The 271,017-nt window shown below is 47.2% G+C and overlaps 7 protein-coding genes, 2 non-coding genes and 2 pseudogenes across 12 annotated transcripts; 6 read left to right on the forward strand and 5 right to left on the reverse strand.

Moving 5' to 3' along the window:
- The first annotated feature begins 2,428 nt into the window (after positions 1-2,428).
- On the forward strand, positions 2,429-6,749 carry LOC133372737 (phospholipase A2 homolog otoconin-22-like). The gene is made up of 4 exons (XM_061601751.1): positions 2,429-2,468; positions 3,845-3,989; positions 4,897-5,003; positions 6,604-6,749. The coding sequence occupies exons 1-4, from the start codon at positions 2,429-2,431 to the stop codon at positions 6,747-6,749; spliced, it is 438 nt and encodes a 145-aa protein (XP_061457735.1).
- A 19,325-nt stretch (positions 6,750-26,074) lies between these two features.
- On the reverse strand, positions 26,075-169,538 carry ACAP3 (ArfGAP with coiled-coil, ankyrin repeat and PH domains 3). The gene is made up of 24 exons (XM_061600839.1): positions 169,311-169,538; positions 101,648-101,705; positions 98,087-98,206; positions 94,020-94,073; positions 80,318-80,376; positions 77,087-77,270; positions 72,826-72,870; positions 71,570-71,665; positions 69,494-69,568; positions 65,852-65,863; positions 51,393-51,505; positions 49,684-49,735; positions 47,295-47,395; positions 46,314-46,425; positions 44,046-44,254; positions 42,740-42,809; positions 41,815-41,909; positions 39,545-39,759; positions 38,524-38,628; positions 35,141-35,233; positions 33,130-33,350; positions 32,663-32,772; positions 31,486-31,596; positions 26,075-28,534 (listed from the first exon to the last, which is right to left on the reverse strand). The coding sequence occupies exons 1-24, from the start codon at positions 169,355-169,357 to the stop codon at positions 28,387-28,389; spliced, it is 2,505 nt and encodes an 834-aa protein (XP_061456823.1). The 5' UTR covers positions 169,358-169,538; the 3' UTR covers positions 26,075-28,386.
- On the forward strand, positions 32,875-32,993 carry LOC133373014 (5S ribosomal RNA; annotated as a pseudogene).
- On the reverse strand, positions 123,204-123,322 carry LOC133373006 (5S ribosomal RNA). Its single transcript, XR_009759604.1, has one exon. It is a non-coding gene; the product is annotated as a 5S ribosomal RNA (ribosomal RNA).
- LOC133372975 (5S ribosomal RNA) lies at positions 153,177-153,295 on the reverse strand. Its single transcript, XR_009759591.1, has one exon. It is a non-coding gene; the product is annotated as a 5S ribosomal RNA (ribosomal RNA).
- On the reverse strand, positions 166,762-166,880 carry LOC133372976 (5S ribosomal RNA; annotated as a pseudogene).
- A 7,070-nt stretch (positions 169,539-176,608) lies between the features above and the next one.
- Positions 176,609-219,523, forward strand: PUSL1 (pseudouridine synthase like 1). Of its 2 annotated transcripts, none has more exons than XM_061600526.1 (8): positions 176,609-177,160; positions 181,208-181,265; positions 196,389-196,576; positions 203,401-203,550; positions 204,596-204,799; positions 211,987-212,041; positions 217,459-217,621; positions 219,371-219,523. In XM_061600526.1, the coding sequence occupies exons 1-8, from the start codon at positions 177,102-177,104 to the stop codon at positions 219,412-219,414; spliced, it is 921 nt and encodes a 306-aa protein (XP_061456510.1). In that variant the 5' UTR covers positions 176,609-177,101; the 3' UTR covers positions 219,415-219,523. The 2 variants fall into 2 exon arrangements, with proteins under 2 accessions (XP_061456510.1, XP_061456511.1); XM_061600527.1 differs by having other exon boundaries at positions 176,610-177,160; positions 204,596-204,769.
- A 46-nt stretch (positions 219,524-219,569) lies between these two features.
- On the forward strand, positions 219,570-225,141 carry LOC133372231 (lysophosphatidic acid receptor 6-like). The gene is made up of 3 exons (XM_061600525.1): positions 219,570-220,778; positions 222,070-223,362; positions 224,461-225,141. The coding sequence occupies exons 2-3, from the start codon at positions 222,292-222,294 to the stop codon at positions 224,512-224,514; spliced, it is 1,125 nt and encodes a 374-aa protein (XP_061456509.1). The 5' UTR covers positions 219,570-220,778; positions 222,070-222,291; the 3' UTR covers positions 224,515-225,141.
- INTS11 (integrator complex subunit 11) lies at positions 225,033-244,608 on the reverse strand. Of its 2 annotated transcripts, none has more exons than XM_061600523.1 (18): positions 244,225-244,608; positions 243,023-243,176; positions 242,231-242,328; positions 240,438-240,511; positions 238,776-239,004; positions 237,470-237,568; positions 237,331-237,365; positions 236,555-236,693; positions 236,139-236,203; positions 235,046-235,235; positions 233,700-233,783; positions 232,846-232,935; positions 231,925-232,087; positions 230,781-230,888; positions 229,011-229,072; positions 228,308-228,453; positions 226,757-226,886; positions 225,033-225,189 (listed from the first exon to the last, which is right to left on the reverse strand). In XM_061600523.1, exons 2-18 carry the CDS (start codon positions 243,048-243,050, stop codon positions 225,124-225,126), a joined length of 1,806 nt encoding a protein of 601 aa, XP_061456507.1. In that variant the 5' UTR covers positions 243,051-243,176; positions 244,225-244,608; the 3' UTR covers positions 225,033-225,123. The 2 variants fall into 2 exon arrangements, with proteins under 2 accessions (XP_061456507.1, XP_061456508.1); XM_061600524.1 differs by having other exon boundaries at positions 228,308-228,450; positions 244,225-244,606.
- An 84-nt stretch (positions 244,609-244,692) lies between these two features.
- On the forward strand, positions 244,693-251,700 carry CPTP (ceramide-1-phosphate transfer protein). 2 transcript variants are annotated; one of them, XM_061600529.1, is made up of 3 exons: positions 244,693-244,856; positions 247,129-247,259; positions 248,675-251,700. In XM_061600529.1, the coding sequence occupies exons 2-3, from the start codon at positions 247,138-247,140 to the stop codon at positions 249,195-249,197; spliced, it is 645 nt and encodes a 214-aa protein (XP_061456513.1). In that variant the 5' UTR covers positions 244,693-244,856; positions 247,129-247,137; the 3' UTR covers positions 249,198-251,700. The 2 variants fall into 2 exon arrangements, with proteins under 2 accessions (XP_061456513.1, XP_061456512.1); XM_061600528.1 differs by lacking the exon at positions 244,693-244,856 and adding an exon at positions 244,898-244,992.
- A 1,492-nt stretch (positions 251,701-253,192) lies between these two features.
- On the forward strand, positions 253,193-262,420 carry TAS1R3 (taste 1 receptor member 3). Its single transcript, XM_061601613.1, has 6 exons — positions 253,193-253,371; positions 255,352-255,652; positions 258,115-258,897; positions 259,765-259,968; positions 260,513-260,633; positions 261,489-262,420. Exons 1-6 carry the CDS (start codon positions 253,193-253,195, stop codon positions 262,418-262,420), a joined length of 2,520 nt encoding a protein of 839 aa, XP_061457597.1.
- The last annotated feature ends 8,597 nt before the right edge of the window (positions 262,421-271,017 follow it).

Genomic DNA, 271,017 nt, shown 5'->3' on the forward strand with positions numbered 1-271,017 from the left:
GTGCAGGAATCCAGATTAAAGCATCCCCAACCGGTGGCTGTCCACCTGTCTCTTGAAGGCCTCCAGTGTTGGAGAGCCCACCACCTCCCTACGTCGTTGCTTCCATTGTCGTACCACTCTAGCAGTTGGGAAGTTTTTCCTGATGTTCAGCTGAACTCTGGCTTCCTGTCACTTGAGCCCATTATTGCGTGTTTTCAAATTGTTCTCGAATGCGATAAGAAAATTAATTAATTAATTAATTAATTCTTGCTAATATTTTGATCTATTGTTGCCAAGTCTTCCAAACAGCCCACCAACACAACAGCAGTGTGATGTCAAACTTGGGCACTTGACACAACACTGTCCTTCAGATCCTGAGCATGATGCGCAACATTGCAACATCTCCTCTGACTCTCTGTCATTTGACCTCAGCCCTCTGTGACCAGTTGCTAAAATTAGCAGAAGAATACATCAGTGGAGCAGGGCAGAGATGGAAAAACATCCCTTATTTCACAGCAGGGAAGATGATGTCAGATCAGTTTCATGTATTTCTGTCTGGTCATCAGACCATCACAAAATGAAAGTTTACATGCTAGGTACGTAACCTGAGGTTGCATCAACAGAAGGCAACCGAGAGACCTGAATAAAACCATATACAACATAAACTAACTTAAAGTGCTGAATTTCCCTGTCACATCACGTGTCACCCCCATTTTTTAAAAAGTCCCTTTTTTATAAGTATTTAAATTATGAAAAGATTAAGAAAAAATATTAAAATCTGGAAAAAAAATTATGTTCAGGCTAAATTGGGTGTGGGGAACCTTTGGCTCAGCCGGCATGACCAACAGTCAGCACTGCTGGGAGTTGTAGTTTAACCATGTTGGACTCCAGCTCTCATCAGCCCCAGCCAGCATAGCCAATAGCTAGGGGACTATGGGAGTCGTAGTCCAACAACATCTGAAAGGCCACAGGTTCCTAATCCATGTTCTAAAGCAGGAGCGGGGAACGTGTGGCCCTCCAGATGTTGCTGACGTCCCATCATCCCTTGCCATTGGCTCTGCTCTCTAGGGTTGATGGGAGTTGGAGTCTGTTAACATCTGGAGAACCAAAGGTTCTCCACACCTGACCTAAATGAATAAAAGCATAAACGATGAAATTCTGAATCGCCCTGACCAGACTTCACGTTGTCTCTTCAGAGGTTTTTCTACCACTGTGTTACGGCAGAGACAAAATGGGCAGTTTTTCATAGTTGTATCTTTCTCTTGTCCCCTCCTTCCCCAGCAGATGAATTACAGACTCAGGATCAGACCACTGTGAGAAAAGGATGTTGGTCTAGATGGGCCATTGGCCTGATCCAGCAGCCTCTTCTTGTGTTCTTAGTGTAGCGTTGCACTGATGGGATACATAGCTGATTTGTGTTTTTTTCAAGGTCTCCTCTTCTACACAATCCAAATTCCTCCCTCCTCCCCCCCCCCAAGCTAAATGCTTCCTTCCAAAACGCTCATCTTTTAAGTTATTTCTCAAGACATCCAGGTCAGACCAAGCCATGATCTCAGCTGATAAATACACAAGGGCCTGCTCATTTTCCATCAGTGTTTGTTTACCTCAGTGACCCATCAGCGGATTGAAATAGAAAAGGAGGCAACCTATCATCAGCCTTTTCCTTCCACTGTGAAGCTCATTGAGAGGAGCCTGTAATTAACCTGTGGGCCTGTTCAGTCTGCTGTCCAGGTGCTAACTGTTGATGGGCAACTCTGAGACGTCTTATGGATCTTTATCTTTAAAGTGGACTTCAGACTATGTTAAGAACGTAACATAAGAAGAGTCTTCCATCTCACAGCTGCCAACCAGATGCCCCATTGGGAAGCCTTCTAAGAGAACCTAGGTGCAAGAGCACTCTCCCAAAATGCGATTCTCAGCCGCTGGTAGTCTTCGCAGATTCCCACCTTTTGATGGACATTTCTCTAGGTTTAAAAAAACCCACAAGCGTTGCTCACTGGTAACGATCAGGCCGGTGCAGAGAAGGCTCTAGGCCAGCCTTTCCCAACCAGTGTGCCTCCAGATGTTGTTGGACCACAACTCCCATCAGCCTCAGCCAGCTTTGCCAATGGTCAGGAAGATGGGGATTGTGGTCCAACAACATCTGGAGGCACACTGGTTGGGAAAAGCTGCTTTAGGCACATCCCACTGCTGGAGCCTGCAAAAATACCCTGGCTTTGTTCATCCCACTTAGATAATTATGGTCTGCAGCTTTGTTTTGTTTTGGTCCTCAAGTATTATTATTATGAGCTGTGACTGGAGGTGGAGGTAATGGGGGTCATCATTCCACAGAAATATCTGACGTGGTTTGCTTATAAAAGCCGACACGGACCCCAGAGAGATTGTACAAAGCCATTCTTGTGACAGCTAGACGAGGCTGCCTTTAGATCTCTTTAAATCCACCGCGCCAATGAAGATCATTGTCATCTTCCTATTGATTCTGGCTTGCGGTAAGTGAGCCCTTCTGCTATAGTTCCGTCCACAGCAGAGCCGACAGTTCTTTTCGGAACTGTTTTTTTCAAAAGTGGGGGGCTCTGAAATGGGAGGGGGGTCTCCCCCATCCTCTTTGTTGCTTCCATTGTGGTCCCTGTGATGGCAACAACTGCACTCCTCATTGATGGCAAGCACCACTCCCCCCACACATGCCCTCACTCTGATTTGACTGCATGATTCCCTCAGTCTGATTAGGCTTCATGATGAAGCAACAACCTCACATGACATAGACATCAAGAAACCAGAGTGAGGGCAATACATTTTGCTCTCGCTCTGGAGCATTGGGGGAAGAAAATAAATGGCAACTGGCATTCAGCAAATTAACTGCCTCTGAACCTGGAAGTTCCTTTTGCAATCGTGGCTAATACCCAGGCCAGGAGTTTGCTTTATTCCCTCTTTTTAAGCCATCTCCTTTGGCCGCTAGCTTCCTTCTGGCCTCAAGGCAAGCATGGCAGTCCAAACACCTTGGCTGCACATGTCCAGCTCTGAAATATTCATACATGCTTGATCTGACTTCCAATACTCTACTAAACGCTTCCGGATTGGGCAACCTGAAGCCTTATGGCCGCTCATGGTCCTTAGCCTAATTTAATGCATTCCTTGGCCTATTTTGGTGTTTTGTTTTGTTTTTGTTAAACCTGATCTGCAAGTGATTGCTTCTGACCTTGAGCACGGGCTATCTGTTCCTCTCCCAGCAGGCTGCTGGGTAGGAGAGAGAGAAAAAGCGGGGGGCGGTGTCAGAAAGAGAGAGGGAGAAAGGGGGTGTTGGAGAGTGACAGAAAGGGAGTAGTAGAAAGAGAGTGAGATAGGGTGTCAGAGAAGGAGAAAGGGGCGCTAGAGGGAAAGGGGTGTCTTTTGCCCTGCCCACAGCTAGCACATGGCTACCATCAGATCAGCCCCAAGAGGACATGACCCCATAGACAGGAAAAAAAGGCTTTAGTTCCAGTCTGCGTCTGTGTTGGAATTGCTTTTTAATATGTTCTTAAACCTCCTTTTTAAAAAAATGTTTTTAATCTTAGACGATGTACTGAAAGCTTTTTTTAAGAAACATTTTTAAAGATGTTTTGTTTTCATGTGTTTTAAAGTTTGTTTTTATGATGTTTTAACGATTTTAGTGCTTTCATTTGCCGCCCTGGGCTCCTGCCGGGAGGAAGGGCGGGATATAAATCAAATAAATAATGAATAGTGATGCTGGAAGGTTTGAGACATAACCACCACCCTGTTGCCATGCTGCTCTTCCACACCAACATGCCAGCCTTCTCCCTGTCCATCGTGCCCACCCTCCTTCTGCACCCTCTTGACTCTTCCCCAAAGCAGATTGTTGGTATTTCAGGACCCACTCTTGTGACCGGCGTTGCCTCTCAATTCAATGAGATGATCCAGATGAGCACCATCACCTACAGCCTGGCCAACTTCACCAGCTACGGATGTCACTGTGGGCCAGGGACTCAAGGTTTCCCTGTGGATGCCATTGACAGGTGAGGCTCACCTGAGGTTACCAGCATTGCTCATCTCTCCGGGATCCTCCTCCTCTAAGAATCCAGGGGCACAGGGGCGGAAAAACTTTTTCAACCCCAGGGCCACATTCCTTTCTAGACAGGCTTCCATGGGCCACATGCTGGTGGTGGGCAGGGCCAGAAGCAAAAAGTGGGTGGAGCAGCACATTAATTACTTGCACACCCATTTCAAGCCTCCATCCAGGCAACCAGACGCATGAGCAGAGCTCAATGGCACATTCTAGCCAGGCAAAACCACTCAAAGAGATGGCAAGGCAGAGCTAGTGAGGGGCGTGGCCTGGGAAGAATCCTGAGGGCCAGACTGAGAGGTCTGGAGGGCCGCAACTGGTCCCTGATCCTGAAGTTCCCCACACCTGCTGAAGCGCTTGCCAACCAGGAGGCCATTTACGCAGAACTGGGCCCAGAGTAGGGATTGCTCCCCAAATATCTCCGCCAGCTTCAAGTATCCAGATTATATTTCTGATGCGGGACCAAGACATTAGGGATCTGCTTTGTTGCGTGGAAGCGATGCAGCCTTGCAAATAAGCCAGCAAAAGTTACTGGCCTGCAAAAATGTTGACAAGTCTGTTGGGGGCAGACAGAAGTCTATCCGTTCTGAAGCAGCCGGCTGCCTTGCCATGCTGGGTGCAGGAATTTCTCTGTAGGCATAGGAGCAGAATTGCACTCTGCATCTCCCCTTGTAGCTCAGTGCCCATAATGCCCCAGCACGAGAGAACTTCCAGGATATTCCATTTGGGGGGGAGACTAAGATGGTGGGCGCAGCTGCCCCCAAATGGAGGCCCTAGCATTTGCCCGAAGAGGCCAGATAATGACGCCAGGCCTGAATTGCACCCCTTCCCCTTTCTCTTCTCTTTCCTTTTACACACAGGTGTTGCCACAGTCATGACTGTTGCTACAACAAAGCCGAGATGTTTGGTTGCAACCCCAGTGCCCACAACTACAGCTTCTACGTCCAGAAGAATAAAATTAAATGTGGTACGTTGGGAGGGTGTTGAGCCAGGTGTGTGTGTGGCTTGAACCTTGAGGGGCTTATCAGGAGTAATCCCATGTGATGAAAGAGGGGTTCCATCTAGGGACTGTTCTTTGCCCCTTTCCACACAGCCAGCCCCCTTGTTTGTAAAAAAACATTGCTGAAGTGACAACCTCTCATCTAGGGGTGGGGAAGAAATTGAATTCAGTTTGCATTTCTAGAGGAAACTAATCAAATCCACACTCGCCGACACACAATGAGAACTGAACTGAAATGCTGGCTGGGGCTGATGGGAGCTGTAGTTCAAAAAAGTAACTTTTCCAAGCTCTGACTGAAACACAGGCATCCGTGCAAAGTCGCGCTTCTGATTTTGCAGTGCAGCTCTCCAACCAACCAATGTTTACGAAAAAATGGGGAAATTGTGTATAGAGATGAATACGTTCTTGAAACTAACATATATTAGGAGAAATTGCTTGCAAACATGTGTCCGCCTGGCTTCTTCATTGACATCTTGTCAGCGCCAGGTAAAGACTTACCTTTTTTCCCCAGGCATTTGAGACTGAGGCTGCATTCAGACAGCAGTTTGTTCCATTTTCCCAACATTTCCTTACCTGATCATTTCTGCATCTTATTTTATCTTTCACATGACGTAAAAGCCACTTCAAGTAGAATCTCGTGGAGGTTCACCACCGATTTCCGTGTTGATTGCTTCCAGAAAAGAAACTGTTTGCAATCCCATTAACCCAGAAAATTGTTGGATGTTTGGGGTAGTATCCCAGCAGTAGGAATAGAAAGATGTGTCAATTTCAGTTATCTCAGTGTCTTATTTTTCCAATTAAATTCATTTCTGTAGCAATTATTGCTTTTTTTAAAAAAAAAACCTCATGGAAATTCTCCAGCATTTTAGCGTGAATTTCTCTTAACCAACATATTTTTGACTGTAGTTTTGACTTATGTACACATTTTTTGCAAGCAACGACTCCTAACATAATGCATTTTTGTACGTGATTTTCACTCATATAGTTATTTTTATGCACTCCCCCCCCCATGCATTTTTGTAAACATTGGTTGGCAAACTGCGTCACAAAATTTGAATGAGTGGCTGTGTCTGGGTCCTCATATTGCTTTGGAAAGATGTTAGATTTGCTTGAAATGCGAAATGAATAGAATTTCTCGCCCATCCCTAATTTGGACAGAAGCGCTAACCTTATAATCAGTGAAACTAACGCAGTCAACCCCACGTCTGAATGCAGTCTGGGATGGTGCTGTCTGTTATTACTATGCTGCCAATGCTTCCTATGGCTGAATAGGGGTGTTGCTGTTCTAGATTTCTGTTTTTATAGTATGATATATTTATTTTTGTTCTTAAGATTGTTGGAAGTTGCTTGGAGACCTTCAGGTGACATGATGATGATGATTAAAAGTTAGTCAAAACTGCACATGTTTGTTAGGAGAAATTTTGCCTAAAGAAGAATTTTCATGTGGCTTTTAAAAACAAACCAACCTGCAAATTGCTGCAGAGCTGTGGAGAACTGAATTTAAACTGGGAAAAAATGAGAAACGGGATGGCAATTGACCAATCTTCCATCTCTCCTCGCTCTGCAGTCAAGTCACGGGACCTGTGCGAGAAGCTCGTCTGCGAGTGTGATCAAAAAGCAGCCAGCTGCTTCCGGAAGCATCTCTTCACCTATAGCCTCCACTTCAAGAACCACCCAGTAGCAAATTGCGGGGCGCAGAGGCCGTTTTGTTGAGCTGCGGGCAACAGAAGTGGGCATTATCCATCTCCATAATGTCCCCTTCAGCTGCAGGGGTGAAATTCACAGAGCGCCCCTGGACGACCTTGTAATTTTAAAGGTCGAGGCAGCCTAGCTAGCTATTATTAGTTTGGGGTTCCCAGTATGTATGGTCTTCAGTTAACAGAAAGCAACAGAAACATTTAGAAAATTTACTTCCAGTTTATGCTTTTTTTATTCCATGCAAAAGATATTAGATTGAAGCCTACTCAGAGTAGACCCATTTTAATGAATGACTGCAACTAACTTAGGCCCATTGATTTCAATTGGTTATGTCCAACGAAGCATTACTCAGAGTAGGCCCATTTAAATTAATGAATGTAAGTTTGTCAGGTCCATTAACTTCCATGGGTCTACTCTGAGTAGGACTAGCACGGGATGCAATGAGTTGGGCCTGCTCTGAGTAACACTTAGTTGGAAACAGGAGTCACATCCACACCATATATTGAAAGCACATGTAACATGGCTTCCCCCAAAGAATCCTGGGAACTGTAGTTTTGTTAAGGGCACCGGGAATTGTGGCTCCGTAAGGGGTAAACTACAGTTCCCAGTATTGTTTGGGGGAAGCCGTGTGTTTTAAATGTATGGTGTAGATGTGGCTAACCCCGTGGTTTGTCTCCAAATAAGTTATGCTCAGCGTAAACCCACTGAAAGTCATGGACATAAGTTAGTCATGGCTATCTAGGTGTACTCTGAGTCGGACCAATATTGAATACACCCATGCACACACACCATTATAGAAACTTCGCCCTAGACTCGTTCCAGGCATACATTTGACCTGTTTCTTGGCCAGGCTGCTTAATGTTGAATGATAGTCTGAGGGGTGCCATAGTTTTGGGCGCCTCATATCTCTATTGGGTGCCTTTTTCTTGAGCTACAAATCCACCCCGGTCTGCTTGCTCAAGAATTTTACCCACCAAATGGAAACGCTGACCATTTTGTTTTCTTGGACGTCGGAATCCCTTTTTAAGATCGTAATGATATGCATTAGAGTCAAATAAAATCTTATCAATATCCAGTGTTATTTATCTGTGTGGAATGTGGAACAGCATATGAGATCCCACACAGGACCACAGGGGGCACCAGAGGAGGCACCTCCAGGCAAGTAGCGTTCCCCCATCTCTAATGATGCACCCCAACAATTACTTTGAGGAAAGGTACTTTTTACACCCATATCGTCACTAAATCATATTAAAATGAGGTTGATGGCTAAGGCTGCTTTCAAGAACTTGAGCTCTGTCAAAATCACTGGACCTCAGAAAAAAATGGGTTGTCTCAAACTCAGTCCTACTCAGGTGCAGGGGTGGGGAAGGAGTTCAATTCAGTTCACATTTCAAGCTGCATCTATCAAACCCGCAGTTTCCAACGCAACATGGGAACTGAAACACAGCCATCCTTCAGAATTTGCCCTTATCCGAATTTTGCAATGCAGTTCGCCAACCAACGTTTGCAAAACCACATAGGTAAGGGGAAAGTGTGCAAAAAATGAGTATTTGAGTGACAAGCACATATAAAAAGGCATTCTGAGGTGAGAAATTGCACTTGCAACAATGTCTACATGAGACAAAACTGCCTACAAAAGTGAGTTAATCAGGAGGAATTTGCTCTAAAATGCTGGAGAATTTTCATGAGGATTTTTTAAAACAAAAAATCACGAATTATTGCAGAAATGTGGACAACTCAATTTTAAAACTGGAAAAATGAGAAACTGAGAGAACTGAAACGGAGAGATCTTTCCATCCCTTCTCAGGTGTAGACCCACTGAAATGAATGGACACAACTAACTTAGGCCCATTCATTTCGGTGGGTTTACCCTGAGTAGGACCTGGGCGGCAATCCATGTCTACTCAGAAGTAAGCTTCATTGGGTTCAATGGAACGTACTCCCAGGTAAGTGTGTATTGGGTTGCAGCCTTAGCTGGATAAAACCCACCAGTAGCGGACAGTGGGGTGGGGTGGTGGAGCTCACCTGACCTCTGGTAAGCTGCGCTGCTGCCGCTTACTGGGAGGTAGAGGGGGAGGCAGAGGCTGTGGCAAGGTCAGCATGGTGCAAACATACCAGCAGAAGCCCCAGTGTATATCTATATGCATACATACATATCCCACGACTCTAGGTCACTGTTTCTCAGGAACATCTACTACAAACTATCTGATTTGGCAGCTGGCCCTGAAGCCATAAACGTGTACCCAATAAATCTCACTTTATATCAAGCCCCATGTCATAACTTTCTCACCTGCTTTAAAGAGGCTGAGACCGGAAAAAGTGACAAGAGAAGGCATACCTAATGTTCCAGGAGAAAAATCTCACCCATCTTTATTTGTGATCTTGTAAATAAGTTTCTCCCCCCTCCCCGAGGCCTTCCCTCTCCCACCCGCCTCCCTTGCAATACACAACCCCTTCCCTCCCGCCACGTATGTTTCAGAAAGACATTTCTTTTGCCCAGAGATATATTACATTTCCAGCATATAAACACGGATTTCTATACACTCTCAACAAGAGACAGGTTTGGACGGGGCCTGTACCAGTACAGGCGCTCCAATGATTCCATTTTGTAACTAGGAAACAATTTTTGAAATTAATAATAATAATAATAATAAAAATAAGCCATGCTTTAAAAACAATAACAGGAAACTTATTTCAGGCCTTAAGCCAGGTAAGATCAGAAAAAGAGGAAGGGAAATGGCAGGTGTAATTAAATATCTTGGGGGGGGATTTGTGGTGGGTTGGTTTGACTGCCACTGGGGTGGGCTAATGGAGCCCTCTCCCCATTTTACATTTCCCACAGTGCCCCTGAGTGATGCTACGGAGTGATTTACCTATCACAGCGAGTAAAATGGATACTTTCCATCCTACCAGATGCTTGTGAAAAGCCACTCATCAAGTCGCTTGTGGCGAGTGGAAGCAATCTCCAGGGCACCCAGGGGATTGGTGGGAACATTTAGAACATGGATAAGGCACCTGTGGCTTTTCAAGCTTTGTTGGGACTCCAACTCCCATCAGCCTCAGCCAACACGGCCAATGGTCAGGAGCGATGGGAGCTGTGGTCCAACAACATCTGAAAGGCCAGAGGTTCCCCATCTATGTTCAGCCTTTCCTGACTTTTGGTTCTCAGATGTTGCTGGACTATAATGCCCATCATTCCTGACCATCGGCCAGGCTGGCTGGGGCTGATGGGAGTTGTAGTCCAGCAACATCTTGGGACCCAAAGGTCAGGAAGGGCTGAACACGGATGAGGAACCTCTGGCCTTTCAGATGTTGTTGGACTACAACTCCCATCACTCCTTACTATTGGCCACGCTGGCTGGGGCTGATGGGAGCTGGTCTAACAACATGGTTAAACTACAAGTCCTAGCATTGCTGACGGCCAGCCAGGCTGGCTGCGGCTGATGGGATTTTTATTATTTATTTATTTATTTGATTGATTGATTAATGGATTGACAAATCAATCGATATCCCATCTTTCCTCCCAGTAGGAATCCAGGGCAGCAAACGTTGGAGCCCAACAACAGCTGGAGATCCATCCCAACTTTAGGAAAAATAGGTTCTCCTTTAAAAAAAAAAAAATCCTTTCAGGTCACAAGTGATGACGCGTGGGCCAGTTGTTTGGGTGGGCATATTTGCTGGGCTGGGTGTGCATGCTATTCCAAAGTTGTGGGATTGGGGGGGGAATTTAGGGGCCAAGGGCTGACAGGTTGTGGGATTGTGGCTGTGGGGAGATGCAGCGATCAACGCCAAGTTGAGTGGAGTATCCAGAGGCATGGAATCGAATCTTCCCCATCTTGATGGACCCAATTCGGCCGCCTCAGTTCCTGTCTCATTTGCTTCGTACGTGGCACATGGTCTTGACTCTCTCTTTCTCTCTGAAGTTGGAAGGGTCCAATGCTGTCACGAGGAAAGGGCGTCCTGTCCGCGAAGGGGCCGAAGGCTATCTGCAGGAGTGACTGAAGTACAGGCTACGGCGGTTGAGTTTTTCTGGATTGTTTGATGCCATGTGAGAAAACTCACGGAAGATGTCAAGATAGGTGGCATCTCCTGTGGGAGAAAGACAGATACCGAAGCTGAACTGACTGCCCTTACTCTTAAGCAAAAAGCCGGGAAATCACCCATAACCAGGAGACTCCCATCCGCACCATACATTTAAACCAGTGTTATACCACTTTAACAGTTGTGGCTTCCCTAAAGAATCCTGGGAACTGTAGTTTGAGAAGGGTGCTGAGAGCTGTTAGGAGACCCCCTCACAGACAATAGAGACCAGTGGCTCCAATGCCATTGGGGTAGTGAATCCGCTCCGGGTTTTAGTCCAAACTTTCAAGAAGCTGTCCAAGGAGCCGAGTCTATTGTGTCAATCAGTTTCAGCACCTTGGACAGCTCTTTGAAAGTTTGGACTAAAACCCGGAGCGGATTCACTACCCCAATGGCATTGAAGCCACCGGTCTCCACTGCAGAATTACAATTCCCAGAGTGGTTGAACAATTAATCCCTCTTCCCGGGGAACTCTGGGAATTGTAGCTCTGAGAGGGGAAGAAGGGGTCTTTTAAGAACTCTCAGAGCCTTTACCAAATGACAGTTTGCAGGATGCTTTGGAGAAAGCCACGACTGCATAAAGTGGTATAAAATGTAAATGTACTGCCTTCAAGTCGATTCTGACTTATGGCGACCCCATGAATAGGGTTTTCATGGTATGGGGTATTCAGAGGGGGTTTACCATTGCCTTCCTCTGAGGCTGAGAGGCAGTGACTGGCCTGAGGTCACCCAGTGAGCTTCATGGCTTTGTGGGGATTCGAACCCTGGTCTCCCAGGTAGTAATCAACACTCTAAGCACTACGCCACACTGGCTCTCATAAAGTGGTATAAGACTGCTTTAAATATATAGTGCAGATGGGGAGGCACGAGAGCGTTCACATCCACACCATACATTTAAAGCACATGACTTCTCCCAGAGAATCCTGGGAGCTGTGGTTTTCCCTTCACAGAGATGCAGCTCCCCACACCCTTTACAAACAACAGTTCCCAGAATTCTTTGAGGGAAGCCATGTGCTTTAAATGTACAGTGTGGATGTGACCTACAAAGGCTTGTTGGCCCAACACATTTCTCAAAATTTCTTCCTCGGCACTATCATTTTAAATGAAATGGTAAACAGTTTATACGACCGGCAGCACCTGCAAGAAAAGGATGTGGCGTGGAGTGCTCCTGTTTGGGGTTCAAGCCAGCCAACTGCGCTCACTTTCAGGATATTCCATTCCACTTCTGCTTTCCCCATTGTCAGTTTCTGCTCCAACTGTCAGACACAGTGATGGGCCACTCAGCTTGCTCAGCCCTGTTTGGGGGTTTCCTCCTCCCCCTAGGGCAGGGGTAGCTAAGCAGTGGCCCTCCGGATGTTGTCAAACTACAACTCCCATCATCCTTTAGTGTTGTCCTTTTTGTCTGGGGCTGAAGGGAGTTGTAGTTTAGCAACATCCAGAGGGCCACAAGTTAGCCACTTTAAGCTTTTTTCTAAATAATAAAAAGGCTCTTCTGCCTGGAGCAGGGGTGGGGCATCCAAGACCCAAAGACCAAATGTGGCCCTCCAGGCTTCTCTATCTGGCCCTTGGGATTCTCCTCAAGCCACACCCTCTCCCCTCAGGCCACACCTCTCGCCAGCCTTGTTTCACATCCTCCTCGAGTTTGGTTGGGATGAGTCCTTGAACTCTGATCGTGTCTCTTGCCTGGCTGGAGGATAGACAGGGCTGTCTTGATTGTGTGTAGAAACTTGCCGATTGTACAGTGGTGAAATGTACATGCATTGCTCCGCCCACTTTTGCCTCTGGCCCTGCCCAACACTGGCATGCCGCCCTTGGAAGGTTGCCCAGAATGCATTGTAGCCTTGAGCTAGATGGACCCATGCTCTGGTTTGGTATAAGGTGACTTCCTACAAACTGGAAAAGCATGGACTGAAATCTTCTCTCAGTGGATGATCAGTGACTGGCCACTGTCTCTGAGCCTGTTACTTGCAGGTTTGTTGTAGTGAGCGTGAAATGGGGAAACCCACATATGTATTTTTGAAACACCAACACAGTTTGCCACTACAGCCATTTTTGGTTAATTTCTATAGCGTGGTGACGGGAATGTGCACAGATCTTAACATTCACGATCCAAACGGGAGGATGCAGTGAGGGGGTGGAAGAGGATGGCCACCATCACCCAACGGAGGAAACCCAATTGACCTACCCTGCTCTCCCTTGCCCTCCCACTCATGACTTGGACAGGGAGCACATGATGGAGATTTATACAATAACGTATGGTATAGCTCCAAAGTGAGTAGAGAGAATTTGTCTTCTTTCTCTCTCATAATAATACTAGAATCCAGGGTCAATCAATGAACCTGAATGGTGGGAAATTCAAGACAGACACAAGGATGTCCTTCTCCACATGTGGAACTCACTGCCACAATATGGGATGGCCATTAACTTAGATTGCTGCAAAAGGGGATTAGGCAAATTCATGGAGAGGTCTATTAGCAGTTATCAGCTATGAGATGGAAACTCCTGGTTCAGAGCCAGTATACCTTGGATTATCAGTTTCTGGGAGACAACAGGCCCTGCTACCTCCCTTACTTGTGAGCTTCCCAGGCATTGGGTTGCAAGCAGTACACAGGACTAAGTAAACCTTTGACCTCATCAAGCAAGTTATGTCAGAATCCTAGAGTGGATGAGGACTTCAAATGTAATCTAGGCCTATCCCCTGGCAATGCAGGAAATCCCACCCCATCCCCAACAAGCGGCCATTGGATCTCCGCTGAAAACTTCTAATAAAGTTGATCATCTTCCGAGGCAGTCTGTTCTCTTGTCAAACAGCTTCTGCCATCAGTAAAGTTCTTCCTAATATTTAACTGGAATTTCTTTTCCTGCTATTTGAACTCGCTGGCTTCCTCTGGAATAAGAGAAAGTATATTTGTTCCATCTAGGTATCAGCCCTTCAAATATTTAAAGATGGCTATCGTATCACCTCTTCATTGTCTCTTCTCCAGGCTAAGCATACCCAACTCTTTCACTCTTCCCTCATAGGAACTTGGTCTCCCCTCATCAAGTATGTCACTCTCTGCTGGGAGCATTCTAGTGTGTCAATAGCTTTCTTAAACTTCAGAGAACCAGACACCATATTGTTATCAAACAGAGTGTTATAATTACTTCTCATGATCTGGACCCTTCTTTCTGACATAGCCTAGAATTAGCACAACTGAGTGATGTTTAGCTTGTGGTCTACCAAAAGCTTAAGATCAGAGATGGGAAACCTGTGGCCTTCCACTTGTTGTTGGACTATAACTCCCATCATCCCTGCCTGCTGGCCATGATGCCTGGGGCTGATGGAAGCTGGATTCCAGCAATATCTGGAAGCTTCCCCTTCCCTGCCCTGGATCCTGTTCACATGCATTGCTACGAAGCCAGGCATCACGTGCCCTGTACTTGTACATCTGCTTCCTCCCACAAGCTAAATGCAGAACTTTACATTTATCCCTATTGAAACTTTTGTTAGTTTTGGCTCAGGGCTTCATTCTATCAAGATCATCCTTATTTTCACCCCATGGATGGTCCTAAACTAACACCAGGGGAAGGAGGATGTGAACTCAACACTATAGGGTTAATTAAAGGGGGTAATCATTACCACCATTGCCCCGCTTAAAGAGTAATGATGGTTTATGTATGAATGTGGCGCCCTAGACCAGTGGCTCCCAAACTTTGTATCCCAGAGGACCACTGGAAAATTGTTAAGGATCTTGGCAGACGACTTAGTGAGTTTTCTGCCTGCTGTACGATGCTTCATTGTATTTTATTGCTTCCTTTCTTTCTTATAAATTGCATTCTATTCATCTTACAAGTTCCAACTTCTATGTCAGAAGAAAAGAAGCCACAAAAACACAATAGAAAATCAGTACGGCTATTTAAGACGATGGATGCGCCGTCTCTCATCTCAAACCACAAATCCACAGGTTTGCCGAGAATCACCTGAATGACGCTTGTGACCATTCGTGGTCGGCGGACCACACCGTTTGGGAACCCCTGCCCTAGATTTTTGTTTTTGTCCCAAAGCTCAGAGAGTTAATATAGAAAACAGCAGGCAATGCAACACAAATAACAACAGGCAAAGGAAGAAGAGATAAAGGATTTTACTCTAGATTTTTATTAACAGTGTTTCAAGAGACAGGAGGAGACAGGGGGGAAGAGGAAGAGGCAGGAAGATACCAGAACAGCAGAATTTTCATGGGGTTTTCTGGGTGTGTGCGTGTCTGTTGATTAGCTTTTCTGTTAAAACCATACAAAGATAAATAATGTACAGAGAGTTCGGTTTCCAAAGTAGAGACTGAGCAGGTAAAAGTGGGGGTGGGGGGAAACGTGAAGAGGCAATTTTAAAACAAACAAACCAGCCAGGGTTAACAAAGCAAGTCAAAGTGACAAGAGGGATGGTTAATATGCTGGAACATATTTACAGAGAGGGTTTCATCTCCTAGATGGCTGCTTCCTCTATCCCACCACCCTACACATCATTTCCTGGGCGCCTTCTGAAATTAGAGCCTCAACTAAGCAACTTCAGGCTGTTGGGTGCACTCAGCAAAACCACATGGTAGAGCTCCTCCTGGACCACACCATTTTTCAAACTGCAGGTGGTGGTGGGGAGAACCATGTTTCGAAGACTTCCTCATATCGCCTCTCCCCTGTGCATGGAACAAATAAAGAAACTGACAGCACATCAGACTAGACGGCAACCTCTCTCCCTGGTGTGTGTGTGTGTGTGTGTGTGAGAGAGAGAGAGAGAGAGAGCGCTTTTGGATCTCCCACCTGTATTCTGAAATGGTGCACTCCACAAAGGATGCCACCATGTGATTTTGCTGATCATACGGCTCAGCTCTGGCACAGAAAAGAACAATTTTGTTCAGTGTGGTTTAAATAGGAAATGATGGGGAAAAAACCCAGATTGTGAGTCCTGTGGTGGGCAGGAAGGCATGCTCCATGGCTTGATTTTAATATGGGTACACTAATCTTATAATACAAAAGTTTTATCTGAAGGAAGAGATCTGGCATTGCACAGTACTGTACGTACAGGGCAACATTCAATTACATTTTTGTGCTTGCGCAAGGATTAGCACTAGCGCAAAGGGATTTCTCCTCTCTTCCCCCTGCATGCCCCGGGCTGTCTCCTGTGCCTACCCCCAGAACAGATATAGAGATTATGCGGGGGGGGAGGAGAAGGAGAGATAGTTCTGTTGAGCAAGGAGAGATCTCTGGGCTGATGATCTGCTCAGTGCTAAAATAGGACATGCAAGGTCAACAGATGGGTATAGCCATCCAGGCAGGTACTGCCGAAAATACTAGCTCATGGGATGAAGATGTAGGCATGAGAAATGGACCACAGACATCCTTGGTGAACATGAGCTCCCTGGAAAACAACAGGACTTAAGTGCATGCCACTCTAGTGCCAGGTGGAGGTCAACAGCTTCCCTTTAGCTGAGAGGAAGATGCTAAGGCCTGAATGAACAGAAGATCACGCGGCAGAAGTCTTAGTGCTCCCAAGTGCAGATGGGCAATTGCATGGTTGAATGCCCCCCACATCCAACTCTCCCTGCTCTCTCCCATGCCGACCCCTGGGGATGCTCCCCTTTTGAATATAAGGAGAACCCTGCTGGATCAGGATAGTGGCCCATCTAGTCAATCACCCTGTTCTCACAGTGGGTCAACCAGATGTGTGTGAGAAGCCTGCAAGCAGGACCTGAGCGCAAGAGCTCTCTCCCTCCTGCCATTTCCAGCAACTGGTTTTCGGAAGCATATTGCTTTGACTGTGAAGGCAGAGCACAGCCATTGTGGCTAATGACCACTTATAGCCTTACCCTCCATGAATCTGACTAATTCCCTTTTAAAGCCATTGAGGGCCATCACAGCCTCTTGTGGGAGCAAACTCCATAGTTTTAACTACGCACTGGGTGAAGAAGTCCTTTCTTTTGTCTGTCCTGAATCCTCCAACATTCGGCTCCATCAGACGTCTCCAAGTTATAGTGTTATGAGGAAGGGAGAAAAACGTTTATCTATCTTTCCTTTCATTTGGACTCAGGCAGCTGCTTCTCCAGCCCACTCTAGTTGGCTGCCATTTAAAATCCCCCACTATGCGACACTTCAGGGCATTCTGGGCAATTTAAAACATTAGATTGCGGCTGCCCGACAAGGGAGACTCAGGACAGGAGTTAGTGTTGGAGAATCCTAGCCGGGTGCTGGGCCCACAGCAGCTGCCCATGGATGTTGAGCACTGACGCCAGTGCGGGCCCCTGCCCTTTAAACCTCCCCAGTTAACTTATGCAAGAGTTTGTGCATCCCTCTGCCAACGCATCCCCCTCCCCTGACCGAAAGGAAATCAGAACTGGACGAAAGATGGAAAAAGGCCAAAGGACCAGAACAGAGCTTCCTTCATGGGGGATAACGCTATCGTTGGCTACTGGCCATGACGACATTCAGTATGCCTCTGAATGCCAGTTGCGGGAAATCCCAAGTGGGGAGAGTTGTTCTTGCGCTGAGGTCCTGCTTTCAGGCTTCCCATAATGGGCATCTGGTTGGCCACTGTGAGGACAGGATGCTGGACTAGATGGGCCACTGGCCTGATCCAGCAGCCAGGCTCTTCTCACGGTCTTATTCTATTTGGAATAGCGCCTGCCGGCTCATCGTGGCATCCCTGCATGCAGGTGAGCTATCAATCATGCAATGCCCGTTACTGGAAGATGGGAAATGGGACAGTCCCAAGGACAGTTTGACCATGCAACCTGCTTTGCGGCCCCAGCACTAGGTGCTGGAGAACCTGCGGCCCCTCCGGATGTTCTTAGACTGCAACTCCCACCACCCCTGACTATTAGGCATCCTGGCTGCTGGGGCTGATGCAAGTCAAAGTCCAACGATGCCTGGAATGCCGCAGTTTCCCCAGCCCTGCTCTCTTCCACGAGCGAGATGCATGTACAGCTTTGCTACTGTAAACGATTTGCCATTTGGATCATGCATATGAGTGTTTGGGGTTGTACTCTCCTTCCCAGGTGATATGATAGGATCGTTTCTCTGCACCCTGCTGAGCTTTTTGACTAACTCTTCCATAGTTCATGGCTGTCAAAGAGCACTCCCATGTGGAGAGCACACACATTTTGGGTACTGAAAATTATTCGCAGGAAAATTATTAGCTGGAACACTTCCACTGGGAGCTCCAGAGACAAAACAGTGGTGAAGTATATGCATGCATCTCTCTCTCTCTCTCTCTCTCTCTCTCTCTCTCTCTCGCTGCGTACACAGGCCTAGTGAAAAAGCATCAAGAGCCTTGTCAGTGTCTAGGCTCCCTTGCTCTAAGGGTCACTTACATCCCGCAAAGCGTTTCCTGGTTCTATGTTCATCGTTACATCAAATTCCCATGGAAACAGCACCCAGCAGTTTGCTCTCTTTTGAAATATTCGTGTTTCTTCTACCCCCATGCGCTCTACAAATCTTTTCCCCAGTTTGCATCATGCACACACAAACATACACACACATTGCACCGTACATGCTCACAAACACCCTCTGCTGCATACATGCACACTATGCCACACTAATTTGTCAGTAGTAGCCAACATGGTGTCCTCCAAATGTCACGGACTACAACTCCCATCAGCCCCACCCATCGTGGTCAATGATCAAGGACGATGGGAGTTGTAGTTTACATCATCTGAAGGGCACTACACTGGCAACCCGAGCTAAGCAATAGTTAGCCATAAATCCCAATTTGCCCTTGGATGACAGCAAAACCGCCCCATTTTTCCTCTACTCCTTGCTGTCAGGTTGGCTGTTTCTCTACTTTGATCTCAACAACTGGCCTTGTTCGCCCAATGCATCAGGGCCCCTAACAGCAAACTCAGACGGTGAGTGCCAACAGCTGGAAAGCAGCATATGAAAACTTGGAACATAATGGAACAGTAACATGGCAGACTGCAAAGAATCATGGGAGTTGTAGTTCTCGGAGGGAGGGGAGAAAGCTAGCGGTCTCTGACAGCATCCTCATAATAGCTCACTTTTAAGGATGGACAAATCTGTCTCTTTCTGTTTCTCATTTTTCCAGCTTTAAGTTCAGTTCTCCATATTTCTGTATCAAAAACCCTCCTCTCCTTCCTCGTGAAAATTAGCCAGCATTTTAGCGCAAACGGATCCTGATACACACACTTTTGTATGCTGTTTTCCCTAATATAAACATCATTTTGCAAGCAATTTCCCCATATACAATGCATTTCAGTGTGTCATTTTCATTAAATACATGCATTTTGTGTGCAGACTTTCCCCTAATATTGACATTTTCGACCACATTATTTGGTTGGAGGAGTGCATCGCAAAATTCGGGGAAAGTGCAAATTTCAAAGCATGACTGTTTTGATTGGCTTATGATTGCAGCGCATGCAAACTAGGGATTTTCAAAATAAAACGCAAATCAAAGACAACTTTTTGCCCATCCCTACTCATGCCGCAGGAGTCTTTGCAGGAAGCCAAGACCATTGAAGAGGAATAAAAACAAGGTAAGATTGTAGTGTAGATGTAACCACTGTCTCTCTGAGTTCTAACCATCCACATTTTACTCAAACCAGACCCACCGAAATTAATGAACCTAAGTTAGTCATGGCCATTAACTTCAATGGGTCTACTCTGAGTAAGAGCAGCAATAGAAACAAACTCTCTGTCTTATTCCCCACCCCTACCCTCAGGAATAATAGTCAACCGGTGAGAAAATATGGCTGTTAAGAAGACTTTGCTCTGACTTTGAAGAGGCATGATACTTCCTTCACCAAGACAAATCTGCAGCTGCAATTGATTTATTTTTAATTTGGTATGCAATTCAACTCTTTAAAAAAGGGGTGGGAGGAGACGTTACATATTTCAAATAGGATTGTAGAGAACACAGTAAAATTGTATCAATCTTGAAAAAGGGGGGCGCAACCGAACAATATGTAACGTTACACCAAGATGTTTGCTGCAAAGCATTCTGGAATTATATACAGAGTTTCTAAAGTCCCCCCTTCCAATGCTAAACACATACATCCCATCCACATTGTTCCAGAATCCCCATAAACCAACTGACGAAATCTGTCAAAGCTCAGTTTTCAACCCAACGGGGAAAAAAGAGGGTTGGATCCAGACTAAATTCTTTGGACTTGGATCCCACTGAAATCAGTGGGGCAAGTTAGTTGTGATGACTCAAGTCTCACTGCTTTTGATGGGAACTAAGTTCAACTAACTTGCAAGTGCAATCGTATATGTAAGTAGAGCCCAAGGGGTTGCATCCAGCTAATTCCTACGCAGAGTGGACCCACTGAAATGAATGACCCTATTTTCATCATGGCCATGGATTTCAATGGGTCTACTTTAAGTAGGATAAATGTTGGATACAATCCAGTATGTTAAATGGGGCTTACTCCCAGATAAGTGACACTAGAATTGTAGCCTTATAGTGCAATCCTATCAATGTTTACCCAGAAGTAATTCCCCACTGAATTAAAAGGGACTTACTCCAGGGCAAGTGAGCCTAGGATTACAACCTTAGTCTGGATTCATCCTAGATGCTTTCGTTTTAGCTGTATTAGAAAATAATTAGGCATCTGATGCCTCGTGATCTATGTGCCAAAAAAGAAAGTAAAGGAGTATGGTAGAAAGCGATTTTGGGGTGTGGAGAGGAAAATTTGCTGGATTTTCTTTAAAAATACACTCCCTAGCAACAGTACAAAAGGGGAAAAAAACAACATTAAAATACAGCTAAACTGTATTGAATGAAAAAAGGTGGTGGTGGGGAGAAATTGCACTTGCCCTGGGGGGCTTCCTCAGTAATAAATTAAACACTTAACAATGTCATCCATTTTAAAAAGACAGCACATATTCCATAACAAAAAGAACATTAAAATCATATATATAATATATTTTTAAAAAGAACCCAATACTGTTAAGTAGGAAAAGTGCACCAAGTTGATTTTTTTATATATAAATTGAATCTAAAGAAGGTACCGAAGCATCATAAATAGATAAAACATTTTGTCAGGCATGCAACTCACTTCACCGCCTCCGGCCTCAGGACTGAAACCAGGCCGCTGACTTTTGCCGGTGCCATCCCCGGACGCTTTCCACATTTTAAAAACATGCCAGTGGCCTGAGTGCCAACAAAAAACTGTGGGGGAGAGTGTCAAGAGCTGGGCTGGTGGAGAGGAGAGAGAGAAGACCCCACTGGTCTTCAACTGTTGGGTCAGGATGTGCTACTGGGTTGCGGCTGGGTCGAAGGGAGGTTGTGGTTAAGAATCAGCAAATCTGCTCATTTCAGATTCAATTTCTCATTTTCCAGCCATAAGTTCAGCACTCCACATTTCCACATCAGTTAGCAATTTTTTAAAAGATAAAGTTCTCATCAAAAATCATCAGTATTTGCATGTGAATTTCTGCACACACACACACTCCTTTGCCATTTTGTCTACTATACATTTTTGCAAAGCCAGGTTTTCCCTAAAACAATGCATTTTTTGTATGCCATTGTGACTAACATACGCTTAGCACATGCATTTCTGTACCCGCTATGTGGCTGGAGAACTGCATTGCAAAATTCAGAGAAGTGCAAATTTTGAAGGAAGGCCGTGCGTCGGTCCCTATATTGTTTCAGAAAGTGCAAATTAGGTAGGTTCCCCCTTGACATGCAAACTGGATGGAATTTCTCACCCAAACCTCGTTGCAACAACAGCACTGCTGCCAATTCTGTATATATGGGTCTCCAAATGCATGCATGGCTTAAAGTCGCGTCTAGGTCTCTAAAGGGTGAAAAATGCTGAATATACCTTTCCTGGGCAGTTCTTACAACTGTTTTGCAAAGAGTGTAGGTAACCAGCACAAAGGGATGTAGCTGGGGGCTGCTGATGAGGTTTGCCAGTCTATTGAGCATGGGGGTGACCACAGCAAGATGGGGTGTTGGTTAAGGGAATAGATTTTGTCTTTGCCCCACCTATATCAAGTTTAGAGCAGTTTAAGGGGCATGGCTTCCGCCCGCCCCTCTTCTAAAGAATCCTGGGAATTGTAGTTTGATGAGGTGTTGTTAATGAATGAAGTGCCCTTTCACAGTTCAGCGGGCGAAGAGATCTCAGTCAGAGGTAGAGGAAGGCAAGATTCACAGCAGGCGTTCAAAGGCTTGCTCTTTTGGAGACAGCCAAGATGAAAATACCCCCCCAAAAAGCAGTGTTGGATAAGGATGTGCAACATAGGCCCTTGCAGTTGTCAAGCAACAAGCAGGCGCTGGATTGACTGGGCCTGGTATAAATTAGGGCTGGGTGAAGTTGCGCCTCTCCCAATATTAATCAGACCTTTCTTCCTAACAAAGGTGGTGATGCGGGGGTAGAAATCTGGGGGCTCATGTGTGTGGTCATTTAACTTTTGGGTGGGGTTCTTTTGCACACTCACAGTCAATACTAGGTGGTCTGCAGGCTTTTAAAAAAACTTTGTTAAAGGCGAGCGCCACACCAAGCCTGGCTGCCTCAGACATATATGTCCCTGGGAATGACACTATATGAAGATGTCAAATTATCCACAGGTACATCAGTGGGACACGGGGTGGGGTGGGATGGAGAGATGACTGGGGGTTTGGTTGGCCACTGTGAGAACAGAATGCTGGACTAGATGGGCCCTTGGCCTCATCCAGTAGCCAGGCTCTTCTTATGTCCTTGTAAGTTATAGTGAGGGAGGGCATTTGCCTTCACGCCCTGCCTGTGACCCTCCTGGAGCCATCTGATTGGACATTGTGGGAAACAGGATGTAGGACTAGATAGGCCTTTGGCCTGATCTAGCAAGGCTCTACTTATGTTCTTAAGACGGCCCCATTTTCTTGATTGGGGGTGGGGATTGACCATCACAATTCTGGATTGCCACTTTGGGGAAGGGGCAACTCTTGATCTCTGCGTCTTCTGCTTAAAGGGAGCTCAGCTTGCATGGGTAAGAGATCCAAGCATCTGAAGGGAGTAGAGGAGGGAGGATGGATTTCTAGATGCCCTTCTAGAAGACATCATATGTGCCCATGGAGCAGAAGGCACTGAGCAGAGAGGTGTTGGAGCTGATGGCAACTGAGGGGAAAAGTCAAAGGTTCGTGAATAGGCTAGTCCATGAACATCAAAGTTCCCCTTGAATTATTCTAATGTTGAAAGAGTTATTTTCATTTCCAATATAATGGCTGAGGGCAACACATCCATTCAAGAAAGCAAATGAGGTGTAGTATATAAGAACGTAAGAAGAGCCTGCTAGTTCAGGCCAGTGGCCCATCTAGTTCTCACAGTAGCCAGCCATACGTCTATGGGAAGCCTGCAAGCAGGACCTGAGTGCATGCGCATTTTCCCCTCCTCCTGATCCTATAATTCTATGATTCTTCCGGTTTCCAGCAACTGGTATTCAGAAGCATACTGCCTTCAACTCTGGAGGTAGAACATAGCCATCAGGGTTAGGAGCCATTGATAGCTTCACCCTCCATGAATTTGTCTAATTCTCCTTTAAAGCCATCCAAGTCAGTGGGCATCCCCATCAGACAGCAAGATGGAAGTTTGCCCGGGATGATTTGGGGTTTGAATTTCTGCTCAGGCTGCGAAGCTTGGCTGGCTAACCTTTTATGGCCAATTGTGCACTGTCGCAGGTTAACCTACCTTGCAGGGTGGTTGTGGTAAGGCCAACCCCCAACCCTGATGTATGCTGACTTTCAAAGCAGAATTCAAAAGCAATTGGTTGATAATGCTCAGGGCATGCTGGCTTCCCATTTCTACGCAGATACCACAGAGAAGGATGAAGTTTATTTCTTAATGAGTGAGGAAAGAATGACTCATTTCTACTCTGGAAGAAAAGCCGCCATATGGGTATGAAAATGAGTAGAATAGGCTTCTTAACTTCCCTGTGCCCATTACTACAGACTTTACTCATGGGTTACTCAGAGGGTAAGCCTCTTCGTGTGTTGTGAGCACAGCGTCTGAGTCAGGAGTGCAGGGTGTGTGATTCAGCAGAAGGAGTTTGGGTGAGGAGGAGAGAGAGGATGAGATGTATTCTTCAGCACATCAACCACCCGGGGTTATGTCATGGTGGAGAGGCAGCTAAGCAGATGAATTGCATAACCCAGGCTGGCCTAGGTCCATGCAAGATGACGCAAAAGGCAGGCAAAGTCATCGCTCCGCGTGGATTAGCTAAGCAGGAATGTTGTGCAGATATCTAGGGTGTGAGGAAGAGGGTGGGGCTGTCAAGAGGGTCAGGTGGCTCACTGTCAGGTAGGGATGGAGTAATCTGTCCATTTGGGTTCTCCAAGTGTCTCATTGTTCCAATCGTAAATTTAGTTCTCCATATTTCTGCAATCTTTAAAATATTTTTTCAAAATCCTCATGAAAACTTGCCCACATTTGAGTGCAGATTTCTCCTGATAAATGCATTTTTTGCATGCAATTTTTTTACTAATATACATGTTTTGGCAAAGGCATTTCCCCTAATATATTTCATTCTTTGTTTTGCATGTTGCTTTCACTAACATACACATTCTTGTCCTCGTCCTTTGGCTGGGGAACTGCATCTGTCTGAGGTCAGGGCTCTTTTGGAGCACAGAAGAGAGGTGTTTTAACATCACCCTTGTGATTGGCAGGCAGTATAAAGGCTCTGGGCTGGGCTGGCCTTGAAGAACTACTTGGAACCTAGATTTGCCTGATGCACTTGGGCCCCGCTTGGCAGCATTCTGATAATAGGCATCTGGTTCGCCACTGTGAGAACAGGATGCTGGTTGTGATGGGCTCTTTATGGATGCTGGCCTTCCTGCTGAGTTCAACCACCCCTCGCAGTCATTCCAGCTCGGGCTCAACGCCCCATTTCCAGCAAACGAGGGCAGAAGGTTGAAAAGAATCTCAATGCAGGTCTGAATCAGTTTCCAGTTGAAATACTCCATACATACACAAGCATACACACACACACACACACACACACTCATTGTAGGCAATGAAATGGAGGAGACGTTTAGGGCGATTTTCAGGAGGACAAAACTGACCGCCCACCTTTCGGTGGCGGTGGCCACTATTTCTTTCTCTTTCCCAGAAGCCGCCGGAAGGGACACTGTGTGATTGCATAATGTGGTTCCCAGGAGACTTCTGGTAGCAACAAAAAGGGGCGACAATCACAGATGGAACTCCAGAGGCAGACAGTGAGCTTCTACACACACACCCCACTTTTAAAATTCACTAAGGGGCTTTAGCCTACGCATTCACCTCCCTCAAATCCAACCCCAACATTCTCGCATGAGAATCAACACTAGCCTGAATGCTTGCAGCCCGAGAGATAGACTTCATTGGAGATTGTTGGGAAGATGGAAGAAGATGCAAATGCATCTGGATGACCTCCTTAAGAGGGTATTTGAGAGGCTGCTGTGAAGAGGGGCATCTAGGCAGGAGATGGGAAGGGAGATCACCTGATGCACCATCAGAGAAGACCAGAAGAGAGATTACTTGATGCACCACTAGAATTTGCCTGCCCACTCTCAAGCCATCTAACCCCCGTGTCTCAAACAAGACACAGAGATGGAGTCCACTGGCCAGTGCTGGTTCAAAAGCATTCCATCAACCTAACAGGCTGGCATCGATTCGAGTTTGTTCTTTATATGTTAGCTGCTTTTACCAATCTGTTTTTTTCCCCATCTGGAAAAAAATATTGACATTAATATCAATATTATAGGAAATAGCAATATTTTGAAGGAAATATTGATATTTTAAAGGAAATATTGATATTTTAAAAGGAAATATTGATATTTTAAAAGGAAGTATTAAATTATCACTCTTACAATCAATGTTTTAGAGGTGGATTTTTTTTTTAAAAAAGTCAATTTTCACAAATAGCCGCTACATGAAAATCTGATTCTCAACTATTGAGAATAAGGGAATGAATGGGAAATTCAGTACCAAATCTGAATTGGGAGGAATTCTAGCACATCCCTAACAAGATATAATGCTGTTGAGCACATGGTAGGATTCTGTTGTTTTGGGGAGGTCAACCCCTTCCCCCCACCCACCCCAAAAAGCATTGCCTGGCTAGCTGCTGCTTCATACTTTACACATGATCATAGAGAGAAGGCAACCTACTTCTAAGTCTAATGCAAAATCCCAGTGTGTCTCCCGACAAAAGATCATAAAAACCCAAGAGTTACTCGGAGAGTAAGAACAGGTCTTGCTCCAGAAAAAAAGCATAATAAATAAATACCCCTCCCCACTCCACCCCAACCCACCCTGAACATCCCATATCCCAGAACCCAAGAAATCTGGATTTGCTGAGCCCTCTGCTGACATGCATCAGGGAGAGAACGAACCACAGTCTTTGTAAGGGTGAGCATGCAAAGAAGAAATCCCCTTTCTCCAAAAAATTGTTGAGTAGGAAATCCGTAGTGACTTAGGAATACAAACCCACCCACACACCCCTTATGTGTTCCAGTTAATTGTTGCCTCAGAAAGCTAGCTAGGAGTGACTTTACAATTCTCCCTGGGTGTGTTTGTGTGTTTTTCTTCCTTAAAAAAAAAAAAAAATCAAAAACTCATCGCCGGCGACGAGCATCTTCTTCCAAGCATCACCACTTTGGTAAGTCTAAGGGTGAAGACAGACATAATATTTGAAGGGTGAAGACAGATGTACGATTTCAAGAGAAATCACAGTGGGGATCGTTGCTGGCAGCGTGAGCCGAGCTTATTCCTGGAGTCACAATGGATGCAAGCCTTATCAAGTTGAGTGAGCTGTCTGTTTTTTCTGCACCGCACATTCTTCAGGAAGGCTGTCTACCTTGTGGGCCATTTAAAAAAACACCAGACACATGCTTGTCCATTTAATAATAAATAATAATAATAATAATAGCAACAACAATAATTTAAAAACTATTTCCCTGCACACAGAAAGCTAGCATATCAGGAAGAAAGCTAAGCTAAAAACTACCCTGACATGCCAGTTTTCCATCTGCATGACATTTGGTATGGAGGAGCGTTCCATTACATGAACCCCCATCAACCGTCAGAAGAGGTACAGCCCAGACACAAGTTGACCTCCTCAGTGAGAACTGAACCAAAGTCATTTATAGTATGGCTACCAACAGGCCAGCTTTGATTTATTCATTCATACCTCCATCCTTTACAAAGAAACATTCTTTTTTTTAAAAAAAGTTGCAAAACTGCTCTGAGGATCAGGACTGGAAGTGTCTCGTTCACAATACAGATACTAGCCAATTGGTGCCATTCACAATTGGTGTTCCCCCCCCCCCAGAAACTGGTGTTTGCTGCACAGCAACACCCCCACAGAGTTCAACGCCGAAGAAGGTATGGTTTGCACCGAAACCAAACACAGTGAGGGTGCTTCCAAACCATCCCCACTGTCTTACATATGTTACATTTGTCTTCGCCCTCCAAGGATTGCGCCCTCATCTTGGAAATGGCTGAGTTATGGCTTTGACCAGCTAAGCTTACCTCCCTGTTGATTTCCCACACACACAGGAAAACAAAGCAAAACAAAACCAGAGGAAAGCCTTTGCCGGCATTAACCTGAGAGCATGTGAGATGGGCGGCCATGCCTCTCGATCCAAAGAACTGCAGCGCATGCAAAGGACACAGCAAACAGATCCACCAGCAGGCCCGCTAAAGCCCCAACAAAGCCTGCTCTGTACAGAAGTTGTGTGTTCCACCCCAAACCCACTGGCTGCTGTGTGTGTGTGTGTGTGTGTGTGTGTGTGCACACGTGTGTTGATCAGCACAACTCATCTGGAATCCTGTCACAAGCTGATGGCCAATGCCGTTGGAAAGAGAGAGAGAGAGAGAGAGAGAGAGAAGGAATATGCCTCTTTCAAATCTGGGCTCACTTGTTATGTTTATGTACAATTTCCTCTTCTCTCTGCAAAAACCTTCTCAACTGGGGAAGCCCCCTAGCTCATCCGCCTTGCTTGCAGAAGGTCCCAGATTCAATCTCCAGCATCTCCAGGTAGTGCTGGGAATGTCCCCTGCCTGTAAACCCTGGAAAGCTGCTGCCAGTCTGTGTAAACAATACTGAGCTAGATGGACCAACAGTCTGACTCTGTTGAAGGTAGCTTCCTATGTACCTATGAATCCTGCTTTTATTCCTGGTGAAGGGGTTTAAACAAAAATAAATTAAATAACCGGCTTCTATTTAAAAAAAAAGGGGGGGGGCTTATTCTCTTAGATGGTACTTCATCCCTTGTAACTGCATGATGGAATTTGTGTTTCAGCCCTGATCCACTCTTGTGTACGCCTAAAAACCGGAACCCACCTCTGGAGCCAGAATTTTGTTCTTTACATATATTTATTTTAAGGGTTCTTGCCCATATGCTCTCTCAGTCTCTCGCTCTCTCCTTCCGTGCAGCCTTCAGGCCTGTCCACTCTTAGCTTTCCAAACGGAAACCTTCCATCAGCAAGCCCTCCCCGCCAAACCAATCCCCCCCCCGAGACACGTCTACAGTTTTTGTTTCTGTTTCTTTCTTTCCTGGATGCTCAGTCAGCATCCTTAAATTTCGACCCAAAAAAGGAGGAGGAGGAGGCATCAGGGGTTGCGGGAGTCGTCACTAACACTCATCTATGTTAAGGCTGATGAATTCCTGTATACATTTCCTGTATTGGAGCTCTGTGGGGCTGTTGCTGGGATATTGACCTGGATGACCAAAAGCGCCCTCGGCTTCTCGCATCTCTTCGTTCATTCGAGCCAGACGCAGCCTGGAGGGGGAAAAGAGGAGGAGGAGGAGGAAGAAAGGTTGGCTTCTTTATTTATTTAAACTTATATCCCACCCTTCCTCCCAGAAGGAGCCCAGGGCAGCAAACAAAAACACTAAAGGCACTTTAAAACATCTTAAAAGCAAAATGCTTTAAAACATATGAAAACAAAGCATCTTTCAAAGGCATCTTAAAAAGCAATTCCAGCACAAATGCAGACTGGGATAAGGCCTCCACTTAAGAGGCTTGTTAAAAGAGGAAGGTCTTCAGTAGGTGCCAAAAAGGTAACAGAGATGACGCCTGTCTAATATTTAAGGGGAGGGGATTCCAAAGGGTCGGTGCCACTATACTAAAGGTCCGTTTTCTATGTTGTGCGGAACGGACCTTCTGATAAGATGGTATCTGCAGAAGGCCCTCACGTGCAGACTGCAGTGATCGACTGGGGATATAAGAAGATGAGCTTTCAGGTATCCTTGTCCCAAGCTACCTAGGTCTTTCTACAACCCTGAACTTGGCCTGGAAAGAAGCCTTGGATGTCCTCTACATAATAATCTTTATCATTACGGTCAATGACCAGCATGCTCTACATAAAAGAATGTTAGAAGAGCCAGGCTGATGAATCAGGCCAAAGGCTCACCTCTACCATAGCATCCTCTTCCCACTGTAGCCAATCAGATGGCTTCATAAAGTGCACAGGCAGGGCTTGAAGGCAACAGCTCTCCCTCTATGTTACTCATAAGAACCTAAGAAGAGCCCTGCTGGATTTAGACAAAAAGTGTCCTGTTCTCACAGTGGCCAACCAGATGCCCAATGGATATACAGAGGCACATGGCCTTCGAGAGTGGTGGGGGAACGTAGCCCTCGTGAATGGTAGCAATTAACAGCCTCTGGTCAGGGACCACTCAGCCTAGAAGTGAGCATCAAGAGCTGCTCCAGCTAGATCCAGGCACCTTCTATTCTGTGGACATGGCTGCAGCTATCAGAACTTGGAGTATCTTCCTTGCAGTGACGTATCCCATGGAGGTACTTAAGACAAAGAAATGACAGAAGCAAGGAAGCCCAATCTAGGGAGCTTGTGGCATCAGCTCCCAGTCAGCCTAAGAAGAGTCTGTTGCTCTACATATTATATCATTGATTTATTTTAGCATTTTAAAATTGTAAACCACCTTGGGCACCTTGGCAGAAAGGCGGTATATAAATGCAATCCATCAATAGTAAACATTCTCAGGCTCTGAACTGAGCCTGCCCCCTGGACCTCTCTGGGCAGGAACAGCTACAAAAGGGCTTCCTTGTTTGTCCAGAACAATGTCGGAACTATTGTCCGGAACAATGATGGTCTTCCTTATTTTGGTATGATCTAGGCTGGGCCAAATTATTCAGCCCAACTTTGGGGGGAAGGGGGTTTGTGTCTAGGGACGGGCGAACCTGTCAGTTTTGCTTTCTGTCACATGCTCATTTTTCCAGTCTTAAGTTCGGTTCTCTATATTTCTACATCAGCTTGCCGTTTGTTTTTTTTTTAAAAGCCCTCATGAGAATCCATCAGCATTTTAATACAAATTTTTCCAAATAGACACATGATTGTATGCAATTTCCCCTAATAAACACACTTTTGCAAAGACATTTCCCACTTTTGGATGTTATTTTTACTAATATAGACATTTATAGGCACACTTTTTCCCCAGCAGAATGGCTTTTTATATACATGACTCGGCTGGAGAATTGCACCGCAAAATTAAGAGAAGTGCAAATTTTGAAGGACGGCTGTGTTTCGTTTCAGAAAGTGTGAATTAGGTAGGTTCTCTTCTCGGTCTTTTGGCTAAGATCAGGTGTAGAGTAGAATTAGGTAGATTCATCTTTAAATGCAAACTGAATCAAATTTCACCCCTTCCTGAGATGCATTTAACACTGAAAAAGTGGAGTTCCAAACACACAATGGGACCTCTATTCCCCCCTCCCCCGCCACACACCTTCAAAATCTGCTCCGGAAGGTCCCCTCAATGGTTGGTGAGGGAAAATAAAGATCTGGCCCCTAGGTCGGATCCTGTCCCCACCCCACCTGTCCTGGATTTATTAGGTCAGGGGGTCACAAACTGTGGTCTGCGGACCACCAGTGATCTGGAAGCTTAATCCAGATGGCCCATAATATGTTTGTGGCTGAAGACAGGAGACATCTATCCCTCACATTAAATATCACCCATCACTGTAAAGGTGCCTTCTCTGTTATCTTTTCGGCGCCTGTTGAAGACCTTAGAGACCTTATCCCAGTCTGTGTCTGTGCTGGAATTGCTTTTTTTTTTTTTTAACTATTTTAAACATGCTTTCAAGATGTTTTGTTTTAATATGTTTTAAAGTCCTTCATTTTCAAAATGTTTCAAATTGCTGTTAGTGGTTTTGTTTGCCGCTCTGGGCTCCGTCTGGGAGGAAGGGCGGGATTTAAATTCAATAAAATAAATAAATAAATATTTGTATATTTAAACATTTATATAAATAAATGAACTATAATCAGTTTTTAAATTGGGTATAACTAGTTCTGCTCTTGTTTTATTTGTAGTTGGATGTTTTGTTTTATTTCAATTTTTTTCTCTCTTTATTTTGCAAAGGCCTATGGCTTATACGAAATAAATGTTCGTTCATTCGTTCATTCATAAATATTTTGCATCTTATTGCATCGCAATTTGAATTCTATGGAACTGACATTGTAATACAGATCAAAGACAACTTATAAGAAATTAAAAGAAGTAATTAAAATGTAGTGGAAAAAATGAGGAGGCATCTAGTCCAGCACATTACAATTGCTACAACAGGCAGAAAAATCATCACACCACGACCCTCAACCATTTTAAAGTGGTCCATGGGGGGGGGGAAGGTTTGGGAACCGCTGGCTTAGGTTTCAAAGGCTTAGGTTGCAAAAAGCCTCAAGGGGGGAGGCTCTGATGTGGCAGGGGAGCACTCACAAGGTTACAATGTCCGCGTTAGCAGCCTTGACCGCGATGCTCAGAGGGTCCTGCCCGTCCTCGTCAGCCGCGTGCTGGTTGGCTCCCCTCTTTAGGAACAAGCAGACCTGGCTGGCAAGCATAATAAAAGAGAAAGAAAGTGAGTGAGAGAGACACAGAAATGTCAGGGGGAAAAAAATCATAGTTAAGCTTATGAGATTTAGGCTGCAGTCCTATTAGGGATGGGGGAATCTGTCCATTCCGGTTCCCGGCATTTTTCCACTGGTAAGGTCAGTTCTCCACATCAGTTTGCGATTCTTCTTTTTAAAAGTCCTCGTGAAAATTCGTCTGCATTTTAGCGTGAACTTCCCCTCATATATACACATCTGTATGCAGTTTTGCCTAACATGCCCACATTTTTGCAGTTTCCGCTAGTATAATTTTTGCATATTGTTTACACGAACACATCCATTTTTATACATACTTTACCCCAGTATATGCCCTTTGTACACATTACTTGCCGGCACACTGCACCGCAAAATTTGTAGAAGGGCACATTTCGAAGGATGGCTGTGTTTCAGGTTCTCAGATTGTTTTGGAAAGTGAAGATTAGATAGGCTCGCCTTTAGATGCGAACTGAATCGAAATTCTCCCTCCATCTCTAAATCCTATACCCGCTTACCTGCTGGGAGCAAGCCTCATTTAACTCAGTGGGGACTTACTTCCGAGTAGACACGTACACGATTGGACTGCAAGGCTGCAGTGCTAGACACTCTAACCATCACATGCTCCTCCACAAATTTGGGTCAACATTTCTCTGCAGTTGTCCCAAAATGGGTCTATTTATTTATTTATTGAATTTCTTAGTCGCCCATCTGGCTGGCTATCCAGCCACTCTGGGCGACGTACAAAATAAGCATACAGATACAATAAACATTAAAAATCTGGACACAAGATAATAAAATCTAGTCTAATGTGTTTGGACATCCTTGCTGCACCTCCCACCCCACCCAGCATTCACACAGCTCTATTTTGCACCAAGAGAAGATTCTGAACTGTCTTCAAAGGCACCCCCACATACAGCGCATGATAGCAGTCAAACCTGGACATAACTAGTGCACGGATAACTGTAGCCAGGCCCAGCCAATCTGGCATGTCAGCTTAAGCTTCACATCAGAATGTGGAGTGACCAACTTACCCAGTGTGACCCAAATATGTAGCGTGATGCAGAGGTGCGCGCCCTCGGGTATCTCTTTGGTTAACATCCGCTCCGTTCTGGAGCAAGAATTCGCAAGCTATCAAGGAGCCCTGTTGGAGACAGAGGAGATATTTACTACTACTACTACTGCTACTACTACTGCTGCTACTACTACTACTACTACTACTACTACTACTACTACTACTACTACTGCCTACAGTCATACAACCCTGAACATGCCCGATCTCGTCTGATCTCGGAAGCTAAGCAGGGTCAGGCCTGGTTAATACTTGGATGGGAGACCACCTAGGAATCCCGGCTGCCGTAGGCTGAGAGGAATATATCCAAAAAAGATGCATAGGGTCGCCATAAGTCGTGATCAACTTGGAGGCACAGAACAACAACCGCTACTACTATGATTACTATTATTACACCTACTGCTACTACAGCTAGACCATCTTGCCTACCCCCATCACAGCTTGGATCAACGGGGTTTTGCTCTCGTCCTCGTCGTTCACCCAGTTGACATCAGCGCTGTGCGCCAGGGCCCCTGCCATCACAGGTAAGTTCCTGGCCCGCGAAGCCTTGTACACCAGCAAGCCAGGGTGCAGCTCCCGCAAGTCCTCCAAGTCGGAGGCCTCTTGCTCGATTTCGGCTTCTCCACTGGATTCTTCCGAAACTTCGCACTCTGTGGGGGGAACCAGAAAAGAAAAGGGGGAAAAAATGGGATGAGGCAATGGGTTGTATCAAATGGAGCTCTACTCAGAACAAACCCACTAAAATTAATGAACCTATCATCATCATCATCATCATTATTATTAGATTTATATCCTGCCCTTCCTCCCTGCAGGAGCCCAGGGCGGCAAACAGAAATGCTAAAAACACTTTAAAGCATCATAAAAAAGACCTTAAAATACATTAAAAGAAAACAATGTTAAAAACATTTTTTTAAAAAACTTTAAAAACAACTTTAAAAAAAAGGGTTAAAAACATATTATTAAAGAAAACATATTAAAAGCAATTCTAACACAGACGCAGACCTAGGTTAGTTATGTCTATTAACTTCAGTGGGTCTACTCTGAGTAGAACTAGCATTGGCACGCATGACCCAAGAAGCTCGGATCTGTTCTCTGCCCCTGATGGGAACCAAGCCTTGCCCCCTCATTTACATATAGCTGCCCTCTCATTTCCATAGCCCCACCTCCTGGTCCTTTCTTTGCACTAGAGCAGGAATGGAGTACCTCAGGCTCAGGGGGCCAAATGTGGCCCCCAGGCCTGTCTATCTGGCCCTCAGAACTCTCCCCAGACCACACGCCTCACCAGCTTTGCTTCGCATACTCTGGGAATGTTTTTGCCTGGCTGAAACGTGTCCTTGACCTCCGATATTGCCTCTTGCGTGCCTGGATGGCGGGCAGAGAGGGGTCTGGGAGCGTGTGTGGAAACTCATTTACTGATACAAAGGCAACATTTTACATTCATTGCTCCGCCCACTTTTGCCTCTGGCCCTGCCCACCGCTAGCATGTGACCCCTGGAATGTTACCCAGAAGGGAGGCTCCCCACCCCTGTACTAGAGCATGATGGGAAGTGGGGAAACTGCCTTTATGTAGGTAAGATTATCATATTGGTAACGTCAAGCCAGGGCAGAAAATGGCGCTATGCCTTGGACAAACTGCAGAGAACCTTTGGCTCTCAAGTGTTGTTGGAGAGGACAGAGGACTTGGCGAGGAGCAAACCTGTTCCCTTTTCCTTGCTGCTTTCGCCACCACCACTGCAGATTTGGTGACAGTGTTCCTGACAGCCAGTGGCGAGGGTGCCATTTTCCTTTCCCAAAATCCACCTTGGGATGACACCACATGGTTTCCAAGGAGATAAATGGTGGCCAGCAACTGATAAGAAAGGGTGCTAGTCGTACTCAGGGTAAACCCCATTGAAATGAATGGACATGCCCAACTCAGGTCCAATAGGTTTCAATAGGTCCACTCTGAGTTAGGACTGAGTTGCTCTCTGCTTGCTGCTGGCAGCAAGCGCTTCCCGAACCCCATTCTTCTGCGACACATCGTGTCCTCCTCCGCCCCGTCCGTTTCTCTGCCCATGAACGGAACTGCGAAACACGCGGACCAGCCTGGGCCTGCTCACTTTCACAACCAATCAGCGTTTTTTAAAGAAAGAGTTTTAAAATGCCCCTTTTCATTAAGGAATGCTTGGAAGGCGATCCTTATTTATTTATTATTATTTATTTATTACATTTGCATCCCGCCCTTCCTCCCAGTAGGAGCCCAGGGCGGCAAAGGAAAACACTAAAAGCACTCTAAAACATCATAAAGACAGACTTTAAAATATGTTAAAACAAAACATCTTTAAAAACATGTTAAACAAAACATCTTTAAAAACATCTTTTCTTAAAAAAAAAGCTTTAAAAAAATCATAAAAGGTGCTTCTTCCGGCGTCATGCCACCCATCCTGTGTGCAGTTCCTACCTTCCTCCGTGACGCTGTCCACCACCGAGCCAAACACCAGGACGTCGGTGCTACCATCAGTACTCCCACCCAGCCCGCTGTCGCTGCTGAGACCTGCGGGACCAACAAGAGACAAACCAAGTGCATTTTAATATGCGGGGGGGGGGGGCACTGATGGTCCGGTTGGTTCCCACCTCCCCTCCTCTGCTTGTTATGTGTTTAAAGACATGCAACACCCGCTGGGAAAGCACAATGCTGTCCCCCTAACATGTGAACGCACGTGGGGTCAAACTGCTGTCCCTGATAGACTGAGCAGATTTCCCCCCAAGAGACCTTTGGGAAGAAGATTTCGAATCAATGTCACAAGGGAATCACTTGCCATTGCTGTCCCCTTGTTTCTGGTTAAAAACGTACTGCCTTCGATTCCGACTTATGGCGACCGTATGAATATGGTTTTTATGAGGCTGAGAGGCAGTGACTGGCCCAAGGGCACCCAGTGAGCTTCGTGGCTATGTGGGGATTCGAACCCTGGTCTCCTAAATCGTAGTCCAACACCTTAACCACTACGCCACACTGGCTCTCTAGTTTCTGGGTTCAGCTTCCCAAATCATTTTAAAAAGCCTGCATGAGAACCCTTTTGCAGCCCTCCAGAGGCTGCTGACCTACAGCTCCCATCAGCCCCAGCAAGCATGGCCAAAGGCAAGGGAAGATGGGAGTTGTAGTCCAGCAACATTGGGAGGGCCGAAGGTTCCCCACATGCCTACTTTGAAGCATGTGCAGGTGCGATGCTCTGCACCAAGTGAGAAAACCAGGAAGGAAAGGATTTTTCAGCTATTGCCACCTCTTCCATTGCAAAAAAAAAAAAAGAAGTTCCAGATTGCCAAATATTGCGGGGTGGGGGGCTGAACTGCAACACGGGTGACAAAAAAGGGCAAGGTGACACAGTCGGGGATGCAGAGTGGGTCAGTGACGCATTGACTTCCCACCTTGGTCCCCAAAGAACGGCAATGTGCAAACAGTGCAAGAGAAATAAATTTTCTACATTTCACAAATAAATGTATTTTCTACACTTTTCTATTGTGGTGGGGGGGGACAAGGAGCAAACTCGCTAAGATGTTTGAGAGATCCACACGAGCACCTGCATCTTTTGCCCCAGCAGGCAGACAGCAGCTCTGGGACGAGGACAAGAGCCTGAGATCTGGAAACTGGTGCAAGAGGGACGGGTAAAACGGGAGGGGGAACCCTTCTTGCGGTGCTGTCGTTGCTCAGTGGCAGAGCATCTGCCTTGCGTGCAGAAGGTCCCTGGTTCAGTCCCCAATGGCATCTCTGGGTAAGGCTGGGAGAAACTTCCTGCCTGAAACTCTGGAGAGCTGCTGCCAGCCAGTGCTGTCAGTCCTGAGTTAGATGGACCAAAGATTTGACTTAATATACAGCAGCTTCCTATGTCCCCGTGTCTGAAAGGAAGGGCCATCGTTCAGTGACAGAGTGTCTGTATTGCATGCAGAAGGGCCTAGCTGCAATCCCTCCAGTGCTGCTCCAGTGAGGTCATTCTTAGGTATCTGGAATTAGCCCCTTACCCACCCACCCCCGCGCGCACAGATGTTCAGTTGGCCAGAGATGGGAAGCCACAGCTTGCTGAACTACGACTCCCATCATCCCATGCTGGTCGGGGCTGATGGGCAGTGGAATTCCAACAGCACGTGGAGGGCCACACATTTCCCAATCCCTGTTCTAGGACTTTTCAAACCAGGCTCAAAAAGCTACTCTCAGTGTCCCCAAAGGCTTCCATCTGTGCCCAGGGATGTTTTTGACTTCCCTTTTCAACACCGCTGAACCCCTCCCTGCTTTTGTGACAACCTTCTGAAAGCCCCCGCAGAGGTTACAGCAGTTTGCCACGTGGCATGGGTGGGAAGCTAGCTCCTGTTCTAGAAATGCATACCCAAATCTCCACCCCCCTTAGATGCACAGTCTAAATCATGCGCTTCTTAGAATTCTGACCTGTTGTTGCTATTTTTTTCCTGGCAGGGTCCTAACTCCACTTACCTTGCAAGAGGCAGCGGGGCAGTTAAGGTCATCTTAAAATCTGGGCCAACTGGTCTTGGGTGCGTAATGAAGGCATGACCTTCCCTTGCTTCAAAAACGTGGGGAGCCAGCTCAGCTGCATTTGAGGGAACCCCATTGCCCATTCGACTGAGTGGGGCCCTGGCCCTCTGCTCCCAACTCCTTGCCCTGATGGCACCGTTGCAGGAGGGCAGGGCTGCGCCTCAGTGGCAGAGCATCTGATTTGCATGCAGGGGGTCTCCGGTTCAACCCCCAGAACCTTCAGCAAGGCTGGGGAAAGACTTCCACCTGAAACTCTGGAGAGGTGCTACCAGTCAGTGTAGACAATACTGGCTTGGATGGACCAACGGTCTGATCCTGCACAAGGCAGCTCCCCAGTGTCCCTGTCTGAAGGGAAGGGCCGTGGCTCAGTGGTAGAGCATGTGCAAAAGGCTCAGTCCCCAGGCAGGGCTCCTGCCCGAAACCTTGGGGAGCCGCTGCCCGTCAGTGTATGCGATACTGAGCTAGGTGAACCAATTGTTTGACTCAGTGTTGCAGTGGCTGGAAGGTATGTTGAATTTTGCTCGATCAGATCCTGCCTCCATTTCAGCCATCCTCTTTTTTTTCCGGACGGCCCTGGGGGAGCCCGTGGAGCGGGCATGGAGGGCAAAGCCCGCCCCCCCAAACTAGCATCTGGTGCCTTTGGATGTGGAAGATCCAATCAGCAAGTGTGGGCATGTAGCCACTCAGCAAGAAAATCTCACAAGGCTATGCTACTAAGCCATCCCCCTTACCTCCATCCAGGAGGAACGGTGACCCGCTCCCAGTGGGACCGTTCCCACTGTCATTCCATGGGCTGGCTGCCAGGGGGTGCGGCACAGAGATGTGGTTGCCACCTAAGAGGAAGGTGGACGGAATGTGAGGGGGGCGTTCATTGTCACAGGCACAGCTGGTGGCGTTTTTTTTACAAAAAAAAGAGGCAGCGGTCTAAAATGTATCTTGCTCCCCTTAAAGGGCAAAAAGAAGGAAGGGGGGGGCGCGGGAAAGAAAGCTGGCTAATTGTGTAAGCTTGGCGCTGTAAACCAGACAGGGTGGGGGATGAAAAAAGAAAAAAGGAAGGAAAGCCAGCCACCAAAGCAGAAAATGCCGGGGGACGGGGAGAGAATGAGAAAGGGGCAAGAAGAAAAGAAAAAAATTATAGGTTGAGGTTTCTGAAAAAATGGTTGCCTATTTCTCCCCCGCTTTCGTTGTTCAACGTTCACCCCCCGTATGCATGTGCAAGGACAGGCGGCTCTTCTCGCCGCTGTTGCAACTGGAGGCGCGTGGCAAGCAGCAAAGCCCCCCAACAGCTTAGCTGTACTTACTGCGTGGCCCGGCCCCAGCGCCTGTGTCGAAGTAGGAGAAAAGCGAGTCCAGCTCGTCGGGGCAGAAGAGGGAATCCCGTCGGAACTTCCTCTCAAGGGTGGCGGCTGCGTGGAAGGAGAGGATCGTTACATCCTATGGGTTTGTTGTTGGTTTTCTACTGCGCACATATGCACACACACACTTACGCAATATAATACAAATGTGGTATGATTACAGAATGTAGAATGAATCGCATTCCCCGTATAATAATCACTTTTATCATTAATGTTATTGTTATTGTTATTATTGATTTATACCCCGCCTTTCGGCCAAAGGCCCTCGAGGTGGCTTACAAAAAGCACGAATATAAAAATACAATATAAAAGACAACGATAAAACAATACAATTTACAATAGAATGTTCCTATGTGATTTGTTATATACCTTATTACCAAGCTAATTCTCCAGAAAGTTATTATCTCTCAAGGGCAGGGCCATTGTAGCAGGTGAGTGGGGCAGCCTGCCTGTCAATCACCTGGTCCCCACAGTGCTAAGACTGAAGAGGCTGCCTTTCAAAGAGCAGTCAGAGGCTTATCTCTGACCTTAGCGCTCTGTACCACAGCGCTAAGATCAGAGATAAGCTGTTGTACTTAGCGCTGAGATCAAGAGATTGCAGTTAGCGCTTAGATAAGAGATAACAGATTAATAAGCCTGACGTCAGATAACATCAGGCGACTGACAGGTGGGTATGGTTTGCCCAAAATGGCCTCACGGGCTGGAGGTTCCCCACCACCACCATATATTTTAGGAGGGAACAAAGATCTCCTGCTTCATCAGCATGCCTGTCCTCATGAAGGGGGCGTGAATTTCAGAGACCTATGGGAGAACGAAAGTCAGGTGGTTTGGGGGTGTGGGGTACACTATTTACACTTGCAAGGTAGCCCAAGAATTCCCCTCTTTTTCTTTTTTAAGCTACAAAACAAAAGCAAAGCCGCCATTCCAAGCCACAGGAAAGAGAGAATGGCACATGGGAGCGCCCCACCTGAAGAGTGAGCGGCCGGTGATGCATTTCCAGCCTCGTGCCGGTACTTCCTCCGTGCTGCGGGAGCTTTTGTGGAGCTGTTACGCCTCTGGCACTTTTTCACACTCCAGCGCCGGGGTTTCCGTTCATTCTCTGCCAGGGCTTCCCCGGTCGGCAGTTTTTTCAGGAACTTCTTCTCCACGTATTTCACTTTGATCCAAGCTTCTTTGTCTTGCCTGAGAGGGAATTCAGTTTTATAAAGGGCTCCTTCAAACCCCTTGCTTGTTCAGCATTCTTCCTGATTTGCTTGCACAAACATTACTTGGAGGTTAGACAATGTCCGCTCTTGTCTGAGCATTCGTTCAGATTTGTTTACAGGGCGGTTATACAGCCATGAGGGTTCGTCCTGATTTGCTTGCACAAAGGTTATGCAGAGATTAGACGATATCTGGTCTTTACTGAGCATTCGTTCTGATTTGTTTACGGGGGCTTACACAACACTCAGCATTTGTTTGTGGGGTGTTTACATGCATCCCCACTAAATATTCATTCATTCCACACTTTTCAATGCATTCTCCTGTCACTAACTGCAAAAAGTCAATTTTGTTTAAGTGAATTTGTCGCGTTAGGAAGACAGAGCACTTTAGTGGTTAAGGTGTTGGACTACAACCTGGGAGACCAGGGTTCGAATCCCCCCATAGCCATGAAGCTCACTGGGTGACCTTGGGCCAGTCACTGCCTCTCAGCCTCAGAGGGAGGCAATGGTAAACCCCCTCTGAATACCGCCTACCATGAAAACCCTATTCGTAGGGTTGCCAATAAGTCGGAATCGACTTGAAGGCAGTCCATTTCCATTTCAACATTCCAGTATGTGCTTGGATCCCTCCCACAAAATAGTGACAGTCTCTCACTCTCCAAAGAAATGGGCTGTCCCATTTTATCTTCTCCCCATAAGAACCTTGATTCCCAGTTTGGTAGATGTAAGGCAGACTGGGATTTACCAATAGATCTTGGAGTGATTTGCAATAGATTGGGGGGGGGATAACTCCCATTGGTTTAACAAAAGCATTCTCCTGCAAATTAGGCTGTTTTTGGAGGGAGGGGCTGGGCTTGAATCTTTTGTGTGGGAAAGGTCTGCGATCTGAGTTATGGGAATGAAAATAAATGCTTGGGCTCCCTGGTCTTTAATTTTAATTGTAATAATAATAATAATAATAATAAATTTAATTTCTGTGTCGCCTATCTGGCCAATGGCCACTCTAGGCGACGTACAAAATCATTAAAATACAATTAATAAAATACAGTGATACAATATAAAACAGTGTAAAATCAATAAATCTGCAACAACAGTATTAAAAGAGGGCAGGAGGCATTACAGTTATAGCAGTTAACCCTCCCCAGAAACCCCGAAGGCCTGTTGAAAGAGCCAGGTCTTTAAGGCTTTCCAAAATACATTTAGGGAAGAGGCATGCCGGAGATCTTGTGTGAGGGAGCCCCGCTCCTTTCAAGCCGCCATTTTGTATCTGGATATAAAGTCAGGGGTTGGGAACCTGGGGCTCTCCAAAAGCAGAGCTTGGAAAAGTTACTTTTTTGAGCTACAACTCCCATCAGCCGAATCCAGTGGCCATGCTGGCTGGGGCTCATGGGAGTAGGAGTTCAAAAAAAGTAACTTGTCCAAGCTCTGTCCAAAAGTCACTGGACTCCAACTCCTGAGCAGCCCAGCCAATGCTCAGGGATGATGGGACATGTAGTCCAACAAAATCTGGAGAGATATAGCTGTGAGAGAGAGGGCTATGCTCTGTCTTCATAGCTGCAGGCAGTATGCTTCTGAATCCCAGTTGCTATAAACCACAGGAAGGGAGAGTTGCTCTTGCACTCAGGTCCTGCTTGCAGGTTTCCCATTGGGGCATCTGGTTGGTCACTGTGAGAACAGGATGCTGGACTACATGGGCCATTGGCCTGATCCAACGGGCTCTTCTTATGTTCTTATGTTCAGAGGCTCCCCATTCCTGTTCTAGAGGACCTTGCCTTTCACAAACTAAGAAGAGACTGCTGGATTAGGTCAATGGTCCATCTACTCCAGCATCCTGTTCTCCCCGTGGACAACTAGATACTTGAGAGGACAGCAAATCTCCCCTCCTGTGGTTTCCAGTGACTGGTCTTCAGAAGTCTACAGCCTCCGACAGTGGAGGGAGAACATCAGGATTAGTAGCCACTGAAAGCCTTATCCTTCGTGAATCCGAGTGCCTTTCTGCCTGTTAAAGCACAGAGTAGGGAGGATGCAGCCGTACCTTGAACTGCCCGCGGTGGGTTTCTGGAGTCCCATCTCCTCACAACGCGCCTCGTAGATCTGATTCATGGTGGCGTTTCCCAGCTCACACATCAGCTTTACGAAAGGAAGCAAACACACAGTGCGTTAGGAGGCAGCTCTTTCCTCTCCTCCCACACCCTCGTTTACCCACAGTTAGAGGTGGGCGAATTGGTCAGTTTCGAATTATGCAATGCAGTCCTCTGGCCAAGCCACGTGTACAAAAAAGGCCATGGACTTGGGCTGGAGTAAGGAACCTTTGCAGCCCTCCAGACGTTGCTCAACGACAGCTCCCATCAGCCCCAGCGAGCACGGCCAGTGGCCAGGGAGGATGGGAGTTGTAAGCCAACAACGTCTGGAGGGCTGCAAAGGTTTCCGCGGTTCTGTACTAGGGTAAAAATGTGCGTCCGTGAAGATAACAGTGTCTCAGGAAAAACTACTTTGCATAAATGCGTAAAGTAGGGAAATGGTGTACACAGATGTGTATATTAGGAGATGTACACACAGAGGCTGCATCTCCATCTTACATTTAAAGCCGTATCATACCACTTCACACAACCGTGGCTTCCCCCCAAAGAATCCTGGAAACTGTTGCTTGTTAAGGGTGCTGATCAGGGGAGGTAGTCATCTGGTGTCACAGGGTGTCGTAGACCTGTCACGGCCAGGTCCCTATGTATATGCCAATCAGCACGAAAAGGGAGCATGCTAGGCACTGAGAAGGGTCCTTGTCCTTTCGTGCTGACTGGAGCCAATCAGAGGGAAAGGAAGTGAGTCAGCCACTGAAAAGACTCTTTTCAGTAGCTAACAAACAGCCTCCCCTTTTATGCTGATTGACTCTTAGGGACATCTGCGGGATGTCTGTTGTAGCAGAGTGTGCACTCTTCGGTATTTGGAGATTTGGTCTTTACCTTCAGTAACTCTGGCTCCCAGGAATCCAGCGTGAGCGACCGCACTTTGGAGCAGTGAACCCCCAAACTCCTGCGAGGAAAGGGGACACAAAGAGAGAGGAGAGTGGCTGTACAGTTCAACGGCTTGTTCCAAAAAGCCTTTTAAGTAGAGATATTTACCAGCTCTGCATCTGAACTGGGGATGTTTTTAAGATGTTTAAAGGGTTCTGATCTGCTCCTTTGGCAGGGAGGTAAAAGGTAAAGGTGTCCTCGCACCTGTAGTGCGAGTCGTTTCCGACTCTTAGGGTGATGTCTTGCAACGTTTACTAGGCAGACTGTATATATGGGGTGGGTTTGCCAGTTCCTTCCCTGGCCTTTCTTTACCCCCCAGCGTATGCCGGGTACTCATTTTACTGACCACGGATGGATGGAAGGCTGAGTGGACCTCGACCCCTTTTACCGGAGATTCGACTTCCTCCTTCCGTTGGAATCGAACTCGGGCCGTGAGCAGAGCTTCGGCTGCGTTACCGCCGCTTACCACTCTGCGCCATGGAGGGTCATATGCAGGGAGAGTGAGATATAAATTTAATCAATGATAATAATGATAATATGCGTATCATGCAGGATTTCTGCCCAGGCAGACTGTCTAGTGCAGGGGTAGGGAGCATTTTTCAGCCTGAGAGCCGCATTCTAGTAATTTGCTTATTCTCTATAATTGCGGATCAGATTTTTATGCAGCGATTTCCCACTGCTATTTTCGAAAATGGGTTTTTTTTTTTAAAAAAAGAACACCTGTTTTTGAAAATAGCAGTGGGAAATCGCTGCATAAAAATCTGATCTGCAATGATAGAGAATAAGCGAATTAAGGCATCTATATTAAGAACGATAATTTTACCGATATTTCCTTTCCAAATATGGGTATTTTCTTTAAAATTATTGATACTTCTTTTAGCAATTTTTCCTTTCAAAATATTGATATTAATATCATATTTTTGCAAATGATCAATAAAAGCAGCGACTAGCAGACAAAGAATCAATATCATCCTGATGGGTTGACGGGATGCTTGCATATGCCATCCCTAACAGTAGGCGAGTTTCTACACACACCCTCCCTTTCTGTCAAGGCAAGATCAACGTTCAAGGACATGTTGCAGCCACACAAAAACAATTGGGGTGCGAAGTGAGGGGTGTGATCTGGGGACAGGGGGGTAGTGGCCTGGGGACTACTCCAAGGGCCAAATAGAGAGGTCTGGAGGGCTGCATTTGGGCCCCAGGCCTGAGGTCCCGCATTCCTGGTCTAGTATCTGTCAAAGAATGAACAGTTTACCTGTGTATCCCTGAACATTCAATGCATAGTAAGATGCCCAAGTTGATGCTAGCCCAACGGGGATCAGCCTGCCCGCAGTCACAGCACTGGTCGTTGCCCGGGATGCTTTGTACCCTCTGCAGGATGGTCTCGCCTTTGGCACTGCGGTCCCGCAAGTCAGTAGCCGAGTCGATGCTGCTGGTGGAAGGGGAGGCCGTTCTGTCCAGTCGCTGAGAGAGGGAGGGAGAGGAATTAGGCCAACAGAAGTGACAACGCTACTTGCCAAGTGTTTCTTGCGGTAACAGGCTCTTTCCCATTTCATGCCCATCACACACCCAAACATGATACAAGACAGAGGGTTAGTCCTAACTCAGAGCAGACCCACTGAAATTAACGGGCACCACTCAGTCTATTCATTTCAATGAGTCTACTCTTGAGTAGGCCTCAGTCGGACACAACCCAAGAGCGCTGAAATCTCACACGGAAATCAATAGCTGGTCCGTTCACAGCATCTCTGTTCTTTGGAGAAAGCAATTGCCTTGTGGGGCTCTGAACCCCCCCCCCAAAACCAAAAGGGTTTGCAGCTTCTGGGGCATGCTATGAAATTCTACCGCCAAATGGTGCGACAGGGCAAGTCCTTGAACGATATCTTTGCCTTTTTGCTCAGTATCCTTCTACCCTGTTTTCTGGAAGAGTTAGCAACTCGTTTTTAAGAGGGGGCATTTTTTTTTTAATGGAGAAAGCAGTGCAGGTGACTCCCACACAAGCCAAAAGAGAGGCAAAGGGTCCCTTAACCCCTCCCGCTCCAGCTTGAGCATCAACAGGCGATTTAAGCGGAGGCATCTCCTCACGCCTGTGGAATGCTCTCCCCAATGAGATCTGCCTGCTGCCCTCACTGACATCTTTTTGGAGCCAGGTAAAGACTTACCTTTCCCCCCAGGCGTTTGATAGACTGAGCTGAGTCTGCTTTACTGTTAACGAGCCACCAAAGCTTCCTATGATGGTTATGGAGGGGTGTGTGTGTCTGTTTTATATTGCATGAAATGTTAATGTTTTCTATGAATTGTTCACCCCTTTAGACAACAAGACCTTTTCCATAACAAGCGACTAATAAATATTATTATTATTATTATTAATGTCAGCTCAGTTGCTTCCTCACATTTACCTGCATTTTGGCTTGCGCACAGGACTGAGCACACCGGGTAGAGTCAAATGCAAAATGGTGGCCTTGGCAGCACTTAAAGGCTGCATGGAAATATTTAATGTAATTATATCGTAGAGTGAAGGTGTGCACTCGTTCTGTCCGCACAAGGACTTCTGGCTGCGCAATGCAACTTCCCCTCCCTCTCCTCTCCCCACAACCCCACCTTCCTGTGCACCTCCTAAATATGTTTTGGATTTTGCCCCAACCTTCCAGAGCAGATTTGGGGAGGTCGCATGGGCACGGCACGGGTAAAACAGAAGGCAAGGAAGTCTCACTGTGCTAACAGAAATCATCCTTGCACTAATGCAATAAGTGCATTGGAACCTGCTGTGGGTCTTTAAAGCTTTACTTTGAATTTTGCCCCCAGGGGCCTTCATCATCATCAATCATCATCATTTTGATTTATCACCTGCCCTTCAGCCTAAGGTCCCAGGTTACAATACTTTAAAACATGACATTAAAAACGACAATTTCAAGCACAGAAACAGGGTGGGCCCTAAGAATAGACATCCTAAGTGTCAAAGTCTAGGGTAAAGAGGTGCGTAAAAAGAACATTCTCATCTTTCACAACTCATTCACACACGTTACTGAACTCTGTAATGGTAACTCTGGCTACCAGGTTGGGTAGATATTTCTAATGGCGTCTCTCACCCTGTCCCCTGAACTCACTTCAATGTAGGGATCAGGAAGAAATTCGGTTTAATTTGAGTGCAAAGGCAAACCTCCCTCATTTGCCCTTTCCGAAACAATATGATAACCGGAACGTGACCCTCCTTCGAAATTCGCTCTTCTACAAATTTTGCAATGCAGTTCTCCAGCCAAATAATAGGTTAAAAAATGCATATACTAGGCCTAAAAATGCCTTTGTTAGTGAAAATAATAATTTAAAATGCATTATATTGCATGGCCAAATATGTGCATATCAGGCAAAATCGCATACAAAAACGTGTATGGTGAGAGAATTTGCACTGAAATACTTAAGAATTTTCAAGAGGACTTCTTTTTTAAAAAAAACTGCAAACCCAGGTAGAAATGTGGAGCACTGAACTGGAGAGACCGAAATGGGCAGATTCGCCTATCCCTACTTCAATATAGCAGCTGTCGGGACTCTCTCGATAGGCAGAGGCTATGCTGGCTTGAACCGCCTGGATCCAGGCCTGGCGCAGTTTCTCCGAATCCGCCTGCAGCATGCAGCTCCTGCAAGGGAAGAAGGATCGAAAAGAGGCGTTGTTACACGCCATGAGGACAGCTTCGGAAAACGGCGGGATGCGCCTGACAACCGCCCTCCCCTCCAAGCCGGCTTGCTGAATGGTGTGATAAAGCCAGGTGCCCAATCGTACAAGGCGGTCGACTCGCATTCAAGGGAAGGGCAAGTGAAAGCCCTCCGGAGCCTTGGAGGCTGGTCCATTGGGGCTAAGGGGCCACCGCCCCACTGACCTTCTCAGTGGTGGCCCCCAAATTATGATGATGATGATGATGATCTCTTTGACGAGGTGCACCTGGCGCCAACACTGTTATCTTTTCGGCGCCAGGTCAAGACTTTCCTCTTCTCTCAGGCATTTTAGCATGTGTTTTAAATTGTTTTTGAATTGTGTTTTTAAATTGTTTTTTGTGTTTTAAAATTTGTATATTTGTTTTTATTGTTTTTAATTGCTGTAAACCGCCCAGAGAGCTTCGGCTATGGGGTGGTATAGAAATGCAATAAATAGATAAATAAATAAAATAAACTTCACTCTGCCCTTAGCCAGCCCCGACCTGCCTGACTTCTTACTTACCTCCCTTGTTTTAGACTGTGAGCCCCTTGGGTTGCAACCTGTCCTGTTATACTTTGGATCTCCGGATATTGCTGGACTACAGTTCCCATCACTCCTGGCCATTGGCCACGCTGGCTGGGGCTGATGGGAGTTATAGTCCAACACCATCTGGAAGCCCAAAGGTTGGGGAAGGCTGGTGTATATGATTCCTATACGAATAGAATGGTGCTGTATAAATAGTAGCAGCAGTAGTAATCATGCAATTTTTATTTATTTTTTTAAGAAAAGGAACAGCAGCCACACAGGACTTACTTGGTGGGGGAGACGACTTCAAAGCAAAACCTCCTCTCTATGTCTTCACAGGGCTTGACGGTGCAAAGCCTGAGGTCTTCTACCACCACCGTGAAGCCATCCTGGAGGGAGAAGAATGGGGTGAGTGGAGCCACTATGGCTCTTGGAGCCGTCTAAGGCTGCAAATACACAACAGTGCCACAGCCTGTTGAAACGGCGCTCATCTGTGCCGTGTGCTTTGTTCAACTGCCTCAGTTTCCTTGGGCGTGACAGTGCTTGTAGACTAGGGGCAGGAAACCTTTTTTTTCAGCCTGAGGGCCACATTCCCTTTCAAGCATCCTCCCGGGGGGAGGGGGCATGCCAGGGATGGGCAGGGCCAGAGATAAAAGCGGATGGAGCAATGAATGCAAAATTTACCTTTGTACAGTAGGCTCAAGAAGACTAAAGTAGTGACAACAGAAGATTTACGTAACTTTAAAGTTGAAAATGAGGACATTGAACTTGTCAAGGATTACCTCGGCACAGTCATTAACCAAAATGGAGACTATAGTCAAGAAATCAGAAGAAGGCTAGGACTGGGGAGGGCAGCTGTGAGAGAACTAGAAAAGGTCCTCAAATGCAAAGATGTAGCATTGAACACCAAAGTGAGGATCATTCAGACCATGGTATTCCTGATCTCTATGTATGGATGTGAAAGTTGGACAGTGAAAAAAGCGGATAAGAGAAGAATCAACTCATTTGAAATGTGGTGCTGGAGGAGAACTTTGCGCATACCATGGACTGCAAAAAAGACAAATAATTGGGTGTAGGAACAAATTAAACCAGAACTATTGCTAGAAGCTAAAATGATGAAACTGAGGTTATCATACTTTGGACACATAACAAGACATGATTCACTAGAAAAGACAATAATGCTGGGAAAAACAGAAGGGAGTAGAAAAAGAGGAAGGCCAAACAAGAGATGGACTGATTCCATAAAGGAGGCCACAGACCTGAACTTACAAGATCTGAACAGGGTGGTTCACGACAGATGCTATTGGAGGTCGCTGATTCACAGGGTCGCCATAAGTTGAAATTGACTTGAAGGCACGTAACAGCAACAACAGTAGGCTACTTTCTACACACACTCAACACACCCCTCTCTGTCCTCCATCCAGGCAACCAAGAGGTATGATCAGAGCTCAAGGACATCTTCTGGTCAGGCAAAAACACTTGGGGTGCAAAATAGGGGTGGTGAAAGCGAGTGTGGCCTGTGGAGATTTACAAGGGCCAGGCAGAGAGGCCTGGAGGGCCAGATTCAGTCTCCAGGGTCTGAGATTCCTGATCCCTGGTCTAAAGCCTTCATGACGTGCTGGTGGGAGAGGAACAAGGAGGGGAGACCGCACATCAGATGGGGAGGCCCCTAAGGTTGCTTGTAGCCCATGGGCTGGCGATTCCCACCTCTGCTTTAATGAGTATGCATGGCTGGTGGCTATTAACCACGACACACCCCAAATGTTCAGCTGGAGACCAAACAGAAATGCAGAGAAGGACTTTGCAAAGGAGACAAGCAAAGGTTGAGTTCTGCAGCTGGCTGAAAAGAAGGAGTCTTGAGGTGGGGGGGGTCCACACACATGGTGTTTGCTTTGAAGGAACTGATGCCGCTAGCATTTTTAATTGCCGGCTTGAGGCTTCTGCAAAAGGCAAGATTTACAGGGTTGTCTTCAACTGAGCCTTACTCAGAGTAGGCCCACTGAAATTAAGGGGCCTCAGTTAAGTCATGTTCATTCACTTCATAAGGTCCGCTCTGATACAACCCACATTCCCCAAAGAAATATGATTAAAAAAAATGCTGCCGTGGACTCCTTGGAGCAGCCTTTCCCAACCAGTGTGCCTCCAGATGTTGTTGGACCACAACTCCCATCAGCCTCAGCCAGCATTGCCAATGGTCAGGAAGATGGGAGTTGTGGTCCAACAACATCTGGAGGCACACTGGTTGGGAAAGGCTGCCTTGGAGGAAAGGGACAGACATAAATGTGAACTACTACAAGAAGACTCTTGTGGTAGGAGGATTTGTGGAAGAAATGTTCTCCGTTTGTTCCGGACCTCATACAGTATATGCGACATTCATAGGGTTCAAGCAGAGCCATTAGAGCCTACTCCAGAAATTTTGGAAGACACAAATAATGAATGAATTCCACACTACTCTTCTCTACCTGTGCCCGCAGTGGGTTGCGGCATCAACCAAATGGATTCCACAGCCTGCTCTGAATGAGGAAAGAGAGACCTGGTGTGGAATGTATTGCCCCATCGTCCAATCCATTTCCCCTCCTTCCACCCCCCCACAGGACAGCTCAACAGTCCCTCAAAGAGGAAGACATCAGGACAAGCCAGCTAATCCGCGAATGTCATCAGAGGCAACTTTGCTGACCTTTAGCTTCTTCTGGTACACCAGCTGGCTGTTCTGTATGGAGAACCATCGCCTGAGGAAGGAACACATTGAGAAACATGGAGAGGAATCATAAGAAGTGAAAACAGATGACATTGAAAGAGGAGAGGCAGCCATCTCTCCCCCCAAAAGAATAAACCAAGCAGTAGAAAAGATCCAGAAATGGGCGACTAAAATCATTGGATTGGGGGGGGGAGTTGCAGGAGAGCTTGGGTCCACTTGGAATACTTCTCCGAGTGCCCTCCAGGTGTTGTAGCACTACAACTCCCATCATCTCTGACCACTGGTACTGCAGGCAGGGGCTGATGTGCTCCCAAACATCTGGCGGTCGCCGCTTTGGAGATGGTGACCTTAAAGCCTCAAAATGCTCAAATAAAGCATTTCCCATCCTTATATTCAAACTGCTTTCTCAGTGGAGAACAAAAGGCTTGTTTTTAAACTGAAGTGGTTTGTTGTTGTTGTTGTTGTTGTTGTTGTTATTATTATTATTATTATTTATACCCCACCTTTCTGCCAAAGGCCCTCAAGGGGGCTTACAAAAAACGCAAATATAAAAATACAATATAAAATACATCAATAAAACAATACAATTTACAAAATACAATTTACAAAAGTTAAATAACTGCTCTTAGGCTAACAATGTAAAATGCACGACACGTGAGGAAAAAGGGACAGGGAAGAACAAGGAAGAAAGCATGCTCAGTTCTTAAATTACAGTCCTCACTCCTTAGTTTTTTCTCACTCCTTAGAAAGCAGCTTGGATTTAAAGCACTGGAGGAAGCCCTTTCGACACAAGTTGTTATCTCCAGCCCTCTTGGCTGCAGTAGAGTTGTTTAGGTTGTTCTTAACTGGTTTTAATCGTGTGTTTTAAACTTGTTGTAACCCGCCCTAGGACCTTTGGGTGAAGAGCAAGTAGTAGTAGTAGTAGTAGGGACAACAACAACAATAATAATAGAGAATGCCCAAAGATAAACTCCCTAGCACCAGATGGTTCCGGCTGATTGTCGGGGCTTCAGTGGTGCAGGGTGACCCTCCTACCCACATTTCACTTCTCCTCCCCCCATTATAGTCCCATTATGGTCTCCCCCGTTAAGGATGGGGGAGAGGGACAGGCACATGCCCCTCGCCAAGGGAGGATGCCCTACAGAGGGCAGGTGGCGTGACCCTTCCTCCCTACTTCTTCATTCTCCTCCTCCTCCTCCTCACTCACTCACCCACACTGAAGCAGCTGGAGGACAGGACTTCATTGTCTCATTTTGTTCTCATTTCCCTACACTATTTATCTATTACATTCCTATCCCACCTTTCCTTCAGGGATCTCAAGGCGGTGTCCATGGTTCTCCGCCCCCTCCCCATTTCATTGTCACAACAACCCTGTGAGGTAGGTTGACTGAGAGACAGCGACTGGCCTAAGAGCACCCAGTAAGCTTCATGGCTGTGTGGGGATTTGAACCCGGGTCTCCCAGGTCCTAATACGACGCCCTAACTGTTTTATCACCACAATGGACTCTCTTTTTAATGAATGTGTAGGGAACCTTTAGCCCTCCAGATGTTGTTGAACTACAACTCCCATCACACTCAGCAAGCATGGCCAATGGCCAGGGATGATGGGAGTCATCTGGAGGGCCAAAGGTTCCCCACATCTGCTTTAGCAGTTGCAGTCTTTCTGGGACACGCTGACCCTAACATACCGGTTCCAGGTCTTGAAGGCGTTGCTTGCTCTCTTGAAGAGGTACCCTTCCATCACCACTCCATTGGGTGCATCGACATTGAATTCCACTTTGGAGTCATCGTAGGAAAAGTCCTAGAGGGCCAAAAGCAAGCAAAAACACACTGACAATAGGGATGGGCAAATCTGTCCATTTTGGTTTCTCTCTGTTTCCCATTTTTCCACTCTGAAGTTCATTGCCAAATCAGGCTGCAGTTTTTAAAGATTTTTTTGCAAAAAGGTCCTCATGAAAATTCAGCAGCGTTTTCATGCAAATTCCTCCCCATATACACATCTTCGTTTGCAATTTTGCCTAAATTGCATACTTTTGCAAAGCCATTTCCCCGGCTATATTGTATTTTGCACACTATTTTCACAAATGTGCACACACTTGACCCTAGTATATGCATTTCTGGACACTGCTTGGCTAGAGAACTGCACAGCAACATTCAGAGAAGTGTGGATTTTGAAGGATGGCCGAGTCTCAGTTTGCGCATCATTTCGCAGAGTGCAAATTAAGTAGGTTCATGCATAAATGTAAACTGAATTGAATTTCTCCCCTATTCCAACCTGTCAAATGTCAAAACAGCTGCTGAGCGCTCGCAGTTTCTGTCCCCAGCATGTCCAGGTAGGGTTGGGAGAGACCCCTGTCTGAAACCTTGGAGAGCCACTGCCAGTGTTGACAATAGTGAGCTACATGGATCAGTGGTCTGACTAAAAAAGAAGGCAGCTTCCTAGGTTTTTCTGTCTCAAGGGAAGTCTCGTAGCTCAGTGGCAGACCATCTGCTTTGAATGCAGAAGATCCCAGGTTCAATCTCCGGCATGTGCAAGCTGGGCTAGGAATGCCGCCTGCCTGAAGCCCTGGACAGCCACTGCCAGTCAGTGTAGACGAGCATTTTGCAACTTTGGTTCCCCAGATTTTGTTGGACTACAACTTCCATCATCCACTGCTGGCATAGCCAACAGTCAGGGATGATGGGAGTTGTAGTCCACCCACATAAAGAGACCCAAAGTTGCGGAACGTTGGCATCGACAACACTGAGCTAGATTGTCTGACGTGATATAAGGAAGCTTCCTCTCAGCAGGAGAGGACAGGCAGCCCCGAGGCAATCCGTCAAACTGATGGTTTTCCGGAGACTTCTGAAAATGATCTTTTTCCGGAGAGCCTTTGGGAGGGACTGAAGGTAGAGCCTGACACTGATTTTATGCCTTCTACGTTAAATTTCACCCTTGTAGTCCACTTTAGTACCACTCCCTATATATATGTATATGTGTGTGTGTGTGTGTGTATATATATATATATATACACTCTCTGGACACATTGGCACCACATGGCCTGAACCTGGAGGACAGTACCACCACGACTTAGGTCTGCAAAGGAAGCCCCTCTGAGCATTCCATCCTCAAAGCTCTGTAACTGCCACCTTGGAAACAGCATTTGTATGTTAGCAGCTGATGAAGCCAGAAGCCGAAACGTTTTGTTAATACAATAAAAACCTCTGTTTTGTTAATCACAATCACGTTCATATATATCATACTGTATTTTATACTGTATTTTATGTGTTTAATTTATTTTAATGTTTCTGTGATTTTACTGTTTGCAATTTTATTAGGTATGTGTTTGATTTTATAAAATTGCAAACAGTAAAATCACAAAAACGTTACAATAAATTAAAATACAGTATATATATATATATATACTGTATTTTATGTGTTTTAATTTATTTTAATGTTTTTGTGATTTTACTGTTTGCATTTTTATTAGGTACGTGTTTGACTTTATTTTTGTAAGCCGCCCCGAGTGCCCTGTTACAGGGTAGAAGGGTGGGATAGAAAGATTTTAAATAAATAAATTTGAGAAACGGGGAACCAAAAACGTGTTTGGAACCCAGATCTTTATTGAGTCCTAGATGTCGTGCCACCGCAGTAGCTCTCTCCATCTCCCTTTCTGTAAAACAAACAATGCATTGCTGATGGGGGGGCGGCATAGGGGGGTCTCATAGGCTAAGCCAGCTCCTTTTTAATTGGGAGCTCTCCAGCTCTAATTGAACCCCAGGCCGTCTTTCCAAGGCAATGACTCATCCTCTTCCATCTCCTCATCTCCGGTGTGCCTTATACCCTGTATTATGACACCGTCCTGGTGAGCAGTGCTCCCCTCAACATGGAAATAACTCATCCTAATGAGAGTGAAGCATAGGTTGCCTAGCAACCAGGCTTCACTGGGGCCTATAATGTGCAGAGCAGGGGAAAAGGCACTTAAGTTAATGTTCGTCGTTGCCTCAAAATTTGTCACTGCTGTGGCGCTGGGCCCTTCAAAAAAAAAAAAAAAGCCGTGTGGCATAACATCCTCCAACGACAAACGGCGTGGAAAAGGAATAATACGTGACGCCATGAAGGCCCAGCCTCAAATGGCCAGCCTTCATTCTCGGATGCAAAGAGCGTTTTTTTGTCCTGCAATGCAAACTTAAACCGGCTGAAAAAGCGGTTCCCTCCGGAGGAGATTGGAGCGGACAGCGTTTTACAGGTGAGGACTAGAAGCTTGGAGTTGAGTGCAAAAGTAGGGCAGAGAGAGTGATGAGACAAAGAGAGAGATGGGGTTCGGGGGAGGGAACATGATCAACAGGAAAATAGTTTGAACGTGGAGATCGAAATCGAAATAAAGACGCAATGCTTCAAAGCACACACCCTGAGGTTTAAAAATAAAGCAGCCGCTGTCTGAAATGCACACTCAGAATCTCCTGCCAAATGCCTCTGACATCTATCCTTTTTGCTTTCATGTCATAAATAAACAAACAAGCAAGGAAGCAAATAAATAAATAAATGTCACAGACACACACCACTGCAGGGGATCTCAACTTCTCCCCTTCCATTTCCCTACCAATCTGAATTTCTATATCCAATAATATAAAACCTACCCAATATAAACCCCAAACCTAATATAAAACCCAACCTACCCTGTGGAATTCCCTCCCCTTAAATATTAGGCAGGCGCCATCTCTGCTATCTTTTTGGCGCCTTTTGAAGACTTTCCTCTTTCAACAAGCCTTTTAAGTAGAGACCTATCCCGGTCTGCGTCTGTGTTGGAATTGCTTTTTAATATGTTTCTGGTTTTTTAAAACAACATGTTTTTTAACCCTTTTTAAAAGATGTTCTTTAAAGCTTTTTAAAAAATGTTTTTAAAATTGTTTTGTTTTAATGTATTTTAAGGTCTGTTTTTATGATGTTTTTGTAGCGCTTTCGTTTGCTGCCCTGGGCTCCTGCTGGGAGGAAGGGCGGGATAAAAATCAAATAATAAACAAATAAAAAATAAATAAATAAGGGTTTTGCTTTTGTTTTTACATGAAGCATAAAGACAAACTGGGAAGAGGCAGTCCCTGGCCATTAGGTCTGCACCGTGCATCCAGGATCTCCCCCCCCCCCTTCTGCACAGCCATCTTATCAAACTGACAGGGTCAAACAGCAAAGCTTTTCTTCAATGGCAAACCATCAGGTTATCAAGTGGGAGATGTGAAATGTCACCAGGCACTGCCCACAGGCATTCATGGTTATCTTCACATCCATAAGGACTAGAGCCTTGAGCTTTTCCTTTCCTTTTTTTTTTTAAAAAGGAGAGGCGAAATTCTCAGGGTGCTGAATATTTAGCCCAGTGCCAAATTTTGTGCTCGGACGAAATGATCCCGAGATTGCAGAACATCATAGTCCTGCTTATAGCTCTATCCTGAGCTTGAATCCTACAAATCCTTACCCCCAAGATCCCAGATGCATGATTATGTGGGGAGTGGAGGTTGCTGTGGCTTATTTGGCCTGTTGATTTTGCCTTGGATTAAATTGTGCCTCTTGACATACATCTTCAATGGAACTCAGTAAATAAGGAAAGGCATCTCCATTGCATGAACTTTACGGCTTAATTGCCAAGTGCACGTTACATCGAGTGAGGGGAATGCCTTCGGCCTTCCAGATGTTGCTGAACAACTCCCATCAGCCCCAGCAAGCAGGGACGATGGAAGCTGTCGTTCAGCAACATCTGGAGGGTCAAAGGTTCCCTACACCTGAGTTACATTATGGTTGGCTGACCTGTGTCCTTTCAAATGTTGCTGGACTCCATCTTCCAACATGCCTGACCATTGGCCATTCTGGCCGGTCGGATGGGAGTTGGAAACCAAGAACAACCAGAGGACCACAAGGTATTCCATCCTTGGATTACATGCAACTCAGGGAAAGGCTGCTGCCGCTCAGTTGCAGAACACCTGCTTTGTATACAGAAGGCGCCAAGAATCTCCAGTTAAAAAAAGGGCAGCCTGAGAAGTGACTGCAGAGCATGTGCAGAGTGCCTCCCATTCTCACCTCTGGAGTAACCACAATCCTTTCTGGAAATCCAGTGGAGTGCCCACCTGACTGCTCTGATCTGCAGAACTGGCACTTTTGTAAATGCTACATAATGTTTGTTCTGCACTTGCAAGGAATAGTAAGCACCTAAACTTTGAACCTTCCTGCCCATTGATATTGGGGCAGGCACCTTTGCTGTACTGTTTCCAGCCCCTGCTAAAAACGTTTTTGTTTAAGCAAGCCTACGGAGACATGCAAATCTGATGTGTAGTTTAGTATGTACCTTTCTTTTATTATGCATATTTTTTAAGCTGCTGAATTTTATTTTGAAATATTTTTAGGCTAACTTGTTTTTAACATCTGATTTTATCAGTAATAGTTTGGAAAGCTGTTTGTTCCCTGTGCATTTGGATTACCTCTTAAGATATTGCAGCTAAATTTTGTGTGACGGGTCCCAGAGATCAAGGAGCAGGTTTCCATCTATCTTTGGATCCAATTGGATGCCATTTTGAATCAAGATGGTGGACCATCTTAACCAGTGATTTCAAAACTGCATTGGGTTTTTTGGTTTCTTAGAATTTCTGAGCAACACCAGGTACAAAACTGTTAGTATTTTGCATTTTATATAAACTGCTTAGAAGTTTTGATGGTCATGGGATATATAAATCCTGTTAAATTAAAAAAGGGGGGATTAGAGCTTCACCCTAAGAGTCGGAAATGACTCGCACTATAAGTGCGGGGGCACCTTTACCTTTAGAGCTTCTAGGTCAGACGGGATTCTTCCAACTCTTTTTGACGCCTTGTGCCTTTTATTCTGGAAATTAACCACTGGGCATTCACAGACTTCCTCTCTATGATCATGTGAATATATGCATGGAAAGACAACCTCATTGGCACGGCATGGTAATTTCTGCAAATGCCATCCCTCTGCCGCATGCGTACATGCGTACTTTGCCACAAGCCTTCTTGCTCAGTTGCACAGTTCAAGCAGGGATGACATCATGCATTGTCCATTTGCTTCTTTCCTTGAGTAACGATCAATCACGCACAGACAGACATCCTTCCCCAAGTGCATCCTATCCAGATGCCTTTGCTCAGCCACGTATCTGAAAATATCTCCTTTGGAAAGCACGCCTCTCCTTTCCTCATTTATACCATCTTTGCAAGAGAAAAAAGACACCCACATCAGCCAGAATGTGAGTTTGGTAACAGTTCTCTCTAGTGTCGCTTTTTTAAAATGATTGTGGGAGAAAGACATCCCACCCCAAAGATACAGTTAGAGACGTTTTGCACGAAACGCTACTCATCCAATTTTGTTTGTTTGCTTAAATCTTTCAAAAATTAACAATCCTTTTGGTCCCTGCCCACAAAGTCACCAACATGTGAAGCCGCCTTCTCCTGAATCAGATCATTGGTTCACTACCACTTAGAAACCTACACTCTACGAGGTCTTTGGCAAAGATCTTCCCCAGTCCTGAGACTTCCTTTGCCATCAATGTATTATTGCTTATCATCAGTGTGCAAGATAGTTTAGAGAACAACAATCAAAAAGATCTCCGCCTGAAAGAGCTTCCAGTCTAAAAATCTCTCGTAAGATGGGAAGGCGGATGGAAACACCACCTAAAATTAATCTCCAGGTTGGCAGATCTGCCTCGTTTCTCCTATCTCGGGTTCCCATCTGTCAAGGGACGATTGTGTGTCACCTTAGGAAGGAGACAGATGTGGAGAACAGCTGGATTTTAAGGTTTTTCAAGTATGGGGGATCCACCACTGTATGCAGGACTGGGCACAACCTGAAACCAAAGCAGCACCTAACAGATCCTTGGGGAAGGGCCGTAGTTCAGGGGTAGAGCGCCTTCTTTGCGGGCAGAAGGTCCTAGGGTCAACCCCCGGCATCTCCAGGTAGGGCTGGGAATGTCCCCTGTCTGAAACCCTGAACACCTTCTGCCAGTCAGTGCGGACAATACTGAGCTATGTGGACCAAAGATCTGACTCTGTATAAGGCAGCTTCCTTTCTCTTAAGGGAAAGGCCGTAGCTCTGTGGTAGAGCATCTGCCTTGCACGGACAGGGTCCCAATTCCCAGGGTCTCCAGATAGGGCTGGGAGAGACTCTTGTCTGAAACACTACTGAGCCACTGCCCATCAGTGTGGGCAATATTCAGCCGGCTGGACCAATGGTCTGACTCAGTATACAGAAGCATCCCTTGTTCCTATGATCCAACAATGATTCTCATTTGTTTTGTTTCATTCATTCATTCCCTTTATATCCCACCTTTTCCCTCCAAGGATCTCAAGGGTGGCATCCATGATTCTCCCCCTCTCCATTTTATCCTCACAACAACCCTGCGGGGTAGGTTAGCCTAAGAGGCAGAGGCTGGCCCAAAGTCACCCAGCAAGCTTTGTGGCTGGGTTGGGATGTGGGCCCTGTTCTCCCAGGTCCTAGACACTCTAACCACTACACCACCCTGCTGTCTCTCTCCATATTCCACCTCAAGGCTGTGACCAGAAGAGCAGCTCAGTGGCAGAGCATCTGCTTGGCAAGCAGAAGGTCCCAGGTTCAATTCCCGGCATCTCCAGGTAGGGCTGGAAGAGACCCACGTCTGAAATCCTGGAGAGACGCTGCCAGTCAGTGTAGACAATACTGAGCTAGATGGACCAACTCGGTATAAAGCAGCTTTCTGTGTTTCTGTGTCTTAAGGGAAGTGTCACGTCTCAGTTGTGGAGTGCCTACGTTGCATGCAGACGGCCCCAAGTTCAATCCCCAGCATATCCAGCTAGGGGTGGAAGAGAACCTCGCCTGACACCTGGAGGGCTGCTGCCAGTCAGTGTAGACAACACTGAGCTGGATGAACCGTTGGTCTGACTCAGAATAACAGTTTCTGATGTTCCCACGCAACCTCCCTGCCTTCACCATCAGCCTATTTTCTCCCTGCCACTATGCGCGCACACCCCTTGCTCTGTTTACAGTCTTGCCAGAAAATGAATTCTGGAGAACTCAAGAGCTTGGCTGCTCTTTTGGGACTCTTTGGTTGACCTAATGAAGGTCTTGCCCTAATACATATTAGGGGGCCAACAGGCATGTTTATGGATTTACGAGCCTAGGATCTTCCGGAGAGCAGATGGCAGCAAGGACCGAAGGCACATCCTTCCACGTTAATGGAGAGACCCTAATTCAGCAGCAGAGCACACCCTTGGCGGGCCCAGGGTCCTGGGTTCAAGGCCCGGCATCACCAGTTAAAAGGATCTTACGTCGCAGGACCTTTCTGTGCCCGAGACCCCTGAATAGCCTGCTGCCAGTCAGAGCAAGAAAACACTTGGTATGAGACGGCTTCCACATGCAGACACTGTGGGTTGTGTCCACCTACGTCCTACTCAGAGCAGACCCACTGAAACCAACGGACTGAAACCCGCCCATCTCCGTTCATTTTATCAGGTCTGCTCTGAGTAGCCTTGCCACAACCACTTCCAAAGCCCCAAAGGGATATTATAATATCAAGTTACGAATAACACACCAACTGTGCCGATTGCAGCATCACCCGGAACTGTCACTTTCAAACAATGAGAGATTAAAAGGTCGGATCCGTAACTGGGTCCGTGTCAAGAGTCGGGGCAAAGCCTCAGGCCGCAAAGACCCAACTCAGCTTTCATACGTAACTACGAGCCCAAGATGTCATCAACCCCCCCCCCCGTTTATCACAGCCTTCCAGCACCCCTAGCCTCTTGTGACAAAGGAAAGGCCCGAAGCGATGGCACTGTGCCACGCTGCTGCATCTTCGGGATCCTGGAGAGTGGGTCCCTTACCAGAAGGTACTCGAGCCTGCCGAAAATCTTCATGACACTCCTGCACGAGACGCTTTTTGGGACCTCGCTCTGGAGCGGCACTGTGGTTGCTGCGAGCTAGAAAAGGAAGGAGGTCTGTTCTGCCCCCCCCCCCCGCCAACACACACAAGCACGTGCAGCTCTCTTTTTTCTGCTTTAACTCCTCCCACCCGTTTCTGTCTGCCGGGAAGGCAGCCCTTTGGGTCCTGTCAGATCAGGGCTAGGCTGGGCTATTGAGTGAAGCATGCTTCTCTCTCTCTCTCTCTCTCTTGCCTGTAGACCACCTGCTCCGTCCCCCCGGCCCTCCATTCCTCCCCCCTGGGGCTCCTGGCTTCCCTTTCAGAGTCAATCAGCTTAGCGCAAGGGGTAATTATCATACAGCTGTCGCCTCGAGATGGAGACGGAAGAGTAAGAGAAGATGCAGTGGAGTTTGAGATTGGTGTGCGGGGAGGGGGGAGCTTTGACTCACTGCGGAGGGACTCCCCAAGCTTCTAAGGAAGACCCCTTTAATTTGGATTCCTGCATCGAGCAGGGGGTTGGACTGGATGGCCTTACAGGCCCCTTCCAACTCTATGATTCCTACTGAGATCCTTTCCACCCACCTCCGCTTCTCCCGTCCATCCACGGCAACCCATCGGTGAGACGCCACCTGCAGAGACGGGTTTCCCCCCGCCTTCCTTGGACAACCCAGAGCTCTGCCCGCCCCAGTTTGGAGGACGATTAAAGAGCCATATGGCCGGCCAGTTTACTTGTTTGTTTTTAAAGCCTCCCTCCTAAATCAACCTGACAGGCACTGCCCTGGCATGCAGATCCTCCCTCTCTGTTCCCATGCATTCCCACGCCAGGCAGATCTCCGTTAGACCTGGAAGAGGACCAGATCTCCACAGTGGAATACTCCACGAATCAAACTGCATCACTGTACAGACAAGCAATCCTTGGTTGGGGGTGTGGGGAGGCATTGACAACAAAAACCATTCCGGTAAATGCTGGCTTTTTAAAAATAAGCAAGTAAAAGGCGGCGTTCAATGCTAGTCCTACTCAGAGTAGACACACTGAAGTTAATAGACACGGTTAATGTAGGCTCATTCATTTTAATGGGTCTGCTCTGTGTACGGCTTAGTCGAATGCAACTCAGTATTGTTATCTGGTCGCATGCTATCGTAGTCTTTCACAGAGTAGACCCATTGGAATTAATTAACTTAGGTCCATTAATTTCACTGGGTCTGCTCTGAGTAGACGTTAGCTGGATTCCAGTGTCCCCTGGAAAGAGCGATTGATTGATAAACCACTCTGTGAACTGTAGTTCTCCGAGGTGAACAGGCGTCTCCTAACAACTCTCAGCACCCTTCACAAATTACCCCTCCCAGGATTCTTTGGGGGAAGCCATGACTGTTTAAAGTGGAATAATAGTGGAATAAATGTCTGGTGCGAATGTGGCCCAGTCCTTTATAAGAGCATAACAACATGTTTGTCAGATCAGACAAAATGATCATATTAGCCATGGTAGCTAAATGGGGCCTCCATGTTCAGAGGACCTCAGAACTTCTACATGCTAGAAGAATACTAGATGCCTGGAGGGTGTGGTGGGGAGGAAGACACTGTGAAAACTTCTGCAATTCCCATCGGTAGACAACCTAGGAGCAACCTCCAGATGTTGCTGGACTCCACCTCAACAGCTCCAGCAAACATGGCCAATAAGTCACACACAATGGGAGTTCTGGTTCAGCAACATGTGGAGGGTCGCAGGATCCCCATCCATACCCTGCTGTAGCAGTGGAGAACCTTTTTCAACCCAAGGGCCACATGCATTCTGGGCAACCTTCTGGGGGCCACTTGCCTCCCTATCTACCCACGCTTATAGGAACATCACAACGTAAGAACAGCCCCAGAGGCAGCCAGTGGCTCTATGTCAGTGGGGCACTGGAATCCACTCCAGGTTTTAGTTTTCAAGGAGCCACCAGCCACCACTAGAAGAGCCCTGCTGGATCAGGCCAAAGAGGACCCATCTAGTCCAGCGTCCTGCTCTCACAGTGGCCAACCAGTTGCCCCTGTGGATGCCCACACGCACGACCTGAATGCAACAGCACTCTCCCCACTTGTGATTCCCAGGGACTGGCATTCATAGGCATCCTGCCTCCGACAGAGGAGGGAGAGCACAGCCATCGTGGCTAGCAGCCATTTATTTTTCTTGAATGATCTGCTATTAACCCTGTTGCTCTTCTCCCTCCCCTCAATCTTCCCCAGCTGTCAGGAAAGTGAGCTGAAAGCTATACAATTCAAACACTTGCCTTTCACTCTCTCTCGCTCTCGCTCATGCAAGGATGTTACTTTTTTCATTTTTTTTCCACAGGGGGGAGGTTCGGGTTGGCTTCTGCTTATGCAGGGCTTGTTTTCCTATGGGGTGTAAATCAGCCAATGGAGAAATCCTCCAAGCCACCTAAAAACTATGGCAGGGCAGCGGTTAGGGGAAGAACAAAAGCATGTCGGAATGATGGGCGTCAAGGGAATATGTACAAAAGGACCCCTTTGAGAATAGGAAGCGAAGACAGGAGAAGGGAAGAGGTGCTTGCACAGCCTCATCAAAGGGAAACAACAACCCAGACTGAGGATGTTTCCAAACTATCCCTGTTTTGCAGACAGGATTCTATGGCGCACTGACAAACTCTGATTGTGCAATTAAAGGGCCTCTCCATACATCCTTTTTACGGTGCAGTCCTGTTGATTTGTGCTCATGACGGTTGTTAGGGCGGTTATACGTGATCCCGCTTTCCATGCTGTTTGTGCCTGCAAAAGTTTAGGGGTGGGAATACTAATGCCCTATTATTGCCTCAGTGACACACTGCAGAATATACCTGCAAGGGGAAAAAAATAAACACCAGTCTGGAGGTGATTCACAAACGCGGAGACGATGTGCGATCTGTGTTTGCTTTGCACTGATTCAGGGACTGGATTTGCGAGGGGAACTGGCAGGAGAGAAGGATGCTTAACCCAACCCTTGCTTCTTTATTCATCCCTGCAAGCTTTGTTCCTGCCCCCAACTATTTTTTAACGGCCCCTCCAAACCTCCTTCTTATCGTGCATTCAAGATGATCAGTGCTCATGATGGTAACGGGGCAGTTGTTACGCAATCCCATTTTCAATACCATTCATGCCTGCAAAAGTTTAGGGGTGGACACCCTGCTTGGCTTCCTATCAGTACGTCCCCCATAACTACCTGCTGAAATCCTACAACGTTTTATACCAGAAACGTTCCAGGTTTCTCCACCGCCTGATTTTGTCCCGCTCTAGTGCGGGCAATAATGTGGGTAGCTCTGGGGAAGCATCACGGAGCGGCGAATAAAGCAGAATGATGCATGGATGGCCCCGTATAAATCCACCGCCAATGCACTGTGATTGCGTCCATGAATAGACCCCGGGGAACGAAAATGAAACAACCAGTCTGGAGGTCCTCAAGCTGGATTTGGCGCTGCTCCTTACACAGCCAGAAGCCATTATCGCCAGTGGCGGCTGGTGCCCCTTGGGACTGGTGGGGCGGAAGGCAGGGAGCCCAACAGGAGGTGCAACCAGAGCCAATGAGAGGCAGAGACAACTCATTCCAGTCCCGCCCCATCCTCCTCCTCCCTGCTGAGTTCTACAAGGGGCAACACTGAGACTGAAGAGAAAGCCGACAGCAGTAAGAAAACAGACAAGTGGGCTTGGAGGAATCAAGACTGAGGTTGGTGGGGCAGTGCCCCGTTTGCCCTAATGGACCAGCCTCCACTGATTTCATCACCCCATCTATTTTGGATGTTGACTGACAGCTGGGGGGGGTAAACAAAAGCATGTAAAACCAAGGGGTGGGTTGAGGGCTTCACACTGCAACTTTTTGTTGTGGGTCTCATTTGTTTAACGTATTTCTCACAGCACCAGTGGCGCGGTGAGGCGCTGCCACTCCGTTGACCTCCTGTTGGTCGTGTTGCTGCTGCTTACCGGGCGGTAGCGGGGGCACCGGCGGGAGCACCAGATGGGCTCTGTCGATGTTGGCCATGCACCAGCGTCGCCCCTCCTGGTCGAAACATAGGAAGCTGCCTCATCCCGAGTCAGGCCATCTCGCTTAGTATTATCTACACTGAGCGGCAGCAGATTTCAGGTAAGTTTCATTTCTGGCCCTACTCGGAGATGCTGGTGGTTGAAGTTGGGACCTTCTGCATGCAAAGCAGGTGCTCTTAACCACCGAGTTATGGTCCTTCCCAAATAGGCAGCCGCAACGTAACTCACCAGAGCAGCACCCCTGCTATCTGCTACTGCACAGTACTCAGCTTGGGGCGAGATCCTCCCCAATCGATCCTCCCCATCCCTTCTACCCCCCCGATTAATTAGATTCCCCCAATATCATCTCCACCTATATCAATTCCCTGGGCACTCTTAAGAACATAGGAAGCTGCCTTATACAGAGACCATTAGTGCATCTAAACATTGTCTACAGTGACAGGCAGTGGCTATTCAAGATGTCAGACCATTAGTCTATCCCAGCCCAACCTGGAGATTGAACCAGGGACATTCTGCCTGCAAATCAGCTGCTCTAATCACTGAGCTACAGTCCTTCAGTTTGTCAGTGGGTTTAAAATTCTGTTACACTCCTAACTCTCAGAGCACATCATGTTCCCCCAGGGAAGCATTAACGTCAAACCATGAAAGCGGTGGTTTCTGGCCACCTGCCCCCTCCCGCCCTGGTCAGGAATGCCGGTTCACAGGAGTAAGTGGATGGCGGTGGATTTGTCAATGAATCTCGTGCCATCTGCGGCCGGCTTTCTCTGTCATCCGGCTTTGCGCCTAAGTGCCCTTTTTTGGCACTCGCAAACATGGCCCGGGAGACGCACGAGGACCGACAGCCACAAAGGAGCCGGGCTGGGCCAATCTGCCAACTGCAGTTTCTTTCAATTTTTCGTTAGTCTGAAGATCAGTCCTCCACGTTTCCGCATCAGGTGGTGATTTTCTTTACTTTTTTAAAACTCATGAAAAATTCATCAGCATTTTAGTGCTAATTTCTCCTAATGCATAGGCCCAGAAAAAAACTCGGGGGGGATTTTTGGGTTTGTTTTTTTTAATTTTTCCAGGTGCTTCACATCTCTGCTAATATTCTATATGCAATTTCTCCTAATACATAGATTTTTTTCAAGCAATTTTCCCAAACAGAAATGCATTTTATATGTTATTTTTCATCGATATATGCATTTTTATGCACACTCTCCCCTAGCACGCGCAAGTTTTTACACATTATTTGGTTGGACAGCTGCATCCCTAAAAAAATGCAACTCTCAAAGGATAGCTGCATTTGGGTTCATGTATTGTTTCACAAAGGCCACATCCGCATCATGCATTTAAAGTCTTCTTTATACCATTTTAACAGTCACGGCTTCCCTCCCAAAGAATCCTGGGAACTGTAGTTTGTTGAAGGTGATGAGAGTTGCGAGGGAACCCATTCCCTGGGAATAGAGACTGATTGTTAGAACCACTCTGGGAATTGTAGCTGTGTGCGGGGAATAGAGGTGTTTTAACAATTCTCAATACCCATAACAAACTACAGTTCCCAGGATTCTTTGGGGGACGACTGTTAAAATACTATTGCACTGCTTAAAATGTATGGTGCAGATGTGGCCTGGGTGTGAATGAGGCAGTGTTTGTATTAAAGTGCAAACCAAAGTCAGTTTCTCCATCTACGAAGAAGACAGTATAGTCTGAAAGTTCTGAGGTTCAAACCCAGACTTTGGAGCAGGAGTCTGGAGCCCCATCCAGCAGAAGGGGCAGGGGGGCTCCCAAATGCAGTGAGGACCCCTGACCCCATTTTGAAGTAACTGGAAAAATATACATGACCATCTATAGAGGGACCCCCCCCCCGAAAAAAACCATGAAACTCAGAATCCAGGTGCATCAAAACCATTGGGACTCATGAAAGACCATTTTGACACAGAAGCGCCGTTCCCCCTAACTGATGGCATATGGGGAATGAATGCAGCGACAAGGAACTTTTGGAAGAATGCTTTGCACATGCTCAGAGATACTCTGGTCAACCAGCCTTACTGTTTGAAGAAAAATTAACCCCTGGTTGTGAGCCACACCAGCTGGACCCCGGCCAGAGATAACAGCTGCTTGGTAGCCCTATCCACATTCACTTCACAGCCATAATCTAAGTTCCTATCAATGCTAACAGAAGAGCACAACAGACCAAAGGCCAAGGAGTAGTGATCTAGCGTTAAGTTTCATAAGCCAAGCTCTTAAGAGTACAAACAATCAGAAAACACATAAGCTGGTACTCACCTGCAAAAGAGTCTGGGAGGGCATATCGGAAAGTGGTGGAGGGGGTAAAAGAAAAGGAGAGAGAGAGAGAAAAAACAGTGTTACAAGACTTACGTTTTTTCATAAAAAACATCTAGGTTGCTAGACAGGATCTCTAGGTCCAGACATCAATGGGGCTCCAACTCATGACTGTGCTAATAAGGATAGGATTCATTGACTGGTGCCAGTTCAAATGCATTCCATCAACCAAACAAGCTGGTATCTATTCAAGTTCATTCTTTGTCTGCTGGCCACTACTTTTACCAATCCAGTTTTTTCACCTCGCAAAAAAATCTGCTATTAATATTGATGTTTTTAAAGGAAATATCAATATTTTGAATGGGAAATAGCAATAATTTGAAAGGAAATATTGATAAATGAAATTCCAATAAATTATCATTCTTAATATCAATATTTTAGATGATTTTTTTTTAAAAAACAGATTTCAAAAATAGCAATGGAAAATTACTACATAAAATTCCGATCAGCAACAATAGAGAATAAGCAAATTAATGGAAATTTCGGTACCAAATCTGAATTTGACAGAATTCTAGCACATCCCTAACTAATAATTATAATGGTAATAACACCACCACCAATGACATTCTGCACCAATCCCATCCAAATTCTGTGACATGAATACAAAATGAAGTCTCATTAAATTGCATAATTTGCAAGCTGTGTGCTGAAACCCTGGCAATTTCATTTCACAACACTTACCACTTTAGGGCTGCTTTCTAGCAAATTTTGCCCATGCACTGTCAAATATAGCTGTGTAATCATAAGGGCTAGAAACTTGCTCTTTTTTTAAAAAAAAATATCCAAAACGTGAATCAGACGCATGATTCTGCGAACAATAACAAGGATCGGCACAAGACCAGCACCCCATCACCCCCAGATTTGCAGCCCTGTTTGCATGTCACAAAAGTGGTGGTGCATCTTTGCAGGAGGTGGCCAGGGGCGGGGGCAGATGAGTATGACACTTCTTGCCATTTCTAGCAAACTGAGCCAGGAAAAAATATATCTGAGATTGTGGAGAGCTATTATCAGTCTCAACTGAATTGGCCAATGGGCTTATGAAGCATGCCTAACACATGGCCCTAGGGATTAAAACTGACCCACGGCAATTAAAATTGGCCTCCTTGATCAACTAAAGGTGCAATCCTTGAGCATAAATCCCACTGAACTTGGGAGGAACTGCTTTTCTGAGCCAAGAGGCACAGAACTAGAAAGAACACCTTTATGTGAGAAGTGATTTACGGCGGTGTTGCTCCTCTCTATCTGCACCCGAACTGGGCTCTGTTAACTTCTCAGGCCGACTGACTTTGCCCACAAGGTCCTAGATGCCAGGGGGAAAGGCATCTTCCCCAACATATGGACTATCATAGAGGGTGGTAACAGGCCCGATTAAGCATGCTTAAGGACGGTCCTTTTTAAATCTCTGTTCCTTTCGCCTCCCGGGGAAAGAGTCTGGATCGAGTTTCTCACAAATCTCAGCCAGCCCCAGAGAAGCAATGTTTCTTCTTCTCTCTGTCTCGCACATCTGTCCACCCCACCTCTCCCCGCATCCCTGCCAGATGGCCAAGGCTGTCTCCTAAATCAGCCAACAGACGGGTGAATGGTTGGAGTCATGTGGTTTCTCTCCCTCCCCTCCTCAAGACTGAGCCTGGTCGAAGCGCCACGTAACAGATCAGAACGCCCCGGCGACTCAGCTTAATGGACTGTCAGGAGGACTGAGGGGAAGAGAGAAGAGATCTAGGAAACAAATGACTCACGTCACTCATCTTTCCATTAGCTGTTGGGGTTTTTTTCTGTCCCAGACGTAGACCGCTTTAAATGTACAGTGCAGATGTGGCCCCAGACTACAGGCCTGCTAAAGTCTCAGCAGAAATGGCTTAAGTCAAGGGTGGTCAACCAGTTTGGGAAAACGGGCACATTTGTAAACTGGAGAAACCGGGTTGTATTCAGCACTACTCGTACTCAAGAGTAGAGCCACTGAAATCAATGGCCATGGCTAAATTAGGTCTATTGATTTCAGTGGGTCTACTCTGACTAAAACTTCATTGGAGACAATCCAACGTAATGGGCACCGCATATGCATACCCAGCCAGGCACACATCTTAACCACCAGATTGGATGTAAGTGAGAAGGCAGGCAGGTGGGGGCTGGCCGAGGGCAGATTGAAGTTGGTGGGGCAATGCCCTATGTGCCCTAAGGGGCTAGCCTCCAATGAGCGGTGTCCAGACAAAATTCTAAATAAAACACAGCTAAAATCCAGAATTATGAACTGTACAATGGAGCTCGAACCAGGGAAGGCCTTTGCACCCCACCAACAAGCACCCATCCAGTTGCCATTGGGACTAGACTGCTAGGCCAGATATAGGTTAGAGATATTTTTTGGATTGTAAATTGTGCTAAATAAAAATATAAGCTTATGATAGTGATGAATTGAACCTCCATGGTCAGAGGCAGTTGGCCTCAAAGGGCCAAGCCACAAGGGGAAGGAGATCACTTCCTTTATTATTATTATTGTTGTTGTTGTTATCTGATTTATATCCTGCCCTTCCTCCCAGCAGGAGCCTAGGGCGGCAAACAAAAGCACTAAAAACACTGTAAAACATCATGAAAACAGACTTTAAAATACATTAAAACAAAACAGCTTTAAAGACATGTTTTAAAAAAGCTTTGAAGACATCTTTTAAAAAAAGAGGTTAAAAACATGATTTTATGCCTTCTATTGCTCTGGATCCCTATAAGGATTCCGTTAATCACCTAAAAATATATATGAACGTAATTGTGATTAACAAAACAGAGGTTTTTATTGTATTAACAAAACGTTTCAGCTTCCGCCTTCATCAGCTGCTAACATACAAATGCTATTGCAAAGGTGGCAGTTATAGAGCTTAGAGCTTTACATATTGTATTTTATGTATTTTAATTTATTTTAATGTTTTTGTGATTTTACCGTTTACAATTTTATTATGTACATGTTTGATTTTATTTTTGTAAGCCGTCCTGGGTTCCCTGTTATAGGGTAGAAGGGCGGGATAGAAATCTTTTAAATAAATAAATAAATATTGTTTTTTTAAAAAAACATCTTAAAAAGCAATTCCAACATAGACGCAGACTGGGATAAGGTCTCGACTTAAAAGGCTTGTTGAAAGAGAAAGGTCTTCAATAGGTGCTGAAAAGATAGCAGAGATGGCGCCTGTCTAATATTCAAGGGGAGGGAGTTCCACAGGGTAGGTGCCACCACACTAAAGGTCCGTTTCCTATATTGTGCAGAACGGACCTCCTGATAAGATGGTATCTGCAGGCTGCCAGACATGGCTGCCAGAGGCTTCTGGATGGACCTCGAGCGTGATCCAGCAAGCGTTACATCCTTGTACCTTAGTGCACATGTGCTACAACAGTTCATGCATGCACACCAGCAGCAGAAAAGGCATATTGACTGGCCCTCCTAAACCAGATCCTGGGGCAGAGAATAAGGGCAGGACATCATCACCATTACCCCCTGCTTTGGGAAGTTTGCTAGAGCTGTCTAGCGGGCCACGGCTGGAAGCAGGATGCTTGGGCCTGCTCACACAGCCCCACGGGGAATCGTTCCCGGCCACTGCGACTCACCCGTTGCTGAATAAGTGCATGCTTGTGCTCCATTTCCCTCTTCTCCACAGCGGAGTCGATTACCAACTGGTCCAGCTTCATGCAAGAGGAGAGAAAAGACACAGTTAAACACTTGTGGGCTTTTTCCCCTTGGTTGATCCCTCTCTGGGCCTCTCTACATCCTGGGCTTAAAATGAAGAAAGATGGGGAACATACTAGCTCTCTTCACTCATTACTCATAAGTAAACTTGTTATACTTGCCCTCAAATACCAGGTGTGGGGAGCCTTGGGACCTTCAGATATTGCTCAGCTGCAACTCCCATTACCCCTGGCCATTGGCCATGCTGGCTGGGGCTGATGGGAGTTGTAGTTCAGCAACAACTGTAAGACCACAGGTTCCCCACACCTGTTTTTTACCTTAGAAGCATAGCAAATATACAGTAGTTATAGGTCACATCCACACCATGCATTTAAAGCACCCTTATACCGCTCCCCCAAAGAATCCTGGGAACTATAGTTTGTTAAGGGTGCTGTGAGTCATTAGGAGACCCCTGGTATCCTCACAGATGTACAATTCCCGGAGTTCTCTGGGAATAGGGATTGATTGTTAAACCACTCTGGGAATTGTAGCTCTGTGGGGGAACAGAGGTCTCCTAATAACTCTCAGTGCCCGTAACAAGCTACAGTTCCCAGGATTCTTTGGGGGAACCATGATTGTTGAAAATGGTATGACACTGCATGGGGCCTCAGTAGAAAGGATGCTTCCTCTATTCCTATGGAGGGGGACGGAGAGTAACTTGCTTCAACAGCCCTGATTTAGCCAATCAGGGAGCCAAGTGACCAAGTTGTCAATTTTGGCGCGTCCCTGGCCATTCCTGTCCTCCAAAGCCGGGCCAAAGATATCAAGACAGAGACATAAACCTTGTTGACAGCTCGCCAGCCACGTGAGGAGGCACCTTAGGGATTAGCATCCTGATGCTGTGTGACAGCTCCCAGGATTAACGACAAGGGTTTTTTTTTTATCGTAAGATGATGTCAGGAATGTGAACAACCTGGCAGGAGGTCCATAGCCAGGAAGGCCCAGGGGCAAAGGCCTCAAAGTCAGTGCTGAAAAGCTGCCTGAGACAGAGCAGCACATGGTGCCGTTTCTCCATTCAAGACGCATCTTTTTTCCCCTCTGTGTTGTGGTTTTATTGGGACTGTATTGTATGACTGTGAATGGGCTGAGTATCCAACATTCTCCTTTTGCTAGCACAAAGGCTTTTGCGTTTAGTGGAGGAGCGAGTTCCAACGCTGCGCGACAGCGGAGTCCAACGCAACCGCCACACGGGCGGCAGCTTGTTGCGCAACAGGCGGCGCAATCTGTGACCAGCAACCTGCTTGTGCATTCTCCAGTGCAACAATGTTCCACTGGCACATGAATGCCCAGAACAATGGTGCAGGGACCTCCAAGCAACGGAGGCTTTCCCTTAACGTTAGCCATGCTTGGTTCCATGGGTGGGAAACCTTGTTTTAGCCGAAGGTCTGCACTCGCTTTTGGGCAGTCTTCCGGGGTCCATATATCAGTGGCACGCAGGGGCCTGAGGCAAATATGGGCGGAGAAATCTTACCTTCTGTACAGTGTGTCTACACACATTCAGACACACACCTCCCTCTGTGCTTCATCCAGGCAAGCAAGATCAGAGTTCAAGGACTCATCCCAGCCAGGCAAAAACACTCAAGAAGGATGTGAAGCAAGGCCAGTGAGGGGTGTGGCTGCTAAGGGGGTGCGGCTGGGGAGAGTCCCAAGGGACACAAAGAGAGGCCCGGAAGGCTGCATTTGTCCCCCCGAGCCTCATATTCTGCACCCCTAAGCTACAGGGCTGCATCCAGTGCTTGTTCTACTCAGAGCAGACCCAATAAAGTGAATGGCTATTAATTTCAACCGGTCTACTTGCAGAACTTAGTTGGAGACAACCCACGGTTTCCTGTCTCATCTGCACTGGGAAACTATGGCTAAGAGGTTCAGAACAAGCCGGGATCTTTGAAGGATGAGTTTGAGGTTGGCTTAATACCCTGGCTTGATCTGAAGCTTCTTACCTTCCTATCGCCTCTTACCTCGGTAGCCAGCTTCTTCATATAGGGGTCCAGTTCGTGAAGGAGGCTGTAGCCTTGCTGGAAAAAGGTGTACTGGGCTTGCATAAAGGACAGCATCTGGGGGAGAGAAGGAGAATGTGTCTGAGTCTACCCACTGATCATAATTAAGGGTTGCATTCAATGAACGGTCAACCCATTGAAAGGAATGGACCCAAGTTAGTTATGCCCGTTAATTTCAGTGGGTCTATTCTGAGTAGGAATAATGTTAGATACAACCCAAAAACTTTTAACCCTCCAGATGCTGCTGAACTGCAACTCCAGTCATCCCTGGCCATTAGCCATGCTTGCTGGGGCTGATGGGAGCTGTAGTTCAGCAAGAGGGGACTGGAAACAAAGCCCTTTAAGGAGAGCCTGAAAGAACTGGGCATGTTTAGCCTGGAGAAGAGAAAACTGAGGGGAGATATGATAGCACTCTTTAAGCGCTTGAAAGGTTGCCACACAGAGGAGGGCCGGGATCTCTTCTCGATCGTCCCAGAGTGCAAGACACAGAATAATGGGGCTTGAAGGCATCATTAGAGTATCATGCTGGGCGACTGTGTGTATCAAAAAATGAAACAGAAGAGAATCCCTAGGCGGCAGATGGAGGAGTATGTTGCTTCCAAACAGTAAATTTGGGGTTGTTTTTTCATATCTATATGAATTTTTTGTAATTTTTGTAAACCGCCCAGAGAGCTTTGGCTATGGGGCGGTATATAATAATAATAATAATAATAATAATAATAATAATAATAATAATGGGTTCAAGTTACAAGAAGCCAGATTTCGGCTGAACATCAGGAAAAAACCTCCTAACTGTTAGAGCGGTACGACATTGGAAGCAATGACCTAGAGAGGTGGTGGGTTCTCCAACACTGGAGACATTCAAGAGGCAGCTGGACAGCCACCTGTCGGGGATGCTTTAAGGTGGATTCCTGCATTGAGTAGAGGGTTGGACTCGATGGTCTTACAGGCCCCTTCCAACTGTACTGTTCTATGGTTCCATGAACGTCTGGAGGGCCACAGGTTCCCCAGACCTTATCTAAATCATCTCCTGACCCAATCGAGACACCTAAAATAAATGGTCAGAGGGAAAAGGCTCCCGAATGGGGAGCTAAATGTTCCACCCAGCAGGTGGCCACCCCTCCTTAGCAAACTGGCATCCCTCCCACAAGGCCTGCTGGGAACTGTAGTTCACCCATCGTTCGGGGGCAGCAAAGGGACCTTAAAGTTGTTCTTACCGCATCCAGAATTTCAAATTTCTTCTTGGCTTGGAGGACATTGATCTAAAAACAGAAGAAGAAATGAAATCTGAGCAGCCAACTGAACAGGGGGGAAGAAACCAGCCTGTGCTTTTTCCAAAAACAACTTAACCTGCAGAAATAAGTAGAGGTTATCTTTTTTTTTTACTGCTTGGAAATAACCCTGTTCCTTATACCAGAAGTGGGCAACCTTTTATTTATTTATTTATTTAATTACGCTTTTAAACCGCCCTATAGCAACGAGCTCTCAGGGCGGTGTACAGCAAGATAAAATCACATTTAAAAATGAACAAGTGTGGAGTACAACATACAATATAAAACATATTTAAAAACAATATAGAATACAAATAGAATAAAAATACAATTACAGTTAAATTTAAAATAAAATTAAATTTAAGCTTAAAATGCCTGGGTGAAGAGGTGGGTTTTTACCTGGCGCCGAAAAGATAACAAAGAAGGCGCCAGGCGTATCTCATCTGGGAGGGCATTCCATAATTCGGGGGCCGCCACTGAAAAGGCCCTAGATCTAATTGTTGTTCTCCGGGCCTCCCTATGAGTTGGGACCCGGAGAAGGGCCTTAGATGTCGAGCGCAGTGAACGGGTAGGTACATAGCGAGAGAGGCGTTCCATCAGATATTGCGGTCCGATGCCGTTAAGGGCTTTATAGGTAAGAACCAACACTTTGAATCTGGCCCGGAAACATAGGTAGCCAGTGCAGTTGGGCCAGAATAGGTGTTATATGGTCGAATTTCTTCGTCCCAGTAAGAACTCTGGCCGCAGCATTCTGCACTAGCTGAAGTTTCCGAATCGTCTTCAAAGGTAACCCTACGTAGAGTGCATTACAGTAATCCAATCTAGAGGTTACCAGAGCGTGAATAACTGAGGCGAGGTTCTCCCTGTCCAGATAGGGTCGTAGTTGGGCTACCAGCCGAAGCTGGTAGAACGCATTCCGTGCCACCGAGGCTACCTGAGCCTCAAGTGACAGGAGCGGATCTAATAAGACCCCCAAACTACAGACCTGCTCCTTTAGGGGAAGTGTAACCCCATCCAGAGCAGGTCTGACATCAACCACCTGGGCAGAGTACCCCCCCACCAACAGCATCTCAGTCTTCTCAGGATTGAGTTTCAGTTTATTAGCTCTCTTTTGGGGCCAGAAGGCCCCATTGTCAACTTCCAACCCTTTCAGGAGCTGCATGCCGGCGGGAGGAGGGAGGTGTGCCCCCAAAGTGGGTGTAGCCACCTCACAACCAGCATGCACATGCACACCACACACATGCACATCCTGCAGCACCAGAGAGTTTCAGTTTCCATTTCCCATTTTCCAAGCTTAAATTCAGCTCTCCGCATTTTTGCAGCAGGCTGCAATTTTTTAACAAAAACACAACCTCGTGAAAGCTTGTCAACATTTTAGTGTGAATTTCTCCTGATAATCACATTTTTGTATGCAGTTTTGAGTAAGAGACACTTTTGCGAGCAATTCCCCCTAACAGAATGCAATTTTTGTATGGTATTTTCAGGCACATATGCATTTTTTTGCCCTAGTAGGTGAATTTTGTACACTGTACTCATTTGGAGAACAGCATTGCAAAATTCGGAGAAATGCAAATTTCAAAGGATGGCTGTGTTTTGGTTCGCATAGGGTTTGGGAAGTGCAAATGATGTAGGTTCACCTTTCAGTGAGAACTGAGCTGGATTTCTCTGCTATGCCTACTCACACTCTAAACACTGGCAATAGCGGGAATTAGTTGCTTTCTGAAGTGTTTATGGTGGGCAAAGTGCAGCACCGCAGAGCCACCTTGTGGCCAAATTCCAGACATTACCTCTGAAGGCTTTTGTTTTCCCGAAACCTTTTCACAATTTCATGTGCCGTGCTAAAATTGCTGCAGGATACGTTCTGAACACAAGAAAGAAAGGCACAGCAACATAGAGGAGGGTAATCTGACTGAACAGCAGCCAGGATGACTGAGTTTAGCAAAGCGTTTTGCATGTAAGCAGCTGACTGCATAGCACAGGAAGGGCCATTTCAGAGAGGCTGGTACCTATCTGAAGGAGCGCGAACGCCCATCATGTGGCAAAACAAACCACAAAAAGACTGGCACCCCAATAAGTAGGGTTGAGGGAACCTCAGTTCTGGGGGCCAAATGTGGCCCTCGGACCTGGCCCCAAGCCACACCCACTCTCTCCAGGATACATCCCCTCATTGGCCTTGCTTCACACTCTTTTGCCTAGCTGGACTATGTCTTTGAACTCAGATAATGCCTCTCGCTTGCCTGGATGAAGACAGAGAGGGGCGTGTGTAGAAACTAGCCTATTACACAAAGGTAAAATTTGCATTTGTTGCTCCACCCACTTTTGTCTCTGGCCCCACCCACCACCAGCATGTGGCCCTTGGAAGATTGTGCAGAAGTGAATGTGGCTCTCAGGCTGAAAAACATTCCCCGCCTCTGCCATTAAGCAGGATAGATACGGGATTCTTAAGTTTGCATGAGCTACTCTTTCCATATAACCTTTTTTAAAAAAAGGATTAGATAAATGCATGGTGGGCAGGCCTATCAACCATGATAACTAAATGGATCCTCCACGTTCAGTGGCAGTCTACCTCTAAAAACCAGGTGCTGTGGAGAAGTAGCAAGGAAGGGCTATGTTACCATTAGGGATGGGCAAACCTTTGCAGTCTTAAGTTTAGTTCTCTACATCTCCACATCACAGTTTGTGATTTTTTTCCTAATAATAAAAAAAAATCCTCATGAAAATTCATCAGCATTTCAGCGGGACTTTCTGCTAACAGACTCATTTTTTGCAGAGCGATTTCCCCTAATGTAGCACATTTTTGTGTGGTTTTCCACTAATGGATGCATTTTTATGCATGCTTACCCTCATATATTTATTTATTTATTATACTTGTATACCGCCCCATAGCCGAAGCTCTCTGGGCGGTTTACAGTAAATATACATTTTTATACACATGACTTGGCTGGAGGGCTGCACTGCAAAAATCTGAAGAAGTGTGAATCTCGAAGGACGGCTGGGTTTAGATTCCTGTATTGTTTCGGAAAGCGCAGGTTTGGTAAGGTCGCCTTTAAATGCAAACTGAAAGGAGCTTCTACCCCATAGGACAGGAGAAGAGCAGAGCAGCTGTAAGCCCATCTCCGGGGAGCCGGCACATTTGTGTGTTCACGCTAAGCCACGGTTGAAGTACTTTTAAACTTTTTTTTTTAAGTATTTCCGCGCAGATTTTTAAGGATTTCCCCTTTAAAATCCGCACAGCAGTGGGACTGACTTAGGGTTGTAATCACGGCCAGTCCAGCTCAGAGCATTCTGACCTACGCATTGCCCTTCATCTCCTTTTCATCAGCCCTCCAACCTCCCGTTCGCTCGTTCCTGGAGATCAACAGGATATGACAGCATAAGCCGTCCCGGGATGAGACAGAAGGTGTCGGCAGATGGTTCCTCTTTAAAAGGGTGAGGAGCGAGAGGGCGGACGTGGGGAGAGACGGATGTGGGGGTGGGCTAATGGAACTGCTTGGATCAATATTAACTCTGAATCTGTTTGTAGCACAACAAAGCCATTACTAGAGACATATGAGGCTTGCAGTCAGGCCCTAAAGGAGGAGGAATCAGACGGGAAGTAGCTTTTAAGGGGTAACGATCCTACATTCCCAAGGGAGGGTGCACAGGATAAGTCTTGACCATTAAGCAGCGGTCCGGCCAAGGCAAATTCCTGGCAAAAGCCAAGCTGAGGCAATGAGGTGCGCAGGATGCTACAAGCAGAGGGGTGTAATCAAGGCTAATCTTACACAGAGTAAACCCATTGAAATGCTTGGAGATACTAACACAGGTCCATCCATTTCTCTTCCAGAGATCCTGAAGACCCACAAAAGCAGGCCAGAGGGGCAAGCAGTCTGAGTTGTATCTAACTAAGACCCATTGACATAAATGGACCTATGTTAGTCCTCTCAATTCATTTCAATGGGTTGAATGCAATGTTAGTTCAACTCAAGAGTAGATCCACTGAAATCAATGGACACAAGTAACTTTGGCCCATGCGTTTCAACGGGTCCACGTTGAGTGGAACGTAATTGGACACAACCCAATGGGCTGACTCCAAGTGGGACTAACACTGGGTAAAACCCACAGTTGGGAAATTATTTTCTGGAAAATGTCAATTTGGGCATAGGGAGAGTTTCGGCTGTAACCGGGGTCAGAAGCGGCTGCCTGGCTGGCTACGGTAAGGTCTCACCTGTAAGACATAGTCGAGGGCTAAGTGGCGGAAGCATTTCCGGGTGATTGTCAGAGTGCCGGTGGCCTCTTCAACCTCGTGGGGTTTGTGCCGTGGGGCTTGGGCGTTCTTGACCAAGGCGATCTCCATGTCTTCTCGCACCTTGTCAAACTGCTTCTTGGTCTCCTTGAATTTCCGGACGTCACTGCAAGGCAATTCGTTTATCTGCTTGCATTCAGGAATCGCTTCCGGTGAGCACGTATTAAAAACGTCAACAATGCAAACAATGAGGAACCCCATTTCCTGTGTCAAAACAACTAAAACGCAAGCGGAGCCTGGCTGCTGGATCAGGCCAGTGGCCCACCTAGTCCGACATCTTTTTCTCACAGTGGCTAACCGGATGCCCCAATGGGAAGACCGCAAGCAGGACCTGAGTGCAATAGCACTCTCCCTACTTGCAATTCCCCAGCAACTGGTAATCAGACGCATACTGCCTCCATCAGCAGGGGGAGGACACAGCAGCTGTGGCTAGCAGACGTTGGTAGCCTTCTCCTCCATGATTTTGTTTGATCCTCGTTGAAAGTTGTCCAAGGTGCTGCCTCTTGCGACATCCCATTCTCGTGTCATCCCCATCACTGCTGATGACTGCTGTTGGGAGCGGACATTGTGCTTATCTTGTGTACAATTTTTAAGGTTTATCAAGGACGGGGGACCTGTGGGGCCCTTCAGATGAATGCTGGGCTGCAACTGCCGTCATCCCTGACTACAGCTGGCTGGGGGTGATGGGAATTGGAGTCCAACAACAGCTACAGCACAGAGCTTTTCCATCCCTGCTTCACACAGAACAAGCGGGGCCCGCAACAAAATGTTGCGGCATATCCTCCCCTCCTAAGGGGGGGTGTTCCTGTTCAAGGTTCCTGACAGACAGACACACCATCCTCCAGGATTTTATGAGAGGCTCAAGCAGGACATTCACTTTTCCCCAACAGTCAATATTTTGTGGCGAAGAAGTTGGGTACCCTAAAAAACAAAACAACCCTCTGTGCCCCTTTCCCGAATCCAGCTCCCATTATTTTTCTTTGTGGACCTCCTTCCCCATAACGTTGAAGTATGTTTTTAAGACCCACCCTGTTCCTGAGACTGCAATTTGTTTTAACCGATTTAATACTGCATTTCAAACCATAATAATAAATAGTAATAGTAGTAGTAGTAGCAGTAGTAGTAAAATGATAGTAAAAACAGTTGTAGTAATAATAATATTTTTGTGTTTCTAGTCCTCATGGAGACAGTTAGCTAAGGTGAATATATTGTGGGTGAGCCTACTTCCAGATGTGCAAAGAGGATTGTGAATGGCATGGGGGGTGGCGTTTGCCAGCTGGGTACCAGATGCTCTCATAACTTTGTAGGACAGCAATTGTATATCCATAATCTAGATGCCACGTAACCCAATGTATATACCTCAGCCTCATTCCCCAGCCAGAAAATTAAGAATTCGGCTCGGGGGGGATTATATCTGTGGAAATCATTTTAGGTTGAGAGTCTCCAAACCCAGAGAATTATGATTAGTTACAAGGGGTTTGTTTGTTTATTTCACCCTTCCTCTAAAGATCTCAAGGTAGCGTACCCAGCAGACTTTCCCAAGGGCCAGAGCTGAGTAGTAGAGCATCTGCTTTGCTTGCAGAAGGTCTTCCAAGCCCTCCTGCCTTCTTACTTAAAACCAGTCCAGCAGGTGGCCTTGGCTGTCTGCTTCCTCCTCCTCAGCCTCAGTTTTGCCCACGTCGAACTCAGCAGGGCAAAACCAACATAAGCATGCAGTACGTCATGCAGGAGAACATCAGGTAGAAGGGGCCATAGCTCAGTGGCAGAGCATCTGCTTTCTTTGCATGTAGAAGGTCTCAGTTTCAATCCCCGACATCTCCAGGTAGGGCTGGGAGAGACTGAAACCCTGGAGAGCTGCTGCCAGTCAGTGTAGACAGCACTGAGCTAGACAGAACAGTGGTCTGGCACTATATGAGCCAACTTCTTATGTCTTAAGGGAAGGGCTGTAGCTCTGTGGTTAGCATGCAGAAGGTCCCAGGTTCAAACCCTAGTATCTCCAGGTACGTCAAAGCCCTACCTGACAGCCATGAAGCTTGCTGGGTGACCTTGGGACGGTCACGGTCTCTCTCAGCCTACCCTACCTCACAGGGTTGTTGTGAGGATAAAATCAGCAGGGGAGAGGGGAACCATGTTTGCACAGCACCTTGAGCTCCTTAGAGGAAAGTTGCCCTGGGCTCCTTCTGGGAGGAAGGCCAGGATTTATTTATTTATTTGATTGATTGATTGATTATGGAATCAATCAAATAAAATAAACAGTCCCCCTCACTGCTCAACTCCCGCCCACTTCATCAAAGCACCCGCAGGTGCTGCTGGGCTCCACTTGTCCCCGCAGAAACACAACAGGGCTTAGCTGACGGACACGGCTGTCTCCCTGACCTACCGGTATCTTCCGCGGCGTCCGAAGCCGCCTCCTCGTCCATAAAGGTAAAGGTGTCCCCGCACTTGTAGTGCGAGTCATTTCTGACTCTTAGGGTGACAAGACGTTTACAAGGCAGACCGTATATATGGGGTGGGATTGCCAGTTCTGTCCCCGACCTTTCTTTACCCCCCAGCATATGCCGGGTACTCATTTTACCGACCACGGATGGATGGAAGGCTGAGTGGACCTCGACCCCCTTTACCGGAGATTCAACTTCCTCCTTCCATTGGAATCGTACTCCGGCCGTGAGCAGAGCTTTGGCTGAGTTACCGCCGCTTACCACTCTGCGTTTTTCTTTTCTTGTCCTTTAAGAGGATAAGAAGGGGATGCATGCCCTCCAACGTTAGGAATACAGGAAGCTGCTTTTTATGGACTCAGGCCACTGGTCCATCCAGGCCAGTACTGTCTGCACTGATTGGCAGCAGCTCACCGGGAGTCTCTCTCAGCCTTACCTGGAGATGCTGGGGATTGAACTGGGGGCTTCTGCGTGCAAGGAGATGTCCTGCCACTGAGCTACGTCCCTTTCCCAGTGACGAAAATAAGAACATTTGTGCTGACAATCATTGTTTGGACGTTAAGGTGACCATACAGCTTTACTTCTTAAAAATAAACAGATGAATAAGGATTTTAAACACTCATGTTAGTTACTATGAGCAGCATGTTCTGGGATCCTCTATGACACATTCAAACCACCACCATCCCGGCAAAAATAAAACCAAATCCCGGATACTCACTCTTTCACAAAATTGTGCAACTGTTGCCGGACAGCCCTCTGGGCTTGGTCAAAGAGGATCTACGGCAGAGGAGAGAGGAGACAAAGAGGTGAAAGGAGATGAAGGACTTTCTCGATCAAAGAACTTCAGTGCTACCAAGCAGTGTCAGACCGGAGGTCCGCTGAGCTTGGTGTTCTGGTAGGGCCTTGCCCCAGAAATGGTTCCCAAATAGCAGGGCTGTTGGGATAAATCAACATCTAAGAACATCAGAAGAGGAGCCTGGCTGCTGGTTCAGGCTGAAGGCCCGTCTAGTCCAGCGCCCTGTTCTCATAGTCAACCAGATGTCTATGGGAAGCCCACGTCGGCACAAGAGCAACTCTCCTCATTTGTAATTCCCAGCAATAGTGGACAGAGCCACACAGCATCAACCGATCTTAAGCACAGAAATGAGTTACCTGGCCGACTGAGACTAAAGCCCACCTAGCTCACTGTTCTGTGTCCGACAGTGGTCAGCCAGATAACTTTGGAAGCTCACAGGCAGAGCATGCTGGAGGAGATATTTGCTGCTGGATCAGCTCAATGACCCGTCTAGTCCAGCATCCTGTTCTCACAGTGGCCGAACACATCGAAGCCACGCAAGTTGGTGGCCATTACTGCCTCTTGTGGAAGTAAACACATAAAAGATTAGCTTATCTGATTTATTAAAAAAAACCTTATAGACTGATCTTCTGCCTGAGAGTCACTAACAACCAAACTGCAAGCAACATTCAGAGCACGCCACTAGAGATGCATAATTCTGCTTCTCTTCCTTTTTGGTTAAAAAAAAAGGCGAGTCAGAGGTGACACGATGGAAGCGTATAAAGTTAGGCATGGCGTTGGAGAAAGCGGGTAGAGAAATGCTTTTCTCCCTCTCTCGTAACAGTGGAGGAAACTTTTTCCTCCATCTCTCAAAATACTAGAATTCGGGGTGATCCAAGCTGAAGGTTGAAAGGTTTGGGTCAGACAAAAGGAAGGATTTCTTCACACAGCACAAAATTAAGCTGGATGATTTGCTCCCACTAGAGATAGTGCAGGCCAATAACTTGGATGTCTTTAAAAGAGCGTTAGACCAATTCATGGAGGAGAAAGGCTATCAATGGCTACTAACCACAACGGCTATGTTCTACCTCCACCGTGGGCGACAGTATGCAGTATTGTGTCTATTATGACGGCAAGCCTCCGTGCAAGGTCTGTCTTCTTTTTTCTCCTGTACAACATGTGTACGCGTGACAAATAATAAACAAGCAGCAGAACTGCCTTGCAAAAGTGCCAACTTAGAAGGATTAGTCGGTTTGGGGTTCCTGCATTGTTTTAGAAAGTGCAAATTAGGCAAGTTTGCCTTTACGTGAGAACTCGGTTGAATTTCTCTCCCCCTACCTAGCCAACTATGTTTTACTCAGAGTAAACCCATTAAAATTGGCAGTCCTAAGTGAGCCAAGGGTATTTGTTTCACTGGATGGATTCAGTGCAGTCCTACTCATTGTAGACTCCTTGAAATGAGTGAACCTAAGTTTGTCATGTCTATTCACTTCAATAGGCCCAGCCTGAGTAGGACTAGCCTTCGCTGCAACCCTTTGTAAGTAATATAATCCCCACCTACATATCAAATGCCCCCCACTCCCAACGATCATCCACCACCCCCTCCCTCCCAGTCTTCTGGAAAAGTTTTGGGTCCTCATTGTTTTGTACACACGTGTGGTGTAGTGGGTAAGGTGTTGGACTACGACCTGGGAGACCAGGGTTCGAATCCCCACACAGCCACGAAGCTCACTGGAGGACCTGGGGCCAGTCACTGCCTCTCAGCCTCAGAGGAAGACAATGGCAAACCCCCTCTGAATACCCCTTACCATGAAAACCCTATTTGTAGGGTCGCCATAAGTTGGAATCGACTTGAAGGCAGTCCATTTCCATTTCAAAAGAGAGATTATTTTTTAAAGGATCTACCTACAGACATTTGAATCCCACATTTTTACCGACAGAGGGCGCCATCATCTCATACTCACCTCGACTGGCAGTATATATAACAAAAATGAAGGCTGGCCCATACTGACATCATTTATTTATTTAAGATTTATATGCCACTTTTCAGGCAAACCTGACAAAGGGATTTGCACAGAAATATTAGCACAGTCAGCATCAGCTAAAAGTATTTAACAAAATAGCCAAAAGAAGCATCAAGGAGTGGAGGGTGGGTAAGAAGAGTCCATCTAGTCCAGCCTCCTGTTCTCACAGTGGCCAACCAGATGCCCCAATGGGAAGCCCACAAGCAGGACACACACGCAATGGCAACTCTCCCCTCCTGTGGTTTCCAGCAACTGGCATTCAGAGGCATGCTGCCTCTGACAGTGCAGGCAGAACATAGCCATCGTGGCTACTAGCCACTGAAAGCCTCCTCCATAACTTTGTCTAATCCTCTTCTGATGCCATCCAAGCTGGTGGCCGTCACTGTGACAGCAAAATCCAGAGTTAAGCTATGCACTGTGTGAAGACGTACATTCTTTTATCTTTCCTGAAGCTTCCAACATTCAGTTTCATTAGACAATTCCAAATTATAATGTTAACAATGGCAATGTGCAAGCATTTCTTGAAAACAATCCCATGAAAATACATTAGCATTTTAGTGCTAATTTCTCCGAATCACACGTTTGTATGATCACACATGTTTGCACTTTCCCCTAAAATAATACCCTCTGCTAAGTTATTTTCACTAAAACGTGTGTTGTTATGGACAACGTATCACAGCATATGCATTCTTCTTCACTTTACGAGGCTGGAGAACCACAGTGCAAAACTGGATGGCTGAGTTTCAGTCTGCATATTGTTTCAGAAAGAGCACATTAGATAGGTTCGTCTTTAAAAGCAAACTGAATCAAATTGCTCCCTAGTCAACACTATATTATTTAGGTTCCAAAGCACTGAGTCTAGATTTGGGGGGGTGCAAATAATGCGTGGCAGAAACATGCCTTTTGAACAGCGTTGGCCAAATGAAGCTCTTAGAAACAACCCTTGAACAAATCAGCTCTGCGTTCGTAAGCTTCAATACTGAATTGACTGGCAGCCAAGATCATATGGAGAGGATTTGCAGAGGGCTCCTCCGTTTGAATTTTTGAAAACAAATTAAATTGATTAATTTTTTTTAAAAGAGCTCAGCTCAGTTTTTTTTTTTTTTAAGTCTGATTTCTAACTACACAGTCATTTTCTTGGCTTCCAAACCAACCTTGGAATTGATTGTATGAAACAAAAGTTTCCAGAAAGTCTGTCTCTTCTTCCCACCCATCTCCCAGCCCCAAAGAAGTCATCAAGATTCCAGGATGTGACTCACTCAACACTGGTCACTTTGGATGGAGATTCTCCTCTGGGATCAACGAGAAGGTCAATCCATAAACCTCTTGGCTATGGGCCCGCCCAACCATAGAGCCAGCCCAAGCAACAGTCTGGGGTGCCAAAATTCCAGGGGCGCATCTCTCAGCAAAGCACAGAGAGATTTTTTCACCCACTGTTCCATGGTTATTTCTGAATTTCATACAGATTCCTGTGCAGACACCGTTTGCTGCATCTTTTCAGGTCTTCCTCTCTCTACATTGTCGGTGGACATGTGTGACACACCACACGCACACAGCAATCTCAATGGGACTGTTGGGTCGACACTCTTTCTGCGGTTGCTTTACCAACGAGCAATACAGCAGGCTGTCGCTCAGCAGTAGAGCATCTGCCTTGCATGCAGAAGGTCCCAGATTCAATCCCCAGCATTGCCAAGTAGGGCTGGGAGAGATTCCTGTTCTGAAAACCTGGAGAGCTGCTGCCAGCCAGTGTAGACAATACTGAGCTAGATAGACCAAAGGGGTCTGACTCTGTATAAGACAGCTTCCTATGTGGGGAAGGGACAAAACTTAACAACAGAGCAAACCCTGTCATCTCCAGTTAGGGCTGGGAAAGATTCTCTTTTTGTACTGTTTTGCAAAGTACGAATTAAGCAGGTTCAGCTTTCAATGGGAACGGAATCAAATTTCTCCCCATCCCTGTTTGCAAACGGATGACATATGGCACACAAAATAAAAAATTAGCCACCTTTGTGATCACACCTCTGTAACTTGAGACTATTTATAAAAATATTTCTATACTGCCAGCTCATCCAAAAGATCAACTTTTGCTCCAGAGAGCTCTGGAAATATTTCCAATCTGCCAGGCAATGCTTTTTTTCTTTTCCCTCTCACTCCTTTGAACTCAGGCACCTATTCCCACATGGGATTTATGACTAAAGGCTGTGGGTATTACAATTTTCTTCGAAGGATTTGGGATATCATACACACACTTCAAAATCCTTCTCGCTGGCCCTGTCTAGTTTTGGAACATTCTACTGTGCATCTGTGACTGTTTCGGCACGTAAAGAATTCTTCCTTAAGAACCCCACTTGGGAATAGGCCAGAATTAATCACATGCTGAGTTAAGCTTTTGCTATTTGAAAAAGAGAATGGAATAAACTCTCATGGCAAACGCCTAGCAGCATTCCAGGCCACGAACCTGAAGGCCTGCAGCCAGGGGTGGAGAACCTTCTGCAGGTCAGGGCCACATTCCCTTCTGCGTAACCTTCTGAGGGCCGCATGCCAGTGGTGGGTGGGACCAGAGGGAAAAGCAGGCGGAGCAATGGATGCAAATTTCGCCGTTGGACAGTGGGCTAGCTCGCACACCCTTCTCTGTCCTCCATCCAGTCAAGCAAGAGGAGTTATCGGAAGAATTATCCAGTCAGGCAAACACACTCAAGGAGGGAGTGGAGCAAGACTGGTGAGGGGTGTGGCCTGGAGAGAGTTCCAAGGGCCAGACCGAGAGTGATGGAGGGCCGCAGTCGGTGTCTGGTCTTGAGGTTTCCCACCCTGGCCGATTATAGGCAAATTACAGTTGGTGCAGAAGAGGTGGGCTCAGGATTCACCGAGGTCTTAAGGCAGGGCCTAGATCAGGTATAGGGAAACTTTGGCCTTCCAAATGCTGATTATTGGCATCAACTTTGCTGGACTGGCCATGTTGTTTGAATGCCTGATCACCGTCTTCCAAACCAGCTACTTTACTCCCAACTTAAGGGCGGAAAATGGAATATCGGTGGACAGCAAAAGAGGTTTAAAGATGTTCTCAAAGCTAATCTAAAAAAATGTAACATGAGCATCGAGAACTGGGAAGCCTTGGCCCATGAACGTCCCAATTGGAGGTCAGCCATTATCAAAGGTGCTATGGACTTTGAAGAAGCATGAGTACAAAGCGAAAGGGACAAACGAGCTAAGCGGACGTCATATCCAGCAAATCCTCATCGTGACCATCTTCCATCTGGAAACCTATGTCCTCACTGTGGGAGGCTGTGTGGATCCAGAATTGGCCTCCACAGTCACTTATGGGCCCATCGTTAAAGACCTTATCTTGGAAGACAATCTTACTCGGCCACGACTGATCGCCAATGAATGAATGCTTATGGGAGCATCTAGAGGGCCAAAAGTGGCTAGCAACAAACCTGTGAATCAGAACGGTGAATTCACAGGCCAAATCCCTGTGATGGCAATAGGAGAGATGATGATAACACAAATGGAATCCCCGAGATTCCAAATGGAGTTTTAAGCACACCTCGTTTTGCCCAGAAATGAGCCCACAAATCTTTCTGCCAGGGATGGAAAATCAGCAGGGAGGGAGGAGAAATTTGATTCCGTTCACATCTGTAGGTGAAGCTACCTAACTCACAATGCACGAAGCGAAATTCAGTCATGCTTCGAAATTCGCATTTCTACAAAGTTTGCAATGCAGTTCTCTAGCCAAGTAGAGAATTGCCTATAGGTCAAGAGTGCATAGAAATGCATTGCTGTTGTTATGTGCCTCCAAGTTGACTACGACTTATGGCGACCCTATGAACCAGCGACCTCCAAGAGCATCTGTCATGGACCACCCTGTTCAGATATAGAAATGCATACATTTAGCAAAAATAACAAAACGGCACTATTTTAGGGAAAACTGCCCTGCGAAAATGTGTCGATGAGGCAAAATGGCATACAAAAGTTTACATATTAGGAGAAAGGATTCTAAAGCATTGCAATGATTGCATTGCTTTTAAATGCTTCTATGGTGCTGTACATCGCCCTGATGTTTTGCAAGCGGGAGGCGTATAAAGCACTAATAAGGAAAGTTGCGCTAAAATGCTGACGAATTTTCACGAGGACTTGGATACTAAAAAAACAAACTGCAAACAGATGTGGAGAGGGTGTGCCACATTAAGCCTACTCAGAGTAGACCGACTGAAACCAACAGACATGACTAACTTCGGTCCATAAATTTCAATGTGCCTACTATGGGTAGGACTTAATTGGCTCCTTCACTGGAAAAATGAGGAGGCAAAAAGTGTTTGTCGACCTCTACTGACCAGGACCCCAGCCTGCCAATTAAGGAAACAGCTTCATTAGGAAGAATAACCTTTTTGCATCAGTACCAATGAAGAGGGAATTAGCTGATCTGGGTGGGGTGGGCTGGAAGGAATCTGCAATTCCAGCGCGCCATTTAATGGCCCAGAGGAAACACACTTCTGCGCTGATGTAATCCCTAATGCCATCGCGTTGCTTTATTGCCCTGAATGCAGGAGCCTGTAACAATAAAGCCTATTGATCCGTAACTGACAGAAGCTTTCCATTGCTTGAGCTGAGAGCATGTCCGGCGACTACTCCAGCTATTTGTCGGTATGCTGCTGAAATCCTCATCATCTGGATTTCTCCCTCGGATTTTGGAGTTCCAAAGCACCTGGCCTCATTTCTGAAGCAGGACAGACGTATCCAGAATCTTCCATTCCTCTCGGGCAGCTTTTGTCGACCTGGAGCCCTCCAGATGTTCCGGATGTCAATTCCCATCAGCTGTATTCCGAGGAACATCTGGAGAGCACCAGGGCTGACAAAGGCGGTTCTTAAGAGATGATGGAGGAATTCGTTCTTAGGAAGGAACAAATAGAAAAGTGCCTTATACCGAATCAGCAGCTCTCCAGGTTTTCTGGCAACAGCATCTCCCAACCCTACCTGGAGATGCCAGGGATTGAAGCTGGAACCTTTTGCATGCAAAGCAGATGCTCTACCGCTGAACTACAGTTCTTCGCCAATGGTAGAATCATAGAAAAGTAGAGTCGGAAGGGGCCTATAAGGCCATCTAGTCCAACCCCCTCCTCTATACAGGAATCCAGCTTAAAGGCATTTGCAGTGGGTCTATTTTTTCCCCTAAAGTAAGGGATTCATCTCTCCTTTACCAAAAAGGGGCTGTAGTTGGGCAAGAGCTGCGTTTTGTCCCCCGGAGAAGGCACATCCCTGTGATTACATTGAAAGGCCACGTCTCATCCAACTGAACTCTGCAAGGAGTCCTTGTCTCCATTTCAACTTGTTCCAAAGAAATACATGCCTGGCTGGACACGTGCCTGGAATGAGCGCTGCTTACAACAACACTACGCCCTTCACACTGGGGCAGGGGGAGGAGCCAATGTGCTAACGTGCCTCTCTCTTCCCCCCCTCAAGAGAAAAAAGAGAACCGCAGAGAAGCCGCTAAAAATACCCCCCCAACTCCTGAAGCTCCAGGTTTTGCAGCCCAGCAAGAAATTGTTTGAGTCAATCTGCATGCATTCCCCAGAGATGGTTCTTCACACACGAGAATGCAGGCCCCTCGCGGCACCACGTGCCCTCGGGAAGGAGACTGGCAGGCAAAACCAAATTCATTTATCTTTTACTTGCATGGAAGGCGGAAAGAGGTGCTTTCATGGCAAACCGTGGTTGTGCTCCTTCCAAAAAGTTGCAAATGACAACGGGGACGCTTGTGCATTGGAACACTTAAGATGTTGCACACAGACACACAGATGATGATGATGATGATAATAAAATCCGGCCCTACCTCCCAAAGGGAGCTGAAGGGAGCTCCTCTATGCAAGAATGCCTCTGAACAACACTCTCCCCAGAGACGCTCGCCGGGCACCCATTCTGTCATCCTTTCAGCACCAAGTAAAACCCTTTTTAGGTTGTAATGGTAGGCACTGGGAACCTCAGACCTGAAGGTCAGAGGCCAAAGAGGATGGAGCAATGGGTGTCAATTTCACCTTTGTACAGTGGGCTAGTTTCTACACACACCCCTCTCCATCCTCCACCCAGGCACTCAAAAGCCATTATTAGAGTTTAATGATACATTCCGGCCAGGCAGCCAAAGGAGGGGGAAAGCACGCTGCCAGTCAGTGTAGACAATCCTGAGCTAGATGGACCAATGGTCTGACTCCTGTGTTTACCTTGGAACAATAAGGAGAGCTCAAAACCCCACCCAGACCAAAATTCTAAAGACATTCTAAAGCAGCACAGCTTCAAGTTCCAACGCGATCGGAAGTTTGCTCTGCGGTAATTCACAGCAGGGCCTTCTGTGTGGCTGCCCCTGTTCTGTGGAATAAGCATTCCTGTCGAGATAACGACAGGCATCACTATCTGCACTTTCTAAAAACAATTGAAGACATTTTTGTTCCGACAAGCTTTTGCCAGTCGGGTTAATACTAGTCTTTGCTATGGGGATCCATTCTGTATTGTTTTTAAAAATTCATCTTCTGTTCTTTTGGGAGCTGTTTTTAACTTTTCAAAGGTATTTCTATTATAATTTGATTGATTGATTGATTGATTGAATTTATATACCGCCCCATAGCAGAAGCTCTCTGGGCGGTTCACAACAATTAAAAACATTAACAACAAATATACAAATATAAAAACACATTTTTAAAAAGCAATTTAAAAACACATGCTAAAATGCCTGGGAGAAGAGGAAAGTCTTGACCTGGCGCCGAAAGCATAACAGTGTTGGCGCCAGGCACACCTCGTCAACTAGATAATTCCATAATGATCTTAGCATTGCCAGGAGTCTGTTGAGGATGGCCAGCCCAGCAGATGGAGGCCCAGCAAAAGGCCCCCCAAAAGGGTGTTCCCCAAAGGCCGGCAGAGTAAAAAAAAAAATTAAAACCCCATTCAGGCCTATGGGGAGTGCTTATACCCCAGGAAGCCTGTTGCCCGGAGCTGGCGCTTTCTGGCCTGCTCATGCACACAGCTCCCAACGGAGCCGGCATTCAGCCTGGCCGGCGGCTCCCAAGCAGGAGGCGGATCCCAGAGCTTGCTATCAGCTCCTCCTCTTCCAGCCCCCCTCCGCCGGTTGCCCAGCAGTTGGACTCCTCCCTTAAAATGCAATTCCAACACAGATACAGACTGGGATAAGGCCTCTACTTAAAAGGCTTGTTGAAAGAAGGTCTTCAGGAGGCACCAAAAAGATAACAGAGATGGGGGGGAATTCTAAAGGGTAGGTGCCACTACACTGAAGGTCCTCTTCCTATGTCGTACGGAAGGGACCACCTGATAAGATGGTATCTGCAGGAGGCCCTCGCCTGTACAGCACGATGATCGACTAGGTATATAAGGGATAAGAATATCTTTCAGGTATATGAACACATGAAGAGCCTGCTGGATCAGGCCAATGTTCCATCTAGTCCCGCATCCTGTTCTCAGGTTGCTCCTGTTTTAGCGAAACCAAACTGTGGTCCATGGCCCACAAAGCTTCATTCAGGTGGTCCACGGCATATCCACATTAAATATTCATACTGATTTTTAATTGTGTTTTTATTACTTCTATTGTATTTCCATTTCGAATATAAATAGTAATGCCATAGACTACAAAAAACAGAAGAAATACAGCATCTAGTACAGCACATCACAGTTGGACTACGACCTGGGAGACCCGGGTTCGAATCCCCACACAGCCATGAAGCTCCCTGGGTGACCTTGGGCCAGTCACTGCCTCTCAGCCTCATGAAAGCCCTATTCGGAATCGACTTGAAGGCAGTACATTTACATTTATTTTTTTAAAGACCCTAACAATTTTCAAGTGGTCTGTGGGGGGGAAAAGTTTGGGAACCACTGAGCTGGAGTATTGCCTCTGCACCTACACCCTAGGCAGAGCTATCTAACACCAACTGACCTATACCACTTCCCATATTTTAATATTAATTATTTTGGCTTTTGAACATCGCCTTGAGACATGTATGAGGAAGATTAATGAAATTATTATTGGGTTGTATCCAACTAAGTCCTACCCAGACTAGACTCACTGAAATTAATAGACTTAAGTTAGCCATGTCCATTAATTCCAATGGGTCTACTCTGAGTAAGTTGAGCATTAGATACAACTTAATAATAATAGTGCTAAAAATATGGATTGTAGTCAAGCAAGTCCTATTCAGAGTAGATCCATGGAGTTAATGGACCTATGTTAGGCATGCCCAATAATTCCAATGGGTTTACTCTGAGTTGGACTAACATAGAATACAACCTATTATTATTCTTCCTCATTTGTAGAATTCCCTTCTCAGTCAGGTGTGTATGTCTCCATCGCTCCATCGACTTTCCAAGGAGGAATTTGAAAACATTCCTGTTTACCCAGGCATTTGACGGCTGAAGGAGACGGTTCCTGGCAACCTGGAGATCACCGGATGGAAGAATGTTTTTAAATTGTAACTGTGTTTTAGAAGGGTTTTGACTGTTTTTAGAATTCTTTGTTGCTGTTAACTTGCTTTGCTATGTTTGCCACCCTGGACCCCTTTGGGAGGAAGAGTGGGATATATATTTAATAAATAAATAGATTATTTCCAGATAAGAGGTAGAAGAATGGAAGCCGCTTTCACAGGAAAAGAAGGCTTTTGAGAAATTGGAGGAGGACAGATTTTGGCACAGCACTACAAACAACTGTGTTTTTTTAAAAGGGAAGTCATCCCCGTCAAATGCCCATCCACCACCCGACAAGCATTTAAAGGTTGCTGCCCAGTAGGAGATTTAAAGCAGAAAGAACTCAAGGGTGTTTGGGCTGGGCATGTATGAGTGTTTGTGTACTACCCAGATCTTTTTCCACACTGTCCCTGTCACTCTTCATTAGGGATGGTCTCTAGTTTTGGGGGGGAAAGCTAACTAGATGTGCTTCCTTAAAAAGAATTCGGAGGAGAGCTGCAAGAGATGGTGAGAAGAAGATCCACGAGGACCTTCTCTCGTTCCCAGGCTGCTGGCACACCAAACATTGAAAGCATATTATTCCCCGCACACACACACAAAATCCTGGGAACTGTAGTTTGTGAAGGGTGCTGGGGACTACAGCTCTGTGAGGGGGTAAACTACAGTTCCTGGGAATCTTTGGTTTAAATGTGCTTTCAATGCAAGCTGAGTAGACAGCCTCAGAGCTGTTCAACCACCACCCCCAAAGAGTGAGCCTCCATGGACTGAATGGGACTTGTCTGTGAGCAGAAGTGTTGAACGGACCTGTAGAACTCCCTCCCACAAGATGCACAATTAGGATCTACCACCACTGTCCATAGCAGCATTCCCCTGAATACCAGTTGCTAGAAAGCACAGGAAGGGAAAGTTGCTGTTGCGCTCAGGTCCTGCTTGCAGGCATCCCATAGGGCAGCCTTTCCCAACCAGTGTGCCTCCAGATGCTGTTGGACCACAACTCCCATCTTTCCTGGCCATTGGCAATGCTGGCTGAGGCTGATGGGAGTTGTGGTCCAACAGCATCTGGAGGCACCCTGGTTGGGAAAGGCTTCCCTATGGGCATCCAGTTGGCCACTTTGAGATCAGGATGCTGGACTAGATGGGCCTTTTGGCCTGATCCTGCAGGGCTTTTATTGCGCTCTGGATTTCAGTGGGTCGACTCCAAGTAAAACTTAATTGGATACAATCCCAACCGCAAATTCAAATCTCGCCTCCACCCTGAACTCACTAGTCATGCTTAGAGCAAGTGTGCTTTCAGCCACAGTCCTTTCAATTGCAATATAAGGATAATACTGACCTAGTTTGGCCTGATCCAGCAGGAATGCTAGTCCTACTCAGAGTAGACCCAATGAAGTTATTAGACACGAACACTTCGGTCTATTTGTTCCAAAGGGTTTTCACTGCATAGCACTTTGTCAGGTGATGTTCTTAAGCGTATCCAAAATGTTACACCCATTTATGGGAATTTTATCAAAGTCCTCTCTTCGCGTCGATCATTCCTGACAGCAATCCTTTGTTTTCTCACTGAGTGATGGAGAATGTTCCCAGGGGGGCAGCGGGATGGAGAAAACGGAGGATAAATTTTCGGCGCAGCCTTAGAATAAATGTTAAAATAGGCCCGCTGAAACATTGAGATTGGATGTCCCCCCCTTCCCTTCACCTCTGGAGCATGGCTGAGAAGGAAATGTTCCAGCCTTTCCGTTTGGATGCTGATTTTACGGCCCTGAGGAGTTGACAGCCTGCCAGGCTTTCTCCCGCGATGTATTTTCAAAATGTCAAAACACGGAGGGGAAACACGTTCTGCACCATCCCTGACCTGCCACTACTGAGGGGGGGGGGGAACTGTCCTTTCTGCCTCCCCCGCCCCCTCCCCAAGACATTTGCAGCCGCTTCGAGCCCTCAACTCCCCCTGTCTGGAGTTCAGCTGCAGACCGTTCCTGGCTTGCTGAAGAGCTAACTCAGAGCTTCTACAGAACAGTGGCTGAGCCCCCGCCCTGGATGGATTGACGGGTGAACTACAGTCGCAGCAATCAATGAGGACTACAGACATGTTATTATTTGAAGAGGGTTAAATAACAGCAGTCTTGAGGCAAGAGTGGGATACATGGGACCAGGACCTAATGCGGCCCTCTAGGGCTCTCTTATCAGGCCCTTGGGATTCCCCTCAGGCCACAACCACCCCTCTCTCTAAGTCACACCCCTCACTACATCAGTCTTCCTCAAGTGTTTTTGTCTTCTTTGGCCCTGGTTGGAATTGTCCTTGCTTGCCTCAATGGAGGACGGAGACATTTATATGTGTGCAGAAACTTCTAGCTTTTGCATGGCTGGCATGCAACCCATGGAACAGTCACACCTGTTGCCCCGCCCAGATTTTCTCTCTCGCCCCACCCACTACAGGCATGTCCCATCCTTCCCCCACCCCCTGTGGAGTTAGCCATGAGGTTCCACAGCCCTCATTTCAGGGTTCAAAAAGCTTCACGTACGTTATGCTGTCAGGGTGATGCCTGCAGAGGTGAGGACCTTAGGAAGCTGCCTTGTACAGAGTCAGGCCGTTGCTCCATCTAGCTCAGTATTGTCTACACCAACCGGCAGCAGCTTTCCAGGGTTTCAAGGAGAAAGCATTCCCAGCCCTGCCTGGAGATGCCAAGGATTGAATCTGGGACTTTGTGCATGCAAAAAATGTGCTCTGTCCCTGAGCTTCAGGCCTTTCTCTTAAATATTAGGAACACAGGAAACTGTCTTTGACCGAGTTGGTCCATATCGCTTGTTACTGTCTACCCAAACTAGAAGCAGCTGTCTAGGATTTCAGACAACACTCTCTCTCTCTCTCTCTCCCCCTCAAACCAACTTGGAAATGCCAGGGATTGAACCGGGGACCTTCTGTACACAAAGCAGATGCTCTGCCACTGAGCCACGGTCCTACCCTTGAAGAGCAAGTGGTCCAGCTGATCACTGCTGGACACAGGAGAGTGGATTAGATGAGCCTTGGTCTCAGTCAGCAAGGCAGGTCGTTCGTGTGCGCAAGATCTGTTCGCCCTGGCGAGTATGCGCGCAAGGAAGATGTTTATGACATTTACAAAATGTTGCTCCAATGTAGCACCCCCAGAAACTTGTGGAAGGGCGTAACCTACCATGTGGTAGTTGACCATCTCCTGCAGGCTGTCTCCAAACTTGTCCAGGCATTCCTGTAGAAGGAAGAGAGGTGTGGCACTCAGTTAAAACAAACAAACAGAAAGTGGCCTAGAAATAAAACTGGTAATTGGACATGGGACACATCTCTGTGCACCACCCTCTTCCAGCTGTTCACCTGCCTGTCCTTTTTTTCCTGGGCCACCTGACATCATTCTGTCGTCAGGTGACAGATAGGTGGGCAGCCATGCCCACCTGTCAGACTTGGCCTGCAGGAGACCAGGACCCAGTTTGTCATCCGGATCTGTTCTCCATCCCGGATTAAAAAAAGATAACCCTCATGTACACTGCCTTGAGTTCTTTGGGAGACTGATTGGGTACAATGTGATAAAGAAGGTGAACCCTAACCCTTTACATAACACCATGCCAGTGTTCAGTGCCCATTAGCTACTGGGCCAAGTTCAAGGTTCTAGTTTTGGTGTACAAAGCCCTATGCAGCTTGGGACCAGGATACCTGAAAGATCGACTTACCCCTTCTATACCCAGTTGATCATTCCTTTCTGCAGGTGAGGGCCTCCTGCAGATACCCTCTTATCAGGAGGCCTGTTCCACTGAACATAGGAAGTGCACCTTTAGTGTAGTGGCACCTAACCTTTGAATTCCCTGCCCTTAAATATTAGGCAGGTGCCATCTCTGTTATCTTTCCAGCACCTCCTGAAGACCTTCCTCTTTAAATAAGCCTTTTAAGTAGAGACCTTATTCCACTCTGCGTCTGTGCTGGAATTGCTTTTTAAGATGGTTTTAAAGTTGTTTATTAACTATGTTTTGTTTTACAATGTTTTAAAGCATTTTGCTTTTAAGACGTTGTAAAGTGCTTTTCATGTTTTTGTTTGCCGCCCTGGGCTCCTTCTGGGAGGAAGGGCGGGATACAAATTGAATAATAGTAATAATAGTAATAATAGTAATAATAGTAATAATAGTAATAATAGTAATAATAGTAATAATAGTAATAATAGTAATAATAATAATGTTCTGCGCAGGACAAGGTACACCATAATTTTCAAATAACATGGTGCTTCACTGTGTGACGTAAACAGGCAAATCCACCCTGACGTTCTCAGATGGGCAGCCCTGACCTTGGAACGGGCAACTCTGTCAAGTCTGGTTTCTCATTTTTCCAGTCCTGAGTTCAGATCTCCACATTCCCACATCAGTTTGCAATTTTATTTTTATGTCCTCATGAAAACTCATCAGCATTTTAGTACAAATTTCTCCAAATACCCATATGTTTGCATGCAATGCTGCCTAACAAAGTCGTATCCTCTGACATAACGCAATTTTTGTATGCCTTCTTCGCCAACATGTGCGTTCTTGTGTGCAATTTGACCCCAGTATTTTATTTATTTATTTATATATTGAATTTATTAGTCGCCCATCTGGCTGGCTGCACAGCCACTCTGGGCGACGTACAAAATAGGCATACAATACCTAGACATTAAAAATCTAAAAACAATGAAGATAAAATCTAGCCCCCCCCAAAAGCCTGCCTGAAGTGCCAGGTTTTCAAGGCCCGAAAGAAACTCATCATGGAAGGGGCCTGGCGGAGATCATTTGGGAGGGAGTTCCACAGGGTGGGGGCCACAACTGAAAAAGCCCTCTCTCTAGTCCTCACCAGTTTGGCTGTTTTGACTGATGAGATGGAGAGAAGGTCTTTTGAGGCTGATCTTGCTGGGCGGCATAGCTGATGATGCTGGAGGCGCTCCTTTAGATAGACTGGGCCGAAACCGTATAGGGATTTAAAGGTCAAAACCAACACCTTGAATTGGGCCCGGTAAGCAACTGGTAACCAGTGCAACTCTTTTAGTATATGCATGTAAAACTGCGTTGCAGAATTCGGAGATGCGAGGATTGCAAAGGACGGCTGTACAAAAGTGTGGATGAAGTAGGTTCGCCTTTGAATGCGAACTGAATTGAAATTCTTCCCCCATCCCTACTCTGAACATTATTTATTTATTTATTTATTGTATTTATTGTATAAGCGGCTTCTCCTAGTCCTGTCGATCGCCGTCCCAAAGGTACCGCCTCAATGCCTGCGCAGTTCTTTCCAGCCACAGCGCATCCTCCCTTTCCCAAATAGCGGATGCTTGCCGTCCTACTTCAGATGCGTCATCTCCGCTTTCTGGATTTTCAGAAAGCGATGCAATTCCTTGAGGCATCAAATGCCTCAGATATTTTTAGCTTAGTGAGGGGCGTCTCTGTGTGTGGGTTGCTTAAACAGGAGTTGCAAGATCCAGACGGCTTTATGGATTTCTCCTTTTTTACAAAAATGATGGATTGGTGCCTGCAGTTGCAGGAAGGATCATTTTGAACATGTCCAGTTTGGGGCCTTTGTTTGCAAAACGTTCAGTATTCATCTGGACGAGGTATCAGACTGACGATAATTTTAATTAAAACAGGCTTTTGCCCAGTGAAAAACGTTCACGTATTCTGCACGTGGCCAGTTTTGTTTTGTTTCTTATCTCGCCTCGTCAGGTACTGTAAGTAGTTGTTTGTACATCCAGGGAAGACTTTTAATTCCACTTAGCCCTGATGCCCCCAGACCTGGCATTAGGGTAACTTTAAGGGTAGGGGATGGTCCTTTGAGGATGTGATGCTGACAATTCTAAGCTCTCAGATTAGCCTCACCTAGAAACTGTGGTGCAAATGTCATTGCCACTGTTTAATGTCACATGTATTTCATTTTCTCCCCACCCCCAGGGCACTCTTCAGTGGCTAGATGAGCTATGAGCCTTCTCAGGAGTTTGGATGGCACCTAGGTATTTGAGAAATGCACCCATCCGTACATTTTAGAAGGATATGCCATCCTTTCCAAGGTTTGTGCAACATGAAGGAAGTCTGTTGTGGTGCTGAAGGGCCGTTTTATCCCGCTGCGCAGCGCGATCCTATGTCTGTATATTTAGAAGAAATTCCTATCAGCGTTCAGTGGGATTTACTCCCCAAGTAAGCGTGCTTAGGATTGCAGCCTTCGGTCGATGACAGGTGTAACCTGGGAAGCTGTCTTATACCGAATGGGACCACTGGTTCGTCTAGTTCAGTGTTGTCAGACACTGCGTGATTCTTAATTGTATTTTTATGGCTTCTTTTACTTCTGATATTTTATTGTATTAAAATTTGCATTCCACAGAATTCAAACTGTAATACAAGAAAACCCGGCGTAAGAAATGAAAGATGCAATGCACTGATTGATTCCGTGCTAGACATTTTGGGGAACTGCGCCCGTCAGTGCAAGACAAGGTAAACGGACTAATGGGACTAAACCAGTGTGCTTCAACCTCGGGTTCTCAGATATTGCTGGACTACAACTCCCATCATCCTCGACCATCTGTTAAGATGGCTGGGGAATGTTGGGAGTTGTAGTTCAGCAACATCTGGACCCTTGCTGGGTGGCCTTGATCTCTCCGCCTAACCTGCCCCATCGAGTTCTTGTGCTGAGGGGGTAGGCACTCTGCACATGTTCTAAAACAGTGGCTCCCACACTTCCCCCCCCCACAGAGCACTTGAAAATTGCTGAGGGTCTTGGCAGACCGTTTAATGATTTTTTTCCACCTGTGGTAGCCATTACAGTGCACAGTGCCAGATATCTTTAACTGCGTTTGGCTTACTTCTTTTATTCCTTACACTGTAGTTTACTGTGCAGTAGGGCCCCACTTTTCAGCCGCCCGCTTTTCGGTGTTCCGCTAATACGGCAGCTAAAATTAGAGTAAGGCCCCACTCATACGGCGCTTGTTCCGCTTTTACGGCATTTTTCAGGCGTCAGGCACCATTTTATTGAAGGAGTTCCACTTTTTGGGGGGTTTTGCTTCTCGGCAGGGGTCTGGAACATAACCCGCCATATGAGTGGGGCCCTACTGGATTCCACAGTGGGGCCCTACAATCTGGATTTCACAGAATTCCAGTTGCAAATGTTCTTCACGGCCAGACCGTGTGAAGCTTGAGGAGCACCACTGGTCCAAAGGCCCTCACCTTCTAGTACAACTCCTTGGACTGCTAGTCCTTGCCGCCCACTTACCGAGATCATTTCATCTTTTTTGCATTGCTGCGATAGGTCCCGGACCCCGCCGACAAAATGCTTGTTGGTGATGATGTAGGCCTTCCCGGCATCTATCATGTTGCTGCATAGCTTCACCAGCTGAGAAGGAAAGATGTCAGTGTGGGATATAAGGAGGATCACTCAGATACAGACACATCAATAACTCTCTCTCTCACACACACACCCTTAACAAAAACATCCTTTTTTTAAAAAAAATGACAAAATTTATAGAACACTTACTAGAACAAAAGTCCTCTAAGTCAGGTATGGGGAACCTTTGGCCTTCCAGATGTTGCTGAACTACAACTCCCATCATCCCTGGCCATGGGCCATGCTTGCTGGGGCTGATGGGAGTTGCAGCTCAACATCATCTGAAGGGCCAAAGGTTCCCTGCACTTGCTTTGAGCAGTTTGTAAGATAGTCTGGAATATTCCTTTTGGGAGGAAGGGTGGGATATAAATCTAATTAAGGAAGAAGATTTAAAACGGCTTTTTAAATTCTGTACATATTGTTAAGGCTTTTGGCTATACAATAAAGTTTCGATTCGATTCGAGATTTAAAACCAGTTACATTAAAAATTAAAATACAACATAAAATCATTACTTTTAAAACACTTGCTACTAAAATCACCAGTCAAAAATTACATGCCTGGGCAGACTTATTGGAACAAATATGTTTTTAGCAGGCGCTGAAAAAGTACAGGCAAAGCACCTGTCTAATATCAACGGGCAGGGAGTTCCAAAGGATGGGGGCTGCCACACTAAAAGATCAATTTGTTGTAAGCGCAGGACAAATATGATGTGGCAGCACTGTGCCAGTGCCAGTTCTGCACATCGAAGCGGTCGAGTGGGCGCATATGGGGGGAGAGGTTCCTTCAAGTAAAAAATGCCCGACACGTGACAATGTTTTGTAATGGTGCTCCTTGTTAGAGTCAGCCTTGGGAGTGTTTTTCTTCCTTTCTTTTGTTAGTTTTTGCTGAAGTCAATATTTTTATTGGGAAGCTGCCTTGAGTTTCAATTTCACCATGGAAAGGTGAGGTTTAAATGTCTAAACAGATCAGTAAGTTAAAAAAGACCCCGTGAGGTGTTTGGTGCCTCTCAGGGCAGTAACACAAGTAATTTTGGAGTCTTCTTGCACTGAACAGACTTATGCGGGAGGCTCCTTAGATCATGGGTGGCGAGCCTTTTACAGCATCCACACAAGCCCTCCCAAGGCCACACCCCCTCATTGGCCTTGCTTCACATCCTCCTTGAGAGCTTCTCCCTGCCTGGAATGTGTCTTTGGGCTCTGAAAATGCCTCTTTCTTCCTTGGATAGAAAGGGTTATTCTGCAGAAGAAGGCCTATTGTACAAAGGTACAATTTACATCTGTTGCTCTACACCTTTTGGCCACTGGCCCCGCTCACTCCTGGCATGTGCCCCAGGGGTGTAGTCGTCCAGGGTCTCAGGGGGTCTTAGACCCCTTACATTTTGGGGAGCAGGCTCCCAGCAGGGTCCCTATATCTCCAGGATCCTACGAGCCAATCAGCATGAGAAGGGAGTGTATTAGCCACCAAGAAGAGTCTTCTAGCATGCTTCCTTGTTTTTTCCTGCTGACTGGGGCCAATCAGAATGAAAAGAGGTGAGTTAGCCACTGAGAAGACTCTTTTCAGTAGCTAACCCTCTCCTCTTTCATGCTGATTGGCTTCTAGGGACGTCCGTTGTTTTGGGAGAAGGCATTAATAAGGATCTCATTCTCAGCCAGCGGCAAAAAAATGACAGAGGGGTGTAGCTGTGACTCTCATGAAGGGACCCTGCACTTCTGAATTTGCCACTACCCTACTGTGTGGCCCCTAGAAAGTTGCCCAGGAGAGAATGTGGCCCTCTGGCTTAATAAAAGTTCTGCACCCTTTTTTGTTTTTAATTGAATGTCTGTCTGATAGGGGGCAAAGAGACTTGCCCAAGGCTGAGGAGTAGGTACAAGTCAGAGCTGGCGCGCAGAATAATATCTGACTGCCTCTCTTGTTCTCGTCACTCCTGTCGCCTGGCCAGGCTGAGATTGGGTGCTGGCAAAGTTCTTTGCACTGTTGCATCCGATTCCAGGGAATGAGAAGCAAACAACTGCAGCTCCCGGCCACATCTGGCTCCCAGATGGACACCAGCAAGGCTTGGAGGAAGCCTCTGGAAAGGAAAGGAAAGCTGTTCTGCAACGTGGCAGTTTCTGCAAGGCCGTTTCATCCTCACACGCAGCAGAACTAGCTGAGTCTCCTTTGCTTTGAGCACACTTTAGAGGAGCAGTGTGTGTGTGCTGGGGGTGTGTGTGCAGCTGGGAACTCCTGAAATGTTATTACAATCGTAGCAGAACGCAAGAAATCCCACTGCAACAACTGGAAGCAGCAGAGCTGGGGCCGGCCAGGGGTGTAACATTAGGCGGGGAGGAAAATGTAACTGCTTCAAAACATCTGAGATGAAGAGACAGTGTGTGGTTAGAGTGTCACTCCAGGAGCCGGGAGGCCCGGGGTCAAATCTCCACTCAGTCGCAAAGCGCACTTGGGCACCTTGGGCTAGTCACCAACTCCCAGCCTGGCCTACCTCAGAGGGTTGTTGTGAGGATGGAGGGGGAAGAGGGGAGAAGCACAGATGCCCCCTTGAGTTTCTTGGAGGAAAAGGCAAGATACAGAGGCAATAAATTAAGTGAATGGAAGCAAGGGGCTTCCAGGATACATACATCAGGCATCAGGAACAAAGCACTGCTGACCAGTGTTTGTGTGCACACCAAAGGGGCCTGGAGATCCATAGCTTAGGGGAAAGACCTTCTGCTTTGCATCCAGAAGGCCCCTGGTTCAACCCCTGGTATCTCCAGGTAGAGCTGGGAGAGCCCCCCTGTTTGAAACCCTTGGAGAGCTGCTGCCAGTCAGTGTAGACAATACTGAGCTAGATGGAGCAAGGTTCTGACTTGGTATAAAGGCAGCTTTCCTGTGCTCCTGTTTAAATCAGCCCTTTATTCAGAACCATGAGGACTAGAACCTTGCTTTATGTTTAGGGAAAGAGCCACAGCTCAGTAGCACAGCATCTTCGTTGTATGTAGACGGTCCCTTGTTCAGTCCCCGGCATCGCCAGGTATGGCTGGGAACGACCCCCATCTGAAACCTGGGGCCCTTTGGATGTTGTTGGACTCCCAACTGCCATCAGCCTCAACCGGCACGGCCTAATGGTCAGGGAGGATGGCAGCTGTAGCTCAGCAATGCCTGGACGGCCACCGGTCCCCCCATTCCCTGATCTAAGAAGCAGCATTCCCTACTGCAGGCAAAAGATGGAAGGAAGAGTGCCTCTGTTGAGAAGAGGCATTCTCTCCCGAGAGCAGGGAATGCCTCTTCTTAGACAGAGATGGGAGCAGGAGGAGAGATGTTGCTCGACTCTTAATGCCCATCAGCCCCAACCAGCACAGCCAATGGTCAGGCAGGATGGAAGTTGCTGTGTAGCAGCATCTAAGGGGGCTCTAAGTTCACCGCCTGTCGTCGGATTTCTCTCGCCTCCCTGTGGATGAGCTTCCCCAGCTTACCTTGTCAAGCTTGGCTTCGATTTCCACAACATCCGTTTCTACCTCATCTATGGTCGCCCTGCAAGGAGAAAAGATGGAGGCGTCGGCACCTGCTTGAAACCACATGTGAACATCAGCTTATCAGGGGACTGGAGGCAGGCAGGCTGAAGGCAAGGCAGAGCTCTACAAAGGGAATGCCAACAACCAGGTGCACATGGAGACAGGACCAGCCCTAGGTCAGTGTGGCAAAGTGGCTAGTGTGTCCAACTATGACATAGTAGACCAGGGTTCAAATCCCCAAAGATCAACCCCACATAATCCATGTTGGGAGTAAAGCATCAATCCATTTTACAAGCAACCTGAATGTGGAGGGCAATAAAGACAGAAAGACAATTTATTCTTCACTCTGACAATTCCTCCTCTAAAGTGTCTGTTGCTTTTGCAGGCTTTGCTCCTTCCCTTCATCTCTTCTCTTCCTGTCTTTGTTCCCAGTTAGTGAGTCGTGGCTCCCTGAGGCAAGCCACACGACTGCTTCAGTATGTACAATTTTGTAGTAATAAACCTTACGTCTCTTGATTCTTTCCACTACCAGTCTTAACAGACTAGTTATTTCTGTCCTCCATTGCAATATATACCTACCAAAAACTCATAACAATCCAGCCTACAGAGCATCACAACTGGGGGTTCCCAATACATTACTATGCACAATACCTGAGGTGCTATAAAACATCAGTCCACCCACTTGACAGTGACAGAACAACGTCCCCTGACCTCATTATTGTTGGACTCCAACTCTCATCATTCCTGGCCACCGTCCATAATGGCTGGGACTGATGTGAGCTGTAGCATTACCCCCCCAAAAAAAACTCATTTGGAGGGCACTCAGTGGGGGAAGGAATGTTGGACAAGGTGAACCATTGGCCTCACATAGGAAAGCAATGTTGATATTTTCAGAATCCATCCTATTCTTATGATTGAAATGTGTTTTAATTCTTTCTTATACTGTATTTTAGATTTTGTAACACATCCTGGGACCTACTGGTGAAGGGTGGGCAATTTAATAATAATAATAATAATAATAATAATAATAATAATAATAATAATAATAATAATAATAATAATTTTATTATTATTAACGACAACAATAACAATAATCTTCATTGGGAGGTTACGAAGGCAGAGAGCTGAAGAGGCTTTTTAAAAGTCAGCATTCCAGACATCAGTGCACAGAAAAGGAATTTCCAGGTCAAATCTCCCAGCTCTGGAAATGCAGGAAGCCAGCAGCCTGCAGATCATTCCTTTAGGAGAACTTGATTATCAGTTCCTTTCACGGGCTGCAGAACCAGCGACATCCCAAGCACTGGGAGCAGCAGCATGAATTAAGTCGTCGGGAGTTGGGAGAGTGTGAGGAAGTCCTCGCCGAGGGGGGGCAAACCTGTGTCAGGGCTGTACCAGTTCAGACTGCAAGTGTGGGGCTTGCGTGATCGAATGCCCCTGCGCAGCAAGGAGAACCTGACAGCCAGCCTATCCTGGGGCAGTGGATCCCATTGTTTAACTAAGTGCTGGGTGGCCTGTTTGAAGTGAAAGATTTATTTGGGTATACATTTTCTCATCAGTCTGCTCGCCAGCGATCAGGGATGCTTATGGAGAGGGCATCAGAAGAGCCTGCTGGGTCAGGCCAAAGGGGGCCCATCTGGTCCAGCATCTTTTTCTCACAGTGGCCAACCAGATGCCACCATGGGAAGCCTGAAAGCAGGACCTGAGCGCAAGACCAACTCTCCCCAGTTGGGATTTCCAGTGACCAGCATTCAGAAGTCTGCCGCCTCCGACAGCAGAACATACAAAGAGCCCTGCCGGATCAGGCCAGTGGCCCAACTAGTCCAGCATCTTCTCAAAGTGGCCAACCAGATTCCCAGTATGGGAAGCCTGAAAGCAGGACCTGAGCGCAAGAACAACTCTCCCCACTTGGGATTCCCAGCGACCGGCATTCAGAGGCATCCTCCTCTATGTATTTGTCTAATCTCCCTTTAAAGCCATCCAAGGAGAGAATGATGAAGAGAGCCTGGTTGCTAGATCCGGCCAGTGGCCCATCTACTCCAGCATCTTCTCACAGTGGCCAGCCAGATGACCCAATGGGAAGCCCACAAGCAGGACCTGAGTGTTATAGCAGCTCTCCCCACCTGTGATTCTCAGCAGCTGGTATTCAGAGGCATCCTGAGGTAGACCATCCTAACACTGGCACCAGCCGTACCCTCTTCCAGGACACTACGTCCTATTTCCATCCCTTGGCTCTTCATTCTACATACCCACACAGCATTTTGTAGCCACTATGCATGTTCAGTCCTCCTTGGAGTTTCCCCCCTTAGGTTTTATCTCCCAAAATATTTTTCCTACTTGTGCAAAACCTTGGGATTCTCCCAAACATGCCAATACCTCCCTCTTGTTTCTAGCAACGTGGCTCCCAAATGTTTTTCCCCCACGGACCACTTGAAAATTGTTTAGGGTCTTGGTAGACCGTGAAATGATTTTTTTTCTGCCTTGTGTAGCAATTGTAATGCACTGGGCCAGATTTGGTATGATTGTTTTCCATTGCATTCTTATTGCTTCTCTCACTTCTTACATATTGTCTTTTATTTATATCACAATTTCTGTTCCATAGCATTCAAATTGCAAGACGACAGAAAAGACCATAAAAAGAAGAAATAAAAATACAATGGAAAATCAACATGCATATTTAACACCATGGATGGATGTCTCCTGTCTTCAGCCACAAGCATGCCACAGACCACCGGATTTAAGCTCGTCCACAGACCAGACTGGGAATCCCTGGTCTACAGGCTCTAGTTTGCCTCCATAACCATTGGCACTCAGCACCAGAGTTTGCTATTACAGGAAGTGATTGCATCTCACGCACACAAACATAAAGGTATAATAATAAAAGTAAATCCCGGCCAACCTGTGTTATTGCGAAACAAGCAAAGGATCTGTCCTACCTCGTATGGAAGAAGGCATTCCCCATTCGATATGGCTAAAATGCTTCCAACATCGGGTCCTGTTTGCAATCCAAATGGGCCAGACCCCCAAAGACACCCCTCTTTCCCCACAATACAAAAAGTGGAAACCAAACAGAAGGAGTTGATCTTGAAGAGCTGCCTCGCCTCTCTCCCCGATCTCCGCTCCAGCAGACAAAACAATCTGCCTTGGGACACAGGAGAAGACATCCTGGCTACGCTCGTGAAGGTGAATCAGCACCTCAGGAGTATGTGCTTCATAGTCAACACCCCAGCATCAACTGTGAGGTGGAGCCACGTGAATATGTGTGACATCTGAGCTCTTCCTCGTGTGCTTTGAACACCTTTCCTTTCGCAACCTCGTCTTCAAAGACTGTCTGCTTGCAGCATGCTGTTATTTAAGCCTAAGTACAATTGTGATTGTAAAGATACTGTCATGCGCATCCCATTCTGCAAGTGGTTCAAGGTTCCAGCACATACTGTGAGCTTGGTTTCTTTGGAATGAAGGTCACAGGAGACGCTGGGCCCCTCCAGACAACCTATTTATTGAGCATTAGTCCTGACTTGCTTGCAGAAAGCTTACGTAGAGGCTAGACTATGGCTGCGTATGCACCGCACATTTCAAGCACATTTCCCCACACCTGAAAGAATAATGGGAACTGTATTTTTTTAAGGGTGCTGGGAATTCTGGCTTGGTGATGGATAAACTACAGTTCCCAGAATTTATTTATTTATTATTATTTATTTATTATTTGATTTATATCCCACACTTCCTCCCAGCAGGGGCCCAAGAATTCTTGGGGGGGGAGTTAAATGTGTGTTAAATGTATGGTGTGCATGCAGCCTCAATCCAGTCTTGACTGAGCCTTCATTTTGAATTGTCCGTGGGAAGGTGATACAACAATGAGCATCCATCCTGACTGATCTGCACTAAGCTTACACAGCAGTGAGATTATATCTCGTCTTTACTGAGCATTTTGTTCCAATTTATTTGTGGGCCAGTTACGCGACAATGAGTATTCATCCCAATCTGCTTATAGACAAGGCCAGCATCAGGCATGCTGGGGCCCTTGAGCACCAGCCTGCCCAGGGCCCTGCCCCCCCCACATGCCCCCCCCCACATTTCCCTTGAAGTGAATGCTGGCTGCTGTGTGCAAGCATGCCTGCCATTAGCCCCATAGGGAAGCTTCGGCCGCCATTTTGGTTGACGGCAGGCATGCACCCGCAGCACAGCCAACATTTAGTTCAAGGGAAAGGTAGGTAGGGCGTGCAGGTGGGCGTTGCGGGCCTGCATGGAAGTAGGGGGGTGCCTGGGAGCTCACTCTCTGCAATCTGCTGCAGGGTCGGGAGCCGACGCTGCCGCGGATCGCAAAAGGGAGCACTACCACCCATTCACCCTGTGGGGCCCACTAGGGCCCAACCGGTCCACCCTCTGGTGCCAGCCCTGCTTATAGGGTGTATTTACACTGAGAAGTACAGATGGGGGAAGATTTCAGTTTGTGCCACAATTTGGAGCGAACCCGGTTCACATTCAACAGATCGTGCTCGGATAGGAATTAATTTTATTCATTTTTTAAAATTTATTTATATTTTATTTATTTATATCCCACTTTTTTTCCCTCCAAAAAGCGCAGGGTGGCATACATATTCTCCCCCTCTCTATTTTATCCCACAACAACCCTGTGAGGTAGGTTAGGTTGAGAGGCGGTGACCGGACCAAGCTCATCCAGTAGCTGAGTGGTAATTTCAACCCTGGCCTCCCAGGTCACAACCACTTTGCCACACTGGCTCTCTCACACAGACAAGTGGATTAAGATTAGGGATGGGATACGTTGCCCGGTGCTGGTTCGAAAGCATTCCGTCGACCTAACAAGCTGGCATTGATTCAAGTTTGTTCTGTATCCGCTAGCTGGTGCTTTTACTGATCTGTGTTTTGTTTACTAGGAAAAAATATTGATATTAATATCAATGTTTTTAAAGGAAATAACAATATTTTGAAGGAAATATCGATACATTATTCTTACAATCAATATGTTAGAGGCAGGGTTATTTTAAATCCATTTTCAAAAATAGCAATGGAAATTCGCAGCATTACAATCCAATCCTCAGCTACTGAGAATAAGTGAATTATGGAAAATTCTGTACCAAGTCCAACTTGGGCGGAATTCTAGCACATCCCTAGATTTAAGATTGCGTGTCTATGGACCTTTCATTCTGAACATGGTTCACTTCAACTTAGTTTTCTTTTCGCAAAGTTTGACGGCTTTCTAAGCTTTCTTGTTTATTATTATTTTCTAAAAGTTTCTAGCTGCTTGATGTGACTTGCTGCACTCATTCAAAACTCTTTACTAAAAGGCCCTGGGAGTAGCAGTACTTTATTCATTTAGTTGAACTTCTATGCTGCTTTTGTCACAAGTGACCTCAAAGCGGTTTACATACAAATAAATAAGTCACATTATTACACATTACAAATCAAACCACAATTGACACAATTAAACATCAACCTGATTACATGCCACCCCCTTCCTGGGAAACTGTAGCAAGAAAATGGGGACAGCCATCTCCCCACCCCATACCTAGGGCAGCTCCAGACAGTCCATGTTTTGCAGGAGGGATTTGGGTACACACCAGAACTTCGGGCGTGCACAAATGAAGTGGATTAAAGTGCTCTGTCACTCTAATGCAATATATCCATTTTCCCCCTTTTGGACAAACCACAATTCACCCACCCACAAACCCCAGTTTGCACAGCCACCAATCCCTGGCCTTGGAGAGCCAAAGCAGCCATGGGCACGCATCCTTCATTACAAAGGGCCGTCAGAGGACAGGCTTCTATTTATTGGAGTCCTCTTTTTGAAGGGAAAGATAAAAACCTCAAGAAGGAACAACCCAGGAGCCCATCAGCTGTTGGCACCTGGGCAGCAGGCAAACAAATCACCTAGCCACAATCTTCCACACTATAGAGAGATGCATTACATGTCTATTTTAATTATCGCCATTATTTTCCAAATATGCATCTCTACGTACAGACTAGCACACACAGGTTTTATGCAGATCTGTGCCCTATTTTGTCCCATTGCTTTGGTAGATCTGTTCCTCTCTTTCTGGCATTATATAATTGGCCACCCAGGAGCTGCTGCTGCCAGTCAGAGGTGACAGTACTGGCCTAGATGGATCAATAGACCATAATAAGGTAGCTCCCTACGTTCATAACGCTAGGTGGCAAAGCATCTGCTTTGCATGCAGAAGGGCCCAGGTTTAATCCTCGGCATCTCCAGGTAGAACTCCTGTCCCAGGTTCGTCTCCAGTTTGGAGGATCAAGCAGCAAGTCACAATGAGAAAGACCCCGGAGAACTGCTGTCAGTCAGTGCAGGCAATACTAAGCCAGATGGGCAAGTCGTCTGACCTGGTCTAAAACAGCTTAGTAGGTTCCTAAGCGAGAAAAATGGCTTCCTAGAACATTAAGAGGATCATGGGCACTAGTGCGGTGGCAACTTCGCAAGTGCGGGGTCCCTTCACAGCCACCACCACCCTTTTTTTGCTGCTGGGTCCATAATGAGATCCTTACTCATGCCTTCTCCCACAGCAACAGACATCCCTATAAGCCAATAAGAATGAAAGGGGAGAGTGCTAGCTACTGAAAAGAGTCTTCTCAGTGGCTGACTCACCTTCTTTCACTCTGATTGGACCCAAACAGCAGTAACGGATAAGGAAGCATGTTAGAAGACTCTTCTCAGTGGCTAACCTCTGCAAGGGTGGGGGACCTATTAAACTGGTCCGCCCCCGGAGATTAATGGATCCTGAGGGTTTCCAAAGGGCTCTGGGGGATTTTCCGACTGAGAAGACTGGCGCTCCTGTTGAAGCTCTGGTTGAACTGTGGAATACGGAGATGACCCGGGCGGTTGACACAATCGCTCCCATGCGCCCCCTCCTATGCAGAGCTCATGCAGCCCCATGGTATACCCCGGAGCTGAGAGTGATGAAGCAAGAGAGGAGGAGGCTTGAGTGCAGATGGAGGCAGACTCCCGACGAATGCAATTATGCCTTGGTAAGTGCCTGCTCTAAGCGATATACAGCAGCGGTGAGGGCAGCAAAAAAGAGATATTTTGCTGCCAGTATTAAGGCATCACTCTCCCGCCCAGCGGAGCTTTTTAAAACTGTACGAGGGCTTTTACATCTTGGCCCTCAGGATACTATAGATTCATCTGTAGCCCACTGTGATGAGTTCGCTGGACACTTCCAGGACAAGATCGCTAGCATTCGTCGGGACTTAGACTCCAATATTATAGCAGCTGGATTCAATGAAGCATCCAGAACACGGTCTTGTCCTTATTTATTGGATGAGTTTCAGTCTGTGCAGCTTGAGGATGTTGACAAGATCCTTGGACTGGTGCGGGCGACCACGTCGGTGCTGGATCCTTGCCCCTCTTGGCTGGTGAAAGCTGGTAGGACCGGAACTGCCGACTGGGCCAAGGAGGTAATCAATGCCTCTTTGCGAGAGGGAATGGTCCCTGACTGCCTAAAAGCGGCGGTAGTGAGACCACTCCTGAAGAAACCCTCCTTGGACTCAGATAACTTGAACAACTATAGACCTGTGGCGAATGTTCCGTTCCTGGGCAAGGTTCTGGAGCGGGTGGTGGCCGGCCAGCTCCAGGGGCTCTTGGATGATACTGATTATCTCGATCCGTTTCAATCCGGTTTTAGGCCTGGGTTTGGTACCGAAACAGCCTTGGTCGCCCTGTATGATGACCTTTGTCGGGAGAGGGACAGGGGGAGTGTGACCCTGTTGATTCTCCTTGATCTCTCAGCTGCTTTTGATACCATCGACCATGGTATCCTTCTGGGAAGACTCACGGAGTTGGGAGTTGGGGGTACTGCTTGGCAGTGGCTCCGCTCCTACTTGGTGGGTCGCCACCAGAAGGTAGTGCTTGGGGAACATTGCTCGATACCCTGGACTCTCCATTGTGGAGTCCCGCAGGGATCGGTTCTGTCCCCCATGCTTTTCAACATCTACATGAAGCCGCTGGGTGCAGTCATCAGGAGTTTTGGAGTGCATTGTCACCAGTATGCTGATGACACGCAACTCTATTTCTCCTTTTCATCTTCTTCAGGTGAGGCTGTTAACGTACTAAACCGTTGCCTGGCCGCGATAATGGATTGGATGGGAGCTAACAGACTGAAGCTTAATCCAGACAAGACCGAGACGCTGTTAGTGAGTGCCTTCTCTGCCCAGATGGTGGATGTTCACCCTGTTCTGGATGGGGTTACACTCCCCTTGAAAGAACAGGTTCGTAGCTTGGGAGTTCTTATCGACTCTTCCTTGTCTCTTGAGGCTCAGGTAGCCTCAGTGGCAAGGAATGCTTTCTACCATCTCCGATTGGTAGCCCAGCTACGTCCCTATCTGGACAGTGACGACCTCGCCTCAGTCGTTCATGCTCTGGTAACTTCTAGATTGGACTACTGCAATGCGCTCTACGTTGGGCTGCCCTTGAAGACAGTTCGGAAACTACAGTTAGTCCAGAATGCAGCGGCCAGATTGTTGACGCGGACAAGAAGGTCCGCTCATATTACACCCGTTCTGGCTCATCTGCACTGGCTTCCTATTTGTTTCCGGGCTAAATTCAAAGTGCTGGTTTTGACCTATAAAGCCTTACACGGCATGGGACCGCAATACCTGGTGGAGCGCCTCTCCCAATATGAAACTACCCGTACACTGCGCTCAACATCTAAGGCCCTCCTCCGAGTACCATCCCATCGAGAAGCTTGGAGGGTGGTGACTAGAAATAGGGCCTTTTCGGTTGTGGCTCCCGAACTATGGAATGGTTTCCTCGATGAGGTGCGCCTGGCGCCGACGCTGCTATCTTTTCGGCGCCAGGTGAAAACCTTTTTATATTCCCAGGCATTTTAATGCGTTTTATTATATGTATTGTTGTATTTTGCTGCTGTTTGATTATTTTTGTTTACCTTTGTTGGCTTGATTTTATTGTATTATTGTATTTATATATTCCTGACTGTTTTATTTTATGTACACCGCCCAGAGAGCCCTTGGGCTTAGGGTGGTATATAAATTAAATTAATTAAATAAATAAATAAATAACCACCTCCCCGTTCATGCTGATTGGCTCATAGGATGTTGGAGACATAGCGATTCTGCTGGGACCCTGCTCACAAAAAATTTAAGGTGTCTCAGAGCCCCTGAGAGCCTGGACGACTACACCTCTGGTCATGGGCTTAGAACATCCCCTGCTTGAAACCCTGGAGAGCCACTGGCAGCCAGTGTAGACAATATTGAGATAGATGGACCAGTGGTCTGAGTTTAAGGCAGCTTCCTATGTCTTAAGAGAAAGGCCATAGCTAATCGTTAGAGCATCAGCTTTGCATCCAAAAGGCCCCAGGTTCAATCCCTAGCATCTCCAGGGAGGGCTGGGAAAAACCCGTCTAAAATCCTGGGGAGCTGCTGCCAGCCTGTGTAGTCAATACTGAGCTAGACAGGCCAATGGTCTGACTCAGTATGGCTTCCTATGTTCAAGGCAGGCTGGCAAAAAAAGCAGCCTTTGTTTGAGCTCACCTTCCGTTTGGTTGCATATTCAGTTTTTGCAATGTTCAGTTTGTCTCCTGGCAACTCTCAACACCCTTCACAAACTACCTTTCCCAGGATTCCTTGGGGGAAGCCACGACTGTTTAAAGTGGAATAACAGTGGCATAAACGTATGGTGTGGATGAGGCCAAAAGCTATTACTGGAAAGCACCACATTGGCTTCCCCCGGCCTAGCAGAATCTGGCCTGGTGTTCTTTCAAACCAGGATTGCGTTTGGCCTCCTGTAGCTCTCGTTCCTTGCCGGCTTTCCTCGAGTTAGGAGGCCTGCTGAAGCATTCTGCCTCTCTCCGACAGTGCAAGGCGTCCACGCTCCCCAACTATGGCCTGACGGGCGGGAGCGTTCCCTCCCTCCCGGCTTGAGCAGGCAACGGCATTCTTGGACTCCCCCCACTTCCGAGAAGATGACCCTCGCACCAAAACAAATGGACTTCCTGATGTATCGGGCCCAGAACATCAAGCGTGGAGGAAATGCTCCGAGTTATTCATCACGGCTCTGGATTATATACAGAAGAGGGACAGCTCTGGTTTCGTTCAAGAATAGCCGATTTGGAAAAGCCAAACGCAGAGCAGAGAGAAGCCTTGCGGTCGATGGGAACGCAGCTGGTCTCCTCTGTTTCATGCCCACAATGCAAGCAGAAGAATTTGTTAGCATACAGAGAAAGAGAGAGAGAAAATAATTCCATCTGCTGGGTCATTATAGCACCTCAGATGTCACTGGAGCCACTCCTCCCCTCTTTTCATCTGCCCTGTGTCTACCAACACACTGCTGAGTGGTTGGCTGGATTCGCACCAAGACCCACCTTCGAAAGCGCCAAAGGGATTGTCAAACAGAGGTTAGTGGATATTGATAACCAAGAGCTCTCTGCAGCCGCACAGGGTCCTTGTTCTCCCCAGTCACTGGGCCTATCAGGTTTTCTTCGCAAAGTCGAGATGCCCTACCTAAGCTGGTTATTTATTCCCAAATATAGGAGGGCATTCTCTTTGGCTCGATTTAATGCCCTACCCTCTAAACTTTTGGATGGCAGATATAAAAAAACGCCAAGAAACAAGAGATGTTGCCCCTGTGATAATGACGAAGTGGAGTCTATTTCACACGTACTGTTTAATTGTAGCTATTATGAAGGGGCCAGAAAAAAACTTACACGCCCTATTATGCAGTCTTTTCCACGCGGTTCTTTTGAGTCCCTTCTGACTGTTTTACTTGAGGGTTCAGATAAGGCAATCACTGTGCAAGTGGCAAAATTCCTGAACTTGGCCATCCGGACTAGACCCTGTACGATTGTCAACGGTAATTAAATAACTTGAGTTGTTTATATAATCCAGTTTGTTGCTCGTTGTACTCTGTGTTACTATGTAGTCTTGTTTTATAACTCCCAGCATTATGCTTTATATTTGTGGTCAGCTGACTGTAAATAAAGATTGATGAGGATGACCAAGACCCATCTAATTCCTGACATTTTGTTCCCAGGCAGACACATCTGGGGAGCTTACTATCAAGGCATGAAGACGTCTGCAACACGTCCCCAGCATCTCGCCTCCTCAAAGGTAAACTGCCTCAGAACATGGAGGTTCCTCCCTTAACTGTCACAGCTAGTAAGTTCCTAAGAATTGCCCTTCTGGGTGGATTTCAGGAGCAGGCATCGCTGGACAGCTGCCAAGGCCCACAATCCCTTCGCCCTGCTCAGTAGCAGCCAACAGTGGTTGCCGATTGGGAACCGCAACAAAATGTTGCAGCATAATCTCACCTCCTAATGGGAGTGCTTCTGTTCAGGGTCCGTGCCAGCCAGCCATGCCCTCTCTCAGGGTACTCCCTCCCATCCCCAGTTTACCATTTTTCTTTTCCAGCTGGCACTCTCAACATTCTGTGACTACTGAGCATGACAGTCCTCAGTGGGCTGTTTTGGGGCAGGTTGCCCCCCCTTTTTTGCACAAATCTCAAGATTGCCCCCAAGCATGCTGATACCACTGTCACGTTTCTCAGTGGCTCTCTGTCTGCCTGCCCAGGGGAGGAAGACACCATGGGGTCACTCCTCCCATGGGGTGCTTTTCAGATCAGAAAGCACGGACAGCTGGGGAGGCTGCAGAGTGCTAGAGAAAACTTTACAGGAAACCAGCATTACACACCACCCGTGGCAACCTTGCAACAATATGATAAGCCAAAAAAACCCCGCACTGAAGCTCTGAGAAAATTATCACGGGGCTTGAGAATGTGGCAGGGGAAAAAATGAAGCCTCTTTTGCAGAGGAAGGAAACTTTTGTGAAACTGGAGGACAGAGTTCAGCACAGCTCTAGCTTATTGGGTAGTCAGTCTTTTCTTAGAAAAACAAAGATAAAAAGTGAGCCAGGCTCTCACTTCACCCGTTACCCGCCGCTAGCAACGGGGAGCCACAAGTCCTGACCACAATGGATCCATCCCTTTTGAAATGGCTTCCAAAAATAAGAGGCAAACTGTGGAAATGCGAGCCACCTTCCTCTCTCTGCCGTTGGCAAGGCCCTGCATACGAAATACAATAATGAAAGAGTTTCTCTTGGGCAGATGCCTTCTTTTTGCTATTTTTGTTCTCTCAGCCTGGAAATCACGTGGAATGGTCTGAGGGCATCTTTCTCCCTGCTCACCCGGAGACAATGTTTCCACACGGTTTCATCTCGGCTGCAAAATCTGGAGATGCCCACAGAGAAAGAGAGAAACGTTGAAACAACACACCCCTTCTTACCAAAAGGGGTGGCGGTGGCATGTGCATGTTCTGTTTTTAAATAAAAATATGCCGCAAACTAATTACAGGCATCGACTGGGTGGGAGGCGTTGCAATTAGCTCCAAGCTGTCACCCGTTCTTGCTGTGGACCGACAGACAGCCTTGGCAAGGCTCAGCCGGCTCTTCATTGTTTCCGGAAAGAAGGGTGTTATTTTGGGGGCATGGCATTAGTTTGCATTGTGCAAACCCAGTTCTGAAGCTCTCTCGGCACTGACATGGTTTTGCAGAGAGGAAGCACTGCGCTGGGGAACAAATAAAGAGGCGGACAGACGGGGTTGCAGGGCGGGATATGCATTGTTGGATTATCTTAGCAGAGTCCAGTACATGCAGCTTGGAAAATGGCTCCATACTGAATGCCACATTAAGTGTCTGCCCTTTAGTGTCGGTCACCTGAGACTTAAATAAGGAAGCTTACTTCATTATAGGAAGTACATACTTAGAAAGAAAAGATCCTAGTACTCACTAATGTGATTGGTGATGCACAGAGCCATGCTTGCTCTTTCACCACTGTAGGCAAAGCAGTTGCAAGCGCACTTGGAGGAAGCGGATTATCTGGATCCATTTCAATCGGGCTTCAGGCCTGGACATGGGACTGAAACAGCCTTGGTCGCCTTGGTAGATAATATGAGGAGGGCCTGGGATAGGGGCGAATGCACCTTCCTTGTCCTCCTTGATCTCTCAGCGGCTTTCGATACCGTTGACCACGTTATCCTCTTGGACTGCCTGAAGAGGTTAGGCATGGGGGGCACTGTATTGCAGTGGTTCCATTCCTTCCTCTCTGGTAGGTACCAAAGAGTGGCATTGGAGGATGAGGTCTCGGATCCTTGGCCTCTCACTTGTGGGGTGCCACAGGGTTCCATCCTCTCCCCGATGCTGTTCAACATCTATATAAAGCCGCTGGGGGCAATCATCAGGAGATTTGGGCTGCAATGTCATCAGTATGCGGATGACACGCAGCTCTATCTCTCATTTAAATCTTCACCGAGGTTGGCTGTAGAAACCCTGTCCAAATGCCTGGAGTCGGTGAGTGGCTGGATGGGAAGGAATAAGCTGAAGCTGAACCCTGACAAAACCGAGGTACTGTTTGAGGGAGACAACGGAAGGCTGGGGGATGTGGACCTGGTGCTCAATGGGGTATGATTGCCCCTGAAAGACCAGGTCCGCAGCCTGGGGGTCATTCTTGACTCCCAGCTGTCCATGGAGGCTCAAGTCTCGGCTGTGAGCCAGGCGGCGCTGTAGACTACTGTAATGCGCTCTACATGGGGTTACCCTTGAAAACGGTCCGGAAGCTGCAACTGGTACAGAATGCAGCGGCTCGTCTGATTAAAGGCAGCCGCCGGCAAGATCACATCACTCCAGTGCTGAAGGAGTTGCACTGGCTACTGGTTGTTTACCGGGCCCAATTCAAGGTGTTGGTTTTGACCTTTAAAACCCTACACGGTTTTAGCCCAGTCTATCTGAAGGAGCGCCTCCAGCATCGTCAGGGATGCCGCTCAACAAGATCAGCCTCAGAAGACCTTCTCTCGATCCCACCGGTTAAAACAGCTAGACTGGTGAGGACTAGAGAGAGGGCTTTTTCAATAGTGGCCCCCACCCTGTGGAACTCTCTCCCAAATGATCTCCGCCATGCCTCTTCTATGATGAGCTTCCACCGGGCCTTGACGACCTGGCTCTTCAGGCAGGCTTTTGGGATGGGTTAGGTTTTTACTGTTATGGTTTTAAATTTTAACGTTTTAATGTATTGTTTTGTTTTATCTTGTACGTCGCCCAGAGTGGCTGGACAACCAGCCAGTTGGGCGACTAATAAATTTAATAAATAAATAAATAATTGCCTAGGGTTGGGGGGGGTCATAGACCCCTTTTTGGGGAGCAGGGTCCCTATGTACAAGCCACTCCACATGAAAGGGCAGTGTATTAGCCACTGAGCAGAGCCTTCTCATTTGGCTAACAACATGCTTCCTTGTCCTTTTGTGCTGATTGGAGCCAATCAGAGTGAAAGGAGGTGAGCCAGTCACTGAGAAGACTCTTCTCAGTAGCTAACACACACCTCCCTTCATCCTGGTGAAGGTGAAAAGTGAGCTTCATGGCAAAGTGCTTTGGTCTCCCAAATCCTAGTCCTACACTTGGGCTTCCTTTCAGAATTCTTAGTCAAAACATTTCTGGCAAAGTTTAACCCACATAGAGACTGAGCCGGGTGGAAGCCTATGCACATAGCAGTTTTATTCTGGTTCCATAATTCTGTAATTGCAGAAGAGAGGGCGACTCCTGGGGTTGTGGCATTGAGGGAGAGTGGTGTGACTATCACGAAGGAACGCCGCACTTCTGAATTTGCCACTCCATGACTGGCTGTAGGAGAGACAGAGAAAGGAAAGGTGTCTCCTCTCATCCAAAGTGGGAGAGGGATCAGGAAATGAGGTCAGCAACCCTAAGCATATCAGGAAGGCCAGCACAGGTTAGGTCAGAAAGACTGTCTAGGAAGCTTGGAGGTTCCCCTCTTGCTCTACTTTATCCCCCTGCAAACCCAGCCAATTGAGTTGCATCTCAGTATTTCTAACAAAAGTGGCAAGGGAGCAAACACATGAGCAGGCCAACGCTATTGTTCTGAGGCTTGTGCCTTTTGGTTTGCGCTTCAGGTCAGGTGCTTTGGAGCATGGTGAGAGTTCCACACGGAGGGGAAAAGAGATCCTCCCCCCCGGCAAAAAAAGCACCCACAGAGCAGTGGAGGGTAGTCTGTTCGGGCAAGTGGGGGCACTGCCCCACTAAGCTCACTCTGTCCTCAGCCAGCCCTTACCAGTGTGTGATTTTCAGTGTGTATTTGGAGTTGGTCCATCTAGCTCAGTATTGCCGACATGGGCTGGCTGCAGCTCTCCAGAGTTTCAGACAGAGGGTCTCTCCTGGCCCTACCTGGAGATGCTGGGGATTGAACCTGGGACCTTCTACATGCAAAGGAGATGCAGAGGACTACGAAGAGCAGGGACTGGTCTAAGCCTCTCTGTCTCTGCTGGGCCCTTGTTGAAATAACAGCTCTCTCCTGCTGTGGCCACTTCTGGCTCTCTCCCAGAATGCTCTTCTTCTGCGCATGTGCAAGCGGTAGCTGCTGGTCACGGGCAGAGGATGGCGCGACCACGACTCCCTCCCCAGTTCATCAGGATGCACGCTTCCATCTCCCCTCCCCGCCATGGGATCACGGGCAACAGACACATCAACTCCGATCATAAATTGGTGATGATGCCTGCTATTACGGCACCCCGCCAGCGAGCCGGTAATGAGTTAGAGCAACGTCCGACGCAATTGTCCTTGACAGGGAGCTGCGAGGCATCACAGGGTCAGCCTTGGCTTCCTCTACTCCTTTCCCAACCAACAAGCATCGTCGAAGAGAGTAAGGAAGATACCGCAATCTGCCTTTAAAGCACACACACAAATACTTAGGTTTTGCACCCAGACAATCCTGTGAGCCACAGAAAGCTAGATTCTGCGGTCTGCACAGAAGAAGGGCGCTTGCTGGATCAGGCCAAAGACCCATCTAGTCCAGCATTCTAATTCCCCAGAGCAGCCAATCAGATGAATCCAGGAAGTCCACAAAGGCAGGGCATGAAGGAAACAGCCCTCCCTCAGTGTTACTCATAAGAACCCTGCTGGATCAGGCCTGGCTGAGGCCCGTCTAGTCCAGCGTCCTGTTCTCACAGTGGCCACCCAGATGCCCCAATAGGAAGCCCGCAAGCAGGACCTGAGGTCAACAACACTCTCCCCTACTGCGGTTTCTAGCAACTGGTACTCGGAAGCATGCCACCTCCTACTATGGAGGGAGAACCTAGCCACTGTGGCTAGTAGCCACTGATGGCCTTATGTCCTCCATGAATTTGTCTAATCCTTGGTGGCCATCACTGCCTCTTCTTGGAGCAAACTCCATAGTTTTAACTCTGCGTTGTGTGGAGAAGTACTTTCTTTTGTCTGTCCTGTCTGCCAACATTTAGCTTCATTGGATGCCCCCTCTCCAATTACTGTTATCCACACAGGCACGGCTTCCCTTATTTTGCACAATTTATCCACCAGTCTTCGCTATTTTGCATAACTGATTCCAATTTTGCTGGTTGAGGGAACGGCGAGGAGACGGAAGCCCATCCCTGACCACAGGAAATCTTCCTTGGCCCCTTCACTGAGCTGGAGACCAGGAAGCTCCCAGTTCAAATCTTGCTTCTCCCATAAACCCACTTGGCGGCCTTAAGCAAGCCTCCCTCTCTCTCAGCCTCACTCCCGCATATTGCAAATCCTTCATATAATTAACGTTTACCCGTAACGGGGATGGGATCTGTTGGCCGATGCCGATTCAAAAGCATCCCATCAACCTCACAGGCCGGTATCGATTCAAGTTCCTTCTTTGTCCACTAGCCACTGCTTTTACTGATCCGTGTTTTTTTTCCCTCGCCAAAAGTATACGAAGATCGCTATTTCGAAAGGAAACATTGATGAAATTATCGTTCGGAATATCTGAACTTTTGAGGAGGATTTAAAAAAAAACGAAAATAGCTGTGGAAAATTGCTACATAAAAATCCAATCTGCAATGATAGAGAATAAGCGAATTAATGGAAAATTCAGTACCAAAACTGAACTGGGTCGAATTCTAGCACATCCCTAATCCTCAATAATAATACTAAGGATAATAATTAAGGATGACTATTAATCTTTAATCATGGATTGTAGGAATTTCGGTAGTATTGTTTTTTAAATGTTTTAATCTTTCTTGCTGTTTTCTTTTTAATATCTGGTCTGTGAGCGTAATAAAACAATTCATTCATTAATCATAGCACCAAAGCCTGCTAATACATAGGAACATAGTAAGCTGCCTTAAAACAAGTCAGACCATTGGTCTATCTAGCTCTGTATTGCCTGCTCTGACTGGCAGCAGCTCTCCAGAGTTTCATATAGGATGCATTTCCAGCTTTACCTGGAGATGCCAGGGATTGAACCAGTGGCCTTCTGCATGCAAAACAGATGCTCTTCCACTGAGCTATGCCCCCCCAGGCCTTTTTGCATGTGCTTACCACTGGGACGATAACAATGCCTCCCTTTGAAAAACAGGAGTTATTATTAGCCATGCATTCGATGAGAACCCTTTTGAGGAAGGATTTGGAAAAGCATCAGAACAGATCTGTAGTACCATTAGGGATGGGGGCGATATTTGATTCAGTTCGCAGTTAAAGCAAACTTAACCTCATTCACACTTTCCAAAACAATACGTGAACCAAAACATAGCCAGCCTGCAAGATTTGCACTTCTGTTAATTTTGGTAGTGCAGTTCTCCAGCTGAGTCATGTTTACAAAAAATGCATATAAGTAGGATAAAGTGTGAAGAAAAGGTGTAGTCATCCAGGGTCTCAGGGGGGGTCTTAGACCCCTCACTTTTTGGGAGCAGGGTCCCAGCTGTGTCCCTATATCTCCAGCGTCCTACGAACCAATCAGCATGAAAGGGGAGTGTGTTAGCCACTGAGATGAGTCTTCTAACATGCTTCCTTGTCCTTTCCTGCTAATTTGAGCCCATTGGAGTGACAGGAGTTGAGCGAGCCACTGAGAAGACTCTTCTCAGTAGATAACATTCTCCCCTTTCGTTCTGATTGGCTCCTAGGGACAACGGTGAGCAAGTGAGTGAGGGGGCATTGCTGTGAGGGAGTGTGGCATGACTCATGAGGGGACCCTGTGCTTCTGAATTTGCCACTACACTACTGGTGCAGAAACCAAGGCGGTGCGTTGGGGATGGCAGCCTCTTGAGATCAGAATAGGGACTGGGGAAAGAATTCCAATTCAGTTTGCCTTTAAACATGAACCTACCTAATTCACGCTTTCCAAAACAATATGAAAACGGACGCATCCTTCAAAATCCGCATCTCTCCAAATGTTGCAATGGAGTTCTCCAGCCTAGTAATGTGTTAAAAAATGTATATATATTAGGGGCAAATTGCACATAAAGATCGCTACAATGGTGAAGAGGACAAAGATGGCATTATAAACCTAGGGAAATGCTTTGCAGAATTGTGTATATTAGGCAAAATTGCATGCAAAAATGTGTGTATTACGAGCAATTCGCACACAAATGCTGATGAATTTTCATGAAGACCTTTTGTTTTAATTGCAATGTGGATTGGAAAAATGAGAAACTAAGATCGACAGATTTGCACATCCCTAACTTCCACTGGGACTACTGTGATGCCTTTGAGAGTTAGATTCTTCCTATTCCTTTGTCATACCTCTGACTTTGTTGTTGTTATGTGCCTTCAAGTCGCTTACGACTTATGGCGACCCTATGAATCAGCGACCTCCAAGAGCATCTGTCATAAACCACCCTGTTCAGATCTTGCAAGTTCAGGTCTGTGGCTTCCTTTATGGAATCAGTCCATCTCTTGTTTGTGGCCTTCCTCTTTTTCTACTCCCTTCTGTTTTCCCCAGTATTATTGTCTTTTCTTGTGAGTCACCTCATTATGTGTCTAAAGTATGATAACATCAGTTTCATCATTTTAGCTTCTAGTGATAGTTCTGGTTTAATTTGTTCAAACACCCAATTATGTCTTTTTCGCAGCAAGACAGATATACTGAAACAATGTGGATGGTCATGTAGAACGGATCAGGATGCTTTGGATTCATCTGCGCTGAAACACTCAGCCAGAAAGCCAGGGTGTTGAGTCAAGCTGTGGACACCCTGAGAGATGGCGTATTTCTAATCCCCAGATGGTGCTGGGCGATGCTGTCATCTTCTGGCTGGCTGCCTTGCCTGCTTCCAAACTATGAGTTGTTCCTCTTCATGCTTTTCCAACCCTGGGGCTATTTCCGTCAAGACTAAGGCGAGGCAGGGGGATAAAATCCACAACTTCAACATTAGTGCAGCCTTCGCCAACCCAGGGCTCTCCAAATATTTTGCACTGCAACTCCCAGCTATGTTAGGGGAAATTGGTTGTGCATCAAAATGGACACATTTGCAAAAATAACATAAACATACACTATACTAGGCAAAACTGTTTGCAAAATTGTGTATATTAGGAGCGGGAGTGTGTGAATCTGTCAGTTTCAGTGTCTCCACATTTCCATGTCAGTTGCGTTTTTCTTTTAAAAAGTCCTCTTGAAAATTCATCAGCATTTTAATACAAATTTCTCTTAATATTTATTTATTTATTAAATTTATATCCTGCCCTTCCTCCTAGAAGGAGCCCAGGGCAGCAAACAACAATGCTAAAAGACCTTAAAAAAAAATATTAAAACAAAGCATTTTTTTAAAGAAAAGCTTTAAAAAAAAGCTTTAAAAACATCTGAAAAAGTAATTCCAACATAGACTCAGACTGGGATAAGGTCTCTACTTAAGGACAGTCTTCAATAGGCACCAAAAAGATAACAGAGATGGTGCTTATCTAATATTTAATACACACATTTTTTGTATGCAGCTTAATAGACACACTTTTGCCAAACAATTTCCCCTAATATAATGCATTTTTGTATGCTCCTTTCACTAATATGTGCATTTATATGCACATTTTACGCCAGTATATGCATTCTTATAGACATAACTTGGCTGGAGAACTGCACTGCAAAATTCAGAGAAGCACAGATTTTGAAAGATGGCTAAAGTTTCGCTTTGTGTACTGCTTCAGAAACTGCAAATTTGGGTAGGTGCATCTATGAAAGTGAACTGAATCAAATCCCTAATTAGTAGGAACGTGCACTGAATTGTTGACACAAAAGTTTTGTGAAGACTGTTTTTTTAAGTGCAAATTGATGCACAAATATGGTGAACGGAACTTAATCAGACACTGAAATCGATTCACCCATCCCTACACAGGCACTTTTGAGTTCCAAAGCCGCGCTTCCCAAATTGTGGCCTGTGGACCACCAGTGGTCCGTGAGTTTAATTCAGGTGAAACACAGAGTGTCTGTGGATTTGTGGTTGAAGACCGAAGGTGGCACATCCATGCCATTAAATATTCATTTTTATTTTATTTCTTCTTTTATTTCTTAACTATTGTATTTTGTTGAATTCAGTATAAAAGTATATTTAAACATCATACAATGCATTACAATTGCAGCAGCAGAAAAAATATGAAGCGATCCACCGAGGGCCCCAGCAATTTTCAAGTAGCCCACACATGGAGGGGGAAAGGACAGGAATTGTTATATGGGACCCTTTCCTTCAGCAGTGAAGCAGCTTAGAGCTTCTACAGGAGCTGAAGGCTCCGCCTCTTCCTGTCTCTCAGCCAGGCACTATCCCACACTTCTTCCTCTGGCTGGGGCTGATGGGAATTGTAGTTCAAAACATCTGGAGGGCCCCAGGCTGTATTAGAGGGCAAGGTTTGCACAGAGTAAAAGACAGGGCTCAGTTTTGAGCTAGCCAGCACTAGAACTTAATTCCCAAACCTGTTTGGTAACACATGTCCCAGCACTTGTAAAATAATAGCAAGGGACAGACTGCATCCATTCATGCAATCCAACTGTCCCCTATTTTTGGGGTGGGTGGGAGAGATCCTATGTTTCTGAGATGTATATTTTAGGACCCACCCTATTTTCTGCTATATTGTTTAGGTTGTTTTTTAACTGTTTTTAATTATGTGTTTTAAAATTGTTGTGACCCGTCCTGGGACCTTTGGGTGAAGGGTGGGTAATAAATAAATAAATTAAATAATGATAATGATAATAAATCACTGGCTCTGCCTTTGGGAAATGAATTGTTGCTGCTGTTGCTGCTATTGTTATCTTTATTGTTTCCTTATCAAAATTTTGTTAGCATGTATTGCTGGAGGTGCATGCGTGCGTGTGTGGTTGTGGGTGTGTTCAGCTCTCTCCTGAGAATCTTTGATCCTCTGATGTATGCTGTTGTTGTTATATGCCTTTCAAGTCAATTACGACTTATGGCGAACCTATGAATCTTTTTGGATATATTCATAGGGTTTTCATGGGAAGAGGTATTCAACGGTGGTTTACCATTGCCTTCCTCTAAGCCACTAGTTCTTAACCTTTTCCACCGCCAGCACCCCTTGGATTTTCAAAATATGCTCTCGCACCCCCTGAAAAAATACCATTCATTTTTTATTTTATTTTATCTTAAGGTGTGTTTTAGCCTAAGTTAGCTAAGATAAATGATTTTTTAAAATCTCTTGAACAACGCCTTCCACCCCTAGAAAAACTGTCTCGCACCCCTGGGGGTATGTGCACCCCAGATTAAGAACCACTGCTCTAAGCCTACGGCACCCAGTATTCCCAGGCGGTCTCCCATCCAAGTACTAACCAGGCCTGACCCTTCTAAGCTTCCGAGATCAGACGAGATTGGGTGTGTTCAGGGTAGTATGGCCATAGGCTTCTAATGTATGGCGTATATGTAAATACATGCATCTTGTCTCATTGTCTTGCTGGATGAAAGGGAAGATCCATGGAGCTCCTTTATGACAGGGAGCAGCCAGGAGCTTGAGGTCATTCACAAGCAAGACCTACTGTGTGATGAAGTGGCAAAAAAGGCTAATGTAATTCTATGTTGCAGTAATACAGGGGTAGGGAACTGCCAGCCTATGGGCCTAATGAGGCCTGCCAGACTATTGTATATGATGTCAGGCATGGGAACTTTCCAGTCACACAGCTAAATAGGGGGGAAATCAGACACGCACTCTAATAGTCAGCTTGAATTCAAGCCAGCGATGCAAAGGATCCTCAGAGGAGGGCAATGAAGATGGCTAACCTGACGGACAATAAGTCCTAGGATAAGCCTTTCCCAACCTTTGGGCCCCCAGATGTTGCTGGATTAGTTTCCCACAATTCCTGACCATTGGCCATGCTGGCTGGGGCTAGTGGGAGTTAGAGTCCAGCACCGTCCAGGGACCCAAAGGCTGGCAACGGCTGTCCTAGGTAAAAACCTGCAGGAATTTATTTATTTATTATTTGCTTTATATCCCGCCCTTCCTCCCAGCAGGAGCCCAGGGCGGCAAACAAAAACACTAAAAACACTTTAAAACATCATAAAAACACTTTAAAATATATTAAAGCAAAACAACTTTAAAAACTTTTTTTTTTAAAAAAGAGCTTGGAAGACATCTTTAAAAAAAAGTTAAAAAACATTGGTTACAAAAAAAAAAGTTTAAAAACGTATTAAAAAAGCAATCCCAATACAGATGCAGACTGGGATAGGTCTCAACTTAAAAGGCTTGTTGGAAAAGGAAGGTCTTCAATAGGCACCGAAAAGATAGCAGAGATGGCGCCTGTCTAATATATAAGGGGAGGGAGTTCCACAGGGTAGGTGCCACCACACTAAAGATCCGTTTCCTATGTTGTGCAGAACGGACCTCCTGATAAGATGATATCTGAGGAGGCCCTCACCTGCAGAGCGCAGTGATTGACTGGGTATATAAGGTATAAGACGGTCTTTCAGGTCTTTCAGGAATTGGGTACATTTAGCCTGAAGGGTTGGAAAGATGATAGCAACTCTTCACAAACTTGACGGGCTGTTGCGCAGAAGAGCACCAAGAAGATCCTTAACTTACAAGAGGGTAGATTTCGGCTGAATACTAGCACGCATGTGTTAATGGCAAAGCCTGCTTGACAAAGGAACCAATTCATTAGAGGAGTGATCAGCCCATCTCACTGGAGGATCTTCAGTGGCCAGGGCTGACAGCAGATGTTGTTCAGCAACATCTGGAGGGCCAAAAGTTTCCCCCACCTGCCCCAACTCAAAATGTCTACTCTGAGTGTCGGCAGCAGCTCAGGGATCTTTCCCCAGCCCTAGTTGGAGATGCCCCTGTGACCTTCTGCAAGTGATGTGGGTGCTCTACCACTTAGCTGCAGCCCTTTCTGTTCCTGGAGGCATCTGGCTGGCTACTCTTGTAAACTGGAATTCTGGACCTTTGGCCTTATCCAGCAAGGGTGGTCCTTGCACTCCGTCAGAGATAAAATAAAATAAAATCCCCCCTGAACAACCTAAAGAGAATGTTTTAGATGTGCATATTAAAAGTTCTCCAAAGCACCCGTCTTCAACAAACCTCCCACACATCTCGTGTTGTCCTCCCCCGTCTTTTGAACACCGCTTTGCATCTCTTCCCGCATCTGCCAGTGTGGGAAAACAGCACCATGGCAACGGCATCCATGGCAACGGCATCTCCATGATAACCGGATCCAGCAACCGCCATGGCATCTGCTCTGGTAGTGCCAAGAGGGCTCTCAGTTTTGTGTGAGGCCTGTCAAATAGGGCTCCTGGCCAGTTGCGTCAGACTCGGCAACAGCCAGGAACAGAGGCAGTATTTTCACAGGGAACCTTCAAGACAAATCACAGGGAGAACTGCACGAAAAATGAATCCCTTTTTCTTTTAGAAAACTGGGCTTCAGAAGTCTGCTTCTTCTTCTTTTAAAGGGCTTTTCTGAGTCATTATTTTCTGCATCAGTGGAACTAAAGCAACATTCTCTTTCAACTACTGTATAGTCGATTTCCAGATTTTGAAATCAAGAAGTTTGATTTTATTGATTGAGAAATTGAATGTTTTGCCTTTTTTGGTTTGCTCAGTGTTTCTGGAGAGTGGCCTGCTTATTTTGTCTGTGGTTTATTTGTCGTTGTTGTTGCTTCCCCAGAGGGGTAGGTGTTTTGCTTGCTGTTTGGGGTGGGGAAGGTTCTGATCATCTCCATGTTTTCTTCTGCAAAATGGGCATTTTGTGGTAGCCATATATTTCCAAATTCCCCCCCCAGCACAAAAAGGATGGGGGAGGCCTGCTCTACCCCCTACCCCACACTGGCCTCATATTTGACCCTTAGGATTCTGCAATATTTCCCCCCAGCTTTAAGAAAAGACCAGAACAAGACGAGCAAGGAGATGTATAGACTTGGCAGATGACAACAGCAGGTCTCCTTTCTTCCTCTGTGGTCTCAGATGCTTAATGTCTCTTGCCTTACAACTTGCCAGCCTTTCCCAACCAGTGTGCCTCCAGATGTTGTTGGACCACAACTCCCATCTTTCCTGAGCATTGGCAATGCTGGCTGAGGCTGATAGGAGTTGTGGTCCAACAACATCTGGAGGCACACTGGTTGGGAAAGGCTGACTTGGGCAGTGCTTGGAAAGTTCAACTTAAAAAAGGAACTAGTTCAACTTTAACATGTCAAAAAAAATCTTCAGGTTCATTGTCTTACATTTCTTTTATTCTTTACACTTCTTGGGTCTTTAAGCTTTAAAATTCTTTGGGGGGAAATAAATAAAACTATTCACATTAAAAACTCTAAGCGGTTATATTAAAAACAACACAATATTATTAAAATGAAAATGCAACCTAAAACCAAGAAAACGGCATGAAAATAAATCAAACAGAAATCCGGGGATTCAAATACATACATACATACATTTTATTTATTTATCTATTTATTAGATTTATATCCTGCCCTTTCTCCCAGTAGAAGCCCAGGGCGGTTATATAAAAAGGAGTTCCGCTCTTATGGATCAGAGAAAGCCTGGGAAAAGTATTTTGATTTCTAACAGCAAGGCACTTCTAAGGTTCGCATTCATCGTACTCTTCTTAGAAGGCTTTAAAAGGAGATTAGACAAAATTATAGAGGGTAAGCCTACCAAGGGCTACTAGACACGATGGCTGTGCTGTGCCTCCTCTGTTGAAGGTAGAACTTCTGAATACCAGTTGCTGGGAATCATGACTGGGGAGAATTGCTGTTGCCTTCAGGTCCTGCTAAGCAGGCTTCCCACTGGGCCATCTGGTTAGCTGCTGGGAGAACACCCCCTGGGATTTGGCTCCTCTAGTACTCAAAGGTATACTGCTTCTGAACATGGAGGTTCCATTTAGGCTATTGGCAGGCGCGATCCGCCTAAAAACGTTGCCATCTGGAGTGCTGCTGTTCATTCAATCAGCTACGCCCTCTTCCAGGATACTCCATTGCATTTCTTCTCCGGTCTCGTCTTCCATTCCTCCCCCCAAAGTAAATCAGCATTCCATGCCTACAGAGCAGAGCTTGGAAAAGTTTCTTTTGTTGATCTACAACTCCCATCGGCCCAATCCAGTGGACACGCTGGCTGGGGCTGATGGGAGTTGTAATTCAAAAAAGTAACTTTTCCAAGCTCTGCTACAGAGCATGCTCAGTCTTAATTTGGCTGTTTAGGACCCTCCCCCCCTTTGTTTTGTTTTCTCAGTACTTGTCCTTTTGCAAACCTTGGGGTTTCTGAGATCTTTGTCCAGTGCTGTTTGGCTACATCAGGACTGGCTCAGTGACAGAGCACCTGCTTTAGGTTCTATCCCTGGCATCTCCAGGTAGGGCTAAGAGAGAGCGAGACAGACTGCTGTCTGAAATCCTGAAAAGCTGCTGCCAGCCAGTGTCTTTTGTACTGAGCTCAACGGACCAGTGGTCTGACTCAGTATAATGCAGATTCTCATGTGCCTAACTGAGTTCACAATTATTATTTATTATTAACTGCCTCTATATCCCACCCTATCTCTTTCACACCATCCACCGGAAGCACATTTAAAGTGCATGGCTTAACAGACTACAGTCCACAGGATTCTTTGGGGGAACTCATGTGCTCCAAAAGTATGGTGTGGAGGTGACCCCCACCCCTCCCGTGAATTCGTCTCCTTTTTTAAAAAGCCATCTAAAGCAGCGGCCTTCATCATCGTGTTGCAGCAGCCGATTTAACGGGCTGTACGTCATGACAGTCCTGCTCTGAGCAGACTGATTTAAATTCACAGCCATGACGTAGTGTCATAGAAATCGTGGAGTTGGAAGGCGCCTATAAGGCAACTGAGTCCAACCCCCTGCTCAGTGCAGGAATCCAACATAAATCAGGTCCATTCATTTCAATGGGTTTCTTCAGAGTAAAACTTACGTTGAACACCACCCCATGCAGGGCATGAAGAAGCACATTCCTATGCCTGTCCTGAACCAACGGAGCATCTAGGTGACTTGTGGATTCTGTTACTTTCACTGACTTCACCCTGCACCTCTACAAATGCCTCCGCCTGGCAATGCGCTTGTGAACCTTGCTTGCTGGGCACTCTGCCAGGTCTCTTGAACTTTTGCCTGTCTGGTCTAGATTTCCTTACTGAACACTTTCTGAAGGCCACAATGTCCTCTCTAGGGGACTGGTGATGATGGAAAGCATCCACTCACACAAAACTCCACCTTTCCTGTCTTGATCCTCCTTCCCAACTGCCGCTACATTCTTTTCACATCATTTCCTGTGGAACCGGCATTGCTACAGCTGCTGCATAATACTCATTCTGCACGGGTAAGAAATCATTATTTAGTGTGGCAGCACCTGCCACTTTGGAACTCCCTGCCTACGGACATCGGGGCAGGTGCCTCTGCTGCACTCTTTCTGGCGCCTGCATAAAACATTTTTGTTTAGGCAAGCCTATCCAGGCTTGTTGTTGGAGAAAAGCTTTGGAGGTGAGCTTTGCACATACCATGGACTGCGAAAAAGACAAATAATTTGGTGTTTGAACAAATTAAACCAGAACTATCACTAGAAGCTAAAATGATGAAACTGAGGTTATCATACTTTGGACACATCATGAGAAGACATGATTCACTGGAAAAGACAATAACGCTGGGGAAAACAGAAGGGAGTAGAAAAAGAGGAAGGCCAAACAAGAGATGGATCGATTCCATAAAGGAAGCCACAGACCTGACCTTACAAGATCTGAACAGGGTGGTTCATGACAGATGCTCTTGGAGGTTGCTGATTCATGGGGTCGCCATAAGTCAAATTGACTTGAAGGCACATGACAACAACAACATCCAGGCCCATAGATGCTGATGTGTTTTGATCTCTTTTCAGTCTAATGGCCATCATTTTTCATTACTTGTTTTTAAACTGTCTTTGCTCGTGCTTTTAATGTTTCTTGTAAAACGCTTAGAAGTTTCTCCACAATCAAGTGGCTTATACATTTTGTGAAATAAATAATATTTTCATCATCCAGAGGCAAGTGCTAATGCTTACGGGTTGGCCAACTAAGTAACACTCAAAATTAATAAAACTAAGTTCGTCATGTTTATTACTGCCAGTGGGACTACTCTGAGGAGGGCCAGCACTGGATACAACCCTATGAAGCCAAGAATGACGTCAGAAGACAGAGATACCAGGAGGCTTGCAGAAGTATCAAAAATATTTGGGGGGGGGAGAAAAAGAGGGGAGAGCCCCAAGAACAGGCTAATGAGGGCTGAATAGGCCATGGAGTACTGATTGGAGGGGAACCCAGAAAGCCAAGGTGGAGGGCAAATAGAATTGAGTATTGTTGAGGCAGGCATGGCTGGCTGGTTCAGTGAAGCACTTCATGCTGCGACATTTTGCTGCAGGTCCCACTGGCATTTCTTTTTTCAGACATCTATCCCCAGCTTAACCCTTTCCCTGACAATGCAGCCTGAAGGTCACTGACTAAGTACTCAAACAGTTCTCCAACAAAGACCCACCAAACCGTAACAAACAAGAAACCAAGCAGCGATGAGCATAAACAACGTAAGAAGAGCCTGCTGGAAGAGGCCAAAGGCCCGTCTGGTTCAGCATCCTGTTCTCACAGTGGCCAACCAAATGCCTATACGAACGACTGCAGCTGCTCCCTGCTCTCTCTTCCCAGGGTTTTTTAAATCTTTCAACGGGACTTGGACCACATGGACCTGCACGTAGAGGACTGTCATCTAGGACACATGTCACCCTCTTCCCAGAGCAGGGTCTCTGACAGTGATCTCAACAAACAGGCAGATTCCGAGAGAAGAAGGTGACCTGATCATAGAATAGCAGAGTTAGAAGGGCCTTATAAGGCCATCGTGTCCAACTCCTGCTTGATGCAGGAATCCAACTTAAAGCATCCCTGACAGATTGACTGTCCAGCTGCCTCTTGAATGCCTCCAGTCCTAGAGAGCCCACCACCTCCCTAAGAAATCAGTTCCATCATTGTACCACTCTAACAGTTAAGAAGTTTTTTCTGAAGTTCGGTGGAAATCTGGCTTCCTGTAACTCGAGCCCATTATTCCCTGTCCTGCACTCTGGGACAATTGAGAAGAGATCCTGGCCCTCCTCTGTGTGACAACCTTTCTGGTGGGACTGCCTTAAAGTCGATCCCGACTTATGGCGACCCTATGAATAGGGATTTCATGGTAAGTGGTATTCAGAGGGGGTTTACCATTGCCTCCCTCTGAGGCTAGTCTTCCCCGGCTGGCTAGGGCCGGCTCAGCTTGCCACAGCTGCACAAGCCAGCCCCTTCCTTGTCCGCAACTGCCAGCTGGGGGGCAACTGGGCTCCTTGGGACTATGCAGCTTGCTCACAGCTGCACAGGTGGCAGGGCACGTAACCCCTGAGCCACTCACTGTGCAGGTGATCTTTAGCTGACCCTTGACACCCAGGAGACACGAGCGGGGATTTGAACTCACAGACTCTGGACTCCCAGCCAGGCTCTCCTCCCCACTGTGCTATACCAGCTAGTACTTGAAGACTGCTATCATATCTCCCCTCAGACTTCTCTTCTCAAGGCGAAAGAGACTCCTTCAATCAAGCGAGGTTTTCCGCAAAACAGGCACTCCAGGTCCAGAACTCCTACACTGCCTCTCTTTGTGCCCAGTTTCCTACATAAAGCCTGCTTCCCTTTGTTAGGACAGCTCATTGTTTTGCATCTTCTTGACAATTCCCTGCTACAGTCACATGCCAGAACCCAAAACAGCCTCCAAAAACAGCCCCATGGATTAAAATATGTCGTTGCCCATTTAAAAATTGCTGCTACCACCATGGCACATTTTGCGGAAAACCGATTCCACAGCTTAAACCTCCATGTCTCAAAGGAGAGTGATCAGTGACAACCGAGGCAGCAGCTCACATCTGTTGCCTTCCAGATGCTGTTGGACTACAACTCCCATCACCCCTGGCCATTGGCCATGCCGGCTAGGGCTGATGAGAGTTTATTGATTAGATTTATATGCCGCCCTTCTTCCCAGTAGGAGCCCAGCGTGCAGGGATGGAAATGTCTGTCAATTTCAGTTCTCTCAGTTTCTTACTTTTCCAATGTTAAATTCAGTTCTCTACATTTCTGCAGCAATCTGCGATTTTTTTAAAAAACAATCCTCATAAAAATTTACCACCATTTTAGTGCAAATTTCTCCAAAGAAACACATTTTTGTTGTCAGTTTTGACAAAAATACACATTTTTGCAAGCCATTTCTAATCATTTCATGCCTTTTTGCCTGTTATTTTCACTCATGCATTCATTTTTATCCACACCTTCCCCTAATATATGCATTTTTGTAAATATTGTTTAGTTGGCAAACTGCATCCCAAAATTCTAACAAATGCAAATTTTGAAGGATGGCTGTGTTTCGCTTCTCATATTATTTCGGAAAGTGCGGATTTGATAAATTCTGCTTGAAATGGAAACTTGAAATGTGCCCATCCCTACCAGGGCGGCAAAGAGAGTTGGAGTCCATCAACATCTGGACACACCCCAGTTCCCCACCCTAGACTCCAGCTTTAATGGATTACATTACCAAGTTAAATGTTCAGCCCCAGCTGTGGAACGCTTATTGCGGAGGGAAAGGCACTCAGTACATGCTTAAAGGCACCCTTGTTTATTCCATCCAGGACTCAAACAAAGACCCACAGCAATTCCTCCCAAGAACATTCGTGATTCACATCTGCTAATTGCATCCCAGATCTTGAGGCCTTTTATTAAATCAGGGTTATTTTCTATCAGCTGCTTCTAAAATGAATAGACCTGGAGGGTCTCTTGAGTTCCTTAAGACACAACAGATTGACATTGAACTAATTATGGGTTACCATCTCAAGCCAAGATACACAGAGCCAGAACCTAAATTTCTCTCTCTCTCTCTAGACAAAAAGTCTCACAACTAGATCAGACTAATGTGTGGTATACAATGGAGATGGGGGAGGTTTTCTTGTGGGGGCAGCTGATTATATGAAGCAAATTCCAAGATTGCTTCCAGAACAATGTTGCATTGAGAAACAGGATCGTCCTGGCTTTGGGAATAAAATAACAGGGATTTAAATATTTAAAGTCAAACCGAGACAAATATTTAAACTGGATGTCTCCAAAGTGAGACGTTTGCCCTTGTTGAAATACTGTAGTCAGAGAATTTTGGTTCCAAGTTGAAGAGCAAACAGACACAGACAGAAAGAGTATACAAACTCTCTTTCAAGATCAGAGCAGTTGGCGAGCGAGCGGCTTTCAAGCATTCTTTACGTTTGTGACAGTCCTCCAAGGACATTATTTTCCTGGTAACTCTAACCATAGCCCTGCAAGGTAGGCCAGAATTATGAGCCCCCATGTTGCAGATGGGCAGCGAAGATGAGAGTGGCTTTGGATATCACGCATTGTTTTAAGACCAAAGGTTGTTCAGAAAGCTCTGTTGGCACAGAACATGCTATTCAGCCTCCTGATTGTGATGATTTAAGGGAGAGAATTGCAGGGAGTTTTTTTTGGGGGGAGCCAGAGGTTAACCCCTCCAGTACGCCCTCCCTTTGAGATGGTATTGCACATAATATGCTATGCACAGATGATACCAAGGCACATACAATTCCAGAGCACATTATGAACACGCTGGGCCCCCTCAAAACTGATTGGCTGGAGATTCAGATGGGACAAAAGAAAGTGCTTTGAGAACACAGCCAGTTGCCTTATGCTGAGTCAGACCATTGGCCTTAGCTGAGCATCATCTGCACTGACTGGCACTATCTCTCCAGGGTTTCAGAAACTCTTTTCCAACCCTAGCCAGAGATGCAGGGATTAAATCTGGGACCCCCTGCATGCAAAGGAGATGCTCTACCACTGAGCTACGGCCCTTCCCCTACTTGACACAGAATGCAGTTAGCAAGTGGAACTCACTGCCATTGGACAAGTTCAGGGAAGAGAAGAATTTTCTCAGCTGGCACAAATCATGATGCCCAGGTTTAAAGGCAGTGTACCTCTGTATACCAGTTGCTAGGGGCTGAACAACAACAGACAGCTACCACCTGGAAGGCCTGCTTTGGGCTACCCAGAGGCATCCAGTTGGGCCCTGTGGAAGACAGAACGCTGGGTAAGGTGGACCTTTGGTCAGACGCAGCAAGACTCTTCTCAATAACTTCTGTGCATTTAGCCTAAAAGAGGTGGATTTGAACAGAAACGGGAAACATTTTTTTGCAGAAAGTGATGAATAAATGCAATTATTATTATTACTTTTGTTATTACTGTTATTACTACTACTATTAATGATGTCCTTTGTTCACTTTAACACATCATTGTCAATCCCATTTGGATCTTTATTTGGCCATAGGGCCTGTTTATATTAAGATGTCTCCATGAGGATTGATGGATTATTTTTATTGTTAACGTGAGCTGACCAGTCATCTTTTTTATTGTTACCGTTAATCTTTTCTTATTTTACGAATATGGCTACTCCGGGGCGATTCTAATCTGCAAATTGGTCCCCGTCCCCAAATTTAAAGCAGTAGATCCCGAGGCCCAGCCAGTCAGACAACCAAGGGCCGACCGAGCCTTCCGCTCCCTAGAAATAATTTGCCCTTTTCCTCTCTCGTCCGAGGCTATTTGTAGCTGGCATTCGTTTCAGCAGCAAAGATTTCTGCCAGCTCTTTTCTGGCCCGGATCCTGCATCCTTTTTATTTTCGCAGCGGGGTGGGGGGGCGCACGCAGAGAGTCCTACCATTGATTTCAACAGCTGCAACGACAGAGCCTTTCACTTCAACTTCCTCCACTTCTGCAACTCCCTCGTTGAATGCGCCCGGCCCTCATTCATAAATTGAGCTGGCAGCTGGCACTGTCTGCCAGGAGGGATTCAGATGCATGAAAGCCAGGGAGATCCTGGCGGAAGTGCTGTAACCCTTCCCGATCCAGCCACCCCAACCCGATTCTGCAGGTGCTCCTTGGCAGGGACGGGCACCATCCGTACACACCACAAAGCCACACACTTGGTCACTTGTTTCCCCATGTCAAATCTGCGACAATTGACTACACACGAGTCCATCAACCTGCACAGAGCCCGTATTTTGCAACAGATCGCTACTCATCCCTCTTGGTTTTCTTTTCTATTTCTGCTAATGACTTTCCCCTTTGTCTCCAATGAACACTGGAGCATTTTCGAGGCCTGGTGGTAGACAATATTCTCCCTCTCTCTTCTGGCCTCCGCTACAGAAACTCCATTGTCAGCTTTAACACTCCCGACTGTGTTCGCTGCAACAGGCCTCTGAAAAATCCACCACCACCCCCGCCACTGTGCAATATTTCCTCACATTAGACTATCTTGTCAAGCTTTTATGGCTCCTGCTTCTACGGCGGGGATTGCCGCATCGTGCACTAGAAGCAACAACAGAAGGGGCAGAGTATGGCCTCGTGGGCTAAGACAGTCCCCGTTCCAAGCATGCAACGTAAAAGTCATGACACACAAGGAAAAGAGGAAGGGGATGGAGAAGGAAAAAAATAAACTCGGAGACTAGTTCGTAAAGTTACAGTCATATGAACCAGCAGGAATGGAAACAGTTCAGGGAGTATTATGGAATGGCTGCCTCTAGCAATATTTATATCCCGCCCTTTCTCCCAGTAGGAGCCCAGGGCGGGAAGGAACGGGGAGAAATTCGATTCAGTTTATATTTCAAGCTGAATCTATCAAATCCTGAAACCATAGGAGAACTGAAACAGCCATCCTTCAAAATGTGCAGTTATTGCAAATTTTGCTCTACAGTTTGCCAAACAAACGACGCCTACAAAAGTGCATGTGTTAGGGGAAGGTGTGCATAAAAATGAAGATATGAGTGAAACATCACGTGGGAAAATGCATTCTGTGACAAGAAAGGGCTTGCAAAAACGGGCACATGAGTCAAAACTGCCTACAAAAATGTGTTTATTAGGAGAAGTTTGCACTAAAATGTTGGAGTTTTCGAGAGGGTTTTTTTTTTTTTTTTAATTGCAAGTTGCTGCACAAATGTGGAGAACAGAATTTCAGACTGGATCGAGGAGGAACAGAGAGAACTGAAATGGACAGGAGGACTTTCCATCCTTAGCAGTGCACGGTGGTGGGAGAGGGCAGCAGCACTCACCTGAAACTCCCAACAGCCACGTCACTCCGACTTAGGGCAAACCAGCAGGGAGGCCAGCGCGGCAGGACTGATGGATTGGCTCCGCCACTGCATCTGCACTGCACCCCTCTCCCCAGTGCCTCGCCCTCTCCTTCCCTGCTGTCACCAGCAGCCGCTATGCTGTTGGGAGGCACCAGCGGGCTGTTTGTGACTGGCCTCTAGGTCACAGCAGAGGGAGGGCTGGAGGTAAGTGACCTCTCGGCACAGACAACAAAATAGCCCCGCTCAGGTACATCCAAAGTTGCTTTATCAATCAGACCATTGATCCATTCAGCTCAGGACTGTCTACACTGACTGGCAGCAACTCTCCAGAATCTCACATGCCCAGCCTTCCCTGGAGATGCCCTTGGGGATTGAACCTGGGACCTTCTGCATGCAAAGCAGGTGCTCTGCCCCTGAGCTACGGCCCTTCCCTTAAGGCATAGGGAGAGAAGAAGCTACCTTATACCGAGCCAGAGCACCGGTCCATCTAGCTCAATACTGTCTACACTGACTGGCAGAGGCTCTCCAGGGTTTTGGGAAGGAGTCTCCCCCAGCCCCTGGTGGAGGTAGCCGCATCGATGCCATATGGCAGCTTTCCGTGCCCCTTTGCAAATGGCAAAATATATTCCAGCCCTCATTCGCTGCCCTTAATGCTCCTCAGACTGATTCTTCTGACGGATTCTCCAACAAAGCCTTGGCGGCCACCCAGCCCTCAGTTCTCCTGCCCGCTGGCAGCATCCCATTGTCAAAGGCTGTGTGGTCGCCTGTATCACTGTGACTGGCTAATACCCCAATAATCCAAACAATCCAATTTCTCCACATTTATAACCATAGCAAGTGGGTGCATGTGCACCCACACATTTAACACAAAACAGCAAAGTGATTTCCTGACAGGCTTGAGTCATTTTCTGACAGCTATTATGATGATCCATTGAAACAGCGCTACCAGCATACACGGTGGTTGAAAGCAGGGGTGCTGCTCATCAGGAATGAGGAATCTTTGGCCCGCATTAAGTCAATGGACATGACCAACTTAGGCTCATTCCTTCCAACAGGACTACTTTGAGTAAAATTCAACCCATTACTCCTAGATGTGAGAAAAAAAGATAAGTACACCAGAGTGATTTCATCTGCGTATCTCAGATGATATGCATGCCATCACACACATTAGCATTCTCAAGCATACAACAACCCTGCAAGCCATTATTATGATTCCTCATGACATAGATGGGAGGCGCCAAGGCTTGGCTAAGACCCGCTCCTATCTGTTACATTTACAGCCTGCCTTTTGTCCAAAGAACTCAAGGCAGTGCCAGTGGCTCTCCTCTTCAAAACATCCCTGTGGGTTAGGAAGAAAGAGAGACAGAGACTGGCCCAAGGTCATCTCCAAGGAACTTCATGAACCTATGCAACACTAGTCCTACTTAGAGTAGATCCATTGACGTTAATGAACATGACAAAGGTCCTTTAATTTCAGTGGAACTACTCCAATTAGAACTTACAACCCTGGGTCTCCTCAATCCTAGCTCTAACCACTACACCACTCTGTCTTTTTGGATTTTTTGGCAGAGGTAGAATTGGGACAGGGGGCTCCCGAACGCATTGCTCGTGCCCTCCACCGCAGCTCTCTGAGCTGGCTGTCAAAGCAGCCGCCATGTTGGTCGACACACAGAGCAGCCATCTTTGAACATCAGCTCCCCTTCCTGCACGCATCCAACATAAACACTTAGGAAACTCTATGAAACACCCGGGTATTTTCAACCCTTCTCGCTAAGGCTGCTTAAAGGCAAAAAAAAGGCCAGGGGGGAGAATCCCCCAGAAGCATTTGTTCAGCCAGCTTTCTTTGAGTAAATCCTGAATAGCAATGGGACGCTGTCTGCAAAGGCCTCCTGCTTCTGCCAGAAAAAACACTAAAAAAAAAAAAGAGCTCTCTGAGGGGGGATATAGTTAGAGGAGAGCATCAGACCACAGACTATTTCCCCCTCCTCTCTCTCTCTCTCTCTCTCCTCTGATTCATAAGCAGAAACCACAATCGCGAACATTAGATGAACAAGAGAGCCGGTTGAAGCCGTGAACTCTTGCTCTCCCCTGGTATCGGGGGGGGGGGGATTCAGTGCGGTTTTGCACATTGCCCGGTTGAGGTGCGCAGTCGCACGCCGAGGTAAAAGCGTGCCTCGGCTCGCCGCCAGATGGTGAACAGGTCCGTGCAAAGAATCAGGCCTCCTGCGGAATAAAAGGGTCCAGCCAGGGGGGAAAGTTAAAGCGCGATACGGATGCGCAGGTAGGATGGGGAGGGAGACGTTTTCTCCCACCTCAACCATTCACATGCTACTTTTTTTTTTTTTTTTGGCTTGTCCTGCTGGGTCTCCAGAACCGGAAGCAAGCTGGCCAAACCGGAGGGAGGGGGGAAAAGAGCTACAAGTGGTTGCAGACAGAAACGTGTGGGCAGATGGAAATTGGTCTGGCTCAAGACATTTTGCTGCCTGAAGGAAAGGGCCATAGCTCAGTGGCAGAGCAACTGCTTTGCATGGAGAAGGCCCCAGGTTCAGTCCTTCGCAGCATCTCCAGGTTGGGCTGGGGGTGTCCCTTGCCTAAAACCGGGAGAGCTGCTGCCAGTCAGTGTAGACAATACTGAGCTAGATGGACCAGTGGCTTGAATTAGTATAAGGCAGCCTCCTAGGTTCTTTTGACAAGACAGCGCCTCTTCATTTCATGGACAGAAGCTGGAGATAGGGGAGAAATTCAATTCAGGTCACATTTGAAGGTGAATCTACCTAATTTGGACTTCCCCAAATAATGCAAGAATCGAAACGCAGCCACCCTTCAAAGTTTGCACCTCTCTGAACTCTGCAGTGCAATTCTCCCACCAAGTAATATGTACAGCACTGAATACGAGGGGTAAAGTATGCACAGACCAGTGAAAATAACATTCAAAAAGGCATCCTGTTAAGGAACATTGCTTGCAACAGTGTGCAACTTGAGGCAAAATTGCATACCGACGTGTATATTAGGATACATTCTCACTCAAGCGCTAAAGAATTTTCATGGACTTGTTAAAAAAAATTGAGAAACGTGGAAACCTGAACATAAGACTGAAAATTGTGAGAAACTGGGGGGAGGCAGTATTGTATAGTGGTTGGAGTGTCTGTCCAGGACCTGGGAGACCCAGGTTCAAATTCCCATGTGGTCCTGAAGCTCCCTGGGTGACCTTAGGCCGGTCACTGTCTTTCAGCCTGAACTCCCTCACAGGGTTGTTGTGAGGATAAAATTGGGAGGGGGAGAACCATGTTCATATGCCCCCTTGAGCTCCTTGGAGGAAAGGTGAGATATAAATGTAACAATGAATTTAAATATATTTTTTTTAAAAAACCGGAAATTGACATACTCTCCCATCCCTAACAGGAGCAGAGAAGAGTTGAAATTGACTTCTACTTCGATGCCGGTGACAGGACAGTGGTCAAGTAATCCTGATCTAGGTATGTCCACAACTGGTGTTATGCAAAGATGGTAAACAGAACTCCTAGCCACAGAGGTCACTTGGGCCTCTACTGACAGAGATGCTTCCAGGAATTATTTATGGGGCAGACAGATGTCCAGCAAAGCATGGTACTGTTGTGAGATCCCACCCATCCATTATCTTAATTTCCCAAAGGCATCTCTTTATATAAATTAACAGATATACATTTTATGCAAATTCGTGTCATGAACCTGTGCTCCGAGTCCTTCAAGTGTCTGGCAACACCCTCTGGGGAGGCACTATTTGGGCTCCACTTCATAGCATAGTGGGGAGGAGAGCCTGGCAGGGAGGCCAGAGTCTGCGAGTTCAAATCCCCACTCGTGTCTCCTGGGTGTCAAGGGCCAGCTAAAGATCACCCCACAGGGAGTGGCTCAGGGGCTACGTGCCCTGCCACCTGTACAGCTGTGGGCAAGCGGCATAGTCCCAAGGAGCCCAGTTGCCCCCAGCTGGCAGTTGCGGACAAGGAAGGGGCTGGCTTGTGCAGCTGTGGCAAGCTGAGCAGGCCCTAGCCAGCTGGGGAGGACTAGCCCCAGAGGGAGGCAATGGGAAACCCCCTCTGAATACTGCTTACCATGAAATCCCTATTCAAAGGGTCGCCATAAGTCGGGAGCGACTTGAAGGCAGTCCTTTTCCATTTTCAAGCAGGGCGTGAAATGCCCCAGGATGACACCAGGGATGCTATTCAACACTAGCCGGACTCAGAGTAGAGACACAAAAGTTAATGAACATGACTAAGAGGTTCATTCATTTCAGTGGGTCTACTCCAAGTAGATCTTAGTCGAATATAACCCAAAGACCTGCCTTCATATTAATCCTATATACTAATAGCAACATCAAATTCTCCAAGTGTGGATCTTTATGTATGTCCATAGAAAGATGCCTTGTACAGAGTCAGAACATTGATCCATATAGCCCAGTATTGCCGACACTGACTGGCAGCAGCTCTCCAGGGTTTCAGGCAGGAGACATTCCCAGCCCTACCTGGAGATGCCGGGGATGGAATCTGAGACCTTCTGCATGCAAAGCAGGTGCTCTGCCACTGAGCTACGGCCCTTCCCAAAAGCTAAAATGGCACCGGCCACACATGAAGGAGGCAGCAGCAGGTTGCCAAGGGGTCGGGGGACCCTGAAGATGCACAGAAATACAAACATTCAGTAGAAGTGGGGAACTGCCCTATGGGGACTGAGCATGCTCACTGGCCACCGAATGATATATTAGTATTTTATCTGGCTAAAACCTGTATTTGGTTGCCTGTAATAAACTGCTGATGAAGCTGATGATGATGATAAGGGGGAATGTTACGAAAACTAGGCCAGTGGGGGAAATGGAATAGAGTACCCTGGAAAAAAAGCGTGGCAGGCTGGAGCCATAAGCAGGACCCCTCTACGCTGCAACACTCGGTTGCAGGTCCCACTGGTCATATGAAACACAGGCCTTTGGCAGGTCTCTGAGGATGGGCTTCTTGGAACGCTTTAGAACAAGAAGAACCAGAATGATACATTCTAGTGTGCATTATTGTACAAGGAGGAACTGGAGACCCTCTCAAAGAGTGTCCAGCTGTTATTAGGTTAACCAAAAAAAAGGAGCTTTTTGGAAAAACACAGCTTAGTGAGAGGATGTGAGAGGATGGCAAGCAACCCCTTCTCTTGACAGATGGGCTCAGAAGCCAGTGAACCGCCCATCTCCTCCCAGGAGATCTCTCCCCCTCCTGTAATCTATTTAGATCTATATTCTGGAAAAGTGAAGAAAAGGCCATTTAAAACAAAAGTAGATGCAGAGGATGTTCATCCATGGGATGCAGGAAGGGGGCAATTAAATACCAACAGCCCGACCTAATCCAATTTGTAGGTCAACCCACCCAGTTTGCATCTCAATTTTATAGAGATGAAAAAGCTTAGGGTGGGGAAAGAGAGGGACTTCACATGTCCAATGCCAACAATATGGTTGTGTTTGGACCTCACAACAAACCAGGAAGGACATCGCCGTCATCTATGTTTTTATTTTGCTCTTTGGCAAGCTGAAAGCCTTCCCTGGGATGGAATCTAAACTGCCCATCTTTTTGGAGCATCTCTCATCCAGCAATTCTGAGCTAGCCACCCAAAGCTACCAATGAGATTCTCCCTGGCTAGTTTCCTGGCTTTGAATACAAAGGCCTGGATTCTTGAAGCTGATTTCGAGCCAGGCCTTGCAGAACCAATTTCTTTCAAGAACTGCCAAAATTGCCTGAACCGCAGTGCCAAATTGTGCAGACGGTGCTCCTGTAAAGTGGAAGATGTCTGATACAGATTGATGAAGAGCCAGAGTGGTGTAGCGGTCAGAATGCTGGACTAGGACCTAGGAGACCAGGGTGCAAATCCCCACTTGCCCTTGAAATTTCCTTGATGCCTTTGGGCCAGTCATTGCCTCTCAACCTAACTTACCGCACAGGATTGTTGTGAGGTTTAAATGAAGAGGAGGAGAACCATGTACGCCAGCTTGAGCTCCTTGGAGGAAACGTGGGATAGCAATGCAATAAATAAATAAATAAATAGTGAGCACTAGAGTGATGGGAAGGGGGATGTTAAGAGAGGATAATCAAACTTTTAAAAGAGGACCATGTGGTCATATAGTCCGCTGCCCAATGCAGAATGCAATTACAGCATCTCTGGCTCCTCCACTTCTGGTGACATACAAGAGGCCTTCATGGCTGACTAGAGATTTGAACCCTGGCCTGCCAGGTCCTACTCCCACACTCTAACCACTACACCACATTGGCTCTCTCTCTTTTGGCATTAAGTGGTATGTGAACTAATAAATCATCATTCAGCCTCTGCTTAAATAACTCTGGCGAGGTCGAAGATGGGAGACGGCACATCCCTCGTATTAAATATTCGTGCCAATTTTTTACTGTATTTTTGGTTGTTTCTTTTATTGCATCGCAGTTTGAACGCTACGGAATGCAACGAAATACAATACAGGCGGGCCCCGCTTATACGGCAGGTTCCGCTCCGGACCCCCGCCGTAAAGCGGAAATCGCCGTAAAGCGGAACCCCATTGAGTATAATGGGGCGCTGTGAGGCCCTTCCCTGGCTCTCCCTGTCAGGTTCCTACCTGCGCGTGGCTACTGCCTGTCACTAGGCACCACCAGGGACTCCACCAGTCCGGACTGTCCTTTTTTATTGTTTCTCTCCCCGCTCTAGCACAGATCTCAACAGATCCCCCTGCTAGGCAATCACCAGTAACGTCCCAATACTAGTATTCCCAGAGACTCTGAATACTGGTATTGTTATTCTCTTCACCGCTGCCACCATTTGTTACAGTTCCCCTTCAGCCTTGGTCATTACCTTACCCTCCCTTCTGGTCTGTGAAACCCCAGCCAAGGATCAGGCCTTTGGTAAACCAAATTAAGTATTTATTACAGATAACAAAGCTAACAAGATTAACAAGATTTCTTCTTAAGGCACATAAGCATATGGTTTTACTCAATACTAATCCGAACTCCACCTCCCTCCTGGTAAACAACTCTCTAAACCCCACCAAGCAATCCACTCTTTCTCTTCTCCCCCCTATTCCACTCTCACTCTTCCTTTTATACATTCAGCCATTTTAAACACTCAGCCAATCATCTCACATTCTACTGCCCATTCACTCCCCCTATTTCACTCCACTTACCATGTATCTTCTAAACAACCAACACTTACCATATATACATTAATATAGGAACATCACAGGCGCGTTGCACAAAAATGCCACAAAATGCCACAAAAGCAGCAAAATCAGCTTTAAAACAGGGAATGAAAGCCACCGCATTAGCGGAACGCCGGGAATGGAGGGCCGGGAAGCGGGGCCCTACTGTATATAAGGAATAACAGAAGCAAGGGAAATGCAACTGGAAACGGTACACCGTCTAGCACAGCGCATTGCAAGTGCTACAACAGCCAGAAAAACCATTAAGTGAGACATCAAGACCCCCCGCAATTTTCAAGTGGCCTGGGCGGGGGAAGTTTGGGAACAACTGATTTACTGTGTTTGTATCCTGCTTCCCATACAATTATGGTCTCCCCGGGCTATTGACATCAATTAAAAAAATATGCAGAGAGAGAGACATCTAATGAAGCTGAATGCTGGGGGATTCAGGACAGACGAAAGGAAGCCCTTCTTCACCCAGCGCATAGTTAAACTATGGCATTGACTCCCACAGGAGGCCAGCTTGGATGGCTTTAAGAGGATTAGGCAGATACATGCTGGATGAGGCAATCAGCGGCAGCTGGCCACAGTGCCTATGCTCTGCTTCCACGGTCAGAGACAGTATGCTTCCGAATACCAGCTGCAGGAAACCGCAGGGAGGGGAGAGCGCTCCTGCACTCAGGTCCTGCTTTCGGGGTCCCCATTTGGAGCGTCCGGTTGGCCGCTGCGAAAATGGGAGGCCAGACCAGTTGGGCCACTGGCCTGATCCGGCAGAGCTCGTCTCACGTGAAGCAGTGAAAGAGGGAGCAATTGGTCCCACCATCAGGCTTCCCGCCTAGCCAAGACAAGATAGCGGGACAGCACCGCCATTCAGAAGAAGCCAGGACAGCTTTGTTCAGGAGTTATGGGGCTCTGGCATGTCTCAGCGCATTCCACATTTGGTGGAATTTGTGGCGTTTGAGCGACCAACAATGAAAGTTAAAACTTCAAAACTTTTAGAGAAATACGTTTTTATTCATTTGCCAGAACATTTCAAGTTATTTTTGCTGTTGTTGGGATTATGTTTTGGTGTTTCTGTTGTTGGAGCTTATTATGAATAGTAAGGGTATTGTTTCAATTTATTATATATTTCTTAATGAGATGTTTTCTTTAACTTGCTGTTTGACTTTCTGAATTTTGTTTTGCAACTGATTGAATTATGTAACTGTTTTTCATGGTGTGAGCCGCCTTGAGCATAGATTCCTATGGAAAGGCAGCATACAAATAAACTGTGATGATGATGATGATGATGATGATGATGATCATGATCATGATGATCATGATGATCATGATGATGATAGCAAAGAGAAGTGGATGGAAAAAGGAGAGAAAGAGGGAGATCAATTCTTCAAGGCCAGAGCCACGCGCTGAGCTCTACAAGGGAATTAATATCAGGCTCATCATCCTTTGCTGGCGCTTGGTGGCTCTTGTTCTGCTGGCCGATGGACGGGGCCAGAGGGTGGTTATGTCAAGTTCTTCTGTTGACTTCTGCTGGCTTCTGCTATTTGTGGGCTTCCCAGAGGCATCTAGTTGGCCGTTGTGAAAACAGGATATTGGATAGGATGAGCCTTTGGCCTCATGCACAAGCTCTTCTTGTGTCCTTATGTTGGTTTGTCTTTAATGTGATGGATTGCACTCCTGTCTTAATGAACCATGGGCATCCACTGAGGCTGACTGTCGGAAGATTCAGGACAGACTAAAGAAAGTATTTCATTACACTGCACTAGGGATGGGTGAGAATATCAATTCAGTTCGCATCCCAAGCAGAATTTATCAAATTGGCACTTTCCAAAACGACATGAGAAGCAAAAGACAGCCATCCTTCGAAATTTACATTTCTTAGAATTTTGGGATGCAGCATGCCAACTAAATAACATTTACAAAAATGCATCTATGAGGGGAAAGTGTGCATACAAATGAATACATGAGTGAAAATAACATGCAAAAAGGCATGAAACGATGAGAAATGGGTTGCACACATGTGCACCTTTGTCAAAACTGCCTACGAAAACGTGCTTATTTGGAGAAATTCACACTACAATGTTGGAGAATTTTCATGAGGATTTTTTTTAAAAATAGCAAATCGCTGCAGAAATGGGGAGAACTGAAGACTGGAAAAATGAGAAACTGAAGAGAACCGAAATGGGCAGATATTTCCATCCACAGAACCAAATGTGCCCCACCAGGCCTCTGTATGCGCCACACCCCCTCTGCTCAGGCAATACTTCTCACCACATCCTGAATGGAAGAAGTCCTGGGACTCTGAGAATGACTCTTGCTTGCCCTGATGGAGGAGAGAGAGAGGTGTGTGTGGAAACTTGCTGTCTGCTCCAAGAGAGCATTTGCATTTGTTGCTCCACCCACTTTTGCCTCTGGCCCCACCCATCACTGGCATATGGCCCTCAGAAGGTTTTCCGGGAGGGGGGGAAAGTCTCCTGCCCCTGCCTTGGCAACTCTTCACATACATGGGGCTGATGTGGAGAGGCCCCCGCCATGCCTTTCCATGAAGACGCAAAAGTAGTGCCATCAGTTCTCTGCGAACATCCGGAAAGGCAAAGCTAGATCACCCACACTTCACCCCTGACCTGAAGCCATATCCTGTTGATCCAGTCCTAGGAACTCCTACACAGCTGTGATGATAGGCATCAAGTTTTGCCCTGGAGCATCCCTGGGGATCCTTGCTTAAGTCAAAGAGAGGGAGAACTGCCGGTTGATCCAGCTCTACCTCGCTCTGACTCTGAGAACAGGAACAGATCTGCTCCTGTCCAGGGTGCTGGGGCTAGGACCACAAAACCATAGATTTGGTGGGGCGGAAGGCAGGGAGCCCAACAGTAGGTGGAACCAAATCCAGTGATTGGATAAGCCAGAGCCAATGGCAGGCAGAGCCAACTCATTCTAGTTCCTCCCCCTCCCTGCTGAGTTCTACAAGGGGCAACGCTGAGACTAAGGAGGGAGAAGCAGACAGGCAGGGCCACCCTCTGGACTGGTTATAAGTAAGGAAGCAGACAGGTGGGGGCTGATTATGAGGGCAGGCTGACGTTGGTAGGGCAGTGCCCAGCATGCCCTAATGGACTAGCGTCCACTGACTATTACCCTGTTTATTGAGCTACCACATCTGCAGCTCAGAGAAATAAGTACATTAGAAGAGCCTGGCTGCTGGTTCAGGCCAGTGGCCCATCGTAGTCCAACACAGACTCCTACTGGGAGGAAGGGCAGGATAGAAATCAAACAAACATCCTATTCTCACAGTGGCCAACCAGATGCCCACAGGAAGCCCACAAGCAGGACCTGAGGGTCCCCACAAACTCTGCACACAGAAACAAAAACGAGGATGAATGTGTAATAAACAAGTTGTCTGGAGACAGCCTAGTGGTTTTTTAAAAAAATCATGACAATTCATCAGCATTTTAGTGTGCATACTAAATACACATCAAGTATATGTGTATTCAGATTGGACATTAGAAGGAACTTCTTGACAGTAAGGGCGGTTCGGCAATGGAACCGACTGCCTAGGGAGGTGGTGGGATCCCCTTCGCTGGATGTCTTCAAGCAGAGGCTGGACAGCTATCTGCGGGAGATGCTCTAGCTGTGGATTTCCTGCTGTGAGCAGGGGGTTGGACTCCATGGCCTGCAAGGCCCCTTCCAACTCTATGATTCTATATGCACTTGTGCTGAATATACCCATTTTTGCAAGCAGATTTTCCTAACATAATGCAGCTTTGCATGTGGTTTTCACCAATATAAGCATTTGAGTACACACTTTCCCCTAACAGATGCATTTTTGTAAACACTGATTGCTTGGAGAACTGCAACACAAGAAAAGTATGAATGCCAAAAGATAGCTGCGCTTCAGTCCGTATGTTGTTTCGGAAGCTGTCCATTTGGTAGGTTCGCTTTTCAATATGTACTACTAGCTTTTCAACACGTACTGCACAAACTATCCCTACACCCAGGTAAGTGTGCACAGGTTAGAGCTATTAGGTGGTTCTTCCCCCCCCCCCGCCAAACTAAAAAGGCCCAGCTGACCTAGCTCAGACATCACCTGAACCAGCATGCTGAAACTTATTCTGAGTTTCTTTCCTGGACTTTTCCCCCCCTTAATAATGTTATTTGTTATTTAGTTTAATATATGTAAATTGTATTGCTTTCATTGATCTATTTCTATACTTGTGTTTATTTTTCTTTGTAAGACGCCTTGAGGGCCTTTGGCCGAAAGGCAGGGTATAAATGAATTTATAATAATAATAATAAAAACTGCACTTGCAACTAAGCTACCCAGAATGCCTCGCAGGGATGCTATCTCCAGTAGGATCTCTCTTGTGATGCTGGTTGTCGCGCCCGCTTGAGGAACCGGATCCTGTCTTTTTCATGCTGCAAGGGAAGGGCGTCTGCTTTTCAGATGAGAGAAGATCTGATTGTCTATTATTTGTGACCTGGTGCTTCTTTCTCAGAGGGCTAAAAATGGCAGTTCAGGTGGCCAGAAGCCACCGCCGCACAGCAAAACGCTGCCAGTCAGTGCAGACCACACTGAGCTAGATGGACCAGTGGTCTGACTTGGTACCAGGCAGCCTCCTATGTTTCTATTAAGGGAAAGGCCACAGCTCAGGGACAGAGCATCTGCCCTGCATGCAGAAGGCAGAGCTTGGAAAAGTTACTTTTTTAAAACTACAACTCTCATCAGCCCCAGCCAGCATGGCCAATGGATTGGGCTGATGGGAGTTGTAGTTCAAAAAAGTAACTTTTCCAAGCTCTGGCAGAAGGCCCCAGGTTCAAATCCCGACATCTCCAGACAGAGCTGGGCATGTCCCCTGCCTGGAACCTTAGAGAGCCGCTGCCAGTCAGTGTTGACAATACTCTGCTAGATGGACCAACGGCCTGACTCTGTATAAGGCAGCTTCCTGCATTCCTATGAAGCGGAGGAACTGTTGCTTTGGCAGTCCCTCCTGCCGGTCCGTTGGCCTCTCTCACTTGGGCTGGAGAGTAAAGGCATTTCCTCGCTGAAAGCATCCGGGAAGCATCCACCCGGGGTCACAACGACCAGTGATAACGTGAGGTAGCCTTTGTTCAGTTCCAGCTGGTAGCCTTATGGGGAACAGGAAGAGAGGCCCAAGGGTAGCGGCGTCTCCCGCACAAACGGCTGTGCAAGATCAGGCCAGTATAAGACCCACAGAAGAGCCCTGCCGGACCTGACCAAAGGCCTATCTAGCCGGGCATCCTGTCTCTCCGACAATTCCAACCAGATGCCTACGGAAAGCCCTTAAACAGGATATGAGGGCAATAGGCCTTTCCCAGGGGAAATTCATGGAGGGTACGGCTCTCAAAAGCAAGTAGCCATGATGGATGTGTTCTACCTCCTCTGTCGGAGACAGGATGCCTTCGAATACCAGCTGACGGACAGCACAAGTGAGGAGAGACTGCTGTTGCACTCTGGCCCTGCTTGTGGGCAATGGGGCTGATCCGGTAGGGCACATGGGGTGCTGCCCCACTCACCTCAATCTGTCCTCATTCACACGCACCTGCACCTGCCTGCCTTATGACTTGCATCCAGGCTAGGGGGTGGCCCTGCCTCTCGGCTTCCTCTTCCTGTGTCTCAGGGTACCTTTGTAGAACTTGGCAGAGAGGAGGACGGGGAGAAAATGAGAATGAGTTGGCTCTGCCTGTCATTGGCTCTCGGCTCCATCTACCGTCGGGCTCCCTGTCTTCTGCCCCACCAGCCACAGTGGGCACCAGCCGCCACTGTTTGTGGGCTTCCCACTGGGGCATCTGGTCGGCCACTGTCAGAACTAGGGATGGGGTTTGCTGCCTAGTTCCGGTCCGCTTGTATTCCGATAGTCCATCATTCCATCTTGATCCGCCCCTGTTTTGTTACCGCTTGCTTTGGTGCTTGCCGATTCGATCCGCTGTTTTTTTTGGGGGGGGGGGTTGGTTGCAAAAAAAAATTGCGTAATTTTTAACGCAAGTGCCTATGTAAAAGATCACGATGTTCCGCATGCTTTATTTTTCCCTATTTATCACACCTACGCACTTACGAATGCATCAACTTCCTCTTTCACTTCCTTCTTCAACAAGCCTTTTAAGTAGAGACCTTATCCCAGTCTGTGTCTGTCGGAATTGCTTTTTAAGATGTTTTTGAAAGCTTTTTTTAAAAAAGATGTTTTTAAACCTTTTTTCTAAAAAGGATGTTTTTAAGCCAGTGTGGTGTAGTGGTTAAGGTGTTGGACTACGACCCGGGAGACCAGGGTTCGAATCCCCACACAGCCATAAAGCTCACTGGGTGACCTTGGGCCAGTCACTGCCTCTCAGTCTCAGAGGAAGGCAATGGTAAATCCCCTCTGAATACTGCTCACCATGAAAACCCTATTCGTAGGGTCGCCATAAGTCAGAACCGACTTGAAGGCAGTCCCTTTTTCAAAAGTGTTTTGTCTTAATATGTTTTTAAGGATGTTTTGTTGCAATATATTTTAAAGTCTGTTTTTATGATGTTTTAGTGTGTTTTTAGTGCTTTTGTTTGCCGCCCTGGTCTCCTACTGGGAGGAATGGTGGGATATAAATTGAATAAATAATAAATAAATAAACGTACAGGAGGAGGTGACGGATCCTCTGATGGTTATAAACTGTCTGCGTGAGTCAGCTTCCCAGCTGAGGGGGGGGGGAGCGCTGTTGCTTATTAAGTTAAATAGGAACTTAAATTACATAGATAATTATGTAAAATCGGGACAAAAAAATCAGGGAAAAAATGTGCCGATTGCAGCCGCAGCCAGCCGCAAGAAATCAGTGCAGGTCTGAAAAGATAGCGGACTGTCAGATTCAGTTGGAATCCGGTACTAAGTCTGATTTAGCGGATATCCTCCCCTGTCCCTAGTCAGAACAGGACACTGGGCTAGAGGAGCCTTTGGCCTGACCCAAGAGAGCTTTTCTGGTGTTCTCATGCTTTTGCTTCTCTCTCTCATCATAGCATTGGCGTTCGGCTTCCACAGTTGCCATAGGCAACAGCACTTTTATTTTTTTTCCCCAGCTGGGAACCTGACTCACGCAGACCATTTATAACCATCAGAGGACCCGTCGGCTCCTCCTGTTTGCCTCGCTCAATCTTATTCTCAGCCCGCCTTCAATTAACGACGAAAGTGTCCTTCTGCTCGAAGGCCAAGCCGAGCCACTTAGAATGACGGATCTTCAACCAGGCTAAATTGTAGCAGCTCCCTGTCAGAGACAGTGAATGAGGAGGAACTGGCAAGTGAGGTACTGCAGTAAGAGCCAGCCTTAGGAATGAAGGGAGCTGCCTCATACTCCATCAGACCAGTGGTCCATCTAGCTCAGTACTGTCTACACTGACTAGCAGGATCTCTCTGGGGTTTCAGGCATGCAGTACCTCCCAGCCCTGGGACCTTCCACATGCAAAGCAGATAATTCTTCCTCTGAGCTATGGATACTCATAACAAACAAAGGAAGCTGCCTTCTACCAAGTCAGACCATTGCTCCGTACTGTCCACACTGACTGGAAGTGGTTCTCTGGGACTTCAAACAGGGTTCTCTCCCAGCCTAACTAGAGATGCCGGGGATTGAGTCTGGGGCCTTCTGCATCAAAAGCAGATGTTCTACCTCTGAGACAGTTGTCTAAAACCAGGGATAGACAACATTGTGCCCTGCAGATGTCATTGGACCACAATTCCCATCCACCCCAGCCAGCATGGCCGCTGGGGAGGGTTCTCTACCTCGCCCAATCCTTGTTTTCGTCTTGCTCCAAAGGCCAGGGCCAGAACCCTTGGATGTCAATTGCAGGGGAACTGCAGATTTCAGCTAAACATTAGGAGCTTTGGTACAAACTGTTCAACAATGGGACAGGCTGCCTCAAGAGGCAGTGGATTCTCCCTTGCTGGAGGTTATTTAAGCAGAGGCGGAACGGCCATCTGTCAGCGATGCTGCGGGGCGCTGGGCTGGACTAGATGACCTCTGAAAGCCCTTTCAACTCTGCAATGTTGTGACAGTGTCAATAACATTGGGGTGTATCCAGTGTTTAGTCCGACTCAGAATAGTTTCATTGAAATGAACAGACATCACTAACTTATGACCATTAAGTTCAATGGGTATCCTCAGTGTCACTTTAAACTGGACAAGCCCCTGCCCTGAGCAGCTTACAATTTACAAGTCGACCGGAGGCGGGGGGCAGAGAGAGAGAGACGAATCAAGAGGACTAAAAACAGAGGAGCAATTTACAGTTGTTTCTGTTACACATATTTCGGCTTAGTTAGAGCAGGGCTGGGCTGGGGAATCTTTCTTCACCCCGAGGACTACATTCCCCTCTGGGCAGCCTTCCGAGGGCCACATAACAGCAGAGGAAAAGGGTGCGAGAAAGCAGCGACTTCCGTTTCAACCTGCATTCTTCCCAATCCACGTTGTTTCTTTCCCGCTGCAGCTTGGTTTCCGCCAAACACTACCGCACTTGTCTCGCCGTCTGCTACTAAACGTAACTTGCATAACTATTTGCATAACTTAAGTAACTTAACTTCATTTCAATAAAGGACGTGTCAAAACAATGTAAAATAACGATATTGATTACGTGTCAATTTGCCGATTTAAAAACACCATAGATGCGAATGAATAGCGATCGCATTTGGCCGATTGACATTTGTTGCTGGCTGCAGATGAACATGTGGAGTGCAGCAATTTTCACTTCCGTTCCCATTTCAATGTTCTCCAACATCCCTAGTGGTGGGCGGGGCCATAGGCAAAAGTGGGCGGAGCGATGAATTAATTTTTTCTTTCTACAGTAGGCTTGCTCCTACACACGTTTGCACACACCTCTGTCCTCCATGCAGGCGAACGAGAGGCTTGATCAGACTTCAGGGAAACGTTCCAGCCAAGTAAAAACACGCAAGGAGGGTGTGAAGCAAGGCCAGTGAGGGGTGTGGCCTGGGGAAAGAGGGTGTAGCAAGGGAAGAATCTTAACGGCCCGAAAGAGAGGCCTGGAAATCAGGGGTGCAGTCATCCAGGGTCTCAGGGGGGCTTAGACCCCTGAGGTTTCTGGCAGCAGGGTCCCAACAGGGAGCCAACCAGCATTGATAAGGAATGTGTTAGCCACTGAGAAGAGTCTTCTCAGTCTTGTCCTTTCCTGCTGGTTGGAGCCAATCCGAATGAAAGGAGGTGAGTCAACCACTGAGAAAACTCTTCTCAGTAGCTAACACTCTCCCCGCTTATGCTTATTGGCTGCTAGGGATATCTGTTGTTGTGGGAGAAGCCATTAACAAGGATCTCATTCAACCAAAAAAAAAAAAAAGACGTGTGTGAGGCTGTGACTATCATGAAGGGACCCTGCTGCACTTCTGAATTTGCCAGTACACTGCTGCTGTAAGGCCACATTCAGGCTGAGGTTCTGCACCCCTGCAGAAGAGCAGGGGAACTAGAAGGATCATAAGAGCAGCCCTGCTGGATCAGGCCCAAGGGGGCCCATCTGGTCCAGCATCCTGTTCTCCCAACGGCCAACCAGATGCCCCCATGGGAAGCCCGCAAGCAGGACATGCGTGCAACGGCAACTCTCCCCTCCTGCGCTGCCCAGCAACTGGTACTCACAAGCATGCCACCTCCAACCACGGCGGCACAGCATAGCCATTGTAGCTGTTCGCCATTAGGCGGATTCTCCTCCACGAATTTGTCTAATCCTCTTTCGAAGTCCTCCAAGGCGGGGACCATCCCTGCCTCTCGTGGGAGCGAGTACCACAGATTAACTCTGTGCTGCATGAAGAAGCACTCTGCGTCGCGTCAGAGGCTTCCTGGGAAAAGGCGAGATCTGTGGACGGGTTTAAAGGGCGGCCGCATCATGACCACCCTTGAACTCCAGGGTCTGAAAGGCCCACTGTCGCCCAGCCCCATCTCAACTTGTGCCTGGTGTCAGAAGACATGTCTGACCTCACGAACTACCGAGTCTGGGCAGAGGATAAACCTCTTAAAGTAATCATGGGGCAGGGAAAGGCAGAAGAGGAGCGAGGAAAGAAAGACAAAACTGGACGAATGTTCCTCAAAGAGGAAATGCAGAGGGGGCGGCATGCCAGGCTCTGCGGGGCCGGCTCCTTCCCAGGCAGTGGGAAACAAGGAAAGCTTTATGAAGCGGGTCATCACAACAAAGCCTAACCCTGCGGGCATCACTGGGATTCCTTCCCAGATGCTCTTCCGTCTCCAGTCTGGGGTGTGGCTGCGCTGCTCGCCTTCAGATGTGCTTCCCAACATTAAGAACGCAGAGGAGCGTTGCTGGTCCAGGCCGGTGGCCCATCCAGTCCAGCATCCTGTTCTCACGGTGGCCGACCAGACGCCCCAAATGGGAATCGCACAAGCCAAACCGGAGCACTCCCCTCCTGCGGTTTCTAGCAACCGGTATTCAGAAGTACAGTGGAGGTAGAAGATAGATATTGCGGCTAGTAGCCAAGGATAGCCTTCTCCATGGATTTGTCCACTCTTTTCAAGCCATCCAAATTGGTGGCCATCGCTGCCTCTTGCGGGAACGAGTTCTGAACCTTTTTCCGACTCTTGTTCTATGCCTTCAAGTCGATGACGACTCATGGCGACCCTATGAATCTTTTTTGGATTTATTCATAGGGTTTTCACGCTAAGAGGTATTCAGAGGTGGTTTACCATTGCCTTTGCCCCACACATAAATATACAATGTGACATGATATATATGTGAGTATATATCTTTGTGTGGGCTGATAAGTTTATTATTGTGTTTATTTAATAAATGTCAAATATATATTCTCACATATATATGATATATGTACATATCTTTGTGTAGGTTAAGTCTGTTGTTGTTATATGCCTTCAAGTCGATGACAATTTATGGTGACCCTATTAATCTTTTGGATTATATTCATAAGGTTTTCATGGTAAGGAGGTGTTCAGAGGTGGTTTACCATTGCCTTCCTACGGCACCCGGTATTCCCAGGCGGTCTGCCAACCAAGTACTAACCAGGCCTGACCCTGCTTAGCTTCCGAGATCAGACGAGATTGGGTGTGTTCAGGGTAGTATGGCCGTAGGCTTTTTCCAACTCTACAAGATCCTTTTTGAGGTGAGGCGACCAGAAGTGTAAACAGTATTGCAAATGCGGCCATACCACAGATTTGTATAAAGGTATTATGACTGTTTTAATGTTGCAGGCCTGCTCCCTTTTCCTGTTCGGCACATTTGCTCTGTTGCCGCCCGCCTTTTTTTGTCTTGCGACCATTGAGCTGCGCATTGAAGCTCTGGCACTGGTTTTGCAAGAGCCTGTCTGAGTGCCCGACAGGGCCTGGTTTCAAGCCAGGATTCTCCCCACTCAAGATTTGAGAGAGGTCCTTGGGAACATGCAGCAGGTGGCTGGGTTCGGCACCTGCCTCTCCCACAGTGGCCCACAGCAGGGATGTGGACGGGCCGGCGTTCAGTGGCAGAGCATCTGCTTTGCATGCAGAAGGTCTCGAGTTCAAGCCCTGGCCTGTCCAGTTAGGGCTGGGAGAGAGCCCTGTCTGAAACCCTCAAGAGCCACTGCGAGTCAACATAGTCCATATTGAGCTAGGTGGACCAAGTATAAGGCCGCTTCCTATGTTCTTGTGTCTAAAGGAAAGGGCCGTCGCTCAGTGGACGGAGCATCTGCCTTGCATGCAAAAGATCACAGGGGCAGTCCCCTGCATCTCCAGGTCGGGCTGGGACAGGCTCCTTGTCTCTGAAAAGCCACTGCCAGTCAGAATTATTATCATCATCATCATCATCATCAGTAATAACAACAACAACCAGGGGTTGAATGTGGGACAACTGGGGGCTGAATGCTGCTGCAATTCTAGTCCAGCCTTCCTAGTTTCTAAGATTTTAGTGAGTCTTGCTCATCCACTCCCAAGAACAGCTTTGCAATCACAAGGGCTATTAACATGCCCATTTAGGAATACAGGAAGCTGACCACTGGCCTGTTTCGTTCAGTACTGGTGACACCGACCAGCAGCATCTGTCCAGGATTTCAGACAAGGGACATTCCCAGCCCTACTTGGAGATGCCGGGGGTTGAATGTGGGACCTTCTGCATGTAAATCAGATGCTCTACCACTGAGCTACAGCCCTTCCCCTAGGATGCTCAAAGAAAGCCAAATTCTGTGACCGAAACCACACTGTGTGAACTTGCCCCTCAGAGGTGCGGTCAATTTCAGCGGTATAGTCACTTTGTTAACATACCGATTCTCCCAGGGGTTTTCAATTTAGTGGTTGAGAAAGATTTAGTGGTTGAGAAAGATTTGTCATGGAGCCTTCCTTTATCATGGATATTATTATTATTATTATTATTATTATTAACATCAACAACAGATTTTCTATCCCACCCTTCCTCTAACAGGGTGGAAAACAACGAAGCAACGAAAGAGCACGATAAACATAAAGAAATAAGAACAAACATTTGACCAGCACCTCCAAATGTTGTTACACTGTCTCAGACGTTGTGAAAACAAACTGAAATGCCAGAATCGTACAATTTCAAACATATGCCGAGTTAAAATATATGGCATCTGGTTGGCCACTGTGAAAACAGGATGTTGGACTAGACAGGCCTCTGGCCTGACCCAGCAACCAGGCTCTTCTTATGCTTTTATCAGTGACAGGAGCTCTCCAGGGTCTGCGGCAGAGAACGGTCTTTCTCGTTACCTGTTACAGGAGATGTCTTCCACTGGAGATGTCGAAGATTGAACCTGGGTCCTTCAGCATGCCAAGCAGCTGCCCTGTGCCACAAACTGCAGGCCCTCCTGTTAAGAGATGCTCCATCTAGGCACAAAGGAGATCCAACGAGCTGGCTCTCTAGCAAACCCATCCAGAAAAAGAGAGGAAGTCTGGCCTCCCCCATACACACAGCCCCCCTTTGAACTGCGTTTCCTCCAGACCCCTTTCCAGACGGCTGTCCTCGGCCTGACGTTCCCCAACCGTGTTTCCCCAATTTATTTTCTTAGCTCGCCCTCCGTTTCCCATCCCTCCCTCTCTTCCTCTGCCTGATACCAGCAAGCACTCCCTCACTCTAGACACCTACGGCGTTAGAAAGTGCTTCGACAAAGCAGCGATGCCATCGGGGAAGGGCCGTCTACTCAGTGGCAGAACATCTGCTCTGCATGCAGAAGGCCCCAGTCCAATCCCCAATGGCATCTGCAGGTTGGGCTGGGAGAGACTCCCCCATGCCCGAAACCCTGGAGAGCCGCTGCCAGCCCATGTAGACTGCTGTTCTCCAACCTCAGGTCCCCAGATGTTGATGACCACTGACTGCGCTCTCTGGGGATGATGGGAGTTGTAGTCCACCAACTTCTGGAGACCCAAGGTTGAATCATAGAATCATATCATAGAATCATGGAAGAGTAGAGTTGGAAGGGGCCTCTAAGGCCATCAAGTCCAGCCCCCTGCTCAATGCTGGAATCCAAATCAAAGCATTCCCGACAGATGGCTGTCCAGCTGCCTCTTGAATGCCTCCAGTGTCGGACACCTCACTACCTCCCTCAGTTATCGGTTAAATATCAAACAACACTTCAGTTAAAAGCAAGTGTAAATAAGATGGATTTCATAGAATCATAGAAGAGTAGAGTTGGAAGGGGCCTCTTAGGCCATCAAGTCCAACCCCCTGCTCAATGTAGGAATCCAAATCAAAGCATCCCCGACATGTGGCTGTCCAGCTGCCTCTTGAATGCCTCCAGTGTCGGAGAGCCCACTACCCCTCTAGGTCATTGGTTCCAGTGGAAGAACAGTGGTGTCGACGATACTGAGCTAGATGGACCAACAGTCTGACTCAGGATAAGGCCCCTTCTGTGTTTCTGCATCGCAAGAAGAGGGCCGTAGCTCAGCAGCAGAGCAACTGCTTTGGATGCAGAAGGTCCCAGATTCAATCGCTGGCATCTCTAGGTAGGACCGAGAGACATTCCTGGGCTCCCTCTGGAAGGAAGGGCAGGAGAGAAATAACAACAACAACAACGGTTTATCTCATCATACGCATTTTGATCTTTTTTTCTGAGCCGAGAACTGTACAGAAGTGAGAAACTGGAGGCGAATTACATTTAACAGCAACAGCAGCAACAACAAACACAGTGACAACTTTTTGTATACCACCACTTATATACCTCTTATCCAGCCAAGTTAACTGGGTGATTCATATAAATCAGTGACAAGGAACCTTTTTCAGCTCGAGGGCCGCATTTCCTTCTGGGAAACCTTCTGGGGTCTGTATATCAGTAGTGGGTGCGCAAGGCAAAAGTGAGCAGAGTGATGAATGTACATTTTATCTTTGTACAGCAAGGTAACTGCTTTCTACACACACTCGCACACACATCGTTTTATCCTCCCTCCAGGCAAGCCAGAGGCATTACCAGGGTTCAAAGACACAGACTAGGGCTGGTGAGGTGTGTGGTTGGGGAGTGGGTGTGGCTCAGGGACAGTCCCAAGGCGCAGATGGAGAGGCCTGGCGGGCCCCATTCAAGCCCCAGGCCTAAGGTTCTCCACCAATGAAATACAAAATGCAATTCACAATAAACAATGGATTGCAAAATGCAATTCACAATAAACAATGGATTGCAAAATGCAATTCACAATAAACAATGGATTGCAAAATGCAATTCACAATAAACAATGGATTGCAAAATGCAATTCACAATTTTAAAACAACACTGAAACCAAAGTCACATAAATCACAAAAGCGAAAAAAGAATGTCAAAAAGTAAAACATTAGCACAGGAAGTGTGGATCAGGTCAGTTTGCATCAGAATCCAAAGACATCAATTTATTCAAACATCGCCAGGACTCACTCACTCACTCACACTGGGGATTACTGCATTCCTATGCACCTTCAAAGCGTGGGGATCCAAGGAACCCCCATCCTCTCACAGAGGCCGCAGGCCACACACACCCATTTATCGGGAGCAATCGCTTTTGCCAATGAATAATACAGCCATGGTCAAGTCCCAGTTACTGTAAGGGAACAGATTCTGTCTGTTGGAGGGAAGGGGGATTAGCGTACACGTCAAAATCACATAAATCTGTTTAGACTGGGCTAACTCTATGCTTATTTAGGAGCTGAGTGATCATTTCCTCTCAGGCTGCACTACCCCTGAATCGTGACATCACGCCTTAATCCTTTGCAATAAACATATGCAGTTATCCCAGCTTGGCCTCCAAGTATTTTGCCTCCTTTCCGTTCTACAGACTGGCTATTAAAACACACCATACTTGGTTGGAATTTGATGAGGCCGGCAGGTCATTAAGGGGGAAATCGGAGAGCAATATCCATAAGACACATGATTTCTGTGTGTATTTCCCAGATTTAAATCCATCCAATCAATCCGAGACTGTTTTCTGGTAGGGATGGAGGCATGGGGTTGCATCCAATCAAGTACGACTCAAAGTAGGCCTATTCGATTGAATCCAATGCTAATCTTACTCAGAGTAGACCCACTGAAACTAAAGGGCACGGCTAATTTAACTTGGATTCCTGCACTGAGCAGGGGGTTGGACTCGATGGCCTTATGGGTCCCTTCTAATTCTAGTATTCGATGAGGTCCATTCATTTCAGTGGGACTACTTTGAGTAGCTCTTAGTTGGGTGCAACCAAGAAGGTGCAACCCAATGAAATTAATGGACCCGAGTGAGTCATGTCTACAAATGGCAATGGGTCTACTCTAAGTAGGACTGGACACAACCCCTTCAGTTTTCTAAACGGAAAGTGATCAAGGTTGGATTGTGGCCCTCAATGCATTTTTCAAAATTTTATTTGTGAAAATATTTATATACCGCCAGCTCATACAAAGTGGACTAACAGCAATATATAAAATGTAAAATACCATCTTAAAAAGTACAAAACGTTCATTCAAATATTGTTGGCTGCCAGCTCCCTTCATCCCTGGTGCTCAGAGTAGACTACTTGAAACGAGTGTGCCTATCTAACTTAAGGTCATCCATTTCCAATGGGTCTACTCTGAGCAGAGCTTAGAAAGCTACAACCCCATTATGGGAAATTTAATGGGCAGCACTGAATTTTGTCATTGCCACTCCCCTCCACTCTCTCCCTCCCAAAGGACAGACGATGTCTGCTGCCCCTTCCACGTGGGCATAAGATTTGTTTGGATTAAAGACAGCCAGTGTGGCATAGTGGTTAAGGTGTCGGACTAGGACCTGGGAGACCAGGGTTTGAATCCCCACACAGCCATGAAGCTCAATGGGTGACCTTGGGCCAGTCATTTCCTCTCAGCCTCAGAGGAAGGCAATGGTAAACCACCTCTGAATACCGCTTACCATGAAAACCCTACGCATGGGGTCGCCATAAGTCAGGATCGACTTGAAAGCAGTCCATTTCCATTTTTCCAAATCATAAACAAATGGTCTGCCTCAATATAAAGCAGCTTCTTCGGTTGCTGCGTCTAAAGGGGCGGGCCGTTGCTCAGTGGTAGAGCATCTGCCTTGCACGCAGAAGGTCCCCGGTTCAATCCCCAGCATCTCTGGGTAGGGCTGGGAATACCCCCCATCTGTAATCCTGGTAGTCAGTGTAGGTCACTGGTTTTCCAACTGGTTGGTCACCACCCACAACCAGGTCATGGCCTAACCACAGCAGTACACATGGTCACCACAGCAGTACTACAATCCTATCAATAACTGATTTTTAAAAATTAAGAAATGGGTCCCTAAATGTTCATTTGGATTAAAGGTGGGTCCTGGGCCCAAAATATATTGCCGGTATAATGTCGAATTGGGATGGATCAATAGTCTGACTCAGCATCAGGCGGCCTCCTCTGTTCCTAACATGGGTCTCTCTTGCTGTCGTGGTTTGGGTTCCCTAACTGCACGTGACGAGGAATCGGCACTGCCTTTCGGATGGCTGACGAACAACTGTGACTGTGCGCCGATTGAATGAGCGCATCAAGCGGAACCCGAGTGAGGGGGGGGGAAGTCACTCCAAACAGGTCTTTCAAGGTAATTAGGTTTGTTTACCTGAGCACAAATTCTACATGCCTCTACAAGGTGCACAAAGGAAGAAGACTGAACTGCCAACCCACAGATCAGCGATTCCCAAATTTATAGTACCTGCGGCACATGTCCCCCACCTCCAGAATGAAAACTGGAGATATGCTTGACTTTTTTACACCCCCAAAGATTTACTTTTAGAGCAACAAAGGTACAAATGATCTATCCTTGGAGGACCCCTTTCTGACTACATTTCTTGTCTGAGTCACGGTCCTGAACTGCCTTAGCCCTTGATCACGCCTGCTACAAATTCCAGAGGGGCAGCTGCAGTGCTGTACAACAGGAACAAAACCAGAGTCTCAGGAGACTCCATTGCGAAGCTGCTGAATTTCTGTTTGTAAAGTTTGGCACTATCAGGCGTGGGCTTAATAGGGAACTGGGAGTGGCCTGCTTGCATCAGAAAAGTAATTGTCCCTTTTGAGAAGTTTGTGTATGTTGCTATTTGTTCTGACTTTGCCGATTCATTAGCTTTGAGAGTGGGTCACCCTCTCTGCCCCAATGACTCAGGCAGAAAAGCTGTAAGTGGATTCATCTGGAGACAGGTAATCCTGCTGAGTTAGGAAGAACCTTAGGAAGAATAAAACAAAAGAGTTTTTGTGTCGCCTTAAAGACGGCAGAAGGGTTCATAGTTGTCAGCCTGCTTTGTGTCAGGAGAACAAATTGTTAACCTCAGTTGGGATGTTTTTCCAACAGGGGCGTCAAAAGGACAAGCAATGCAAGAGAATACTCTGCAGAGCATCATACGTGAAAATACAATCCAGTCGAAAGAGTACAAGTTCCAATCGCAGCAGGTGTGGCCTGCTCCCAAAGACGATGAATTGCCAAAGCGAGACAAGATAGCATATAGAGAGAAACGCCTAAAGAAGGACCATTAATTTCTCTAGAGCGAGCCACTCCTAATCCCTATTGAGCCTGGGTTTGATAGTGTCAAATTTTGCAAATGGTAAATTCCGAGCCAGCAGTTTCAGGCGAGAGTCTCCCTTTGAAGCTTTTGTGGACACATGTGTGTGTGTGGGAGAAGGGGGAAACGCTACCCTGTTTTGTGGAACGAGGGGGGGGATGGTGGCCCCTCCCCAATTCCACCTACAGAATTTGTCTGGGCGCTTTCAGACCAGCCACCCTGGAAGGGTGGGATATAAATGTAATAAATTTAAAAGCACAACAGTCAAAAAAAGCAATTAAAATGGTTGGATCGAGACGTTCAAGTTCAGGGGAATGCTTGTCTAAACAGCCGTGTCTTCAAGAGCCGGCGGAATGCCAGTACAGATACGGCCTCTCAGGTTCCTAACAGCAAACGTCATCTAACAACGTCCCTGCAAACAAATCAGAACAAAGGAGCATTCCATAGCCAGCGTCGTCTAGCCTCCCTGCAAACAAATCAGAAGGAATGCTCAGTAAATAGGTTGCCTGGTAGCGCCCTTATGTCTCATTGCTGCAACTCAAAAAAATAAAAGAGAGAGATTGCAGAGATGGCAAAAGTTCAGAAAAGGGCAACTGAAACAATCAAGGACATCTGGGCCTTTTCAGTTTAGAAAGACGGTGAGGAAGAGGCAACGTGATAGAAGTGTATACAATCATGCGTGGCGTGGAGAAAGTGGATAGGGAAAAGGTTTTCTCCCTCTCGCATAACACCAGAACTCGGGGACATCAGACGAAGCTGAATGTTGGAAGATTTCAGGACAGACCCCCCAAAAAAGGACTTCTTTGTGCCGCGCACAATCAAAACTACGGGATTTGCTACCGCAAGCAGCAGTGATGGCCACCAACCTGGATGGCTTTAAAGAATAAGGCTATCAATGGCTACTAGCCATGGTGGCTATGCTCTGCTTCCACTGTCGGAGGCAGTATGTTTCTGACTCCCAGTGGGAGGGAAGAGTCCTCTCGCCCTCAGGTCCTTCCCATTTGGGGCATCTGGTTGGCCACTGTGAGAACAGGATGCTGGACTAGATGGGCCCCTGGCCTGGTCCAGCAGGCTCTTCTTATGTTCTTAAACACTGGACAGCATCCTCAACCACACCTGCGGCAACAGTCTAGCTGCCACTGCCCCACTCCCACCCTGCAGCATCAGGGCAGCTGCCTCCCTCAGCAGGGCCGGTTGTGCAGGAAGGAATTTGTCTCAAGGAACCAGCTCAAAACGCATTCACACAGCGCTGCGAGCGTCTTTTTGGGATGCAATGGCCAAACGCAGTCCGTGCATTTGTCATCTGAGGCCCTTTTCCATGTGCCCCCCCGAGGGGGGGTTGGAGCGTGGTGACATGAGAACGGAGCCTTCTCGGTGGTGGCTCCCCGTTGGTGGAATGGGAGGCATGCCTGGTACCCTCCCTATCTGTTTATAGGTCCCAGACCAAAAAACATTTTTACTCAGCCAGGCCTTCGGACCCTAATTTTCTGCTTATCTTTTCGTGGGATGGGACTGAGTTGGATCTGCTCTTTCATCCATAGGGTTGGCTGAGCATTTTTGGTTGTATTTATTCTTACATACCTCGGAGGCTGCCTTATACTGAGCCAGACCATTGGTCCATCTAGCTCAGTATTGTCTGCCCTGATTGGCAGTGGCGCTCCAGGGTTTCAGATAGGGATCTTTTCCCAGTCCTACCTGGAGATGCCAGGGATTGAACCTGGGACCTTCTGCCTGCAAGGCAGATGCTCTGCCACGAGCTACAGCCCTTCCCTCAAAAGTTTGGGAACTACTAGCCGGCACTGACTGGCAGCAACTCTCCAGGGTTTCGATCAGGGGACATTCCCTGGGACCGTCTGAGCTGCGAAGTAGATGCTCTACCCTTAAGCGACACCCCTTTTTGTTTTTACATTTGTTCTCTGTTGTGTACATTTCTATAGAAGTTAGCAGAGATTGTCAACTGTCTGAGATGCCGTGTGCCAGTTTGTGCGTTTACTTAAGAAAGCAGGCTTTTATCCTGCATTGAGATCACTGAGACTTAAGACTTAGTAAAATAAGAAAAGCTACTTTATTTATAGAAATACGGAGGTGCAACACCCAGCTTTGGGAGCTGCCCTCATGGCTCAGGAGAGAGAGAGAGAAGACAAAGGTGTGTCCTCTCTCCAATCGAAGAAGAGAAGAAGGGAAAGGGAGGAAGGAGGAGGGGCCGATAAGCTTCCCTAAGCATATCAGTCTGTGATGGAAGGAAGTCAGTCAGAGCATCACAGGTAAAGGTAGTCAAGCCTAGCCATCTGGAGGACCCGAACTCAATCTCCCTTCTGGAACATAAACAAAAGGACAAAACAGGAGTTGCTCTTGCCCCACTTCCAACATTTTCAATGTTTGCTTTCCAAAAGTTGCATTAAGTTCACCTTTCTCGGGGGGGGGGGGGGGAGAAGCAACCATCATCATCAAACTGCGCCAGGCTCAGAGATGCAGGAGCATTACCCACATCTAGCAGAGGCTGATGGGAAAAGAGGCAAGACCAAAGTTATGAATCGTGTGGGCAGGCCTCCTATATGAGCGATGACTTTGGGCTCACCAGAGCTGTTTGTATTTTTCGTAGCTCCCAGCTCACAATGAATTGCCACGGATCAGGGGTGGGGAATCTTGGGCCTTTCAGATGTCGCTGAACGGCAACTCCCATCAGCCCCAGCCAGCATGGCCAAGGACCAGAGGTAGTTCAGCAATGTCTGGAGGGTGAGAGGTTCCTCACACCTGCCCTAGATCATGACGCATGTGAGGGCTCAGAGTAGATTCACTGAAGTCAATGAACAGGACCAACTTGGGGTCACTGATTTCAGTGGGCCTACTCTGAGTAGGAGTTGGATACAAGCCATAGGTGTTTTATTTCCACAGAGCGCTTATAAGAGGAAGCTGAAGTGCCTAGATGCATTTTCACCTGAATCGGTGACACAGATTTAGTGCATTTTATGGTTTGCTTGGTGTTCTTTTTTTTTTAAGTCAGTGCTCACTGGGAGAGTGAGCCCCAGCATCTTCCTCCCAGTGCATTGGAGCATGGGAAGTCACAGGGAACAGTGCCTCTGAGAGTGTGCATAGTGCCTTTCTGAGACCTCCAAGGAACCACAAAAAGCCAATACACCTGGGGTCAGGAACCTGAGGTCCAGAGGTTGAGAAAGCCTCTGAGGCTGGGAGGCTCGGAAGTCAAATGCGGCCCTCTGAGCCTTTCTTTTGGCCCTTGGTACTCTCCTCAGGACTAGAGATGTAAAAAAAAAAATCTCTAGGACACACCCCTAATTGGCCCTGCTTCACATCTGTGTGTTTCTGTGTGGTAGGAATACGTCTCTGCATTCTGATCGCGTCTCTCGCTTGCCTAGATGGAGGATAGACTGTGCGTGTGTGCACGCATGTGCGTGTAGAAATTGGTTTCCTGTACAAAGGTAAAATTTACATTCAGTGCCCCCCCATTGCCTCTGGCTGTGTCCGCCTCTGGCATGTGGCTCCCAAAAGGTTGCCCAGAAAGGAATGCGGCCCTTGAGCTGCAGAAGCTCCCCATCCCAACGACCAACACAGATAGTAAACAACGGGGACAAAAATCAGCTCTACACTTTGCTGAAGCGATTGTGATTGCAACAACTGGGATTGCTTTTTAATATGTTCTTAAACCTTTTCTAAAAGGTTTTTAATCTTAGAAGATGTTTTGAAAGCTTTTTTTTAAGAAACGTTTTGGAAAGATGTTTTTGTTTTAATGTGTTTTAAAATGTTTTTAGTCCTTTTGTTTGCCGCCCTGGGCTCCTGCCAGGAGGAGGGCGGGATATAAATCAAATAATAAATAAATAAACAAACAATGAGATCCTAATGAGCAGTACAGCCCCAACAGCTTCTTTAATTGGTGGATGCTAATTCAGGTATATAATATATACTTCAAGTATATAACATATATAAGCCAATCATGCTCAGCCGCTAAGCAAATAAACACACAGACCTGTACAATCCATCTTGACGTCACATCGCAAAGGGTCACAGCTGCAGGGAATGAGACATCTGGCCAGTGAAGTCACTGCTTTGGCACAGTGCCACAGACGCATTTATGGAGACTCCGTGGCATGGGTGGAATGCTCACACCGATTTGCTGGGTTAAACCATAGGAGAGTTTTGAAGGGGATAAAAGGTCCACGGCGCGCGGGTGTGTGTGTGTGTGTGTGTGTGTAAAAGGGTCTAGCTCAGTGGCAGAGTCAGGTGCTGCCTCCTTGAATTAGCTTCACGATCCTAACAAGAATTTGTGTATTTCGCTGGTTCCATGTCTCTGTTGCACCAAGGCTTTGTTCTGCCTAGCAATCTGAGAGGGAGAATTTGGGCAGGGATGACTGCTGAATAGGCGTGGGGAGAAATTCAATTCCCTATGCATTTAAAGGCCAGTCTACCAAATTGACACTTTCCGAAACAAGGAGCAAAACCAAAACACAGCCATCCTTTGAAATTCACACTTCTCTGAATTCAACAAAGCAGTTTTCCAGTGTACAAAAAATGCATATACCAGAGTAAAGTGTGCGTAGACATAACTTTGTGAAAATAAAAAGGTTATTATAACAGAGAACCTGGCCTTGCAAAAATAAATATATTAGACAAAATTGCATGCAAAATGTGTATATTAGGCAAAATTCGCTGGTGAGTTTCATGAGGATTTTTTAAAAAAGATTTACAAACTGATGTGGAAATTTGGAGAGCACAACTTAGATTGGAAAACTGAGAAACTGAGTGAAACCAACATTGACAGAGAAGCAATTTCCCATAAAACAATGCGCTTGGGTGTGTTATTTTTGCAAACAGATGCATTTTTATGGACACTTTACTGCAGTACATGCATTTTGGGGCTTGGGAGAAACACTTTCAACAAACAGACAAAACTCGCAGTGTTGGGTACTCTCTTCACTTCTGACGGAAGAGAATCCCAAGGATCTGGTACCACAATGGTAAAAGCACATCCATTTGAAATCTGTCAATTTCAGTTCTCTCCCTTTGTTAAATTCAGTTCTCTACACCTGGGCAACAATTTGCAATTTTTAAAAAAAAATCCTCATGAAAATTTATCAGCGTTTTACTGCAAATTTCTCCTAACACATTCTTGTATGCAGTTTCAACCAATGTACACATTTCCCCAAGAAACTGTCTGTTAATATACTGCATTTTTTTTATGTTATCTTCACTAACATATTCATTTTTATGCAAATATATATGCATTATTGTAAAGACTGATTGGCTGGAGAACTGCATCGCCAAATTCAAAGAAATGAGAATGTCAAAGGATGGCTGTGTTTTGTGCCCCGTAATGTTTTGGAAACTGCCAATTAGGTAGGCTCACCTTTAAATGCAAACTGAATTGAATTTCTGCCCCCATCCCTAGGGGTGTGTCACATGACACTACAGAATTTGCTGCCGCAAGCGGTAGCATAGTGGGAAATTCAGAAGTGCAGGGTCCCCTCACAAAAGTCACAGCCATGATTCTGTGCTGTTGTTGTTTTGCTGCTGGGTTGAAAATGAGATCCTTGTTAATACCTTCTCTCACAACAACAGATGTACCTAGGAGCCGATAAACATGAAAGGAGAGAGTGTTAGCTATTGAAAAGAGTCTTCTCAGTGGCTGACTCACCTCCTTTCACTCTGATTGGCTCCAATCAGCAGTAAAGGACAAGGAAGCAGGTTAGAAGACTCTTCTCAGTGGTCAAAACACTTCCCTTTCATGCTGATCAGCTCATGGGATGTTGGAGACATAAGGACCCTGCTGGGACCCTACTCCCCAAAAAGTAAAGGGTCTAAGACCCTTTGAGACCCTGGACCACTACACCTCTGCCTCTGATGTACCAGAGTGCACTATAAAACACCGGAGTCAAAGTGACCGCAAAAACACACCTCTGTTTCGGAGCCCCGTAGATTAAAAATTGCCCTTGCCGAGTAGAACTAAACCTCACTATTCATCAACCACAGCACTGATCGATCAACCCACCCATTTAAACCTGACTGACATTTGCAGCTCAAGGTCTTCAAATGAAAGGAAACATGGCCTAGGATCACAGTAAAAGCCTATGAATGTCTACTCAGAAGTAAACCCCACTGGCTTACTCCCGGATAAGCCTCTTTGCATCTCATGCCAGGATACCTGGAACAGCCATTCAAAGCAGGCTCCAGGTTTGAAGGTAACACGGACATGTCCTCTGGGGTCCCTGGTCGCAGAAGACCTCAGCATCGAGGCACATAAGAGCCTCAAGATACAGGCACATAAGAGCCCTGCCAGCTGAGCTCAGTGGCCCATGTAGGGCAGCATCCTGTTCTCACAGTGGCTAACCAGGTACAACAAAGGGAAGCCAACAAGTAGGATCTGGGTGCAAGAGGACACTCTTCCCATAGCTAGTAGCCACCAATAGCCAGATCCTCCATGACTATGACTATTCAAGCCATCCAAGTTGGCAGTCATCACAGCCTCTTTTGTTGTTGTTCTGTGCCTTCAAGTCGATTATGACTCATGGCGACCCTATGCATCTTTTTTGGATGCATTCATAGGGTTTTCACGGTAAGAGGCCTTCAGAGGTGGTCTACCATTGCCTTCCTCTATGCCTACAGCACCTGGCGTTCCCCGGCAGTCTCCCACCCAAGTACTAACCAGGCCTGACCCTGCTTAGCCTCTGAGATCAGACAAGACTGAGCGTGTGCAGGGTAGCATGGCCGTAGGCATCACAGCCTCTCGGCGGGAGTGAATTCCACGCTATGGAAGAAGCATTTCCCTCTGCCAGGGCTAGGCAACTGGGTCTCGCTAGCCGTCCTTTCCCTTTCCCACAATGGCCCAGAGCGATGTCACGTTAGCGGCATTGTGGGAAATAGAAAGGGTGCCTTGGCTCAGCTGCCCAGGGCTGTGACAGAGAGGGCACCCGCCAGAGGATGCTTTGCCTGGGAGACCCCTCAAACCTGCAGCCAGCCCCTCCTTGGCGATTTTATGCACATATACTTATCTGCACAAGCATGCACACCCATACAGGCACTCACATACAAGGAAACATAACATGAAAGGATGGGGAACCGTTTCAGGCAGAGGGCCGCATACCCTTCCAGGCAACCTTCCCAGGACCACCTGCCAGTTGTGGGTGGGGCCAGAGGGAGTGGGCGGGGCAGTGGGCCAGCATCGACAAACACTCCCCCGCCCCCCTCTGTCCTCCATCCAGGCAAGCCAGAAGCACAGTCAGAGTTCAAGGACACCTATCCAAAGAGGTCAAAAGTCTCGGGGTGCAAAGCAGGGCCAGTGAGGGGTGTGGCCTGGGGGAGCGTTCCGAGGGCCGAACAGGATGACTTGGAGGGCCGCACTCGAGACTCCCCTGATTACATGTATGCATACAGGCACAAATATTCACATTTCGTGCACCGTCTCGCCTTCCTAATTTAGGTTGACATTCGCAGGCAGGTAACTTTGCCCTTCCGGTAAATCTGCGGCCAACAATGGTTCTTTTTCCTCTTTAGATCCCAGTATCTCCACCACGACTGCAGTTGGAGAACCACCACATCTTTTCGGGATGGCGGCCTCTGCGGTGTCACCCCATCCCACCCCCATCTCAGACCCACGCACGACTGTAGATGACCTTGATGTGGCCAGACACCCCCCCTCCAAAAAAAGACGATGGTGCTCTCTCTCTCTCTCTCTCTCTCTCTCTCCCTCCCTCCCTCCCTCCCTTGTTGCTCAAAATGTCTTTGGGGGGGCAATGACATCCGAGGGGTGTGAGATTTCACTCTGCCCCTCCCTTTTCATTTTTGCTTCCTAGCCAGGCTTGTCTCGCCGCTTGGCTTTCTAGGGAAGGTCTCTCGACGCCACCCATCTTTTCCCTGTTCCTTTATCTGATCTCACGCCCAGCTGAGATCCCTCCGGATGAATGGATGGAGATTTGTGTGTGCGCGGGGCGTCTGCGCGTGCCCCTTTGTACACCGCCAGGCAGTCTCTGCAACTAGAGAGAGCCAGCCAGACAAAACACACCTCCCAACACACACGTACACACACACTCAAAAAAAAAAAAAGACCGGAAAAAAGGACCACCTTCCCACCCAGTGCAGTCCAGAAGAAGAGGCTGGCACAGAGCCACATCCCCGCAGAGGGAGATCCTCACAGCCGGAGAACACAAGGCCTGCAGCCTAGATCCTCCTTTTCCAAAACACCACCTAATGCCACTAGACCTCATGAGGCTCATTGAGGAGGTCACCCAGCCCTCTCCGGGGACCAGTCTCCTTCAACAACGAGCCACCTTTTGATCCTGCAGGGTGCCAGCCGTCCTCCCCGACTGCTTCCCTCTCACTCTTTCCCACCTCCCATAAGGAGCTCAGAAAATCGGAGCCTTTGTAAGGAATGGAGAGAGTTCTAGGGAGGGCTCCCCCTGCTCTTCTCAGCTGCTCATCTTACAGGGACTAGAAGCTTTAAAAAAAAAGTCATTCTCAAGACGGGGATTTTCTCTCTCCCAAATCTGCTGTAAATCTGCTGTTCTTTTCCAATAAGAATAGTTAAAAAATCCCCTAGGAAGCGGTTGAATTCTTCTTCCATGCCTGTTTCAGGCTGGACTCTCTGTGAGAGAAATGGCAACAATCTGCAAGCCAGGGAATGACTGTGTGTGTGAGAGAGAGAGACAGGGAGAGAGATGCCTTTTTTGCACAGATCAAAACCGGAATTTTAATCTCTCCTAGCCTGCATTTTAAGGACAGGGCATCACGCGTTGGTGAGCTGAGAATGCAAGAGAAATTATCTCGCTCCCAAGCAAATCCAACAACGACCATTTCTTTCTTCTCTTTAAAAAAAAGAAACCGACAGAAAGCAAGCCCCTGTCAGCTGCCCAATAGGCTAGATATCTCGCCAGCCGCGGGAAAGACGGCAACCACGACGCCCAAACGCGCACCCAGCCGAAACGCCACATAGATCGCCGATGTTGGGATGGAGGGCGCTGGCTCCGGTGGGCGACCCAGCCCGGCTGGATCCGGGCGGCGCCTGGCTCGGGGAGGGGTTCGGCTCGGACCCGGCGCCTTCCCGGGCGGCGATCACCCCGCAGCCAGGTGCGTTAAGAAGGCGCGATCCGCACCGAATCCGCCTGGCGCCGTTTCGCCACCCAGGAAAAAAGGAGAGGCGCTTGGCTTACCGGAATCGGGGCGAATCTTTGATGCATTCCTCGAACTCGACCGTCATCTTGGCGGGCGCCTCTGGGGGTGGGGGGGACGGGAAAGGGGGTTTAAAAGCCGGGGAGGCGCATCTCCTGCGGCACTGAGAGCCACTCGCGCGCAGCCTCGCACCCAGACGCCCTGCTTGGCTCCAGCGCAAGACCAGCAGCAGCGCCAAGCCGTCGGCGCGCACGCTCTCGCCTTGGCGCGCGCCCCTCCCTCCCGGGCTGTCGGGGTGGGGAAGGGGGTTGGCTGCGGAGCGAGCAGAGGAGCCGCAGAGCTTGCCAGGGAGTTGTCCCACACGCACACACAGGCACACACACAAGCCCAGGGAGCATCCACCAAGTACCTGGTAGCCGCTCCGCGGATTTCTGTATAGCTTGATTTGGTTATTGCAGGGGCTGCCCAAACGGTGGTCCCCGGGCCACCAGCGCTCCTCAGGCGACCCGAGGCGTGCCCGCATGAAATGTCCGTCTCGATTATAGCTTCTTTTCTTATAGTGTGTTTCATTGCCTGACCGTGAGAACTCCGTAGAGAGGGAAGGAAACGCTAACTAGCAGGGGTCCGCGAGATTCATGCAGAGGTTCCCAGGGGTGTAGCCGTCCGGGGTCGCGAGGGGGGTCTTAGGCCTCTTACTTCTGGGAGAGCAGGGTCCCAAAGTCTCCAGCATCAATGAGGCTATGGGGCGGTATATAAATGTAATAAATAAATAAATATAAATAAATAAATAAAAGGGAGTGTGTTAGCCGCTGAGAAGAGTCTTCTAGTCTGCTTCCTTGTCCTTTCTTGCTGATTGGAGGCAATCAGAGTGAAAGGAGGTGAGTCAGCCACGGAGAAGATCCTTCACAGTAGCTAACACTCTCCCCTTTCGTGCTGATTGGCTCCTAGGGATGCCTGTTGTTGTGGGAGAAGGCATGAACAAGGATCTCGTTCTCAACCCAGCAGCAAAAAAGGGGCGAGGGTGTGTGGCTGTGACTACCACAAAGGGAGCCGGCACTTCTGAATTTGCCACTGCACTACTGATAATGTGAGTTCCATATGATTTGTATGATACGAGAAATACAAGAGGGAACGAAACTCTGATTAAGAGCGGTCTGCGAGTTTCATTCTGGTGGTCTGCGGCATGCCCACATGAAATGTCTATATTGATTTTTTTAATTGCATTTCTAGGGCTTCATCTCTTTCTGATAGTGTTTTTTATGGTACGACCATTTGAATTTCATTGAATTCATACAGGATAAGAAATCACAGAAGGAATAAAACTCTAAATTAACAGAGGTGCACAAGATTCATTCTGCAGCATGCCCACACGAAATATTCATATTGATTTTTTAATTGCATTTCTAGGGCTTCATCTCTTTCTGATAGTGTATTTTATGGTACGACCATCTGAATCCCATCGAATTCATATGATATGAGGCATCAAAGAATGAATAAATAAAAAGGATACAGCATCTAGCACAGGGCATTACCGTTTGCTACAAAATAGGAATGGACTGCCTTCAAGTTGATCCCGACTTATGGCGACCCTATGAATAGGGTTTTCATGGTAAGCGGTATTCAGAGGGGATTTACCACTGTCTCCCTCTGAGGCTGAGAGGCAGTGACTGGCCCAAGGTCACCCAGTGAGCTTCATGGCCGTGTGGGGATTCGAACCCTGGTCTCCCAGGTCGTAGTCCAACACTCTAACCCAAAAAGTTATGAAGCAGTCTGCCGAGACCTTAATCCATGTTTAGGTGGCCCATGGGGGGGGGGAAGTGTCCTCCATTCTCAACTGGTCCATGAGAAACAAAACCTATGCAGCCAGGTAAGCCTGCCAGGGACTCCGACATAGTAAACTGCCTTATTCCAAGTCAAACCATTGGTCTGTCTACCTCAGTACTGTCCACACTGACCGGCAGTGGCTCTCCAGGGTTCCAGGCAGGAGTTTTTCCCACCCTCACCAAAAGATGTCACACAACAACCCAGGGTGGTAGGCCAGCACTCTTGCAGACAGCCATTGAGACATGATGGTTGGAGTTCTGGGCTAAGATTGGGCAGACCTGACATCAGTTTTCCGCTCAGCCTTGATGCTCTCTGGGTGAGGTGAGACCAGTTTTTAGCCTACCTCCCAGGGTGGTTGTGAGGATAAAATGGAGGAGAAAAATATACACGGTCCCTGAGCTCTTGAGAGGAATGCTGGGACAAATAGATAAATAAAATGTCATGGTATTGATATGACAATTTAGGGCATCTGTTGCCAACCCAGTGCCCTCCAGATGTTTCAGGCTAATGGGCATTGTGGTCTGGAGGATGCCAGGTTAGTGAAGACTGATTTAGGACACAACGCAACCCAAGTTAATCATCTGAAACCCCACAAGGATGTTGAATACATTTGCCAGGATTGGCACTTCACATGGTTGATCTTGCTGCATTGCTGATGATAGCTCAGTGGAACCAGAGGGGGGCAGGGCTCAGAGGAACAGCACCTGTTTTGTATGCAGAATGTCCTAGGGTCAACCCCTGGAATCTCTCAGTAGGGCTGGGAAAGACCCCTTCTGAAGCCCTGGGGACTGGCTGCCAGTCAGTGCAGACAATACTGAGCTACACTGACCAATGGTTTGATTTGGTAAACCCTCACCTTGGAGGAGGTTCTCTGTTGTGCCTCTGTACAGTTCATTGATGTAGGTTTACCTCTTTCCAATCAGTCGCCACTGCTGCTGGGCAATTCTATTGTGTCTCTGCAATGCAAGTGGTTTGCACTCAGAACGTGGCGTAGGGTTACCCACTCTCAGTGGAGGTCACCTGTTGCATGAGTTATTGTTCTGGGCTTGCTTCCTCCCATTCAGAGACACTGAGCAACGACTCATAGGGAAGTGACATGCGCTCCCTTTAGGGTGGTTAGCTCTTTTTCTTTTTTAAAGAGCAAATTTCTAGTCCTTCGGATTGCAAAGAAAGGCTTGAGAACCTGATGCGAGCAGGGGCTGCTGAAATCTCTGAAATGGTTCTGAGGCTGCTCACCACATCTGTGTGTGGTTTACTGCTCTGTTGTTTTCACACTCTAAACGGGAAGATTGGGGAGGGGGGAGTGTTCGAGTGAAGCATGCCTCAGCCGCCAGGAGTTTCACAGCAGAAGATGGGTGCCATCGTATTCGAAGCCAGAAGGCCTTTGCCTTCTAAGCCCCCAATGCTTCCAGAGCACGGAAGGGGCGTGAAGAGGGTGTACCCATCCCCGAATTGTATGAATGGAGCGACTTACACAGAGATCAGATTAAATTAATCTGGGGTGGTTAAAGAGCAACAGAGAGTGCACAATGTGCGTCTTTAATCCTGATCCTCCCTCACCCGGGCAGGAGAAACGGTGAGAACATTTTCTGCACACCAAATGCAGCCGATTGCATAAGTCCTCTGGCAGGTTACATCAGGCACATCTGTTTCATATGCTGATATATTGGGACATTTCGGAATGAATTGATCTCTCTCTCTTTCTTTTTCTACTTTTCCCTTAAAATATCACAGGCCTTGTAGAAATCAGACCCAAATGTTGCCAGGAAATAAGATTTCTTCTATTGATGTATTAATCTGAGTGCATCTTTACATGGAGCAAAAGTAGATTAATACCAGAACAGTGCCCAATTTAATTAATTACCACATTTTTATCTGGCCTTTAATAACAGTGAGTGGCTCAGGGGTTACATGCCCTACCACCTGTGCAGCCGTGGGCAAGCTGCATAGTCCCAAGGAGCCCAGTTGCCCCCCAGCTGGCAGTTGCGGACAAGGAAGGGGCTGGCTTGTGCAGCTGTGGCAAGCTGAGCAGGCCCTAGCCAGCTGGGGAGGACTAGCCCCAGAGGGAGGCAATGGGAAAACCCCTCTGAATACTGCTCACCATGAAATCCCTATTCATAGGGTCGCCATAAGTGGGGATCGACTTGAAGGCAGTCCATTTCCATTTTCAATAATAGTGTGGTGAACCTTTGGCCCTCCAGAACTACAACTCCCATCAGCCTCAGCATTGCAAGCATGGCCAATGGCCAGGGATGATGGGATTTGTAGTTCAGCACCATCTGGAGGGCAAGAGGTTCACCTTACCTGCTCCCTCATCCTCCCCTGCCCCATTTTATCCTCACAACAACCCTGTGAAGTAGGTTGCTCTGAGAGGCAATCCCTCAGCCCAAGATCACTCAGAGAGTTTCGTGACTTGAATGTGGATCTGTGCCTCTGGTTCCCCCTTCACACTCTAACACCATCCTTGTGTATACTCTGCGCTGAGAAATTCAGATTCTCAGTCCAGCACTCTGCATAAATTATGCAATGTGGCACTCCCCCAACATAAATTATACAAAACAGCAAATGAATATTTGCTGCTTTGCATAATTTATGCTGGTTTTTCTATTCAAGGCAGGGCAAACACACAAAATCCCACATCCCAGCTGCTGCAATTCTAATCCAGCCTTCCTAGTTTCTAAGGTTTTAGTGAGTCTTGCTCATCCACTCCCAAGAACAGCTTTGCTGTAATAAACATGCCTATTTAGGAATACAGGAAGCTGACCATTGGGCCTGTTTAGTTCAGTACTGTTGACACTGACCGGCAGCATCTGTCCAGGATTTTAGTCAATGGACATTCCCAGCCCTACTTGGAGATGCCGGGGGTTGAATGTGGACCTTCTGCATGTAAATCAGATGCTCTACCACTGAGCTACAGCCCTTCCCCTAGGATGCTCAAAGAAAGCCAAATTCTGTGACCGAAACCACACTGTGTGAACTTGCCCCTCAGAGGTGCGGTCAATTTCAGTGGTATTGCCAGTTTGTTAACATACCGATTCTCCCAGGGGTTTTCAATTTAGTGGTTGAGAAAGATTTGTCATGGAGCCTTCCTTTAGCATGGATTATGATGATGATAATGATGTTGATGATGTAGGCTTTGCATTTGAGGGTCACTTTTGCAGAGCTCAGCGCAGAAGAAATAGCTTTCAAAAGGAAGAAGGTTCCTCCTCTGTTAGCCATTATATGAAATGGAACCTTCATGTCCAGAGGCAGTATACCTGTGAGTACAAGATGCTGAGGACAAATAATGAAGTGGGGGTGGGGGTGGAGGCGGGGAGGATGTGTTAACTGCATTGTGCCCTGTTCATGAGCTTCTCAGAGGCATCTGGCCAGTCATTGTTGGAAAGAAGAAATTAGATGAGATGGACCACCACCCCGACACCCACACACAGGATCTGAGCCAGCAGGGCTCTCTTATCACAAGGTTCTCAGGGGGTCTTAGACCCTTTACTTTTATGGGAGCAGGATCCCAGTGTCTCCAGCATCCTGTGAGCCAATCAGCATGAAAGGGGAGTGTCTTAGCCACTGAGAAGAATCTTTTAATATGCTTCCTTGACCTTTCCTGCTGGTTGGAGCCAATCAGAGCGAAAGGAGGTGAGTCACCATTGAGAAGAGTCTTCTCAGTAGCTAACACTCTCCCCTTTCATGCGTATTTGCTCCTGGGGATGTCTATTGTGGGAGAAGGCATTAACAAAGATGATGATGATGATGATTAAGATCTCATTGTCAACCCCGCAGCAAAAAAAGGGGGAAGGGAGGGGCTATGATTAACATGTAGGGACCCTGCACTTCTGAATTTGCCACTATGCTACTGGTTATTTTAATTCATATATTCCTTTTTATGCACACTTTCCCCTAACATATGCATTTTTGTAAACATTGTTTGGTAGGTGAACTGCATTGCAAAATTTGAATAAGTGTGAATTTTGAAGGATGGCTGTGTGTCAGTTCTCATAGTGTTTCAGAAAGTGCAAATTTGATATATTTGGCTTGACATGTGAACTCAGTTGAAATTCTCCATCCCTAGGTTGAACCCAAGGTCTCTGGCCTCTCAAAAACAAAAATAGCCTTTTTAGTAGGACTCTGCCACATGCTGAGGAGATCCCTTCTAGTCTGATCTGAGTTGGTTGGAGTGATACTGCAAAATCAAGCCCAAAAGAAAAGAGTCACTTCTGAAAACTGGGTTGCATCCAAGGCTTGTGTCAGAGTAGATCTGTTGAAATTAATAGACATGCGTACCATTGATTTCAGTGGGTCTATTCTGAGTAAAACTTAGTTGGATACAATCCTATCCCACTCCTCCTCAAAGTAGACCCACTGGAGTTGTTAGATAAGGATAAGTAAGGTTCATTAATTTCAACGGATCTACTTTAAATATGACTAGCATTGGATATAACCTATGGAATGTGAGCCAACAGCGCAATGTGGCTGCAAAAAAGGGAAATGCTGTGTTAGTCTGCATTAACAGCAGTACAGTTTCCAAATCATGTGAAGTATTAGTTGTCCTCTGTTTTGCACTGGTTAGGCCTCCTCTTGAGTACTTTGTCCAGTTCTGGACACTGCACTTTAAGGATGCAGACAAACTGGAACAGGTTCAGAGGAGGGCAACGAGGATGATCAGAGGACTGGAAACAAAGCCCTATGAGGAGAGATTGAAAGAACTGGGCATGTTTAGCCTTGAGAAGTTACTTTTTTGAACTACAACTCCCATCAGCCCAATCCAGTGGCCATGCTGGCTGGGGCTGATGGGAGTTGTAGTTTTAAAAAAGTAACTTTTCGAAGCTCTGGCTGAGGGGAGATATGATCACACTCTTCAGGTACTTGAATTGTTGTCACGCAGAGGACGGCCAGGATCTCTGCTCAATCGTCCCAGAGTGCAGGACACGGAATAATGGATTCAAGTTAAATGAAGTCAGATTTCGGCTGAACATCAGGAAAAGCTTCCTAGCTGTCAGAGCAGTACGACAATGGAACCAGTTACTTAGGGAGGTGGTGGTCTCTCCAGCACCGGAGGCATTCAAGAGGCAGCTGGACAGCCCCCTGGCGGGCGGGGATGCTTTAAGTTGAACTCCTGCATTGAGCAGGGAGGTTGGACTGGATGGCCTTACAGACCCCTTCCAACTGTACTATTCCATGATTCTATGGTTTAAGCCTTAAAAGAGGAGGGGTGAAATCAACGTAGCAATAAAAGAAAAAAAATCTTGGTGTTTCTCAACCAGCACAACAAAGAACGATAAATTCTTTTTAGCACAAAGGAGATTGAACGTTTGTGTTCAGAGCTGAGATTTTCCCTCCCATCCCTAAAGAAGATCACTACTGAATCTCGGCTCCTCCTTCTCCAGTCGGCAGTGTGTCCCTGTGTAGCCGATGATTGCAATGAATGTGCGACACGGACAGTCTTAGGCCCTCGTGAAAACGCCCTATCTCTTCAATTGCACCAGTTTTTGGTTGCCCAACATACTGCCTGCAAAGTCGAACAGATCAAACCCTCTCTTAACCGTGGTCGGGGAGGGAAGAGATCTGATTTGTGTCCCTCATAAGTCTTGGAGAAAATAATGCTACAAAAGCAGAAGCACCTTGCAACTCTGTTTTTTTTAGAAAAATCATTATGTTTAAGGAAAGGCAATCTGGTAGGCACTCCGACAGGGGGCTTTTCATTGCTAGACGACTCCGCTTGCAAACTCAGGCAGACCCATGCTGGGTTAGGCGCGGCTGGTTTGAGAAAGTGCGGAGGGTGTGACTTTCTTTCTTTTTAATTGGCCGTTTTTAAAAGCAAGGAAAATGGGGGCAATTCTGGTGTTGCAATAAGAGTTTTCCACCTCCAGAGCCAGGGAGATGTAACATCTGCCTGCTGTTATTTAATTGCAATGTTAATTATTCACAGTGTATCATAGCAGTGATTCAGAACTTGCCTGTTTTTTTCTTGGGGCCGGAGGTGAAATTGCATCGCTGCGTTTGAACAGCCCGATATGATTTCTCCAAGAGTTCGATATTTGATATTCTTTCAGTATTTTGGGACCAAATATAGGTAAGTGTGGTATGTTTGAAAAGGATTCCTAAGGAGAAAGGCTGGGGGGGGGAGTGTGGAGAATCGTCTAAGTATTAAACATACTATTGTTCAATGGTCGCATGCGTATAGGAAGCTACCTTACACTGAATCAGACCGTTGGTCTATCTAGTTCATTGTTCTTTACACGGACTGGCAGCAGCTCATCGGGGTTTCAGGAGTTTCTCCCAGCCTTACCTGGAGATGTTGAGGATTGAACTTGAGACCTTCTGCATGCAAGGCAGATGCTTTATCCACTGAGCTACTGTGTCCCTTCCATAAGTGTCCTATGGAGGCACCTGTAGCTCAGTGGGAGACTTGAAGTCTCCTCCAGGCGACCTGTTCATTCAACATTCATCCTGGCTTGCTGACACACAGCTTGCATGGAGGTAAGACTCCTTCCAGTCCTTATTTGAGACTTTGTTCTGATTCTTTTGCAAGGGAGTTATATGACAATGAGCATTCCCTCTAGTTTGCTTGTCAAGGGTTTATGTGTCTTCCTGTTAAGCATGCATTCATTCATCCCACACTTTTTAGTGTATTTCCTTGTTGCTTTTCAAACTGCAAAAAGTTACGTTTTTTAAAAAATGGATTTCTTACGCTAAATGTAAATGTACTGCCGTCAAGTCGATTCCGACTTATGGCAACCCTATGAAGAGGGTTTTCATGAGGCTGAGAGGCAGTGACTGGCCCAAGGTCACCCAGTGAGCTTCATGGCTATGTGGGGATTCGAACCCTGGTCTCCTAAATTGTAGTCCAACACTCTAACCACTATGGCATACTGGCTCTCAACTAGTCAAGCATCTATGGCTAAAATATTCAGGTCACAGTATGTGCTTGAATCTTTCCTTGCAGAATACTGTCAGGTGGCAACCTTAACACCTGCTTTTTGTGCAGAAGATCCCAGGTGTGTGCTGCAGCCTGTGTAGACAATACTGAGGTAGATGGGCCTGACTCGATTTAAGGCAACTTCCTATCCCCAGTACCTCCCAGTAGAAGGATAATGTTCTCCAAAGCCTGCTCGTAGTTTCCTCTTGTGCTGTTTTGGCAATGGTAGAGCACCTGCGTTGGATGCAGAAGCTCCCAGGTTCAACCCCCACGATTTCCAGGAAGGACTGGAAGAGATCCCCTGCCTGAAGCCATTGAGAGATGCTGCCAGTCAGTGTAGACAGTACTGAGCTAGATGGACCAATGGTCTGAGAGTATAAGGCAGCGTCCCACGATTCCTATAACACTTGGCACCACTGAGGCCACTTGTGCCTCAAGCAACAGTAATGGATTCTAAAGCATCCCCCCTCCCCAAGCAATATTCCTGCTCCTACAGAGAGAGTCTGGCCTCGGGATCACTACATAGTCCCTGTTCTCTGGCTAGAGTTTAAATATACACGACACAAAAGAAAAACAGATCAGGCAGGTGGAGGAAATAAGTAAGCTCAGGTACAAGCTCTTTTGTCTGTCCTGAACCCACCTTTAAAAAAAAAAATCACTCAAAAACATCTGGGGTTGCTCTCCAGCTAGTGCCAGGTAGCTGAATCTAGCCCCCTTTTTAATTTCACAGGATGACCTGGATTAGCATCAATCTGGGGCATTGTTGGGAGTTTTAAAGGGTGGCAGAGCCCAGCTGCCCCAGCCAGATAAACCTCCTAGGGGACACTGATAGGAGGCACCCCCTCCTCCAAGGAATATAGGAAGATGCCTTATTCTGTGTCAGACCACTGGTCCAGGTAGCTCAGTAACTGTCTACATTGACAGCTGAGATCCGGCTGCTTTCCTCTCTCCTGAACGAGCCTCCCTTTCTAACTCAGTGGGGCGAGACGTTTGCCCAGACAATGGGAAACTGGCGGTGAGGAAAAGAGGAGGGGGAGAGAAGAGAAGGGGGAATAATTAGAATTAAGTGTGCAACTGACATCTGTTGCTAAGTATACTGATATGCTCGTTTCTGCACCTGCTGCTAAAATATTGTTCATTGTGTTTAACCTTGTTAGGTTCTTTTATTATTAATAGGGCAATTATTTCACTCAGCCTGCTGGTTCTTTCCCATGCAAGTTTCTCTTCTTCTTTTTTTTTTAAAAATGGGGTTTTAAACAAAAACGAACCTGTTTTCCAAGATTGGCTGTAGGAAACCCACTGCATTTCCGTGACCCGGCTTAACATATGTAGAGTGCAGCACCTATTGACCAGTATAACCAGTAGTCCAGTAGCGCGCTAACTAGCCTATTAGTGCCAGCCGCCGACCGAAATAATAGACCATCAGCCAAGTCTTCAAGAAGAATAAACTTTACTGTTGCTATAGGCAGTTTATCACAGCGTGCTCCCTCTCTCTCTCTCTCTCCAACCAACTCTATAACGCCTTCCTATTACCCCCACACCTCTGTGTGCTCATTGAAGCCTTTGTATTGCTGCTTCACTTATCCGTTACAGCTGCAGCCTGACCTTGGGCGTTTCTGCCAAGTGCTGTCAATTAACGGCTTCGCTCTTCCCTTAACTCCTACTGTCCTCTCTGGAAATGGCTGTGTTGCCCACCTAAGCCTGACAACGTAGTGGTGACGAAATTAAACAGCGAGTTGGGAAGGGCTGTAGCTCAGTGATGGAGTGTCGTCTTTGCATGCGGAAGGTCCCAAATTCAACCCCCAATGGCCTCTCCGGGTAGAGCTGGGAATGCCCCCCACCTGAAACCTGGGAGAGCTACTGCCAGTCAGTGTAGACAATACTGAGCTAGATGGACCATTGGTCTGACTCTGTCTAAGGCAGTTTCCTAGGTTATACCTTCTCTGGAGGTATGTAAGCAGAGCCATCCCTCAGGGGAGCTCTTGTTGCATTGTTGATCCAGAATTCTGCAGGGGGTTGGATTGGATGATCTCTGAGAACCCTTCCAGCTCTAACAGAATTATAGAATCATATTGTGGAAGTCCTAGGTTTGGATCTCATCTCTACTGTGAATGTTCACTGTGGCACTGGGGAAATTTGCTCTCGGTGCCTTTCAACCTCCACCCCCTCATACGCAATAGGGGCATATTATGGCCTACCTTAGAGGGTTGTTGTATGGCCCTGTTATTTCAACCTTGGGTCCCCAGATGTTATCGGACTAAACCTCCCATCAGCCCCAGCCAGCTTAGCCAGTGGCCAAGGATGATGGGAGTTATAGTCCAACCACATCTGGGTGCCTAAGTTGAAGAACAGTGTTGCAAGGATTGCATATATAAAGCAGTACAAATATTTTCCAGTTCCCATCAGCCCCAGCTAACATGGCCAATGACCAGGGGTATGATGAGAGTTGCAGTCCGCAACATCTGGAGAGCCATAGGCTGTCCATCCCTGTCCTACAGGGTGAGGCAGGTGACCGCTGGGAACTGAGGACGGAGCCAAACAGTAGAGTCACCACAGTGGCCTTCCCTGTTTGGTCTTGTCTGGCTTTATGTGACAGGCAGCCTCACTTCAGATTTGGGGGATTCCTTTTTACTAGAACTCCTGAGCCCCGCTGATGCGATTTAAAACCCATCAACCACGAGTGCAGACTCGGGATCTCTTAACATGGGGAACCTTTTTCCGGCCCTGGGGGCTACTTTCCATTCTGGGCAATTTTCTGGAGGCTGCGTGCCAGGGGTGAGCAGGGCCAGAGGCCAATGTGGGCGGAGCCATAGGTAAATCTTCCCTTTCCCCGGGAAGCTACACACTCGACACACCCCTTCCTGTTCTTCATCCAGGCCGGCAACTCTCTTGAGTTCTGGGACGCAAGCCAGCCATGGAAGGACACTCAAGGAGTGTCCTGGGCAAAGGGCGATGAGGGGGCGTGTCTTGGGCGATGAGGGGGCGTGTCTTGGGCAATGAGGGGGTGTGTCTTGGGCGACGAGGGGGTGTGTCTTGGGGGAAATCCCAAGGGCCAGGTAGAGAGACCTGGAGGGCCACGTTTAGCCTGAAGTTCCCCTCTTTGATTTGATTCAGCAAGATACCAAACGGGGTGGTTGTCGATGTACGTGAATCCTAGTGGTCGTCTGCTTCTCCTGTGATTCCTTTTTCCTCCTCCTGCAGTGGCGTGATGGAAGTGTCCTCTGACCAGCCGGTGCTTGGGGTACAGAATTATTTGGAGGTATGTGCCAAGAGCAGCGGCTCTAGAAAGCGGGTTGGGGCTGGCGCCTTTGGGCACCCAGTCAGGTGGTTCTGTGGACGCTAAGGGGATGCCTTCTGGCGTTTTATGAAAATATGAGATGAGCGAAAGCCAAGGGTGGCTTGCTGTTTGGCCCAGGGGCGGGAGGCACTCCTCCTGTGAAGTAAGGGCTCTCGGCAGCCGCTCGGAAATGTTATTCTGAAGCTGCTTCCTCCTCCTGAATGACTCTGAACGGGCCTTGCAAAAGAGCAAATTACTTCTGACCAGTCGGGTGTGGAAAGTAAGGGGATGAACCCGAGGCTAACCATGTGCATTTGGAAATGAAACCCCAAGACGTTTGCTTGTCAGAGAACGTCCGTGGGGGCGCTACGTTGCAGACGCTCTTGATCTACGTCACAATATTGGGGTTTGTCACAGAGGTTGATCCTGGGGCAGGAGAGTGATGATGAGACATCCCTCTGAGGTGCCCAGTCTGGCTCAGTCGTAGAACAGAGGCGACAAGGCAAGCACTCCCTGCATGTAGAAAGCTTGCCAATTGGGAAGAAGGTTAGACTGGGACCCTTTTACCTGAAGCCCTTATTTTTGTACATGCAGGTAATTTTTTTCTTGTTGCCCTTGTGAATGATCCTCCATGCCACAAAAACTCCCTTCATGCAGAAAGCCAGCATATCAGGGTTCCACTCTAGCCTTCCCCCCTGATAGGCTTCCTTTTTGTGTATGGGGAGTCAAGTGTGGTACTTCTCAGACCTAGGTCAGCCACCTCAGTACATCTGATTTTTAGCTGGTAGGTTTTTTCCTTTCAGTTTCCTACCCTCTGCTTAGACTACAAGAGTTACCAATCTTTTTAGGCCTGTGGGCACATTTGGATTGTTGAATAAGTATCATGGGCACCCCTCTGGTCACTTCTCTCCCATTTTCGCTATCCTGATCAGACCCCCCACACCCCATCCCCCAAAACCACAGAAAAAGAGAGTGTGTGCACATATACACTTCGATTTTCCAAGAGGATCCAGGTAGAATTAAACTGAGCCTTGGAAAGCTCATAGAGCTGAAAGAGGAAGTGGGAAAGAGCGCCACTCTTCCAACTTCCTCCGTCTTCTCTATGGTTACCCTTTTCTCTCTTGAAAAGCACAGTCTTGGCACCTCATGACCAAGGGGGTGGGGGAGCTCAGAAGCTTTGCCAGCACCAGAGGAAGGCCTCAAGGGCACCTTGGCACTCACTGGCACCACATTGGCGACCCCTGGCCTGAAGCGTCCAAGGCAAGTCCCCATTGTGAGACACAACATCAGGCGTGAGAACAATCTAAATGTATATATGGATTTGTAAGTCTGGGCGAGTGGGGTAACCCATGCTCTGGAAATGGCAAATTAGATTTCTTGGGGCATCTGATACCTCCGGAGAAACTCGGATTGAACTTTTGATCATCAGTAAAACACGCAAGCTTGCTTTCGAGATCATGGCAGTCTTCCCAGCTTGAACATGCTTAGGGTTGCATGCCGGTTGGAATGCTGGATATATTTTTTTCCCTAAAGGGAGTGATTCACTCCTGCTAAACACCCACCCTTCCGAGCCACGCGTTCGCAACATAAGGGAGAAGGCAAGCGGCACATAGCCTGGCAACCGCCTCCCTCCGTCTGTTCCTTAGCCAGCTTTGGTCTGAGCTGTCTTGGGACACGTCTGCACGTGAGCCAGTGGGTCCCTCCCTTCCCCAGTCTCCTGCCTCTGACAGCACCCCAAGTGTGCTGCCAGAGACTCAGATTTGTTTCTATACCAGGGCAAGTTGGTGTGTGTGTATGTATATGGTTGTATCCAGCTAAGTCCTACTTGGAGTAGACCCATTGCACACAGAAGGCCCTGGGTTCAATTCCCAGCATCTCCAGGTTAGGCTGGGAAAGTCTCCCGTCTGAAATCCCAGAGAGCCTCTGTCAAGGCATTGCAGGGGAAGGGCCGTAGGTCAGTGGTTAGAGCATCTGCCTTGCATGCAGAAGGTCCGACGTTCAGTCCCCAATAGCACCTCCAGGGACGGATGGGAGAGACTGCTGCTTGAAACCCTGGAGAGCTGCTGCCAGTCAGTGTAGGCAATCCTGAGCTAGTTGGACCAACAGTCAGTCTCTTTGTAAGGCAGGTCCCTGTTTAAATGAGCTCTTTATTCAAAACCATGAGGACCGGAATCTTAGCTGCTTTATTGGAGGAGGACGACGACTGTGGCTCAGTGGCAGAGCACGCAGAGGAGCCCAGGTTCAATCCCTGGCACCTCCATTTAGAATGATCAGGAATCAAGTCACAGGACTCTTTCCAGAGACCTTTGGGAGGTCTTCCCAGTGAGAACAAGACAACACTGGGCTCAGTCAACAAACAGGCAGCTTTTTACGCTCCATCCAAAATGGTGGCTTTATTTTCCAAGGCATACTTTCTTTTTGCCGCCTCTTATGGCATACTGGGAGTCGCCGGTCTCATGCATCTGGTGGGTTTTCAGCATTTCTGTGATGTGCTCTGCGGGGCTGGCTGCTGCCCGCCGGGAGTGGCGGGGCTGGAGGCAGGGAGCCCGAGAGGAGGCGGAGCCAAAGCCAATGACAGGGGAGTGAACTAATCCCGGTTTTGTCCCCACCCCCTCCTGGCTGAGTCCTACGAGGGTGAAAGCTGAGACGCCCGAGGATGAAGTTGTCAACGGTTGGTGCCACCCTCTGGACAGGTTGGAAATAAGCAGGCGGGTAGGTAGGGGCTGGCTGAGGATGGTGGGGCAGTGCCCCCATGCGCTCTAATGAGCCAGCTTCCACTGTTGGTATGTCATTACGGGAAAGGACGATGGTAGGTTTTGGGGGGAGAGGAATGTACATTCTGTACAGCTCTGCCTGGAGTTCCTGTTTGCCTGTGGCTACCAGGGTAGTTAATCTTCAAGGCTATTCCAGAGGCTCATAGCTTGGCGCCTGTGATGTTCCTATATTAATGTATATATGGTAAGTGTTGGTTGTTTAGAAGATACATGGTAAGTGGAGTGAAAGAGGGGGAGTGAATGGGCAGTAGAATGCGAGATGATTGGCTGAGTGTTTAAATGGCTGGATGTATAAAAGGAAGAGTGAGAGTGGAATTTGAGGGGGAGAAGAGAACTGAGTGGGTTGCTTGGTGGGGTTTAGAGAGTTGTTTACCAGGAGGGAGGTGGAGTTCGGATTAGTATTGAGTAAAACCATATGCTTATGTGCCTTAAGAAGAAATCTTGTTAGCTTTGTTATCTGTAATAAATACTTAATTTGGTTTACCAAAGGCCTGATCTTTGGCTGGGGTTTCACAGACCAGAAGGGAGGGTAAGGTAATGACCAAGGCTGAAGGGGAACTGTAACAAATGGTGGCAGCGGTGAAGAGAATAACAATACCAGTATTCAGAGTCTCTGGGAATACTAGTATTGGGACGTTACTGGTGGTTGCCTAGCAGGGGGATCTGTTGAGATCTGTGCTAGAGCGGGGAGAGAAACCATAAGAGAGAGCTGTCCGGACTGGTGGAGTCCCTGGTGGTGCCTAGTGACAGGCAGTAACCACGCGCAGGTAGGAACCTGACAGGGAGAGCCGGGGAAGGGCGTCACAGCGCCCGCCTCCCGTTCCATAGCCAGCTTTGGTCTGGGCTGTCTTAGGACACATTTGCACGTGAGGCAGGAGAGCCAGTGGATCCCTCCCTTGTGTGCGTTCTGTGCGGTTTCACCAGGAAACGGGGCCCCTCTCCTGGATAAAGATATAATTTTTGTTGAACCTCCGCTGGTCTTCATCCCTATGTTATGTATGCATGGTGGGTTTTTGTCAGTCCCCCCTCTCTCTCCCTGCCCCCCCATCCTGAGTGTCTTTCTTTTTTTGTTTTTGCAAGGAAGGGTGCCCAGAACGAAATCTTTTTCTATGCAAACCTTTTTCTTGGCCCTTGAACGTGCGCTCCAGCTCCAAGAATTTCTTCCCATGCTTGAGAAAACAGCAAACAGCAGGACAAGAGCCCAGGACAGCTTGAGTCTTTGTTTTTCCAAAGGGAGGGAGGGGTAAAAAAAAGGAAAGGAAAGGAAAAAGGTGGATGCAAGAGGGAAGCATCTGGAAATCCTACATGACTTGGAAAGTGTTCCTGGCGACTCGAAAGAGACATATAATTTCTTACTTTCCCAAATCTCCTCTTCGCCATGGACCTCTGCAGGCAGCTTATGTAAAAGGGATGGATGGATGACTCTCTGGCAGAGGTTTGCAAATAGCCGTTTTGCCCCTCTATGATCACCTAGGGTAAGTATTGTTTCCAGGCAACCAGACTTGTCAGGGAGGGCAAGCCTTAAAAAAAAAAAAAAAAAAAAGCTCAACTTTTCAAATTGTGAAAGTCAAATTACCTGATATGCCAAGTTTGGGAAAGCACAGTAGCTCAGTGGCTGAGCAAGTGCTTTGCCTTTGGAAAGGTCATAGGTTCAATTAGAGGTGTGAAAGCCTGGAAAAAAAACCCTAAAAGAAAGAGAACATATTTAAAAACATTTTTAAAAAAGCTTTAAAAACATCTTTTTTTAAAAAAAGAAAAGGTGTAAAAACATATTAAAAAGCAATTCCAGCACAGATGCAGACTGGGATAAGGTCTCCACTTAAAAGGCTTGTTGAAAGAGGAAGGTCTTCAGTAGGCGCCGAAAAGATTACAGAGATGGCGCCTGTCTAATATTTAAGAGGGAATTCCAAAGGGTAGGTGCCACTATACTAAAGGTCCGTTTCCTATGTTGTGTGGAATGGACCTCCTGATAAGAGGCTATCTGCAGGAGGCCCTCACCTGCAGAGCGCAGTAATTGACTGGGTATATAAGGCATAAGACGGTCTTTCAGGTATCCTGGTCCCAAGGCTGTATCGGGCTTTGTACACCAAAACTTGACCTTAGAACCTTGAACTTAGCCTGGTAGGCAACTATGTACTGCGTGAACAAGCCTTTTCTTTTGTCTGCCATGAATCTCCTGACCTTCAGCTTCTTTGGATGTCCACGAGTGTCAGTGTTATGAGAGACGGAGAGAAAACTTCTCTTGATCCACTTTCTCCACCCCATGACTTTATAAAACTCTATCCTCTCACCTCTTTCTCACTTGCCTTTTTTCAAAACGAATAGGCCTCAGACGGAGGGGACAATGGTCCTCCCAAATGTTGCTGCCGTCCAACTCCCATCAGCCCCAGCCACAATGGCCGACGGAAGTTGGAGGCCAGCAACATCTGGAGGGCCAACAGGTTTCCTTGGCTTATGCGGCTTTGCTCGAGAGCGTTCGAGGAAACGTCTGCCTGCCCTCTTTTGAAAATGGGAATCTACACCAGATGGAAAAGGCACTTCTTACTTAGACAGGGCTCTGCAATGAAGTAATACCAAAGTACCCTGATTTCCACCTCCTCCTGCCTTCTGCAACGACACACCGTTCACCGGGATTATTGACCGTTGTTTTCCCAGCAACCATCACACAAACACATAACTGCTGAGTAGATTTTGCAGCTCTCTTTAATTTGGCACGAGTGATGTGAGTGGATTACTGTGGCTGGGGGTGGGATAAATCAAAGCAGCAGATGTGCATGTAAGGGGGGGCTCAGAAGGCATTTGTTGTCGCTAAATGCCTTCAAGTCGATTACGACTCGTGGCGACCCCATGAATCTTTTTTGGATGCGTTCATAGGGTTTTCACGGTGAGAGGTCTTCAGAGGTGGTTTACCATCGCCTTCCTCTAAGCCTACGGCAGCCAGTGTTCCTAGGCGGTCTCCCACCCAAGTATTAACCAGCCCTGACCCTGATTAGCTTCCGAGATAGGCTAGAATTCTGCTTTTGCTTTCTTTTTAAGGAAGTGGTTTCTTTTTAAAAAAGGGTGCAGAATTAAGCCTCCTGAGAGCTGAGCTTTCCTCTTTATGCAGGGATGGGGGCCAAAGGCGGCCTTCCAGGCTTCTCTGTCTGGAGTCAAGAGTGACTCTCCTCCCCACTTCCTTATTCAGCTCTATGTGCTTTGTGTTATGGAAATATGTATGCAGAGTGATTTAGTGGTCTGAGCTGCCTTTGTGCCAGTGGGTGTATTTCTCTAAGTAGCAGGCTTTCACCCTGCATTTAGATCACTGAGACTTAAGACTTAGTAAAATAAGAAAAACTACTTTCTTTATAGACATACATAGTAGATAGGAAAGGCGTACCTAGTTGTAATTGACTATGTTGTAGGTGCAGTGCCCAGACTTGAGTATTGCCCTCATGGCTCTGGAGAGGGAGCAAAGACAGAGATGTCTCCTCTCTCCTCAGACAGTCGAAGAAGACGACAAAGGAAGGAGGGACAGGTCAGTTTCCCTGAGCATATCAGTTTACAACAAAAGTAAGTTAGGTAGAGAACAGCACAGGTAAAGGTAGGCAAACCTAGCCAGCTGGAGGACCCGAACTCTATCTTCCTTCTGGAATACAAACAAAAGAACCCAAACGAGAGACGCTCTTGCTCCACTTCCAACGCTTTTCAAGGCTCAGATTAATTCTGCTGGATCCGACGTCTTACACACTGGACAAGCAAAGTGTATTTGTGCGTGCTTTGCCTCTTATGTGTGATCAGAGGGAGGGGGCAAAAAGTGACCAGGCGGGGTGGCATCTGCGGCACTCGCTCAAAAATCCACATGTGCCCATGGGCAGCGGTGGCTAGTGCCCACTGGAACCGGCAGGGCGGAAGGCAAGGCGCCCAACGGTAAGTGAAACCGGAGCCAATGGGAGGCAGAGCCAACTCATTCTAGTTCTGTCCCCGTCCTCCTCCCTGCAGAGTTCTGCAAGTGGCAGTCCTGAGACGAGGAGGATGCTTAGAGGCAAGGCCATGCCCCTGAGCTGGTTCAAAAAGGCAGGCAGGTGGGGGGTTGGCTGAGGGCAGACAGGGTTTGGTAGGGCAGTGCCTCATCTGCCCTAATGGATCAGTCCCCATTGCCCAGGGACCTACATTCTGGGTGACCCCTGCTGCATTCGGTGGGCTGTTCTTATTTATTATTTATTTATCAAATTTATATCCCGCCCTTCCTCCCAGTTCTTGCTGCAGAGAAGCCAGTTTAGACGAGGGTGCTGATGGGTTGGCAAGGGTGTTTGTGCCACACGAAGGGTGTTGGTGCGTGCGAGTGCAAGACAGGAGCACATCATTGTGCAGGATGGGCTGAGAACACAGAGATGACATCCTGATCAGCTTCGTGTAAGGACAGTTAAATTACCCATTTAGCTGGAGGTCTCATTTTCCCTTCCAGCCAAGAGATAATTCCCAGAGCCGAAGCACCAGCCATTTGATTCCCTGCTGCTTCCTCCCCCCACCAATTTATTCTTGTCATTTCTCTATGCAAGGCGGTAACAAGAGGGTAAATATAGCGTTTCACATTCCCCCAAAAAAGGATTCTTACGTAAGCAAAGCTCTCTTCCCCCGGAGAATATTATTTCTGCCCATTCTGCCACCCACGCCGGAGTCCTCCAAACGACTTGTTTTTGGGGTTATTTTTGATTCTTAAGTTTTGACTTTCTGCCTTTTGGAAAAAGACGCGACTTGCTTTTGCAGGACCAAATCGCGGGACGCCAACAAGATCTCTGAGAGCTTCTGCAATTGGGGCACGATAGGAAGTTGCCCTGTACTGTGTCAGGCTGTTGGTCCAATGAACTCTAGGCAGCCAGAGGCAAAAGTGGGCAGACCAATGCAATGTCAATTTTACCTTTGTGTAGTTCATTAGTTTCCACACACACTCGCACACCCCTCTCTGTCCTCCGTCCAGGCTAGCGGAAGGCATTGCTGGGGTTCAGAGATGCATTCCAGTCAGGCAAAAATTACTCTTCGGAGCAAAGCAGAAGCAGTGAGGGGCGGTGGCCTCTGGAGAGGAGGTGTGGCCGGGGGGAGTCTCCTGACAGCCACATAGAGAGGCCTAGAGGGCTGCAATCAGCCCCCAGGCCTGAGGTGCACAGCCCCTGTAGTATGAGAGAAGAAGAAAAACATCCCTTGTTTTCTGCACTCCAGTTTTGGAATTCTATGCTTTCTGCATCTACACCAGTGTGGTGTAGTGGTTAAAGTGTTGGACTACGACCTGGGAGACCAGGGTTGGAATCCCCACACAGCTACGAAGCTCACTGGGTGACCTTGGGCCAGACACTGCCTCTCAGCCTCAGAGGGAGGCAATGGTAAACCCCCTCTGAATACCGCTTACCATGAAAACCCTCTTCATAGGGTGGCAATAAGTCAGGATCGACTTGAAGGCAGTCCAAAGCCAAAAGCTGCATCTACGTTGTTGTTGTTGTTATCTGCCTCCAAGTCAACTATGACGTATGGCAACCCCATGAATCAGTGACCTCCAAGAGCATCTGTCGTGAACCACCCTGTTCAGATCTTGTAAGTTCAGGTCTGTGGCTTCCTTTATGGAATCAATCCATCTCTTGTTTGGCCTTCCGCTATTTCTACTCCCTTCTGTTTTTCCCAGCATTATTGTCTTTTCTAATGAATCATGTCTTCTCATTATGTGTCCAAAGTATGATAACCTCAGTTTCATCATTTTAGCTTCCAGTGACAGTTCTGGTTTAATTTGTTCTAACACCCAATTATTGGTCTTTTTCGCAGTCCATGGTATATGCAAAGATCTCCTCCAACACCACATTTCAAATGAGTTGATTTTTCTCTTATCCGCCTTTTTCACTGTCCAACTTTCACATCCATACATAGAGATCGGAAATACCATGGTCTGAGTGATCCTGACTTTGGTGTTCAATGATACATCTTTACATTTGAGGACCTTTTCTAGTTCTCTCACAGCTGCCCTCCCCAGTCCTAGCCTTATTCTGATTTCTTGACTATTGTCTCCATTTTGGTTAATGATTGTGCCGAGGTATTGATAATCCTTGACAAGTTCAGTGTCCTCATTGTCAACTGTAAAGTTGCATAAATCTTCTGTTGTCATTACTTTAGTCTTTTTGACGTTCAGCTGTAGTCCTGCTTTTGTGCTTTCCTCTTTAACTTTCATCAGCATTTGTTTCAAATCATTTTTGGTTTCTGCTAGTAGTATGGTATCGTCTGCGTATCTTAAATTATTGATATTTCTCCCTCCAATTTTCACACCTCCTTCATCTTGGTCCAATCCTGCTTTCTGTATGATATGTTCTGCGTACAGATTAAATAAACAGGGTATAAAATACACCCCTGTCTCACACCCTTTCCGATGGGGAACCAATCGGTTTCTCCATATTCTGTCCTTACAGCAGCCTCTTCTTCAGAGTATAGGTTGTGCATCGGGACAATCAGATGTTGTGGCACCCCCATTTCTTTTAAAGCATTCCATAGTTTTTCATGATCTACACAGTCAAAGGCTTTGCTGTAATCTATAAAGCACAAGGTGATTTTCTTCTGAAATTCCTTGCTCCGTTCCATTATCCAACGTGTTTGCAATATGATCTCTGGTGCCTCTTCCCTTTCTAAATCCAGCTTGGACGTCTGGCATTTCCCACTCCATATATGGCAAGAGCCTTTGTTGTAGAATCTTGAGCATTACTTTACTTGCATGGGATATTAAGGCAATACTTCGATAATTACTACATTCTCTGGGATCCCCTTTCTTTGGAATTGGGATGTATATTTATTTTATTTATTTATTTAATTTAATTTATATACCGCCCTAAGCCAAAAAGGCTCTCTGGGCGGTGTACATAAAAGAACGCTTCCAGTCTGTGGGCCATTGTTTAGTTTTCCATATTTCTTGACAGCTTTTAGTCAAAATTTGGACAGATTCAGTCTCAGTAGCTTGTAGCAACTGTATTGGTATGCCATCTATTCCTGGTGATTTGTGTCTTCCAAGTATTTTAAGAGCAGCTTTGACCTCACATTCTAAAATTTCTGGTTCTTCATCATATGGTTCCTCCGTGAATGAATCTGTCATCCTGTCATCTCTTTTATAGAGTTCTTCAGTGTATTGCTTCCATCTTCCTTTTATTTCATCTTGGTCAGTCAGTGTGTTCCCCTGTGGATTATTCAGCATCCCTACTCATGGTTTAAATTTCCCTTTCATTTCTCTAATCTTTTGGAATAGGGCTCTTGTTCTTCCCATTTTGTTGTCCTTTTCTATTTCTATACAATAACTATTGTAATCGTTCTCTTTGTCCCTACATACTAGTCGCTGTATTGTTGCATTTAGGGTTCTGACTGTGTTTCTGTCTCCTTTTGCTTTTGCTTTCCTTCTCTCTTTAACCATTTTAAGAGTTTCTCCAGTCATCCATTGGGGTCTTTCTCTCTTTTTAACAAGAGGTATTGTCTTTTTGCATTCTTCCCTGATAATGAAGGAGAACCACTACCTCACAGTGCGAATGAAGAGAGAAAAAATATGTGGTGTATGACCTTGATTTGCTTTGTTTCAGTTTCATTGTTTGCTACTTTGGAAAATACTAATAAACAATTTTTAAAAAGATCTATTGTGAGAATAAACTTGTCATCGTTCTGTTTACATTGCTAGATTGGTGTTTGGTTTTGCAAGGAAACTGTTAGCGTCAATTTACAAACGCATCCTGCATCAACAGCCAGCTTTGGAGGGTGTTACATAGTAACAATGCAAGCCCATGCTTATGTAAAAGCATATGCATCATTGGATTGAATGGAATTTACTTCTAACTACACCAAATGGAAGAATGGCAACAATGTGTGGTGGGAGAGTTGCCTTGATATGAAACTAGTGTGTTGCAGTCCTAAACACCTAGTAGGCAGTAAGTCCCGTTGAACTCAGTTGGATGTACTTCTGATTAAACAAGTTTAGAACTTACTCTCTAGGGTGTTGCAAGTTCACAAGAGTGTTCCTGTGTGTGAAAAAATGGAGCATGACTATGAACAAAGACAGAATTATGGCCTTGAACGTGCAGGAATCTTATCAAGGCTAGGAGCTGAGCTGGCATCTTCTCAGACAGAAATTCAGTGGGTGAAGCTTCACTCAGCATCAACATGGTGAAACAAGAGTAATAACAGCGATAGGGTTTTTTTAAACAGACAAACAAAAACAAACTGCTGCTGCAGTACTGTATTGGATTGTTATTGTTTCATTATAATTTATGCCTTTTTGGTGTGGTATTGAATGAAATTCATTATATATGTTTAAAATAAATATGAAAGTTGCATCAGATGACTTTCTCTTACCATGCAACAACTGCTAAAGGAAAATTGCTCTGAGAGTTTCAGCAGCAGAGATTCTTTTCTATTTCTGTACAATAACTATTGTAATAGTTCTCTTTGTCCCTACGTTCTAGTTGCTGTATTGTTGCATTTAGGTTTCTGACCGTGTTTCTATTGCCTTTTGCTTTTGCTTTCCTTCTCTCTTTAACCATTTTAAGAGTTTCTTCAGTCATCCATTGGGGTCTTTCTCTCTTTATAGCTAGAGGTATTGTCTTTTTGCATTCTCCTCTGATAACATCTCTGACTTCATTCCATAGTTCTTCTGGTTCTCTGTCAACTAAGTTTAAAGCCTCAAACCTGTTCCTTATTTGATCTTTATATGCCTCTGGGATGTTATTTAAATTGTATTTTGGCATTATGAGTGCTTTGTTCTTCTTCTTTAGCTTTACTCTGATTTTCGATACGACCAGTTCATGATCTGTACCACAGTCCACTCCTGGTCTTGTTTTCTCAGAAAGTATGAAACTTCTCCATCTTCTGCTACCAATTATATAATCAATTTGATTCCTATATTGGCCATTTGGTGATGTCCACGTGTACAGTCGTCTTTTCAGTTGTTCAAAAAATGTGTTTGGAAGAAACAAATTATTGGCTTCACAGAATTCAATAAGTCTTTCTCCTGCTTCGTTTCTGTCTCCTAGGCCCCATTTCCCCACAATTCCTAATTCTTTTCTGTTTCTTACTTTTGCATTCCAGTCCCCCCTGATTATCAGCCCATCTTGTTTTGGTGTGTGATCAATTTCTTCCTGTACTTCTGCGTAAAATCTCTCCAATTCTTCTTCTTCTGCATTTGCCGTCGGAGCATAGACTTGGATGATGGTTATGTTGATAGGTTTCCCGTTTAATCTCATTGATATAACTCGCTCAGACCTTGCGTTGTAGCTCCTAATTGCTCTTGCTACATCACTTCTCACTATTAGAGCAACCCCGTTTCTTCTTCATTTCTCATTTCCTGCATAAAATATTTTGTAGTTGCCTGATTGGAAATGTCCCATTCCCGTCCATTTTAGTTAGCTCACACCAAGTATTGTAATGTTGATGCGTTCCATTTCTTGCTTGACAATTTCTAACATTTCCTGGTTCATGCTTCTCACATTCCATGTTCCTATTGTGTGCATTGTACAACTATGGACTCTCCTTTTGCATCTGTGTACATCAGCCTCTGTGCTTTCTTTCAGCTTTGACCTGGCTGTGTCATTAATCGCAGCGCTACTCGTACTTGTCTTTTCTTCTTCCCCAGTAGCTCGTTGAGTGCCTTCTGACCTGGGGGTCTCATCTTCCAGCACTATCTCATGTCGCATTTTGGATACTCTGTTCATAGGGTTTTCGTGGTAAGAGATATTCAGAGGTGGTTTACCATTGTCTTCCTCTGAGTTTGGATGCATCTTAGTCTGGTGTTTCAGCTTTGACCATTCCGCCTTGGGTGCCCCTGCTAGGAGCCTAGCCTCTTGGTCGAGACTCCTGAAGGCTTTGCTCTCAGCTTCTTCAACACACTCAAACCCCCTCACCACGTTAAGGTGTGCATCCGAAGAGGAGGGCTGCATCTACAGTTATAAGTTTATCAACCTCTGTTGTCTCTGTCACCCCATCCCTTGGTTTTTCTCCTTGAACTGCAAAGCCCCAGACTTTTGCTTTGCTTTACTGGTAATATGCTCCAGCTCTTTTTATATATATTTATAAATATATTGATAAATAAATAATTCATAACCTTCCTATTTCAACAAGCCGGTACAGGCCTTTATCCCAGTCTGCATCTGCACTGGAATTGTTTTTAAGACGTTTCATTTTTAAGATGTTTTTTGTTGTTTTATCACTTGCTTCAAACCACAGAGGCAAAGGCACAGCGCTTGTAAAGAAGAAGGCTCTGCCTTTGCCTCTGTGGTTTACCTCTGTCTTTGCCTCTGTGGTTTGAAGCAAGTGATAACACAATAAAAACATCAGGAAATTAAGCAGATTAGTGAGTTTTTGCAATCTCTTTCTCTCTCTTTCTCTTTCCCTCTCTCCCTCTCTCCCTCTCTCTCTCTCTCTCTCTCTGTGAACAACTCCATCCTTGGAACTATTTGCATCCTGCAGAAATGCACAAATCTGCTTAATTTGCTGAAGGGCTTCTCTCCACTATGTTTACTGATCTTGTAGGGATTGCTGGCAGATTAAAGTTCTTATTTTAAATGATTATGAAAGCCAATTCACTGTCTGGCTTTTAATCAGTTAAACTGTTTTGATTTAGAGCTTGCAGAACCTTTGGCGAAGTCCTCTTCCCCCCCCCCGGCTACTTTTGGAGGGTATCCTGAGAAGATGAAGACTTTCTTTAGAAGTGTGTGAAATCTAAATAAAACCAAACCTAAATGCTACTGTGCACAGGGGACCTCCGGTCTCTGGACTCAAGAAGGCCCGCCAAGCCTCCCCATTTGGGTTGCAAGGCCATTTTGGCTAAGTGACACCCACCTGTCCTACACCTGTGAGGCAGGTAAAGATGTGTTTGCAGAGGCACAGGGCTTTGCGAGCGCTGACAGTCATCTGGTTGGTGACTTGTGCAGAGCCTTCTTTACGAGCTCTGTGCCTTTGCCTCTGTGGTTTGAAGCAAGTTTTAAAACGATAAAAACATCTTAAAAATGGAAATGGACTGCCTTCAAGTCGATTCCGACTTATGGCAACCCTATGAATAGGGTTTTCATGGCAAGCGGTATTCAGAGGGGGGTTATCATTGCCTTCCTCTGAGGCTGAGAGGCAGTGACTGGCCCAAGGTCACCCAGTGAGCTTCATGGCTGTGTGGGGATTCGAACCCTAGTCTCCCAGGTCATAGTCCAGCACTCTAACCACTACGCCACACTGGCTCTCCTTAAAAAGAAAAGAAATGTCTTGAACAATTCCAGTTCAGATGCAGACTGAGGTAAAGGCCTGTTGAAAGAGGAAGAATATGAATTTATTTATAAATATGTTTGTATACTGCTATTTTGTTAAAAACATTAAAGCATTTTACAACAGATTAAAACTGCTACTACGCTACAATAACATCAAAAAATACAATGAAAACAAAGGTCAGCTATTGCAAAATGACATCTTCTTAATTGCCTGCATAAGCCTGCCAGAACAGAGAGGTTTTCATAAGACCCTTAAACGTTAGAAGAAAAGGCGCCTGCTGAATCTCTGTTGGTGGAGCATTCCGCAGGACCGAGTCGAAGAGACTGAAGGATCGCTTTTGTGTCAGTGTCAAATGAGCCTCGCCAATTCAGGGGACGACCAGAGCCGCTCCTGCAGACGATCTCAGTGATCGAGCTGGGGTACAAGGGTTCAGGTGGTCCCTAAGGCACCCTGGAGCTAAGTTGTTCAGGGCTTTGTAAATTCATACAAAGGTCTTGATGCCTACATGCCACAGCTAATGCCTGTGGATGACATCACTGCTTAGTGGTGCTTGCCTGGGCTCTCAGCAGCTTCGCCGTTTTTAATAATTGATGGGCATGCTCATCTCCTTTTCCGAGATGTTTCCCGTCAGGGATGGCAGAGGCCATAAACCGTGAATGATGAACATCTGTGCCAAACGGCGACTTCCTGGCCATAAGCCCGTCCCACTCTGGCGTGAGATGCGCTTGTTGGTCCGGGCAGAACAGGATCTGTCCATGACCTCCAAGTGGATCTGGCCTCTCGCCTTTTGCTTGCAACTCCTAAAAATAAGCTACTTCTCAGACTATAATCCATTTATATCACAACACTGAAGTCTCTGCAAGGCTTGTCTGTTTGCCCCTTCCTGCTCCTAAGGAACTTGGATGACATAAAAAAAAACCTGTCTCAGATTGGTCCCTCTAGCTGACATTTTTAAAAAATGCTTTAAAAAACCTGCCTTGTTTTATTGTATATTTTCATTGTGGATGGATTTGATACTTGTAAACCACTTAGAAGCTTCCCCCCCCTTCTGATTTTCCTCTTTCATTTGCATTTTCTGTCCTTGTTGTTTCAGAAGGCAGCCGACACGCTCAAACCTTCTGCCCGCAGCAAATTCGTCATCTCCAGCCGCACTGACTCTCGGGTCCATGCCCTCTGCAACGCCGCCCACATTGACATAGAGAGGTCGAATGGGCAGCCACCATTCGCAGAGAGGATCCTTGTCGAGGCGCTCAACCGCCCTCTGAAGCGTGAGGCCATCCGGTGAGTTCCTTAACGTTAAGGAGCGTTGAACGCTTTCGCACCGGCGAATGTGTTGGACCAGTGGGGACAAGGTCTCCAGGGAGCTGGAACAGGGTGAGCCTGTACGTGGGTGTCGGAATAGGGTTGGCGGGACCCAAGTTCAAATCGAGGTTGTTGGATGGCGGTCCTTAGCTCGTTGGTATCACTCAGCATGATGGAACTTCTTATAAATATGAGGAAGGGTTATAGCTCAGGGGTAGAGCATCTGTTTTGAATGCAGAAGGTCACAGGTTCAATCCTTAGCATCTTCAGGCAGGGCTGGGAGAGACCCCTGCCTGAAACCTTGGAAAGCCGCTGCCAGTCAGAGCCGATCATACTGTATCAGATGGATGCCGTAGGGCGTCGGGTAGACACAATCCTGCCCGGAACCAGAGGGGCTTGTGTTGGGTGCCAAAAATTTAAACTCCGCCCAACCTGAGCTAGGGCCGTAAAGGACCAATCAGGAGAGTGTGGTTTAGAGCGTGCTCCAAAACCTGTTTGCTTTTGGCGCTGTGCAAACCTGGCGCCACACTGCTTCTGGCGAGGATTGGATCCCGCTTGGAAGCTCTGCTCAGAAGCTCCCAAGTGGAACTACACTGACTGCCAGCAGCCCTCCAGGATTTCAGACAGTTGGGCTTTTTTTTAGTTCCAACCCTACCCGGAACTTGCCAGGGATTGAACCTGGGACCTTTGCATGCAACCCCGTAGGACGCTGCCTTATACCTAGTCAAACAGTTGGGTCTGTCTAGCTCAGTATTGTCTACACTGACTGGCAGCAGCTCTCCAGGATTTCAGGCAGGGGACATTCCCAGCCTGGACCCGGAGATGCCAGGCATTGAACCTGGGGCCTTCGCCATGCAAAGCTATGGCCCGTCCCCTAAAAGATATTCAGCCGGTGCTCTTGTTAACTCAGCCCCTTTGCCCTAGTCAGGCTGTCAGCTCCCTAGCGCTGTCGTTCCGTATTTGGGTGGCGAGCTGTCAGAATCTCTGCCGGCCGTCTTTGGGACCCTTGGGAGGGTTGAGCCTTGTTTTGGCAGCCCTGAGAGCTAGAGGGATGAGCTGATCCACCTGACATTTACTTTCCCTTACGCCTTCCTCGCTGTTGTCATGGAATCTGGGGAACGTGGGCGCAAATCTGAGCTTCAGCACACCCACTCCCCGAAGGGCCCTGCTCCTTGTGGCGGCACGGAGCGCATGGATCTTCTTTCGCTCTCGTTAAGATGTTACATAAGTAGCTTCCCACCCTGTCAGGCATATGGTTCCGTCGTTCCGAAGATTTAATTGTGCAGGGGTGGAGAGTCTCCCTCCTGTCTGTTTGGCTTATCCTTGCCAGGATTTTTTGTATCTGAGCTCCTGGGATAATCGCATTAATCGATGGATTTATTTTGAAATATTTATAGGGCAGTGTCTGATGCTTTCATTCTGTTAGCACAAGGATTTACGTTTGTGCAACAGAACTTGGAATTGTAGCATAGTAGAATTGGAAGGGGCCTATAAGGCCATCAAGTCCAACCCCCTGCTCAGTGCAGGAATTATTATTATTATTATTATTATTATTATTATTATTATTATTATTATTATTATCTAAAATTTATTCGACGCCTATCTGACAGGACAACCTGTCACTCTAAGCGACATACAAAGGAATAGAACAAAACAACATATCAAAATATAAATCAACAGGTACATAATAAAAATACTAATCACAGTAAAACCCCCAATATCAGACCACCCCCTTAGCCACCTAACTATAGCACATTTCATTCATCTGACTGTACAAAGAGCCATGTCTTCAGCTGCCTCCGAAAACACAGAAGTGAAGGGGCTAGGCGAGTATCAACCGGTAAAGTGTTCCACAGCGTGGGAGCCACAATGGAGAAGGCTTTAGACCTAGTACCACTTAATCTGGCCGCTCTGATAGATGGAACCACAAAAAGTCTAGCGGCTGAGGATCTTGTCCACCCATCTGCTCCAAGAAGAGAGAGTTTGTTCTTCAGATAGATCGGACCAGCATCAAAAAAGGACTTATAAGTTAAAGCTAGTATTTTAAATTTCACCCGCAGCACTATCGGGAGCCAATGAAGTTCCCGAAGGATTGGGGTGATGTGTTCTCTCCTATGGCAGCCCTTTATGAGTCGAGCCGCCGCATTCTGGACGAGTTGAAGCTTACGCAAAGTTCCCAAAGGGAGACCAGCATATAGAGCATGCCCTCCCCCTTCTCCTCTCCCTGTGTGCGCCCCCCCCCCCCAGATCTGCTTTAGAGTGTTGAAGGAATGCACACAACCAGTGGTGTAGTCGTCCAGGATCTCAGGGGGTCTTAGACCCCTTACTTTTTTGGGAGCAGGGTCCCTATGTCTCCAGCATCCTAGGAGCAAATCAACACGAAATGTGTGAGCAACTGAGAAGAGCCTTCTAACATGCTTCCGTGTCCTTTCCTGCTGATTTGAGCCAATCGGAGTGAAAGGAGATGAGTCAGCCACTGAGAAGACTCTTTTCAGTAGCCAACACTCTCCTGTTTCATGCTTATTGGCTCCTAGGGATGTCTGTTGTTGTGGGAGAAGGCATGAATGAGGATTTCTTTCTCAACCCAGCAGCAAAAAAAAAGGGAGGGGCATGGCCGTAACTATCATGAAGGGATGCTACACTTCTGAATTTGCCACTACACTACTGCCCAGAACTGATTTTGGGAGGCGGAGGGGGAGGTTCAGTTGGGCAAGTGTAAATCCTTGCACTTGCGGAACGAGTGACTTAGCTCTTCTTTGGAGGCGAGCCACAGGCCATGCTTTCCTAAAAATGCAGCAAGGTGGTATCCAGCATACAGAATTTAAATACATTTATTTATTTATTGTATTTGTATACCGCCCCATAGCCGAAGCATTAATAAAAGCTGGTTGGTGAAAAGAATTGCACATTGCAAAAGCCTGCCTGAGTGTCTAGGCCGTGTCTGAAAGAAGGCGGGGATCGTTCCTGACGATCCTCTACCAGCAGGGAGTTCTGCTGCCATGCTAAAGGCTCAGTCCCTAGGGAAGGGTGTCCAAAGTTCTGGGGCCTGGGGAACCACCAGAAGTGCCCCAGTATGGCTGGTATGGGCTCACGGCAAGACTGGGCAGCACGCGGGTGCCGTGGCTGGTTGATGGGGCAACTCCGCTGATATTTTGACCCAGAACCAGCCTTCATCCTTGAGCGCTCCCCTTGTTTGTCGCTTGACAGACTCACAGAGGCGAAAACACTCAAGGCCTCCCTTCCTGTGTTTCCTTCCCCTCCCTGTGTTACAGTTTTTAGATTGTAAGCTCCTCCAGGCAGGGATCTGTTCTCTTGTGCACTGTAAAATACCACGCACTCTGATTTGGTGCTATATAAAAAGCAGAGGTGATCGCTGCTATTAGGCAAGGAAAGAATTGCTTCCACTCCCTTCCTTTGTCCCCCCCCCCCACTGCCTGTGGTAGATTTTTTTTTAGATTGTAAGTTCTTCCAGGCAGGGCCCTGGGCCCTTGTGAGCTGTTGTGCTACGTACACTAATTTGGTTCAATATCAAAAAGTGGAAGCAATTGCTGCAGGCAAGTTAAGAGTCGCTGTCTCCTGGTCAACCCTGTGTAGGACTTTTTAGATTGTATGCTCCTCTGGGCAGGGACCTGTCTTTGTGGGCACTGTAAAGTATCACACATGTTGATTTGGTGCTATATAAAAAACAGAGGTGATCACTGCTAGTGGGCAAGCGAAGGGTTGCTGCCTACGCCTTTCTCTGTGTCCCCCACTGTTCTCTCTCTCTCTCACACACACACACAACTCCAAGTCTTTGGCACCGCGGAAACGTACCTACCTTTTTTTTTAGGGGGGGGGCAACTTATGTAACATCTTAACAAAAAAGCAACAAGATCCCTCAACTCTCCTGCTGCAACAGTAGTTTCTTTGGGGCGTCAGTGGGTTTGAGGCTATGCGTGGGCCCACGCTGAAGCGGATTCCATGACAACAGCTAGGAACTGCAATGGGAAATAACTGCCAGGCGAATCCACCCAAGCTAGTTTCTCACATACTCTCACACCCCTCTCATCCTCCTTGGGTCCATCTAGCTTCAGTGTTGTCTGCACTGACTGGCAGCAGCTCTCCTAGATTTCGGACAGGGCTCTCTCCCAGCTCTACCTGGGGATCGAACCTGGGACCTTCAGCCCACAAAGCAGATGCCCTACCACTGAGCTACGGCCCTTCCCTTAAGACTTGGGAAGCTGCCTTATACTGAATCAGGCCGTTGGTCCATCTAGCTCAGTATTGTCGACACTGGCCGGCAGCGGCCGTCCAGGGTTTCAGGCAGGAGTCTCTCCCAGCCCTGCCTGGAGACGCCGGGGATTGAACTTGGGAACCTTCTGCATGCCAAACAGATGCTCCAGTTACAAAGCAACTGTGCTTCTCCTTGCACATCATGCAGAAGAGCGAGAGGACTGAGGCCATTATCTCCATGTCCTTGGTCGATGCTGCTTGCTTCCCTCCCTGCCCGGTGTTAATTAGGTGCTTCATCTTTTGTGAAAAGGATTTTACACGGCCAGTGATCCTATTATATCCCCAGAAGCTATTCTGGCTGCTGGGGGTTTAGAGGCCGCTGCCTCTCCTCCAAAAGGTCCCTCTTGTTCCACTCCCCCCCCTCTCTCTCTGTGGCTGCGATCCACCCTCTTAGAGACCCACATAGGAGCCGTTTTGTTGTCATGGCAATGAGAGTCAAGCGGGACCAATAATCTTAGCCCGCTCTTGGTCTTAGCAGAAGCGTAGAGAGGAAGAGGCAGAACATCTGCCTAGTTTCTTCTGTCTTGATGCCGTCTCATCCATAAGAAGCCTTATAGCTTTGGCCACCAGTGGGGATGCGGGGGGGGTGTTAGTTTGCTGTGGGAGCTCAGCCCCTTTTGAAGGCAGGGGTGATATTTAAGGCCTCTTCCCCAAATTTATTTATTTCTTCCATTTCTTACCCGCCCTTCACCATCAAAGTCCCAGGATGAGTTACAGCCATTTAAAAATGCAGTATCAACATCAGTTTACAAGAGGGATGGAGAGTTTCTGTGGCATTTGTCAGGTTTGCAACTCCCATCATCATTAGCCGTTGGCTGTCAGACTGGGGGGCCGATGGGAGATGTATTTCCAAAGGCAGCCAGAGGGCCACAGATATTTTTTATTTCATTTGTGAATTCCTTCCCATGAAGATTCATGAAGCAATTTACAATATAATAACATATGTGAAGCCATTACGTATAGAAAAACAGTGAAACAATTGCAACCATTTGCTGAAGGGGACTGTTCCTGGCAACCTGAAGATCACCAATGAAAGCATGTTTTTAACTGCAACGGCGTTTTAGAATGTTTTCAAACTGCTTTTAGACTGCTTTTCTTTTTCGATCGTTTGGCTGATATGTGTGCTGCCCTGGGCTCGTTCGGGAGGAAGTGCGGGATATTAAATTTAAATAAATAAATTATATAGAAAATCGACTGTAAGTATAGAAACAGCTTACAATAATAGCGCAAACACAGAATCAATTCAGATCCAATATAGGTGCCAACTGTTCCCCTTCCCCAGTTTAAAACAACACGCAGGCAAAAAAATTGGGTGGGTCCAAATATGTATATATAGTCTTGAGTATTAAAGAGTAGGGTGAGGAGGTACATCTTCAGCATAGGATGGAGGTGCCAGGCACATCTCTGTGGGGAAGGGAGTTCCACAATTTAGGGGCCACCACAGAGAATGCCCTCTCCTGGGCCACCACTCTGCAAACTACTCTGCGGAACTACCAAGAGAACCCCTCTGCAGATCTTGACTCCTGAGATGTCAGGCGTGGGGCAGGTAAAGGCACACCTGTGCAGGACATGATGGTCAGCCGATTGTCGGCCCTTGCAAAGCTCTTTGCCTTCATAGGAGTGTGGGAAGCTGCCTGGCCTCCGGCTGGGAGGAAGGGCGGGATAGAAATCAAATAATAATAACTATCCCGGTTGGGCTATCTAGCTCAGTCCAGTCTAAGCTGACTGGCAGCAGCTCTTCACGGTTTCAGGCAGGATTTCAGACAGCCCTACCCAGAGATGCCATTGGGGATTGAGCCTGTGACCTTCTGCATGCAGGGCAGAGTCAAACCATTGGGGTCCATCTAGCACAGCAGTGACTACACTGACCGGCAGCTGCTCTCCAGGGTTTCAAGCAGGACCCTTATCCCAGCCCTCCTTGGAGATCCCAGGCACTGAACTTGGGGCCTTCTGCATGCCGGACAGATGCTCTGCCACTGAGCGACAGCGCTTTGTTTAAGATGTAGTTAGACCATTGGGGCCCATCTCGCTCAGTATCGTCCATACACTGGCTGGCAGCAGCTCTCCAGCGTTTCAGGAAGGTTTCTCTCCCAGCCCTGCGTGGGGACGCCAGGAATTGAACCAGGGGCCTTCTGCAGGCCGGGCAGATGCTCTCCCACTAAGCTACGGCCTGCCAGCCAATCTCAGGGTCTGCTGTTTGTGCACTTCTTGGCCCCAGGCGCTTAGCAAGGCTAAGTTGTGGCCTTATGCCAGAAGGTTCCTGGGTGAAACTACAGAGCACCTGCTGGAACATAGGGTTGCACCTAATGCTAGTCCTACTCAGAGTAGACCCACTGAAGATAATGAACACTACTAACTTGGGTCCATTACTTCCAATGGGTTTATCCTGAGTAGAACTTAGTTGCGATACAACCCATAAAACTGTTGACGCAAACTGAGCTGGAGAATCAAACCTTGTTATTTACAACCACACACCAACATTTTTTGGGGGGAAAAACGTATTTCTCGATTTCCCCCCCTCCCCTCGACAGCATCTTGGGTGCCCGCCGCGTCCCCAGCTCCTTCCACGCCCGCTTCTCGGCCCGGTCGAGGACGTACGTGTACCGGGTGGCGACCGGCTGCTCTTGCCCTTTTGAGCTGCCTGTCTTCGAGCGCAACCTCTGCTGGGCGACGTATCGAGGGTGAGTTTGCGAAATCTAGTGTGTGTGTGTTTGTGGGGAGGGGGGCTGTTGAGGCAGTGGGCACAGCCCACGGACGCTCAGGGATGCTGATTGATCTGTAGGTCAGGGAGCTGGATCCATTAGCACAGAGACTGGTGGGTGCCTGTTTATTGAAAGCACTTACATACTGCTTAATCTAAGTCTATGGGGGGGATGTGCCTTCCTAACCCAACTACAGTCTTCAGGTTTAATTATTTATTGATGTATTTATTTGTTACATTTCTATACCGTCCCATAGCCGAAGCTCTCTGGGCAGTTTACAGCAATTAAAAATCAGAGGGTGCCAAGTTGATGAACATCTGGAGCAGAGGTGGGAGTGTGTTTTCAGCGTGAGGGCCACATGCCTTTCTGGGCAACCTTCTGAGGGCCACGTGCTAGTGGCGTGGAGAAGTCCCTTAAAAGCCCATGGCAGCCTTTCCCCACCTTTGTGTCCCCAGACATTGCTGGACTACAGTTCCCATAATTCCTGACCACTGGCCATGCTGGCTGGAGCTGACGGGAGTTGTAGTCCAGCAACATCTCGGGACCCAAAGGTTGGGAAAGGCTGAGCTATGAAACGTGCCAAGGGCATTGCTCTAGCCCCCTCTCCCCAGGCCACACCCCCTCACCCGTGCATCCTCCTGAAGCATTTTTGCCCGGCTGGGACGTGCCTGGGAACTTGGATCGTGCCTCTTGCTTCCCTGGATGAAGAACAGAGAGGGGTATGCAAGTGTGTGTCGAAACGAGCCTGCTGTGCAGAGATAACATTTACATGCATTGCTCTGCTCACTTTTGCCTCTGGCCCCGCCCACCCCTGGCATGTGGCCCGCGGAGGGTTGCCCAGAAGGGAACGCGGCTGCAAAAGGTTCCCTGCCCCTGCTGTAGATATTTGCCACCCTGGCACCCTGTCGATGTTTTGTGCCACAACAGCTGCAGCCAGCACATGTGGAGGACGCCAGGTTGGCGAAGGTTGGGCTAGCTGTACGTTAGTTTTCCTTCTCAGGAGTTTCTTTCCGTCTCGTTTCAGCCATTTGAACCTGCCGGCCATGCAGGAGGCAGCGGCGTTTCTGCTGGGCACCCACGACTTCAGCACTTTCCGCTCGGCCTCTTCGGAAATCCCCGAGCGGAGGCCGGTGAGGACCGTTGCGCGGGCAGAAATCAGGCCTGCTTCTGGCTTCCTCTCGCATCACAGCAAGAACAAGTCAGTACTGAGGCTCTTCTCTCTGGCCAGGTTGGGAGTACTCTGCCTTTTCAAAAATAATAATATTTCCGCTGGTGGTGGTGATTTGGGTAATTTTTGCACAATTCTGCCTGCCGCTCATCATTCTTAGAGGAGGTACGCAGGGCATAGAAACGGAGAAAGTGGCCTAATACAAAGTTAGGCCCTTGATCCACTGCACTATACAATTAAAGTGTTGACTGCAGTCCACTCTTAGTGACATTTCTCTGGGGACTGTCCTTTACCAGGAAGATGAATGCTTTTGGTTCTTAGCTGTTTGTTGCTCTTCAGAAATGTCGGGTTTTTGTTGGCTTGAATGTTTGTAAACTGTATTGTTTTGTATTTGTGTTTTTCTGTTTGTGTGTAAGCCGCCTTGGGGACCTTTTTGGCCAAAAGGAGGCCTAGAAATAAACCATAACATAACATGAAAGCTTACCGCCCTGGGCTCCTGCTGGGAGGAAGGGCGGGATATAAACCAAATAATAAATACATAAATAAATAAAAAGCTTACGTCGTGATAAATTTCTCGGTCTTCAAGGTGCCACGAGCGAGGGAGCAATGCCTACCCCTCTCTGTTCTCCGTTTTATAACTCTCTGCCACGTATCCCAAAGGAATGCAGGAAGCTGCCTTATGCTGACTGGGACCCGGTGGTCCCTCAAGCTTGGTATTGTCTACACTGACTGGCAGCAACTCTCTGGAGTTTCAGGCAGGGGACATTCCCAGCCTTGCCTGGAGATGCCAGAAAATAGACCGGGGACCCTTTCTGTGCAAAGCAAGAGCCCCCCCCTGCCACCCCCAATCTTGTTGTCATGTGCCTCCAAGTCAATTACGACTTATGGTGACCCTACGAATCGGTGACCTCCAAGAGCATCTGTCATAAACCAGCCTGTTCAGATCTTGTAAGTTCAGGTCTGTGGCTTCCTTTATGGAATCAATGCATCTCCTGTTTGATCTTCCTCTTTTTCTACTCCCTTCTGTTTTTCCCAGCATCATTGTCTTTTCTAGTGTATCATGTCTTCTCATTACACGCCCAAAGTATTGATATGTTCCACCCAAATGTTTCAGCTGCTCAGATTTTCAGCTGCTCAGATTTTCCTCCTCAGCCACGTATGAGGAAAGGAACCGGGTGGTCTGAGTGAGCCTATTGCTCTGCATCGCACCCTCGATGCTCAAGAGCACGGCCTCGGTGCTCCTGTTGACGGGGCACAACAAAACCCCGCGCCACAGTTGCTTAGCAACTCTCTCACGCTGGACAGAGAGAGAGGCCTCTTTTAGCAGATGCCCTTAAGACACCCAACTCAGAAGCCTTGCCTATTGTTTGGAGGGGAAGCGAGCAAACCGGGGGAAGGAAAGGAGGATTATTTAAACTGGAAGGACACTGCATAATTATCCTTGGGAGCATGCTTTTTTGGGGGGGGGGTAAAAAAAATAAGGAAAATTAACTTGGATTACTGTCATACAGGAACTCTTCTTTCTATCTTGAGACTCCAGAGGGTGAGAACGTTCCCAAGGTCCTGCATTTTTTGCCCTGCTTTCAGAAACGGAGGAGCGTGTAGATGTAGATGATAGCACTCTTCAAGTCCTTGGAAGGTTGCCACACAGAGGAGGGCCGGGATCTCTTCTCGATCGTCCCAGTGCAGGACACGGAATAGTGGGCTCGAGTTGCAGGAAGCCAGATTCCAGCTGAACATCAGGAAAAACTTTGTAACTGTTAGAGCGGTACGACAGTGGAACCCATGACCTAGGGAGGTGGTGGGATCTCCAACACTGGAAGCCTTCAAGAAGCAGCTGGACAGCCACCTGTTGGGGATGCTTTGATTTGGATTCCTGCATTGAGCAGGGGGTTGGACTCGATGGCCTTACAGGCCCCTTCCAACTCTATGATCCTGTCTATTTGTTTGGCAAAGGAGGGAAATCTCAAGGCAGAAGACTAGGCAATAGGCTGGAAGGGGAAATGAGCTGTCCATGGTGCTGAAGCACCACCCCATTTATTTCCAGCAAGCCCTGCTGAAAAATGTAGCTCACATCCAGAGATTTAACCAAAAACTATATTTCTCTCTCTCTCATACACCCACACATCCCAAACGGATCACAACCTTCAGGACCAGGAACTTCTCTCTCTCTCTCTCTCTCTGTCTCTCTCTCTTTTTTATTTTTAGAGAGATGCTGCCCTTCCCCCCCCTCAGAAGTGGTAAGCTGTTCAAACGGGAACAGGCTGCCTCGCTAGGTGGTTTGGCTGTTTGTCACTTCAAGGTGTTTCTGCGGAGGCATAAATACTGCCTTCAGCAGGGGGCTGGACTAGATGATCTCTAAGGTGACGACCTCCAAAGTCCCTTCCAGCTCTATGATTCTGAGGTTTGGGTAGTTAGTCTGAGTCCTTGTGAGAAAGAGCTGTGCCCCAGAGAGCCGCTGCCAGTCAGGGTAGACAATACATGGACCAATGGTTTGACTTGGTATAAGACAGAGGGCCGTGGCTCAGTGGTAGAACATCTGCTTTGCATGCAGAAGGTCCAAGGTTCAGTCCCCAGCAGGTCGGGAACGTCCCCTGTCTGAAATCCTGGAGAGTGGCTGCCAGTCAGTGTAGACAATACTGAGCTAGATGACCCAAAAGTCTGACTCGCAGCTCCCTGTTTTATTTTATTTATTTATTTATTTATTGTTTGATTTATATCCCACCCTTCCTCCCAGCAGGAGCCCAGGGCAGCACCCTACGGGGTTATATCCAACGAAGGTCCAACTATAGGTCCAACCAGAGCTTGGAAAAGTTACTTTTTGGAACGACAATTCCCATCAGCCCAATCCAGTGGCCATGCCGGCTGGGGCTGATGGGAGTTGTAGTTCAAAAAAGTAACTTTTCCATGCTCTGGGTCCAACTAAGACCTATTCAGAGAAGACCCGTTGAAACTGATGGACCTAGTTAGTCATGCTCATTAGTTCCACTGGGTCTACTCTGAGTAGGGCTAGCATTAGACACAAACGCTATGCTCCTAAGAGATTACTGTTTCATTTTATGGACCGATTTGGCCAGTCTATCCCATCATGCCCAATAAGGGCCAATTCATTCTCCTTTAGAAATCTGGAAGTAGAAGGAAAAAAACACGCCCAGCATTGGGCATTAAGGAGTCCAATCATTTGAAGAGGATTAGAGCGAGAATTTTTCCTTTTTGTTTTTGTTTTAACCCACACAATGTCTATTGTTCATCTTTCGTGGACTCGCTCTACCCTGCCAAGGAGTGGGCGAAAGACCAGCTGTCTTGGGGGAGAGAGAGAGAGAATGTTTCAGATGATCAGAAAACTGACTGAATCACAGTTGTGAATGGTTGTGCCGTGCGTGCGTGTAGGCAATCTTCTCCAACGTCTTGCTCCATGCAGGAAATCCCAAGCTAAGGAATGTCAACAGAGGCCTGCCTAGCCTCTGCCTGCAGACCCTCCGGTGCGGGTCGAACACCTATCCCATCTCTAGGCGTAAATCAGCCTTTCCCAACCTTTGGGTCCGTGGATGTGTGTTTATTTATTTATTATTTGAGTTATAGACCGCCCTTCCTCCCAGCAGGAGCCCAGGATGTTGCCAGACTACGGTTCCCATCATTCCTGACCATTGGCTGTGCTGGCTGGGGCTGGTGGGAGTGGTAGTCCAGCAACATCTGGGGGCCCCAAGTTTGGGAAAGGCTGGGGTAACTGGCGCCATCGCCATCCTGCTCTTACCATCTTTCTTCTCATGTTTGGCTGGTTCAGGGCAAGACCGAAAGGAAGGGCGTCTTCGCACAGTGCGGTTAAACTCTGGAAGTCGGTGTCACACGAGGCGGCGATGGCCACCTGCTCAGAGGGCTTTAGAAAGAGGATGAGACTATTTATTTATTTATTTATTTAATTTCATTTATAAACCGCCCTTAAGCCAATGGCTCCCTGGGCGGTGTACAACATACAGTAACAGCAATAATCAACAAAAATCGCAAGATATAAAAATACAAAATACATAATAGCACTACCTAATATTAAGGTAATTAAAACATTAAAATACATACAAATGAATTAAAATGCCTGGGAGAATAGGAAGTTTTTGGTCTGGCGCCGAAAGGATAACAACGTAGGCGCCAGGCATACCTCCTCGGGGAGACTATTCCACAATTCGGGGGCCACCACCGAAAAGGCCCTAGATTCAGGAGAAGGTGTGAAAGGCTGCTAACCCTGACGGCTGTGATCTACCTGCCAGGCTTCTGAATACCAGTTGCCGGAAACCGCAGGAGGGGAGAGTGCTCTTGAGTTCAACCCCTGCTTGCAGGCTTCCCAGAGGCATCCAGTTGGCCACTAGGAGGACAGGCTGCTGGACTAGATGGGTCAGAAGTGCCGGGTCCCTTCATGATAGTCACAGCCATGCCCCCTCCCTCTTTCCTTGCTGCTGGGTTGAGAATGATATCCTTGTTAATCTCTTCTGCCACAACAACTGACATCCCTAGGAGCCAATTGGCATGAAAGGGGAGTGTGTTAGCTGCTGATAACTGAGTCTTCTCAGTGGCTGACTCACCTCCTTACACTCTGATTGGCTCCAATAAGCAGGGAAGGACAAAGAAGCATGTTATAAGACTCTTCTCAGTGGCTAACACGCTCTCCTTTCATGTTGATTGGCTCCTAGGATGCTGGAGACACAGGGACCCTGCTCCCAAAAAAGTAAGAGGTCTAAAAAGCCCTGAGACCCTGGGCAGCTACACCACTAGTTGTTAAATCTACCCGCCCGTCACTTGAGCCTGTTAGATCTAGTCCTGCACCCTGGGGCAACAAGGAATCGGTCTTTGCCCACCTGGCCCACAGGAGTGAAGTTGTCAATTATGGAATTCATTAAAAAAGCATCTCACCCTTTAGGCACCCAAACTGATCTCAGCACTCCTGCAGGTACCGTTTCATCAGGAGATTTGTTCCGTACGACGTAGGAATTGGGCCTTTAGTGTGGTGGCACCTCTCTTTGGAACTTTTTCTCATTCCACATCAGATAGATGCCGTCTTTATTACCTTTTAGGCGCTTAATGAACGACCTCCCTTTTCAAGTGGCAGTCTTTATCCCAGTCTGTGTCTGCATTGGATGTGAATTTTTATATGTATATGTGTGTGTTTATCGTTGATGTTGTTAAATTGCTTTGGGGTGTTCTCCGGGAAGCGATTTGTAAATGGAATGGGGGGAAGAGAATGTCAGCACCCCCTGATCTGCTGTTATAGCACCTGGGCTGAATTGCTGGACTTTGGGTTCCTAGTGGAAAAACCAAAGAGATCCTGCAAGACTAAATTCTGTTCACACCAAGTTTTTAACATCACCCTGCCGTAAGCAAGTGTCGGAAACGAAGCCTGAAACAAGAGACAAAGTGAAGCCCATGGATTCTTCTCTGGCTAGGATGAAAATCCATACCAGATAAGAATTCCCGGCTTCCCCTCCATGCTCTGCCAATAGCCCCTACCCCACAAAACACACACACACACCTTTCCTCTTACTTTTTAAAGTGGTGGTTGAGGAGAGCAGCAGAGGAGTGTGTGGCAGTCACCCTGGTACCTGATGCTCTCGGTAACAGAGGGGTCCATGGGAAATGCAGTTTTCTAACAGTCCCTGGCTGTTAGAAAAAGGATTCCTCTGTGCCCTCCGTGTTGTCAGATTTGCTGACCTTTCTGTTAGCCTCTCCCGTAGACTGCTGAGTGGGGAAATGGCATTCTTGAAAAAGCCATTGGAAAGGGCCCTGCGATGGATAGCTGCCTCCCTCGTGAAATCACATGCTAGGTATTACAAACCTGTTATTCCACCCTCGTTGTTGCCAACGCTATATATTTTTGGCCAAATTGTGTTTTTTTGGTAGGCGGGTGGGCATGCTGGGGGGAAATGCAGGCAGGCATCAGCTTTTGGGAGCCAACTGGAAGCAGAAGGCCTAGAAAACATTGTGCCATTGAATCGCATCATGCATCCCACATTTTGTGAGTTGGCATAAATAGTAAACATGTTGTTTTTCCTAGTGGTGGTTTTTTTTTTAAAAAAGTTACTAGTCCTCAAGGATTTTTCTGGCAATCCCTCCATACAAATAAGCCGGCGATGGGCTTTTTTTTTTTTTTTTACGAAGTTACTAGCCCTCAAGATGTTGACTTTCTGGCAAACCCTCCTCTCAAATAAAGCACGTAGTGACTGCCTCAGGACTCTCGGTCCAAAGTGAGTCTTGGGTGACTCTCCTACCACATTCCAGCTTTTTATAACTGGGGATGTTGAGACTCTGCAGAGCTCTTTATTTCTTTTTTAAGTCAACTGGCCCGGCTTCCTCTCCTCCTCCTTCATCGTCCAATCTACGTTAGAGTGATGGCTGGTGGACATTGGCACTGGTAGGGCGGAAGGCAGGGAGCCCAACAGCAGGTGGAGCCAGAGCCAATGATTGCTAAGCCAGAGCCAATCACAGGCAGAGCCAGCCAATTCTGGTTCTGTCCCCGTCCTCATCCCTGCTGAGTTCTACAAGGGGCAACACTGAAACTAAGGTGGAAGAAGCTGACAGCCAGGGCCACAAGCCTGGGCTTCTTGTAAGTAAGAAGGCAGGCAGGCTGGGGTAGCCGGTGGCAGATGGAGGTTGGTGGGGCGGCACCCCGTACGCCCTAGTGGACCAGCCTCCATCGAATACGCCTGTTGCTTTCCAAATTTCTACTTCTCCTGCTTTTATCACGAGCCCCCTCCCTCCCTCTCCCACCCTCTAAACAGCAAAAGAACTTTTACAAATAAAACTTTTATGGCGCTAGCTTGCCTAACATGGCGCATGGTTCGGGGGGGGCTAATATGCACAAGCTGAGGGTCGCAGTGGGAGGGCATTTCTCAAAAGGAGAGAAGATTGATGTATTAGACAGAGGATTTATATGTGGAGATGTGAAGGCCTGGGGGAAAAACTGAAAAATCTTTCATCAAAAGGCGCTCGAGGTGGCATCCTAACATGGTTCTCCCCTTCCCGGTTTTATCCACACAGCAACCCTGTGAGGTAGGTTAGGCCAAGAGACAGTGATTGCCCCGAGGTCACACAGTGAGCTTCGTGGCCAAGTGGGGATTTGAACCCTGGTCTCCCACTTCCCAGTCCGACACTGTAACCACTACACCATAGTTCTTCCTTTTGTCTGTTTAATATTTAATATATATTTATTAATACATATGTATCTATATATTTAATATTGCTCTTTTGCTTTGTTTTTCCAGTGAGCTGAGATTTTGGGAGCTGGAGTTCACGGGCCCGTCTTTTCTCTACAAACAGGTACTGTGACAGCTGATTACTCCTCCCTGTCCCCCCCTCAAAAAAGACCATTTTAGAAACTGGCCAGAAACCAGTTTTATGCTACATTATCTGCAGTTTTTGTATTGTACTTTATGATAATTTAAGTGGAGTGTTGTGTAAGCCACCCTGTATTGATTGATTGATTGATTGAAAAGTGGGTTATAAATGTGTTAACAATTAAAATATAACATCTCGTGTGTTAGAGGTTTTGGTAGATATTTATTGCAGTGGAGTGCAGAAAATAACTGGTCTGTTAAGATTGTTAAGATAAGACACTTCAGGTTTATTACTACAAAGAGGTAAAGTCATACATGCTGAAGCAGCCATGCAGCTTCCACTCAGGGAGCCATTGACTAACTTAACTAAGAACAAAGGCAAGAAAAGAAGGGAGGAAGGAGAGGAGGAAAGCCTGCAAAAGCAACAAACACGTTAGAGGAGGAATCAGCAGAGGGAAGAACAGATTGCCTTTCTGTCTGTCTCCCTTCCCCAGTTCAGGTCACTTGTAACATGCATTAGTGCTTTATTCTTAACATTGTGCTCTCTAATACCACCACCACCCCATCCCCACCCCCGAGCGCTGGGAGATTCTGAGCGGCTTTGATAAGTATAAGCGCCTGCTTTGGAAGAGACTTTGATGGCATCTTTATAATAGAGAATGTTGTGTTGGGCTTGTTCTCTGTTGCTCCAGAGGGTAGAACTGGGACCAATGGGTGAATAGTGTTGCAGCATAGATTTCAGTTACACATCAGGACAAACTTTCTAATGGTAGGAGCTGAGAAGCAGACTGCCTCGAGAAATGATGGGTTCTCCTTGGCTGGAGTAAGTTAAGTGGTGCTTGGGTGGCCATCTGTCGGGGATGCTGTAATTGCGAGATTCCTGCATTGAGCAGGGGGTTGGGGTTGGACTAGATGGCCCTCAGGATCCCTTCCAACTCTGCGAGTCAACAAAATGTACAAAGTTGCTGAGTGGGTCGTTGCAATTTGTGGATGTAAGACACAGAGGCAATAACCCCCTCTTGTTGCTGCTCCTCAGAAACTGGTGCTCAGATAGACTGTGTCTGAACCTGGAGGTTCTACATAAGCCATTGTGACCAGTACTGATAGACTGATTCCCTTTTAAGGCTATCTAAGCCAGTGGTCGTTTCCACATTTTGTGGTAGAAGTGTTTTCAATCCTATTGGGTGTGTGTGTGTCTATGCGCACATATTAGGACTATGAATCTATTGGTGGAAGACTGCTAATCTAGGATTAAATCAAGATTTGTGGGCCAGTGGACACATTTGAAATTTTGAGGAAAGTGCCATGGATACGCACGCTTCCTCATCTGTCTCCCAGTATGCAGCAACAACCCACCTGCCGGGCAACTGGTGGCGTGGCTCTGCCCTACCTGGCGAGCTGCTTCTGCCTGCTGTGGCCAGTTATTTCTTGATAAACAGACACCTGCCTTTGCTCTTAGTTAGCTAACACGTGGGTGAACTTCCAGAGGACCATAGGCGAATAGGAAAGAGTGAGACTTAAAACGGGAAAGGTTGGAATGAAGCGTTGAAAGTGTAGAAGGGCAGTGCCCTCTGGTGGCGAATTCCAGAAGTGCTGTTTATAAGTAGGGACGCATCACTGGCTTAAAACGGTATCGCCCCTGTTCTTTGAATCCGGGGGCACTCCTCTTTACCCGGAATCCACCAGATTCTTCCAAAATACTGCTTTGGATGCGGCATAAAGAAAACCAGCTGCACTCTGACTTTAAAACGGTTTGAGTGGTGAATCCCAGGTGTATACAGTAGCAACCTTTCCGGGGGGGGGTTCCTACATGCCTGGCATCAGCATATGTGTGTGTATCGCAGAGGAGCATCCCATTTCCCACCCACCCACTGCAATCCTACCTGTGTCTGCTCAGAAGTGCAGATTGCAAGTCTTGCTCAAGGCAGGGGTGGGTGGGTTAGAGATCTGTCCTCATCTCTGTCCACCCATCTCTGTAAACAGGACGGCAGGGGGGATCCGTCTCCTCTCACCCACTCTGGTTAGTTAAAGTGCCAGGAGAAACAACCAGAAGGTTTCTGGGCTGGGGAGTTGGACAGATAAAATCTCCACCAATTGGAGGAGGGGTGGGCGCAGGAGCCGGTTACAGACAACGGGCAGCTAGAGACACCGGGATTGGGCAAAATCGGACTGAAGCACTTTGGGGGAGGAAAACAGCCTCACTGGTTTTTCAGCCTGTGATGCACACATCTCCTGTGTTGGCTCTGTAGCTCCCCCAGTATCCCAGAGGTGGGGGACCTGTGGCCCTCCAGATGTTGCTGATGGACTCTGGCTCACAGCCTCCCTGAGGTTTGGCCATGCAGGGTGGGGCTGATGGGAGTTGGGAGTCCAGCAGCTTGTCAGGGATCGAACCTGAGGCCTTCTTACATGCACCTCGGTTAGTCTTGTCTGCACCCATCCTGGGAAAGGGCTGTGGCTCAGCGGTGGCGTGTCTGCTCGGCATGCAGAAGGCTCCAGTTCAATCCCCGGCACCTCCAGGGTAGGGCTGGGAATGTCCCCTGCTCTGAAACCCTGGAGAGCGGCTGCCAGTCAGTGTAGACCATACGAGCCTGACCCCCGTATAAGGCACCTTACCGTGTTCCCATGAGCATCTCCAGCGTATTACACAGGCATCTTTCTCAGCCCTGCCTGAAGATGCCATGCCTTGAACCTAAGATGCCACATGCAAAGCAGATGCTCTACCCACTGAGCAATATAGCCCCTTCCTCTTTAATTGCCAGAAGTTAATGCGTGTGACCACAGACTTGGCAGGCCTCTGTGCCAAACAAGTGTAGGAAGCTGCCTTATCCTTAGTCAGAATATTTGTCCCTCTAGTTCAGTACCATCTCCTCTGACCGGCAGCAGCTCTGCAAGGTTTTCAGGCTTTCCCAGCCTTACCCAGAGATGCTAGGGGCTGAACCTTGAACCCTCCTGCATTGCAGAGCAGGTTGATCTTCCATGGAGCGACGGCCTCTTCTTCAACTTTGGGAGCTCTGTAATTTGGGGGGGGGGGGTCAGCGCAATCGTTTTCAATTTGTAAAGGATGTGGTTTGCTGCTAGCTGCTCCAGAGGGCCCTTTGAGGGTGGAACCGCAGAGCGTATGTAAAGCACCTATAAATTAAATGAAAGCATCCCACAGCCTGCTCAAAGCTGCCTTCTTGTGACTCTCTGCGGAGCGTTGAACGTGGGCAGCAGACGGAACCGTGTGACCTTTCTTCCAGCTCGGTATTTTCGAGAGGGGGATGTGGTTGGGCCCTTTCTAAAAGTTTGTTTGGGAATTTTGTACGCCTTCATTTTCTTTCCGCTGTCTCTTCTTGGTCTGCCCTGGAAACGGCACCGAACCAGCTAGACTGACCAGGAGCCAGAGCTCTGCAGATGCCATCGGCATCTCTAAGGAGGAGGACAGGAAGCGGCCTTATATCGAGTCAGACTGCTGGTCCACCTAGCTTAGTATTGCCTACACTGACTGGCAGCCACCCTCCAGGGTTGCAGGCAGGGGATGTTCCCAGCCCCACCTTTTCGACTGAACGTCGGGAAAAACTTCCTAACTGTTAGAGCCATACGACAAAGGAACCAATGACCTAGAGAGGTGGTGGGCTTGGATTTGGATTCGTGCATTGAGCAGGGGGTTGGACTTGATGGCCTTATAGGCCCCTTCCCACTCTACTCTTCTAGGATTCTATGAAATCCATCTTATTTGCACTTGCTTTTAACTGAAGTGTTGTTTGATATTTAACCAATGACCTAGGGAGATAGTGGGCTCTCCGACACTGGAGGCATTCAAGAGGCAGCTGGGCAACCATCTGTCAGGATGCTTTGATTTGGATTCCTGCACTGAGCAGGGGATTGGACTTGATGGCCTTAGAGGCCCCTTCCAACTCTACGATTCTGTGATTCTACCTGGAGATGCCATTGGGGATTGAACCTTAGATCTTTTCACTCTAAGACAGATGCTCTGCCTTGAACTGGAAGCCCTTCCCTCATGACAGAGGGACAGAGGAATCTGCCTTACACAGAGTCACACCATTGGTGCATCTGACTCAGTATTGTCTACACTGACTGGCAGCAGCTCTTCAGGGTCTCAGGAAGGGTTCTTTCTCAGCCCTACCCTGTAGGTGCTGAGGATTGAACCAGGGACCTTCTGCATGCAAGGAAGATGCCATTCCACTAAGCTGTGAGCCTTCCCTAAGAGCTGTCTTTACCCACCAAACATCCCGCTGGAGGGTAAGGAGTGGGCAGCAGCCTGTTGTTTCGGCAGCCACCGCTTCAGTTCTGCTTGCGATCCACCCACGAGAGTCTGTGGGAGCCGAGTTTGGCAACATAGGCAGAAGTTGCGACCCCTCAGCAAAAGGAAAGAGCGTGATGAATTAGTTTCCTTCCTAAAACCGACAGGCTCCTGCCGTTTGCTCGAGCGCGGGGCTGTTCTGCCCACGCGGCTTTTTACGAGACACCTGCTTCTTTCACGCTGTTCCTCCCAAGGAGCTCAAATGAGGCATGTGTCGCTTCCCTCCCCGAATCCTCACAGCAACCCCATGAGGGAGGTTAGGTTGAGAGAGAGAGAGAGAGAGAGAGAGCGACCTGGCCAAGGTCAGCCAGGGAGCTTTTATGACTGAGCGATGGTTTGAAAAAGAACAGCCTCAAGCTGGGATAATTAACGTGACCAAATGCAACCCCCCCCACATGCTTATATAAATCCTTTAAGAATCCATAACGCAAAGATTACAAAAAGGAAACCCTGTAACAACCTGAACTCAAGCAAAACAATACAGCAGGTATATGTTTGTTTATGTTGGAGAATCTTATCAGTGGTTTGTTTTTAAAATCACTTACCCCAACGTTTTTCAAGTTTGATGTCCTATTTTTTCCCCTTTTCTTTGAGCGCAGAGTAGACCCTGGGTGCCTGCCCTAGCTCAGGTCTCCCACTAGCCTCTACTCCGCCATGCTGGCCCTCATCTGAACCAGGGTCCTGCTTCTGATCGTGGGCAGCCAGACATCTCCGGGGAGCCCACAAGCAGCCCATGAAAACAATGGGTCTGCCCCTCTTTTCTGTCCCCAGCTTTGGGCACTCGAGAGGTATACTCTCTCTGAACATGGAGGCTCTGTTTAACAATCCGCCATGAATTTGTCCCTTCCTGGACTAGGGAGGCAAATATAGGAAACGGCTTCCAAGTTGATCAGGGGGGAAAATGGAGTGGCTTTTATTTCTGTTTTGGAATGAGAAAGTAGGGGGATGACGTTCGTTACTTGGTTTGGTTTAAAGACAAGAAAATGTGAATCTTTTTTTCATACGATTCCATGCCCCAATTTGCCTTCTGCGTGCAGATTGTTTGACTCTGCCTTATGTCGTGTCAATTTTTGACCCTCCCTTCCCCGTCCTCCCAGGTGCGGCGCATGGCCGGCGTCCTGGTGGCTGTTGGCCAGAACCGGCTACAACCTCGCCATGTGGAGGAGCTCCTACAGACCAGGGACCTGATGGCTTACCCCCAGAACACCATTGCGCCGCCAGACGGCCTCTTCCTCAAGGAGGTGGAGTACTGCGAAGCCGGTGAGGCAGGCAAACCCAACTTGCTTCTGGGAGGGACGGGACCCCGGTGGCCAAGCGCCATCGTCTTGCATGCAGAAGGCGCTGAGTTCAACCCCCGTTGGCATCTCCAGGTAGGGCTGGGAGAGACTCCTGCCTGAGACGTTGGAGAGCTGCTGCCAGTCAGAGTAGACAATACTGAGCTAAATGGGCCAGTGGTCTGACTCAGTATAAGGTCGCTTCCTATGTCTTAAGGGAAGGGCCATTAGCTTACTGGAAGAGCATTTGCTTTGTGTGCAGAAGGCCCCAGGATCAGTCCTCGGAATCTCCAGGTAGAGCTGGGAAGATCCCTGTCTGAAACCCTGGAGAGCTGCTGCCAGTCAGTTTAGACTGTACTGAGCTACATGAACCAATGATTTGACACAGTATAAGGCGCCTTCCTGTGTCTCTGTTTAAGTCGAAAGAGCAAGGCCAAACGAGAGATGGATCAATTCCACAAAGGAAGCCACAAACCTGAACGTACATGATCTGAACAGGGCGGTTTATAATAGATGCTAGAAGAAGGCTAGGACTGGGGAGGGCAGCTGTGAGAGAACTAGAAAAGGTCCTCAAAGGCAAAGATGTATCACTGACCAGTAAAGTCAGGATCATCCAGACCATGGCATTTCCGATCTCTATGTACGGATGTGAAAGTTGGACAGTAAAAAAAGCGGACAAGAGAAAAATAAACTCATTTGAAATGTGGTATTGTTGGAGAGCTTTGCGCATACCATGGACTGCAAAAAAGACAAATAATTGGGTGTTAGAACAAATTAAACTAGAACTGTCACTAGAAGCTAAAATGGTGAAACTGAGGTTATCCTACTTTGGACACATCATGAGAAGACATGATTCACTAGAAAAGACCATAATGCTGGGGAAAACAGAAGGGAGTAGAAAAAGAGGAAGGCCAAACAAGAGATGGATGGATTCCATAAAGGAAGCCACAGACCTGAACTTACAAGATCTGAGCAGGGTGGTTCATGACAGATGCTCTTGAAGGTCACTGATTCACGGGGTCGCCATAAGTCGTAATTGACTTGAAGGCACATAACAACAAGGAACACTCACTTTTAATTGGCATTTGGCCTATAAGCAGAATATCTGAGGAAATTCTTAATGTTTCTCCACAGTGGGTATTTTATCTCAAGAAATATCAAAAACTTATTTTCCTGTTTGTGAACTCACTATCAAGTATTTTACCTTAATGCTATAGTTGTACTCTGGTAAGAAGAGTGGAACTTTTTTTCTGGTTTTGTTCCTGTTTAAGTCATCCCTTTATTTAGAACCATGAGGACTGGAATCTTAGGTGTTTGGTTTTTTTAAAAAAGAGGAAGGGCCCTAGCTCAATGGCAGAGCACCTCCTTTGTCTGCAGAAGCACCCCGATTCAGAGGTGTTTATGTGTATGTTTAAAGCAAGTTTCTAGCCCTTATGGGTGCAAAAATACACTTCAGAAGATTTGTTACAACGCTTGAAAAGTGCTATACAAATGTTTTTTTAAGTGTCCCAAAGGTCTTCACAGGCATCTAGTTGTAAATTGGTGCAACAACCCCTTAAGGAAAGTCAATATTATCACCTCCCATGTTGCAGATGAGGAAAGTGAGGCTTGCCTTCATGGCAGAGCAGAGATTCTAACTGTGGACTTCACGATTTGTCTCGTTGCTACTACTTTACACTCGCCTTAAGTGTTGTCGTCCCGTCGTTGTCGTCCCCCCCCCCCGTTGTCTTTGCAGACTTGGAGACTGCAACAACAGAAGCAAAACGGCAGCCTCTTTGAATGCCCCATGGCTTCCGACAGGACTCTGGAGCAGAGCTGGGCAGGGGATAAGCTCACCACTTTTCTGCCATGTGAGCGTATTGTCAATAAACCTCTTTACCCCCACCTATCACGTATGGAACCTTCAACCCAGTCCTGTCCCTGCAAAATAAAATAATCTAGATTTTTTTTAGGGGTGGGTGGTGGGTAGAATTGCATTTGAGCTAGGGTTTGAGTCAAAAGCTCTTCGAGTTGTACACTCAGGCTGCTTGCACCCTGGACAGACAGTAGCGTCCTGTGACTCTCTGCTTTAGTCTCTGAAAACGACAGTGTTCAAGGTCCTAGCGCTAAGCACGGAAACATGCAAGGCACAGGGCGGCCTCAGTAATGAGAAGGGCGTCCATTCTTGCTTACTCTCCAAGCCAGTGGGGAGTCGATGTACCGCACAGTGTGCATAAAACTGTGAGAATACTCTGGATAAATGCTGTGTGTTAGATAACTATTTTGATTGTGCAAAACAAGCAACTATTTTGCCCTCTTGCAGAAAAGTGGTTTTGCCCCGTTCTGTGGGTGTATGGCTACGCTACTTTATTTACGGAGGGGAGATTCTATCTCTCTCTCGATGTTAGATAACAACATCCAGTTAGTAACTCAACACCAGCAGTTTGCTGGTTGTATCCCATGTTAGCCCTACTCAGAGTAAAACCACTGAAAGTGATGAACAATCAGTTCAGTGGGGTCTACTCTGAGTAAAACCTAATTGGCTACAAACTTGCATTTCCAGCATCCCCTAATCCAGGCTTGCACGATGGGTGACCCATTGATCCAAATGCAACCTGTTGGTGACCAGGTGATAGCCCACTGGGGAGGGGAGGGGCGTTCAGGAAAACTTTGGGCTCCCCACTTAGAACCGCCAACCAAATTGCGGGTGGAACTGAACTACAAACCAAAGCCCTGCTTTCGAACTGGAAACCGAATTGTGGGGGGATGAGGGGGCTGTTATTAAACACATGGCAGGCCCCGATCCAGAGGCTATATATATATTCAAGCTTATCGGGTCACAGCTTTAAGAAGATGCCCTAACTCTAATGGGCATCGCTGTTCGTTTGGAGGGATTCCATCAGCTCCGCACCACAGATCTGCACGCAGCTTGCAGGCTCTTTTGACTGCAAACCTCAGCGCCAAGGCTTGCCTCTCCACTTCCCGTGGCTTCTCAAGACGAAACAAGAGTAGGAGGCTCCTCCTTCACTTCCCCCTTGCAAAAGCACGCAGGCACCAACAGCTCTTCAGACTCTGAAAGTCCCGAGAGGAGCTGTGATGATAGCGGAGGCCTTCAAGGAGTGAACTAGCCTTCCAACGTCTGAAGACTAGGATAACTCAGACTGGTAAGTTACCCTACCCCACTCCACGGGCGTGTTGCTTTAGCTTTTTTATGTAGCAGGTGGATAGAATTGGTATTGCCTTAAACACAAGCAAGACTTGAAGCAAAATGTTGCAAGTGTGGATTTTGCTATTCTGGATCCCAGGTGGTCTGTTCCGTTCCTCCTCTCCGCCCCCCAAAACAGTCAGCATTCCGTGATCACTGAGCATGCTCAGGCCTTATTCAACCCTTTGGGGAGGTTGCCTCTCTGCCCCCCCTCCCATTTGTCATAATCCTGCAAAGCTTGGGGTCACCACAAGCCTGCTGAAACCTCCCACTTAGGGGTGCCTTTGTTTCTACGTTAAGGATTGGCACTCACCCACTGAACATCAGAAATAGAGGGAATGGTCTGTTTGATCAGACCGAAAGTTCCATCTGCTATAGTCTTCTCTTTAAAACTGCAGTCAACCAGACACCTCTAGGAGGTTCATGAGCAGAGCATTAAACCAACACCCTTTCCCTGTAGTTTGTCGGTCAGAAGTATCTGGATATTTCTGGTAATCAGAAGCGAACTGCTCCTGAACACCTTTTCCTTTTTAAGCAATCCTTGTTAATAGCTACTGATCGATTCACCATGAATTTATCTAATAATCCCTTATAAGGCCTTGAAGAAATGGATCAGACAAGCAGCCCTTTTAGTGCAGCATTCTGTGTCCAACAGTGGACAGCCAGATGCCAGCATGCCGCAACCACAACATCCTTGTTAACTTTTCGGCACCTGTTGAAGACCTTCCTCTTTCAACAAGCCTTTTAAGTGGAGACCTCATCCCAGTCTGCTTCTGTGTTGGAATTGCTTTTTAATATGCTTTTAAACGTTTGTTTTGTTTTTAAACAATGCTTTTTTAACCTTTTAAAGTCTTCAAATCTATTTTAAAAAATGTTTTTAGTTTGTTTTAATGTGTTTTAATGTGTTTTTATGATGTTTTCAAGTGTTTTCAGTGCTTTTGTTTGCCGCCCTGGGCTCCTGCTGGGAGAAAGGGTGGGATATAAATCAGATAGTAACTAAACAAACGGCAGTTGTGGGGAGAGTGCTACTGCACTCAGGTCCTGCTTGCGGGCTTCCCATTAGGACATCTGATGGGCCGCTGCGAGAACAGGATGCTGGACTCTGATGGGTCCTTGGTCTGATCCAGGAGGCCCTTATTATGTTCTACAAAAATGGGGATCGCAGCATAGAAGACTGGAGCTGGTTAGCTTGATATAAAGGACTAGCTCTCTTTTTAATACCACTGTAATGCTCTTCTATCTCTACTCAGGCAGTGGGGTTCTTCACGGGGTCATTTTAGCCAACGCACTGCAAGCTTGCACCTCTTCGCCTACCACGGAGGGCGAGGCCGCGTTTTAAGTACAGCTCCCTTCTCGGCACCAAGGACTTCAGCCTTGGACTTTGTTAGCATGTCATCTTATGAATGGTGAAGGTAAAGCAGTCTTGGGTCTCCTGGAGAAGAGGGGAAGCTTCTCCAGCTTAAAAAAAAAAAATGGATAACACAACTGTGGTTACCACGGGGCCTAGTAAGGCCGTCGCCAATGCCAGTTTGGGGTGCACCTTGCAAGCGGACTTCCAGTATTCCTTCTTCACTATCGTCTATAGCACTGTATTTGTCCTGGGCTTGCTGGAAAATGGGGTGGCCTTATACCTCCTGACCTGCCGAGTTGTCAACGTGCCTCGTTCCTACGTCTACCTGGTCAACTTAGCCGTGGTGGACACCTCGTTTGTCTGCATCTTGCCTTTCAAGGTCCATTACCACATGAACCAAAACCACTGGATCTTCGGCGATGTTGCCTGCCGGGTCACAGGAAGCATGTACTTCCTCAACATCTACCTCAGCATTGCCTTCTTCACGTGCATCTGCCTTGACCGTTACGTGGCAGTCTTGCACCCTTTTGTGTACATCAGGATCAAGAGCGCCCACTATGGGATGGTCGCCATGGTCCTCTGGGTGGCTGCAGGGAGCGTCGCCCTGCCGCTGGTCCTTGGGGGACCCCTTGACTTCAACAGGAGCACCAGCACGGCATGTTTTGAGAATTTTGGGGTAGAAATTTGGACCGGGCGCATGGTACCCTACAACATCTGCGCACTGATTTTCGGCTTTGTGGTCCCTTTTGCCGTGATCTTGATCAGCTACCCTGTGATTGCCCGGCGCATCTCGCGCATCCCTCACAGCGCCCGCAAGAAGAAGGCCTTGGGCACCATCTACCTCATCCTCTTCATCTGCGTGACCTGCTTCCTTCCGTACCATCTCACCCACCTCCTGCACTTCCTGATGCGGGCCGGCCTGATCCAGGACTGCCACTTTGCCACCTTCATCTACAGAATGCGACGGGTCACTTTAGCCTCAGTCAGTTTCAACTGCTGCCTGAACCCCATTTTGTACTACTTCACCTCAGCCAGCAAGCGGTGGCCCTGGCGGCTTCCATTCAGGACCAGGACCAGGAAGGTCTACACCATCTGCGGCAGCCTAGGTGTGGCTCGTGCAGCCGCCGATCAAAGCATCCCTGGACCAAGGCGAGGAGATAGGAGGCGGCCTGCTGCAGACAAGATGAGATTGGTGAGAACCCCGAGAAAATTTTAACTGACATTGTAGAGGGCATTGTGTATGGTTTGTTTTTTTAAAATAGGTTTATGTATCATTAAGCAGTTCAAGCGTTTCAAGAGGGGATAGACCTGTTTGGGAGGCTGAGGTCCACATTTCCTCAGGAGCCACGTGTTGATGGTGGGGGTGGTTGCCTCTGTTTTTCTGCCAACTGCCTGAAACCCAGTTTGGGGATAGATTATTAGTTGGAGAGTAGATAATGTGCATTTCTGCAGGAGCATAGATGTTGCAGAATACGTGTGCCACATGTAGGGTGGGTGGGATGTGCCTCACCTCAGACGCCCAGTAGAGCCCTTTGTGTCTGGTTTTGAGCTATCTTTGGGTAAAGCAGCTATTTTGAGGCAAGTTTCTAACCGTTGTTGGCTGTGATGATATGCTTAAATGTGGGTTGGCACTGTCTACTACAATCTCAAGGCCAGGAACCTGTGGGTGGAAGCTGAGCAAGTTCTTACCTTACATAGATTTTTGCTCCTCCACACTAATCCTTGCCAAAAAAAGTCATTAAAAAAAAAAAAAAAGCTTTCTTGCAGAATTTGGAGGCCCCGAGCTCAGAAGTGGGTGTATCTTTGTTTCTGCATACTGGAGCATGTACACCTCTGGGTTTTTTAAAATATATATATAGAGAGAGAGGGACTACTAGACGTTAGACAGCTGAAAGTCAGTGCTGGAGAAGCAACAACAGAGGAAGTTGTCTTGTTTCCAGATCAGACTGTTTGTGCAGCTAGGCCAGGCTTGTCTTAACTGAGACTGGTATTAGCTCTCTTGTCAATACCAGTTGCCGGGAACTCAGGAGGGAGGACTGGGTGGGGGGATGAGAATTAGTTGGCTTTCTGCCTGCTAGTGGCTCTGGCTTCACCTACCCTTGGATGCCAGCCACCACTGGATACAGCCCTCAAAATCTGGAAAGGGACAACAGCTTTGTGGTAGGGCACATCTTTTTTTAAAGCATTTATGAAAGGACCAGGTGACAGGTGATGGAGTTGTTGCTTTTAACTGGCTTTTTTTTTTTACTGTTGTTGCTTTTTTAAAAAAAACCTACTCGTTCTCTAACAGCCTTCCCCAGCTGGTGTCCTCCAGATGCTGGACTACAACTCCCATCATCCCTAACCGTTGGCCACGATGGCTGGGGCTCTCGGAGGCAGCACGCTTCTGAATGTCAGTCGCAGGGAGTCACAGGTAGGGAGAGCACTGTTGCATTCAGGTCTCTGCCTGGCCACTGTGAGAACAGGATGCTGGCCTAGATGGGCCTTTGGCTTGATCCAGCAAGGCTCCTCCTATGTTTTTATTGGGTACTTGATGCTTTTTTAAAAAAAACGAACAAAGAGGAAATGACCGCGACTGAAGAGGAACACTGGCTGTTTCAGAGCAGGCGCTCTGTTGAAGAACTGTTGTTCTCCCCCCGCCCCCTGGCAAGAAAAAAAAGCGTACAGAAATTAATCTGAAAGCAAGATGAATTGGGGGCTGGAGTTGACTATTTTGGTAAACTGGCTTCCTTTTTTAAAAGAAAATGCTGCAAGGGAATGCAATTTGTTTTCAGACTGATGCCAAAACAAAAAGCTTACTGCTGGAGCCATTCTGATTGTCATTATACTCTGCTGCAACCCATGACAATAAAGACCAATCAGTTTGAAGACAGTTGTCTTTTATTTTTTAAAAAAGAAAACACCCAACTTAAGTATTTACAGTGTCCTTTCTGCTGTTTTAACTTCGGAGGTCTCATGCCGTGATTTGGGGCAGTGCCTTCTTCAGCAGGGAGGTCACGTGGCTCCCCATTTCTTCATCCTGTAATCAGAATCCAGATTTTGAAAAATATTAAGAGTGGCCTCCTTTTTTTAAAAGAAAAGTAAGTAGGTTGGAAATTACTGGACAAATCATTACTGCTGTAAGCTGTGTTGAAGAAACCCCCTTTAACAAAGGCAGCAGACCAGGTATGGAGAACCTTCGACCCTCCAGATGTTGCTGAACAACGCCCATCATCCCTGACTCTTAACCATGTTTGCGAGGGCTGATGGGGAGTTGCCGTTCAGCAACATCTGGAGGGGGCCAAAGTTTCTCTGTGATGGAGAAATTATTATATACAAACAATAAGCAAAAACATTTTTTTAATAAAGGTATAAAGGTTTATAATATTTTAATCAGTCTAGTAGCCAGCCAGAATCCTTTTCTCTTTAGAGCTGTCTTTTTCTCTCTGTACTGGTTTGTTTGGAACAACTTGTACTCTAAACAGTTATGATAACACTGAATAGACACTGAATATCTCTGAACATCGTGGTGCTCTCCAAGACGTAGGAAGGATTGCATTAGCTGGAATGCTTAGCTCACTGTGAAAATGTATTCATGTGAAGTACTGAACATTGCAAAATTCACTTGAACATGATGCAGAAAATATAGTGCCTATGCAAATACCTGTGCAATACTGTAATGCCTACGTCATAATGTGTCATACTGATGTGTTAAGTCCTGATTGGTAGATGCTAAGTCTTTGTCCTGAAATGTATAAAAACCTCGGGCAACCAGTGCCATGTGGCGGTTCTCCACTCACTAAGAGAAAGACTGACCAAGCACATGCTTGTCATCCAATAAAGGCCTACCTTTTTGCTGCGTGTTCTTCGATTTTACTCAAGGACGCCCAGTCCAACAAACTACAAAATTCACCATCATTTTGTATGTTGCTACAAGCCTGTATTAAATATAACATAGGAATGGACTCTTACCGCCAGTGAAAATGGGACCCTCGAGGAACTGGGAGGAATGGACAGCATGGGATGAGATTTTGGAATGGATCTCTTACCAATTTTTAATAAGGCCTCCACTGTCCTTTCTCTCGCGCTCCTATCCAGTCCCCAGTCCACCTGGTGTCCTGTCAATCCCACTTCTAACACCAGGATGTTCAGAGATATTCAGTGCCTATCCAGTGTTATCGTAACTGTTTAGAGTACAAGTTGTTCCAAACAAACCAGCACAGAGAGAAAAAGACAGCTCTAAAGAGAAAAGGATTCTGGCTGGCTACTAGACTGATTAAAATATTATAAACCTTTATAGCTTTATTAAAAGAATGTTTTTGCTTATTGTTCGTATATAATAATTTCTCCATCATCCGCACCTCCAGTAACAGAACAAGGTAAGTGACAGGGAATGCGCTATGTGGACGACACTACCTGCAACCTGATGAACAGCACGGGGACAGAGTCAGCTTGCTGCGCCTTCCTGTCCCTATAAATTGCACTCTTCTAAGCCTGCCCTAGACCTGGCTGGATGGAGAGCGGTCTGTCCCTTGATCCCACAAGGAAAAGAGACCCTGAAAAGCCAGGTGAGCGACATGCATTTTTTTAAAAAAACAAAACCTCACCTGGTACGTCCAAGACACCAGCAGAAGTTTAGTAGCCGGATCTTCTGACTGGACCGTAACTTGGATCAGGATGGACTCCACCATTATGGAGGTGTCGGAGAGGTGCTGAACAGAATAATCCTTCAGGAAGCTAGAAGAAAACAGAAAAAGAAACAGCCCACTGTGCATTTCCCCAGAAGCTCTTGCTGCTGCACCTTTCCTGGGGCAGCTGGGGAAGCCGATCCCAAAGCTCTTATTTTTGTGATTAGTTTAGCAAAATTTTAACTATGCAGGCTTTCAGGTACAAAGAAGAGTTACAGCCAACATTAGTACTACTCAAGAGTAGATGCACTGAAAATAATAGGTGTCCTCTCTATAGGACTAATGTTGGATACAACACATTGTCTAATGATTTTTTTTCTAACATCAAAGCACCATTTCTGCACTGATCCACCACCTTTGTGTGTTGCACAGAGAATTTTGCTTCCTGAGACTGTGAGCTTCCACATTTCTACCTAAGAAAGCAAGTTCCTAGTCTTCAAGGCTAGGAAGATACACACCCAGCTGTGCTCAAGCAGCAACCAAGGTAGCTAAATAAGGTTTACCATTTTTTTTGGGGGGGGGGGGTTCAATTCCATTCTCAGTAAGTCCTTGCTCCCCTCTTAACTAGCAAAACCAAATGCACTATGCAAAACATATGTTCAACTTACATAATTTGTAGAAGTATTAGGATTTAACTTTTCTATGTGGCGAATTTGCATGTTGCTCTCCAGAGGGCAGGACTTAGAACTAACGATGAAAATTGCAATGAAACAAGATTTCGGCTGAAGAATTAGGAGAAACTTCCCGATAGGCAGAGCTGTTCAGCAGGGGACCAGCCTCTGCCCTCAGGAGGCTGTTGGGTGGACTGCCCTAACCAGGAGGTATTAAGCAATTTGTCAGGGATGCTTAGTTGCATCCTGTAAGGAGCAGAAGGCTGGACTAGATCACCTCCAGTGTTCCTCCCAGCTCTATGACTGCATAGGCACCCATCTGTTATTCTTAACTTACACACCAAGGAAGCGAGGAGGGAAGGCACCCAAAAACAACAGTAACAAAAAGGGGGGGGGGACACGCTCAAAGTGCCAAGCAAGTGAAAAAGCCAGTAGTAGAAACAGGAATGTTTTTATTAAATGCCCAACGCGTTTTGGTTACAAGCCACACTTTGTCAAGGGTAATCTCTAGAAAATGTAATGTAGATGGATCCATCTGGCTTTACTGACAAGATAGCTACGTTATATTTTCTAGAGATTGCCCTTGACAAAGGGTAGCTTGTACCCGAAATGCGTTGAGCATTTAATAAAAACATTCCTGTTTCTAGTACTGGCTTGGCACTTTGAGCCCCCGCCCCCCTTTCGTTACTGTTATTCTTAACCTATACAGCAGGATGTATACAGGCCAGACTATGGTTCCTCTTAAAGCTGTGCCTAACCAGAGCCCTGTCTCCTACCCTGTCAACAAAAGCCATCAAGGAGCACAAACAGCCCTTTGCCAAAAGCATCCTTCATCCCATTTTATTCCCAGAGTGCCTACCTCTTGAGGTGGTTGTACACACGCAGCCCCGTCTCGTGCTCCTTGCGGGGGTCCTGGAAGTGGATCCGGCAGGTGAACCTCAGCTGGTGCTCCCCCAGGCCCAGCTCTTTGAGCGCTTGCTCAGGAGAGACCAGGCGGAAACTCTGCTGAGAGAGAGAGAGAGAGACAGAGAAAGGACAAGGCCTGGATTAAACATGATGCTGCAAACACAATCGCATCACAGGAGCGAAGAATTCTGCAACAGGAGAACCTCAAGATCTCAGTGGCAGCGCCAGAATAAAAATATGGAGGGGGGGGAGCAAGCACAGAGCATTCTGTCCCACGTTTTAGGCTTCTGAAACAGAAGCAACATGAAGGCTTCCATTCTCAACATTTCATCGTTCAAGAAAGCCCTCCTGAGTTTGACGCAAGTTAAAGAAAAACTTTTTAAAAGCACGCTTAAGATTGCAGCGTTGAGTCATTCCGGTTTACGACATGGCTGTAATTTATATGTGAAAAGTGCCTTTCCTTCAGGTAACTATGGAGACCCATCCATGCAGGGAGGCTACTTGACTGAGGGAGGGTGGGGTGCTTGCTGCCATGCCCATCCTCTGGTGCCAACAAACCGCCACGGTCTGCCGGACCCTTAGCCAAGTGGTTGCCCGAATCTATCGCAGGTTGGAGAAAAAACCGACCCTTGTGTAACCCTTACACACACACTTACATTGTCCTTTATGATGAGGGTTCCGTGCATGATCTTTGGCCTCTTGGAGTCTGGCAGGGGAGCTGGGGTTGGGCGGCAAAGGTAGGGGGGAGAACAGTCACTCAATCATCCTCTATTCACTTTCCCCCACCGCCCACAGAAGCGTCTGCCCACCTCCATCAACCATGCCGTACAGTCATTTCTCTCACCCGTGAGGGGTCGGGTGGACCACAGCCGCTGTTCACCGGCACCCCTCCACAAAGAGGAAAGAGTCACCACAATCTCACCCCAGCAGCAAAGGCCTCTCTGCACATGTGACTCAGAGGCGTTAGTTTACTGTTCTGTTACCACAACCCTCCCTTTCCAACCTCACGTCTTCCATTCCCCTTCTTGCGTTCCAAAAGTTGTTGCCCACAAGGCATTATTTACACGTCAGGGATCAACTACAAATATTCATTTAATTTACAGCTTGTAGCGGTGGTGGCTGAGAGCCAGTGGCATAATGGTTAGAGTGCTGGACGGCAACTTGGGAGACCAGGGTTCAAATCCCCACACAGCCATGAAGCTCACTGGGTGACCTGGGGCCAGTCACTGCCTCTCAGCCTCAGAGGAAGGCAATGGGAAACCCCCTCTGAATACCGCTTACCATGAAAACCCTATTCATAGGGTCGCCGTAAGTTGGGATTGACTTGAAGGCAGTCCATTTCCAGCAGTGGTGGCTGGTCTGGCAGGGCAAGTTGGGCACTGCCCCCCCCCCAACCTCAGTCTGCTCGCAGCCAGCCCTGGCCGGCCGGCCTTCTTACTTGCATTGCCTGCCACCTTCCTCCTCCTTAGACTCTGTGTTGCCCCTTGTAGAACCTCAGCAAGGAGGAGGACGGGGACGAAACTAGAATTAGTTGCCTCTGCCAGGCATTGGCTCTGACTCCACCTTCTGTTTGGGCTCCCTGCATTCCACCCCACCAGTCCCAAGGGGCACCAGCCGCTGCTAGCCAGTAGCACGGCTCCAAGTGAATCTGTCTCTGCCACCAATGAGGGCTAGAAGCTTGCGCTTTCTAACAATGCTGTGTAATGTCACTTAAAATGTTCAAACTGCTTAGCGTAATTTGAGAGCGAGATTGTAGCCCTCATTGGTTGCAGAGAGGGTCTTTAGAAGAACACTGTGTGCCTAAAGAGGGCCATGGGGCAGCTGAGCCAAGGTGGCTGGGGCCGTGGGGAACTGAATCCTACAACACCCAAAGGGTCGGTGCCACAACACTCAAGGCCCCCTTCCTGTTTGTGCAGAACGGACTTCCTGATGAGAAAGTATCTGCAGGAAGCCCTCGTCTGCAGAGCACAATGATCGATTGGGTATATACGATTATCTTCCAAGTCTTTACTTCGCTAGTCAGCTTCACACGTGAATCGAAGCTTAAAGTGAAGAGAGCTTGGAGTGATCTAAGTAAAGCTACAATACACTTGGAGCAGCCGGATGGTGCCCCTCAGCTCAGCCCCCAGATACATGTGGCTCCCCACTGTACCCTGGTTAAAAACGCATAACCAACGTGGAGAGCTCAACAGGCGTATGCCAGATTGACAGACCCTCTATATGAGTTTGCTTTTTGCCTTTGCCTTTCTGGTGGTGGCCCCCATTCCTTCTTCCAGTGTACACGTGGAAAGGCTGGACGTTATCAAGCCTACGCACACGCTGCATATAGGTATAACCCCTATCTTAACTGGTTGTAAATATTTTCAATAATAATATATATAAGAAAAACAGAAATGGGAATGACTCTTGGTCACCGAGGACATTACCGATAGCAAGCTCTCGCTTCAGCAGCCCGAGGGAGACATCCACAGGGATGTTGGGGTTGGTGAAAATGGCTACCGTCTCTCCGTTTGCGGGCATGTGGCAGTTAACATCTGTTAAGAAAAAGAACGCATTAAGAAGGTCCACCTAGTCTGGTGTATCCTGTTTCCTACTCTCTGGGAAGCCCACAAGCAGAACGTGCAACTGAGAGCCCTCTTCTGTTGTTTTGTCCACAAGAGACTGGTATTCAGAGGTAGACTGCCTCCGGTCCTGGAGGCTCCATACAGCCGCCGTGACTAGGAGTTCATTGGGAGACCCTCTCCTCTGTGAAAATGCAACACAAGAGCAGATTGAGAGGGTCTGCCCGGACTGAGCAAAAAGGAAACGCTTAACACCCCCAGTCCCTGCCCGACTTGAGAGCTGGCGGTCCTTGTTAAAAATGTAGTTGCCAATACAGCAGAATAAATTTCCAATTGGAGGCAGCCTGCTCCTGAATACCAGCTGCTGAAAACCGGAGGAGGGTTGCTGTGAAGCTCAGATCCTGCTTGCGAGCTTCCGCTGGGGCATCTGGTTGGTCACTGCAAGAACAGGATGCTGGACTAGATGGGCTACCTTTGGCCTGTTCCAGTAGCCAGGCTCTCCTTATATTCTTAAGTATAGTTCTGGTTTTTTTGGTGTAGGTAAACAGTCATAAAGAAAAAATGCATTCCCCCTTCCCCCCCCCCGTTATGCACTACTTGCAGACTTGACCCAAATAATTGTCATTATTTCTGTGTGTTTTTTAAACAAATTAAAATTAATTTGCCAAACTGCCGCTGTAGCAAGTCAACAGTTGAGCTGCCTGCATTAACTTACTCCTGGAAAAGTAATCTAAGATCAAGTCCGCGCCGTACTTTGAAAGCACGTGGCTTCCCCAAAAGAATCTTGGGAAGCAAAGTTTACCCTTCACAGAGCTGCAATTCCCACCACCCTTTGCAAACTACAGTTCCCAGGATTCTTTAGGGGGAGCCATTGGCTTTAAATGTAAGGTATGGGTGTGACCTCTAGAGCCATTCAGAAAATACATGATGACCTCAGCAGGCGGAGGAACAGGCCCAGGAAAAGCTTTTGCGTTCCTCTGTGTGAAGCGCCACACAGGGTGCTACGTACGGAATTCCTGCTCGATCTTCTGCTTCAGGAACTCCATCTTCTTCGCCTCTCCGTGGACCAGGAGGACGTTTCGTGGCTCAGCTTGGCGGATGAGCTGCATGATTCCTTTGGCGTCGGCGTGGGCGCTGAAGGACATGTATTCCACTTGCATCTTCACTTCCAACTAGACGCCAGAAAGACAGACAGTGTAAACCACTCCAATAATGCTGCACGCCGGCCTTCAAAGCGGCTGGCAAACTGCACAGGGAGTGTTGCAAGTTGCAGAATGACGTCTGGTTAAATCGAGCCAGATTCTTGGCAGCAGTCCTTTTGGTTAAGTTCTACTTTGACGCCTGCTGGCGAGGGCTAAGGCTGCATCTCTGAACTCCGCTTAGGTTGTATTCAATGTGCTGCTAAGGTGAAAGATTCTCCTTGTACAACAGAATATTTTCTTCCTTTCCTCCCCCCCCCGCGCATCCCCTAAATCTGTTCTGGGTCTGGGGGCACCCCGAAACCTCTGGAGCAGTTCTGTCAGGGCGCGTATACAGGGAAGCCCTGTTGTGCAGAAATCCTTGCACTCACATAATTATTCAGTTGAATACCGCCCCATATCTTAATGGGACACTCCCAGAGCTTTTTATTTTGGTACTGCCCATGGCAGCCATTTTGTGCTGGCGCCCACGGCACTTTTATCAAGATAGGAGTACCGGCACCTCATTTTTTAAAAAAGTAAAAAAAGCACTGGATACACCTATATACGCTTGACTGGCAATAAGTCCCATTGTCTCCAATTAATAGTTCTGCCTAGTGATGGTCCAGGATTGCAGACCGTGTGTACGTTTTGCTGCACATCACCTCACACTCTCCCTCCGTGGAGAGGCGACTCCTAAATACAAATCAATCACAGAGGAAAGACTCCCTACTCAAAACATTTCGACTCACAATTTGTCGTCCTTCCATTTCCAGCTTCCGCTGACCGCCCAAGATTTTATGGCCCACGGTCCCTTGCACACAGTATCCTGGCATGATGACCTGGGGGCAGAATCCGGAAAGAAATCTGCATTCATCACTGAGCAACACAATGAATTGCTTGCAGGACCGCCTTACGCAGAACTGGCCCTGTTACAGTGTCACATAATACTCATTCCACACTTGTACGAAATCGTTCTTTTAGTGGCGCACCTACTCTTTGGAACTCCCTGCCTTTTGACATTCTTTTCAGCGCCTGCTTAAAATACTTCTGTTTAGGCAAACCTTCCCAGACATATAGATGTCGACTTGTGTTTTTTAGTCTACTGCTGTTTTTAATCATTTTTTTAAATGTTTTTAATTACTTGTTAATTGCTTTTTACATATTATGTAGCACAGAAGTTCAGTGTGGTAGCCAACTAAGCTTTACTCAGAGTAGACCCACTGAAATTAATGACCGTTCCTGGAGCAAGCCGTTGGTGGTGAGGGCACACCTTGCTCTGGAAGGTGGGAGCGGTTTCCATCGAAACGGCTGCTGAAAGAGAGAGATTTTCTCAATTTTAAACAACAGTTCCAAAGAAAATGGCTTCCCCCTCCTGGAGGGCTTTCAAACAGCCCCGTGGCTGTGCTTTGAAGGTCCAGCAATTGGGCTTCAAAGAGCAGCATCACCTGACGACACAGTGACATGAAGTGAGAAGAGAGGTGGACAGCACCAGGGTCAAGAAAATAAGGGATCTGGCCTGCTGGCCAGAAAGAAATCATCCCAACTGCCCTAAACTTCGTATAATGAAGAGGAGAGATGGGTATCTGCCGGGGGTTTTCCATACCATATTCTTCTCATTGCCAGACCATTTCTTGAAGATCTGTAGGGACTGCCCAGCATGAAGCATTCCTGGTGTGGCAAACACCACCTAGAAAGGGAAGTGGGGAGAAAAAGGAAATTCAGGAAATCCAAGATGGAGTTGGGTTTTTTTTGGGGGGGGGGAGTCAAAATCTAATCTGAGTGACCTACCCTGACCCACCACTGCCTTTTGCCTTCACTCCCAACTGCGCGTTGCCATGGGAGTACCCATGTCCTAGCTGCATCCATGTTGGATTATTGCAACACACCCATGTTGGGCTGTGTTTGAAGAGCCTTAAGAACATAGTAAGAGCTCTACTGGATCAGGCCCAAGGACCATCTGGTCCACAGCGGCCAATCAGATGGCTCCAGGAAGCCCATAGGCAGGGCATGAAGGCAACCACTCTCCCTCCCTCATCAGAACGTCAGGACAGTCTTGCTGCTGGATCAGGCCGACAGGTCATCTAGTCCAGCATCTGGTTCTCAGTGGCCAACCAAGTGCCTACTATGGGAAGCCCGCAAGCAGGACTAGAGCGCAACGGCAGCTCTCTCCACTTGCAATTCCCAGCAACTGGCGTTCGGAGGCATCCCTGCTTCCAACAGGGGAGGTAGAACATAGCCATCATAGCCGGTGGCCATTGGTAGCCGCCTCACCCATAGATGGATGGACTGCCTTCAAGTTGATCCGGACTTATGGCAACCGTATGAATAGGGTTTTCATGGCAACTGGTGTTCAGAGGGGGTTTACCATTGCCTTCCTCCGAGGCTGAGAGGCAGTGACTGGCCCAGGGTCACCCAGCGCGCTTCATGGCTGTGTGGGGGTTCGAACCCCGGTCTCCCAGGTCCTGGTCCAACATGTATACGTCTAATTCTCTTTAAAAGCCATCCAGGTCTGTAGCCATCACTGCCTCTTGTGGAAATGAATTCCATCTTTTAGGTAGGTGCTGTGTGAAGGAGGACTTTCCTTTGACTGTCCTGAATCTTCCTACATTCGCCTTCATTGGATGTCCCCAAGTTCTAGTATTTGGGGGGGGGAGCACTCTCTATCCACTTTATTTATATATCCCGCCCTTCCTTCCAGTAGGAGCCCAAGGTGGCAAATCAAATTATTATTATTATTATTATTATTATTATTATAATTCAGCCTAGCCAACTGAGCTCCGCCTGCAGCTCTTGACTGTGAGAGAATGCAGTCCTCCAAAGAGGGCGAAAATTGCCCACCTCTTTTGGAAGCAGTCTTGATTAATCTATTTGTACAAGTAGGCCAGAGAATAAATACTTTAACAAGTAAATTGCCCCCCCACACACACACACCCCCTCCATGCATCATACCATTGGCCCAGGGTTGTCAGCGTAGGCCCTATCAAAGGCCTTGATGTGTTTGAACTCAAACATGTTCCTCTGGACAAATGTCTTCCGGATCTTCTGATTAGTCCATGTGATGAAGAGCTTGTAATAGTGATTGGCCTTTTCTGTCAGACCCGTTGAGAAGTAAATGGGGGCCTTTAAGTTCATTCGTTCCCTTTAGAGGAACAGAAGATTGGGGGGGGGGGAAGGAGAGATTTTTATTTAACAAAATGTATATACTGCTTGATTGTGAACAGAATCTCTAAACGGTTTAAAAAATAAACATTGAAATTGTCAAAAGCAGTTATTTTTAAACATTTTAAATACAATTAAAATCAACAGTTAAGCTAAAAACAGATTAAAATATATCTCAATTTCTACATGTCTGGATAGGCCTACCTGAACAAAAACGTTTTTAGCAGGCACCAAAACGACTACAGCGAAGGTGCCTGCCTGATATCAATGGGCAGGGAGTTCCAAAGTGTAGGTGATGCCACACTAATAGAATGATTTCTTACAAGTGTGGAATGAGTATTATGTGGCACCTGGAACAGGGCCAGGTCTGCACATTGAAGCAGTCGAGTAGGCACGGGGGAAGTAAGGCAATCCCTCAAGTAAACTTACACACCCTTTATACTTAGACAAATTTATCGACCATATTCAACGCGGGACACTGCTGTTGGGATCGCAACATACACATGATCCCAGGAAACAGCAAAAGAGTGTAAAGCTAGTAAGAGACACACACAGAGAAAGAGTTCATTGTTCAACAAATTGGTAGCCATCAGACATCGAAGCTGCAAGACAGAGAGCGAGGCTGGGAACACACTGGTCCCCAGAGCATCCATTAGCCACACCTGGCAGTGGAACAGGTTGATCTGCCGAACAATTGGGAAATCTCTTTGAAACTGATTTTAAAAAAACCACAGCTCACTCAAGCTGCTCCCATCAGGTTTTACAGTAATAAAGGGAGAGATTTGACAAGAGGTGGAGAAGCACTAGAACCGGCAGAACAGTGGGTGTGTTTTCTACGCTGAGACAACTTTCAAACGGAAATCAAAGAGGCTCATCTCCATACCAGAAAGTCTCCAATAAAATGCAGAGCTCCTGAGCGCGTCCCAGAGCGAATACAGGGATCAGGACCTGGGGGGGGGGGAACAAGACAGTGCAGAGGTGAGAAATGGCAACAACTGATAATCTACTGCTTGTCAGCAAGTATTTTTTTTGGAAGCGGTGCAGAGAGAGGAACGTGAGCAGGCTTACAGGATCTCCTTTGCTATTTTACTAGAATCCCGAGGTCCATTGACCAGAGTCAGATAAAAAATGGTGGCGGGGGGGGGTGGCAGAGTAGAGTAGAGGATTCTGGGTATGTGCCCAGCAGATACTTCATCGCAAGGGAAGACTGGTATAAACAGGCATATGTGTCTCTTTTGGGAAGTCTGCCCACTATTATTTATCTTCCAAGGCGACGTCTCAGAGGAACACTTTGCGTACCTTCCCTCCCCGTTCGATGGCTTCGTGGACCTTCTTCAGGAAGTCCCGCTCCCTGCAGCGTTTGGAGTCTCTAATGGTTGTGGCGTAGGTGGACTCGGAAATGAGCAGATCGGGACGGCACTTGTCAATCCAGGCGGCTCTGAAGACGGAAGGAAGGGACCTTTTAACGTAAGAGCACAGGAAGGGCCCCGCTAGATCAGGCCAAATGCCTGTCTGGTCTGGCAGCCCTGTTGTCGCAGTGGCCAAACAGATGCTTTAATAGGAAGCCCACAAGGGAGACAAAAGAGCAACAACACTCCGCATTTGTGATTCCTGGGAACTGGTATTCAGGAGCACACTGGCAGTGCAGGGAGAACATAGCCGTCGTGGCTAGTAGTTATTGACAGCCTTAGCCTCCCCAAAATGTGCCTAATCCTTACCTCTTGTCGGAGCGAATTCCTAACTAAATACAATGTGAAGAAGCATTTTCTTTTATTTGCCACGCAGGAGGAGTTACGTTAGAAGGGCTTCCAGAAGGGTGCAAAATCTATGCCATCTGATATTTTACAACCGATTTAAAGAAAACCCTACAAACCGCAGACAAATCTATGGAACTTCTGAGCACTGCAGGTCCAAACACAAAACCTGACGAGGGTTTTCCAAAAGTCCTTTCCAGTTCTGATCCGATTCCCCAAGCCTTTCCCGCCTCTCACACGGATAAACTACATGAATGAGCATAATAACGTGCCTCATGTGAATGAAGAGATGTAGGGCTCCCGGGTGCCCCCCACACTTACCCCAAGTGCCTGTCTGGAGTCATGTTGTAGTCCCCCTAAGGAAAGAAAGAGGGGAAAAATATTTTCAGTGCATCACAAGTAACTTCACTTTAAAAGAAAACACAGAGAAGCATATATATAGACTCAGCCAGGCACTTACAGTGTAAACCACGGACTCGCAGCCAACTTTAATCTGGAACATGGCCGCTCCAAGCACGTGACCTGCATAATAAGCCTTAATCTCCAACTCGTCGTCCACCTGCAGCGAAACGACAAAAACTCAAGCACAAAGTTTCTGAAAAGCGCCACTTGTGATTTTCCAGGAAGCTGAGGTGCAAGATGGCCAACGGCACACTATGCCTGTGCTAAAACATCCACGCTGGCTGCCCATATGCAACCTGGCCAGGTTCAAAGCTCATGTGTTTATTTATTTAATTTGTTTATTGCACTCATATACCGCCCCATCGCCGAAGCTCTCTGGGCGGTTTACTGCAATCAAAAACATTAAAACAAATATACAATTTAAAACACGTATTTTAAAAACAATTTATAACACAATTTTAAAATTTAAAACAATCTACAAACAATCTAAAACACATGCTAAAATGCCTGGGAGAAGAGGAAAGCCTTGACCTGGCGCCGAAAAGATAACAGTGTTGAGATACAAAGGCCCTGAACAACTGGGGAGCACCTGAGCCCTTATATCCCAGCGCAATCTCGGAGATCATCTGAATGAGTGCTGTTCATTGTCCCCCATGTTTCAGAAGCCCGACTACTCTCGACTAAAAGTCAGGCATTTCGTGTCGCTGGTCCCATGCTGTGGAAACCTCTTCCAGCTGAGAAGGCATCCTCACTATTGACCTTCCCTTTTCATGCCAACAGGCCCATCAAACTATTTGGGGTTGTACCCAGTGTTAGTCCTACTTAGAGTACACCCATGGAAATGAATGAACGCGACTAACTTAGGTCTGGTCATTTCAGTGAGTCTACACACAACTAAGCTGGATACAACTCTGGACTAGCCAATTGTTTTAATTATTGTTTTAATGTTGTTTTATGTTCTACGTTTATGTTTATACGGCACACCGCCTTGCTATTTTGCAGTGCTTTTATCTTTGCCATCAACCTCCTAAGGCACGGTAGCGTGAAAAAAGACGACGTCTCAGTTTAAATTATCAATCAATCTCGGGTGGCTAAACTTGTCCCTCTAAGAAGTTGGACGCTGACTGCTCAGCGTAACTACTCGTTCATGGGGAAAAATTGCAATCCCTGATCCCCATCACAAATGGAGTTCAACGGGCTACCTGCACCTGTTGGCACAGGGTAGACACACGCTGAGGCAGTCAGTGTAGCGCGTGTGCAGCCCCAGACATCTAAGGGCATCACAGACCCATTATCAGTTTAAATTATAATTACAGCTACCTCAATGGGCATGAGTCCCGGTCCAAACCTGACTCCCTGCCTACCTGGACGGTCTGATGAAGATGGACAGCCACCACCTTCTTCATGCAGTCTTTGATCATCTGGGAGGTGAAGAAGTTGGTCTCCCCTTTCTTGTCCACGGTGATCTTCCTGAAGTCCTCCAGGAGGATGGGGCAGATGGCCTTGGTTGGGTGGGTCATGTAAATGGGCCCATCGTAGCCAACCATCTCGCTGAAGTACGGAAGGGCCCCACAGTGGTCCAAATGGAAATGGCTGCAAAGAGACGGAGCAATATCCAAGATAGCTTTTAACTCCAGAAACCTAGGGCAGGCCTCAACAGTTGTTTGAGATAGTTGTATAATGTGGTTTGTTTGTTTTTAAGGAAACCTGAATTCCATGTACTCCTGAACAACTTATATATGTGTTTTAAAAAGTTAGCGAGGTTGACTTCTATTGAGATGAAGTTACCAAATGCCTAAAATAGTCTATCCCCAGCAACTTCTCAAAACAGGATATGTAAAATAACTTAGCATGTTATCTGTCTCATAAATTCCACTGTTTGTTCTTCTGTGGTTATAGTACTTCAAGAGTTTTCTTTTGTAAAAAAAAACCCCAACACCATTAAAATCTGCACATTCCTGTGTGTATTTTCAAAAGATCATTACGAGTATTACTGGGGTCGTAAGACACACACACACACCTGCTAGATCAGACCACAGGCCTATTTAGCCCAGCATCTTGTTCTCACAGTGGCCAACCACACACCTGTGGAATGCCTGCAAGCAGACCTGAGAGCAACAGCATTCTCCCCACCTGTGATCCCCAGCAAGTGGTATTCAGTACCTTACTAGTCAGATTTAAGATCACAGTAATAATTCCCTTTTTTCAGGTGATTATCCCTAGGAAGCAACTCTATTTACACGCACAGCTCTTCGGGCATGATAAAATTAGTATGCTAACAGCCTTCACGGCCTTCTTTTTTTAAAATCTATGTATGAACCGCCTGCTGGCCCACCTAGTCTAGCATCCTGTGCTCACAGTGGCCAACCTGATGCTTTAAGGGAAATGCACAAGGAGGACCTGAATGCAAGAGCGCTCTCCCCTCCTGTGGTTTCCAGCAACTGGCATTCAGAAGCCTACTACCTCTGATTATCTGGAAAGGAGAGAATATGCAACTGAGTTGCTACGTTTTAATTTTTTGCAATAAAGGTGATTTCCTAATAAAGGTTTCAATATAGCAGTCAGAGCACGCTTTATTGAATTGCTTTTGACTGTTGGAAAAAAGTTTTTATACAGCAACATAAGATTAATACGACACAAGTTTCTAAAGGTTTGCTTACTGAGTGGTAAAATCAAATAAACACATCAAATCAGATCTCCTTCATTTGGGAAAATTGCCATTCCACACATTTCCAGAAAATTTTCTGATTCAAAATTCACTGGAAAACCCACATCACCAGGCAGAACGTGGCTGAAAACAGAGGATAACTGTGATCAGAGGATGGCCTTTGGGGAAAAACCAAACTACCACTACTGTAACAATGGTGGAACTGCCTTGGAAAATTGCAGAAAGGCAAAACTGGAACGTGTACCAGCGCAAATACCCAAATTTTGCTCTGTGGAGAGTAATTGGCTAGTCCATTTCCTGTAAAGTCCAACTGTCAGAGATATTGTTATGGAACAACAGACAAGACATTGGTACCTACCTGATGATTACACAGTCCAGGAAGTCAGTCAGCCTCCCATTCTGTGTGATGTAGGAAAAGTCAGGAAATCGTCTCTGGAAAAACACAAGAGCAGGCTGTTTCGATGCTCCAGGAGGGCGGGGCTTACACTGGTGGGCATACCCAGGAAATGGCAGCATGCACACAAAAATACCCCAAGACTTCCTGTCCCCTGAACCCGCCCAGGCCTTAAGATCAGCTGCAGACCCCTCCTTGAAGGCTCACCTATAAAATCAATCATACTGGAAGGCACAAGAGGCAGGGCCTTCTCAGTGGTGGCTTCCTACTTGTGCACCTCCCTCCCATGGGATATACGATTGGCCCCACTCAGGCTTGGCTTTTAAGAACAGAACTTTAAAAACCATTTTGTTCCCAACTGCTTTCAGCCGAGATGCATTTTTTCAGCTGTGATCTTGGGCAGTCTTTGGATGATGAAATTAGCTCTTTAACTGCTTTCCTCTTCCCTCCACATGCCTTTTTCCTTTTCTATTGTCTACATTCGGTCGTGAGCTTACGGGCGGAGACAATCTGGTGCTTTAAATGCATCTACTGTAAACCACTCAGCTGTGCCAGTGGTGGGTGGGTCAGAGTCAAAAGTGGGCGGAGCAAGGCACATAATTTTTACCTTTGCACAGTAGGCTGGTTTATACGCTCACTCACACACCCCTCTCTTGCCATCATCCGGGCAAGCAAGAGGCACGATCAGAGTTCAAGGACACATGCCAGCCAGGCAAATGCACTCCCAGAGGTGCAAGCAGGGCCAGTGAGGGGGTGTGACCTGGGGACAGGGGGTGTGGCTAGGGAGGGGCTGTAGATGGGAGAATCATAGAATTGGAAGAGGCCTATAAGGCCATCAAGTCCAGCCCCCTGTTCAATGCAGGAATCCAAATCAAAGCATTCCCAACAGATGGCTGTCCAGCTGCCTCTTGAATGCCTCCAGTGTCAGAGAGCCCACCACCTCCCTAGGTAATTGGTTCCATTGTCGTAGGGCTCTAACAGTTATGACGTTTTTCCTGATGTCCAGTCGAAATCTGGCTTCCTGCAACTTGAGCCCATTATTCCATGTCCTGCACTCTGGGACGATCAACAAGAGATCCCGGCCCTCCTCTATGTGACAACCTTTCATGTACTTGAAGAGTGCTATCATATCTCCCCTCAGTCTTCTCAAGGCTAAACCCAGTTCTTTCAGGCTCTCCACACAGGGCTTTGTTCCCAGTCCCCTGATCATCCTCTGAACCTCTTCCAGTTTGTCTGCATCCTTCTTACAGTGCAGTGACCAGAACTGGACGCAGTACTCAATATGAAGCTTGAAAATGGAAATGGACTGCCTTCCAGTCGATCCTGACTTATGGCGACCCCATGCATAGGGTTTTCATGGTAAGCGGTATTCAGAGGTGGTTTATCATTGCCTTCCTCTGAGGCTGAGAGGCAGTGACCGGCCCAAGGTCACCCAGTGAGCTTCATGGCTATGTGGGGATTCGAACCCTGGTCTCCCAGGTCGTAGTCTGACACCTGAACCACTACACCACACTGGCTCTCATATGAAGCTTAACCAGTGCCAAATAGAGGGGAACTAATACTTCACGCAATTTGGAAACTATACTTCTGTTAATGCAGCCCTGGGCCTGAGGTTCCCACTCCTGTTCTAAAGCCTGCCTGCAGTCCAAGCTAAATTCTCCAGATGCTCTGAAACTACGCCAAGCCAAAGCTGCAGCACAGGGGCGTTCTCAAACGTAGCGCTGCCAGCTACGTCCGGGGCTGCCCACCCTACTCACATCGTCATTATAACCCATGTGCATGCCACAATCCAACATGACGTTTTTCCCTCCGATGGACACGAGGATGCAGCTTCGGCCCACATCTTGCCCAGCTCCTGAAAAGGCAAAGGAGACATTCATTCAATTGCCTTAAATACTAATAAAAATGCGGCATTATTCCTGACATGCTTGTCAGTAGAATGTGGCCCTCCAGCCTTCTTTATCTGGCCCTGGGGACTATTCTCAGGCCTCACCCCCCCCTCCACAGGGCACATTCTTCATCGGTCCTTCAGTGCTTGTGCCTGGCTGGAATCTGATAAAGTTCAGATTGAAAGGAGGCCAGGGCAGTTTAACAAAACACAGTTGAAACAGTAAAAACGAGTAAAACATTATAAAAATATGAAGCCACAACATTTAAAAATGAGAACATTAACATTTTTTTAATGCTCCTTTATGTTAAATTCCCCACAAGTAGAAAACTAGCACATCAAGGTGACGGCTGGGCCAGGCACTTTCCATCTGGTGTACTCTTTTTCTTCATACAGGGAAGCTTTTTTACTCCCTTTTCTTTCAAACCATGGAAGGGGAACCAGTTGCCCTCCTCTAGTTGTTGGACTAAAACTCCTATCATCTCTGACCACTGCTGGCTGGACCTGATGGGAGATGAAGGACCACATGTCCCATAATCTATACCATTTGAAGTAGCTAAAGTTCAGTTTGGGCAGCCTGAGGACCCCACACTCCAAGCACACAACCCCTGCCTTTTTCTGAAAAGAAAAAAAAAAAGACGCCAATATTTGTGTTGCTTACCCAAGGGAGTGACTTTTATTTCAGGCATCTTTGAACAGCAAGGTTTAATCCTCTGAAGTCCAGCTGCGAGGGGGGCTGATTCAGAAATTCCGTAAGAGTACCCCAAATGTGTCACAGCTTAAGAGTCTCATGTGCAAGATTAATTCAAGATGTCCTGAAGGGAGACAAGAAAAAAGAATCCTGAAGCACAAGAGCCACATGTTTAAAAAGAGGGAATTGTGACATGTTGAAGTTTTGTGATCACTATATCCCCATCAGCTTTATTATTTTAATAGGTCACCCGTGCTCTGAACCAGTGTTAGCCAACCTGGTATCCTCCAATGTTTTAGACCACAACTCCCATCAACCCGAGTCCTAACTGGGATTGAACCTGCAACCTTTTGCATGCAAGCAGATGCTCTACCACTAATGCATGACCCTTCCCTTAAGGAAGAGGGACGTAAGAAGTGGTGTAATGATCCACCTAGCTCTACACTAATTGGGAGTGGCTCTCCAGGATTTCAGACAGGGGGTCTCTCTCAACCCTACCCAGAGTTATGGGGGGGGGCTGAACAAGGGGCCTTTCTGCATGCAAAACGTGCTCTACCAATGAGCTACGGCCCTTCCCTTTAAGACATGGGAACACACGGAGCTACTCTACACCAAGTCAGGCCAATGATCCATCTCGCTCAATATTATTAATGATATTTATTACTCGCTTCCCCCCTCCCCATCTATACTCTCCAGGATTCCAGGCAGGAGTCTCTCTCAGCCTTAAGGATGTCAACTGAAGATGAGACTTTTTGCACGCAAAGGATGGGCTCTGCCACTGAGCCACGGCCGTTTCCTGGTGTTTGGGATTCAGAGTATATGTAATTTTCAAATACCATTTTTATATTATTATTATTATTATCATGAGTTATTGCTTTACACTTAACATAATTTTAGCTGCTTTGCAAGGGTAAAACAATAATAAATATTTGAAAATTGTCTTATTTATAATTGTACCATACACCGAGTTTCCACAGCGACCCCATGCACGTCTGCTCAGAAGTGACTCCCAGTCAAGTGTACCTCTAACCCACATCATTCTCACGTGCACAAAGCCCCTTCCTCGCCCTTCAAAGATACATGTACCCCCAGAACTCCCGCCGCGTGCCCCCCGTCTCCATAGCAACAGAAGCTCCTCTTGTATCCCCCCCCCGGTTCCTCTGCAAACTAACCTGGCTGGCAATGCCTACATGAGCTTAATCGTGCCCAACGCTGCCAAGGGTCAGACAGCGCACGGCACAACAGCCACCCTTAAGCGGCCTGCAACCTGCGCAAACCCTGTGCACATAGATAAAGAAAAAAGTCGAGAGTGACACACGGAGAGGAAATTTCGAGGGCGGTGGACGAAAGAATGCCACGATTGTTTGCACGGCAGGATCCTCAAGCCTCGGCTTCTCTACAGCGTGTTGCTAGAGTATCAGGACATATTAGAAGCCGAGAGTCGCGGCGGCTCTATCCTTTCCTTATCTCTATACCTCCCTCGCCTCTTTACTTTTATTATCTCTATGCACGGCAAGCGGGACCGCCGCGCATGCGCTCTGGCTGGGGGCCGCCACCACCTTTAAAATCGCGTGCGAATTCCGAGCTCGATGCCCCCTCTCGTCCGTGCGTGCCTAAGCGATCAGGAAGCGTTCTGGACATAGCTTCTCTGCTCCTATTGGCTGGCGCGGCAGAGAAATCTCTGGGGAGAGAGACGATTGGCGGAAGGGCGGAGGGAGGCGGGGACGTGGGCAGCGGCGCGGCTCGCCATTGGCTGCCCAGGAGGGGGCCGGCCGACGTTGGGAAGCAGGAAGTGGTTGCTAAGGTGAGTCGGTCCGGTTGCTGGGGAGGGGCGAAGACCCCTAAGAGGGGAGACACAGAGAGACCCTTCCTGGCGGGGCGAGATGGGGCAGAGTCATGGGACAGAGAGCGCAGTGGGGCAGACCCCAGAGGAGCCCCCTGTAATTACGGATCCCAGCTCTTCTCTGTTCATTTAATATATTTCTTACAAATTATTATTATTATTATTGGATTATAGCCAATTCAGAGTAAACCCATGTAAATTAATTGGTCTAAGTTGTTAGCCATGACCATTTATTCCAATGGGTCTACTCTGAGTAGGACTAACATGGGATACAGCCCTGTAATACACAATAACAACATATTGTTATGCATAGTTGTTATTAATAATAAACATTGTTATTGATAATAAACATTATTGCTATTAATCATAAACATTATTAATAAAAACAATAACAGCAACATTATTATTATTGGGGTTGTAACTGCGTTGTATCCAGTGCTAGTCCTACTCAACAGCATGACTACTCAGAAGTAAGCTCCACTGGGTTCAATGGGACTTACTCCCAGGTAAGTATATATCACTGAAATCCAACATACACGAACCTGGGAGTTAAGTCCCATTGAATCCAAGGGAGTTTACTTCTGAATAGACAAGGATTGCAACCTTTGTTGTTATGTGCCTTCAAGTCGATTACGACTTATGGCAACCCCATGAATCAGCGACCTCCAGAAGCATCTGTCATGAACCCTCATGTGGGTCTGCTCTGAATAGGACTAGCACTGAATACAACCCATTATTATTTAATGATTATTATTGTTGTGTTTTTTCCATATGGAATAGTTTGTTAAAATATTTTTATATCAAAATTATTTTATATATCTTTGTCTTGTCAATGCTTTAAAGTAAAATTAATAACAATAATAAATGGACTTCTAAACCACCTTTCACAATATAAATATCCTATCGTGGCCTATTTACACCTTTTGAAGAAACAAAATTGTCATTCACATAAAATAAAGAGTAGCTGAAATGATATGAGGTAAAACCAAGAATCCCATGCTAGAAGTTAAAACCTTAGCACATATTATTATTATTATTGTTGTTGGTGGTGGTGGTGTTGTTGAAGTTACTAGGCATGACTAACTTAGGTTCATTAATTTCACTGGGTCTACTCTGAGCAGGACCTAGTTGAATACAACCCTGCAAACTTAAGTTAGTCATGTACATTAAGTTTTATGGGTCTACTCTGAGTAGGACTAGCAGGGAGTGCAATCCATTATTAATACCTTGTTGGTTAGGGAGAGGGAAAACAGTTGTATTAGTCGCTTGTTACCCGAAGGTCTCTAGCGACTTACAACATTGTTAAAAACAAAAGTAAGTATACCGTACCATAACAGCAAAATAATAAAACAACAGCCACTCCCATATAGCCACAGAAAGCTTTGGCAGCACAGTGATACAAACGTCACCTATCAAATGCCTGGGGGAAAAGATAAGTCTTTACCTGGTGCTGAAAAGATGTCAGTGAAGGCGCCAGGTGGACCTCACTGGGGAGCACATTCCACAGATGGAGAGCCACAACTGAAAAGCCCTCTACATTGTCACCACTCTCCGAGTCTCCCTCAGAGGGTAGACCTGGAGAAACATAACAATATTAAAAAACCCAGACAATAAAAGAGAAGTATTTATTATTATTATTATTATTTGCTGACAGTGCAATCTTATTAATGTCTTCCAAAATAAGTCCCTTTGAAATTAATGGGACTTATCTCCTATTAAGTGTATAGGATTTATTTTCTGTAGTCCTACTCAGAGCAGACCCATTGAAATTAATGGACACAACTAACTTATTCATTTCAGTGGGTTTACTCTGAGTAAACCTTCGTTGGATACAACCTAATATTTCTTTGCTGGCTTTCAAGGTAAGTTTATCCAAGGTAGCTCACATACACATTTTAAAGATCTAAGTGCAGCTTCAGATTCATGGAACATGAGACTGTCAGTGTCTACTGACCAAGATGACTGTGCTGTACCTCCACTGTCGGAGGCAGCCTGCTTCTGAATAACAGTTGCTGGAAATGACGGAGTGGTCTCGCACCCACGTCCTGCTTGCGGGCTTCACATTGGGGCACATGGTTGGCCACTGTGTGAACAGTGGATTGGCCTGGACCAGCAGGACTGTTCTGATGTTCTTACGTAACGGTCTGACCTGGCACAAGGCCATGTCCTGTGTTCCTTCCTTTCTTTGTGGTTTACCAGCGGAGCAGCTGTTGACTTGTGCCGTCTGTTTCAGAGCGTGGCCATGGCTAACGGGGACGACGCAAACGGCCTGAGGAAAGTGCTGGCCACTTTCAAGTCCTGCCTTGATGAGAAGCAGGAAGTTTTGATGGATCCTTACTTAGAAGGCTGGAAAGGGCTTGTCAGGTAAGACTGTGAGCCTAGTTAGGGGAACCAAGCAATCTATGCTTAGGTCTCCCTCTACATCAGGAGCTGAGAATTTGTAGCCCTCCAGATGATGTAGTTGGACTCCACCTCCCAGAAGCCCTAGCCAACATGGCCAGTTGTCAGGGAAGATGGCAGTTATGGCCCAACAACATCTGGAAGGTTCCCCAGCATTCTTCTACATTCTGAAGCTGGGGGGGGAAAAGGTCTGCTGTAATCAGATTATATTAGGTAAACATTTGTGAGAAGTATGTACATTCTAGGTGTGCATAAACACCATGCATTCAAAGCACCTTCCCCCCACCCCAAATCTTGGGAGCTGTAGTTTACGCCTCACAGAGCTACGATTCCCAGAACCCTCACCAAGCTACAGTGCCCAGGATTCTTCGGGCAAAGCCATGTGTTCCCTGTTTTTGAACCTGTCCCGCCTTCAGTCTTCCACATCTCTAGGTAGGGCCAAGAGAACCCCCCGCATGAAACTCTGGAGAGCCCGCTGCCAGTTGGTGCAGGCAGTACTGACCTAGATGGGCCAATTCTGGGACTCTGTATAAGGCAGCTTCCTATGTTATGTGCAAGGCTGAGACAGTGACTTGCCCAAGGCAACAATGAGTCACCATGCGCACACACACGCCCTCTGTGAGTGTCTTCATGAAGCGGCATCCAACACTTCTTACATCCACGCTTTCTCCTCCAGAGGAGAAAAGGCTCGCGGTTGGGGTTTGTCGGGTTTTTTGCCGGTTTGGCCCAATGGGGCTACGGCCCCTTGGTGCCTTCGCCACGCAGCTGCCAGAGTACCCCAGGCTTCCTCTTAGCACTGGTGATGGAAATCACTAGCAGACAATCCCAGCCCACCACTCAAGCCCCTACATTCCAAAGTTGGCTGGCTACAGTCACAGTGACCAGTGGGTTTGTTTAGACTTGCCACAGGCTGCAAATGTTTTCTCATCGGGGCTGGCCTGTGTGGATAGAGGGAAACATTTGTCATCCAGCCTGTTGGCTGAACCTCTAGACCCAGCATTAGGGAAGCTTTTTCAACCCTAGGGCTGCCCTGAGGGGGGGGGTGAGGCCAGAGGCAAAAGCAGGCGAATCTGCTAATGTAAAAGTTACCTTTGTATTGCAAATTAATTTCTACACACACTCACACTGCCCCTCTCCATCCTCCAGTCCAGGCAAGCATGAATCCTTATCGGAGATCAAGGACACATTTCCAAAGAGGCAAAAAGACTTGGGGTGCAAAGCAGGGCCAGCAAGGGATGCGGCCGCAGGGAGAGTTGTGAGGGCCAGACAGAAAGACCTGGAGGGCCACATTCACGGTTCCCCGCCCCTGCCCTGTGCTTCCCTGCTGAGCTTTTCTCTCCCCCCTTGTAAACGACAGGATTCTTGTTTTGGAAATGTAGGTTTCTGAACACCATGGGCGCAATCTTCTCCTTCGTTTCCAAAGATGCGGTTGCCAAGATCCAGATCATGGAGGACTTCCGGAGCGGGGAGCAGAAGGAGAACTATGTCAGTATTCACGCCATGGTGAAGTATGAGTTGGACAACAACCTGGTGGACTTGAAGAAGCAAGACTTCTACCCGACCTCCGGCACCCGGACAATCTTGCGCCTCCACCGCGCCCTCCGCTGGCTGCAGCTCTTCCTGGAGGGCCTCAGGACCAGCGGCCCGGAAACCCGGACGTCGGTGGTCTGCACGGAGGCGTACAACGCCTCCCTGGCCAACCACCACCCGTGGATTATCCGCAAGGCAACCACCATGGCCTTTTACACCCTGCCTGCTCGGGAAGCCTTCTATGCAAACATGAAGGTGGGCGACCAAGACGAGGCAGTGGAGATGCTGGGAGAGGCTTTGCCCAGCCTCAAGCAGATCTACGATGTCACGGAAGCTCTGTATAGCCAGCACGACCTCCTTAGCCTCCCGTAACAGAGCTGGCCGCCCCCCACCAATCAGTGTTTCTCTGAACATCACAGATGAAAAGCAAGCGTAGATCGCACATATTCCATGCTCATGCCTGTACACGTCTAGGGCAGCTTGTTGGCACTTTTTTGTTGTCTTCTATCAATCAGGATTCCTATAAGCGGGAAGCACTTCAAACCATCCCTACGCTGGCTTCAATCACCCAGACAGCTGAATAAACAGAAATGGTCCCAGTTTTTCTGGGACAAGAGCAGAGAGCCTGCAGCCTTCCTGATGTTGCTGGATTCCAGTTCCCATCTTTCCTTTCCGTTGGCCGTTCTGGCTGGTGAGAGTTGCAGGTCCAACAACAGAATAAAACCACAACCGCCATCATTCCTGACTGTTGGCCATCCTGGCCGGGGCTGATGGGAGTTCAACAACAAAGTTAAACCACAACCCCCATCATTCCTGACTGTTGGCCATGCTGGCTGGAGCTGATGGGAATTGGAGTCCAACACCACCTGGGAGGTTTCCCCATACCTGATCTGAGGGACGTTCCCCACTCGCGCGAGGGAATGCCTCTTCTAAATAGAGGCATTCCTCCAGTCTCTCATATGCAGCAGGGAATGCTGTTTCTTAGAGCAAGGTGCAGGGACGCCGTGGCCCTTCACAATGTTGCTGGACTACAACTTCCACCGCCCCTGGCCGTTGGCCATGTTTGCTGGGGCAGATGGGAGTTGTAGTTCAGCTCCATCTGGAGGGCTGCAGGCTCCCCACACCTGTTTCACCAAAATGGGGTTGTCGCCCACTATATTTACTCAGAGTAAACCTGCTGAAATTAGCGCCCCCAAGTTAATCACTCCCGTTATTTCAGTGGGTTTACTCTGAATGGGACTAACATGGGATGCAGCCCATGGTTTTTAAGGCTATTCTTTTCCCAGATGTACCTGGGAGGTAAAACTCCATAAACAATAAACCTCCTCTCAGGGTACAAACAGACAAGAGCCTGGAAACGGGTCATTCCGGCTACTTGGTTTACTTGTGCTCGCTGTCAATCAACCCTGATTTTGTTTGATGAAGTGTAACCATTTTTTCTTACAATGAGGTTAAGCTTTAAAGGGAAAAGGGTTTTTTTGCTTGTTTTTTTACAGTGGATTGATGCATACCTGTTTTAGTGGCCATGTGATCAAGGGGGAGAGTTTTGGAGAGGTGGAGAAGATGCCTCAATGAACAACAAGATCCACATGCCTGAACAGAGAATCTTGTAGGCAGTGGAGGCCAGTGGCTCTGACGTCAGTAGGGCAGCGAATCCAGTCCAGGTTTTAGTCCAATCTTGGTAGGATCTCTCCAAGGTGCTGAAGCCTAATCTCCAAAACCAGGTTCAGCACTTTGGACAGCTCCTTGAAAAGCCACCGACCTCCACTGTTTGCAGGAACTCTGCCAAGTCCTCCGTTCCACCAGCATGCAATGGCAAGTACTGTAACACCCCCACCCTTTCCCTCAAATGACGCCCTTCAGAGCCTCACGTTCCTGTATGTGACTCTCCAGTAAGCACACTCCTCCCACTGTGAACATTAATGGCCTGTGCTTTGGGGGCAACAGGAGACCTCTGTGATCAGTTCTCAACCAGGAGCATTGCTGTGCATAGCCAGCTGAGGACCACCGTTGAGGGTGAGCAAGGACTCATACGAATCCAAAGGGGGATCTCCTTCCATGCACACAGCAGAGGGCAAATATAATGCACATGGTCCTCTGTCGCAGTCTGGAAAACTGGCAATTGCTCTTTAGTATGCTGGATGTGGGAACAATCATCCTCTTTAGCAGGGGGTGGGGAACTTGTTGCCCTTCAGACCTCAATGTTTTTCATGCCAAGAGCGGGGAACCTTGGCCCTCCTGATATTGCTGAACTACAACTCCCATCTGCCCCAGCAAGCATGGCCCATGCATAGCAAGCCAGCCAAGGAGGATGGGAGTTCTAGTTCAGCAACATCTGGAGAGCTAAAGGTTCCCAATCTAGAGATTTTTTTGTTTTTTGATTAAGTGGTATATGCATCTTGCTAAATGAATATATTAAATAAATCTGGAGAGGACCATTGGTTCCCTATCAATTGTAACTGAACTGCTGGACCATCTTAATACCTCCCCCCCCCCCCCGAGATAAGACTTTTCATTTAGAAAAGCTTTTAAAACAAAATTCACTGTTGACTTTTCAATGCATATTTGCATAAGGCTGTTTGCCAAACCCTTGGCTTGAAGACAATCACACCTGTGTTTTAAAAGTGGCATAATGATTTTTCGGCTCATGCTATGCTTTTATGTTAAGTTCCCTTTCTGGGTACAAATCAGACCTGTACCAGTGTTCTTGTGTTTTCTGCCTCATGTAATTCGGTTTAAACTATCATTGCCTTCTTGGGGGGGGGGGGCACTATGAAAGTATTTGCACTTACGGCACTGTTTACGGGATGCATGCACTGTGATTTGTATCTACTTTACCTCTGGTGTCGCTTGGGTTGAAAAAATAATCATCTGTACTGTCTATATGTTGCTGGTGTCCTAACTTTCAGCGCTTCAAAACATGCTCCGGTGGCTAGATAGGAATTTCCGTCAGTTTGGTGCTGATCAATGCGGCACTCAGACTGTACAGGGGAAGGCCCTTAATGAAATCCACAAGCCTCACCCTAAATCATGTCCTCGCCCGCCCAGTAATTAATGGCAGTAGCACCATTCTGGCCAGATTTCGGAGCCTAAATCCAGAACCTCACAGCCTGGGGAGGGGGGGTATCGGGGAACCACAAGCAACAACCACAGACTGTGTCAGATGACGGGAAATGAAACATTGCAGTATTAGCACCCAACGTGGGCATCTCAGGGCCGAAGCCGGCTGCCCCAACGTCAGCAAGACCACAGCTCAGTGCCAGAGCACCTGCTTTGCATGCAGAAGGTTGCAGGTTTATCTCCAGGTAGGACTGGGAAAGGCTCTCTGTCTGAACCCCTGGAGAGTTGCTGCCAGTCAGTGTAGACAATATTGAGCTAGATGGACCAAGGGCCGGGCTCAGGATAAAACAGCTTCCTATGTGGGGAGGGAAGAAGCCGAAACCTCCACACACCACCTTGTCTCCCTCCCTCCTCCCTCTCTCACAGGGCTGGGAAACCTTTCTCAGCCCAAGGGCCACATTCCCTTCTGGTCAACCTTCCAGGGGCCACATACCAGAGGCAATCATGGGCGGAGCAAGCTATGTAAATGTCACTATTCTACTGCAAGCTAGTTTCTACACACACAGCTCTCTGTCCTCCATGCAGGCAAGCACGAGCAGGGTTCAAGAATGCCTTCCAGCCAGGCAAAAACTCTCATGAAGCAGGGCTGTTGAAGGGTGTGGCCTGGGAGAGTTCCAGGGCCCACATAGAGAGGCCTGGAGGGCCACATTCAGCCCCTGGACCTGGGGTTCCCCCCTCCTACAGCAAGTCGCAGTCAATAGTTTACTGTGAACCCAGAGATTCTCCCTGGTAGCCAACGAAAGCAACAAACCATTGAGCAGGGGGTTGGACTTGATGGCCTTATAGGCCCCTTCCAACTCTACTATTCTATGACTCTATGACCTCCACCTCCAAAAACTTGGACCAGACCAACCCCTTCCCCTGCATTAAGTATGGAAACAGTTTGATCCAAAAGCAAGGAAGTCCATCAGCGGCTGCAGTTCAGAGACTCACAAGGTGCCCCTGGGTAAAGCTCACATCGGGGTGGGTGGGGACAGAAGATTCAGAGCAGCAGTTGCACAGGAAGCCAAGTCAATGAACACAGCAGAACATTTGGCTAGCACAGATGGTTAACTAAGGCCTCTTCCACACCTCTATTAGAGGCACGCTCACGCAGTGTGTACTTTGCTAAACAAATTCTTCTGGGATGCTTCCCCACCGTCTGCACAATTTATAGGACAAAACATTTGGCATTGTATGAGACCTCTCTGCCTGGTTCAGAGTCAAGCTGTCTGCGCAACGACCACTCTTGGAAACCGCCAAGAGGCATGTCTGCTTTCCTTCTGCTCAGCGTAAGTCTGGACTGGGCCTTGGCCCAGGACAATCACTGCATGTCTTCCCAGTTCAGAAAACCTGGAGACTATATCCTGGGAGGCTTGTTCCCTTTCACAGTACTCACTACCAACGAGACGGACCGGACCCTGCCTGATGTTTACAAATGTGAGAGGTAAGGATGAGTTAAGGGCGAGCCAAATATGCAAAGCTGCAGCAAAAATGGCCAACACCACTTCAGCATCTAACTTGGCTCCCTTCCCTAATGCGCTATATTTTTTAAATAAAAAAAGCTGTACTTGGGGATGTATCCAACTAAGTCCTACTCAGCACAGACCTGTTGAAATGAGATGAGCCTAAGGTTAGTCATGTCCATTAATTTCAATGGGTCTACTCTCAAGAGGACCAGCATTGGATGCAACCCATCGTTTGAAACACAGGGCAGGCATTTAAGCATGCAAATCCCAAAATGGGACTGTACCATATGGCGATCCTGAATGCATTGATTGGCTCTCTGCTTCCTCCTGTGCTCAGAACAGCCTCCTTACCTTCTTGCCTTATCCATTTTCCCTACCCCCAAACAAGTTTTTGTGTGGTGGAAAGATCTGTCTGTTTCTAATTTTTTCAATCTTGATTCCAGGTCACATGAATTCCATTCACATTTCTGCAGCAATTTGCTGATTTTTTATTTTTTAAAAAAAATCCTCATGGAAATTCGCCAGCATTTTAGTGCAAATTTCTCCTAATAAACACATTTTTTTGTAAGCCGTTTCCCCAACGTAAGCAGTTTTTGTAAACATTGTTTGATTGGAGAACTGCATTGCAGAATTCAAGTAAGTGTGGATTTTGAAGGATGGCTGCATCTCAGTTCTCATACTGTTTTGGAAAGTGCAAATTTGATAGATTTGCCTCGAAACGCAAACGGAATCAAATTTCTCACCCATCCCTAACATGGATTTACCGAGAGACAACAGTGAAGTCTTGAAGGGTGGTGTACCCTTTTTACGGAGAAAGCAGATCTATCCCTTAAAATAGGCTTGGGAGACGTTATGGCCCTCTAGATGTTGTTGGACTCCAGCATGGCCAGAGATCTGGATGATGGAAGATAGGGTTCAGCCATATCTGGAGGGCCAAAGATTTCCCACCCCAAATTTGATAAATTTTGCTTTAAATGTGAACCACATTGAAATTGGCACTCATCCCTAGCAAGGGCACAAATTGTGGAGGGGTTTCCCCAATAACCCTGCATGTGCCCAATGCTTCCTGTTGTTGTTATGTGCCACCGACTTATGCACTAAGACACTTTTGTGCAATCAAGAACCCCACGCGGAGAGGCTTCTAACGCTCCCCATGGGGATCCCAGGAAGCTAGGCTGTCTTCCAGGATGCTCCTTTTCATTCCCTCCCCTCCAGTTTTCTAGACTCCCCAAGAGTCAGTCAGTCAGCATTCTATGCCCACTGAGCATGCTCAGTCTTCATTGGGCTGTTATTGGGGGGGCAGGGGTAGAGATGAAAGAGACATTCGGTTCAGTTCACATTTAAAGCCAAACGTATCAAATTTGCACTTTCCGAAACAATATGAGTACCAAAGCACAGCCGTTCTTCCAAGTTTGCACTAGTCCAAATTTTGCAATGCGGTTCTCCAACCAGTGTTTACAAAAATGCATACGTCGGGGGAAAGAGCGCATAAAAATGAATTCATTAATGAAAATAACATGCAAAAAATGCATTGTATTAGAAGAAAATACTTGCAAAAATGTGTACATTGATCAAAAGTGCACACAAAATCTGTTTATTAGGAGAAATTTGCACTACGATGCTGGAGAATTTTCATGAGGATTTTTTTTTCAAATCCCAAATTACTGAAGAAATGTGGAGAACTGAATTTAGTATTAGAAAAAGGAGACTCAAAATTGACAGATCTATCCATCCTTACGTGTGTATGTGGGAAGGGGCTCCACGGGGTGTCCCCCAATGACCATTTTTGAACTTATGAAAACTTGGGGGTTTCTGAAACCTCCAACACCTCCCTGCATGAGGATGTTTCAGTGCTGGCTACGTAAGGATCGGCACTCACCCCTGCACACTGCTGACAGAGGGAGCAAAACTGTCCCCATCTCCATTTCGCCCCCCTCCCTCCACATCTACTCCCACAGGCTTTATGCTGCCGGCCTCGTCTGGGCTCTCGGGATGAAGTTTGCCATCGAGGAGATCAACAACTCCACAGTGCTGCTGCCAGGAATCACACTCGGCTATGACATCTACGACAGCTGCATGGAACCGGTGGTTGCCCTCCAGCCCAGCCTACTGTTCCTGTCCAGAGCAGGCACAAACAGCATTGGGGTCCTTTGCAACTACACAGACTACCAGACCCGAGTGATGGCTGTCATCGGGCCTCACAACTCAAAGCTCTCCATAGTGACAGCTAAGCTGTTCAGCTTCTTTCTGATCCCACAGGTAAAATAACTGTCAAACACCCTCACAAGAGCGTGCAAAAGAAGTTCCTCTGAGAAAACATTGCAGCATGAAGGCCTCCTGCCCGGTGTTTCAAGTCTGCAATCTTATACCCATTTATCTTGGAGTAGATATGGGGAGAAATTTGATTCAGTTCACCCTTAAAGGCGAAATGAAAGGAAATCTTTATTGGTTGGAGCCATAGGCTACCACAATTCAACCCTGAAAGGGGAACCTACGTAATTTGCACTCTCTGAAACACTATGTGAACCGAAACGCACCCATCCTTCAAAATTGGCACCTTTCTGCATTTTGCAACGCAGTTCTCCAGCCAAGTAATGGGTACAAAAATGCATATACCAAAGCAAAGTGTGCATAAAATTCATATATTGGTGAAAACAACATAGAGACGTGCATTATATTAGGAGAAACCGGTTTGCAAAAATGCATATAGGAGGCATACAAAACAGCACACACATGTACACATTAGGAGAAATGCATCCTAAAATACTGATGAATTTTCATGAGGATTTTTTTTTTTAATGCAAACGGATGTAGAAATGTAGAGAACTGAACTTAAGATTGAGGGGGGGCATGAAAAACTCAAATTGACAGATTCACACAGGAGTAATGAACTCAGTGAGACTCGTTTCTGAGTAGACATGGATAGGATTCTGCTGGGACTCAACTCAGACATGTCTGCCTGCCTGCCTGCCTTAGAAGTCCAACATCTGGAGGACCGCAAGTTCCTCACCTCGGGCTCACACCCATACAAACCTGCCAGAGATTTGAGAACAGTAACAGGGACCTTAGTCATTCATACGCTGCCTGGGAAGAGAGTTCAGTCTGACAAACATGAGAGACAGGACCTTTTCCGTGTTGGCTCCGAGGTTTTGGAACTCGCTACACAGAGATATATTCTCAGTTCCCCTTTTTGCTATTGTTTCGGCAGACTCTACAAGTGTTTTTGTTCCTGACTGCTTGTGTGTGTGTGGCGGGGAGGTGTAAAATATAGGGGCCTCTATTTTTGTTGAGATGGCCAACTGATGGACTTGGATTGGAACAGCCTTCCCCAACCTGATGCTCTCCAGATGTCTGGACTGCCACTCCCTTCATTATTTTAACAGTGTCATAGGATTATATTATAATTTTCAAGTATTACTTCTTATTGTTTTGCACTTACAAAGCACCCACAATTTTCTAAGTGATACCTCTGAATACCAGAAAATAGGACAGGGCCACAGGCCAGTGGTAGAGCATCTGTTTTGCATGCAGAACATCCCAGGTTCAATCCCCAACATCTCCAGGCAGGCCTGGAGGGGCTCTGCCAGTCAGTGTAGACAATACTGAGCTAGATGGACTGATGGCTTAACTCTATAAGGCAGACTCCTACATTCTTATTTCTTAAGGGGAGGGTTGTAGCTCAGTGGCAGAGCACCTGCTTTGCATGCAGAAGGTCCCCGATTCAGTCCCCGGCATCTCCAGGAGTAAGAGCTAGCTGGGCCGGATGGAAGTCGTAGCTCAAATCATCAGGAGGGCAGCAGGTTGGCAAAGGCTGGACTGAAATGCAATGGATGGCCTTCAAGTCGATCCCGACTTATGGCGACCCTATGAATAGGGTGTTTGTGGTAAGCAGCATTCAGAGGTGGTTTTCCATCGCCTCCCTCTGAGGCTAGTCCTCCCCAGCTGACGAGGGCCTGCTCAGCTTGCCACAGCCGCACCAGCCAGCCCCTTCCTTGTCCACAACTGCCAGCTGGGGGGCAACTGGGCTCCTTGGGACTATGCCGCTTGCCCACAGCTGCACAGGTGGCAGGGCACGTAGCCCCTGAGCCACTCCCTGTGGGGGGAATCTTTAGCTGGCCCTTGACACCCAGGAGACACGAGTGGGGATTTGAACTCGCAGACTCTGGCCTCCCTGCCAGGCTCTCCTCCCCACTATGCTATGAAGTGGAGCCCAAATAGTGCCTCCCCAGAGGGTGTTGCTAGACACTTGAAGGACTCGGAGCACAGGTTCATGACACGAATTTGCATAAAATGTGTATCTCTTAATTTATATTGGGAAATTAAGATGATGGATGGTTGGGATCTCACAACAGTACCATGCTTTGCTGGGCATCTGTCTGCCCCATAAATAATTCCTGAAAGCATCTCTGTCAGTAGAGGCCCAAGTGACCTCTGTGGCTAGGAGCGCTGTTTGCCATCTTTGCATAACACCAGTTATGGACATATCTAGATCAGGATTACTTGACCACTGTCCTGTCACCGGTGTTGAAGTAGGAGTCAATTAGAGAATGGGAAATGTTTTACTGCTGCTTCTGCTGTTATCATTATTACTGCATCCCTTGATATACTGTATGGTTTTTATATGCCATAAGCTGCTGTGGGAGGACGTCCTCTTCTGAACAGCAGCCTGCAAATTCATTAAAATAAATTTAAAAAAACTATTGATCTCATTATGGCTCAAGGTCAGCTATGGGGCCACCACAGAGAAGCTGAACGATGAGGAGCAGTATCCCTCATTCTTCCGAACCGTGCCCAGCGACATGAGCCAACTGGAAGCCATGATCCAACTCCTGAAGGTTTACAAATGGAATTGGATCGCGGTCGTTGGCAGCGATGATGAGTATGGCCGCGAAGGCCTCAACCTTCTGTCTTCTATGGTGGCCAATGAGGAGATCTGCATCGCCTTCGAGGGGCTGATCCCGGCAGATGTGTCAAACCCGAACCTCCAAAAGATGATGACGCAGACGATCCGGTCGATCAACGAAACGAACGTCAACGTCGTCATCCTCTTCGCCAATGACCGACCCGTCCGGGCATTCTTCAAACTGTGCTTCGAGCTAGGGCTGAACCAGAAGGTGTGGCTAGCCACCGAAGCCTGGGTGATGTCTGACGTGGTCACCTCCCTGAGAAACATCCAATCCATCGGGACGGTCATTGGCTTCGTCATCAAGGGAGGGAAAGTCCCTGGCTTTGAGGAGTACATCTACAGGCTGTTAGAGCTGACCCAACAGGACGGCTTCTGCACCGCTTCCCAGGAGGAAGGAGACAAGATGGGCGCTGACGTCCTGGGCCAGCAGTGCCTGCAATGCAACAGCATTTCCCACCAGAACATCACCACCGTGCTGGAGCACCGGCAGACCTTTGCCGTCTACACCGCAGTGTACTGCGTGGCTCATGCGCTCCATGACTTCTTACGCTGCAGGAGAGGGTTCCGCTGTCAGAAGAGCAGCATCAAATCTTGGCAGGTAGATGCAAGGCGAGTTTCCAGTAAGGCCAGAATGGGTGGGGCCTAGTAGACTTGGGGGTGAAGCTAGAAGCACAAGCGCTCAACCAAAGGCCACATTTGCACCACACGTTTACTCCACTATTATTCCACTTCGAACAGCCATGGCTTCCCCCAAAGAATCCTGGGAACGGTAGTTTGTGACGGGTGCTGAGAGTTGTTAGGAGACCCAGAGTGGTTTATCACTCCCAGTCTGAACTCTGGGAACTGGAGCTCTGTGAGGTCAAGAGGGGTTCCGGCTGGCCAGATGCCTGCCTCCATCTCCAACCTGCATGCAAAGTTTGAAAGGTGGCTGGGGCTGTCCCCCTGTCAATCACCTGACATCACGGTGATGTCAGGTGATCTGTTCTTGCCCACGAGGTTTGAAATCAGGCACAGGGCTTGCAAGGTGTGGACAAGGGGCTTTGCAGTCACCGCCCTGCAAAGCCCCTTTTGTCCAGGTGGGCGTGGGCAGGTGGGTGTGGCCAGAACAGCCAATAGGAAGGCCTGACGGGCTTAATTCGGGCTATGGGCCAGAGGCTCCCCAACCTTGCCCTAAACTCTTACTGGCTATGGGATAGTGTCCTCAAGCACACCCTAGATTAAGGGGGCACGGGACAGAATGAGTGGCCCACACAGCTTTATCTGACAACCTGATGTAGCCCCCCCCTTTGGCTAATAGTAGGGCCGGCCTTACAGACAAGTGGCTAGTACAGGCCAGGGGAGAGAGCCGGGATATCAGAGGAGCCCAACGTTTCTTCGCTCAAAAAGGGGTCCAAATGTACAACAGTAGAGGGAAGGCAAAGTTTAGCAGAGGATCTGTTCACGTCCCCACTTGCCATCTCTGCAGCTGCTGGACAAACTGAAGGCCATCAATTTCAGCCTCTCCAATCAGACGTTCCAATTCGACCAACACCGCAGCATGAACAGGGGCTACGAGGTCATCACCTGGAGCTGGCAGGAGAGCAGCGTCCGACTCACCAGTCTCGGAGACTTCAAAGTGAAGTTGAACATCAATACGTCCTTGGTCCAGTTTCACACAGAGGATCGAAAGGTAAGAGAGAGGCAGAGGCAAAGAGAAGGCAACGAAGGAGTACTGTAAAAGGGGATTGTCCCTTTGTTCCTCCCCCACATGTCTCCACAAAATAGTTTTGCATGTTTCTCAATGCTGTAGGTGGCCAATTTCTCGTGACAACAAGCTAGATACACCTGATGCAATCGATTTGTCCAGACAGAGGAACACAGGAAGGTGCCTTACACTGAGTTAGACCCTTCGGTCCATCTAGCTCAGTACTGTCTGCACTGACCGGCAGCAGCTCTCCGGGATTTCAGCCCTACGTGGAGATGCTGGGGACTGAAACTGGGACCTTCCGCATGCAAAGCGGCTGCTCTGCCACTGAGCTATGGCCCCTCGCCCAGTAAGGGGGGGGGGACAGGGAAGGGGAAGGGATGCAACGTGGAGCTTACATAGAATGAGGGCAAAAGACAAGCAACAAGAACAGCAGGAGAGCAAAGGAAGAAATATAGGAGGGAGACGATTAAGATATTTGCTGTAGAGGAGTTGATAACAGTAATCCTCCCCTCTCCCGCCTGTCTAGGCACCCCGCTCTGAGTGCCTTACTACATGTCAGCCCGGGCAGATCCGTCGGATGAAGGGGTTCCACCTCTGCTGTTATGACTGCATTGATTGTGAGAGGGGCACTTTCAGCAGCTCTCTAGGTGAGTAGGTTTGGGGTGCCGCAGTGGACTCCTCACGTCACAGCCACTACGTACTGGGGACAGCCACTCTTAGGGATAGGAGGAGGTGGGTCCACACAGGCATGGACAGATCAGTTTATTTCTGGCCCGTATTAGTCCCGAATACATTCATTCCTCCATCCTGCTTCCATGTAAATCTGCTTTAAAAATCTGGTGAAAAATCTGCACGAGAAGTTGTATTTAAATACATACCTTACAAAACATCTTTCTACACCCATTTGCTCTCAAAGCACACATTCCCAAACAGATATTATTTTAATCTGTTATTTTTGCTACTTTTTTTTTTTTTTTGAGCAGAGGACCAAATTGCAAAATTCAGAGAAGCACAAAATGCAAAGATATAACTGCATTCTGGTCTACGCATTAGTCCCAGGGTGGGGATCGGGTTAGTTTTGTTATCAGAATATGTAAAGAGCAAATTCCTCAAGCATCCCTGAGGGCGCATCTTCTGAGTTGCCTTTTCCAAAACGGATGCTTTTTGTGAAAACTAAGACATTGACTCCGGTTAAAATTTTACTCCCTGCCTGGTGAAAATAGTTTTACCACCGTGGAAACAGAGGAAGTTGCCTTACACTGAGTTAGACCACTAACTTGGTCTAGCTCAGTACTGTCCATCTAGCTCAGTATTGTCTACACTGACTGGCAGCGCCTCTCCAGGGTCTTAGGCAGGAATCTCTTCCAGATGCTGGAGACTGAACCTGGGACCTCAGAGTGCAAAGCTTTCCGAGTCCCCTACTGAGCTCAGGCTCTTCCCTTGGACAATCCCCTCCCTTGCTGGCAAAATGGTACAACCCATCTCTCGCTACTCTTTTCCAGAGGACACGTCCTGCACCCCATGCCCCAAGGAGCAGTGGTCCCCTGAGCGCAGTGTGCAGTGTTACGACCGCAGTGAAAAATACTTCTTCTTTTCCGAACCTCTGGCTGTCGTCTTGCTGCTTGTGCGGATTTTTGCCTTTACCCTCATCTGCCTCTCGGGGGCGCTGTTCCTGAAGCACCTGCACACACCTATGGTGCAGGCCACCGGAGGAGCCATGTGCCTCTTGGGACTCTTCTGCCTCGCCCTGATTTGCGCCGGCTCCAGCTTCTTCGTCGGAAAGCCCAGCCTAACCTTCTGTCTGATGCAGCATCCCTCCTACGCCCTCTGCCTCAACCCTTGCTTCTCCACCATCATGGTCAAGGCCCTCCAGATCATGCTGGTGAACGACTTCCCCAACAGCCGGCGGACCTTCCTGCACACCCTCATCCAGAGGAGGCCCTGGGCCATTGTGGCGTTGTGCTTCCTGGTCGAAAGCGGGCTCTGCTTCGGGTACATGTACGGCAACCCACCCATCCTGCACAAGAACTACGAGCTCTTGCCCACCAAGATCCTCATCCAATGCAAAATCCAGTCTTGGGTCACCTTTGCCGTGATCCACGGGTACAACTGTCTCTTGGCGGTCACATCTTTCCTCTGCACGTTCATGGTGCAGACGTCCCCCAAAAACTACAATGTCGCCCGGGGCATCACCTTTGCCATGCTCACTTACTTCATTGCCCTGATCTTCTTCATCCCCACCTACGCCACTGTGCGGCAAGAGTACCAGCCAGCCGTCCAGATGGCCACCATGTCGCTGTGCACAGTAGGGCTGCTTGGGGCTTACTACCTCCCCAAGTGCTACATCCTCCTGTTCAAGCCAGAGTGGAACACAGCGGACTATTTCCAAGATTACACCAAAGAGAGGCTGCAGGAAAAAGAATCCCAAGATTAGCGCTGCAGAAGTCTCGGGTGCAGAAAAGGAAATCTGTCCGTCGGTCAACGGTGCAGTTGATATCATTGGCTTGGTGCAAAAGTTTTACTTGTGTCCGTCATGTGACCACCCTCTGCACCTCTCTGTGTAAGGCACACAAAGAAGGGTCTCTGATGAGAACAGCAGGGCCCAGGGTGGTTCATACAGGGAGAGGCAGGCCTTGATGTCTGAATTATACATTTAATTTAGGATTGAGGAAATATTCCTATTGTTAATCTTAGCTAGCAATGTTTTCACCTCTGCTTTTCTCTTTCTTTTTGGGCTCTGTTTGCAAATAAAAAATATTTTTTTTAAAAAAAATTGTCCCAATTCCTGAGTATAACCGTGCTGAGTGGCCACTAGGGATGGAATGACCTGTCAATTTGGGTTCTCCCTGTTTCCTAATCTTAAATTTGGTTCTTCGTATTTGTGAATTTTTTTAAAAAAACAACTCATGAAAATTTTTCAGCGCTTATAGTGCACATTTTCCTTACTTTTGTATTCAGTTTTGACTAATGTACACATTAGTTGTTTTAAATTGTATTTGCTGTGTTTTTACTTGATGTGCACCGCCCAGAGAGCTTGCTATGGGCGGTATAGAAATTGAATCAAATAAAATAAAATAAATTTTGCAAGCAACCTATCCCAATGCATTTTTGTTTGTGATTTTCACAAATATATTCATTTTGTGCACACTCTCCTCTAATATATGCATTTTTGTAAAACACTGCTTGGTTGGTGAACTGCATCACAACATTCGGAAAAGTGCAGATTTTGAAGGATGGCCGTGGTTTGGTTCCCATATGGTTTCGGGAAGTGTGAATTTGATATATTTGGCTTTAAATGCAAACTTAATCGAATTTCTCACCCAACAGCCACACATACACACACATCCCTGTTGCTGCATGTAACGACTAGACATACACACACACAGAGGCATCCATCCACAAAAGAACAGTGCAAAGGTCTGCAGAGAAGGAGCCTCTGCATGTGCAGTTGTGTGAACAATGTTCCAGATCTCACAGGTTTTACATGAAGAGTTGTACGCATGAAGGCTCCCCCTGCTTGTGCTGCGCAAGATCCCAAAGGGAAGGGCTAGATAGCAGGTGTGACATCGGAGATGTGGCAACTCAGTTTGCCCCCACCCACATTATGCAGGGGAACATCTGCGTAGAGGTATACGTGAGTTAAAATCCCCACTCAACTGTGACGTTCACTCAGCCTAGCCCCTATCTCTCAGCCTAGCCCTACCTCACAAGGTTGTCAGGAAGATGAAGGAGGATGACTCCACTTATATCACCTTGGTCCTTTATAGAAAGGAGCGAGGTAGTGTGGTGTAGTGGTTAAAGTGTTGGACTAGGACCTGGGAGGCCAGGATTCAAAGCCACAAAGCTCAGTGAGTGACCTCAGGGCCAGTCACTATGTCTCAGCCCTAACCTACCTCACAGGATTGTTGTGAGGGTAAAGTGGAGACAAGAGAACCATGTACACCACCATCAGGTTCTTGGAGGAATAAATGTAGTAAATTAACCAAATAAAAATAAGGGAGATAAAATGTTGAGAGAAGTTATTGGAAAATGGCAATTATATTTTTAAAATGGATCTTTTGGGGAGGAAGAGCCCTCAACATCCTACCCATTAATGTTCTTCATATTTTGCTGGGGTTGAAACCAGATATATTTACAGCTTAAAGGCAGTTCAAGGGTGAGATACAAGGGGTTTATTTTTCACAGGGATTTGAATGCACTGGTTTGATCTCCAGTCTTTGCAAAGAACATGGAAATGAGGAAGAGATGGTTGCGAGGGAAGCTCTGGTCCCTCATGCAAATAGCTTCTCTTTCCGAGTTAAAGCCAATTCACTCTTGAAGCCTCAATGGCTATGCAAATTGAGGAGAGATCAGCAAAGAGGGCCAGGCCCAACAGATCACTGCACAGGACAAAAGTCACAACAAAACACAGGTGTGCACACCATTTAGGGCCCCTCCAAACTGTTTCTGTGTGTGTGTTTGGCAGGTATATTCTGCAAAAGATACTCTAGGACACAGGTAAATGGAAACGGACTGCCTTCAAGTCGATCCCGACTCATGGCAACCCTATGAATAGGGATTTCATGGTAAGCGGTATTCAGAGGGGGTTTCCCATTGCCTCCCTCTGAGGCTAGTCCTCCCCAGCTGGCTAGGGCCTGCTCAGCTTGCCACAGCTGCACCAGCCAGCCCCTTCCTTGTCCGCAACTGCCAGCTGGGGGGCAACTGGGCTCCTTGGGACTATGCAGCTTGCCCACGGCTGCACAGTTAGCAGGGCACATAACCCCTGAGCCACTCACCGTGGGGGTGATCTTTAGCTCGCCCTTGACACCCAGGAGACACGAGCGGGGATTTGAACTCGCAGACTCTGGACTCCCAGCCAGGCTCTCTTCCCCAGTGTGCTATACCAGCTAGAAAACCTTTTTTCAGTCTGAGGGCCGTATTCCCTCTTAAGCAACCCTCCGGGGGCTACATACAAGGGAGTGGTTGAAGCAATGAATGCAGCACTTACCTTTGAACAATAGGCTCCATCCCAGCCACAGAAATGTCAGAGATTTCTACATGTACATACACCTCTCCACCCATACAAGCAAGAGGGTTCAGGACAGACCGACACCGCACTCTTAAAGCACATCCAACACACATTTAAAGCACATGGCTTCCCTCAAAGAATCCTGGGGAAAGTGGTTTCCCTCTTCCACAGAGTTACATGTCCCCAGCACCCTTAACTAACCATGTGAAAGGAGTAGCAGGTTTTTACATTGGGGTGGAATCTATTTTGGCACCATTCCGGACCCCAGGTGGAACCTCTCTTCTCTGCCCTATATATGCACATGAAAGGTACATGCTACAGGGCTGGATGGGGCTCATTCCTACTCCCCCTTACTTGACTCCTTCTTCCTCTAAGGTTTTTTTTTTTTTTTAAACTAAGGACACTGCAGCACTTTTTGAGGTCTCTGACGGGTTAGTACGAATCCCCTGTTAGGGGAGATGACCAACCATGCAGACTGCTGGTGCCAACCTTGCTAAGTAGGGATGGGTTTTTTCCCACAATACCAAGTGTAGCACCATGAGGCTGCTAAAAGAAAAATAAATGGTTGTTGGTGAGGGGTCTGGCCAAGGGAGAGTCCTAATAAAGATAATTTTTCCATGGGATTTTGCCAAATTCACACATTGCTACAGGCAATTTCCCCATATATAATGCATTTTATATGTTGTTTTAAGTAATAAGTATGTAATTCTCTTTTTTTGCACACTTTCCCCTAATGTATACATTATCTGCTTGGAGAAGTGCATTGCAGGATCCTGAGAACGGTGGATTTCGACGGATGACATTTCGGTTCATGTATTGCAGCTCCGGGGAACCTTTGGCCCTCCAGCTGTTGCTGAACTATAACGCCCATCAGCCCCAGAAAGTTTTTCTCCCTCTCTCATAAAGCTAGAACTAGTGGGCATTCAATGAAGCTAAAAGCTGGAAGATCCAAGACAAACAAAAGGAAGTCCCTTCTTCACACATCACACGCGGGGATTTGCTCCCAGGAGAGGCAGTGACGGCCACCAGTTTGGATGGCTTCAAAAGAGGGTTAGATAAATTCACGAAGGATATGGCTATCAGTGGCTACTAGCCACGATGGCTACCTTCTGCCTCCTTTGTCAGAGCCGCTTTGCTCCTGCATTCCAGCTGCTGGGACCCGCAGGAGGGGAGAGCGGCTATTGCACTCAGGGCCTGCTTGTCCGCTTCCCATTAGGGCGTTTGGTTGGCCACTGTGAGAACAGGATGCAGGACTAGATGGACCTCTGGCTTGATCCAGCAGGACTCCTGATGTTTCTGTGGCTGATGGCCATACTTTTCCCCTCACCCCTGCCCCGCTCTGCACAGGGGATGAGGCAGGTGCAGCATTAGCCTACAACAGGTACAGCCAGTATGGCCTGGTGGGGCAGAAGACAAGGAGCCCAAAGAGTGGGTGGATCCAGAGCCCATGATAGGTGCATCCAGAGCCAATAGAGTGAAGCCAACTCATTCTCGCTTTGCCCCCCTCCTCCTCCTCCTCCTCCTCCTTCCTGAGGAGAAGGAAGGTGACATCCCGGGTCGCCCCCTTGGAATGGTTGGAAGCAGAAAGGCAGGCAGGCAGGGCTGGCTGAGGCTGGTGGGACAGTGCCCCCACCCGCCCTCACGGACCAGCCCCCACTGAATAGGTTATCAACAGTTCAAACTACACTCCAGCAGCTGCAGTGTCAGCCCATGCATTTACGCAGGGAGGGCAGATCACATCGTTTCATTTGCCAGATTTGGCCCATGGGCTGCCAGATGGACCCTCCCCCGGTCGCTGTTCTTCCAGAGCACCATGTAAATGATTCGTTTTGCTTATCATTTGATTTAATCGTCTCCACCTGCCCCTTCACGGAGGCAGAGTCACACCCAAGCACCATATGTCCTCTCGTTCCACTGACTACTATTCAAATTGAAGCTATTCCCGGGGCTTTAAAGCGTTTTCTTAGCTGACACCACCTCCAAAATTGCCCCCCGTTGAACGGGGCAAGCGTGATGGCCCAAGACGGGATGGTAGAGCACAGCCTTGCAGGTGGAAAGGGAGAGGTGGTAGGTATGGAGGTGAAGTGAAGCACAAAAGGAGAAGGTAAGCTGATGCTTTTGTTCTTATGAGCTGACTCCACGCAAAAAGAAAAGGCACACACTCTTAAAATGGAGCGTGCACGGCCCTAGCCAAAGCGCTCCTTCCGCTTTGCAGAGAAAGCTTGTTTGCTTTGAAGCTGGCACAGGAGGGGTGGGGAGCTTTCTGGCCCGCTTCACAAGACAACTGACATCAGGTGATTGACTGGTGGCTGGCCGCCTGTCAAAGTTGGTTGGCGGTGTGCGTGTGCGTTTGTGGGATAGTGACCAAGCCACTGAATCCGGCAGAAGCAGGACTGAACTTTCCATGCAGAGTTTCATCTTGCCTTCTGCAGGGATCAGAAGCACCCAGCTGAACCAAACAGGCCTGTCGTCATTATTTCAAATTATATCCCACCCCTCCTGCCACACACGCACACAAAGCATTCTAAAAACAGGTTAAAAACATTATCTCATCCAGTGAGTTGCCAGGACCGGTGCCTTTTTAGTCATCAAATGCCTGGGTAAGTGGAATGCTTTTAACTTCCTCCTGAAAGTCAATAAGGAGGGAGACAGATGCGCCTCTCGAGGGAGGGCATCCCACAAATGGGGAACCACCACTGAAGAGGCCCTGTCAAGGCACCACCACCACCAAGGGCTCACCCGCTGACCGTGGGGTCGGAGACAGGGAATTCAGTCCGGCTTTCTGCAGGGTTTAGGGTGTATGAGGGCGTTCCTTAGTGGTTAAGAGGATAAGGCTACCTGTCACAAAATCGCTGGTTTGTATTTTGTCTCTCCCAGGTAGCCTGAAGACAAGGCATTCCACATTCAGCCTCCCATCTGCGATAGAGGAATAGCTTTAATTATTTATTAACATTTATATCCCACATTTTTCCTCCAAGGAGCTCAAAGTGGCGTACTTATTTCTCCCCCTCTCCGTTTTATTCTCACAACAACCCTGCAAGGTAGGTTAGACTGAGACACAGTGACTGGCCCTAAGTGAGCTCCATAGCTGAGTAGGGATTTGAACCCTGGTCTCCCAAGGTCCTAGTCTGAAAGCACTACCTCCCAGGGTTGTTGTGAACCTCCCAAGAGGATAAAGTGCTCCGATAGCATGATATCAACACTAAACACAAAAGAGAAATCTGTCTTCATTTTCCCTGCACAGGCAAAAATGGCTCTCAGCGTGTTGCTCAGGCTTCTAGTTGCTGTCTTTTCCATAAGGCTGAACGAGGCGAAGGCAAACTCCCTGGTGACCCAGTTCAGTGCTCCGGGGGACTTTATCATTGGTGGGATGTTTGCATTTCACTCCAAAGTGCGGTACCCAGCCCAGGATGAGAAGTCAGAGATTCCCAAGTGTGAAGGGTAAGCAGGGACAAACAAGAATCTCAACAAAGTGATGTAGAATTTCCATAAATAAAATGCACAGTCCAAGAAGACCGGAGACATAAACTGTCCAGAAATTTGAAGCTGTGGAAGAATGCCCATCTCTTCCTCCGACAGCTTTCTTCAGAAGAAAACAAAATTTCTAGGGAAGATTGAAAAATAAGCAACACTGGGTTGTATCCAATGCTAGCTTATGCAGAGTAGACCCACTGAAGTTAATAGGCATGACTAACTTCGGTCCATCCATTTAAATGGGTCTACTCTGAATAGGACAGTTGAATGCAACATACTTTTTTTTAGCACCCTTTATGAACCTAAAGCCACTTTGTTACTGATTATTAAACATATATAACTTGTCTTGCTCATAACGCTATCGGGTTTGGCACATTCACTTTAAACACCTATTTCATTCACACAATAAATTAAATGTAAAATTTACTCACACAATAATTGACTTACTGAATGTCCCTTTTAATGTTTTTACATTTTGTTGCAAATGGAGCTACAAGCTGCAAGAATCAGTCTGCATCTGCCACTCCAGGTCCTTTCAGGAGGACAGGAACAGGTGCAACAACCTCTAAAATCAGGGGTGGGAGGACTTTTGAAGTCCAAGGGCCACATTCCCTTCTAAGCAACCTGCCAAGGGCCACCAGGGGTGGGCAGGGCCAGAGGCAAAAGTGGGCAGAGTTAACAAATATTAATTTTACTTTTCGCACAGTAGGCTAGTTTCTACACACCCTTGCGCACACAGATCCTCCATCCAGGCACGCAAAAAGCATGATCAGAGTTCAAGGACACATCTCCAGTAGGCAAAAACACTCAAGGAAGCAAGGCAGGGCCAGGAATGGACGTGGCCTGGGGAGGGTGCTGGGGAGCAGACAGAGAGGCCTAGAGGGCTGCATTCAGCATCTGGGCCGGAGGTTCCCCACCCTTGGTGCACAGGAATTGTCATAATCTGATACTGTCCATGAAAAGCTTCTTACTACGTAGATTACTTATATACATATATAACGTACGTAATATGTAACGTATTACATACATTACATTAACTTTGTTGTGCTAATTGAATTTAGGCCTCACAAATATAGTCCAAGAAGCTACCAGATAGATCTGGTTCTGGGTAATTTTATTACATGCAAAACTATACCTGGTCTGGATCTAGGAATTTCCTTTTTACCCAGGCTTTTGGCCCTTAATCTGAAGGGCTTTAGGTATCAATGGCCTCTTTTAATGGGGCCGGACTTGCACGATCTGTCTTAATTTGTACTTACCTGTTTTTAGGTTGTGTTGCGTTTGTTGTTTTAATTAGTTTGTTGTAATTAGTGTTAATCTTATCGTTGTAAGTCGCTTTGGGTTGCTTTGCAAGGAAAGCAACTTTATTATTATTAATATTATTATTATCATTATTATTATCATCATCATCATCATTATTATTATTATTATTATTATTATTATTATTATCATCATTATCATTATTGTTATTATTATTATTATACATAGCATTTAGAAATTACACTGGAACAGTAAAGGAAGGGTACCAGTATGTGAACACCTGCTCTTAAACATTTCATTCATCATTCTAATATATAATTCACTTCCCACCAACATTTCTGGACCTCTCCAAAAAGTCCTTAAACAGATGTCCCTCCCTCCCACAGCCACCCAGACTTCATCATCCCAGAGTGCAGGACACGGAATAATGGGCTCAAGTTACAGGAGGCCAGATTTCAACTGAACATCAGTTCACTTCCTAACTGTTAGTGTGGTACGACAATGGAACCAACCCTGCAACCCTGGAGGCATTCAAGAGGCAGCTGAATAGCCACCTGTCAGGGATACTTTAATGTGGATTCCTGCACTGAGCAGGGGGTTGGACTTGATGGCCTTATAGGCCCCTTCCAACTCTATTCAAAGCATTCATTAAGACTGGCTGGTTACAGTTATTCCCTTCCAGACTTCAGAGCAAGGCAGGGAGCTATCCAGCCAAACTGGTGCTGAACAGAAGAGGAGCTGTCCAGAAGGCAAACTAGGCTGGGCCAAGTTGATGGAGGCAGTTGCACCAGGGTTTAAACATTCAGCCAGGCTGCCTCTATCATCACCCTGATTCTATAGTCATGGTTCCCCCTCCCAAGGAAGCGGACTCTGGCACGGGTGCCTCATGCTCCAAAGCGAGCACTGTGCTAACCAGACTGGGCTTCACTTGGAGTTCGTTACCACGATTGTTTTAGAGACTAGTGACGATTGCTTGTGGGGAGGGATCCAGAGTCAAGGGATGAGCCAAACAGGGGCATGTTGGCACCCTCAATTCTGCTAGTGTTCTGGCCGGGGTATTGTCTTGGGGTGTGATCTCAGAGGCTCCCCTTCAGGCGGCTAGTCTTTCCCCAGAACTAGTTCGGCCATGATGATGTCTCATTTGACTCCAGCTTCAGGATGACACTGGATAGACGCATGGCCACCTCCGCGGCAGGCATGCCAAAAGCTTGCATTTATTTGACGCCATTAACTGGGGAAGTCATTATAGCAGGGATATGGAAACCGTGGCCCTCCAGACACTGTTGTTC

The sequence above is a fragment of the Rhineura floridana genome, chromosome 18 (assembly GCF_030035675.1).
Source record: "Rhineura floridana isolate rRhiFlo1 chromosome 18, rRhiFlo1.hap2, whole genome shotgun sequence".
Classification (NCBI taxonomy): Eukaryota; Metazoa; Chordata; class Lepidosauria; order Squamata; family Rhineuridae; genus Rhineura; species Rhineura floridana.

Coding starts and splice junctions, on each gene's coding strand:
- ACAP3 (XM_061600839.1), bottom strand. CDS start 169,357: ATGACGGTCGAGTTCGAGGAATGCATCAAAGATTCGCCCCGATTCCG. Junction 44,255..46,313: donor CCGACAGCTGCTATATTGAA/GTAGGGATAGGC, acceptor TCCCTCTCTCAG/CGACTGGACAGAACGGCCTC. Junction 42,810..44,045: donor GAATGTTCAGGGATACACAG/GTAAACTGTTCA, acceptor CTTTCCTCGCAG/GAGTTTGGGGGTTCACTGCT.
- PUSL1 (XM_061600526.1), top strand. CDS start 177,102: ATGATTTCTCCAAGAGTTCGATATTTGATATTCTTTCAGTATTTTGGG. Junction 181,266..196,388: donor GGGTACAGAATTATTTGGAG/GTATGTGCCAAG, acceptor TTGTTGTTTCAG/AAGGCAGCCGACACGCTCAA. Junction 217,622..219,370: donor GGTGGAGTACTGCGAAGCCG/GTGAGGCAGGCA, acceptor TTGTCTTTGCAG/ACTTGGAGACTGCAACAACA.
- LOC133372231 (XM_061600525.1), top strand. CDS start 222,292: ATGGATAACACAACTGTGGTTACCACGGGGCCTAGTAAGGCCGTCGCC. Junction 223,363..224,460: donor CTGCAGACAAGATGAGATTG/GTGAGAACCCCG, acceptor GTTCTCTAACAG/CCTTCCCCAGCTGGTGTCCT.
- INTS11 (XM_061600523.1), bottom strand. CDS start 243,050: ATGCCTGAAATAAAAGTCACTCCCTTGG. Junction 236,694..237,330: donor ACTCCAGACAGGCACTTGGG/GTAAGTGTGGGG, acceptor TTCCGTCTTCAG/AGCCGCCTGGATTGACAAGT. Junction 229,073..230,780: donor GAAGCGAGAGCTTGCTATCG/GTAATGTCCTCG, acceptor GCCCAACCCCAG/CTCCCCTGCCAGACTCCAAG.
- LOC133372737 (XM_061601751.1), top strand. CDS start 2,429: ATGAAGATCATTGTCATCTTCCTATTGATTCTGGCTTGCG. Junction 2,469..3,844: donor CCTATTGATTCTGGCTTGCG/GTAAGTGAGCCC, acceptor TTGGTATTTCAG/GACCCACTCTTGTGACCGGC. Junction 3,990..4,896: donor CCTGTGGATGCCATTGACAG/GTGAGGCTCACC, acceptor TTTTACACACAG/GTGTTGCCACAGTCATGACT.
- TAS1R3 (XM_061601613.1), top strand. CDS start 253,193: ATGTCTGCTTTCCTTCTGCTCAGCGTAAGTCTGGACTGGGCCTTGGCC. Junction 255,653..258,114: donor GCTTCTTTCTGATCCCACAG/GTAAAATAACTG, acceptor TTATGGCTCAAG/GTCAGCTATGGGGCCACCAC. Junction 260,634..261,488: donor CACTTTCAGCAGCTCTCTAG/GTGAGTAGGTTT, acceptor ACTCTTTTCCAG/AGGACACGTCCTGCACCCCA.
- CPTP (XM_061600528.1), top strand. CDS start 244,936: ATGGGGCAGAGTCATGGGACAGAGAGCGCAGTGGGGCAGACCCCAGAG. Junction 244,993..247,128: donor AGACCCCAGAGGAGCCCCCT/GTAATTACGGAT, acceptor CGTCTGTTTCAG/AGCGTGGCCATGGCTAACGG. Junction 247,260..248,674: donor GGCTGGAAAGGGCTTGTCAG/GTAAGACTGTGA, acceptor TTGGAAATGTAG/GTTTCTGAACACCATGGGCG.